Source organism: Perca fluviatilis, chromosome 20 (genome assembly GCF_010015445.1).
Source record: "Perca fluviatilis chromosome 20, GENO_Pfluv_1.0, whole genome shotgun sequence".
Lineage (NCBI taxonomy): Eukaryota > Metazoa > Chordata > Actinopteri > Perciformes > Percidae > Perca > Perca fluviatilis.
The window spans coordinates 25,391,018-25,679,375 of NC_053131.1; the positions used below are offsets into that span (position 1 = coordinate 25,391,018).

At 40.6% G+C, this 288,358-nt stretch overlaps 5 protein-coding genes across 23 annotated transcripts in view; all 5 read right to left on the reverse strand.

The window, feature by feature from the left end:
• Positions 1–2,800, reverse strand: part of tpo (thyroid peroxidase) — a gene marked incomplete at its 5' end in the record, with an annotated part of 24,301 nt that extends 21,501 nt beyond the window's left edge. The window contains 4 exons of the mRNA XM_039785437.1: positions 258–387; positions 1,455–1,584; positions 2,422–2,582; positions 2,709–2,800. Coding sequence (XP_039641371.1) covers positions 258–387; positions 1,455–1,584; positions 2,422–2,582; positions 2,709–2,800 — 513 coding nt within the window. The remainder of the gene's footprint in view (positions 1–257; positions 388–1,454; positions 1,585–2,421; positions 2,583–2,708) is intronic.
• An 8,694-nt stretch (positions 2,801–11,494) lies between these two features.
• On the reverse strand, positions 11,495–91,977 carry sntg2 (syntrophin, gamma 2). The gene is made up of 17 exons (XM_039786469.1): positions 91,595–91,977; positions 66,907–67,044; positions 66,735–66,791; positions 66,522–66,579; positions 65,222–65,265; positions 62,523–62,564; positions 61,375–61,462; positions 57,598–57,680; positions 45,103–45,227; positions 36,451–36,580; positions 34,301–34,339; positions 33,130–33,246; positions 26,719–26,790; positions 26,283–26,492; positions 13,543–13,635; positions 12,637–12,747; positions 11,495–12,351 (listed from the first exon to the last, which is right to left on the reverse strand). The coding sequence occupies exons 1-17, from the start codon at positions 91,661–91,663 to the stop codon at positions 12,226–12,228; spliced, it is 1,602 nt and encodes a 533-aa protein (XP_039642403.1). The 5' UTR covers positions 91,664–91,977; the 3' UTR covers positions 11,495–12,225.
• A 12,230-nt stretch (positions 91,978–104,207) lies between these two features.
• kiaa1109 (KIAA1109 ortholog) lies at positions 104,208–196,800 on the reverse strand. 16 transcript variants are annotated; one of them, XM_039786959.1, is made up of 92 exons: positions 196,654–196,800; positions 192,886–193,015; positions 190,741–190,857; positions 189,157–189,235; positions 188,997–189,061; positions 188,546–188,720; positions 188,163–188,244; positions 187,404–187,597; positions 186,152–186,231; positions 185,167–185,317; positions 184,190–184,346; positions 183,837–183,915; positions 182,488–182,579; positions 182,182–182,299; positions 180,959–181,114; positions 180,226–180,323; positions 179,820–180,004; positions 178,293–178,399; positions 177,875–178,107; positions 177,069–177,287; positions 176,444–176,581; positions 175,554–175,730; positions 175,113–175,241; positions 174,398–174,517; positions 173,526–173,857; positions 172,116–172,366; positions 171,253–171,493; positions 170,118–170,609; positions 167,101–167,386; positions 166,754–166,891; positions 166,483–166,553; positions 164,942–165,115; positions 164,034–164,154; positions 163,238–163,387; positions 162,347–162,474; positions 161,660–161,862; positions 161,134–161,334; positions 160,816–161,027; positions 159,058–159,209; positions 158,443–158,593; positions 156,072–156,224; positions 155,585–155,825; positions 154,650–154,798; positions 152,680–152,911; positions 151,252–151,413; positions 150,903–150,968; positions 148,658–148,842; positions 148,166–148,341; positions 147,426–148,002; positions 145,155–145,353; positions 142,863–143,126; positions 141,736–141,829; positions 140,321–140,371; positions 139,044–139,250; positions 138,213–138,448; positions 137,559–137,803; positions 137,350–137,455; positions 136,619–136,716; positions 136,212–136,400; positions 135,905–136,073; positions 135,142–135,353; positions 134,024–134,107; positions 132,834–133,032; positions 132,472–132,531; positions 132,091–132,317; positions 131,007–131,183; positions 130,277–130,407; positions 128,920–129,043; positions 128,677–128,789; positions 128,131–128,221; positions 127,691–127,750; positions 125,270–125,535; positions 124,871–125,086; positions 124,397–124,577; positions 124,114–124,294; positions 123,612–123,773; positions 122,851–122,990; positions 121,578–121,773; positions 120,286–120,486; positions 119,901–120,071; positions 119,218–119,355; positions 117,680–117,925; positions 116,901–117,054; positions 114,156–114,313; positions 113,299–113,488; positions 112,643–112,860; positions 112,003–112,254; positions 111,668–111,871; positions 108,377–108,571; positions 107,754–107,888; positions 106,129–106,294; positions 104,208–105,204 (listed from the first exon to the last, which is right to left on the reverse strand). In XM_039786959.1, the coding sequence occupies exons 2-92, from the start codon at positions 192,983–192,985 to the stop codon at positions 104,988–104,990; spliced, it is 15,618 nt and encodes a 5,205-aa protein (XP_039642893.1). In that variant the 5' UTR covers positions 192,986–193,015; positions 196,654–196,800; the 3' UTR covers positions 104,208–104,987. The 16 variants fall into 16 exon arrangements, with proteins under 16 accessions (XP_039642893.1, XP_039642891.1, XP_039642889.1 ...); XM_039786957.1 differs by having other exon boundaries at positions 107,754–107,885; positions 119,901–120,077; XM_039786955.1 differs by having other exon boundaries at positions 119,901–120,077.
• Positions 196,801–200,643: 3,843 nt separating this feature from the next.
• Positions 200,644–216,117, reverse strand: c9orf72 (C9orf72-SMCR8 complex subunit). Its single transcript, XM_039786622.1, has 10 exons — positions 215,928–216,117; positions 214,471–214,968; positions 212,326–212,421; positions 211,638–211,702; positions 210,115–210,187; positions 209,273–209,389; positions 208,171–208,406; positions 207,926–207,983; positions 205,936–206,045; positions 200,644–201,856 (listed from the first exon to the last, which is right to left on the reverse strand). The coding sequence occupies exons 2-10, from the start codon at positions 214,915–214,917 to the stop codon at positions 201,670–201,672; spliced, it is 1,389 nt and encodes a 462-aa protein (XP_039642556.1). The 5' UTR covers positions 214,918–214,968; positions 215,928–216,117; the 3' UTR covers positions 200,644–201,669.
• A 19,254-nt stretch (positions 216,118–235,371) lies between these two features.
• lingo2b (leucine rich repeat and Ig domain containing 2b) lies at positions 235,372–277,583 on the reverse strand. 4 transcript variants are annotated; one of them, XM_039787056.1, is made up of 2 exons: positions 277,277–277,583; positions 235,372–238,966 (listed from the first exon to the last, which is right to left on the reverse strand). In XM_039787056.1, the coding sequence occupies exon 2, from the start codon at positions 238,921–238,923 to the stop codon at positions 237,055–237,057; it is 1,869 nt and encodes a 622-aa protein (XP_039642990.1). In that variant the 5' UTR covers positions 238,924–238,966; positions 277,277–277,583; the 3' UTR covers positions 235,372–237,054. The 4 variants fall into 4 exon arrangements, with proteins under 4 accessions (XP_039642990.1, XP_039642993.1, XP_039642994.1 ...); XM_039787059.1 differs by lacking the exon at positions 277,277–277,583 and adding an exon at positions 265,101–265,121; XM_039787060.1 differs by lacking the exon at positions 277,277–277,583 and adding an exon at positions 250,762–250,782.
• Positions 277,584–288,358: the final 10,775 nt, after the last annotated feature.

Below are 288,358 nucleotides of genomic sequence, written 5' to 3' on the forward strand. Positions count from 1 at the left end.
GTATCACCAACTTCTTTCAGGCTATAACAAATAATGTATTTTAAAGCACAGGGCACAACATGCAAATGCTACTGTAATCTGTGTCATCTCACACACTGCTGCTGTTCCTAAATTGCTGTGGACTTTATCTGCTGTAAAGCAGGTTAGAAAAATTAATGGAAAGCTACATTAACTTGGGTTTGCAGGGTGAGCTCGCTTCATTTGTAATTTCTTCAGCAAGACTTTTGTGTCCATCGGACCAGCATTTTGTAGATTACCGAAGGAAGTTGGAATCCATTATGGAGCCGTCCTCGGTTCCAACCCTTGGGTTCTCTCCCTCCGTCTTCGTATTCAGCTGGAAGCCACCTGACCAAGGGAGTGTTGGCTGCTCCCCAGAGAGGATTTTGCCTGACAAAAAGAATCATGAAGCGTGTCCAAAAATACTGCAATACAAAACAGAGTGTGCCTTCACTGAAAGCAACATCATCTGTTTTCCTCCAGAAGGTCATCATGAATTTAGAATACTACATTTTTACCAATATGCAATAGTGATTCAGGGTGTAATCCATTCATTAATGTGTTTATTGGCTGTAAGAACAGGTTTCATGTTCTGTGTCCTATGTGTTGTGTTAGGTTTCAGAAGCAAAAGCATGTTGGTTGATTTTGAAGATTTAGGGAAATAATGGGGTTTGGGTTCAATTTTAATAAACATTATCTTGTGCTTCAAGTCACTGTGGAGTTTTCTGTATTGAACTACAAAAAATAACTTTCCCCAACCTTAACCGGTTAGCTTATTTTGGAAAACAAATGAGATACATTGTCAGTGAAAATTGTACTAAGTTCAAAATAACATTTTACAACTTGCCAGATACATTTATTAACATTTTCCAATTATGTTGATCAAGAACGTAATACCAGACTGAATTGTAACGTAATTTCAAGGACACAGGATTGGGTAGAAGCAGAATATACAGTAGCCTATAGGATCTACGGAAGTTCATAACTGTCAATTTTAACATGAAATCAGCCATTAACATTTTTGTATTTACCATTTGTATGCAAATTATGTAGGACACAATCTCAATTTAATTTAAAAAGAATGGGTCACATTCATTTTGATGTTTTGATGTGTTGAAGTGAAAATGCTCAAATCAGTATTAAAAAGAAAATGCCACTGACATTTGTTTTATGTACCATCTAAGTATTTCCTTGCTTCAATAAAAATTAAAGAGAATGTGAATTGGACTTTGCATTTTCCATTTGGCATAAAATGTTCCACATAGCTTTAAGGTGGAGGTGTGGTGTGGATTGGGGTTACCAAAATGGTGAGAAATGGCTTTTACCTCCTCTCACTTTTCAGAACTTCCTAGTGGTTACCAGATGGTTATTTATTCACTTTACATCGGTTACCAAAAAAATTTATTAAAAGTAACAATATAGTCATTGTTATTTGACTTTATAAGGTAGGAATATACCTGTTGTTGCAGAGGCCAGATATAGAGCGGTACTTGTTGAGATGACTTTGCAGACAGATGGCTGGATGTGTTGGAGGAGGACACTGAGAAAGCTCTGCAATCAGCTCCACGTCCTCCCAGGAAAGCAACTCTAGCATTGTGACATAAAGTTAACGCAAGAAAAATGTAATGGAATTTAATCTTGATAATCTTTTGAAGATATCAAACCTGAAAGGACACACAGTGTAATTGAAAATTAATTTTGACTTTTTAAATTTCCTTTATTAGGACTTTGGCGATCGATTAGTTTAACCCTTGTATTGCCTTCCCGTCGACCATGCACCGGTTTTCCTCTTCAGTTTTGCCGGTTTACTAGGTATAAAGTATACATTATTATGTGCTACACCTTCTTAGCCACCTTTATTCTTACCTATTACCACTAGTGTTACACTTCTTTTTGGAAATCATGATCAATAAACCTTATTTATATGAAATCATACAAAATATTTGAAATTATGAAGTATTTGGACTAATAGTTAACATCAGAGGAAGATTTGTTGATGGATAATATGAGTATATAGTCAGGATACTTTTTTTTAAACCATTTAATTCTTTTTAATGGCAGCACATAATCACACCTGTTCGCACCTTGGTTTGCCCGTTTGTAAGGCGTGCTTATAAAGTACCAACCAATTCTGTGTTAAACTTAGGCTTCTAGCCAACTTCATTGTCATTTTTGGGCAATTTGGTTAAATGAAACCCAAATTTCTGATAAAGGCATTTTGAAAACGGGTCAAATTTGACCTGAGGACAACAGGAGGGTTAAAGTATCCAGTGTTTTGGTGGACTATTAAAATGGTAAGAGGAAGTGGACCAATTAGACATTTTGGTTATGTTAAAGTTGTTTTGACTCTATGGTGTCCAACTACCTCTAAAGGTTTCTTTCAAGGTGAGATCCTGATATTTGAGAAAAAGAAAGCAATTCTACCTGTTGCCGTGACATCCCTTTTATATCTCTGTCTCACTCTGTTCTTCAGGACTTGCAGAGTTGTTTGAAAAACCTCTGCAGCTCGGGAAATCTCCAGCGTCTCAGGGTCGGGTTGTCGAAGGAAAGTAAACACATGCGTGGAAGACGAGGGTGACCTTTGTCTGAGCACAGAAATTGACAGATAAAAAGGAAAAAAATGTAAAAGTGATTCAGTCCTTTCTTCGACAGGTTTTGTTTCAGTTATTAAACCACAGATAGATTTGATAACACATTTGATAGTTTATTACCGTTTTCTAGTGTGGAGTGAGGCTGCGTCTTGATATGAGGAGATAAGCAGTTCTCTGACAGAGCTGGCTAGAAGATATACAGTATCAACAGAACAGAATCAAAATCTGTGACTAGAGTATCATCTACTGTATATAAAGTACAATACATGTACTTGAGAATTTGACAGGAATTCACAACTGCTTCTACTCTACATTTGGATAAATGTATTGTATTTTTTTACTATCAGATTATGATTTAAAAAAAATTTTAAACACTGGATAAGTCTATAAAATACAGTGCATTGTTACAGTATATATTAAACCAGTTTATGAAACCTTTTTACATGATGTTTTCCACTGGCAATATGTAAAAAAACTGCCATTTAAAAAAATTCTGAAAATGAATGAATATTTGATAGTGATGATCAGGACTGATGTGGGTTATAACCTTTATTTTACTCAGTAAAAATGGAAAATAGTATATAGTATGTATTTTTATGGCAGTTTTAGGAAGGGACATATCTGTCCTCTAAGGTAACAAGTGGGAGGTTTTATTTATTACACAAAAAAATTTAAATGCATAAAAATCTGTGTTGTTGCTAATCATTGACATATCCCGGACTGGGAAAAATATAAATATAAATAATAAAAATCCCTCTAGCACTTAGTATACAGAAAATAATTACATTTTTTTGTGATGCAGTTTTTTTATTACAATCAATTCTTCCAATCCTTAAATTTCCACTATTATCAAAGATGATCAAACATTTGAGACGAAAATAAATATAAGCAAAAAACAAAAAAACAAAGGTTTTACTTACAGTTTATATGAATGGCTTCATCAGCTGAAAACCTTGGGAGAATACTGCAGAGCAACGTAACAAGGGAAATTAAATTGAAATAAGCCATTTTTTGTGGGCAGTTTACTACAGAAGAGTCGACTTTGACATGAGCTATAAAGACTTATCTAAGTGCTGGGTGCACTGTCAAACCTGGCCTTATATACAGATAAAGCAGGGAGCACGTTGCGGAGGTTAGGTTAACCAGCCCACATTAGAGTAACTCAGATATTCAGGGTTTCTCTTGTCCTTGGTTGACTGGTTTGAAGAACAACAGTCCATTATCTCAGCCACTTGGATATTTGGCAGGTCCTGCCAGCAAATCCACCAAAATCGACAATTCTGAGCCAACGAATAGATTTCGCCGCAAAATTCCATTGTTGTAAATAACAATGAATCCCACCACTAATTAAATAAATTCAAACTTACAGTGAAAAATATTTTAGCCCTTGAATAGTATTCTACGTACTATAATACACCTCTAAAAACAACGCTTTTGAGTGCAAGTAATTATTGGATTTTTAGGACTTCTCACTACCCTTCTGTCAAACTTTACTTCAAGGAAATAAAACAAAAGAGCAGCAGTAGCAGCATTCATTGCAGTCTTTTAATGGGTTTGTGCTCCAGCTTCCTTCGCTGTGCCTTCATCCTCCCAAGCCTTTTTTCAAAGTTTTAGATGCAGACTGTAGGGATTACTAATAATGAGAAAGGCCATGGCAGCGGTTCTGAAGTTGCCCTGGAAACTTCCTCTCATCAAAAATACTTCAGTTAGCATCCAGGGTCCGATGCCGCCAGTGGAGTCAACTGTGAGAGTCACGGCCCATTGATAGTTGAGCAGTGTACTTGAAATTCATGCCTGACATGGTGCTGAGATCAGAGTATGGGGCACCTTCCCTGGGGTAAAATGAAGGGTGTTTCGGTGGAGTTTATTTTCGCCAAGTGCTTCCCCCAAGAGAAGCCTTTCAGCTTGACTCTACCCGCCTTCCCCGGTCAAGAACATTGAGTATCATAAGCCCCAGTAAGTGGCTCCAAGTCTGGGTTAACGTTCTCCATGACCCCCATGTGAGAGTCACGGCCCATTGATAGTTGAGCAGTGTACTTGAAATTCATGCCTGACATGGTGCTGATGCAACTTGATGATGCTGTGTGTGTGTGTGTGTGTGTGTGTGTGTGTGTGTGTGTGTGTGTGTGTGTGTGTGTGTGTGTGTGTGTGTGTGTGTGTAGCAGGCTAGAACTTCAGTTGTGGGTCTCTTGTCATGGTGCGTGGTTTAGCTTCAACGCAAAAGTGTTTCAGACAAAATGAATCTCAGTTTGTAGAGAATGACGCGAATGACATTGGAAAAAAACTTGTGGCATACGATATCTGAATATTTTGTGCACAATGTGGTATCAGGCAGACCATTTTTAAATACTAGTATGAGTATGTCTAATTATTTTTAAATACAGGATATACAAAATAACCTGCTGTACAGTATAATGCAATTTAATAGCCTACTATGCAGGTGCAATAAATGCTACCTTTCCGAAGTTTTTCCACTGTGTCAGTAGGTGATGAATCCACTTCATAGAAATGTCTGCTACTGTAGTCTGTTGTGTTGTTATTGCTATTCAAATATCCCTCAACATGTCCTGAAGTCAGTTTTGGTGAAAGCCTCTTTCTGACCACAGTTGCTTATACAAAATGATGTAACATAGAAAGTGAATGTTTAAGAATAATACACCAGCATTAAGCAGCTAGCCTAGACATCTAGACGCACCCTAGCGGCAGCAAATGTAATTTGCAGCCAGGGTCGTCTAGCAGCTATCCGTTGGCTTGTGAGCGGGAAAAAACAAATTCTGGTCAGGCCAATCACGTCGTGTATAGAGTCGGTGGGCGGGCTTAACATAAGGATGGCAGAGTTGCGACGGTTCCACGTTAATTCCCTGCTACTTGAAAATAAAGAAGATGGCTGCTTCTGGCAACAGCGGTCTTTCGAATCGGCTTTGGCCACGACTCTGGAAGACTTGGAGTTAAGCACTTATGTCATTCTTAAAAAAAGGAAGATGTGTTCGGAGTTTTGCCGACCGGATACGGCAAAAGTTTAGTCTATGAACTAGCGTTGCTCTGGTTGGCTGAGTGCAGAGGGAATTTGAAAGACAACCGTTTATCCCGCCCCTTGGATTAGGCCTGCCAATGGTGTGTTCCCAGACCCAACATCTTGATGTGGGTCTGGCTTGTCAGGCTATTCAGCAGCAACTCTCTGGCCTCTTTTTTTAACCTCTAAGTTGCATAATGATGCCTTTAAAAAAAAGCTGGTATTCAGCTAGCCTCACATTGCCAGACCTTCCTTCACAGAGCTGCGGAGGAGGGTCTGGCTAGTCCACACAGCATTCCGGGATGGGAGAAAAACGTGCTCTGGTTTATTGGCATTTCTTTAAACCAATCCAAATGTCTTGCTAACTAGACTATCATCTTGCTAACTACACACGTTCCACCAAAACAGTTCCTTCCTGAGGCTATTTTGCAGCGGCACCGTGGCTCTGTCCGGCACTTTGCTCCACCCAAGGATATTGTGGTAGGTTTAAAGAAAATGCCAATAGACCTCCTCCGCAGCGCTGTAGAGGAAGGTCCGGAGCAAAGCGAGACTAACATCAGTACAACAGCGTGCTGCGTATGAAGTCTTTTGCACATGCAGGTAAGATAACCAGATAACGGTGACGGACTGACTCACAGAAATCCCTACCTTTATAGTGGGTGCCTTTTAAACCGCTATATACAGTAAATGTATTATTATTATGATGATGATGAAGAGGATTATCATCATCATCATCATCATCATCATCATCATCAACCGTGTGTGAAGCTTTGCTATGGTGGTGGATAAGTAAAATGTTTTTCCTGCTTCGTGGAACATGAGGCATCCAGTGCCACTATTTAAAATTAGAAACTGGTTGGATAGTTGAATGTTCAGCATCTTAAGAATTATATTGTATTCCTTAAATATAGTCAAAGGGAGGATCATGTCAAGTTCAGTTCAGTGATAAATTATCACAGACTACGAGCTTGTGGTCTATGTAACCCTTCGTCCTCTATGACTCATTGATGTCCAAATTAACATTTAGCCAACACAATGGATAAATAATCAAGGAAGGTGGAGGTTCCCAAAGCTTGCCAGGCTAAGAGGGCATGTACCTATAAATCAAATGAAAACTGACAACCATTGTCCTGTCGTGTCATATATAAAATACCCGGTGAAAGGATTTTCAGTATCAACATGAAAACAGAGGTGAGTAATGAACCCATCAGACAGGTTTGAGCATAACTGATCCAGTGTTATGATCAATCCCTTGAGCTACGTCTGACGTAATTCATGACTTCCAGGCTCATGTTTTTGTGGGTGACAGAAGGAAATGAACAGCCACTGGCAAAGACACCCAGCTGAATGTTTCTCGCCTCTCTTTGAATTATTACTGATTTAATTAGAAAATAACGCAGTATTATATATATATATATATATATATAATTTTTTGGGAACACAGCAGTGTTGTGACCAAGTTATCGTTGCTCAAGTCCAAAGTAAGTAAGTAAGTCTAAAGTAATTTGGTCCAAGTCTCAAGCAAGTCTTGAGTTATTTTTTGGGGGGCAGGTCAAGTCACAGGTTATGTCAAGTCAAGTAGAGTTGAGTCCGGTGCTGGCGTGATGGGGGGGAGAATAGGGAGGCAATGCCTGCCCAGATGAGATTTTGTGCCCCCCCACCCCCCAAAATCCATTATATTAAATTACATTAATTATGTTAAACACAAATTGACAAATAATTTAAACAAATTCACAAGTTAAAAAATTACATTTACAATTATGATGAGGCCAGAATCGGGTATGACACCCTTTCCTAAATCAAATTTGACGTCGGTGCTGCCTGACTGGCCATGCAGGAGGCTGTGCTGCTAACATTAGCCATAATGCTAAGTCATTAGTTATGGGAGGGGGTGGTGGTACTGTACAACATTGTAAACTGGGCTATATGGATTATCAGTTTTTGGCAGAAGGCCAGAATTAGAAATGAACTGAGGACTAATGTGAGACGAGAGTTTCTCGCATGCCTGAATTGAACTGAAAAATACACTGGACTTTTGCTGATATCACGGATGATTTTGCATGAGTCGCAAGTGTAATGAAGTTTAATCTATCAACTAGCTTCGCTACCTCCTTCGTTGCTCTGCCTGGTTGTAGCGTGCAGAGGGAATTTGAAAGACAACAGTTTATCCCCACCCCTCGGATTGAGCTCCGTCAATGGTGAGCTCCCAGACCCAACATCTTGATGTGGGTCTGGCTTGTCAGGCTAGATGAGTGGCTTATCTGGTGTCTTATTTTTGTTTCAGAGCTGGAGTTAAATGTCCGAGATAACCTTTGTAGTATGCTACTATAGTGAGTAGTTCTTGTCCCCAACATGGCATCGTATACATACATACACTGTTGAGATCCTGCTTCTGTCTTCGATAATGCAGCTCATTGTGGCAATAACTTATTTAAAAAAAAAAAAGGTGCCCACTTGTGAAAACCCTGTGCCCCCTTACTGACAGTTGTCTGGTGCCGGTGTAGGTTGAGTCATTAGTTAAGCCAAGCCAAGTCCCAAATCAACTTTTTAAACAGTAGATTGCATTCAGCAGTTCACTTTTTTCCTTCGTGTGTACATTTTTAATTCAAAAGTGATCACTCGTGGCACAGACGTAGCCATTGTGGTGGTCTGGTCCGACTAATGAGGCTTCAACAGGGGTCAAGTCGACTTGAGTCCAAAACACCAAGTCTCAAGTTCACATCTCTGGAAAACGGTGCAAAATATGACATTTTTCATAGCAGTGTTTTATACCAACCTCTTTAATTTGGCTTGTGGATTTAAAAAAAAAATAAGTCTTTGAAACAGAGTATTCTTTCTTGACATTTTAGCCAATGTTCTTGCTTCATTATAAAAGTTATCTACATTGCTCTTGGCAGTGTCTGCCATTTCTGCCAAATATGCAAATGTACTGAGAAAATGATGCATTTAGGGTAAAAATCACAACAGAAAGCCAGGGTTCAATCTCCTGCAGCAAAGCCTTAAGCTTGGCCAGGTGCCCATGCACTCACCAGTGGGAGATCACGTCCTTCATGGTGCACTACATAGCCTGTTGCGTCAGACTGCCTCTGGGGAGTCGGGACGATGACCAGAAGCAGCTGGTGACTTGTATCAAAGGAAAATCGTCCCAGACACCAACAGCGGCAGTTGGCAGCACCAAGGACAGTAAGAAGAGGAATATTACAATCCAAAGAAAATAAATAAATACACCCCATGTGCCCTGACCGCTTCAGTTTGTTTTTAGCTTACTTCTTAGCATTGACTACAATTATGTTACCCATCTTGCTTCTTAAGATATCGCTACACTTATGAAACACATCCCAAAAGAAGTGTCACATTTTAAGAAATACGCTTATTTGTTTTCTTGCCGGGTTATATACAGTAAACCATCAATACTACTCTTGCATCTGTCAATTGAATATGAAGCTACAGCGAAGAGATAGTTATTTCATCTTAGCATAAAGACTGCAGTGCATAGCCTGGTCCTATTCCAATTTAACAATATATTAATCTGACGCGCCAGATTTTTATTTTATTTTTTTTTTATACACACACAACAATCTGAGAAGCCCTCATTGGAAACGGTTTGGAAAAGGGCAGGCACTTTCAAATGCTTGGCAGGTGATTGGATGAACCATCTGTTTATCATACTAGTCAGGAGAAGAGTGAAAACATATTCTCCATCGAGAAAGTTTTGATATGACTGATGCTATTGTACCATCTATGGTAACATCTTTGGGAGCCATCATTGTTGTTTCAAACGAACAGTTCCACACACCTAAACCACGACCCTTGCTGCCAGCCAGTAGCTCCTCACAGGATGCTGATTAGTCAGAACAAATGTTGGTTCAGACACAAACGCATTGTGCAACTGAAGCCTGACAAGATGGATTTTCACGTGATCTTGTCAGAATCCAGCTGTCGTGCAAGTTAAACAAAACCTACCAGCCCCTTTTAAGACCATGTCTAGTTTAATTCACACAAAATCCAAAGTGTAAAAACAACAGATTATGGTTTTACGATGGGTTATGGTGTATGGTCTGTTTGCCTTGCAACCTTATGGTGACAAGGCAGAAAGTCACTGTGCCCGTCCAATCGACAGTCCAGCACATAGCCCCCTGTAAAGCCTGCGTTATTGTCAAACTATTCCTTTAAAATAAACTGTAAGCTAATGCTAAGTACAGAATGGGATGATAAAAATCACCTGGATGATAGAAGTACTGTCAGCTCAGTGGATTTTATACCAAAAACATAACTAATAAATGACTAAGACAGGCTCATTGAGTACAATCAGACAAACTCAAGCGAACAAATAATGTCAACGTATATTTTGAGTTCAGCAGCCAACAGGCTAGTGAGGTAGCGCTAAGCAGAAGATTAGCAGTTTAGTGGCTAGGCTAAAGCTGCATCCACCGCCACCCCTCCACTTTCAAAGCAGCTGTACAAACGCACAGGGAGCGGTGACATGTCTCAGATGACAGGCAGTTGTGCTTTATGAGCAATTTATTGGAAACACAGCAAATATGCATTTTCAGACTAAAACCATTACAGAAAGCAACTGAAGAAAGACAGTGTGTTCACTGTATTAGAAGTGGAGTTGATAAAAGTGAGACTTTAAAGCTATAGTGCGTAATTTCTGTCGCCCCCATGAGGAATTCTAAGTAATGAACAAAACCGTCAGCATGATACAAGCCTTCCATGATCGCGCACCCCCTGCTTCCCTCCCTCCCCCCCTCCTCCACGCAGTTGCTAGTAGCCAAGGAGCACACGGATTAAAAAACTTGGACTTATCAGAAGAGGTAATTATTTCGCTCTAGTTTCTGCACGCAAAACTCGCTGGACGCCACAATCTTCTGAACATAGCCATACTGAGAAATCCAGAGAGAGTTGTGTGGAGCTGATAGTCTTAATTAGCTTTGTAGCAACTTATTTGGCAATGGCTTGAATGTAACGGACGTTCATTAATATCACAAAGTTACGCACTGAAGCTTTAACAATACTTTGCAGCTAAAATGTCACATTTCAGTGAAATGTCCACATTGGAGAGATTGTAAACTCAGGAACGTAGCATTTAGTAGATACAAAAGATGGTCACAATAGCACAAACACCATACAATTTAATCTGAGCCAATAAAGTAGCCCAAATGCTGATTTATGTTTGAGTTTAGTTGGGATCCTATCAGAGAGGTGTTGATTCAATGCAATGGTTATTTGGAGGCTTATTAGTAGGGTTGGGTACCGAAACTCGGTGCCAATAGGGAACCGGTGCCGACGTAAACGGTAGTAACGAGACCGAATAAGAACGAAAGTTTCGGTGCCTCATTTCGGTGCTTGACTTTACACTACACCTGGCGGCATGTAACGTTAGCCTACCTTTAGCTAGCAGCTGGATTAAACACCGGAAAAATGCTGACAGCTAACGTTAAACAGTGTAAAGTGTGACTGTATTTCACTGTGGAGGACTTCAACAGCGGGATGTAACAGTCTGCAATGCAGCGCAGCAGCTGCCGTTGTCGGAATTCATAGATATACAGTATGTTTATATGGTCGGAATGAAACAACACAGACTGTGCTTTCACTTGCAGCTGCCGTCGTCGGAATTAAACAACACAGACGGTGCGTTCACTCGCAGCTGCCATTGTCGGAATTAAACAACACAGACGGTGCATTCACTTAAAACAGGTAGCCTCGTGGTGCATTCACAGTAATTGTAAAATACCCTTTTCCCATCTGGGGTTCAACAGCAATATACTGGTGAAATAAGTTATTGTTATTGTTATAGTTATTACATTATTATTAAATCTTTAATTTTGACCATGGCCTTAGCAAGAAACAAGTCACTGACTGTTTACTACCCTTATTTATTTTCTTCTTCTTTTTTTTTTAAACTTTATTGAAAAGTACCGGTACCGTTTTAAAAGTATCGATTTAGCACCGGAATAGAAAAAAAAACAAACGATACCCAACCCTACTTATTAGACTGCATTATATTGTAAGGTGTTTGTGTTCACAGACATGACAAAAGACAGGGAACAGAGTAAGGTTAGCATTTTCATTTCTGTTCAACTGTAAATTTAAAATAAAAATCCCTGTGGCAAATGTGAGTCCCCCCCATGACAGTAAGCCAGCATCAGATTCAAGTCTGTTAAAATGTACTTACTAGATTTAGGTACGGCATCATTATTCTTTACAGATACAGTATCAGCTGAGAATTTCTGCTGGAAGCAGTGGCAGTTGATAGGTTTAGCCATTCGTGTCCTGTTGTCAAATGTATGGCGGTTATACACCATATGATTGCATGGGTGATGCCTTTCAAAGTGACAAGTAGACAGATAACCTGCGATCAGAATCAGTGTCCATTATGTAATGGGAGAAAAACATATTAAAGAAATGGAAGAACTGAATCTGTTTGGATTGTGTTTTTTTTCTACAGGTCAAAAATTAAATAGCATCTTCCTTCCGCCATTATTTTCACACATCTACCTTTACAGTCTTTTACAAATAGTAGTTCATACAAAAATAGCAAGAACAAGATATACATTTCAATTGGCTCTGTGCCTAAAATACTGCTGATTTGCCACAGGTGCACATGACGATGAGGACGAGTCAACTGTTCATGTAATTTCCAGGGAAGGAAAGGGAAGGGAAGAGAGGGTCCATGGAGGTCACTTTGGCAGCGATAAAAGAATGTATACAGTGAAGGACGGCTGTTAAATTGGCAAACTCTAGTTCCTGGAAGAAGAAGAAAAAAAAAAAAAAAAGACAGAAAGACATCAATTAGTACAAGAAGTTCATACTTGAAATAACATCTTCAAACTTAAGATCTCTTAAAAACATGTATTTACCACACTAGTCACCAGACACTTGGGAGGAAAAGTCTCTCACAAGATCTTCAGTAAATTTGCGTGTTAGCTCATTGGTATCAGCGAGCAAAAACTGGTGTAAAATATGATAAAAATTCGACCAGGTCATTATGTACCTTTGATGTTGATGTTAAAAAAAAATGCATTTCATTACCTTCATCTCTATTTGGTTGCTTTCAGCATTTTTGAAAAGGAGTTTTACCCTGGTTTTCCCATCATCAGAGGAGCCTTTAAGTTGAGAGAACTTATATCGCCACAGTGTGGTCTACAAAGGAGACAGGGGATTATAAAGTGCAGCAGAACAGGGATTTCAATAATGAGGACAGCATTTAAATACCATGTCTAACAAAAGGAAATCAGTGCTAGAACACTGTTGCAGTGATTCAGTGACCACCCATTTAAAATGTAGTGTACTCAGACAGTTGTATAGTACATTTTATTGCAGAAAACATATTTGATATCTGTGACCTCGTAACACTGTTTTGTGCAGATGCTCTCTCTGTTGCCATCATGTTAAATAAACAGAACAGTACCCAAGGACAGCCTGAGTAAACAGGACGGTTGGAATATTAAAACTGAAATGAGATCCTGGTATTGATTAACTAAGGAGCAGAGGAAGGAAGTGGGAGGGGAAGGACACTATGTAACACGTACCTGTAAAAAGTTTAATTTAGTTCTTTTTTTTCTGTAGAGAATTTTTTTTTGTGTGCAATAAAGTACATTTAATTGAAGGCCCCCCTTCTACCGGATGATTTAGCCCACCACTGTAGCAAGGCTGCGAAAATACTCTCAAAATGTACCTTTTCTAACAATAGCATACCATTCTCTGAGATACAGTAATTCTCCACTTTATTCTGGAAAGTTCATCGTGACATTTGAGATACTCTTTATATTTCAGAGTTATTTAAAATAGGTTTTCAAATATAATGGAAGCCAAAGTGAATAATGACAAGTACAATATAAAAATATCAAAAAGGCAAACTGCAGTCTCAGGCGCTATTAAGGGAAGAGGAGAACAGAACCAGGATGCCAACATCAATTGATCTCATTAATACTTCACCTTTGAAGTGCCTTCTGAGCAGATGAAGCCTAATCCAAAATCTATGGTGAAGCACAGCACATTCCCCTGGTTGCTGCACATGTAGCTTTTGGACTGTTGAGAGAGAATTGATATCCATTAACATATTGATTTCATATTTCTGTAATGACATACTGGGCAAATACTACTCTCTGCATGAGCATCCGAGACAACAACCATACAATAAGACCATAGAAGCACATATTACACATATTACTTATAAGTATGGAAATCAATTGTACCTTAATTGTGTTCCCTATTTGTGGAAGTGAATGCGGCCCACTATTACCAGGGGATGAATATATTATTCACTTGGTATTCATCATGCATCTCAGTCTTGACTCTCATTTACAGTCTTCTTAAATAACACAAAATAGTTTTTTTCCCCTGCAACACTGTGACTTGTTATAGCAGAAAAAAACACAGGTCTAACTATTATTTACAATGGCTATATTTTATTTAGGGGTGTGTGAGTAAGCCAAGCCAGCAAGGCAGCATTCATAATTGCACTGGCACACCTGAGTGGAATGTTATTAATAATTCAAAATGTCCACAGTGGCAGAGGTCTATAAGGAAGTTATAATTAATTGAAGAATTAGGCTGAAGAATGAATTGTAAAATGATCCTTCATTTAATTAAGGCACCAAGGCGTGGTCACACCTGAATGGGAAACCGCAAAATAAAACTAATTTTGACAACTTTGCAGCATTGACTGCTGTCTTGGCAGAACTAGAGAGCCCAAAATGGAGAAAGCTATCGATAGCTTACTAGCTGTGTTGCTACAGTTTAAAAAAAATACATATGCATATGTGCCTACCTTAATTCAAATTTGAAATAATGCTGCTTGAGACTGCAGGGGTTGTGCAATAGCTTTATGGTGTTCTTACTGGTTGTGTAATATGGGCAATATGTGTAATTTGTGGTTGTGATTTGTAATAATATTGTTTATAAGTAGCTTGTTTTTTTATTACTACCACTATGGAGGCAGCTACTGTATGTGTGCACCATTTGAGTGCAAGACACATTTCCATTCGGGGATAATAAAGTATATGATATTGTATCATCCATCTTATTTATCCTCCTCTGCCGGATTATACTGTACACTTCTCAGATTTGGATGCAGATTGGTTTATTGTCATTCAAGCATGTTAAAAAAAATGAAGGGACAAAATTAGTTACCCTGCTACAGCAGCGTACACAATAAATAACGTGCAGTGTTTTAGCTAAAATAGACACTCTAAATAATAAAAAAAAAAAACTAAAACCTATAATAAATAGAATACTTGCATGCAAGCAGCATGTTATAAGAATAGTGCATCGATAGCCGCATGCAGTCACCACAGGAAAAAGTGCAGAGGATAGACTTATAGTCAGAGTTCCATATGCCTCGCAGCCTCTGGGAAGAAGCTGCCTTGGTGTTCTGGGTTTGAGGCTGTGCAGCCTTCTTTTCTTTAAAAGATGAAAGTTTTGAGTAATAATTCTCCTGAACAAACTGAATTTTTTTTTTATCTTGAACAACCAAGTTAACACGCTTGTTAACTGGTGATTAGCAGGCTTGTTAGCCGGGCCTTAATGCAGACATTCTGGAGAATGAGAAACCCAAAACTCAACCCCTGTATGAGACCTTGATCCTTGACATCCATCACTGATCAAACGGGCTGCCACACAAACTTCCACTAACTGGCTGTCTCTTTGTTTTGCGCTATTGGGCCAAAACAAATTTTTATCTCTTATTTGATTCCCACAGCAGATGTGGAAATAAAATAATGAAAACACAAACTGTCCAACAATAACGCCAACACTGGATCTTGTATATTGTGTACAGTTGTTCTTGGCACTGAGTGTAAATACATTGAGAGCTACAGGAAACATGAGACAAATTCCTGGCATGCTTACACATGCTTGGCCAAAAAGTTATGCATGATCTCTTATCCTCCCATTCCTTTGTTGAACCATGTTAATGAAGCATCGCAAACTAGTTTGGCATCCATAAAGCAGCAAGTTCAAGGCAAAACGTCTATGATGTATTCTATTCTCACTGTGTGAGTAAATAAAAAACGAGCAGTAATATGTGAACCCATTTTGCAGAAAGCAACCACTGTAATCTAGTAAACATCCATTGTCTCATCCAGCTCTCAGCATTGGAACAAGTTACTGTAGGTTTGTGTCATGAATCCCCATACAGACTGTGTGCTTGTCCTTTTAATTGTATTTTCTGCTCATACTATTCTTTTTTTAATACTCACAGTATTATTTTGCCCATATATACATATAACGTGTTCACATGAGAGTTGGGAAAAGCAGCATTCCAATTATGACAAGACACATGACAGAGGAAACCCATTATGGACGCCATAAATCCATTTATTTTGCTGCTACGACACAAACAACAATATGTCTCACAATTCTTTTCACAGGTCTTTTGAAAGCACTGATGTGTAAGCTTTCGACTCTCTGTGGAGCAATATCCCTCTAAAGGCTTTTCTTGCCACATGACTTCATTTTTGTGTCATCCACTCAGTTGGAATACCAAGAAGTGTATGCCAATTTTCTGTTCCTGTTATATATGCCTTTTATTTCCACCTCTGTTTTTTCTTTTACTTGAGAACACAGTGGGGACATGGTGATTTCAATTATAGAGTGCAGTGTGCAGTGAAAATGCCATGGGACTGTACAGTCCTTTCACTGAAAGTGTTTTCTGCTCACAGCCCTCAACCCTACTGTCTCTAGCGTTGTCAAGAATTCAGCTGTGACGGGGATAAGAAACAGCAGCAGGCCAGCCGCTAAGTTCTTCCTGTCACCACATGCAAGACTGTGTTGTGACATGGTGAGCTGTGACTACACTTCACTAATTAGAAGGGCTTTTTACTGGGGGGGGGGGATCAGCTAAGTCTGACAAAGTATAGGGCATGTGTAGGAAATAAAACAAAACCGGTGGAGTATTGCACTGCATCTGTCTTTTCATAACTTGGTCACAAATTGTGAGACGAAATAAAAGGTAAGGAGACAGTTAAAGGTAGGTATCTGGGAGACCCACAGCTGCATATTTTGAAATTGTAAAAAAGGAAGCTGCTAAATACATATCGATATCGGTCGCACCTGGAGGCACACCCAACAATGTCCCGTGCACTAACCACAACTAAGGAATTTACGGGTCATCCTTGCCCAGGGACTCATGCCTCTGTATCGATTCCAATTTTTGGACTGCACCTCACAGCAGCAATGTCAGAACTTAAGGCACTGGATGTCAGCCAAATACATTCTGCTGCCGTTAATTTGCTCTTAAAATGTGAGATGGGCTATTGTTTTCATTTCTTTTCTCTTTTCTTTTCTTTATTTCAGATCCCCATTGATACTAGCATTTATTTTAAAATAATTGCGGTGTGAAAGTGAACTTTAAAATACAACTCATCTAAAAAAATGTTAAAGTATTTTACTGCTTGAAAGAGGGTCTTTTCATTAAACTGAGCTGTCTATGCAGTGGAATAGTGCCAAAAAAAAGATTAAATAGTGCTACATGGCCAGAGTAAAACTAGAATAGGGGCTGTGATATTCCCTTTCACTCAAATGGTAATAAACCTACACCTACCATAACACACTGCACAGGACCAATTAACACTCCCTTTCATGGGTGTCATAATGTGAGCATTTCACAGTAACAACATGGTGGCCGGCTGGTAACAAACCGTAATTTAAAATAGGTTTCTGAAAACAATTTTTAGACGAGAAACAGGCAACGCAGTAACATAATCTTGGTTTATATTTGATCGGTGTTGCCTAGTTTTACAGTTTTTAATCTGAGTTTGGTTTGAGTTTAAGAGAGGAGTCTCTCTCTCTCTGAATCTGTCTGTAGTTTGATCAACAGCCCTTAAGCCAGCGAAAGCGTTTCGCTAGGGAGATCTGGGCGCTGGCAAGATGGAGGGAAGTTTACCAATCGTTGCTTTACACATACTACCCACATTGTTCTGATACAAAGCTGTTTGAAAAATCTGCAACGTATCCCTTTAAGACTCGTAGATGAAGACAAGCCAAGGCAATACCTTCTACCATTTTAAGAAGTGCCACCTGTTGACAACAAGTTTTCTACTTGTAGCTTGTGTGAGTTGGTTTTATATGCTATACTGTATTTTAAACCTGTAATAAGTAAGCTTTTTGCCACTTGAGGGCAGTGGGCACAAGCTGAGAAGACAACATTTGCCTGAGTTACATTCATTGGGTTTGGGGCAGTTTACCACATAAAGCTTTGGGCTCAGACTGGATTATCTTAAATTTTAACAGACAATTCTCTCGGTCTTTCACTCATTGACTCTGCCATTCGTTTGTGTCCCATCCAGAACCATATTCTGAAGGTAAACCCCTAACCTCCTCACTCTACCTGAGCAGAGATTACACTCAGGTGTGCAACAGGAGGAGGGTGGAACGAGAGAGATAGATAGATAGATAGATAAAATAGGATGCACTCATCAGACGCGCATGTAACACTACCAAACAAAGAGCAATATTCACTCTCCTTTTCGCTGTGAGCTAAAAGATCCCATCAATGCCATGTTGGGCTCCATCATCTCCACACAAAAATAAAAAGAACAAAAAGAAAATAAGTAGGGCAGATGAGAGAGAAAACGCAGGCTGGACAGTTTTGTCAGTTACACCCCCTACTTCTACCCCATCAGCAATGTTTATGTAATGCTCACATCCAGTCAATGTGAAGGTTATCCTAAGTTGGACTGTGCTGCGTGTTCCTTAGAAGCCACAGGAGGCTAGCCTAATTGGCTGGAGAACATAGAATCACAAGCAAATTGAAATGCTTCATCACCTTCATTGGTTTCCCAAAGGATGGTGTCCCACATTTGCATCATTAAAGACTGAAAAAAATGCTACATTATCATATTTCATACTTTTACTGGTAAGGGGGAAAACTGCCCATGCAGATCTGTCTTAGTTAGAAGTCTAGTCACCTACAGAGAACAGAGTTATTAAACACCACTTCTATTATCGATGTGGGCCAATCATGAATGTTGACTGTATTCAGGATGCACAAATCATTAAAACACATTCAAATACACCCAGAAGTCAGATTTTGCCACATTAAGACGATCTGGAATACAAGTAACTGTGTGACTGCAGCATCAAACACTTTTGCATAATATCATTCCCCCTTTGAAGCTAATGTTGGGTTGTGCAGCAGAGGAGTTCTATATCAGGACTGGATACTGTTACAGCAAAAAGAGAAAAAAGGGTAACATGTCCATCCTTTATCTATCCTGCAGCTTGTTTTTGCCTCTGTGCTGGAAAAACACACCACCAGCTTTTGCTGTTGACAGCAAGCGATGCAAATAGATTAACATTACCTAAACGCACACATCCAACCAGTTCACTTGGACTTTCTAACTGACTTTCTTCCTTTCGCTCAGGAGGTGATCCTTCATCCAAGACTCTTATCGTGGTGAGTGCTTTGCTCCTGTGCTTTTTTATCCTACTGTGCTGGATCCATATATCATGTAGCACACAAGGTGCACAGAGGAGACAAACTCTGGACAATCTAATTCATGTTCAGTTACTTGGGGGTCCACTGCCAAGTTTACAATCTAATCTTAAAATGGCAATCCTGAATATATTTCACCATTAACATTCCAATTAATGATAAACTAGACTGCATTATTTTATGGAAACTTGGCTAGCGTCTGACAGTCAAGCTTCGCTAACCACCCAATTCCAACTTTGCACAAGCAAATGAAAATTAAAGCATAAGATTTCAGCTTTCATAAAAGGTCTCTCTCTCTCTCTCTCTCTCTCTCTCTCTCATCACATTGCAGCTGCTTCAATGCATTTAGGGGTGTCATCCAGGTCTAGACAATCTCCTGAACTCCAAACTGAACGTCAGAATGGGGAAAAAAAGGTGATCTAAGGAACTTTGAGCGTGGCATGGATGTTGGTGCCAGACGGGCTGGTCTGAGTATTTCCCAATCTGCTTAGTTACTGGGATTTTCACGCACAACCATTTCTAGGGTTTACAAAGAAGGGTCTGAAAAAGTAAAAACATCCAGTATGCTGCAGTCCTGGGGGGCGAAAATGCCTTATTGATGCTAGAGGTCAGAGGAGAATGGGCAGACTGATTCCAGCTGATAGAAGATCATCTTTGACTCAAATAACCACTCGTTACAACCGAGGTATGCAGCAGAGCATTTGTGAAGCCACAACACCAACAACCTTGAGGCAGATGGGTTACACCAGCAGAAGACCCCAGGAACCCTCCCCTCCCCAAAAAACCAACTGGTCTGATGACTCTCGATTTCTGTTGAAACATTCAGATGGTAGAGTCAGAATTTGGCGTAAACAGAATGACAACATGGATCCGTCATGCCTTGTTACCACTGGGCAGGCTGGTGGTGGGGGTGTAATGGTGTGGGGGATGTTTTCTTGGCACACTTTAGGCCCCTTAGTACCAATTGGGCATCGTTTAAATGCCACAGCCTACCTGAGCATTGTTTCTGACCATGTCCATCCCTTTATGACCACCATGTACCCATCCTCTGATGGCTACTTCCAGCAGGTTAATGCACCATGTCACAAAGCTTGAATAATTTCAAATTGGTTTCTTGAACATGACGATGAGTTCACTGTACTAAAACCCCCAAACCCACCACACAACCAAACCCACACACACGGGGGAAAAAGGCCCTCCCCCCCCCCCCCCCATCCCACAAATCTCCATCAACTGCAAGATGCTCTCCTAATTTTTCAATTTTTCATGGGCGGAACCCACATACTCAGCGCTGCTGCTCATCACACAAATGCATGTTCCTTACAAATGGGGCACCAGGCCTTTTGTGGTTCTGTTGTTGTGAAATGCAGCTATGTGAGTTAATGTCTTCAAACATAATAATAATAATAATAATAATAATAATAATAAATGTAATTTATATAGCGCTTTTCATGGACTCAAAGTCGCTTTATAGGGCAGGGTAGATTATAAAAACATAACAAAACAAAACGAGCAAACAAAACAAGTAGAACAAAACAAGATACAGATGAAAAAGGGAGGGGGGCAGGTGGACTATGGCTAGGCTGAGGTGAAGAGATGGGTCTTGAGGCAGGACTGGAAGATGGTGAGGGACTCAGAGGTGCGGATCTCTTGGGGGAGGGAGTTCCAGAGCCTGGGAGCTGCTCTGGAGAATGCTCTGTCCCCAAAACAGCGCAGGTTGGACTTTTGGATGGAGAGGAGACCGGCTGAGGTGGATCTGAGGGACCGTGAGGGTTGGTAGGGGGAGAGGAGGTCAGTGAGGTATGAGGGGGCCAGATGGTGGAGGGCTTTGTAGGTGAGGACCAGGATTTTGTAGGTGATCCGGTGGGAAATAGGAAGCCAGTGGAGTTGTTTTAGGACTGGAGTGATGTGGTGCCAGGATTTGGAGCAGGTAATGAGGCGGGCGGCTGAGTTCTGGACCATTATTAACTGCATATGGAAATTGTAAATATACAGTACAGGCCAAAAGTTTGGACACACTTTCTCATTCAATGAGTTTCTTTTTTATTTTCATGACTATTTACATTGTAGATTCTCACTGAAGGCATCAAAACTATGAATGAACACATATGGAATTATGTACTTAACAAAAAAGTGTGAAATAACTGAAAACATGTCTTAATAAGGGAAATAATTCCACTAATTAACCCTGACAAAGCACACCTGTGAAGTGAAAACCATTTCAGGTGACTACCTCATGAAGCTCATTGAGAGAACACCAAGGGTTTGCAGCGCTATCAAAAAAAGCAAAGGGTGGCTACTTTGAAGAATCTAAAATATAAGACATGTTTTCAGTTATTTCACACTTTTTTGTTAAGTACATAATTCCATATGTGTTCATTCATAGTTTTGATGCCTTCAGTGAGAATCTACAATGTAAATAGTCATGAAAATAAAGAAAACACATTGAATGAGACAGTGTGTCCAAACTGTTGGCCTGTACTGTAGATGTCAGTTTTATCAGCATGAGGCTAGTTTCACTTGTACACTAATAAAAATGTCATGTTGCTGTATATAAAAACATACAGGTCCCCTCTACATTTAAACATGTTTTTTAAGTTGTAGGATTAGCATGTGCAGAAATAACTGGAGGATGTAACTGAGTCCAGTAGAATTATGACTCTAAACTCTCAGTGACCACATGAGCCCTCCGAACATAAAGGGATTATAATGGCCCCAAAGACTTTGAGATTGACGGTTTTTGCTAAAGAGCCAGTGTCCCGTGCCAGAGTCAACCATGCTACTAGTATAATACTCACATATACTATTCCAAAGGACAACTGGTGAAGCCATTTAATTATATCTGGTTCCCATGTTGACCCAGAAAGGATTTCGGTCTGCTAGTGATTGGAATATCTTCTGACAGGTGCTCTGCTGCAATATTCATAAATCCCTTTTTAAAGGGTCCTGAGCACCAAGGGCCTCAGGCTTCATAGCTTTTTTAGCCTTTATCTTTGGTTGGCCGCACTTGAGGAGTGAAAGGGTGGGAACGGGGTTAAAATATGAAAGGCACCGCTGGCCATTTCATGAAGAGTTTAATCTGATATGTGTGATCATGGCAACGCGGAAGCTTAAAAAGCTATTTACCAAAAATAATTCCAGTTGTGCTTTTAGAAAGGAACCCTACGCCTGTGCTTATGATTGAGCTACTTACAGTAGGTGACTCATTAAAATAAAAAAAAATAAAAAAAAGAGTCTACCAATTTAGACTTTGTCAACCTTCTTCTCCTTCCTTTTTAATTACATATATTTTTTTATTTCTATACATGTTTGTATTATTGATAGTATCCTTTTTCTTGTTGTCTCAGTTTAGTTTGTATGTTCTGCTATGTATATTTTAATTATGCAGTTGCAAGTTGTACTGTCTGGTGTTTTATCAGTCTTGTACTCTTTATTGGTCAAATAAAAAAGTTGATTACAAACATTTATATACATTTTTAGAGATTAAAATGACCTACAATTTGTTTATAAATGATCTCATGTGTGTATTCTCAAACTTAATGAGTGAATGTAATGTGTTAAGTCAACAAGTTCCAGCTCCATTATTTACAATGAATACAGAAAACCTCTAGGCAACTGTAAAGACTATAGTCAGAGGGTAATCTGCTTAACAAATCACAAAACACAGATATCATAGAAGCTTTAAGGATATTTACACACATACAAATAAACTGGCATAATTATATCGGAAAAGAACAGGAAAATCCATGTACTGCATTTGTTTTTGTGTAATTTGACTCCTGTGACATATGGAATGAAACCTTGTAATAACTGCATGTGTACTCCTAAATTAGGCTTTGGAAAGGAAAACAAATCACAAATATACACTTATTACTATTGGTAGGAGGTATTTCCCAGTTTTTGTGTTTGGCCCTGCATGTAAGTGCTGGACTGTAAATGGAAGCATAGTGAAGTAAATAATGAAAAATTAAACACAATCGAACATGAAGACAGCGAAACCTGGAAAAATAAGGGCTGGACTCATACATTTTCCAAAGAGTGTTCGTATTGGAGCCTATTGATGGACACAAGACCGCTGTTGCTGAGAATTGCTTAACAATGCACTCCACAACAGTTGATAGCCTTTACACTTTTAAACATATTCGCTTAAGAGGCAATTTAATGGCTCATTGATGTGAGGACTAATTCTTTAGGTGACTTAAGCTAAATACATTTTAAGTAACAATAACATTTATGGAAAACTGAGTGCTGCCTAGCTGTCAATTTTAAATTCAATTAATTTCTTAATAAGAAAATTTAAAGCACATAACCTATGATGTGTCAACAGAAAAGACTTTGACATGAAATCACTTCTCACTGATGAAGCATTAAATTGGTATGAAGGGACAATACTGATTAGAAATGTTCTGAAAAATATTTTACACTTAGGCCGGGTACACACTGCCTGCGTGGCATGAGCGTGGCGATCCTGTTGCGTGTCAGTTGCGTGGCGGTTGCATGACGTTTTCTATGTCTTTGCACACCAGAAACGTGTCTGTCCTGCGCTGCTGCTGCTAGCCTTGTTTGTACACATGTAGGTTTCCCATTGATAAAATGAAATACCATGTTAAACATAAATATATACGGATTTGATTACAGCAAAGACAACATCAGCAGTATTGGCAACAAAAAAGGCTACAGAATATTACGGTCTGTATTGACAGGTGCAGTATTTGAAAATCGATAATTGTTATTTTAAATTTTTTTTTAAATTACATTTATATCTGCATTTATGTCCAAACCTAGAGACTTTCAAACCTCAACATATCATTTATTAATATGTATTTGTATCAAAATGACATATAAACATCTTTTTGTATTATATTTTGCCTGGAACGCGTCCAACACGCTTGCGTGTCGCGTGAAAAATGTAGCATGCACGCGTTTTCCGCACGCCACGCAGCTGACACGCTCACGCCTCGCAGCCAGTGTGTAGCCGGCCTTACTGTGGTAAACTAGAGCGTACGCAACACTATCATTAAGAAAAAAATCTTAACTTCAAAACTAACTAAAAAGTTTATATAATGGTTGGTTTGTTAGCTATATATAATTTTTTTTTTTTATTTTTTTTTTTTTTTTTTTTTTTTTTTTTTTTTTTATTTTTTTTTTTTTTTTTTTTTTTTTTTTTTTTTTTTTTTTTTTTTTTTTTTTTTTTTTTTTTTTTTTTTTTTTTTTTTTTTTCATTTCTTGCCCCCCTCAAACTACAACCCCCCCACCCTCCCCCCCCCCCCCCCCTTCTTTTTTTCCTCCCCTTTTTTTTTCACTAAAAATCATTTTACACCCCTAAGTTTAATTAATTTTTTTTTTTTTTTTTTTTTTTTTTTTTTTTTTTTTTTTTTTTTTTTTTTTTTTTTTTTTTTTTTTTTTTCTCCCCCCCCCCCTCTTTTTTTTTTTTTTTTTTTTTTTTTTTTTTTTTTTTTTTTTTTTTTTTTTTTTTTTTTTTTTTTTTTGTTTTTCTGTCTTTCGGGCGGGGCGGCGCGCCCCCTGGCTCCTGTTGTCAGCAGTTCACTCTCTCTGAGGGCAGGCCTGTGACATGACGGCGGCTGCATGTTTCCTTATTTAGTCCTATTGTTTAGGTTATGTTTCTTATGTTGATTATTAATTTGGCTGTTTATAATAAATACATTTGTTTGGCAGCTTACCTTCGTGTTCTCCCCGTTTTTGTCACAGCCCAGGAGTCGGGCTGGGACAGTAATCCGAAGAAAAACACACAGCAGGTGTGATAAAACACTAGAAGAATAAAACACAAAAAGGCACCTGGACCTGACGGCATCCCTGGCTGAGCTCTCACGGAGTGTGCAGATCAACTGGCTGATGTTTTCACAGACATTTTCAACCTCTCACTGATCCAGTCGGTAGTCTACACGTTTCAAGAAGACCACCATTGTCCCTGTCCCCAAAAAGACTAAAGCCCTCCGCCTGAATGACTACCGCCCAGAAGCACCCAACTGCTTTGAGCGGTTAGTCAAAAACTTTATTCACTAGAGTTTGCATACAGGCCTAATAGATCTCGCTCGCTGTCCACACTGCCCTCTTCCAACTGGACCAAATGAACACGTATGTGAGAATGTTGTTCATAGACTATAGTTCAGCATTCAACACCATTGTGCCCTCCAAGCTTGTCACCAAGCTCAGAGACCTGGGACTCAACACCGCCATCTGTGATTGGATCCTGAGCTTCCTGACGGGCGGGCCCCATGCAGTGAGGATTGGCTCCGCCACATCCTGCACCCTGACACTCAAACACCGGGGCTGCATCCTCAGAGCTCTTCTGTACTCCCTGCTCACGCACGACCGCATGGCCACACACGGCTCCAACACCACCATGAAGTTCGCTGACGACACATCAGTCATCGTCCTGATCACCTACAGCGACGAGACGGCCTACAGAGAGGAGGTCAGGGCCCTGACATCTTTGGTGCCAAGACAACAACCTCCATCTCAACGTCAGCTAAACAAAAAGGAGCCGATTGTGGACTAAAGCAGCAACAGAGAGAAAGACAACCCCATCCATCTCCATCAACGGGACTACAAATGACAAACTTTTTTGCTGCTGTATCAGCTGAATCATTGTCTTTTAAGTATTTAGCCCTGATCCATGATAGTAGGGGTTTAGCATTGAGTGAATCCACTTTAATTGTGAAGTGCATCTTGCACCAGCCAATATCTCACACACACACAAATAAAATCTCAACACATCGGTCCTCTGATGAAACAGCTGACCACAATCTGGAGAAATAAGACTGGAGAATCTGCACGCCTTGACGGATGTCAAGCCGAAGTGACTCGTGTTGATTCGGTGCCGGGCTGTAGACCTACCTACAGAACAATGGCATACACTTGCCCTAATGACAATTAAAGACTATTTGTGTCTGTATGTGCTGGGAGAGGAGTACGAAGATCTGGGCACTTGCAAGATGGGGTGAAGTTTACCACAGTTCATTCACACATACTAACCACATTGTTGCGATACAAAGCTGGTTAAAAATCGGCAAAGTATCTCTTTAAAGCACACAGTGTCGTGGTCTTAATTTCAACCTTTGAGGCTAGAAAAAAGGTGTTGGTCTGAGGCTCTCCTTCTTTGATAACTCATTTAATCCAGGTAGTATTTAGCAAGTTTTAAAAACTGGCATCTAAAAACAGGTTGTCTCTTAAGTTTAGCAACAGAAGAATTTGCCACGTTATACATGGAAATACTCACTCGTATTCGCTGCACCTCCAAGAAGACCGCTCTTTGGAAGGACTTCTCCCAGATAGCCAGGTCCGTGGCCAGCTCTACCCTGAAGGTGTGGCTCTGGCCGTGGCCGACCAGAATACTGAAGCACAGAGACTCATTGTCTTGCTGCTCAGGAGAATGTTCGAGCCCCAAGTAGAGCCTCGCCTGGAGCCAGCAGTCCTCTGCCATCCACAGCTGTAACACAACATTTTTATTACTACATGTTGGGAAAAAGATTTTACTCTCTTTTTACTTTTTTTAATGCATAATTCAGGGGGTAAATAAAGGAACCTTCACTGGGTACTGAAACACTTTTCTATCTGATAAAAAGCAGCCATCCATACGGAGATAAAAAAAAAACTGTAGCGATCAAATTTTTATCATCCCTCATGCACATCTTAGCACCCTGCCATTAACGTACCTTGTGGACCTTGAAAAGAACCTCATAGAGGTTATATGTTGTTTCGGCTTGTCCCCAGTCAGTGGCACTGATCTAAGAAACAAACATGAAGGAATGTGAGCTGGAGAGGCAGCATATCAAAACAAGCTGTTTTGCACTTGTTAGCAGCACCTCCAAATACTAAATGCAAATGAAAGCTCCGCAGGTAGATTGGCTGTGTCAATGCCTGGATGACTGCCAGTGTCGGGGAAAATAATAGATGTATCCTGTTGCACTTTGCACAGGTATACACACACATCATATATAATAACACATTTTATTTATATAGTGCTTTACATGGTACTCAAAGACAAAAAAACAAGCATATTAAAAGCAATTAAAAACCAGTAACTATCAGGTGAGAAATGTAAGACTATTGATTAAAGCTAATCTGAAGAGGTGTGTTTAGGGTTTTGAATATGTCCAGGTCAGTACAGTCACGGATGTCTATGGGTAGGGAGTTCCAGAGGGAGGAGGCTGCAAGAGTGAGACCGAAGTTATGGGTGTTCTTTGTGAGGGATTTCGGGCTGATGAGGATCAAGTTGGATTTATTGTAGTTGCGTTGGAGGAAGTTGGTTTGCATCCAGGTTTGAATATCCGTGAGGCAGTTGGTCAGGGTGGAGGATGTAGCTGTGGTGATGGATTTGATAGAAATTAAGATCTGGACATCATCGTTGTAGCAGTGGAAGTGAAGACCATGTTTGCATATGATTTTTCTGAGTGGATGTTAAGGATGAAATACATTTGCGTTATCCACAAAGACTAAGGTATCCCAACAATGTAACAAGTCAAATACATGTATAGACACACAGTACTTTTGTAGTAACAACTTATTTAAAGATACCACATCACATATTTTTTACTATAGAGAGACGTGTAAAACCAGGTTTTGTTTTAGATGTAAGAAAATCAAATCGTCAATCATTTAAAATCACATTGACATTTGTAATGACACAAATCATCAAGAATCCGGCAGACATTTTGCATTAGGAAGAGCATAGGATGAGGGTTTTGTTTTTAGAATGCTGAAATTACAGCTAAAAAACCCAGGTCTTGAGCAGAGTCACAGACCAGATCAGATAACCATATCTAGCTGTGGTTAAAATAAATCATTAGTGTGGTGTTTCAAACATCTCTACGTTAAAATGAATGCTAAAAGTTTGCAGCATGCTACAATGAGCACTTTCTCTCTTTTCTATAGCACGCACACTAACCAAGACTGACAAGAGGCCACTCAGAGGATTTTGTTTTTTCCAGGGCGCGTTTCATTTAAGCACATGCACTTATGCTATCCTTTTACATATTCAAGTCCTCTCTACCTCAGGGATATTGGCTAATGCCATATTTCAACAAAAGCCGGTGTACAGTTCTGGCATTATACAACCCACCAGCTGCATAATGCTTTCAGTTCACGGAACCAAAATTTCAACGACTCGACAATGCATCCATTATGTTTAATGCAATCCATTAGAATTATGGCTAATGACTTCTCTCACTAACACCTCGTCAACAGGATTTGTTAGTCCCGTTTGATTGGTCTGTGTCAAGTAAAACAACTGCTCTGCATTCACATATTTTACTGCTGCTCTCACCAGCTCTCAGTCTTTAGTTATGTTCTTTTTAGTTAAAGATACCAACAAAAAAGTACCAACTTCACAGACTTTAGTCTCTGCATCTGAAGAAAAAACAAAAAAAACAAAAAAATAACATTTGTTGCCTGTGGCATGTTCAGTTTAAAAGAGAAATCTGAAACATTTCCTGCAGCATTTAGACAACTTGTGTGCCATATATTACTCCTTTAGGAGCATCCTTTATGTTATGTGTCTTTGAAGAGATGTTGATGCTGGTTTAGAAAGAGCAATAAGCAGTTTACTTACAACTAAGTATGCACATTAGTAAGATTTTTTAACAAAGGACATTTAAATCCACCAAGAATTTTGATTTTTTGTACAGAACATTGATAACTGAGGTCCCTAGAGAATACACAGGCACCAACCACAATGCTGTTGAAATATCTCCAACAATGGTAGTTTTCTCTTTGCTGTGGCGATGCCCCATGCAGAACGAAAGGCAGCCTGCCTCCAAACTGGCTTGTTTGATGGTATCAACCATCTCTAATCTTACACACAGTAAAAATATGTAGAGAGGGAGTTGCCAACATGTGCCGTACGGACGGGCGTCCTATTCTACACAGGAAAGTCATTGGTAAGCCAGTGTTGGAGACTGTTGAAGAATATAAAACTCAAGATGCAATGCGTTGGTTCACAGAAGGCACATAATCCATGTTCACTTACATTACTCGTGGATACAAAAGTTGCATCAAGCATTCACATCATCCTTGTGAGATGAAGCACTTCATTTCCTCAACTGAGGCCAGTGTCATTGGCATGTAAAAGGGATGGATTGGCAGGATTGGAATTCTCCAAAGGAAAATGGACTGCTGGCTGAGAAACAGCAACCCTCTTAGCTCTGTGTCACAGAACCCATGAGGGGTCCATCTTTAAGAAAGGTTTGACATTTCGGGAAATGTTCTTTCTTGCTGTGAGTGAAATAAGATCAAAACCACTCTCATGTCTATATGGTTTATATGAAGCAGCCAGTTAGCTTAGCTTAGCACAAATACTGGAAATAGGTTTCATATTGTTAGTTTCATCCGTAAGAAAACTGAAGTGCAATATGCCCCTCAACTTATGGTTTTATGGGAGATGATGTCCCAGACAATTTGTTTTGGCCGGGCACAGTAGCTTCTTCGTTTAGTTGTCAACATGAGGTTGCCAGGCAACCAGTGGAGACTGCAGGATGCAACTTTGCCCAATTTTGCTGAACTAAGCTATCCCTCCTAAGCAGGGCCTTTATATTAACAGTACAGAAATAAGAGTGCTATCATTCTTCTCTCAGCAAGAAAGCAAATATTTTACAAAATGTCTTACTATTCCCTTAAACTAGCAAGCATTTCAGATTAGTCTCTCCGAAAGACTGCACATTAGATGGCTATCACCACACACTATTAAGGTCATGAAATTTGAGTTTTTTTATAGACCAATCATCTTTATCATCCTTGTCGGCTTTCCTGATTTAAGAGGAGGGCGGAAGCAGCATCATATCCTTGAGACACTGAGGTGAGAGGTCCCTCTTGAGAGACGAGGTCCTGAAAATTACATTGATAGAACCTCACAAAGAGTGACAGGAAACACTTGGGCCGCAAACACTCAGGCTGAAGTATGCCCTTAATGTGCATCTTAGAGCATCACTGAAACCCTGTCTTTAAAATCTACAAGAGACAAATAGGCAGACAAAAGCTGCTGGGGAACCTTCAAAACAGAGAAGGTGAGGCACAATAGCTTGTCAAACAGTGTTAAAGTATGACAAAAACAGGTGGAAGGAAAGACCAACAGAGACTAAACGACTAATGTGCACAGCCACCGTGGCACAATAAATCACAGCGTCCAGAGAGTAAACATGATTAACCTGTGGAAACACTTGCCAAATGAAGTAAGAAGATGAAAGAAGCACATTTTGGACTACAGTGATTTTTATACTAATGGGAGAACAAAGCTTATGTCATATCACAAACTAACACAGCACAAAAGGCTACAGTCACTTTGTTCACTAGCTGATATTGAACCTGTATTAAGTATCATCTAATGGCCAGTGTCGGCCACTTTGGATTTCTCCAGCTACAGCACACTTCATTATTCGAGACTGGCGCCTGGAAATATCGTGTTAGACAACAAAAATGGAATAAAGTCACACAGCAGGGCATAGTAACACTTAAAGACATAATTTCTGCCATTATTCACACACATTCCAAGAAGCTTTCTTTTTTCACAAATGTACAAGGGAACAAGGCCTTTACAGCAGTGGCAAATCTAGCTGACAGGCCTTTCCAGGAGGAAAGCGATGACACTGACTTGGTGGAGGAAAGTGAGCCCACAGGTCTCCAAAACAGAAAGAGAAGGACCAGGTGATGTCAATGCTGCTGTCCAGTGATGAGGAACAGCTGAATGAAGAGGGCGTGAGGTAAATAAGCGATACAGGACAGCTGGAATGGTGGCCAAAGAACAAGGAGAGATACCCAAAGCTGTCTAGCCACGAAAAGAATCCGCAGCATCCCATCCAGCTCCACACCATCAGAGAGTGAATTCTCCAAAGCAGGTTTTATTGTCAGCAAAACAAGGAGCGCACTTCTCACAGTGAAAGACTGGCTATTTTGGTTTGATCTGGTAGGCTAAAAGGATTTCAAAACCTTTTAGCCAGTTCTAATTAGATTTTTGGACATTGTGAACCACTGCAGTGCTTAGAGCATGTTAGGTCTCTGTGGTGTCATAATTATTTTTTATGCATCTTCTGACCGTTTTTTTTAATTATTGAAAATAATACCTAAAATTTGGATTTTGAATATGCGTGGTCCTCCAAACTTGCCGGGGCCAGGAAGCGACGATAGCCATTAGCAGCAGCTGTGAGTCGAAAACGTGAAAGGCGGAGCAGTATAGCCTGTATGTCCCTTACCGGCTAACGTATTCCAAGATGGCACATCATTCTGGAGCGTCTACCCCAGTTCATGCAAGCGCAAATGTAAAATTCCAAGCTAATAGGAATACTTGAAATTGATGGTGGTGGTCAATAGTCATAAAAAAGGACAAGTTTGTGAAGGGCAATACAGATTTTGATAATGAACAACTACAAATGTTACACACTGGGGCTTTAAACCAATGTCACAAATGAGAATATGGATCAAAACAACAATTACCACCTCGTGGTTGTATGCCTTCACAAACCAGTGAATTTGCAGTTACATCCATGTTTCTCCAGACTCATAATATATGTAGTCATGATATTTCCTGGCTCAGAATGGGCCTTTTGAGGGGTGGGCACATTAAGTCGGGGGGGGGGGGTCTGGGGGTCGTCCCCCAGGAAATTTGGAGCGTAAAAGACTTCAATTCCTGCATTCTGATACATTTTTAGGTAACAATTTATTGTAAAAACGGCTATATTTATGGTAACGAAATCACAAAATTCTGGTTGCAGGTAACAATTAAAAATATTATATTCAGTATTCCAGTAAGGGAGCTTCCACATCCGGAACATGGGCCCGCATACACTACACTTGACCCCAGTTGTTTAATCAGTAGGCCTAATATAATATTTAATATTAGTAAGTCTCAGAGGTCTTCTGACAAGTTAACCCAAAAAGGATTTATTTAAAGTTAGTGTCAGTGGAGATATAAAGTATCTCATTGTATAAAACCTACAGGCTTATAGGCTTTTCCACCCCTGGCAAGAGTACAAATTGTAAGGTCCTCAATGAATACAGTTTTTGGCCAAAACTGGTCAAATGTAAGAACATATAATATTGCCCATCATAGGCTGTAGTCTAAAAATATATGTACTTGCTTAAGCATGCAAAGACTCATTAAGCCCATTACAAAAACTCATTAAATGTTTTATACATGTGTTGTAACCACATTTAAATATTAAGGCTAGAAAATCCTTGAGGGCATTAATTACTGTGACTGTGGGTACTTGATGATGAGCTGCATCTTGCACGTACTTTACTGCTTTAACCATTGTCGCAGTGGTGAACACTGTTTTGAATGTCAGGAAGGACAGAATGCAAATGCAACCAAAAAAAGTGATTGGCTGAAACTATCAGTGAGATTAAGTTACATTAAAAAGGTTTTTGAAAGGTTTTAGCAATATTTCCTTGAGGAGGATGGTGTAACGACGGTGACATTGGGCTGGTACAGGCAGTCTAACTAAACACTGAATCAGCCAATACTACTTATCAATTAATATTCAAGCTAGTATAGTTTAGCTGGAAAAAACCCAGTAAGGTGCTAGGGGCCTTTAATACTTAAACCACTTGCTTAACTAATAATTCAATGCATCCACTGTGATACATGTTGACAGATCTAATAAACATTATATTGTAAAAATTAAAACAATGAACCTTGTTTTACTGTCACATAACAGTCAGCCATGATCACAACAAATATAAATTCAGCACCAGTTACTGCATGCCTGTCTTCTCATATTTAATGATAACTGAAGCATACAGTATTTTACAGATGCTGCCAACTTGCTTCAACAACACAGACCATACAGCACTATGGGGGACAATCACAGATCAGTGAGCAGCAGCATAAAATCATCACACTGGTTACGTTCAAAAACTATTTCAAAAAGGCCCTGAACACATTGTTATGCTGAGCTGAATCCACAGTTTCAATCATTTGCACACGTTGAAGTGTAAGTTATGTCATAAACATTCCAATTTTGAACAAAACCTTTTCAAATGAGCTTAAAATCAGATCTGAATGAAAAAATGTAATCAACTAGGAAAATTATATAAAAAAAAAAAAAAAAAAAAAAAAAAAAAAAAACTTAAGTTACCGGGGGGCTTCTGAAGATATAAAAATATGGTCCTCTCAGTGCCAGGAACTTGAATGCTGAGGTTCTACCAGCAGCGTTTCCCTCTGGGCTTTCACATGCCCAGCCCATGTGAACAATCTGCAGAGATGGAGGATGACATTGACACGTTTACTATTTGAGAGAACTGTGAAAAAAATATACACAATAGACCTCTGTACTTGCTCAATCAACAGACCAGACACACCAGAATAGGAAAATGTGAACAATCGAAGGGGTTGAGTTAAAGAACTGCAGTGAGGCATCTTTGACAGGCTACATCTAACAGATACCCCACTGTACAGTGGTGCTGCAGTCTCAGCTGAAAGGCAACAGTTAACCTCGTATCTACCTCAGATTGACTTGGGAGGCTTCTCTGCTTTCCTCTTAGCAGCATAGCTGTGCTATATGTGCTGTGCTGCATCTACACTACATCTTGTGATGAATAATGCACATCAATTTCCACATGCTGGTCCCGACTTCTTCCTGACCACCTGACTGAATAAAGGCTAATTTAAGGTTCTGCCGAGGCTCCACACAGCTTTCGCCGTAGACTATGTAAGTGGCCCGAAGTTTATACTTGTGCGTTGGTGTGTGCGTCGATCTCTTTAAGAGAATAGCAGGGCCGGCATGTGTGTGTGTGCGTGGGGAGTGTGTGGAGAATTCTTTTGAGAGGTGCACGTCAGGCTACGGCATAGGGTCGGTATCTCCACGTACCTACATGCATACCCACGGTGTCAATATAACGCAGAAGCATAAATCGGCCTTAAGTGTTCCAAAATTGTTTCCAAGCTGTTTATTGCCTATGGATACATTCAGAGCTGCCAGGACAGCTGCAGTTGTATGCAGATTATGCAATTTTGTACATCTGTATAATATTTCCTGCAAAGAAGGGACCTCCACAAAATCTCTCCATCTGGAGATAATAAATTAAACTTTCTTTGAGCCATTGAGCCAATAAGTCCATGGTACTTTTAAGGAGATATTCAATTATGACCTCTCAAAGCCTTTCCTGTCTGTTTCTCTACCAGCAGTACCAAATAAAAGGTATTCTTAGAACTGCCAGCAGTGACATAATGTGATAGTTGTAATTATGTATCTGGTTTCAAAAAGATATGTTGGACTGGTATGCAGAGTTAGGCTACTGTCAGCATACCTGATCATCTGAAGAGCAGTATTTGTTGACGATTTTTATCTGTATGAGAAAACAAAACAAAAAAACATTAGTGACATATGAAGTTTTCCCCCCAAAAAAACTATTAAATATGTAATTTCATAATAATAGGTATCCTCCTGACCCCGTAGATCATCTGGGAATGATATGGTTGAGAGATAGTCATGAGTTAGTCATAACACACACACACACACACACACACAACCTAATTATACATTTTTGCTATGAATCTGCAGATCTAAAGAAGCTTGACAGATAAAGATAGAACAATTTTCCATTTTGTGTAAATTATTCACACATTTATGTATATTCTGTATATCCAGTGAGTTTTGGTTTGCTAACTACTTGAGTACTAGCATAGCAACTAACATTCATCATGTGAAATTATGTGCCATAACAAAATTCAAGTTTTTTCATTTCATTTGTTTTTTTAAATATAATGGCTAGTATTAATTCAATAAAATGCAATACTTAATTTAATCTCAAGTAATAACATTTGATTGTACTGTATAACATTTGACTATTTAGATTAAAAAACCTAAATGACAACAGTGCATGAACTGGCAGCAAAGAATTACCTGGCAAAGCAGTTTCACTAATTACACACACACACACACACACACACACACACACACACACACACACACACACACACACACACACACACACACACACACACACACACACACACACACACACACACACACACACACACCTCGCAAATGATCTAGACTTTACAATAAGGGATGCACAAATAATGGCTAAACATATATACAGTATAATATAGTATGTACAGTATACAAATGTTATGAATATAATCTGGGTTTTTTTCATTTAAAAAGGTTCAGTCAGCAGAAAGACTTAAGTTTGTTCGATGAAAAATGTAATGTGAAAACTACCTTGAGGCTCCAAGAAAGTAGGATGTTAAAGTCTTAGGAACATTATTTACCTTTTGCAATGTGTATCTTGGAGGTTATGATGATGAAAAATGTTGCAAACTAGTGCAAAACATTTTCAGACTGAATAGACCCCTGCTGTGTCAGCATATCACGCTCAGCATGATCTCTGCTCCTGTCTCGCCTCACCTCAGTTACAAAGGGAAGGTAAATTGTCACATGAAATCCTTATATAATTAGGCACCAACAAGCTGTCCAATTCATTCTGCTTTAGTCCATCTAAAAGAACATCAAACAGCATAAAGTATTTCTCCACCCTGCCAGATGACCGTCATCCACATAAAAAGCACATGACGGACCCCAAGGGTGTCACAAAGTCTATTTGAAGGTTGTAGGTCATTAAAACAAAAGTTCCGCTCTCTCCCAAAGCCGGCATACAATTACATCCTGATTGGCCATTTAGCAATCACACTCCACGTCCGTAATTAGGTGATGCAGGCATGAATTAATCACACTTTTTAAAAAAGGCAGCTGTGCAATCGACGAGCATGGGCATACAGTACGTCTGCATCCCTACCAAAAATGCATCACATCATCAGTGTGATAATCAAAGTGAAATAGGAGGAAATGAGACAGAGAGGCACATGCAGAATGACTACTTTGCAGTCATTAATTAGGCATAAGAGAGGCTCTTTTTGTCAGCAGAGAGGGAGAGGTGCCACTGTGACTCAATGAGTGCTTGACAGGAATAGTCTATTAAAACCATGTTGCCTTTGTGGCTGTGAAAAATCACAAGGGGAAATACATGTAATAACAGTGGGCAAAACATTTATTGTATGCTTTTAGGTTTTCTTTATTAAGATGGCGTTATCGACTTTAAAAGTCGAAGAGTGGATAAAAGGATGAAATTCACCATCTCAAATTTTGTAATTCCATAAATTAATAATCTGCCCATTGTGACTATGATAGACAAATCAATAGATAGATTGATAGATCGATCGATAAGATACCAGATTCTCGAAGAACAAATAAACTGAAAATAGACTACATTACCCAATGTTATGCCAGTGGTTATACTGAAATTATCCCCTTGGTTAAGTTACTGGATGTCAAAAGAGTTCAATTATGGTCACACATATTTAAAATGATCACAAATAGGTGAAAAATCACCTTTATTATTAATAAATACTCACAGGAAGATCCAAGCAAGCCTCTAGTTTTTAGAGATGGACTTACGTTCTCCTGTGTCAAGTCATTGATATTTGTAGATATTGCTTGGAGCCAGTCAGTGCTTTCTGCTGCAGTACAAAATTGAAGAATATTGGTGCTGGCTCCATCCAAGGTGAAGACTTCAAAACAGTTGGACCTGGAGGAGGATAGAGGTCAAAATTAGGTGCGGAAGATTAAAAAGACCTCTTGCACAAAGTCTAGCTCGAGCTGCTCGTTACTTCTGTCAAGTTACTTTAAGCTGTAAGACTTGTACTGCATTACATGCAGTGGAACATCTTTCATGAGCTTGATAGGCTTTTGACACCTAGTTATAAAATGTCTTCCCAACAGATGCTCTGGAGAGGCACTTCATGAGTCAATTATAAGGAAACATGGACAGATGCTGTCTGTTTTTAACAGTGTGGGAGTGCACATGAATGTACTGTAGGGGAAGTCAAAAGCTTAAAGGAATAGCTCAGCATTTTATACGCTTTCTGGAAGTGAGTTCGATGGGAGATCAATACCACTCTCGTGTTTGTATGGTAAATGTACAGTAGCCAGTTAGCTAAATCTACAAATTTACTAAAAGAACTTAACAGAACTGAAGAAAGCCCCCTGCATGACATCTCCAAATTAGCTAAGAGAAGTCAAAATTATACACCTCGCAGTTCCATTTCAAGAAGAGATGGGGATTTTATTATTTTACAGCGCAAGTTATTTTGTATTTGGCATAATTTGCATAAATGTTTTGGATTCTGATATCTCCTCAGTGTGCCTTGAGGTTAAGTGCAGTGCTTTTCTGACAAAATTAAATTCTAAGTAGATGGGGTGCGGATCATCATCATCTAAAGAGAGATTGCACTCATCACCAAAATATAACACTTTTTGACATTTCAATCTCAGTGCAGCGTGCCGCTGCACTGAAATTTAGACTCAGATTTAGACTCAGATAGTGGTCACTAAACATGGACACCCTTATGTGATGGTTAAGCAATCCCAGAATTGGCAACATTAGGAATAATTTGCATAGGAATGTTGAACATTATGGTAGTGCACATGAGAAGCAGGGAGATGTTGTGCAGGTTTGTGAGGTGAAGGCTGATAAACACAGAAACAATAGGAGGCATCGAATGCGCAGCATGAAGAGGGAAATCCTCTAAGACAGCTCCCAAACCAAAACAGTTGTTCCTTTACACACACACACACACACACACACGCACGCACGCACACACCTCAAGGTTAGCTGTTACAAAGTCAGCATTCCTAACAAATCCTCTAGTGAGCATGACTTTTTATACTGTATATGCAATAGGCTTGTTAAAATCTTATGTTCCGCTGGCTGTGTACTGACCCAGCGCCTCTCCGGGGGTGATTTTCACTGGACTTAAATTAAATGTTTTGCTTAAAAAAGGGTGCAATTTTTTTGTGTCCGGTAGTGTGCTTGACCCAAATTAACATTGTGCTGTAATTTGTATGACTATAAAGCATCTCTAATTGATGTTCGGAATTCTTTAAAACAATGCTCTGTAAGCACAGTACTACTGTACTGCAGAGATAAAGTGAGCAACTGATGAAATGACAGACAGAATATCAGTCAGATTCCATTCAATTAATGCAAAAAACCTTTGATAGCATGCAGTAATGGGGGCAATGTAAGAAGGGATGAAAGTGCAATGAATGAAGAGCTCCAAAGGAAGTAATTAATCAAAGTGGCATACAGCTGGTGGATCAATGTCAGGAGAACACAACCCTGTCAGATGAAGCTGCTAAAGTTCTTCCACCTTCAGTGAGCAGGACTGAAATCCTCACTGAGAGATGGGATCTAGTGAGATTCTTTCATACATCTACAGCGCTCCAACGGCACAAACTATGCCTGCTGATTATGCAGTTATAAATCCTTTGAGGCAGACCAGAGACGCATCACCTGGTCAACATGCAGGATGATACATGAATATATGGGGGGTTATAAGTGATTTTGGAAGGAATCCAACTGTTCGTTATAGTGTGCATTGCAATGAGAGAGAAAATGTGCCATGTCTACTGATTAGTGAGGCGGGGAAAAGGCATGCTTCGGGGCATTTCGTTTTCAGCATAATTAATGACAGAAACGGGTTTACTTTTGATTTTCTACAAAGAGAAAACAAGTTCAACTTCAAAAATCATAATAGTGATCAAACTAGTAACAGCGGGAATTAAGACATAGGACTGGATCATCAAAGTCTAACATGATATCTTTTTAATACATTTCAATTTAACCAATGGCTACTACTGTATGCAAAATGCCTACTTTTACATAAACTATTCATTTGCAAGTTCCCTTCCCTTTCAAATATATCCGTTTTGACAGCCTAAACAAAAGGCTGAGAATAACTCGCTGTCAGACTGTGGACCTGGTCTGACACCTCAGTGTTGCCACGAGAATCTGTGTAAAGGAAGGAAACAAGGTCTGTTCTCTGCATTTTCACTATCAGCTACATGTGGCCTTCTTTTCAGACTCCTTTTAAAAAAAAAAAAAAAACATGAACAAAAGAACAATTCCCCAGTTCCACTCATGGAGTGGATTTAAATTTGGGTAATAAAAAGAAAGGCTTTGAGAAAAAACTATTTGTCATCCCATATGGGAGCATACTAGCAAGGATTGCTAGAACATTGTATATTCTTACAGACACAACAACAACCGGGTCTGCAGAGTCCACATCAACATTCAACATCAACAGTCAACAATACCTTTCCATTAACACTAAATGGTAGCTCCTCGTGCTTTCCCTGGAACTGGGACTTATAGTGATCACAATTGACACTCTTCAATAAGGAATGATTTACTGTATGACTTTAAAAAGGTACTTTAAGGAACCTTTAAGCAGGGCCGTTGTCTCAGACTCATCTTTGACTCGTTGGTATTTGGACTCTGACTTGTCTCGGACTTGGTCATTGGACTCGCCAAATGTTCTAGCTGGTCTCGACCGAGTCCGGCACTACATGCTTTTGTTCTAAAGTGACTTCCTCCTTCAAAACAAAACCATTGATGGTCGCCTGGAATACGCCAGGCTGCATCATACACCTCAATCATCAGGTATCAATCATTTTCATTTTGGCCACAGACACAATGTCAGAATTCAGCTACTATGAATTCTTCAGGACAAGTATTAAGTTCAAGAATGGGAACATTTCCATTTCATATTTTATCCTATAGTGTGTTACTCTGCACTTGCTTTTTTGATTATTACAAATAATAAAGCAAAATTATCATATTTAAGTAGAAGATATACTGTGTCTCACATCACATAAATTATGAACAGGTAAGCAAGTGGTCTTGAAGAGGATTCTTTTTTTTCCTGTCTCGGTATTGACTGTCTCTCATTTGGACTATGTCTTGTCCTCTAACCTCTTTGGACTTGGTCTTGACCTGGTCTCGACTAGTCCTGGTCTTGGACTTGTCTTGGACTCGTCAAAGGTGGACTTGACTACAGCCCTGCCTTTAGGCCTTGCACATTCCAGCTGCTTGCAAATGTGTTTATTTACCAAAATTAGAAAAGCTTTACAGACATAATACCTTCTGACGAATACATTAGCCTTATCAAGTTTACCTAAGTATTAAAAAAAGTGGAGCCAGAAGCTTAGTGACGTAAGGACTAGCAGGGCTAGTTGGTGAACTGATGTAGCTGGAGAGCTAACCAGCCAGACTAGTGCTAGTCAGACACAATATAGCTCCCAGACCTTCTCTCTATGTTCTCTTTACTGCTAATGGCCAATTAGCAAACGTATTAGCTCGTTAGCTTAGTTAGGTTGCTAACGGGACAATAAGTTTACACAGTGTATTCAAGACGTTATTTGTAACTGTGGAAGTTTTAACTCCAACAGTCTGAGGCGGTTTAATAAAAGTGAATGGTGCAACACCGCTAATAGGCTACAGTACATCCTATATTTTGGACTCTCCGGCTCTCCGGCCCCTCAAAGGTCAGTATTGTGAAGACAGCTTGCTATTGGTCAACGGTACAAACTTACTCGCCACCAAAGCTAAACTCCACCCTCGGGCTGCCAACTTTTCAATTTAGTTTGGAGTGAGATTCGGTATCGGGGAAGTTGGTGCATGTTATGAGTAGGTCTTCTAGGACATTACCCACTGCAGGCAGGGTTGTTGGACTGGGGGTGGAAGGGGTACTGAGTAGTTAATTGATGTGACAGCAACAATAACAATTCTATATATTCTGATAATGCTGTTTTTTCATGCATTGATAATTAAGCTAGGCAGAATAAAGCTCTGTCTGTCATGACAGTTAGTACTATACTGAAGGCCTTTCCTTTACACTGGTGAGTCTCTTTACAGCCATATCAAGGCAGCAGGTATCTCTTCCATCAGCAGTCTCTTAACTGTACAATGTTGCACACTGTCAAGCCACAATTAGGCACAGCAGAACCACTGGTTACATGTTTTGCAACCAGCATTTACTGTTGTAAAAAAAGCGCTCTTTCTGGTCCCACCCTGTGCCCAAGTGCGCCTGGAAACAGAGCTAACAAAAGTGTGGTTGGGACACCCTGACATTACTTGGCAGGGCGCAACCGACAGCGAACTGGCCGCGCCGTCATGAAAATAGAGCCTCCCGTGTCCTCTTGTGCGCACAGAGCAGCAACTAACCATCGACTTGTAGAGAAAGTACAACTGGCAGCTGATGATCCTGAGGACAGACAGGGTGGACATCTGAAACATGATGCATCATTAACAACATGTTGAATAAAACACCACAGTAAGTGGTAATCAGCCCGTAACGGTCTGTGTGTTTAAGATTGTTTTTAATTATTAATGAACTTGTGCTGTGAGAGCGTGTGAAAGTGTCAATTGCGTGAGTCTCGTGTTCAAGGTGTGGGAGTGTGGGAGTGTGGGAGTTGCAAGCCCTAGTCACTGTCGAGACATCTTGCTATTGGTCAACGGTACGACTTAGCTCATCACCTAAGTTAAACTTAATGCGTAACATTTGCACAGCTCAATTTTGCATTACCTTCCACTCGAATTAATTTTGCCACAAAATTTCATATCTTTAAATCCTAGTGTGACCAGACATTTATACGCAGAGACATGACACAAATAAAAACATTGGAGAACACAATACAGGATCAACAAAAGACCCAAACCTGCCCTGCCTACTGTGAGACAACACAACATTATTTGTTTCCATGTTTCACCCTTAGCCTAAACTGTAACAAAACTACTTATGTGTGAACCATATGAAAAATTGTTGGACACACATTCATTTTAAGATGACGTGATCAATAGATTTGAACATCACAACTTTACTTTTACCGTTTTTATAACCATGTTTGACAGAAAACTCAGCAATAAATCTGATTCCAACTTTTAATTTAAAACAATAATACATAAACATAAAGTAAGAATTAAAGTTCCTTTGCCAGTTTGCTAACTGAAAAATACTATACACATCACATCTGTATTTAAAAAAAAGGTATAAAAGGAGCAGTTTACTTTACACTTGTGGCAATAGATGTATGTTTATACAGCAGAGGTTTGTTTCCACACTGTGCTATCAGTGAGTGATGGTGACTTTGAAAATGTCCTGCATAATCCTTGATTTCTAAAAAACCTGGGTGGCTGTTAAGGTGCCAACCAAGCGGCTGGCTGGGGGTCCTTTGTTGCGTGCAACTGTCATCTGGACAAAGGCTAAAATCCACTTGTGTTCTGGGAAATGTAAAAGGCAATTGGATTTTCAGTGTTTCAGATATAAAGCCACACCATACATTGTAATTTCCCTTGCAGGATTAATAAAGTATTATTATTATTATTATTATTATTATTATTATTATTATTATTATTATTATTATTATTATTATTATAACCCTCAGTTGTAGTTTGTAGCTGTGTTCTAAAGTTCAAATTGTTTTTTCATTCCACATTATTTTGTATGTCACTGATAAAATGAGAAATGTATTTTAGCCACAGATCATAGCAGCACTAGATTAAAGAAAGAAAGAAATAAAACAGTAAGTGTCAGCATGTTCCTCTGAGATCATCTTGTCAAAGATTCAGCAGTTGACCCCTGTTAACATCCACCACAATGATCTGATCTGTATGTGTGAATTCTGGTATGTCATATATGTCAGCCATGTTTTGTAGAGCAAACTCTACTGGTGTGCTCTCTGCCTCCAGGGCTTCTTATTGACTGCACTCCGCTATGTCTGATTCAGCACTGGGTTGATACGGCTTAGTGTAAATAAAATCCAAATCCCATCAATACATTTCTTCAATATTTCACTCTGCACTAATCAGTGATTAAACCATTGATTGGATTGGCAGAATTATTATTACAGGGTTGTTGCTTTATCCTAAGAAAGCCTTGAGGCAAAGAGGTGTGAGCACTGCTCAGCCAGGGATGTGGACTGCGGAGCAGCTGTTTTACTGTAGGCGGACATAGTGATACAGTAGTAGACAAGTGAGTACATTTACTTACATGTACTATGTAATATTGTGGATATATTTTAAACTTCATATCAAATTTTTTTTATTTATTTTATGCTCATTTTACAATCTAAGATTTTTATGGATCTGCTATAGAATTACAGTGAGTTTGTGGTCATTCAATAGTTTTTTTATTTTTAATTCAATTTTATACATAATTTGCTCACTTGGGTGAACTGTTCAGTGCTTCTTTAATGTATTATTTCACTGACTGAATAATTGACTCAAGAAAGAGAGACCAGTGTTGCAATTTAGGGCTTAACAAACAGAGAATATATTAATTTTACAGTAATAGTGGCGTTGTAGAATTCTCTACAGTTATAAAATGCACTGCTGCACGGACTTAAAAGTACATCAATCAATCACATCAAATTATACTTTTCAACGTATCTACAGTATATGGTTCCATTTGATGTTTGTCGGCTTATTTATCCATGATGATGGTTACTATGATAACTTATAAGTATAATTATCATACTATCATTAACAATGATCCAACATTTGCTTGGAGCCATTGCCCCTATTCTATTGTACTCCAATGACTTCAGTACAAGTGTAACCACAGGTTGAAGGGGAGCTGCTTTGACTGCTGTTAACGGACCACACCCTTTCTACGCCACGGACAGGAGGACAGTCTCCTGTAGATTATGGCATGTTTCCTTATCATGGGCAGCTGCCTAAGGTGTAAAACTAAATAACATCATTTCTAATTTAAATAAAAAAAATAACTTGATTAGAAAAGTGTAAAATTATATGTTTCTTTGGGCTCCCCGTTTGCATGAAAGTGGTGTGACAAAAACACTCTTAAGAGAAATTAGGTTTGGCCTTCCTCCTGATTGTCAGGTGTCTCCAGTAACAAGTCACAATGTAGAAATTCTACAAGTCTCTTCATAAACATACCTGGGTGGTGTTATGAAAGATGCCAATCTATCATGGACTCCATGGATTTGTAAGAAGAAACAGCAGCGCATTTACTTTCCTCGTAGACTCTGATCTTTTGGAACCAGTAGGCAGACTATTTTTTTTTTTTGGGGTTGTTTTAAATTAGTGATTCAGAATGTCATGCTGTACTGTAGCAGGGCCTGGCTCAGCATCCTATCTGTTAAACCTATATGTCACCAAATCAAAATGTGTACGAAGATTATTGTTCAACCTGTGGCACACTCCGTTCAAGCAACTCACAGCAAGAGCATGCACATACTTCGCATGTAAACAAAGAATACCAACTTCTGCCCTCCAACAGCTGATTTAGAATCCCCCCTTATCCTGTTGCTAAACCAAAATCTGTGTGCTGCTAAATGTGATCTGAATCCAGAGGATATAATGTGATATGTTTAATTGTCATGACTGTTAGAATGTGTTTTGTAAATGTCTTGACTGATAATGTCTAAGGATGCCACATTCAATTTTATTGTAAACTGCCAATACAGCTGTACTGTAAACGTACCACAGTTTAACTTTGAATACGAGTATATTATTAAAACTAAACTGTCACAATAACGTTGGACTTAGACCAGGAAAGTTACCCAAGTATAAAATTTGATTGGGCGCCTGGGCAGTTCACCTGGTAGAGCGGGCGCCCATATGCAGAGGCTCAGTCCTCAACACAGCGGCTCTGGGTTTGAGTCCGACCTGTGGCCATTTGCTGCATGTCTTCCCCCTCTCTCTCCCCCCTTTCCGGTCTACAGCTGTCCTGTCTTTTATTTGCCAATTATGTAAATGTAAAAAGGTGTTAATCTCTTCATGGAAGACTTTGATAATAATTCTGTAATTAGTCACGAGTCTACCACACACACAAACAGGAGTGAGATATATGGGATCTGGAGGTTATGAAAAATGTTAGTAGCACCATTAGTTATTTCTGTAAAACAATTCACCTCTAAGGTTTTCTTTTGTCCCACAGTTTATAAATAGAAAATGCTGATTGAAAAAGCTTCTAAAAAGGAAAACAACTGTACACATGGAAATCAATACAAAAAGGACAGGCGCAACAATCAAATGCATTTACAAGTTCGACCAGTATTTTCACAGTCACACCTTCTATACCCGAGCCTCACAGCAGCGGTGACCTTTTAAGCCGTTTATGCCTGTGCATAGATATTGGCATTAACACCCTCTCGCTTAAATGAAAAGTGCTCGCTAAGCCAACAACTGTGCTCAGTGAACTGTGCACCTTCGAGGTGAATTGTATCATGCTGGATTACCCTTACCTTAATTTATCTGTGCCAGCTTTGTATCTGGAGACTCTGGCCATCAACAAGGGCAGGGAGACGGCATCCAGCCAGCGCTTCTCATACTTTGGTTCATTAGCAGAGGGCGACGGGGGTGAAGGAACCTGCATGGAATACATGAACAACGCAATGAGCTTTCTGCCCCTTTTGGTCATTTAGGATGTATTCCGCACCATTTGCATTAACACATAATTAATTTCTTAACCCTGGTTAACCAGCTGTACAGTACGTAAACATCAAAATGATGTACTTTGACACCAAGAATTCCTGTAAGGAGAACACCTGCACTTTTGAACATTACTGTCTAGTGAAAGTCCTGAGCACTTGTAATTTTTCTCCATATGCCTGATTATCAAATGTACTGTAAACAAGTATTTTTATTTTTTTTTCTGCAATAACCGAAGTCTTCTCTCCTCTCATTCTGCATCATGTGTTAATGAAGCAGACAGCAGAGCCGGACTGCATTTTCTACTCTGTGCTGAGTCAGCGCTGCATTAAATTGAACACATTTTTTTTCCCGTAAATATTTGACATGTTCAAATTTCTCTCAGTTTTTTGCGCTCTTCAGAATTGGGTTTCAAAAAGGAAACTCATCTCTGGCTACAGTAAAAAGAGGTTACTTGTTCTGATCTTCTCCTTGATTTAGAAGACTCACATTCTGCACACTTTGGTTTTGCTGCTATAGCAACTGTATTTTAAGATGCTGCTATCTGCAGACAATTTAGGTCTGTGTATATGGTATTAAATACCTTTTTTTTCTACTTTTCATCAGCTACCAATCAGGCCACTGAGCAATTTGAGGCAATTCAAATCCAAATTCAGAACAATCTTTACGAGAGTGCAAATAATATTTTAAAGAAAATATAAATGTATTTAAAAAGTAGGTTAATAAAAACAATCAATATCCAATACTAGTTGGTAAAAAAGCTAACAGTCCTGATGGATTAGATCGTAAGCATATATTTTCAGTCTTCCCTGTGCACAGATACATCCAGTAAAACTAGAATTACCACTTTGGTTGGTGGAGGCATATAACAGCAGTCAGGGTGAAGTTTGCATCCATGTCCCTCTACACTCATAATATACAGTATGTACTAAAGACTTTAAAGCAGTTTAATAAAAAGGTATTAAGTGTATTGTTTGGCAAATCATGGACACACATCTTCAACCCCCCCAGCACAGAAGATCTATACAATCTCCACAGTTTCAAGGTGGGCACCCAAGCTAAGCGTCACCAATTCAGTATCCATCCAAATGTCTGCCCTTCTGTTCCCGAGTTATGGCGTTGAATAATGGCAGTTGAGTTGGCCTTTGGCCTTTTGGGGTATAAAATATTATCACTTCAACATTTCGTCCCATTAGACATTGAGTTATGGCAGGTCACAGTTCCCTTATTCTCGCTTTGCCAGACCTTCACAGTGCTGTGGAGGTGGGTCTGGCTAGTCCACACAGCATTCCGGGATGGGAGAAAAACGTGCACTTTCTTTAGACAAATCACAATCGTCAATGGCGCGCTAACCGCCGGACAGAGCAATGGTGCTTCTGCAAAATAGCCTCGGGAAGGAAACTTGTTTCGGTGGAACATGTGTACGTTCAAAAGTTGTTTTAGTCGTGCAACAGAAAACTCAGATTGGACAGTCTAGCTAGCTGTCTGGATTTACCCTTTGCCTGCCTTGAGTGGTCCTCAAGTTCCTGCTGTCTGCAGTCTCTTGCGTTTAGATTTACCTACTCCACTCAACTGTGACACTTAATGGATTTTTGTAAGAGGAGGATTTTCATAGGCAGTAATAAGCATTAGAACAAACTCAAGTTGAAGCTTAACATGCCTGGCTTGTAGCAATAATACATGTGTGAATGTGACATGGTTATGGATACTTTCTGGTTGTGGCAATACACATAGTGGCAAGCAAGACTTTAAATTACTTTAGAAAGCACTTTTCAGCAATACACAATCACTATAATGGCCAACACTTGTATCCCTACATTAGCAGTCTACTATGCCAATATTGTGTCCGATCGGCCACTCCGTGCTACGGCTTTGACTTTTGCCCAAAAATCATATTCGAAGTTTGTTTGTTTATTAATATTCGAATATATTCAAATATTTATTAATAATATTTTGACCATTAAATGCCTTCAGTTTAAAAAAAAATAAAAAATTAAAAGTCAGACCCTGGATTAAACACAAACCGTATGCTTTCGACAGGAAGTTCGGAGCTTTCACCGTAGCGTACGTAACTGGTCTGATGCGGTCTGATGTTTATACTCGTGAGCTGGTGTGTGCGTCGAGCCAGTGTGTGTGGGCGGTGTTGCCAACTTAGCGACTTTTTTTTACAAAAGCGACTAGCGACAAATCTGGCGACTTTCTGTAGAAAAGACAGCGACTTTCTGTAAAATAAAAAATGAGTCGCCAGTATTGTCCAGCGAGCAAGCAAGGTATTTCTCTCCTGTGGCCGCCGAAACAGTCACCTTTCTCTTTTGTTCTGCAGCAGCACTGAGCAGGCAGGTATAGTGATCGGCATTCCGGCTCTTTTTCGTGAGCCGGCTCGTTTGACTCAGCTCACTGAAAAGAGCCGGCTCTTTTGGCTCACAAACTGGTCTTTAAAAAAAAAAAATGTATGTTTTGACTATGATAGGTGTGAAAAACAATTCTAATTAAATTATTAAATAAAGTCATACTCACAATGTCTCACAATTTCTTTAAAAATGCATTGATTGGTTATAAAAAAAGAATACTATTAAACATTTGCATTTAAATTACAACTTTTTAATGTATAGAAACAACATTCAAAACAAATACAATCTGAATCTGAACAACATAATAGAACCCATATTAAAGAAAAATAAATAACTGAAAGGATTAAACTGGTCCCTCTTTTTCTCTCAGTTTTGTTTTTAGAGCCATTTTTCCTCCTCTGTCCTCTCCTCCGAGTTTGACAGTGTGTGTGTGTGTGTGTGTGTGTGTGTGTGTGTGTGTGTGTGTGTGTGTGTGTGTGTGTGTGTGTGTGTGTGTGTGTGTGTGTGTGTGATGGCTCGGCCCCTCCCTCATGTCGTATAATTGGTTGACACCTTGTGTATGATTGACAGGAACAGAATGTGAGGCTGATCAGACAGTCGAAACTAATGTGTGCCTATATAATTATTTTTTTGTTCTTTGAATTAGTCAATTATTTTAAATAAAATAAAATTCACTCATTATTTCATAATGATTTAATTTCTATAGGCTATATGTGAGCCAGCTCCCGTCGTTCACCTACCGCTCATTCGCGAACGACCCATCACTGGGCAGGTAGAAAGGGGAGAAGGGACAGGGTGCGGGGCCAGTGTAGGTACGAGAGACAGCGGAACGCGACGGGAGAAAGACGCGGCTGAGCTGGCCTGGCCCTGGCCTGGCCCTGGGGGAATGCAACGCTACCGAGCCACGGCCGAGACGTGCGTCGCCGCGACGTGTAGTTACATTTTGAAATGCGTGAAAAAGCCTCGGAATCTGAACTGAAAACAACGTTTACAAGGAAACGCATTTACAAAAAATAATGCCCATAACAGGTTCGAATATTAAGGGCTGGCTAATATTCGTTCGAATATCATAATTTTTTTTAATATTCGAATGATATTCGAATAACGAAGTTCGGAGTCAAAGCCCTACTCCGTGCTCTCATATTCAGTGGCTTGAAGGCTTTATATAACTGTAACAAAATAATGGGTGATGGCCGTATAACCGCGAGGAAATCCTTTACAAAGAATAAAGGCAGGGCAAATACATTTGTATAGCACATTTCAACAACAAGGCAATTCATTTAAAGTGCTTTACATAAGACATAAAGGCATGAGACGTTTAAATTAAATTTAAATGTTTAAATTTTCTCCAGATATGTGGTGCATAGAAACTGAATGCTGCTTCTTTGTGTTTAGTGTTGACTCTGGGGACAGTAAGCAGACCTGTCCCAGAGAGGTCTGGACAGTTCATAACTGGGCAGCAGATCAGAAATGTATTTTGGCCCGAAACCATTCAGTGCTTTATAAACCGTACAGTAGAATTTTAAAAGCAAATTCTTTGCGTGGCATATGATTCAGAACGCAGCAGCATTCTGATCTGAGACCTGTAAAGACAGGGTTACAGTAGTCTAACGATAAACACTTTCTAAATCCTCTTGAGACATAAGCCATTTAGTTTTGGATATATTCTTGACGGGATAATAAACAGATTTTTTTTAACTGTCTTAATGTGGATGTTAAAAATAGGTCAAAGTCCATGACTACACCAAGATTTCTGTCATGGTTTGTAGCCTTTACTGTCAGCGACTTAAGCTAAGCAGTTGTGTCAAATCTAGTTAGAGCAGGATACAAGATCAGAATCCATGGCAGTGATTTAAGAAGTCATTTGGTCAGTGTTTGGATCTGAACCCAGATTGAAACTCAAGAAGACGTTTCTGAATAGATAGGCTGTGAGTTGGCTAGCAACCACCTTATCTAACCGCTTGGCCATGACGGCGAGATCTGGTCTGTAATTGCTTAGGTCGAGGTCAGAGGTTAGGTCTTTTCGTTGGAGTATCCACTGCAGTTTTAAAAGCAGTGGGTACAAAACCAGAACTGAGAGATTTATTAATGATGCTGAGCAGAGAGCTTCCTAGCAGAGCGAACAGTTCTTTTGTAAGGTTACCTAGAATGCTGTCGAGAGCACATGTGGTTGGTTAAGAACTTTTAAAATTTTTTGAAAAAGTGTGGTAGAGAACATTAATTCCATGATTATTACAGTTAGTAGAATTGTGGCTTCACAGCCCAAAACAACTAATTGTGATGCATTGTAGATGCCTCTACAATGGTTCAAAATCCCTCTGGTACTGATGGCAGAGCTTCAAAAAGCATTCAAAAGGCACCATAGGTTGACAAAAGCTTTGATAGCTGGAAGAGTGCCACATTTAAATGCAAATCACACCGCACTCAATGAAGAACAGATGCATTACACATTATCAAATGAGTTACAAGCCCAGGGATCAAATGAGTGAAGCTTTAGCGCCATCAAACAGTGAATCATTCCTGCAGCTAAAGATCATTTGTCAGCACAAAATCCCCAAACTCCTCCAGACAACTGCAAACAATCTGATGCAGCTCCTGTAGCATTATACACACAGTACAGGTAGAGGTGTTCATCATTAAAAAAAATTTTTTTAAAAGTCACATGCTTTTCCCTGAATTCAAAATTTCAGAACATATTACCTGAGCATTAAAATAGCCTCTGGGCTGAATGTAGTCAACAGTGAACAGCAGAGTAAAACGGCCTACCTTCGCAAAGTGAATCACATCATTGCTGAACTACAACATGTCGCATGCAGACCCCTGTCAGCTCCTCACCATGCAGTAATTACTACATTTCTGAAGAAATTATCATGCTTTGCTCCATTTATGTCAAACCAGGACAAAATGTTTTAGTTATGTCTCAAGTGGAGTTCTGCAGCGAGTAGGTGAGGTGGCAGGAAATGGAAAACTATCAGGCTGTCAGAGTGGATTACACTGACAAAGCACCTGCTTCAACTGAGGAAACTGGAAAAGAGGAACTCAAGCCACAGAGTTCTTCACATCAGTCAAACACTACTTATTGAATATGATACTTCAGAGGTGAATGACGCATAATTTGACTGCATGTAAACGACTCTGGGAGGTAAATGGTCCTGGGTGCAATGAGAAGGAAAACTATCAGCCTTTTCAATGTCGAGAGAGCCTACTGAAGACAAAGCTTAGTGAATTTCAATCACCTACAGAGAAGGATGATGCTTAAGTTGTGTGAGTGTGGCAGCTAGTATTAGACTAATGTTAGTCATTAGCATGTCAGATGCTGAAATAGAGTGTAATGTTTTCACAATCATAACACCAGACCTATTTTTAAATTACAACCAAGTAATGTAAGGTTTAATACTCAAACTTCCTGCAGCCATCTGTACTATTAAATGTCACCTTTGCAGGTTCTGCCTAAACTAAAATAATTAAATACACTTCGGTTTTTGTATTTTCAGATGTAAATGCTAACTTAAAGCTTTAGTGCGTAACTTTTTTATATTAATGAGGTCCGTTACATTCAAGCCATTACCAAATGAGTTGATACAAAGCTAATTAAGACTATCCGCTCCACACAACTCTCTCTGTATTTCTCAGTACGGCTATGTTCAGAAACTGGTGTCGTCCGGTGACTTTCGCGTGCAGAAAATCAAGTGAGGATAATTGCCTCTTCTGAAGAGTGCTTCATGTTTTTTTAATCCTCGGTGTCCTCCTTGGCTACTAGCAACCGCGTGGAGGATGGGTGGGGGCGGTGTGCAATCACGGAAGGCTTGGATCACGAGGACGCGCAAACCGTTTTGTCGTCATTACTTAGAATTCCTCTACGCACTATAGCTTTAAGAAGTTTAAGTGGATGGTTGTCTTTCAAAAGAACAAAGATTTATCTGTAAAGTTTTCATCCTGCCCCCGAGTTTGCTGGGTTTAGTAGTGCAAAATCTTTTTTTTTTTTCATGTTAACTTTTTTTTTTTTTTTATCTGTTTTCAGTTTATTTTTTCTTATTTTCAGCCTTTTAGGACAGCAACACAAAAAAATATTGCTGCTGACCTTAAGCCTTTCAGGGAAGAAGTGCAATGGAGAGAGGCTAAGACAAAGAGGACAGAAGGAACACTTCAAATGAAAAATAATTTAATTGTAAGCCTGCATTCAGGAAAGACCTGAGTTTTGTTGAGTGTGTGAAACCTGCGGCTTTACCGTAAGGACAGTGCAGTATTTCAATCACCAGTTATTTTAACATGCTATGGTATTATATTTTACTTTATATAGCGTATAGTTTTATTGCAAGGCACATTTAATCATTTTGTTAGGAAACCTTATGTAACTAATTGATCTTACGGTCATTGACTCTTTTGAAGTCAATTTAATTTTTGTTTCATTAAAAGCAAACGTTCTCTTGAACTCTTGAAGAAATAAATTAGGTACCCCCAGTTCATCTTTTTTACTATACATAATGTGCAGAAGTTGTGTAGTACGTCTGAGGTCATTTACTATTCCAACCATTGCTCAACTTCAGGCTTAATGACACTTTCCATTACAGACTATTTCATATGATGCAGAATTGCTTAATAAAATGCAAGGTCATTTTTTTTATTTTGGTGAAAAAGAAAATAAGTTATGAGTTGCCCTACTTTGCTGCAAATCTTTGTCTGGAGGCTTCCTATCATTATAGTCTTAACATTAAAGTGAATTTACAACTTTTCCTGTACTGGGAGAAGAAAAAAAAAAAAAAAAAAACACAACAAGCAAATAAAAACTCACATAATCCTTATTTGTGAGGAATCTCACTTGACATGAGCAAAATCTAACTGCAGGCCACCTCTTCCTATTTTGTGTTTTTCACTGCTTGAACATTATTTCTGAGGTGAGGAAACATCCTGTCTAATTGTGTTTGTCAGCCACCTAGTCTTCAACTTCAACCATAGAATTAATTGTAAAGATCCCTGCTGTCTGCTGACACGTTACGTCACATCGAATCAAAACTTCTTTTTTTGCATAGGTAAGCATATTTCAGGGTCTATTTTCTTTCTCAGATAAACCAAGTGCACATACTGGAATTGAAAGAAAAGCAGACAATGTGAAGGCCCAGGTCCCAGGGATTTTTGCATCATCTAGCTCCTGCAAGGGATTTAAATGGAAACACTTTAAATCTAGATTATCTTTGAAAGGTTAAAGTGGCCACCTGCTGTCCTTCGTGCGTTCTCTGAATAATTCATGTGAAATGACGAGCAAGAGATGCTGTCTTTACGTCGACTCCTTTCATTATAGATTACCATATTAATATGCAATTTTCTCAAGCCTTACCATTCAAAACGGTGAAATATTGGCTTTAAGAAGAAAGAAAGAAAAAAAACATTTACATTTTTTTCCACTACTATACATTCATTAAAAGTATAGCCCGTTTTCCACTGGCCATTAAAAGCACTCACATATTGCTTTTGTCTTTAATTGGAAAAGTAAGTCGGCATTCATTCCCAAGAAAAAATAGTCACAGCTATTTATCTGCTACAATCAGCAGTGATGAAAACATGACACCCAGGTGGACCATGGATGTATAAGGAGAAATGGATACAGGGTATGAGGCGGGGCCCCGTTCATTCATATGAAAGTTGCTCAGCAAAAAAAATAAAAAAAAGCCAAAAAAGTTAAACTGCCATGTATAAAACTAACCAGATGATCGGCACTGCTTCCGCGCGGTGTGCCCTATAGGGCAGGCGCATTGGAGACTTTCGCCAGAACGAGTCAGCTACTTTCAGTTAAGCACTTTGCTAACTGAAATGGGGATAAAATGATTTAACCGTGCGGCTTATTTAGACTTTTCAAATTTTATCGGACCGAACTGATCAAACTCTGATCGTGAAACGAGTCATTTTTTTTAGGGGTTGACGTCTCATTCACTATGCAAGTCTATGGGGAAAAGTCTTTTTGGGCCACATGGCATCATGTGATGGTAGTTGCAATTGCCTGGTTTGGCCACTATGTCAAATTGGCTTTAAAGCCCAGCACCCTTCCTAAGGGCTTGGGATGGACACACTAACTTTTTGCCCCTTTCCGGCGCGATGCTATGATGTGCCATTGGTAACTTCTGTCACCACGGCCACAAATTCCATCTGTCTCTGCCCAAGCAGCGCTACAATATCATTCAATATTAGTCGGACACACCAGGAAAAAAAAGCAGAAAGGCATACCTGTCTACTTGCAGTAAGAAAAGAGTCAATTACCTATTTTTAGTGTGTTTACCTGCGCTTAAAAAACCTGCATATACCAATTTTGGTGGGAAAAAAAAAAGATATGTAACATTTGGTTAGAAGAGCTCTAGCTCTTGATATTTGCAACACAGTTGTAACTATGTACTCACAGATATAGTTGGTGATAGTTGGTTACCTGGGCCATTCCTCCACGATGGGCAGCATTACGGATCATTTATCATACGTTTTTGGAAGCTAGAGTTGAATTTGTCCTGTTTTCGGGTGTTGAGTTGTCTGCATCACATTGTGCTTTGGTAAGTTTGAAATGCCCCTCTGTAGAATCAGCTGCTACTACAGGGAAACTACTCCCACCTATCATCCCAGTAGTACACACTGTAATCACAGCCATCACCACTCTAAGATCAGGCAAGCTCAAGGAGCTAATAAAAGCTTTGCAGAGTAACAGAACAAAATGAATCATTTTGGACATTTGTTCTTCCTTGTGATCTGAGAAAGCCCAGCTGCCAATTGGACTGTTTGTGTGGTTTTACACAGGAGGAATTTCTGTTGCTGTATTGCTACTTTTTGTGTAGGGCTATGAAAACAGGGTAAGTTTGTAGATAACATAATCAACTAATGTTTTTGAAAAATGTATAAGTCTAGTTTACTTATATCACCCTCTGACCTATTTGGACATCAGTGGAGGGTGGAAGAACAAGAGGGGAGGGAGAGTTTGGCTGAGACAAGTTTCATTACGGTGTTTGTCCAAAATATGGGTGCCAATAGTACTGTAGAGGACATTATGGATTACTTTACATTTAATAACATGTCAAAGTCAAAGCGGATTTACACGAGCCACAGTCCAAAGAGAGGCAGATGCTCAGACTGCAGCCGATAGTGCTGCTGGTGCCTCTCTAGTGGTTAGCCCTACTGAGCTAGCAAAAATAATAAAGTCCCTATAGTTAATGAGAGTTGATTAGTATTTCTGCCCCTGCTGCCCTCCAATGTTAAGTAAAATATAGTCCCTAATGTAGTGAGGTTCATTGTAAACTGCTGGTTTTTAAATCAGATTCTTCCACCAAGATCAATGCAAAGGGTCATTTTTAAAAACGGCCCTACACATCCTTTGTCCATCGTAGCAAGTTACTAGAAAAAATGTTTACATTTTCTCCAGATATGTGGTGCATAGAAACAGAACGCTGCTTCCCCCTGTTTAGTTCTGACTCTGGGGACAACAAATAGACCTGTCCCAGACGACCTGAGAGGTCTGAGTGGGTCATAGTGTAGTAGCAGATCAGAAATGTATTTTGGACCTAAACCATTTAGTGATTTATAAACAAGCAAAAGTATTTTGAAATCAATTCTTTGAGGCACTGGAAGCCAGTGTAAAGACTTCAGTACTGGAGTGATGTGATCCACTTTCTTGGTTTTAGGGAGGACTGGGGCAGCAGCGTTCTAAATCAGCTGCCCGATTGATTTTTTAGGGAGACCTGTAAAGACACCGTTACTGTAGTCAAGTCTACTGAAGATAAAAGCATTTTCCAAATCCTGCTGAGACATAAGTTCTTTAACCCTTGATATATTTTTAAGGTGATAATAGGCTGATTTTGTAATTGTCTTAATGTGGCTTTTAAAATTCAGGTCTAAGTCCATGACTACACCAAGATTTCTGGCTTTGTCTGTTGTTTTTAACATTGTTGTTTGAAGCTGAGTGCTGACCTTTAATCGTTCCTCTTTTGCTCCAAAAACAACCACCTCAGTTTTTTCTTCATTTAACTTAAGAAAGTTATGGCACATCCAGTCGTTAATTTGTTCAATGCACATATTCAGTTGTCGTATTGGGCTATAATTCCCTGGCGATAAGGTTATGTAAATTTGTGTGTCATCCGCATAACTATGGTAACTTATTTTGTTGTTTTCCATATTCTGAGCCAGTGGAAGCATGTAGATGTTGAACAGAAGAGGCCCCAGAACTGAGCCTTGGGGAACTCTGCACGTCATATTTGTATGCTCAGATGTATAATTACCTATAGACACAAAGTAGTCCCTATTCTTTAAATAGGATTCAAACCACTTTAGTACTGAGCCAGAAAGACCAACCCAGTTTTCCCAATCGGTCAAGTAATATGTCGTGGTCGACTGTATCAAATGCAGCACTGAGATCAAGTAATACTAAGACTGAAATTTTGCCACCATCTGTGTTTAAGTGGATGTCATTAAAGACTTTAACGAGAGCCGTCTCAGTGCTGTGGTGTGGTCGAAAACCTGACTGGAAGGCATCAAAACTGTTGTTTAGTGATAAGAAAAGGTTGAGTTGTTGAAAAAACGCTTTTTCTATGATTTTGCTTAAAAATGGAAGGTTTGATATCGGCCTATAGTTGCTCATTAGTGACGTGTCTAGATTGTTCTTTTTTAGGAGTGGCTTGATGACTGCAGTTTTCAGGGCCTGTGGAAAGATACCTGAGAGCAGAGATGTGTTTACAATCTGTAGAAGATCAGAAGCCAAACAATTCGAAACATTTTTCAAAACACCCGTTGGTAGAATATCAAGGCAACAGGAGGAGGTTTTCGGGTGTTGTATAATGTCTTCCAGGTTGTTATGGTTGATTGTATGAAATTGTGTCATATTTGATTTTGTTTTGTGTGAACACTGTGACAACACATATCCTGTACTTGATATGGAAGCACTGTTTGTCTAATTTTCTGAATTTTGTCTGTGAAGAAGGAGGCAAAGTTATTGCAAGCCTTGGTAGACAGACCTTTTTCACAGCGGACATTTTGACTAACAGGAAAAGCACAAGGTGAAACTAATTTAGTTAACGATGGCTTTGTTCCATCAAGTGTTCCAGTGAGCCGGCATCTACAACACAAGGACCCTGGAAGTAGCTCACCTAAAACGGAGTGCAGTCGTTTTTAATGTTTTTGTAATTTTTAATGTTTTTAATGTTATCAATTACAGCTAGGACATGACAAAATGTCTTGGCGTGTGTGACTCTGACTTTTGGGACCCTCACATGAAATCCCAGCATCACTTTAGCCCTCCTTTACTTTAGCAAGGGCTATAATGAGCATGAATGACATCTGTGTACAGGGTTTTCATTATAGGATATTGTCATTATTTCCTCAAAGACTGCACTGGAATGACAAGAATCAGGCACATTTATCTCGCAATTGTGTTTTTTTTGTTTGGTTGTTTTTTACATATTGTAATTTGGGTATTCTTTTATGATCAGATTATTTTATGATCTTTTTATTTGTATTGTAATTTTTGAGATCGTTTATCTTTTAATTCGTGCTGTAATCTGGGCGTCATTGGAAAAGAGCTTGCTCTCAATGAACCAATAAATAAAGGTTATAATGGTCTATTACTATGTGATATAGATCCAAATGGAGATGAACCATTCTATTGGAATTTAGATTACTATGATGTATGCGTCGCGTACAGCTGCTAACCGTTCTTCGTTGAAGAGCCAGCTTGAGATAGCAGCTCTTTCACCTTAGCCTTCGAAACCACACGTAAGGTACTCAAATTAGTTTGAGTGTTGTCTTGTAATGTGCACATAAATGATAACATGAATGGCTCAGACAGTCTTAATGGACTCAATGTTATGTTGAAGTACATATTTAGCAGTCATACTGCATACACGCACTGAAATCTCCATGCTGACAAAACACACTGCAGAGTGAAGGGGCTACTTTCAAACATTATACATGCAACACCAAATGGATCTCTCTTACCGCGTTCCCGTTCCCATTTAAATGTAAGCCACTGTCAAACAACGGAGAGGATACTCTGCTGTGAGTGGACGGCCCAGGAGAACCTGAGACAGAAAGGAGAATTATTCATGTTCTTTACAAAAAGGCTTTTGATGAATCACGGTTAAACATTCAGTCCAACTTCCTGCCGTGTTTTCATTATTATTTCCTTCCTTCAGAAACAAAGAAAATAAGTCAAGCGCTTTACCTAGACCTCAAACACAGATCATAGTGTTAAATTTTGATATTGACTTTACTCGGCTGCCCTGTCTTTAAGTCATACATTTAATCTCACAGACCGCATCCAAAAGAGACCAATGCTACTCTTTGATATGATATTAGCTTGGCATTAGAGGACCTTCTTTCGGATTCGGTCGCACTCGGTAAAGTGTTGCAGACTGCTCCTGGCCATCTCATCCTTGTCATTTGTGCCATGGTGAAACAAAGAGCGGCTTAGAACCGTTGAACCTTTTCGTTCTCAGGCAACAAAACATCACTCACTGGCCAAACACCCTACAGCAAAACCTGAGCGTCTCTGCACTGGTGCCTTCCTATGAATGTTAACCACAAGATATGAAGGCTGGATTCCTCACAGAATTTGTGAGATTGTGGTGGTTTTATCAGCTTTAAATATTCAGGTACATACTGTATATTAGTATTATTTTTCTACATCTGTGGGCTCTTCATAATTAGGTACAGTAAATGATACAAAATGACCATTATGATTGCAGGTGGAGACTGAATTACATGTTCTTCATTCACTTTGTGCATACAGCTAATTCATAAGATTAGAAATGATTGGTGGTTTAGCTGCACGTTTGTGTGTAACATACGACTGTGAACAGATGAAGCCCCAGATGTAAAGTGTCTATGATGCACTAGAGTTTAGTTTTTTTTTATAATCTTAACTTTATTAGCCTAACTGGGTGGGGAGAAGGCTATGCCATAATCAGAAATATTATCTATATGGGCTATATTTTGGCCAAAGTAACAAATGTGTCCAAAAAGTTAAAAAAGTTGGACTACAGTTACAAAATGCAACACTTGTCATGTGCGAGTCTCCTCCTCTCGCACACATCACACCGGGGCTGCTGGGCTGTATTGTGGGGCTTAAGTGCAACATGGAGCTTGAGGATGTAAAGAAAAAAAGAAAAACAGGAGAATTACCTTTGAGCAAGGTTGGAGGAAAGTCTGAGGTATGGAACCATTTTTAAAAAGTCATGGGAAGTAACAAGATATGTGTCGGCTTTGTTGAGTGCATTAAGTGTGGCACGCTGCTCGCCTATGACAACAAATAAAACAGGGACTTGGATGATGAACAGACACATGAAGCAGGCTCGCCGTGGCAGAAAAGATTATAGTCAGCCTTCAACATCCTCTTTTGTCTTCTCCAAGCATGAGGGCGAGGCATATGGGCTGAAATATGTCAAGACCCCATATTTCAGCCCATAGAGGCTGAAATAGAGAAAGGAGTTGTTTTTTTTGTTGTTGTTTTTTACGTTTCTTCATTCGGATCCATTCCATTCTGAATAAACAAACAACGCAGTTTATATTCTTTGCTCGTGTTGCATTATTCATTAAGATTATTTTAAACAGATTTCTACAGTTCATACAACTTTGAATTGTAGTTAAGAACGTCAGTTGTAACGGCCCACATTAAAAAAGTGCCGGGTTGAAATCGGGCTCGGGCTCATAATTCCAGTTAATGTGTCGGGCCGGCACAGGTTCGGGTAGGGTCGGGCTTGATTTTTTTGTGCCCGATCTAAGCTCTATGATGCACCCTATCATATTTGTCTTGGCTATGTATCTAAGACTTTAAAAGGATTTTTTTTTTTGAAATACATTTATTCGCTTTCTTGCTGAGAGTAAGATGAGAAGAATGAGGAAGCATTCTCATATCTTCAGTTTGAAATGAAACTGGAGCCAGGGTTTGGTTTGGTTAGCTTAGCATACCGATTTTAAGAAGGGAGCTAGCCAAGCTCTGTCCAAAAGTTAAAGCCTAAAACACATTATGGGCCCTATTTTAACGATCTGAAACGCAAGTATGAAACACAAAACGCAAGTAGCTTTGTGGGCGGATCTCGGCCACTGTTGCTATTTTACCGGCGGGATAAATGACTCTTGCGCCCGACGCAAATCTAAAATGGGTTGGTCTGAAGTAGCGAGGTGTGGTTTGGGCGTAACGTGCAATAACCCAATCAGAGCGTCATCTCACATTCCCTTTAAGAGCAGGCGCGCTTGTTCCATGGCGGATTGCTATTATGACGGCGGATTTGCCTGGCGCACGCCAACAGGAGCTGCCGATGCGAGATGTGGCAAAGTAATAAATGCCCGTCTTGTCCGGGTGGTGATGTTGCTGCGGCCACTCGGGCGCATCTCCTCAAGTCTGGAGAGGATTGCTGCAGCCATGGAGCGTGGGCCTCCAAACGCACCACCTGCACCTGTTGTGCCCCTTCCTCCTCCCCCCACTCCATCTCCGTCCACCCGCTCCACCAGGAGCGCATCGCGCATTACTCCCGGACCACATCCCGCTGTAGTTCAACATCACGTCTCCTTAAGTCCTCTAATATTTCCTTATTTATGTCATCAACACATCCATGATTCATGGAAATGTGTAAAACACAACAAGCCACAAAGAATGCTGCGACTTTTTGAGGACTGTACTGTAAAGTGCCTCCTGACCTATCCAAACACCTGGAGCGCATTTTCAGTAATATTTTCCTTTGTAATTATGTATGGTTTGCAATAGCATCTGAATAAGGCGCTACTGACTTTAGACTAGCGCCACTGACTTTAGACCAGGTTTTTCATGGTCAGTGGCGGAATTGTTTTCTGAAACTTCAGAATAGCACAAAGTAACGTTTGCGCCGGAACACGCCTCCTCTTTTCGCTGAACCGCCCCCGGGAGCGCAAATACATTCCCTAATTTACCGACGTGCGTCTGTGGAGGGAAAAGTCCACTGTGCGTCGGGTGCAAAATAGGAATGATACATGCGTCGGTGTACAAAGGCAATTGCGCTGAGTGCAAGATAGGGCCCTATATCAGTTTTGTTTAATCCATCCATAAATCTGAAGTGTAAAAATGACAAGATGCAAGAGTTCTTGTCAGGCTAGCTGATTCCCCCACTTTCAGTCTTTAGAGTAAGCCATGCTAACCGTCTACTAGCAGTAGCTTCATATTTAGCATACAGACAATGCTTAGAAAGAAAGCTAATTTTAAACTATTCCTGTAAAATCAAATATACATGTTTTAAACATCATGCTGTATTTAAGACTTGAAAGTAGCATTGAGACCATAAACTCATTATGAAAATGTTTACTGAGGTAATAAATCAAGTAAGAAATAGGGTCATTTTTTCATAGACGTCTATGTAATCAGACTGCTTTTTACAACCAGTGGAGTCGCCACCTGCTGGAAAATTGGCACTTCCGCATTGGCTTCACTTTGCAGGCCCGGCAGCTCTGTCCCATTATTTTTTTACAGTCGACGGAATCATTTCATCTCTTCAAGCTGCTGGAGGTAAATACAGGAGCAGGGGGATTGCAGCTCTGGGTGTTTCTAACATTAGTGCTTGCCTCAGGCCACTGAGCATAACAATTTATTATCTTGAAATAAATGCTCATCTATTGAACTGTTTTAAAGCACCAAGGTGCACAAAAAGACAATCTCCCATAAATGTGTTCCCTTATTGCTAAAAATGCTCCGTGAAATGAAGTTTATTGTGAGATTGCATGGCATCCAAACTACAGGACTCTTACCTAGAGGCAGTTTTAGAAATGATGGAACTTCTCGCAGGTAGCGAACAGTGATGGTGACCTCATCTCCTGCAGTGCGCAAGAGGTGAACCTGACAGGAGAGAGGGAGGGAAAGTGAGATAGAGATAGACAGCAAGAGAGTGAGAACAATTGTGAGTGATACTGCAAGATAAAATGTAATCTTATAAATGAAACATGCCATTCATGTCAAGCTGTACACAAATATAACAGAAGATGAGTAAAGAATATGTAGTCAGAAGTTCAAGCCTGACAGAAGTTGCTTCACTTAAATCAAAGGCGGAATTGCCCGCGTTTCTCTTCTGACAGGCAGCAGCAAAGTGACAGCTCACACCACAAAGTAATTATGCTCTGAATGTCTGATTATCGGATGTCTAAGTGACAGAAAATGCGTCCTCAAACATGTCGAGTCCAAGTTTCAAAAGAGGCTTTCAAGCATGGTTAGGTTTACAGGATTAATATATTACATCTGTCCATCTTCGGTGCATCTTCGAAAAGCGAGAAAATAACACTTGACGGTCACATCTAACATGCAAGGTCACTTCTACATACCCTAAATGCACATCTGCCATCAGATCCCTTACTATCCTCTCCCAACATTGTGTAGTAGCCCTGCTTTAGCCTGAGCATCTGCCAGTGCTGCAAGTGTGACAGGCTGCCATTAAAAGCTCTGGATTTTGTTCTGAAGAGAAACCGCTCATTATGTCTTTCAACGCTCTGGAGGTGAATACAGTGAACAGTTGTTTGGGGCTGCATGAGGAGACAGAGGCAACGGGAAGAGTGTGTGCTGATATTGTGTCTGTGTCTGTGTGTGCGTGTGGGGCGTGCGTGCGTCGTGTGTAATTTTATTTAACAAAGTAGGAAGCTAAATGCCAAATATTAGCATCCTCAATTCCTGTGCAGTTTTTGATACCGATCTACTCCTTTTTTATTCTATTTCTCACTTGGTAAGCCAAAAGGAAAAACAGCCTCCTGACAAGATGACAACTCAGATTGTTAAGGCGCACCTCCGTGTTGTTGATAGCCACTGGGATTTGGTGTTAAACCTGGGAGGATGGAACAGCAATCGATGGATGGAGCAGAGTATTGGATTTTTACAGTTTTTTTTTAACAGTTAATCACAATATACTTACCACTTCCTCATGAGTACAAGGCTCTACATTTATGCCATTGACCTAAAGAAACCAACAGAGAGAGTGGAAAAGCAAATAAGTAATTTTATAGTGGAGAAAGTGTGAAATTTAGCAACTCTATGCTCATTTCAGGCCAGATGGGTGGCCAGGGGTAATATATGATTGGCAACCCCTGGTTGCCCCCCCACCAGAGTCAGAAGGTAATAGATAGTTGGCTTGTTAGTATCATGGATGAATTACTGATATCCTGTATTGGCGCCAAACCGTCACGGTACGGTAAGATTAGGAGTGTGTGTGTGTGTGTGTGTGTGTGTGTGTGTGTGTGTGTGTGTGTGTGTGTGTGTGTGTGTGTGTGTGTGTGTGTGTGTGTGTGTGTGTGTGTGTGTGTGTGTGTGTGTGTGTGTGTGTGTGTGTAGCATTGTAGGGTATGGGAATGGAAACGCATCACCCAAATGTGCCAATCACTGGGACAGGGAAAAAGCAACCCATATTTGGGGTTTTCAATTTAACAGCATAAGAAATGCTTTTCAGTTGTATAGCCTATTGTGATCTATTGCCTTTTGGGAAAGTTCAGTGTTTGTACAGTGAAATACAGGCATTTTAAAAACATTCCTTATTTTTATAATGTAAATAGTTTACCAAAGTTGCAAGTTGGTAATAGGTTACGTCAGTCCCCAGCAAGAGGCTTTTGTCTGTCTTTGACACTTGCACTACTCTCCGTCAAAATAAATGAAAAGAAACCACTGCACCAAACTCACAGCAAACAGTGACTCCTAAACCGGGGCATGGACCAAACTGTGACTTCTGAGACCATTACACCCCTACTGAATGGGCCTACTGGGTGCTGGGGTCCGTTTCAGAAAGCAAGTTTAGGGAAAATTGAGTTTGTTAACCCTGAGATGAGGCAAACTCTGGGTTTTCGGTTTCAGAAAGGGAGGTTAATCAAACCTGAGAGAGAGGGGTAACTCCAGCCCATTTCAGAAAGAGTCACCCATCGTGGACATGCTCTACATCCCAGCAGATTCTTTGTGTCGTATTATGTTTTTTTTGCAAACGGCAGTTTTCTTTACAACATTGGTGATGCGGAGCATATTAGTAAAGCCACGGTTTTAAATGTTTTTGTAGTGCTCCCTAGACACAAACCAGTAATAGCCATTAAAAAGGAGTTCCACATTGCAGGTGAATGATGTAAACCCTTTGAAATAAAAGATTATGAATTATAATTCTGTTAATGATGGTGCTGCAGCCTCAGAATGGGATTAGTAGGCCTAGGACTTTTTTGCCCGAAGGATTGCACATAAATGAAATAGATTGTAGGTTCAATACCATTTCACCAGTAATATTATACTTATGATTAAATATGATATTAATACACTATATTGGAACTTACACATTTACTCTAGCAGCAATTTCCTCCCACGCAACTTCTCTCTTTTGCAGCAGCCGCTGTGTTGCTTTTTTAACGAAATATATGTTCAAACTTGCTGTATTTCCGCCGACCACTTTGTTTGTGGTTGTTGCCATGGTGAATCGTAGTATCATGGCTCCATTCATGCTGCCTTTTTATTGTGGTGGTGCACGCACTTAACTCTGAGTCTACCTACTCTGAGTTGAGTGAACCAACGCAAATCAGCTGTTCTGAAACCGAAAACTCAGTTTCCCATCTCAGCGTAAATCAACTCAGAGTTCAGGGATAGACAGTTTGTTAAACCTCCTTCCTGAAACAGGCCCCAGGTCCACACAAAACGACAAACAACGAAAGAAAGAGAAGCATAACCACTGCACACAAAATAACCACAAAGACGCGAATCAATCAAAAAGAGACACAAAACGACCACACCAGACACACAAAATGACCATGAAGAGGCACAAAACAACCACACAGAGAGGCAAAGTAACACACCAAAGAGATGCAAAACAAACACACCGACGCACATAATGAAAATGAAGGGCTATAGCAGCTATACATTGATATCGTTTCATTATTGAAATACGTTTCTAAATCCACCCAATCTGCTGCCTCTCCTGCCATGGCTTATAGTATGCAAATAGATGCAATATTCTGCTGTGTGACAACTGAAAGTCGTTGCAAATAAATATGAAACGGTGGTGATCCAAAAGGTGGAAGCAATTGCAATTCACTTCATAATATCATTCAGAAGAACTTTTAATATGAGTGTTAATATTGCTTGGCTGTCCAATGAATCTACTTAATATTCTAGATAAACCGCACACCCAATAAACCTGCCAGACAGATTCAAATTAACTTTTTTTTAAAGATTAAATGAATAGCATGACCAAATACCAGACACTTTTGGGTTCTGATCATGATTCTGATGAACAGAAGCCATTATTGGTTGGTGACCTTCTGATTAATCTACCACAGAATCTGACAATGAGGTATCTGTTTAGTTTAATTGAAAGTGTGTTATGATTCAAGAAGAAAATATTTGAGCACAATATTATCTCTTCAAAACAAGGAGTAGAGACATTAAAAGATGAATTTGATTAAAAAAAATAAAAAAACAAAAACCCACAGTTCAAACTTTAAAAAAACACCCTCCCTCTTCCCATTTTCTAAATGAAATTACATTCCGTTAAAACAGAAGAGGGTCGAAATTAAGATGCAACAAGTTGCCACTCTTGGCAGTGACCCAAATCAACCTCGTAGCGAATAAGTCACAAACTCATGTACCAACCTGCAACACGGCGTCCCCGACGAATAGCTTCCCCGTCTGATCGGCTGCAGGCGTCAGTTGTCAAGTGTCAGAGGTTAATGAAAACATTACAAAATAATTGCTCATTTCATACATGGTAATGTGGTGGGAATAGCAATCAGTGTCTCTGTCTGGCTAATCTCTGGCAACATCCTACAGCTCAGAGAAAGAACACATGAAAGCATGAAATTTGAAACTAATCAGGATATAAAGTCATTTGCAGTGGCATGGGAGGAAACAATGAAAGCTCTGTTGTGAAAAGATTTGTAAAACTCTGTGGAAGGGGCTCTTAACGTCCCCGGGGATATGAAGACATGATTCTCTCGAATCCAAAAAAATAAAAAAAAAGGTATTAAGAGGGATGTGGGCAAATAAGGAAAAATTACAGAGGAAGGATTCACTCACACGATGCTCTGATATTGCATCTTAACAGCATAGCGAGATGTCATCAGTTCTTACAATTTAACTGACAGACATGATTCAAGTATTTTCTCCTGCATCAAGCGAACAGCATTGGTGCATTACTCTTCTAATCTGGCAACTGTTTACTTCCTGTGTTTTTCTTATAAGCAAACTATGTTACCTCCTTGAAAACAGCGAGTTAAACAAAGACAAATCAAGCAACGGAGTCAGTGTTAGAGGAAAGCATATTTTTGAGAGCCAGGCTAAATGTTTCCCCATGTTTCCAGTCTTTATGCTAAGCTAGGCTACACACCTCCTGACTTCAGCTCCATATTAAAAAAGGAGCATGCAGTGGCACAGATTTTACACATGAAGTTTAGTTTACTCGTCACGAGGAGTACTGCTCAGTCTGCGCAGTTGTACAATATCTTCTGTAGCTCTGGAGGGAGTTTTCCAAAGTCTGAGGAAATAACCCTGATGATGTCATCAGGGTCGAGACTACACGTTTCTAACAGAAAGTCTGTGTTACAAACTGGGGTTGAAAAAGCATTTTTCAGGCATGGAAGGGTCTAATGGAAGATGCTTCTTAATTGCATTATGGGATAAGTAGGCTCTGCTGCTTTCATTTTTGACTACTCCCTCCTCGCACAAATTTTCCCCGATTTTGAGATTGATATCGAAATTCTCACCTCACCTTGGAAAAAAGAATGCTAAATTACATGTCAAAATTTGAATTATTCCTCTCCCCTTCCAAATTGGATCAATTTCATCAATCTTCTGACATTTCCATATTCAGCTTGATTAATGGCATTTCACACTGTACTGAAAACCATTGCCAAATTCACACTGCAGTATTGAAAAATAAAAAGCACGTTCTTACCTACTTGATCTTTGAAAATTTTAGAAATAACCACAGGCACGTTGTGCTCCGCTCCTCCCTGAAAAGCAGGGGAGAAAGATGAGGATCAACGCTGTGGAGTGGTGGTGAAATTTGCTGCCAAATCTGCTTTCTCAGACAAACAGTCATCTCTGCAACCCAAAGCCTTTTTCATTTCCACTTTAGTCCCTTCATAATCAAAACATATCCGCTTACTTTGATGCTTAAGCCCAGACCGCCAGTCGCCTGTCTTCGCAGTACAACAGTTCTGTGCTTTAGAAAGTGGGAGTTTTTTATTGGCAATAGGATATTGTGAACATTGAAACATTATTCTGGAGTTATGCGGCATGAATTACAATGCAAGTCTGGAGCCCTCGGGCGCACTTACATTTACTTGGGATTCACTTCCACTTGTGCAAACCACATCCAGCTTCTGTATGGTTAATACTTCTTTGATCAATTTTAGGCAGACATCGTAGGTATTGTTGGTCTCCTCATTGTACAGCAAAGCAATTCCAGATTTTGTCTGTTGGAATTGAGAAGAGAATTGACATTTTGCCTAGCAGAGCAATTATGTACACAGTGGGCATTTTAATCCTCTTTTCTCAATGTGTCATTTGTGTACCCCATTCTACTGGTGTAGGTTTGGGTTAATTGGTTTTGCTTGACATTGTGAAAGCGTGAACCTTTGTGTAATAGAAAAAAGAAAGGAATTGCATGCTTTGAATTTCATATCTTTACCTTTTAAGAAAAGGGATAAATAAAAGTTTACACTTGCACGAGACACTTTGAGGACAGATATGTCGACAACAGCAAACTCAGATAAAAGAACGCAGCACACACACATCACACTTTACACTAGGACTATCTCTGAGTAGGTGAAGGTGCCACGGATACATGTAAACAACAGTGCAGAATGCCATGCATTATTCAGATTATTCCCTGCTCTGTCACTACCTGCAAACACCTAAAGTCACACAACCAAACCATTACGCAACTCTTAACCTGGAATTTTGTCTATAGAACAAGCAAATGACTATTATGACCTTTAATTAGGGGTGCACCGATAACAGCGGTGAGATGCATAATTCCCTCAAGTTTTGAAATTTTTAATATTGAAGTCGTGAAGTCCAATATTGGTGTTTGATGGAAAAACTATTGCCAGTTTAACTGAAGTGACTTGAATGTAAATTTAGGAAATGGCTTAATATGCAACGAGTGAACACATTTAACAGGAACATAAATACAGCATAATGCAGTCCAGTACATATGCACCCCAAGCAATGGCCTCAAAGTTACTATAGACTTGAATCAGCATGTTTTTGACAGTCTCACCAGAAATGGGGACTAGAAGCTTCACATAGATATGATTTATTGCAATATGCTTCTGTTGTATTTCAGCCATTGTGTCCACCCCCTCTTCCATTTGATAGTGAAGCAGGTTTTACTCTAGGTTTCCCTTTTGGCTGAAGCATCATCAAATGCCTCCTACAACACTGTTGATAATAAGTAGTGCACGATGTATGAGTACCTTGCCTTTTTAATCCTTTTATCAATGCTTTGCATTTGCTTATTGCATGCAGAAGTGAATGATGTTTTTTTCATTACAATTGCATTTTGGCTTATCTTAGCTTATCCAGAGTTTTATTTTTAATGATCAGTAGAAGATAAATACAAATGTTAGTAGTTGGTCGTTCTTTCGCAGGCAGATTTCTGTAGCAAAGGAGCAGAAGATCGACCTTTTTATTGATGATGTACTCTTAAGGGGTCAGAGTGGGTGAACAGAAGTAAATCAATATATGAGTGAGGCTGACCAATTCTCTTTTAAGAGACTTTGGAATGAAGGTCGCGCTCCGTTCCTTCCAAAGAAGAAGACCGAGTGTAAATTAAGGCTTCTCGTGGGGAGCTTTGTGGAAATATGGATGCTGGGCAGCACAATAGATACATTCAGGGGACACAAAATAAGTCTAAACGTTTGATGGCACACAAAGGCAGCGTAAGTCAGTCCCAGGGACCATCTACCATTACTTTTTACTAGGTCACTGCTCAACCTCTAGGTAACTCTCTAATGTAACTGATTGTTTGTTGTCTTTGATCTGAACTGTAAATCACACATTCCAGCCCTGTCTCCCAAAAATTACCTTCCCATACAATTAAACTGCATTCTCAATTGCGTATCGAGGGAAACTTTGTTATGAATTAGGTTTGTACTTGATGCATCACAAATACATTTCTAATCAAAGTCTGTGTAGAGTCTGCATCAACAGGAGGTTGGGGTGGATGGATGGGTCAAACAAACACTTTCATCCATGAGAGTTGTTGGTCTCCCATGTGAAACCAAAAGTCAACATTGAGTTATTTAAGTACTTTTGTTACTGCAAACTGCTTCACAACGCACGCTTGTCACTAGTTGAAGGACGCGTTGAAACAAATTCCATTTGAAACTAAATAAAAAAAAAAAATGCAGTTTAGTTATATGGGAAAGCAATTTTTTAGAAGTCAGCGTTGAACATTCATGTATCCATAAACACTTGCAAGGCCATACACTTTACATTATTCTGTTGAAGAGTTTGACACACCAGAAATAAAACATATTTTGTTCACATTTTATTTGGCTACCAGCAATTGAAGAAATGGCTACAAAAAGACATTGCAAAACTAGTTTATTGTGCACTTCGTATCAAAAGATGTTCTTAGCAGATACTCATTCCCAACTGTGATTTTAACACTTTGCTCCGTGACGTGATTTGAATCACAACACATAGTATATTAGGACTACTCATTGCTACGAGTTTGACTGTTTGGTCATTTGCCATAAACCACAACTGGATCCATGAAAAAGTGACAGCTAATGCTAGGTCGAGCTACTCTATTTTATAGCCAATAACTCAGCAGGTGTTGAAATGAAAAGAACAAAAAGAGAGTTTGAATCATTGAATATTATAGGCCTTTTAAGGGAAAAAAATGTAAATGTTTGAACTGTAATGACCCGTTTTCCACTTCTATAAGCGCAAAAGACCATTTTAAATAGTTTGCCTTTTGGTCCAGCAGAGGACGCTCTTAAAATACCTATCAGTAGTTGAAAAAAGTGACACTCCTAATAAATATTCAATAGGCTATACTGTATGACATGCTCCGGTCAGTAATGCAAAAGGAGGTTGACTGTACATCTCCTAGCAACGCCGGCTCTCAGATGTTAGTCACAGCTGCCATGGAAAACGCCCACCCATAGGCATGAAACTGAAGACACTGCTTCCTGTTTTTTATGAGAAAAACATGCACAATAGTCTTATTTTATATGTCGTATATATACTAATTTACAATGATAATACATCTGATATCAGAGCTCAAAGACCTATATCACATTTGCTGGGCAACTAATTAAAAACCAGTGAACTGATGCTTGCTTTGGTGCTTAAATAATGATGGCATTTGACGGAAAATCTGGCTTAGCTCCATTAATGAGACACGACTGGATTGACAGGAAGCACTTTAATGGGTTTCCTTATTTAAAGACCCAAAACCGCTCATTACCATTACATTTTTCTTTGATTTTACTTTAGTATGAGGAGTCGCGGATTTATAAAGTGATCTGGCATAAAAAAAGTTTTGTTTGGTTGCGATTTCCGACCGACCCTGTCAATTTATGTGCGACCCAAATTTAAAGAAGAAATAATACAAATTAAATAAATACACAAATAAAAAGTTTGAGGCAAACTGTAATCACTTTTTTTTGTACAGCACCGTTTTTGTACAGCACTCTTGCGATGCAAGAGGCCTGTTGTCCTCCAGCAATGCTAACAAACGAGGCAGCTACACGGTCGTTCTCAAAGACAATCGTTGTCGTCACTTACAAAAGGCACTGGGAACTTTTGTGATGTTCTGAATAGTCACCAGTAGGTGGCGAGAACACAATATGCACAGTATATAGGCTATGTAAGAATGACCCGTGTGAATTATCTTAGTTAATATACAGTAAGCCTAACTTTAGTCCAGTCCTTAACGTATCAACATAATATTCTTTTTACAATGATGCGTGTCAACCAAAATTGTGAGATTGGGTTTAAAATCATTTGAAAACGTGCTTCAAGAAGTCTAACAGTGCCCTTGTACATTCGTATCAGCAGACGGCAAAGTTGACAGAGCTGACAAATGGACAGACATCGCCAGCAACGTGGTGTCGACCCCCCCTCAGCAGCTTGGTTCGCTTGTCAGTGGCATCATGGCTTTATTTCAGTTCAGGTACAGTGCCTTAAAGTATTCGCCCCCTTGAACTTTTCGACCTTTGCCACATTTCAGGCCTCAAACATAAAGATATAAAACTGTAATTTTTGTGAAGAATCAACAACAAGTGGGACACAATCATGAAGTGGAACGAAATTTATTGGATATTTCAAACCTTTTTAACAAATAAAAACTGAAAAATTGCGTGCAAAATTATTCAGCCCCCTTAAGATTAATACTTTGTAGCGCCACCTTTTGCTGCGATTACAGCTGTAAGTCGCTGGGGTATGTCTCTATCAGTTTTGCACATCGAGAGCTGACATTTTTGCCCATTCCTCCTTGCAAAACAGCTCGAGCTCAGTGAGGTTGGATGGAGAGCGTTTGTGAACAGCAGTTTTCAGTTCTTTCCACAGATTCTCGATTGGATTCAGGTCTGGACTTTGACTTGGCCATTCTAACACCTGGATATGTTTATTTGTGAACCATTCCATTGTAGATTTTTGCTTTATGTTTTGGATCATTGTCTTGTTGGAAGACAAATCTCGTCCATGTCTCGGGTCTTTTGCAGACTCCATCAGGTTTTCTTCCAGAATGGTCCTGTATTTGGCTCCATCCATCTTCCCATCAATTTTAACCATCTTCCCTGTCCCTGCTGAAGAAAAAGCAGACCCAAACCATGATGCTGCCACCACCATGTTTGACAGTGCGGATGGTGTGTTCAGGGTGATGAGCTGTGTTGCTTTTACGCCAATCATAGCGTTTTGCATTGTTGCCAAAAGTTCAATTTTGGTTTCATCTGACCAGAGCACCTTCTTCCACATGTTTGGTGGGTCTCCCAGGTGGCTTGTGGCAAACTTTAAAACAACACTTTTTTGGATATCTTTAAGAAATGGCTTTCTTCTTGCCACTCTTCCATAAAGGCCAGATTTGTGCAGTATCACGACTGATTGTTGTCCTATGGACAGAGTCTCTCACCTCAGCTGTAGATCTCTGCAGTTCATCCAGAGTGATCATGGGCCTCTTGGCTGCATCTCTGATCAGTCTTCTCATTGTATGAGCTGAAAGTTTAGAGGGCGCCGGGTCTTCGTAGATTTGCAGTGGTCTGATACTCCTTCCATTTCAATATTATCGCTTGCACAGTGCTCCTTGGGATGTTTAAAGCTTGGGAAATCTTTTTGTATCCAAATCTGGCTTTAAACTTTTCCACAACAGTATCTCGGACCTGCCTGGTGTGTTCCTTGTTCTTCATGATGCTCTCTGCTTTTAAACGGACCTCTGAGACTATCACAGAGCAGGTGCATTTATACGGAGACTTGATTACACACAGGTGGATTCTATTTATCATCATTAGTCATTTAGGTCAACATTGGATCATTCAGAGATCCTCACTGAACTTCTGGAGAGTTTGCTGCACTGAAAGTAAAGGGGCTGAATAATTTTGCCGCCCATTTTTTCTGTTTTTATTTGTTATAAAGGTTTGAAATATCAATAAATTTCGTTCCACTTCATGATTGTGTCCCACTTGTTGTTGATTCTTCACAAAAATTACAGTTTTATATCTTTATATTTAAAGCCTGAAATGTGGCAAAAGGTCGAAAAGTTCAAGGGGCGAATACTTTTCGCAGGCACTGTATTTAGCACTGAAGTGCGCCCCAGAGCCAGAATCTGTGCCCTCCACGGCTCAAAGTACCCCGACTCCATCTGCATTCAAGATGCCGTTTCGTGCACAGCGACATACTCCCGCAGAGCTGAAAAATGACATTCTGGGGAGCCTGCGGACCCGGGGAGTGGGCTTTTCTCTTCCAGAGAACATAAACCCAAGGCTCATTTTTGCTGACGGCAAGTGAACTATAATATTTAAATTATGGTATTATGACAAAAAGTACACACATTTAAAATCAGCGTGTGTGTGAAATTTTTTTTAAATTAAAAATACCTACCTACCAAACCATGAGCGGAAACGGACAACCAACAAGAACCTTTTTTAGGCCTCATGAAGTAGTTGCATATTTCAAGTATTTAGTGATGAAGCCCTCAAGAAAGAAATCCAGTGTGGTGAAAATGTGTGGGAAGTGGGAAATGATGCCCCCGAAAAAGTTACCAGCTCTTGGGCTTATCATTTATCAGCACTGTGCTTCTGCCAGCCTGTCCATGTGTGACTGTGTGCAGGCATGTGGGACCATAAAGCATATTCTAGTCACTATGGTGCCGTCTCGCAAGCTCATCTCATTTGTGTAGATTGAAAACAATAGAGGGGATAAAAGCCGCCTTGTGGGACACCTGTATGACAATCTCGTTAAGACACCACACGCGCTGGTCGCATATTCTCCTTAGGCAGTCTGTCAAAATGTCTTTATTCCAATGGGAGAAAAAAACAAAACAACATTCAAATCACACAGCCGCTTCAGAAGTACGTTATTTGCAAAATATTCAAAGCTGAACTGAGTTAAAATCTTGTGACAGCATATCATATTCATCGTGCTGACTGTTGTCAAATTGTGTCCTCTTTTAACTTATACCTTACAGCCAAACTGTGGGCGGGGGCAAAGCTGACAACCCAATGCAATCCACTATAACAGCTCAGCAATACATCACGTATTTGTGAAGCTTGAAATGTCCAGTTTTCTTGTTGTAGTGAGACGGTTGGGGAGGTTTAGATTCAAGTCATGGTCATCCGTCAGGCTCGTTTGTAATATGTGGATGAATCATAGCTGCTAAAGTCAGATCGGTTTTTCGAGAATTGTGAGACCCAAGTTGTTACATTTACAAAGCGCTGTGATGAAGTGACCTTTGACTGATGAATATTCTTCATGGCAGCCTAGCCGTTAAAGGTGCCATAAGTGATATTTGAAAGAGCCATTTTATCACCCGTTTAAAAATTAAGGTGGGCGCCCGGGAAGCTCAGTTGGTAGAGCATGCTCCCATATATAGAGTTTTAATCTTCGACGCAGTGGCCTCAGGTTCGAATCCGACCTGCTGCCCTTTGCTGCATGTCGTTCCGTCTCTTTCCCCTTTCATGTCTTCAGCTGTCCTGTCAAAATAAAAGGCCTAAAAATTTATCTTAAAAAAATAAATTAAGAGTGTCAATAGAGCTTGACATTCGAACTCTTCACAGGTGCACTTGGTTCCTAGTATCCAAGACTGGACTACTGCACACTTTTTTTTGCATCTCCATGGTCACCGAGACTTTTCTCTGCTCTGCTGGGGTCTCATTTATAAAACTGTGCGTAGGAAGTGTACGTGCGCCCAAAAGCCCAAATTGGCGTACGCCGAAAAAAAGTCAGATTTATAAAACCGTGCGTACGCACACCTGTAAGCAATATTCTCTTTATAAATCACAGATTGACTACAAGTGTGCATACGTGGATCAACCTCTTATCCCGCCCTGTACACGCCCATTTTTAACCATAAATAAAAGCACCTCGTGAATGCTGATCAGTATGTTAATGACCCTGGCAGTTGTTCTTCGTTACACCGAAACATGCCAAATCATGACGACTGGTGGAGAAAAAAAAAAAAAAAAAAAAACTCTCAGACGCTCGGGAATTGCTGCCAATTGAATTATAATTTCGGCCTGTTGTCGCACAGTGTATTGAAACCGGATCTATAGACTACCTTTATTCATAAAATCTTCCAAATCAGCAGGCATTACGGTACTCGGGAACAGCTTCGATATACCAGACGTATATAATAAGATTTAACAGAACTATATATTATATCCAAACAAGCCTTAGTGATGAAGTTGAAGATTATATATAATATTTATTTAAAAAAAAACACTTAGCCGTCAGCCATTTCCCTCTGGAAACAGCCGGTTTCACCCAGAGTGGCGAGGACCTGTATTTGGACCGGGATGGCACGGTTCCGGTGCGTTGCCCTCTCTACTGGACCAAATTCAGTACATAGATCCAAGAGCGCAGCTATATTACAATTACAGCTATATTAGGGAATTTAAATTGGCATATGAGCCAGTCATCGTCATGGTCCCTGAAGTCTCTTTTTCTCCTGATTCTTCCATTGCTGTCCTCCTGCAGGGCCAGCAGTGCCATCATGCAGCATTACGCACGGGTTCACTGCAGTATTTATGTTTAGTCTACAACAATTTGTGATTGTTAACACCGTTAACACAGCAACAACTGGTATCCCCCACCCCGAGATACAATTTGAAATCGAAATGTGATAGGCACACACACTTTTCTTCATGCAGGGTTTGTTATAAACAGTATTACATTTTAGACCGATAACAAGGACATTGAGCGTAACGATTGCACGAGAGCTTAACGGCTGTATTTCCAGACTTTGACATTTGATGATATATGCACAGTTTTAAAGACAGATATTTAGTTATTTACACTGTGTTGTGCAGTTATCTAATGCTAGGGTATTTGATGCTATCTGTATTCCATGCAGTCGGGCCATCTCCTACTCCTGCGCTCCGTAGCGGACAATGTGACAGCGAGACAGCGCTGATTAAATATTAAGAATGAGTTTTTATTTAAGATTTGAGTTTGAGGTGTTTATGGAACAATTATCACTCAGTACAAGCGCAAATAACACTGTTGGATTTAATCTTCATATGGTGTGAAGAAATGTGCATGAGGCATTATTTTTTAATACTTAAAACATATTAAGAGTAGCCTAACCCTTATTCCCACATGTACTTTCTGCAGTCTGACTTCAGTTCACCACCTCACCATCTGCGTCGCCAATTCCCATTTTGTCTCCAAAATGTGCGTACGCATGGGTCAGAGTTTGCGTGTTGGACCGCACAGTCTCCCGTCAAGTTTGTTTTTTATAAATCACAACCTTTGCGTGGGAAGTGGCGTACGCACGTTTTCAGCCCCGTTTTGTGCCTACGCCACGTTTATAAATAAGACCCCTGGTGTCTTTCTCCAAATTTTAGCGGCAGCTGGTGTGACCATGGAGATGCAAGTGACGGACAGCAAGCTTGACCGTTTATTTCTGTGATAGAAACACTGCAAGCTGCTACAGTTTGCTGCTCTGCTGCATCGCAGATTGCTAAACACACCTGACTACAGGAGACGTTAGCTCAGACTTGCGGAGTATGTATAATTGGTGCGGTTCGAGTACGGATCATGTTCTGACCACAAACGAACCGCTCCAGAGTTTGATTGAAGGAGCACCGAGACCACCTCTTCAAGCAGGTCTCGGTACGCTTCTTTGATCCGCTTTTGGTGCGCACCAGAGTTTGATTGCCACGTTCTCACCTGCCCAAAAGAACCGCACCAGCGGGGCAAACAAACTCTAGTTCGATTCAAACAAACTAAACGAGGCAGGTGTGAAAGCGCCCTTACACAGATATGTGTATGATGGATAATTTCACTTACACAGGATAATAATAATATCTATAAAACCAATCTGTTTGAGATTAAATGGTTTACTAGAGCATAAACTTATTCTAAGATCTAGCCTCTTAATTTCACTCTTTGAAAAGTACACAGTTAGATAAGAGGAACTTTTAAAATGTACAACATTTTCTTCTGGGAGAGCATGCCCCTGGACCGTCCTAGAGGGTGAAAATTCCCAGCAGGATATTTTTTTCAAATCGATCTGAGGAAAATATGTGTTGCAGGAAAAACAATATTGCAATGTCAGTTTTCTTCAATACTGTATCGTGTAGCCCTACTCACTACCATTTACAACCAAATCAGTGTTGAGGAAAAATTATAAAAAGTCCGCCAACTTGACTCAAAGATATACAGAAGGCATAAAGTCACCAAATCCTCCGTGGCATAGAAGGGAATCTATGTACAAAATTTATGAAAAATCAAAGCTACACTTATAAAGCTGTCTGTATACATTACAGATTGTGAAAGTATGAATTGTGCCAGAGGGTGATCATGTATAGTTAATTTGCTTCGTTGGAGGCTTCAAGACAGATCTTCACACAGTATGTGAGCAAACTCAAACAAGAGAGCACAGCATCAGTCATACGCACTATAAGGTCTCACTTGTTCTCTGCAATTCACTCTAACACAGCGATATAAATTATAAAATACAAGTACAAATGATTTTCAAAGAAGGAAAAAAAAAATGTTAAGCAATTAACAATCGCAGCGTTCACATGGCTAGTTTAGAGAGAGACAATCATCTTATTAAACCATTAAATGGTTTTGTTTGTAGTTGTGTTTTTCTGAAGTCTAATACGACTAACAAATCACAGCACTGGTTGCAGAACGGACAGAACCCATGGCACACCTGCTGTGGAGATTTCTGAACTGTAGTTTTTGTTGATGTTTAAGGGCTCTCCTAAACATACTTTGTTCACACTCTCAGTCCTTTGTGAACTGGAGTGCAATTTGACCTGACAGTTGGTGATTAGCCAGATTTGTCACACTGGCTCGGAGTGCTTATAACCATGTCTGCAGTGGCGATCACATCATGGTATGTCTGAGGAGAGGCTGAGTTGATAGCTTTTTGTTGACTGCATGCTTTTATTTGCATTACTAAATGATAGACATTCAGATTGCACATACAGTGCAGAATATAGCCTATAGATTAAATCAGATATTAAGATGGACGTCTTAAGCCTTATGTCTTTATTATATACTTCAAAAAGGCACTGAAAAAATATCTCTACTCCATTAATGACTACCCAGCATCACCTTTTCCCAGAAGAGCCCTACTTACTTTAAATCAGTGAGAAGAGCACAGACAAAAGTGTTTCTGAAATGACCAAAACTCTTTTTTTGTGGCAAATGTGGCAGATAACAGTATTTATGTAGGACCTAGGGCTGGGCTATAAAATGATCTCGGAACGGGATCGCAATAAAATTCAGGCCGATACTAATTAGGGGTGGGGATACAGCATGGTATCGCGATAATTTTTCGTGACAATACTGTATCGATATAAAGATGCCAAATATCGATCTTTTATTATATATGTGTTGGTCACTTTGTCTGCTTGACAATCCCATTGTGCAGCAATAAAATTGAAGTGAAACAGAGAAATATATATTTTTAAATAAAACAGATGTTGACAAAGTTTCCTTTTGGGGACATAATTTGAAATTGGGAAAGTAATAAATTGCAATATATCGCAGAACTTTTAAAATCGCAATAATATCGTATCATGACATAAGTATCGTGATGATATCGTATCATGGAGGCCTCTGGATATTCCCACCCCTAATAACGATGATAAGCTTTGTACATATTAACCCGATAACTGCAAGAGTCTGCCTTTTCATCTTGCCGGGCACGCCCAATTCCTATTGTGGGCACTTGTCTGTTGCCAGTGTTGTGTGTTAAAATACGTAGCACACACACACACACACACACACACACACACACACACACACACACACACACACACACACACACACACACACACACACACACACACACACACACACACACACACACACACACACACACACACACACACACACACACACACACACACACACACACACACACACACACACACACACACACACACACACGATCTGTCTGGCCAGTCCACTCTCGATCTATAGTTGATGATTTGGCTTTGTTAATCCTTGCTGTAGAGAGTTCAAGCATAACTAGGTCTAGAAAATCTATCATTTTGTTGGTTGCCAAACTTTCTCCCAATTACACCTGCTGTCTCCCAAGCAGGTGTAATCTAGAGTCATCCTTAAGTAACAAAACAACCGGGTCAGTAGGAATTCGACATCCTATCACATCAGATATTATTCCAGAACTCATGCACCTGTTCACACTCCCAGACCATGTGCAGGAAAGTTCCAGTTTGATCACGATGACAGAACGTGCAATAGGGAGTGGGAATGACTTTAGATACGTATCTCTTCTGAGGAGCCCAGTATGTCCTATGACATATGTTGAAGTGGATCTGCTGGTGATTTCTTGGAACAATGGGACTGTCTCCCAATTAATTGCATTCCCCTCAGGGCTGAAGTCTTCATTCTTGATGATGATGCTGGTTGTATTCTGGCTCAAAACCTAGGACTATGTATTAATTAAGTAAATGTGCACAATTATATGGTATTAGGCCTAGGTCCAATTTGTTAGGATTGGCATTGATGAAAATATGATGGTATATACACTCACTGACCACAATATTAGGAATACCAGTTGTACCATAAAATAGTATGAGAAATAGTATTGTTTTATTACAGTTGTTCTAAACAACAATATTGAATAGGGTAATAAAATACCCAAGTGAGTGATAAAATGGAAGTTAATGCCTTTCGCTTTTGCATAACCCCTTATAATCTTGTAGATAATACAAAGGCAGAGTACAGTAACTTCCGAATAAGGGTCAAAAGGTCAAGTTTGAGTTTAAGATTTTTATGTAGATAAATAACTTCATTAAAAAAAAACAAAGTATTGCCAAATTTCCAATATCCTGCCTACAAGTCATTTGGCTGGACAACAAAATAAGTTTAAAGTAATTTTTCTCAGTTCTACACTCTGGCGAGTTATAGTCTTTTGGCTTTGTAGGGCAGTATTCAGCGGCAATAAAAAAAATAGACTGGAAACTATTCTGCCCCCAAAGCAAGTACATTCTGGACTCTCACTCAAAATTGTATCATTTTTAATAAAAAAAAAAAGAAGAGGGCACAGAGAAATGAACTATTTGTGCTTGTGCTGGGGCCATTGTTGATCACAACGTCTTCGTAGGCTGTCTGGAATATATAGTAATTAACACAGACTACTGGCCTCCGGGCTGTAATTTACATTGTGTGCGGCTGACTAGATTCCATGGGATATCTATAGTGTATATCTGCTTAAAGCACAACAGGACTGCTTTTTCACCTGAGCAAACAGCACAAGTACCAACAGTCTACAACAGGAAGGGAGAGATGAGTCATGATTTTCAGAATCACTGACACCTCTAAATTGTGTAAGACAGCGGCTGCAAACTGTCTCAACCATCATCTCAACTGTTTATAGTGTTTGTACCAAGGTATCACAGTTGTGGTTCCTATGGGAGGGGGTAAAGTACACTTTTCAGAGTTGAAAGAAGTGAATCAGAGTGAGATATTACTTGGCTTGGCACAATTGAAGTGGAAACAAAAAAATCATTGTGTAATCTCAGTGAAAGTGCCAGGGTGCATTTTTTCTTTTGCTAAAACATTGCTGTCAAGAGTCATTCTTATTGTTTTACCTTCCAAAGTTTACTGGAAATGAAGCGCTACGGTCATATTTTTTATTATGAATGAATTATTTCCAAGAATCTTCTCAGCACATCTCTGGTAAGCACAATACTTAAAGTGGTGCTTTTGCATGATTCTTTGTGGAGAAACTCAGTTTTACAGATCTGTTTGATTAAATCAACTAATCGATTAGTTGACAAAATCAGATGAGTGTAAAACTGCATTTCAACTTAAAGTTCCGGGGACTTTCAAGTTACCTTTGCTAATAATAAAAAAAGGTTAAGGGGGGGGGGACATCAATCAATATTTTTGTCACATGAAATCGTACGAGGTACAATTCCAGTGAAATGTTATCCTAATCAGCTCCTTCAACTTGTGCATGATTCATCATAAAGCAGAATGTGATAGAATGTGACATAATAACTCAGTGTTTCCTTTAGGATTTTTTGTAAGCAGTGGGGGCAGGTCCGCACCACTTCGCTGCAACACAAACTAATATTTTTTCACGTCTATTCACACACACAATGAGGCATATTTTCAGTTGTGATTGAACTGTATTTTTTGAGTGACTATATAGGCCAACTTTGATCTTGACATATAGGCTAAGCATTCTGTAGCAAATAACAATAAACCCACTATTAATTACATTATCTTAATGCAGTGTGATTACTTCAGCATGTAAATAATGCACCTCAAATACAAAACGTGGGCGAGGGCGTTCAGCAATCGCTAACGAATCAACAGCCACGTGCAATTTAGCTAGCAGGTGAAGAATACAAACAACGAAAATCAGTTAATTTAAATTTGCAAGACCAGGCTTAAATGAACTGACAACATAAGTTATACGACTTACAGTTCTCAAGGACGTACACACACACGATCTCAACTGGCTAGTTATCCTCGTGTGTCCGCGCTGTTCTCCGATGTGCACTCTAACAATGCAGCCCTATTTCTGATACCGTAGGGGGAAGAAATGTTGCCGTGGGGGGCCGCCACGGTCAAATCAATATAGAGGAAACGGTGTAACTTGTGATAGAACAGAAGGTGACATAAGAGATTAGTTTGTATCGGGACTTAAATATGACTGGGAACAGCATTCAAAATGGAACTGGCTGTCAGAGCTCAACCATGAGTATGTGGCCCTTGTGTAAACAACTAGTTTTAATAGGTTTATTATTCAAGTTTGCATTCCTATATATGCTCCAGGTGACAGAAGACACACAATGCTTAAAAAGAGACAGTGGTGTTGGTGCAAGGTGTCCTACATCTAGGCATCCCTGATAAATGTTTTCACTTATGCAAGTCAATCACGTATTGGACTTTGTAGTCTATATGTGGTTGTATTAATTTATGCAAAACTACTAGCATACAGTGATTTCACAAACCATTGTTTTTTTTGCATATCCTAATGACCCCGAATAATTGTGGAGTGATGTGGAGATAGCTGATATTTGACTTTGGCTGCAGTGGAAGAAAACTTTCCAGACACCAATAACCTTGAAATGCACCACAACTGTCAAGTGACATACAAAAGACACACACACACCCATGGTGCACAGTACTGACACACAAACAGACAGCAGCCATAGCTCACTTGCACATACTATCCAGACTGACACATTTTTTGTCCAGATCAATCACATAAAGTCTGGGATAGTCATCAAACCTGAGCCATACCAAAGCTGCAAAGATTAATCGATTAGTTGTCACCTATTAAATTAATCACCAACTTTTTGGATAATTGATTGATCTCTTTGAGTCCTTTATTTGAAAGAGAAAAAAAAAAGTCACAATTCTCTGATTCCAGCTTCTTAAAATGTGAATATTTTCTAGTTTATTTTCTCTTCTATGACAGTAAACTGAATATCTTTGAGTTGTGGACAAAACAAGACATTTGAGGACATCATCCTGGGCTTTTGAAAACATTAAATCGACATCTCTCACCATTTTATAAACCACACTACAACTAATCGTGAAAATAAATCAACAGATTAAGTGACAAGGTCCCTCTCTGAAGAATCACACATTAGTTCCATCAGTTCAGTTTCACAATAACAAACGCCTCATAGATTTTAGTTTCATGATTAATACGTTGTGATGAGTGGAATTGTCTCTGGGCCATAGCCAGACATTGCTCCCAATTTTCCTGTCTCTGGCTACAGAGCTGACTATAATAAAAAACATTCTTTTGAACCGAGTGGTTGTTAATGAGTAGGAAATAGTGACTGGACTAAAAAACACTTCCTGCTAAAAGACCACAAAACACCCAGAACAGTCTAAATCACTTAACTACATACACCACCAAGAAACATTTGGATACATAGAGCCTCAGACAAGTAGTGGATGATGTTGACAGGCGTCACAATTACTACTAGTGTCAAGCTGAGCACTTTTATCTGGATCCTTAAAAAAAAAGACATTCACATTTAAAACCAACTATTTAACTTGTCCTATTTAACTTTTTTTGTCAATTAAAAACTACCCCGGGGTTGTGTCAGCAGTGAAACAGCTATGGATGTACAGTTTTACAGTTACACAAGCATGTCAATTTATCATCTACTGTAAATTTGCCTGAGATTTATTTTACAGAAGTTTAGGTTTTCTTTATTATGATTAAAAATTATCTTATAAATCCAAGCAGAGAGCTACAACCTGGAGCAAAAAGCTGTACCATATTTGCAGTATTTATAACAACCATAAGAAATAGATAAGGGGCATATGTTCATTTATTTGCAATAGTTAATATGCAGACAAGTCTGGCTTCCACAGCAAAAGCGCAAGCACATATTTTGCAAACTGTGAGCTTGCATTTTTGCCAACATTCACATTTTAGAAGTGGCAAAAATGCAAGTTAGAAATCGTGCCAAACTGTGGCAAAGTTACCTATTGTTTTGAAATACCAATATGTAGTTTTGTCTGGCAGCTTTTAAGTTAAAAAGGTTGAAAATTTCAATGGATTTTTCAAAAATCCAATGATGTTGCAGCTGAGATGCAGTTGCACGGATGAGCCTAATGCATCATTTTAAACGAGACAACTTTGGTAATTTCGAAAACATGGCTTTACCACGCTGCTAATTACCACTTCTTTCCATCAGGACACACTCTCACATAACAGTGGTAGCAGCAATCGCTTAAATGTTGCAGCTTGTTGGCTACATATGGAGCATATTTTGATTGATTTTTTGATAGATAGATAGATAGATAGATAGATAGATAGATAGATAGATAGATAGATAGATAGATAGATAGATAGATAGATAGATAGATAGATAGATAGATAGATAGATAGATAGATAGATAGATAGATAGATATAATTTTACATACTGCTGGGTAGCTTGTGAATTTCCTCCTGGGGACCAATAAATCCTTATTGATATAAAAATACAATTTAATATAATTGTTATAATTGTGTTAATGTGAATCTGTAAAGTAACTAAAGCTGTCAGATGGTAGTAAAAGGAACAATATTTGCCTCTGAGATGTAGGGGAGTATAACGTATAAAGTAGCAGAAAATAGAAATACTCAAGTTAAGTACAAGTTTGTACTTTAGTATAGTACTTTTCACCACTGGTAACTGAGCTGAGAAATACCATGAAGTTAGTTAATGCAAGCTAGTTTAGCTAATATAACATATCAGGAAGGTGGCTTTAAAACAGTCGCAACGTTATTTACGTACCTTTTAAACATGACAAGAGAACCAATGCACGTTAATGTTACGCTTCACTTAAGTTTTGATTGACACATTCGCCAAGGAGTCACTCTCTTCGCACTCCCCGTTCTTGATGAGTTAAATGAGAAAAACAATACCACTGTAATGCCTGTATGCTAATACTGTATGAAAATCCAGCAAGCAGTCAGTTAGCGTAGCTTAGCACAAAGACTGGGAACAGGGGGAAACAGCTAGCCTAGCTCCCTCCAAAGGTAACAAAATGTGGCTACAAGCATCTCTAAAGTGCAATTATTAACATGGTCTTTCTCGTTTGTTTAATTTGTACCAAACAAAGTTTAAAAACAACACATTCTGTTATGGAGGTTAATAACCTCTGAACAGGGTGACGATTTTGAGTGGCGTGTCCCGAGTCCTGACAAAAGCCTGTCAGGACACTCAAATGTCCCGGTTTACACCAACCACTACGAAATTGTCCCGGTTGTCAGCGATTACATAGCCGACGTGGTCTTATTATAGCCCGATCATTAACTAAACCCATGTAGAAAGACTAACAAAGCGTCCAGCGTATGATTTTAACAATGTGTGTGTGTCAGTCAATCGTAGCGGTCTGTGTCTGCATAATCTGTGCAGCCAGCGTTACAATGTATATTTCTAAACATTTTTGCAATGCCTCCTTACCGGTCTCCTTTTTAAGCACGGTGAAGTTGGCTGGACGTTTGATATTCAGTCGATATTCGATTTTAACTTCCCCTTCGTTCAAGATCGACAACGCAATTCAGGTCAATGACTTGATCAGGGTCAAAGAAAGCTGACATTATTACAGAGTATCAAGAGAAAATGACTATAATTATTATCGCTAGAGATTTGTTTCCAACATAAAGCTTCATAGCACTTCATTATCTGTTCTGTCACTAGGTACTGTGTAAGGGACCGTCGACAAATTACCGTTTTGGTAGATTGGCAATGACAGTAGGGATGCAAAATGTCGGCTATTTCTTGAAAAAATACTCAATAATAATTTGTTTTCATGATGATTGCATTACTTCCCAGTTCAGTTATTATTTCTGGAAAATATGAAATAAAAATCTCATTCTCTCATTCTGATTGCTGTAGTACGCTGCATCCCAATCACTCACTGCTACTTACTACAGGTCACAGTTTCCTTAAAAGACAATTTATATGGAAGCAGGACTCAAATTTCTTTGAAAAATATTCACAAAATTCAATGAAATTAGTTTCTCATTCTGATTGCTGTAGTACTTCCCAATCACTCACTGCTACTTACTACAGGTCACGGTTTCTTGAAAAGACAATTTATATGGAAGCAGGACTCAATTTTCTTTGAAAAATATTCACCAGAATTCAATAAAAAGGGCCTTTTCTCATTCTGATTGCTGTAGTACTTCGCAATCACTCACTGCTACTTACTACAGGTCCCAGTTTCCTGAAAAGAAAATGTATATGGAAGCAGGACTCAATTTTCTCTGAAAAATATGACCTGGGCCGGCACATGTTCACGTTAAAACTGTCACGTGTAAAGTGTCCCGGTTTTAGTTCCGGGAAATCTGGTCACCCTAGTTTGTTCTTCAACACCACGAGTTGTTGTTTTTACAGTCCGGTTTTTGTACGAATTAAACAAGCAAAATATGAGGTGTTAATAACTGCATTTTACAGGCGCTGGGAGGCTTACTTGTTTCCCTTTGTTTCCAGTCTTTCTGCTGAGCTAAGTTAACCAGCTGCTAGCTTCATATTTAGCTTACAGGCATGAGAGTGTTATCAATCTCTTCATCTAACTCTGGGTAGGAGAGCAAATTAGTGCATTTCCCAAAATGTCAAACCATTCCTTCAAAGTAAATCATTCATAAAAATTGTGACAAATATTAATTAGAAAATGCTGTTTCATATGTTCACCAACAATTGAGCAATACACATTTGTATGAACTGAGAGAGATAAAAAATGTAAGGAGGGATTTGCAGGAAAGGAAGTAGGTGTGTTATAATGTGGGACATCTTTATGTTTCTATGTCACATTTTTGTTTAAATTGCTCTGTAGGCAAATTACATTTTATGCATTAAGTAGATCATTTCCCTATGTATCAGTGTGCAGTACCGCGCTGTATGTCATTATCCTGGAAGGTCGATAAACCGTAGCCAGGCTGAAACTATCCTTATATGCACAAAGCTCACAGAAATGTTGTATTATATATCTTCCGCAATCATCCTGGTTCAATCTTCTACTCAAAAGTGGCCCCATGGGGGAATCAAAGCCGCTTGAAGTATTTCCTCTCTATTGTGTATTCATTGTTTGAATAGGCTCGTATCACAGAGCTGTACTGCTCAAATAGCAGCACGGCCGACTGTGTGATAGCCGCAGTTTCCCTAAATCCGTCCAACATGTGTGAGATTATTGCATGTGGTTTTGTACGTGAGAGAAGGGAAATAGACTAGAAAACAGTCTGGTCTGTACATTTTCTAAACATTATCTTTCCTTTTTGAATATTAAGAGTATAATGCATGTGTCATTTTCTCTCTCCCATACAAACACAGACACACACTATCCAAAAATGCAGTAACAGGAGTTATGCATGAGTGGGGATTGGGTGTTCTTATGTTTTGGCACTATGGGAGGAGTAATTTGGGGTGGATGTAGGTTTGGAGGAACTAATCTAGGACAATGAATATTTTCCAACAGTCTATTATTCCCATTTCAAGGAGGAAAAAAACTATTGCGTTTTCGATGCGTGCAGTTGTCTTAAGTGGTTAGAAAAGTGTCCACAACAATCCACTATCAGTTGGTAAAGGGACATGGTAGATTTCTTTATCTCTCACTTTGAAATGAATAGGGACATTAAAATGCATAAATGTCCTGCCTCAAATCTAAATAAGAATGCTAATGAAACACTGTGGGTATTAATAATGCAGAAGACCAGTTTCCTTTTATTTGCTAAGAAAACATTTCAAGGAAGGTTCTAAAACAGTGACAGCACCACTTGTTTTGATGTATCAGGATTATGACAACATATCCTCTTGACATTTTAAAAATTAAAAACCCTATCTAATTAAGACTTTAATTACAGCCTGGTTTTGTAGTTAGTTGAATTATGGAGTACGAGCGTGCATAAAACTGTATTATATATGTATCTTTGCACTTCCTAGAGGGACTAATTATAAGCTTTAAAAAAAATACAAATTTATGATATAACACTAGAGGCTGCCCTTTGGCCTAAAGCACAAATCTCATGGGTTCCTCGAGTTCCCGTCATTAGTTCATACTAGTGCAGTGCCCATTGAAAATGTGCCTGTTTGGAACGGGCGATTGCTTGGCCTGTGGTATTGCTGCCTGTAGAATTCTTCAAAACCAAATTGTACCCCAAAATTACTTAAAAGAAGGACCCCAAACCACTTAATATGCACCTCCACTGCATAGCCTACTACTGACTTACAGTGTAGGCTACGTCTACATCAGAGAAAGACATTGTACAACATGTACTACTATATTTATCTGACAGAGAATGGGACAGATTCAGAATTTAAACAAAATATCACAATGAAAATGTGGAGTAATCAGACATTAGTGTCATGGACTCATGGCAGTGTGCTACCCATCCGGCCAGTTACGAGAGCTAATCAGCACATATCTGCCTTCATCGACCACCAGAACCGGACCGTGTGTGTGTGCACACGTTGTCTCGTGTCGTATGATCGTTAACGAATTTAACACTTCAGCAAAGGTGCTCATTTCCATACAGGTTTAGAGGCTTGACGGTTAACTGTGAAGTATGGATTTGATTCCCGGGGGTATTTTGGCGACGGTAATGTTATTAGTGTTGCAAGTTAGCAGTAGACTTAACTAACCCGACCCAGGGTGAGTCTGATGAAAACTGATGTGTCTGCCCGGTTCAACACATTTTTCTCCCATTGCACAGCGCTGTAAAGGAATAATCTCCGAGATTACGTTATGTTCTGCCAGCTCACAGCAACTTAATACAATAGCAGGAAGAGTCTCCCCCCCCCACCCGCTGTTGTAAAACATTCTGCGTGTGGCGTCTGCGTGTGATGTGCAGGTTACCTTCCCCCCAAACACGGACACACATATACATCTCGCTGCCACTTGTCTGTAGCTGGCTGTGCTTTGCATGTGTGGGATTCTGAAACATCCTTAAATTCGGGAATTGCCATTTGTGTATTCAAGGTCAAAGAAGGGTCTGAGGGGTATGTCACATTTTAGCTGCCAAAGCTCCGCTGCTCTCTGTCTCTGGTCCTCAGGGTGAGTGGCCAGCGGCTAGAGCGTCAAAAGCCAATGTGTGCTTTTAACACACACACACACACACACACACACACACACACACACACACACACACACACACACACACACACACACACACACACACACACACACACACACACACACACACACACACACACACACACATATATACACACATATATACACACACATATATATATATATATACACACACATATATATATATATACACACACACATATATATATATATACACACACATATATATATATATACACACACACATATATATACATATATATATACACACACACATATATATATACAAACACACACACACACACATACATACAGACATACACACACACACAGAAGAGAAAGACAACAAAAGACACACACACACACACACACACACACACACACACACACAAACACACACACACACATACACACACACACACACACACACACAACACACACACACACAGACACACACACATACACACACACACAGTACACACACACACACAACACAACACACACACAACACACACACAGAGACACACACAACAGAGAACACACACACACCACACACACAGCACACACACACACACACACAAGCCAACACACACACACAAACACACACACACACACACAACACACACAAACACACATACACACACACATACAAAACACACAACACAAAAAACAAAAAACAAGAAAAACAAACAAAAAAAAAAAGAAAAAAAAAAGAAAAGAGAATAACCACAAACAGAGAAACAAAAAAGACAAAAGAGGAATGAAAAAAGACACACACACAAAGAAAAAGAGAAAAAGGAAGAAAAGAGAAAGAAAGAAGAGACTAGAAATGGACAGAAAAATGGAAGACAAGCGACAGACAGAAGGAAAGGAATGGAAGGGAAGGAGAAAAAAAGAGAACAGAAGGTGGAAGTGGAAAGGAAAGAAGGAAAGAGGAATATGTATAGAAAGTGAAATAAAAGAAAGGGAAAGGAGTGGAGAAAGAAATGATAAAATGAGGGATAGTGGAGAAAGAAGGAATGAGAATGGATGGAGATGAAGAAGGATAATATGGAATGGTGGAAGTGTACGGAATGGAGAGGTGAAAGGAGTAGGTAGAGATATAGTAGGTGAGAAAAAGAATGAAGGAAGGAGGTGAATGGAAGAATAGAAAAAATGAACCCCCCCCCAACAAAAAAAACAAAAAAAATGAAAAAACCCCCCCTGTATACAGGTACTAAATATGGAAAACATGGAGGGCCAGAAGAATAGGACAGACCCCAAACCAAACCGCACAAATTGTTCATGAGAACAGCTTGTTTAGTTAGCTACAGTTACATTTGGCAATTAGTGGGTGTTCATATTTAGTAACAACTAATCCCTACGTAAGAACTACTTTCTGTGATGCAACCTGTTAAATAATTAAAAATTTTTAATTTGATGCGTAAAACTCCACTTAGTAAACACTTAGGCTACGTTGCAACTATAGGCTAAGTTTAAACTTGCGAACAGCTGGTGCAAACAGCTCCAGGTGTTTTCTGAAGAGTGCCACCCAATTTAGAAAATCACTAGTTTGAAACCAGCTTGCTGTTACTAAGAACTTAAGGACTTCACTTCACACGCACACACTTTGTAATGGATTTACACTCCAGGACAGAATTATGCTATTGCCTACAGAAGTGTACAAAGTGCATTTTAAAGTCCTCGCATGACAAAAATCCTGCTTGAACTGAGACGGGGATGAAGTCTGTCTTAACGTGGAGAGGCAGGTAAACACCCTGCAAACGCTGACTGTCCGTCACAGCACTAATATACCCTGACAAACAATTCGAACACACAGCCAGACTCATGCACCCACTGTAGACATCGAACGTCCTGCTTGTCTCTTGTATGAGTCTTGTCATCTAGACGGCTATTAAAAACACCTTCAGCACCAAATAGACTCCTCATACTAATCACTATTCAGACACTTTAATCATAAGAGACATCTGATATTTCTTATGCACCCAGTGTACCATGTTAAAATAAGAAGTGTGCCTAGCCAGCCCTTTAATCTAATTCATCAGTGATTGCCAATTAAAAACATGAGGAAAACCATTTCTGCATGTTTCAAAAAGCCAAATGCAAGAATTTAAAAAGAGCTGTTTTAGGCTCACTGAATTTGATTGAAGGCCACTTGCAAGCCTTTCTGATTACAGCTGTTTAAGGACCTGCAAAAAGTTTTCTTACTGTGGAGATGCAATCAAGTCCACGCTTAACACCCTGAAACTGTACACCAGGCAGGTGATCACAAATATGCATGATGGAGTGAAAGCCTTGCAGACATTACTGAGTTTCTGGGAGAGCCTATTTCAACAGGAAACTCTGTGTACTGGATAATTGTAGCCATCAGTCAGTGGTAAGTGGGAAATGTGCAAAAACTGAGCACACTAAGCAGAATTACGTTCTAAAAGCAAATGCTTCGTGAATTGGAACTGCCCACAAAGCAGGACTCCAGGGACAGATAAAACTAAAAAGGTGCTAGGTATCCAGTGGAGGCAATTACCGACCGACAGCTGAATACCATGCAGCAAATATGGCTCGTGTTTAGCCAACTAGGATGGAAGACTGACCGGTACAGAAAAACAATGCAAGGTGTAGGCCTACATGGAAAGAGGTCTACTGGCAGATAAGTCAAATCATCAAGTTTAATGTAAACTGAAAAATGTAATTCCCCCTCCTCAATCAGATCTTAGACAACATATGATGAGTTATGTGATGGATTTTGCTTCAAGCAGTCGACAGAGAATATGAAAAGGCTGTTAAAAAAAGGCCAAAATAATTCTTGTTCAAGCAGCCTAACCACATGCCCAATTACACATGAAGCCCCCAAGAAAGCTCAGCTCAGTACACACTGTGTCTGACAAAAGAAAAATAATGGTGAGAATAGTCTTTATATAATTAATGCAGCACTCTGCAAATTAACCAGCCAGCAATACGTTAATCTGGTATCCGTTATTTTGACACATGTGCTACAGAGAAATATGCTACTGGTAATCACAAATCTCTACAAAATTTAAGAAATGTCTACTAAAATCGAAGTTAAAATAGTTAGGCTACTCTAGTGTTTGTGTGTCAAGTATAGCACACCTGCTGTACCCCATCAAATCACAACGGATATAAAAATCAACCAAAACGCGCCGTTTCATAGGAAAGAACGTCACACCAGCCTGCACTCACATATCCAGTAGTTTAATGCTTACTTGCTTATCGGTCAAATTCCATATGTTGTACAAACGGACAAAGGGACTTCCGAAAATGAGCATGGTCTTCTGGTGGATTCGGTATTCACATAATAAACGAATCAATGCCGTATGTCAATGACATTTGTTCCAAACTTGTAGCAAAGCACACATCACTCGCTCCCGCCCTAGACGATCACGGTATTTGCATAGAGGAGTGCTGCCAAATGTGATTGGTAAAAGTTATGAGTTTGTTCAAGTACGAGCACCATAGTTTGCCAAACATGTGCCGAATTGTGCAGATGCTATTTATGTGGAAAACAGTGTTATTTTAAAGCCTTCTAACTATCCTCAAGTATTTATAAGCAAGGAAACACTAAACATACGTTTTTTTTTAAAAGGTAGTTTGGAGTTTACTCTGTCCATCAGAGATAAAAGGCGTAACTTACGCTTTGTAACTGCCCCCCCTACACATACATCTCACGGGAATAGGACAAACTGCACTGTGATTTCAGTTGATTGAAATGCATTTAAATTAATAGGTTTACTTGCCGAAGTTGGAACCAAAAGGGTGGCGGGTCGCTCGATCAGCTCAGGTTGCTGTTTCCCGGTCACATTCATTTCCCATAAAACCGCTTTCTCTGTCCGCTGATTTTTTCGACGAGAGTTCCTCAAGTCATTTGCCCAGCAATTGACTGCAAGTGCTACTCGCTGGCGTCCCGTTCAACGTCAGAGGCAGACGGAGAAACCATGCCTGTTCTACCAGCCTGTTTTCTCTTTTCTTTAACTAGAACAATTGTGCCTGCTGCAGGAACAAATTAGTAAATCGTTGCTCATTTCTCCACGGCTCAGCCCGAACTGTCAGCACACAGTGGCTCCTACTGCTGCTGCTCATCAGTCTGCATGTCTCTCCACCTGCTGCCTGTCCTATTAACCATTCCTGCGTCAAACCACAGGACATTAACCCATTCACCGGTATTTAAATCCCGAAAGCATGTGGCGTTTAGCATAAATCATGGATTTATTTATGATTTGTGTATCTTTATTAGTGCAATGTAGTGTCTGGCTATAGATCACAATCAGTAGCCTGCAATTTGTTTTTGATTCAGCACTGCCTCAAAGCCACCAATTCTTACAAAACATGAAAATCAATAAACCTAGAACTTTGTCCTTCAACTCTGCGCCAGCTCAGCTGAGCATGTTACATCTTCATACTTGCACAAATTAATTTCTGTGGACAGGGGAGTGGGACTTGCTCATTTTCCAAGAGGAGGGGGAGATGGGTCAGAGATAACTTTGTGATTCAGTCACCACCATAGACTGTACCTACCTATATATTAATATATACAGTCTATGGTGACCACTAACTAACTCCTCACAGCTAGCCTGAGGCAGCTGGTAGGCCGATACTGTCTGACTCCTGCAGCCCTCAGACTCAGAACCAAATTTTAGTGGTATAGACAGGTGTATACCTCTTCTAATAACCATCACTCTGTCAGGAGCAATAGAGGTTATATATAGAGACTCTCAAACACCTAAGTGCAGACAGTACCTGAGAGATGGTTTTACTTTGTATGACTGCACGCCTATAATTTGTGACCGACTTTCGCTTGCTATTTTTTAATGATCAGGATTAGAGCTTTATGTGCATCTGGGGGTACAATGCTGTACAATGCCTACAGTGTAGGCCTACTACTACTACTTCTACAGCATAGCACTGTAATCGGAGTATGAAAAGGTATCATCAGAGGATTGGTTGTGAAGGTGTGATTCTTAGGCAAGCTCCTTCAAACTTCAGTAACAGGCATCCACTCAATATCTTTCTGCTAAAATCGTGAGATGATGTGTGAACACGGTAATGGATTTATCCCCCCAACTTATTGTTGGCAAATAAAGCAGGCTGTGTGGAATTCAGCAAAGGTAAAAACATGCGTCAGTGGTAGCTCAGAAATAATAGCAAGAATACATACACCAAACTTTATGGAATCTTTAAATAAATCAGCTTGTATATAATACATCTTTATAATGCCAAAGAAAACTAACGTGTCCTTTATGCGTACTTGCTGTCTGGACTAAGGGTCATGTTGTGCTCAAACCATAGAACTAGAATAGGATAGAAATGACATTGAGCTGTTTTTTGTGGTACTTTGACTAGTACAAAACAAAATGGCTATTGTTGTTAGTTGTCATGGTGACAAACCCAGATCAGTGGGGCTGTAAAATGTGTCGCAGCCTTCTTATAATACCTCCATGGTTGCAGCTTGCTTGGAGGAGAGCGGGCCCACACAGCTTGGGAGGAGGAGGGACCCAGACCCAGCCCGCTATTCGGCTCATAATTTCTAGGTAGTCCTATTTTCATCAGGTAAATTTACCTGATGAAGGTCTGAGACCGAAACGTTGTATTTTCTAAATAAATTATTGCTTGCGTAACGGTCAGTGTACGGGACTTTCTCCAAGCTTTTCATCTGCTACTTTTGATCATATCCTACGCACCTGCCCGACAAAGGAGGTGTGCAATAAAGCTTTCCTACGTAGGTTGTCCTATTTGAAAGTTTTCTAATAGTGTTTATTATTTCCAGAAAGCAGGTACAGATAGCTGTACGTATACCTCTTTGCATGATAAACAGGAACTTTTCTTATAAGTTACGAACTATTATATCATCTTGTGCCCTTCTAATACTCTGTATACTGTATTTTAATAGTTGTTTCCTAGTTCTAGTTAGTTCAGTAGTTATTATGTAGCTCAACATTTCATAAGGTTGTAAGATGTCTGTATTTCAGCCCTACATTTCAGGAGCTGAAACTTTTTTAATATGAAATTATCATGTTGGGGAAATTATATTCTAGTGTGATGTAGTTCTAGCATCTGGTTTCAGCTCTAATGTGCGGAAAGAAATAGACTTCCATATGTCCAAACCATCAATCAGTTATTTTTAAAGCTCTGTCGGCCCCTCTCTCAGCTGTGAGCATATTGCTCTGGATCTATCTCTTGCATCTTTAACTTCTGTCAGGCTTTGAAAACCTTGTGTGAGAGCTTCAAAGGGACTTTTCTTTTTCTGATATTATATATAAAAATGCTCACTTTTCTGCTGTTGTGTTTTACATATCAGACTCTGGGAACATCTTGCAGGGGCCACTTTTAAGGTTTTCCTCCAGAGGAAGCAGGTGAGGAGAACTTGCCATTTACAATACCCAGAAGCTTGAGCCTGACCTGATTCAACTATCCAGTGTTATAAATGTACGAGAATTTAGGTGAAACGTCTGTTTTAATCCTTCCATATCTTAGCACAGCCTTTGTGTGGCCAAATGCACTGCTTGACATTAAGTGCGCTGCTGTAAATTGGTTCAACTTTCATCTTTCTCATACTTTACACACTTTTCTGTTTAAATTGATAACTCATCAGACAGTAATCCTCTGCAGAATATAACAAGGGCAGGGTTCCTCAAAAGTTCAGCCTAGGGTCTTTTTCTTTCTTGTATTCTGTCAGTCACTTTTTGCTATATTTTTCATACTCATCAAGTTACCACATAGTCAAAAACACACTTTTCATTAAATCTTTGACATAGCCATACAGTAATGTTTACATTAATTAAAGATAGTGCTGTCAGTTAAACGCGTTATTAACGGCGTTAACGCAAACCTATTTTAACGGCGTAAATTTTTTTAGCGCGAGATTAACGTTCTTTTTGGCCTAGCAAACTTTGTAGTTTTTTTCACATGCTGTTGCAACAACTAGTAACGTTAGAAAAACTACAACACCACACCGGATCTAGCTAGACCGGAAACAAAACAACAGGCACGCCGCACACACTTGTTTGGGCTTGCGAGCTGCCAGAGAGTAGTAGGCTAACGTTACGTTTGTAGTGGATGGCGAGTGCGAGACGCTGAAATGGATGCCAATAAGATTCTGAATGGAAAGTTTACTTTTAAAAAGTTGCCAAATGGTTCCATTGAGAAGACCAAAGTGATCTGTGTGTTTTGTCGTTGTGAACTGAGCTATCATCGCAGCACGCCCAGTCTGAAATACCACTTGATGGCCGAGCACACAGCTGATGCGAATTCTCCGCCCTAACGTCAAAGTCGAGCGACAAAGCGCAAAACACCGATCCACTTTTCCATGTTGATAAGAGCATTAAAATGAGAAAAAATAATGGGACAAAAAGAAATCAAGGGACATTTAGAATAGATAAAAATGTGCGATTAATTGCGAGTTAACTATGACATTGATGCGATTAATCGCGATTAAATATTTTAATCGTTTGACAGCACTACTTAAAGTGTGTTATTATTCTTTAAACTTTGTTGTTCACCTTGGGAGTTTGACACATCTTGGGAGCTCCACCAAGTTTTGTTTTGATGGCAAATAGTACTACCATATTAGGATGCATAAGTAAATTATTTGGCTAGATGGTTTTAATTCCATAAATATGTCACGTTAATCGATCTAAAACCTTCATAAACCATACATTTAAAAAGGTAGAAGCTCTATGAGGCTGTATTAAGGCACTGCTGAATGCTCTCACTAGCGTAGCCACATGCTCACAATGACAATGCTAACAAAATGATGCAGGTATAATATTTACAGTGTTCATCGTATTAGTTTAGTGCATTAGCATGCTAACATTTGCTAATTAGCACTAAGTACACAAAGTACAGTTGAGGTGTAACAGGGATGTCCTGTTTTACAGGTGCCTAACATGCTATATAGCATGGCTACAAATGTAGCCTGCAATATGTCCCCTGTTATATTATAACAAATGTTCATTGTTCAGAATCTGGAATTGATTTTATTTTACACAACTGTAACTCTCTTTCTTTCCTGCTTCAGTCAAACACCTCTCCAACATCTGGCAGCCATTAGGATTTTAACTGACGTTGCCACATGAAATGTTCTCTCCATTTCATGAGTTTCATTAATAATGTGTGTTTGTTAGCACAGATGGAGTGAGTGGCTTCCTGCTAAGTCTGACAGCTAATACGCAACAATTAACTCATGATGCTCTAAATACAAATCCTCCCTAGGATCTTTGTCACCCTCCCTATCTTTTACGTATTTTCCTGTCTCCTTTTAGCCTAAAATGTTTGATTAGACAAAAAAGAACCTTTAATTTTTTTTTATGACCAACCTCCCCAAGCATAACAAGCTTAATCATCCATGATAAATATATATATATATATATATATATATATATATATATATATATATATATATATATATATATATATATATATATATATATATTCGATAGAGAAAGCTCCTTTTTATCTATATATATATAAAAAGGAGCTTTCTCTATCGAAATTACCTCTTTGGTGTGTCCACTTTACCTTGTGTAATTATGTCTTGTATTTTGTCATGATTTTGTTTCATACCTTGTTCTTTAAAACGCTGTCCAAATAAAGCTATAACCTACAAATAATTTCAAACGCTGCGGTCTCAAAGCCCTAATAAGGATCACTGTTGTTTTATAATGGAAATCAGCCATGGGTGAAATTCAAATAAAGTTGTAATAAAAACCTACAAAAATAATATGGACACAGATTTGCTGTTAATAAGTTGTCATTACATTTCAACCTATACCTCTGAAGACAATTTTCAGTGTCAGTGCCCAACACAAAATACTACCGGGATGACCTTTAAATCTCCAGTTCTAAAATGAACCAAAAAGTTCAAAACTAAAGGTCAAAAAATCTAAATCTCTATCAGTTTGTTTAAAATTAGTTGACTAAGAGGTAAGAGTGTTTTTAATAAGATCTTTTCTTCCATCAAGACATCCAGTATAGGTATAGGTTTATGCTGTCTGTGTCACTATTGTAACAGCTTGTATTAATCTGTGTTTTCTGCACACCGTTGGAGAGACATACACTTTTATTAAAAGACATTTCCAAGTGGGAGCTTGTACCGTAGAGGGACAAACGGACGAGACCTGGAATTGAGCTCTGTGGGACTTTTTAAGAGCTGTCTGCCTCCGAGAGATGAATTGTCTAACAGACAAAGGACTATTAGAAAGATGGGATCTGAGACAGCTCAGCGCTGAGCCAGATACCCACCTCAGTGCTTAAGTGAGTCAATTAAAATTTCATGATCAAATTCTCAAATGCTGCACAAGGGTCTAAAAGAAGTAAGACTGAGCAATCTCCTGGCTGCATCCATTTAGTTCTTTTTTTTTCAGTTTAGGAGAGGTAACTCAGTGTGCTCTGGCTGGGGTCATCGAAACCCTAAGGGAACTTCTCAAAATGAATGTGAGATCTTGTTGACCTGCAGTGTATAATTATTGCCATTAAAAGGGTCCCGAATCAAATACCTACTGTGTTAATATTGATTCTGCCGTCTCTGAAGGCATTATTTAGAATTTCTTGATTGAAAAGACACAATAAAGTAGCTAGTATCAGCCAAAAGGTGAACAAAGTATCTTCAGTCTTAATCAAGTACATTCATGTTGCATTTTCAGCACCCCTTTAAAAAGTGGTGATTAGCCCATGAGGCATTTAATGCAAATATTCCTAGGATGAAATACCTCACGTCCTTGTTTACATAAATCTAAATAATGGTGGGTCACTGAACAAGCTGTGAGACGGCAGACATATCTAAAGTTCATGTTGTGCCTTGAGAAATGTTCAACCAAAACACCAGTCTGGATGAATTAATCAAAAAGCAAAAGCAAAGAGGCTCAGGGAGAGCAAACCTGCAGCTAATATGCAAAGATGTATTGCATCTTTATCTTTGAAAGAATAGAATCAACTTGTACATATGACATTTGCCAACGAAGGTTCATGCATCAAGATTTTAAAGCACCCTGGCTACCTTGGCTGAAAATGGCTCTTGTAGACTACTGTGCTAAACAATTGGTGCGTGCGTGCGTGCGTGCATGCGTGTGTGTGTGTGTGTGTTGATGTGTGTTTCTCTGGTGATAAAGCTGTGTCATTGCAGGCTGTGGTTTGTTTGGGTGAACCCGCAGACTTTATCTCTCGCTGCCAGAGATAACTCTGACAAGTGCCACAGGTGAGAGCGGTCAGTGGTGTGACACGCCTTCTGGTCCTGAAGGCATGTCATTTCCTGAAAGAATTGACTAGTTTGAAACAGTGTCTTCGAACAGAGAGTGGCAGGACTCAGCTTGAGAGTAAACTGGATGGGTTGGATATCATTCTTAGCTGTTCTCAACTGTTCCACAATGTCCACAAACATTCCTTGTATCACAGTCAAATAGCTGAATACTTAGAGCAGTTTAATATACGTAACATGCATTAAACCTTTTTTTGGCCACTTAGGGGCTTCACAGCAAGTAGCGTCGCATATTAACACCTTAATGTATACGTTGTTATGGGGAACATGTTGGGGAACAAAGTGGCCTACTACCACATTAAGCAGACGCAGAGCAATATTCATGTTGAGTCAAGTTTTTGTACAATATTCAATCTCTTTTAGCTCTCTTTGGGTCTTCACCAACTACTATATTTAGCTGCTAAATGTTCCACTTTGTTCACCAGCTAGTTGCTAACTTTGTTTGTCTGCTGTTTGGTGCTGGGCAGCCTTTACAGTGGGTGTATCAGAGCTTTTCCCATGAAAACAGCTCCCTTTTGCATCTGGAAATGTAGCTGATGAGTGGCTGAAACATCAGTTTCAGTTTTCAGGCTGTCAAAACGAAACAATGAGATTTTAAAGATGCTAAAACGCTGAGCTGAGGGGACCTACAGAGGCGGATAATAATTCTCTGTTGTTGCATCCCTACAAGTGAGTCCTTTCAAATGACGACATTAGATCCATTGTGCATACAAAAATATTGATAAATGCAGCTTTTAACCTACATCAATTCAATTAACGTTTTTGGTCAACATGGCAACAACAACACATGGCATGTTATCACCTTATGCAGTGGATATGGCGAAAGTGTAAACTGTGTGGTGTAAACTACTGTAAATACACAGGCAGCAGACACATAGTAACATTAGCTTTCATTTGAAGTCATGTTTCTGTCATTGCCGTTGTCAGCCGGAGCAGGTAGCTGTTTTCAGCTTTGTTAAACCCAGTAATACGCTATACCTGCCCAGCACCAATTAATAGACAGACAAAGTACGCTAGCTAATCAATAATCAATCTCTATTGATATAGCACCTTTCAAACATAACATAATGCAATTCAAAGTGGTGAACAGTAATTGAAAAAAACATCAGACAAGCAAAAGGAATAATACAAATAAAATAAAATTGGATTTAGAACCAAATGCAAAATTAATAAAATGATTAAAACAATAACTGTCATAATATATATATATATAGTTATTGTCATATACATTATATGTATATATACATACATACATACATACACACATACAAGTATAAACACTAAAGCCATAGAAATTATAAGACATTAAAACAAGTATAAAGCTAAGAGTTGGTGGAGAACAAAACAGAGCTAAAAGGAGGGTGAATATTGGACGTATAATTGCCAGGTGGTCAGAAACATGACTCAAATGAATACAAGGTGATAATATATCAGTGTTTACAGCTTGTTTTCATGTGCACTGGCCAAGTGGCCCCAAATGTGTTAATGTAGGTTTAATTTGTGGGCTATAAAAGCAAAACAATGATCTAAAAGGTGCTAAAATAAAACGCTTAATGGAACTGCAGAGTTGGGTGATAATTCTGCATTCCCTAAGAAAATACTGACTGACAAGCTGTATATCCACAACATCTGACAGCCTTCAAACTGCTGGCTAGCGGGCTCACAAGGAGATTGAACCCGTTACCTTGGCAATAGTACAGAAGCACCATATTCAAGCTAGCATACATAAGAGAGCTGCAGTAGCTTTTGGCAGCTGTTCACGGCGAGAGGGTTCAGACAACATGGCGGTCGTGGGGGGTAATCACCAAGCGAGTGAAGACTCTAATCTTTTCTGCGTGGCAGCGTTTCACAGTTCGAGCAGAGAATCAGGGAACGGAACAGTCTGACTATTATATTATCTACCAGCTTCTCCTTTCAACACTTCAGCCATATTGTTACACCAAATTATTAAATCAAGGTAAAGCTGATGAAGTGGAACAAGCAATTAGAAAGTCAATGAAAGATTAGCTCAAATCTCAATCTGCTCATTTGTATTAAGACAGTTTAGTTGCTGTACATCATAACGGTGCTCTGCGGCATTCATTTAATATAGTTCAGTCTTGATTTGTCCCACATGGGCACATTTGCTCCTTAGGGCAATGCTTAGAAGACAGCTTTGAAGAGGTATCAAACATTGTTAAAGGTATCATGCCTTTACTCTTTCTATCCATCATTAGGCTAATGAGGGCTTTCATAGCAGGGCGATGATTTGCAAAAGATGTGAAAAATATTCCTCCCTTAAAGGCCATTTTCAGAAATGAAAGTGAAACCCTGAAACCATTAGGTTTGTGAAGATAATAGATTTTGGAGAAAACATAATCTCTGTTTCGTGCATATGTGAATTTTAGGCTGAGTGGAGCTGTGCATGGGATTAGTGATGGGATTATACATTTAATAGATAACAATAAACATCACTCATATTTAATGCCTTTGTACTCTTGCCCTTCCTTTCCTGTATTTTTCAATCAGCTCTTGCTTAAGCTTGTATCTTGGTTCAGTGCAAAGCTTAAAAGTCATATAAAAATATAATTCACATTTTTAAATAAAGTAAGGGGAAATAGGAAATGTAGAAAATGTTTGGTGCTGCTTTCTAACACCCTTTGTAAAGGGATCATAAGTAGTAAGGCTTTTTAATGGTTAATCAATCATCAGCTTTATAGATCAGTTACAAGCTAGAACAGAACAGTTAGAACAGTTTGGGGTTGTCAGGTTGTGACAAATCCTATTTTGCAATAATGCAGTTATAAATGTTGGCAAAACACATGGGTCTTTCAATTAAACCATTGAATCTGAAGTTAAAAATGTTGTAAGCATATTGTTTGGAAAATACCCTAACCGGTAGTTGCTTTCTTGACAAAGGTTAAATGGTTGAAGGTCCAGAGTGTAACGTGTTTAATTGTTCATTATCAAAATCTGTGTTGTCCTTTTTCATGAATATTTACCACCACCATCAATTCCAAGTATTCCTTCTGGCTTGAAATTTTACATTTGCATTCGCATGAACAGGGGTAGACGCTCCATATTCATGCGCCATCGTTAGCCGGTAAGGGACATACAGGACATACTGCTCCACCTTTTGCGTTTTCGCTGCCACATGATAAACTCAAAGGTGCTGCTAATGCTGCTAATGGGTATGGTAGCTTCCCGGCCCCGGCAAGTTTGAAGAAGGAAACATGGAGGACCACACGTATTCAAAATTCTAATTTCAGGAACAGGAGTCTTCTTCTTCAACCAGAAAAATAAAAAAGATATTGAGAAGAGCAAGAGACCGGCTTTTTGAAACGTGAAGGCTACCATACTTTAGCTGGAATACGTACTTTGAACTGTGTGGTGTGAGAGAGTTGATTGCGATATATGATCTAAACGCTAGATGGAAGAAATTCCTTCACATTGGACCTTTAAATGAGAGGATTGATAGCACTTTCCCATCTGCCCGGTAAAAGTCAGCCAGCAGCCAATTAGCTTGCTTTAGCATAAAAACAAGGGGAGCTAGCCTGGCTTAAAATCCACTTACCAGCACCTCTAAAGCTCACTAATTAACATATTATATCTTATTCATATACAAACCTAAGTGCAACAAGTTGTGGTTTTACTTCTCGATATTACACTTCAGTTTTTGTACAAATTAAACAAACGAGATACAACATGTTAGTTAGTAGCTTTGGACAGAGCAAGGCTAACTCTCCTGTCTTTATGCTAAGCTAAGCTAACCGTCTCTTGACCGTAGTTTAATAGCCTATTTAGTGTACAGACATTAGTGTGGTATTCATTTTCTCATCTAGCTCATGGCAAGACAACCAACTCAGTTGATTTTGGCAGATTTGACTGTTTCCTGTCTTTAGGCTAAGCTAAGCCAACCGTCTCCCTCTGGCTGTAGCTCCATGTTTAACAGATGGATATGAGAGCAGTTTCAATCTTCCTGTTTCAGCAAGAAAGCAAATAAGCAAATAAGCATATTGCCCAAAATATTGAACTATTCCTTTAACAAGTCATTAATAAAGTGTTTTTACAAGAATCCATCTTACTGATAAATGAAAGAGCTAATAAGACAAAGTCAGTGTAATGTTGTGTGTGATGAAGCGTTTTATGGGGCTATTGTGCCTTTAATGGGACATTAAAGGCATATTTTATTGTGTATGGGTGGAAAGTAAAAGGCCCGTGGCCAGGGTTAAAACATATAATAATATCCTGTCAGTTTGGTTCTATATACTATATGTTCCCTGCTAAAAAAAGAAAGAAAAAAAAAAAGACTTAATTCTGGAAAGAGAACATGCATTTCCCTGAAACTGCATACACTAGGAAACAATCAAAAGCTCAACTAATATTTCGTTCACTTGAAAGCTTAAAAACCTTTATGTTGAAAAGATCTGTATTCTGTAGATAACATATTTATTTTCCAGCATGGAATTCTGGATGGTTTTAACTCCACCTCTCCCACATTATAATGGATGAAGACTACAGTATTTCTGTCATTGTAAGTGTATGCTGGTCACGTTTCGCTTTATGTCAGTTTTCCTTGACCGGGGAGAACTCAGTGGAGACTGTCCGAGCACCGTCTGGTCCTGCAGGCCAGGGGGGACAGAGGCAGGCAATTTAAGATGTCCGACATCTTTGGCCACTTCATGACTTTTTAATGCTTTCTATTCTGTTTCTATTTTATAATTCAGTAGCAGGACAGTAAACCTTAGGGAACTGGTGTGTAATTGAGGAAAAGTTCAGGTGGGACAACTGGCTTTTGACTCCATCTACTGGTCACTCACTTGGCTTTCATGTTAATACGTATACACTTTAGCTCTGTGAAAGTAAAAGAAAGAAAAGAAAGAAAAAAACAGTGCAAGGGGGGTATGTAAAATAGAGATGACTTCAAAGGAAAGCGTGTGCAGCAAGCAGAATAAAAATCAAAAATGATGTCCGGCCCAGGCAAGCAAGAGCAAAGACTCAAGTGCGCTCTCACACTGAGCTGTCTGGGTTTCCTCAGGTGACACTGCTGTAATCTCACAGCAGACATCACAGAGGAACGCCGCAGTTCCTTCCCTCACCACAGTGCCACTGTGCTCTCCTTCACCCGCCAACGCACCATCAAAAATGCAAAACCATGGCATGGAACCAAAAGTGGAACATGGCTCATGGTGAGGGGGGTATCTCAGCGGAAGGGATTAGCATTGGTAGGGGGGGCAGAGTCTTTCAGTCAAAAGACTGTATTAACAAAACTCTGCAGTGAGCACAGCAGGCTTTTTATGGATAGGGGTGGCAAGGTGGTGCACGGTGGGGAGGTATTCTGACAAACATTGGAGGAAACTAGTAGAAGTTGTTATGAATTATAAGTGAATCTTTTAGACTTACACAAGCACTCATTAATTGACCTAAAAAGCCAGAACAGAAACAAATTGCTGCCTGAAGAAAGAAAATGTAATACTGCTGAAGCCATTAAAGCTTTGACTCAAACAATGTGAGACATTTTCAAAAGGAACATAACCCATTCCCGGTTCATTAAAGTTTAATTTGAAGTTCTGAACACCTGTCTGACAGCCGTTTCCTGGGAAAACTCCTTTGCCACATGAAGTGATGCATTTCACAGATTGGAAAATGAGCAGTAAAAGCCACAAATGCTTCAAAATAACAAAAAGAGCGCCATCTACAGAAACCAAACGTCATTAAAAGGGGTGCTTTAGTGATTTAGTATTGCTCCTGCATAAAGTTGGGAGTCTCACAAAAGGCAGACGGGAAAAAAGAAAAGAGAATGAACCAATAACATATCGTAGTTTAGCATTCTTCAAATCTTACAAACGTCATCCCAGTTTACAATGCTGGCTTTCTGTTATACATTTTAAGCCCACGCCATCATCAGGGTTCTTTTTCAGACTTTAGAAAGATATTACACAACTGTTTTTACATGCTGAATATAATTCATGACACGGAAACTGACCTTTGTACGTAAAAAAACAGTGCAATGCACCTTTAACAGAAATTTTAAATAATTTCTAAAGATTTTTAAGAATACCTTTTAAAAGTATGAGTTTGGTATTAACCCACTGAAAAAAATAACAGACCTGAGCGTCATCTAAAATTGAATGGCAATATTTTTATTAAGTTAGGAAATCAACATATTTAAGAAATTGTATTATATACACTGGTTCTGCTGTATGGATTTTAAAAAAGGACAAAAATAAGCTTGACACACCAAGCTAATACATGTTATAGACTTTGCATCCCACATACCCATAAATAGTGATCTTGGTTCAAATTATAATTACAAGTTCATGTTATCCTCATAACTGAGTGGATGATGTGCCGTAACCTCTCAGTATTTATTTGTTCACATCCCAAAAAAATTAAAAATAAAAATCAAAAACACTGTCACTGAACTGTTCTTAAATATCTTAAAGCTACACTATAAAATACATAAAGCATAGCTACCATGTGTTCCATGGGAAACAAAGAAAAGGCAATGGTATAAGAAATCATTTCTCATGAAATATTGGTAAGCCTTAAAATAAACTTTCAAGCGATTTCAGTAAGGTCATTTACAACAGGTAAAAGAGGCAAGTTTTTTTTTTTTGTGTTTTTTTTTTGTACCATTAAAGCAGTCAAATAATTCTAACATTTGCTACTTTGTTCAAAATATACAGAAAACAACATTGGTGCAAAACGCTTCAGTCAGAGCCGCAAGTGGCATGCTCCACAGTAAACAACTATGCTGAAGTTCACAGGCTGTAGCAGGTAAAATGGGTACATTTAACAAATGGGTTGTACAGTAGTGGCCGTTGTAACCCAGTAATCCAGTGTTTGTGACCTGCATAGAAGGTATGCACAGCTTATCGTTACAGTGGTACGAGTGTTCCTCAGTGTTCCTCCTTGTCCCTGCCTTTCTTGTCCTTCTCGTCCTGCAGGGCGGTGCCCAGCTTCTTGATGAGCACCGACAGCACCTTGTCCAACGGGTCCATCACGCCCCTCTGCAGCCACTTGGGAATCGTAGTCCGGGCGTGGTGGAAGCCCAGTTTTTGCAAGATGTAGTCCACACCCACCGGGTCGATCTTACGTCCTGTCCAGGAGATAAGCCTAAAAAGGACGAGGATATGTTTAGTTTAGTCAATGCTAAATGCATTTCAGGCAGTATACGCAATATGCAAGGATTGGAGAATTATTTTGCGTTTAAAACTACGGAAACCAACTTGTTCTTTACAACTTATTTCACTCCAAATGTCCTCACTAACACCAGCAGAACGTTACTCGGTACAATTACTAAAGTACTGTACTTAAGTACCTTTTTGAGTTACGTTACTTGAGTATTTCCATTTTCCGCTTCTTTATACTTCTACTCTAACACGTCTCTGGGAGAAATATTGTAGTTTTTACTTCACTACTGGTTACTTTGGAGAGGACGCCGTTATAAACAAAATATGTGAGCTTATAAAATTGAGCTCCATCTCAACCTGCTGCAACATAAATGCTGCTTACACATGAATGCATTACTAATAATAATAATAATAATTCAATAATATAATAAATAGATAATATAAATGTAACGTAGACCTTTTACCCAGTTTAAAAGCTGACAAAAGACAGCTTGAAATGGAATTTCAGTGCGTCCTTTATGCCAAAATAGTATTAACACTCAGCTGCCTGCATTTTTTTCCTACTATACATTGTAGAATATAAGACACTAAGTCACTCTTTACTGTAAAAACGGTTTAGTTCAGTGTGAAAAAAAGACATTTTAAGATCATTTGTGTGGCTTGTATTTCTTAGTCTTATATAGTGATGCATGACAGCCTTGGATATTTTGATTTCCAAGGTTGGGTCTCGTGCGTCACAGTAGAAATCTGCCTTGGTCACAAAGAATGACGCCTATTGTGTCCTCTCTCGAATGAGCATTATTCACGAATGAGCATTGTGACTCAATTTTGACGAGAAAGGGTGCGCGTCTGTCGGATCAAAAACAAAGCACTCCAAAGGTCTGTGGTGCAGTGGCGCAGAGCTGACCTGAGGGTCGGCTCCAAGTGCCAGGTGTTGCACATGAACTCCCTCCAGTCCACCGTGGTGTAGTTGATGCCGTCGTCCTGGTCCTTGTCTGTGGAGCTTTCGTCATGCAGGGCGGTGGGGCTCTTCTGGCCTGGCCGAGCCGCGAACATCCGCGGGGCAAAAAGGGCTGAGGACACACGGGGGAAGTTTTACTTTTAACGTTGCGAGAAAAAAAAAAAACATTCTTCAACAACATCCAGAAGTGGAACACAATAAACATTTAGTCGTATCCCTGAAAGCAAGGTCGGCACCTTGATGGTATAGATCTAGGGCCCCATCAGGCACCCAGCGCAACGCAGCACGAATGCCGAAGATTAAGACAGACGCGGTTGTCAATTTCCCGTCCAGCGCCCGCGTCGTTTAAACAGCAAATGCACCTGCGCCCATGGGCGTGCTGGTCTTACAGGGAGGGGTGTTCAGGTGAATTCTTGGTGTATTGCTATCTTGAGGCAGGGGGAAGTGATCGCGCCATCGACCAACAAAAACCTGGTCTAAAGTCAATAGCGCAGCATTTCGTTGTTATTTTAACAGCAAATGAGTAAAATGTGCCTAGGCTTATGCACAGCATACGCACACTATGCTTGTCACACACACACACACACACACACATACACACACACACAAACACACACACACACACACAGGGAAGGATGCAAGCAGCGCACACACACAAAAGATTACAAATAAAATGATTACGCTGCAAATCCGCCATCATAATAGCAATGCGCCAAGGTTCAAACGCGCCTGGCTTTTAAAGGGAATGGGAGATGACGCTCTGATTGGTTTATTGCACGTTACGCCCAAAACACACCTATGAATTACTGAAGACACCAAGTACAACCCTTATGAACCATGCGCCCCGGCGCACGGACCCTTTTTTCCGCCGTCAAACTAGCAAAAGTGGATTTGGACACGCCCTAAACCTGCGCCATGCGCTTCATGGCGTGCGCTTGGATGGTTAAAATAGGGCCCCTGGACTCTATTCACATTTAAACACCCATCTACACTTCAATTTATCAGGATGGATCGAACGCTGATGAGAGTCTTCAGTGGTCGCCTCGTTTCTCTTTCTATTCAGCTGCAGAATCTACAAAGTCCTGGCACTATTGTGATTGTCATGAAGAATGTGAGGTTGCCGGCATAAAGAGTGCTAATTTGTCCCTCTGTGACAATGGGAAACCCATTAAAAGGCTGCCTGCATTGGGCACTCTGACCTCCCCGCTGTGTGTCGAAATAACACTCAGCTGCCTGCATTTCATGCTGCTTTTTACAAAACGAGTCTCCAACAGCATACAAACAGCTCCACAGATACAGAGGCAGACCGATGTGGTTCGTATTGTTATTTGTCCTTGGACGGTTTGATGAGTCATTTTGCAGGCTATTTTCACTCTCAAATTAAACCACTTTCATTGCTAGTACACCTGTTGTAGAGGACTCGTCAATGAGCGTGGACAGTCAAAATGACTAAACGTTGTTTTATTTTAACTCAATGCCTGAAAGGGTTAAGGAATGAATGGATGGATGGATGGATGGATGGATGGATGGATGGATGGATGGATGAATGGCGATTTAGTAAAGCCAGAAACCTTTCTCCTTCTCCTTCAGGTAGGCAGACACCAGGTCATGAAGAAACATGATGAGCTCGGCGTCCATGGTGACACAGATGTGGTCTGTGAATTCTGTCACAACGCTGCACTCCACTTTGGGCTTGCTGTTGGCTTCTGGAACAAATAGAAACAAATGAATAATTGAGCACTGGCAAGCCTGATAAACTATGGCGGAAAAATGACATCGTCCAGGGAACAAAGTAAAAAAATAATATATATATTTCAGCGACAAGTATGCAGCTATACCATTAGTATAGGATATGGATTTGGAACACTGTTTTCTCAGGGGAAGTGTGAGTGTTACGAATGCTCGATAACTGATTTTGGACTGAAACCACATTTCTCTAAACCAGATAGAAAAACAGAACAATTTTTTATTTACTTTTTTTTTTGGGTTGCAAAATCAAATGTTACTGCGCAGCAAAGTCTATGTGAGTGTGCTGAGGTCATGTTAGTTAAGGTCAACAGTTAAAGTATTTGCTGACAAACGTGTTAAAATGATAGTCTGACCCTGAAAGCAGTCAGAGAAAAGACTCCCAACAGATTGTACTGTATGTTGCCTTCATGTACTGTTCCATTACTTTACGGGCTCCAGGCCCCACCTGTTAGAGTAGGTTCATCAGGATCTTGTACGTGGATGGACTTAAAGTCCAGTTGCATTCTGGGAAGAGCAAAGATTGTCTCAGTTTCGTGGTTGTAGCTGGAGGAGCTGCGGAAGCTGCTCAGCAGACTCGAGCTTTTAGCAGCCGCTCCGCTCTCTTGGTTGTTGGCTTCCACGTTCCGGAGCAAGTTCAACTCTGGAACGAGAGATAAAAAAACATGTCAAAACTCTTCCAAGGTTATGTTCACACTCTCTGCTTTGTTCAATACTATCTGCACCTATTTTACATGTAAGATAACAGGCAGCAGCAGCCGCAAGGAAAGGCAGACAGAATGTAGCTCTCTGGCAAAAAAACACACAACCGCTGTGTCCGTCTTCTTTTTAGTCAGAGCTGTCTGAAGTAGGGTGGGGTATGTTTTTTTTTTTTTTCTTCGATACCGGTGCTAAAAAGATACTTTTAAAACGGTGCCGGTACCTAAACGGTGCCTGAACCGATACTAAAAAAAAAAAAAGGAGCACAAAACAACAGTCGGCGACATTAAACAACAGCTTGTTCATTGCTAAGGTCATATGGTCAAAATTAAATGATTGATTAAAAATTTAATAACAATAACTTATAACAATATCTTATTTCACCAGTATTGCTGGTAAACGACAAAAACAACCACTAGATGGAAAATGGGTATTTTACAATAACTTTGAATGCACCAGCGCCGTGCTGTCGAGGCGAGTTTCAAGTGAATGCACCGTCTGTGTTGTTTTTCAGACAACGGCAGCTGCAGTCAGACCGTTACGTCTCAGTGTTGGAATCCTCTACAGGAAAATACAGTCACACCGTTTAACGTTAGCTGTCAGCATTTTAACCGTGTTTACTCCAGCTGCTAGCTAACGGTAGGCTAACGTTACCTGCTGCCAAGTGCATTAATAGGTTAACTAGCGTCACGTACAGCGATGCTTCTGTTGCCTCTAACGTCCGTTTCGGAGAATCAGAGGGCAGCGCTGGCATTTCAGTAAGCACCGAAATGAGGCACCGAAATCCGCGTTGCTATTCGGTCTGGTAGATACCGGTTGTTAAGGCACCGGTGACGTATAAGCACCGGGTCTCGGTACCCAACCCTAGTCTGAAGTTGAGAAAAGTTTAAGATTTGAGAAGATACTACATGAAGCAACCATTTATACCCACTTGGCACTTTGTTAGCTACACCTATAAGGGTTGGGGCGATCGTTTGTTTTCATATTGTCATATTGTTACTCGAGATCACCGATAGGGGGCGGTGGGAGTAGGAGGGGGCGATTTATGTTTTGGATTTCAAAGAGTAAGTAATAAAGTTACTCTTGATCCAAATTGAATTATTGTGAACTGTTCATGGTAACAAACACATTTTACGGTTACAATATTTGTACTAACTTAATAATACCATTCTTAGTAGTAGTAGTAGTAGTAGTATTTATTTGTTTTTAATAAATAGTTTATTCTCTTTTCAGCTTTTTTTAAATTACTACTGATGTTAGAATTTAATTTTGAGTTTGAATAATCATCTTGAGCGTAGCTCGTCTTCGTGGAACGTTAATAATCAAGCCTTTAAAAAGGTGCTGTAGATAGGATTGTGAAGATCCAGGACTTAGCCCCCGCCCCCCTGGCCCTGATTGGTGCATCTGAACAGGGAGTGGTGGATTTTTGCAAATCGCACTACAGGCTGTAGGTGGTTAGCCTCGTGAGACCGTCCTGATCTCGCGACCTCCAGTTTTCCACTCCCAGATCATCTGGCATCTTGAGATAGAGAAAAATTTGGAGCCGTTCGCCAAACAACCGACCAATCAGCGTTGGTTTTGAGGTGGGTTTAGGTGTGATGCAACGACCAACATAGGTAGTGATAGACAGATGGTTTATCCAATCAGCTAACCAGTATTTTCAGACAGCGGTAGCCCTAATTCGGTTAGCCGCTCGCTAATGCTTTTTTCTCTTGGATCCTTCTTTTGGAATATGGACCGGGAACCTGAAATGGTGGTTCTTGTTACACAAACGGCAAATATCCTTTACCGACATGTTGCTTGCTTGCTGAGCTAACGAGCTATGCTTTGCCTGCAGCAGCAGGGGTAGCCTGGCTTGTGGTTGTATTTTCATATGCTTCGTTGATCTGATTGGTTGATTTGGCCCGTCTATCACCAACATAGGTGGTGATAGACAAATGGTTTATCCAATCAGCTAACCAGTATTTTCGCCCCTTCCCAAAAGTTCTGCCAAGCAAATGCGAAGCAATCCATCTGGCGGAGTCAGGTTAGTAGGTGGTTCCAGAAGAGCCGGCTCTTTTTAAATGACCTGCTTCATGTAGTTCTACTGGAACATAGGGTCAGTTTCAGCAAATATGACAGAAAGTTAGTTTTATAAGTCTTATCTACTGCATCTTTAAGCTTTCTGCGTGCAAAACAGTTAGTTACTTGAATAAAAATGTAAAAGATCTATTTAATAGTAATGTCTCTTCTATAAAAACAACTTTAAAAGTCTGTGTCTATGCGACAATGTCACAGCATCATGTTCCGTTTAACATGAGTATCTTGTCTTTAATACAACAATCTGAGTGGTATCCCTACCGTTAACTACTATTATGAAGCGCAAAGCAAAGCTTTGGTGAGCAGGCATATGGAGAATGGAGATGCGGGGTGTCAGATCAATGGAAAAAAGATGGCAAACTGGTTTGTATTTAAAAAAAAATTTGATGGGGGCATTTGATTCCTTTATTTTTTGTATTTTTATAGGACAGCTGAAGACATGAAAGGGGAGAGAGAGTGGGGGAACGACGCGCAGCAAAGGGCCGCAGGTCAGAGTCAAACCCACTGCGTCGAGGAGTAAACCTCTATACATGTGCACCTGCTCTACCGACTGAGCTAACCCGGCTTGCTAACTGGTTTGTAATTAAGGATTTTTAATTCCCTTGTCCCTCGGCCGGCAAGAGACCCCGTTTCATTTATCGTGTCGGCATATGAGTGCTGTTTCAAGTAAGAGCTGAAAGAATTATTTTTTGGTCAGTGTCAGTTTCCACTATCAGATATAAATGGCAAACCCTGGCATGAAAATTATCCAAATGAGTTCCACACAGTGAGGTATACAGATTTAAAATTTGGGAAAAGGAGGGCATTGGTATCAGCTCTGTACTTAGATTCAGCAGATACTCTGAGTTAAGGTATTGGAATCGGTATCGGGAAAAGACAAAGTTGGCTCGTATTTGCCTATGTGTCATGACATCAGGATACAAAATAAATGGTTTACACGGATTGAAAAAAAAATGGTTACCTTCGTTCCTCATGGCAGTGACATAGTTGAACCATTCTTTGACTGTCGCGACTCCATGCGGGGGGTTTTCATGCCGCCGGCGGGTTATTTTGGTTATGGTGGCCATTGGACTTTCGAGTGCACCGCAGGGTTTGGTCACCATAGTGTTATGACCAAGATGGAAATCCAGTGTCTGAACAATGTAGGTAGAATCATCTTTGGAGCCTGGATGTGACAGAAACATGAAGTCCGTTTCAAAAAAGGGATTACAGGGGCCAAACCCAGTGCTACAAACGGTTGTTTTTATTATGTAATCATTTTTCAATACTATTTAAACAATAAACGGTTTGCTTCACCGTCCTCCCAGATCTTCTGTGCCTCGGTCCAGAAGGCGATGTTGGGCTCTTCCAGGTGGAATAGAGCCCACGACTTGGAGCGGAAGTTGGGCCCGTGGAAGCAGGCCAGCGTCATGTGATTGCCATGGAGGCTCATTGAACCGCCCAGCTGCACGGCGTCCTCAGGCAGAGGCATCTGGAAGAGGGAGATGTGGCAGCCAGCGATTACCTTCAGCACCCCGGGCCAGTGGCGGTGATGGGCTGCATCCATGTCTGTGTGACAAAAACGGTTCGGAGACACAAAATGAGAAGCGAGTGGGGGGGGGGGCTGAACATGAGGCATCCTGCTGGGGCTAACAGGATTGGGTATTATGTTGTTTTTATCCTTTTATAGCCTCCACTCTTTTTTTCCTTCTTTTTTTTTTTAAATGTATGCTGTTTGTGCCTTTCGTTTGTTTTTAATCATCTCGTTTGATTACATTCAGCTGTTGAACTACCTTTTGAACGGTTTGAAAAAGTGGGATACCAATTAAACGTATTAGAGTTGCAAATCAGTTCGCTTCCTATTACCAGCACTAAGACACTCGCTGTGCATACCTTATTACACCACAGTCTGCATTAAATATTTCTCCCGGCAGTATAGCAAAATAGGCACGCTTACAAAGCTCTGCAGATCCTTTCTCAGCGTTGATGACAGGGGTTTTGGGGGGCAGATAGGGACCAGGCCCCCAGGTGGAGAGGGCTCGCTTGCTGGTGTCAAACTGCTGAGTGAAAAACTCCTGCAGCTTCATGCCGATCTTGATGAGGTCTGGCGTGGTGGAGCGTGAAATGATCACCTGGAAAATGTCCCACTGCAAGTCTCCATGGACGAAGATTTCACTGGAAGGACGGACGGAGAAAAGATGGAGAGGGAACAGGTGAGAAACAGGAAGATACATACGATTAAGACCGTTCAGATTATAGAAAACAGTAAAGCAAGGCACAAAGCAGATGGTTGTAGTGTAGATTAAACACCACCGCATCTGGAATGACAGATCTGTATCATCATTTTGTTACACTGGCTTGCCAAGTAATTAGAAAAACCCAGAATGAAGGTCTCAAGAACTGAAATCTTCGTCCTCAAATGCTCTTAATGCAGATATTTGTGTCTATCTAAATCCAGGAGGTATTAGTTTTACCAAGCAACGTGAACCAAAAACAAAAAAAAAACAGGACGGGTGTTGAAATTGCCCATCGAGAAAAACACTTGGAATTCCATCAAGTGGGCTAGATTTCAAGAACCATAGGTATCAAGCCTCCGCTGACATCATTTCACACCTTTTCTCCGAAAGGCTGGTGTCGACGGTGCACAGGTTGACTTTCCATTCGTCCTGCAGCTGCAGGTCAGCATTGCTGAAAACTCCCATCAGGATGCTGGAGCCCATGTAGTCCACACGCGCCTCTGTCGACCCCATGGTGATCTGGATCTTATGGCTGGGCTGCTGGTTGGGGTGTTCGGAGATGTGGGCTAGAAAAACAGACAGTAACCGGTTAACACGGCAGCGTTAAGTGACCACTTATACAGTGACCTGGCCATCAGGCTGGATGAGAGACAAAAAAGAAACAGGGTTTATTTAACTACTGAACTAGCTTACTCTTACTCTTAGCACCAGGACCCAGTATCCAGAAAATAGCAAAACTATTCACTCATGAGTTTTTACATGAGTTGTTTTGCCAAAGATTAAGGTGATGTCAAATTAAGATGAAAAAAAAAAAAAAAAGACAAATATTTTCAAGATTTTGCATCCCAAAAAACTGTGTAAAAAGTCCAGTTCCACCAACCACTAGTTGGTGGAAGTAATCACATATGAGCACATATTTGTGAAAGAACAAAGTTTTTTTTTTTGCTAAGAATTAACTCAAAAAATTACACAATGTAGGTTTAAACACCAAATGCAGTATATATATTAAAAAAAGTATATATTTAAACAGAAAGTGTAAAAAAGTGACAGTATAATGTGATGTGTGGTTTTAAGTGTATTTAATCAGTGCACAGCTCCCAGTGTTGTGTGAGCACTCTGCACTGGACCCTGGCTCAGATCCACATCCAGTTTACAGTCTGCTGTAAACGAGAGCTGCTAACGAGTCGCAGGAAAACAGCAGGTGTCGGAAAAGTCGATGCCTTGTTTACTTACAGACCATCTCCAGGGTGTTCACGTCTATATTGCCACCCACCACCCCGCCCTTGGAGTCGAGCTTGGAGCGTCCGAGGCCGACAGACATGCTGATCTCTCGGTCCCGGTTGCTGCCTACAGACAGTCGGCCCTGACTCTTCAGCCCGCTGGTCGTCCAGCTGTTGGGACAAGCACAACTGTGAGCGCTCCTGAAACGCTGCTGAACGAGGCAGAAGTGCTCTCTATGAAACATGAAAGGCTCTCATGATGAGAACTCGTCCAGGAATAAACACAGGTAACTGAATAGACAAAGACCTGCAAAACTGGCGGACTAAATCTGATTGACAAGTCAACATGTCAGGTTTTTAGACAAACGTGTCATCATGTACTTGAGCTAGTCATTATTTCAACATGTTAAACATACACATGTACAGTCATGTCATTATTAGCCAATTTGCTAATGTCTAAGCTTTGTGGGTTTTTCTTGTAAATACATTTCTTTCTACACATTTGAACAAATGTTTTTTGACATTTGAAGAATATGACCTAAATAATTTACGAGAGAGGCTTAGTGTACTCAGACTTGGTGAGTAAGAGGCAGAAGACGTATGTTTTGCTCAGAGAGCCCACACATTTCCAGAGAAGAAGATATTTTTATTCCCCCTTTATGATGACGCAGAGCTCATAAAACAGCACTGCATTGGTTATAAGTGTGTTGCGTTTGTCAATGATTCTGGATTTTCTGCAGTTCTGCCTTAACTGGAGAGATGAAAGTTGTAACAACCGCATAGCCTGGTGACCGGTGAAATACAACAGTGTACGACTTGAATTGAGCCCATAAGAGTGGGCGATAAAGGACCGTAAGTGCTGAAATGTCTGTGCAGCAGGCGATAAAAGTGCAATTTGCAGCAAGGAGACACCAGAGACATATTTCTGCACCAGTGTACGCGTAGCAGCGGATTACTCTAATAAAACGATGCTGACAATGTCCAGCTTAGTCAATAACATTCCTATCTTAAATTTGCATTCTTCACCTTTACCACTCTATTGGTTCTTTCTCACTAAAACTGTCTTTTCCAGACAGTATTGGATAACGTGATTGGGAAATCTTTGCCCAACAGGATACAGACAGCAGGAGTCACATTCACTAAATATAGTGACTGTTTTGTCACTCACAGCTTTCATGGCTGACATGAATCCCTGATGCACTCATTTACCAGAATTACTTTCACATTTTAAGTTTGAGGCCAATTTTAAGCAACACAGAGGATGTATCTATACAAGCCCTGAGGGTGGAACTACTGATGTTGGTTTATGTATAAATATTGCTTCTATGGCATCATCTATTATATTTTTGCAGAGTGTACAAAACATTAGGAATAAATAAATAAAAAGTTCATAAAGTAGGGATATTTCTTATCCTAAAATACCATCATAGAAACTATAGAGTGCTGCAGGGATGATGCATTTTTGTTGGACAACCTAGAACAGGGTTTGTCAAACTCATTTTAGTGCATAGGCCACATACACATAATTTGATCTCAAATGGGCCAGACCGGTAAACCACTCCAGAAAAATCTGAAACTTTATCTGCCAGAGTTTCTTGTCAGCTTGATGTTGGCAAACGCAACTTGCTTCTGCTACGACAGCGTTCTAAGGCCATTGTGGGGAAGAAAAAAAAATGAATACGTTCCCAGGAGAGAGAGGTAATATTCAGAGAAAAATAATCAGAATTTCTAAAAATGTACAGAAAAAGAACTCTGATATTCTCTGAGATTAAAGTGGTAGATTTGCAATTGGAATCAATTACTTTGTTCCAATTTCTACACTTCAAAATCATCCAGTCGGCCTGATTGGACCCTTTGGCGGACTGGTTCTGGCCCACGGGCTGTATGTTTAACACCCCTGACCTAGAAGTTAGCATTGCCCTGGATCCCTCAACAAAGATGTAAATGTAAATGGACTGTATACAAATAAACATTTACACACTTTTACAGATGGCGCAGCATCGGGAGCAATTAGGGGTTCAATGTCTTGCCCATAGACACTTTGACATTGAACTGCAGGGCCAGGGATCGAACCGTCAACCCTCCGATCGGTAGGCAACCGCTCTCTACCACCTGAGCCACAGCCGCAAAAAGCCAATGAGATTTTTACATTGGAGTTGGAAAGGCTACTGATGGGTGTTTGATTATTGCAGAAAATAAGCTTCGTTGCAAAATGACACCTTTTGTTCAGCACGATAATCATCACAAATGAACAGCACTTTGATGATTTTAGAAGCGTAAATACAATCGCCTGAAGTAAAAAGCTAACGTTCGGCCAGAAACGCACTACACCACGGTCGCATGACTTCAACGTCACCGCCACTGATCTGACGGTGACGTTTGATGTCCCCGACAGCCTCTGTAGTCTCATTTAGCCACTTGTTAGCAACCGCCTTTTTTTTTTTAAAGACACGTAAAAGCTTCAAAATTCACGAGTGGGGGGTATTTACCAGGTTTTAGGACCTATTCCTGCAGCACTCTTATTAGCACGATTTTTTACTGTTACCGTAATTATGTGACCCTTAAAAGGAATAGTTTGATATTTTGGAAAATACTCTCATTCACTTCAGTGCCAAGAGTTAGATGAGAAGATTGATACCACTCTATTGTCTGAGATTGGTATTGATCTCATCATCTGACTCTTAGCATTGTCCACAAAGTCTCGTAATGGGTATTAAACGTATCTACATAAAAAGGTGCAGAAACTGTGACCACTTACGTATTGTTTCCCATGACGTTGCTCATGTTCATTTGGACGGTCAGCTGTTTCAAGTTGATGGCGAAGACCACCAGTGTCTCCCACGGCGCCCCCTGCTGACCTGCTGCCTTACCGTTCTTACTGAAGGAAGGGGTGGAGGTTTTTGTCACAGAGTCTAGACGAGGACGAACGAAGATTAGAGGAAAGGGGGGGGTAGAGGATAAATTATGAGCGTCTTGTGCAAGTCATCGTTGCATTTGTTTTCCCCCCACTTTCATTTAACCCTCATGTTGTCTTCCCGTCGACCGTGCAACTTTTTGTTTTTTCTAGGTCCGAAAAAACATTTTGGTTGTCCTTTTCGACACTTGTGTCGCTTTTCCTGATGTTTTTGTCAGTGTTTCTGAAGCTTTTCCAACATTTTTGTCAACATTCTTTTATCATTTTCTTTATTTATTTATTTTTTTTCTTCTTCAAATGCTATAAAATTGAATAAAAACACCCAAATTCAATGAAAGTAGTGAACTGATTATGTATTTCACTTGTCAAGGACGTTGTATGGAAACATCCCGGTAATATTTTTTGACAATTTTGTTGAACGAAATCCAAATTTCTGATAAAGAAACTTTTTGAAAATGGGTCCAATTTGACCCGAGGACAAGATGAAGGTTAATGGGTTTCTACGTTGTCATTGAACATCTGAATTGTGCTTCTGTATTAAATCTTACCTGACTTACAGCACAAAGCATTTGGATATTTTAGTTTGAGTTCCATCTGGGAACGGCAAGAGTGTTTGTAATCACCTCTCCGAGGAGCAGAGGAATCGGACACGCTCCTGGTGCGTCCAGGTGCAGGGGACTTGAGGTGGCCCAGGCCGCCCGGGGACATGTTGCTTCCAGTGGAGTGCTCTGAAAAGACGTTGGGGGATTGGGGCATGTGCTGTGTGCCGGTGCTGCCGTCCCACGTCCTCCAGTAGGCTTTCCGGCTGGACTCGGGGGACAGGTGCTGGGTGACGTTTTCGACCGAGTCCGGGGTGGCGGGGCCGGAGGCTGAAGCGAGGGAAAAGGTTGAGAGGTGTATGTAAAGAATAGCCTCAGAAATGTCAACACGGAGCAGTGGGAGGAAATGTCGCTGAAGGAAGGTCAGTGAGATGATATAGTAATTGCATATTTCTGCTAACAGTAAAAACTTTTCCTTTCATTTAGGACTGGTTAATATATCGATATTATATCGACATCGCTATATTAGGCCAGATATCGTCTTACATTTTGGATATCGTAATATGACAGTTGTTGTCTTTTCCTGGTTTTAAAGGTCCCATGACATGGTGCTCTTTGGATGCTTTTATATAGGCCTTAGTGGTCCCCTAATACTGTATCTGAAGTCTCTTTCCCAAAATTCAGCATGGTGCAGAATTACAGCCACTAGAGCCAGTCCCACAATGAGCTTTCGTTAGGATGTGCCATTTCTGTGTCTGTAGCTAGGGGGGGGGGGGGCAAGGTGGAGGGTGGGGTTGTGGCCTTGACCAACTGCCACGTTGCTCGTTTGAAAGCCATGATGTCTCTCTTCCTGCCTTCCTGCCTCTCTCATGGGTGGGCCAAATTCTCTGGGCGGGCAAAGCAGAGAAAGGGGAGGTAACCTTGCTCCTTATGACCTCACAAGGAGAAGATTCCAGATCGGCCCGTCTGAGCTTTCATTTCTCAAAGGCAGAGCAGGATACCCAGGGGTCGGTTTACACCTATCGCCATTTCTAGCCACTGGGGGACCATAGGCAGGCTGGGGGAACTCATATTAATGTTAAAAAAACCTCATAAAGTGAAATTTTCATGCCATGGGACCTTTAAAGGCTGTATTACAGTAAAGTGATGTAATTTTCTGAACTTACCAGACTTACTGGCTATTTTATTATTTGGCTTTACCCACTTAGTCATTGTATCCACATTATTGGGGATTATTTATCAAAACTCTCATTGTGTTCATATTTTGTGAAAGCGCCAACTGTCAACCCTACAATACCACTGCAATATCAACATCAATGTATTTGGTCAAAAACACTGTGACATTTGACTTTAGCCATATTGCCCAGCTATACTTTCATTTTTTTGTTCATATATCATTCATGAGGGCCATGTTAAAAGGAAGCAATTCCATCAATACTTAATGCTCAGTAGCTAGAAAAGCTCTGTTTTTTTTGTGTTAGTTGCCCAGTAAAAGCTCACGCAACAGCTGGTGGTTATATTCTACAAAACAGTAGAGTGGTAAGAAACAAACCATACTTATGCAACGCTCGACAAACCAACTATAAACACAGACCAAAGCCACTGAGTGGGCAGAAAGTCACCTGGCAGGTTGATAGTCTGGTCTCCCAGGAAGAGACGCCTGGCGATACTTCGGCGGTACCAGGCTCTCGGGAAGGCCAGGATCTCACTCAGTCGCCGCATGTCGTACTTGAAGGAAGCCGAGCCAATGTCACACACAGCTAAGGGAAGAATATTCCGTTTGTTCAAGGTTCTACAGTGCTACGCTCGTTAAAACAAATCTACAGGGAAATAATAAGAACTAACGCATCCTGACATTTAGAGATCGGAAAGGTGCATTATTTATTTGTATTTTTTTTATCTAGCATGCTCCCCAGCCTCATTTCTATCTATCTGTCCCTTTATGGACTCATTGTGATAGGTATATTTCAAACCCTGCCTTTGTCTCAACATAGCCCACATCACTACAGCGCTGCTGATACACTTACGCTAAACATTTATTTCATATCCCCTAAAGAATCTACACCGGAAGTGTTCAGCTCTGTTGCATATCACCTCAAATACAATTTATGAATTTCCCTAATACTCCTTCCTTTCTGCTGGGAATTTATTAAATTCTTTGACTACCCCTGCCTGAAAATAAACCTTTACAAACTACATTCTAAGTCTTCCAGACTGAATCTTGGAGAGACTAAACAGGAACAGTCAGAATAATGTATTGCATGTCTCATAGAGGAACATCTTTTGCTGGGGGCCGACCATGTACCTGAGATGTTGATGAGGGTTGTGTCCATTTTGCCACCTTTGGCAGGAATGAAGCTTTCGATGAAGGTGGGGCCTCCAGTGCGCCTCATCCTAGATAAGCTGACCTTCACAAACTCCAGGTTGATACTCAGAGAGTCTTTTCTTCCCGTTACTGAGGAAGGCTCCTCGTCCACTGTACCTTCGTGGAAAAAGAGTGACAACCATGACGATTGCTGAACTTGGAACATGGGTATTCCCGTCTCCACTAGATCTAGCACACGTTTGTACATATCATATCCACAGAAAGGGGGGAAATAACTTGTTATCAGCAGTAACATTAGAAACTGCAGCCCCTTATTATTATTAGCACGTTATGATATATTAAAAGAACTTTCCCCTTCCTGTACCTAATGGCCCTGGGCCCGGAGCCAGGCCTGTAACAGTAGATTTCTGCTTCCCGGCGCCGTAGGGGTGGAAGACGTAGAGGGAAAAGTCCGACATGCAGGCAGTGAAGCTGAGACCTGAGGAGTTGATGGGGGGGCCGGTGAGGTCTGACTGGCTGCTGCTGTGGCGGCTCCTGCCCAGAGGGCTCCCCAGCAACGGAGACGCTGGAAGAAGGCAGAGGAGGGCGTAAAAACACAGAGGAGGTAAGACAAGCAGTCACATTCAGTAGTAGGGCTGGGTATCATTCCAAAAAAAATGGTCGATACCGGTGCTGATACTGTGAATTCGATACCGGTTCCTGAACAATTCTTTTCCTCGAATACCAATTTTATAACATCCATTTTAACAGAAAGAAATTACAACATTACGGTACTTTTCTTTCTCCAGCTCCTTTACACCTACACACTGTAGTCAAGCCTCTCAAAATACACACCACACACACACGTCTCAAAATACAACACCACACACACGTTTCAAAACACACACACACACACACACACACACACACACACACACACACACACACACACCACACACACACACACACACACACACACACACACACACACACACACACACACACACACACACCACTGTGCGTACCTTAGTGTTTTTCCTGCGTGTCTCTACAACGTGTAACATTAGACAGGCGATCACCTGCATTATTAGATCTTGGTACGAGCATGCTGCATGCTTATTGGCTCACTGAAGCTGAAGGTATTGAAATTTGGTATTGAATGGCAAGGCATTTTTCGATACTCGATATTACGGAGGCAGTTCGGTCGGTGCCTAAAAGTTCGGTACCCAGCCCTAATCAGTAGGCATTTAATTAACTAAAATATGATACCCATCAGTAGCCTTTATTTGGCATAAATGATAAAAGTTTCATAATCGATAACCTAATTAGAGTATCTAAATGTCTGCTAAAACGTTAATGCATAACATGCATATTAATGCTTCTTTTTTGGCTTTGGGGGAACTGTACATTTACTGTAGATAAGCCTGGACTAAATTATATATATATAAAAACATGACAGAAGTTGCATGATCTTGCAAAAAGACAGACTGGAGAGCAAAGTAATAAATGGATGAGAGCAAGCTGTGTGAGCAACATTAAATCACACAGAGCCCAGACATGGCATGAAGTGACTAATAGACATGCTCACTGTGTTTGATAGACTTGAGAAAGCTTTGCTCTTCACATATCTCTGCACACGTAAGCGCATGGTTATTCCACTAGACATGCTCCACATACCTTTGCTGGGAGGTGCTTTGGGGATATGTTGCCCTGGTGGAGTGGAGGAGGGGGGGTGCGGTCCGTCAGTGGGGTGGGTTCCTGTCGGGGTCTCCAGTTCTCCACGGTTAGAAGAGAAGACCAGGTCTAAAGAGGGCAGTTTGAGCATACACTCCACCCTGGACATAGGCAGGCAGCTGAAGCGGATCTGAGAGGGCTGCAAACACAGATGGTAACTGATTTTTTTCGGTTTGAATTTCTCATTTCCGTGTGAAGCGCGATTTGTGTTTCTGCGTTATATATCAACGTTGTGGCTCTGCACGTAGGTAGGTGGAGACACAGACCCTATTCGTAGCCTGACATGCACCTCTCGAAAAATGGAACTACACGTCGCGGCGACGAACGCCACTCGACCACGGGCTTGGTAGCGTTGCATTTCCCCCGACTCATTTCCTGGTTCTCCTTCTCCATAAACCGCATGAAATCAAGGAGAGGGTTCACTTTTCCTGCTACAGATTTCTCACCGTGGTCAGAAAGCAAAGGGAGAGACACTTCGGTACTCACTCTGAAGCTAATCGGCGTCACTCTCTCACTCGCTCTAACACACACACACACACACACACACACACACACACACACACACACACACACACACACACACACACACACACACACACACACACACACACACACACACACACACACACACACACACACACACACACACACACACACACACACACAGCTCTGCGTGGAGCCTCCGCAGGACCATAAATCACGCTACAGGTTCATAGATAATGAACGTGGACTGACGATATTAAATAAATATGCTGAAAGGTAACAATTAAAAACACAAGGTCCATAGCTTACATTCAATTATTTTTAAGTAGCTACAGATTTGAATGACCTTCAATTATTACCAAAATTTGAACGCTAAATGTTACATAGAGGAAGCAGTTACATAGACATCAGATATGTGTGGACCAATGTCCAATGAACATAACAGTGTTTTGGGAAAAGGTATTTTAAGTAATACAACATACAGTATATTAGAATATAAGGTTCCTGTCAGTTGCATGGTATTTTATCTCTGTCATTTCCCCCAGAATCTAAGAAGGTTTAATGGTAAGCTACAGATATGTGGATAATACACTGTTAATAGCAAGTAAAATAGTTATTATGAGGGATAGGGGAGAAGGCTTTTCTTTTTGTTAGTGTTATTATCTAATGCACATGTCTTCACAATAAAGAGTTAACTGACAAACTGTAAGAATTACAGTCAGGTTGTCAGTACCTGAACTCTGACGTAGACGACCACATCCACAGGGAAGGAGGAGTAGGCCGATGTGGAAGAGGAAACCAGAGAGGTGGTGGACTCCTCCAGCTGCTCCACTGTATCAAACTGACCCATGTCCTCCTCCTGTGTAGCCACAGCTGATAGGAGGTACACAAAGAGAGAAACACAACAAGAGTTTACTATGAATGGCTAGTCTCACATTGCCAGACCTTCCTGCACAGTGCTGCGGAGGAAGGGGGGGTCTGGCTAGTCCACACAGCATTACGGGATGAAGAAAAAAAAAAAAAAAAAAAAGTGCTCTGGTTTATTGGCATTTCTTTAAACCAATCACAATCGTCATGGCCGGGGCGGAAACCGGACACAATGACGGCGCCGCTGCAAAATAGCCTCAGGAAGGAACTTGTTTTGGTGGAACGTGTGCTCGCTCGTTCAAAGGTTGTTTTAGTCGTGCAACAGAAAACTCAGATCAGACTAGCTAGCAGTCTAGCTAGCTGTCTGGATTTACCCTGCAGAGATCTGAGGAGCAGTTAACCATAGTCCTCAGAAATCCACCAGAGTTTAGAATGCCATCACAAAGAAAGTGGAAGGTGAGGCACATCCAGCCGAAAATGAGGGACATCCGGCGGAATTTCCGGTGGCACCTGAATAATCCCGGAAATTAAACGTCTTCGATATGGACTAATGAATGGCAGACACGCACGAAGAAAAGTCCTGTGAGAACAGGAGCCATTAACATTAGATGGTGTGCACAAACAAACCTGCGTAGCCCCTTTCCACTGGAGTTATAGGAATGGTCTCCAGTGCTTTTTCCAGGAAGTCCAGTAGACAGGGGCTGATGACCATTTCCTCTGGCAGAGTCTGGAGGGCCACCCAGGCGTACAGCTTAGCCATCTTTACCCCGCCGCTGCCCTTACCTTTGGCTGCAAAGACACATGGGAGTTTAAAGTCTATTATGTCGACAACACTTTTGAAAGTTCATTTCTTAAAGTTTAAATAAACTGGAACCATATTAATGAGTCTATTTTTTCAAATGTGTTTTTCCCCTCTGTGGCACGCATCAATATGCATGAGCCCATTTTGATCAAAGGTGCCCTCTGGATTCATGCCTTAAAATAAAAAGGATGAAAATCACATGCATTTGATTCGATGCGTCCACGGCTAGATGTAAAATCATCAAAAATGGAGAGCCGTGGCACTTTAGTGTCTGTGTTTACAGATGGTGCTCGGGCATGCAAGGAAAAACGAGGGAATGCTCAGTACCTGATGGAATAGGTGGGGGCGGGGGAGGTAGGAGCGAGTTAGTCTTGCTTTGGACTGCATTGGGAGGGCCGCTATCTTTCATACCATACAGCTTTGATTCTTTGGAGAGAGTGCGAGGGAGAGAGGATCCACGCGAGGCATTGGGTGACTCCGTCTTCAGTGTCTTGGAGTTGTAGTGCAACTGAGGGAAAGGAAAAAAGAAAAGAATTCATCATTTAAAGCACAAAAAAAAAAAAAGAAGTAGATAACGTGTGGACAATTTTGTACTGAGCGAGAAGCTGACCTTGACGTCTACTCCTGGAATGTAGAAGACTGTGGTCTCCATGTCATTGGATTTGGTCTGAAGGGAGGAGGGACATTTCTTGCCAGCTAGGAGATGCGAGGTGGAGGTGTAGGTGGGCTGCAGCTTCTTCTTCTTGGGGGGAGACTCCTGGTCCAGATTCCTGAGGCTGCGCTCGCAGCTCCTACAAAAACCCACAGGGAGACAGAGACTCCTGTCATATGACTATGTGCTCATGCCTTATTCTGTTTAGTTGTCTGCACATAGAACGTTGTATTTCTTGTATCCACTGAGGGCAAACTACAGCATAACATTACATCTGGCAAATCTCCCGAGTGGATTTCATAATATACAGTTTGTTTGACTCCTTCCGGAATGTACTTCAAAAAAATATCAGTAAAAGTGAGTCAGACCTTAAATTAAATCCTGTTCCCTCCACAGTAGTTACCAGAATAACAAATGGGCATTTCATCGTACCTCCTGAGGGGATTGTCCTCATGCTCTGGTTGCTGAGTAGTGGGGTGAAGGACACACTTCCCGCTGTCGATCTCCACGCGGACGTCCAGCTCAAAGTCAATGTTTCTTTCGGTCGCTGGGCCACCGAAGCTGCGGTTGGCAGGTGTGCTCGGCCAGCGCTCGCTGAACAGCTGACTCACCGCAGAAAACCCTGAGGGCTTTCTGTGAGACGCTTGGCTGAGATGACAGAAGAAAGGGAATGTTTAGCGAATGCTGAAAACTGTGAACCATTACTCATAGTACACAAAATAAATGATAAAAAGAAACGCAATTGCAAACATGAGATAATTGGTGCTTCCTTTCATCTCACATTCATCGCAAGAATGCTCGAGTAGGCAGAAAAACACAAAGGCAACTCACAAAGGCCTCCGATAGCTCGGCACTCTCTCCCGCTCAAACTCGTCCTCCTTTTCGGAGTCTTCGGAGGAGGAAGAGGACAAGTCATCGCGCCGTATGTCGTCGTGCTGGAAGGGAAGTGTGGGTGAGAAGACAGCAGGGGTGCCAGGGGCACTGAAAACTGAGTGCTGGCCATCGATAACGGATGGATAATGAAGATGAAGGTGATGAGGGTGGGATGGCTCATCAATGGTGGCTGACAACAGGTCCACCTCTGTCTCCTCAGGAAACTTCATAGAAGGACAGAGTGTCAAAACTCACACAAGGTGACAGTCTTAATGAAACTCTTCCTACTTAAAACCATGAGGTCTTAAGTAGGAAGGTAGCCAAGGAGTCTTGAAGGAGATAGTGTTCTGTTATTTGGACCAGAAGGCATTTGTTTTTTATCCTATTTATGCCATGTAGTCCATACTTTAATGCTGAAATCAAATCTCCCAGCAGTTTATATGTCCAATGACAGAACACTACCAGCCTGCAACAGTTCCCTGGGGAGCTGAGAGGTCATGCATTTTCTCTGAGGGGGAATGAAAGAGAGACAGTGTGAGACGAGGACGAAGATGAGAATGACGTGCCACCCCGACAGGAGAAAAGGAGAAACACACTCTCAAGAAGGTGACAATGGAAAGATGCCCAAGAAAGTATATAAGTCCGCTATCCGTAACGACAGCTGGGAAAATAAATCTCAATTACCAACAGTAACAACAGATCCCAGAGATAGGTACAGAGGCCGACTGCTGCTGGACATCGACATATGCGGAAAATTTGGACTTAAAAAAATATCACCTCAGTCTGGGTATGTCATCGTTAAAGAGTGAATATTGGAGGCATTAGGTAGTGAACACTATTGGATCATTTTAGCAGGAAATACCACTTCAGATAGATTCATCAACATTCAATCAGGGCACAGCACTTTTAAAAAGACTGAACTGAGTTTTATTTTACCGTTTCTTTTTACTGTATTTTGGTCTTAATTTTAACTATTTTACTCTGGTAAAGCACTTTGTGACTTTGTTCTTTAAAAAGGTGCTATATTAAATAAACATATTACTATTATTATTCAGTGGATTTTGGTCCTTTGGTTTTTGTGTACTTGGACAGAGCCAGGATACCAGTTTGCCCATGATTCTAGTCTTTATGCTAAGCTGAGTTAAGCTAAGCTCACCGGCTGAGGGCTTTAATGTAATATTTAACAGACACATATGAGAGAGTGGGAGCGATCTTCTCATCGAACTCTCAACAAGAGAGCAAATTAGTTTTTTCCCCAAAATGTCGGGCTATTCCTTTCAGACCTATTGACTGTTGTTGACTTTGTCAAAGAGGCCGTACGGAGCATTTTAGCATCAATAAATGATGAAAAGATAAATCATCATGCAATTGTAATGACCTTGCACAAACATGGCCATTGCTTTACACTACGCTTTACAACGTGTGCCGCTAACATATGTGTGATTACGTGGAATACCTGGTTTGTGGCACAAATGTAATTGCTTTACTGCATGAACACGGGAGGCGATGCTGTTTACTGTAAGTCGTCAGACTTTCAGGGAGATAAAAAGTGAAATTTCAATAAGGTGTGCTGGCTAGAATTTTAAACTTGATTTAGTCATAAGCCTTTTTTGTTTTATGGTAATTACACCAAATGATTGCTATTTTAAATTACGCACTGATGACCTTTAAAGCTGGATCTATGTCCGTCTATAATCTGTATCTGATCGGATATTGTTGGGTGTGAGAGAGAAACTATTGTTTTGACAAACAGAAGCTGACAGACTGTGATTTAGAGCCTCACCATGCATAGTTGTTAGAAATCAGTCAATATATTAAGATTGAAGACAAGCCAATTTGGTTATTTATGCAGTTTCAAGACAGGGTGAGAATACGTGACTCCATAATTCATTAGGCAGCATTCCAACTATAAACTTGTATGTAAAGGTGAGTCTTATTAGGCAAGAAAATTACTTTCCTGAAAGCATGCTTTGCGTTAGTGTTATCTGAATAAAATCGGGGACAAATTGCTATCTCACAAATCTCTGTTTGATGGAATGCTGCTGGTATTCATCTACTGAGTAGTAATAAAGAAAGTAGAACATACATTTTAATTTGGTTGCACATGTGCCAACACATACATAAATCATAGTGTAACTAGGGACACGAAGAGCAGGATTACAATAAGTTATTATGCAAATGAACCCACTGTTGTTCAACATAATATAGGCGTATATCTCTATAGAGGCTAGTATTTCATCACCCGGTTTTGATTTTGCATATTCAAATTCCTATTGGCACTTTCAAGGCAATCGCAGAGAAGAAGAGGAAACAGAAGTATTTGTTGGTGTTGGTTAGGTATTTTTCAGTTTGTTAAATTTCATCTTTTGAGCCATATACCTTGAATATCTCTTCTGGACTGACAGGTGCATATGCCGCGTCCAAGTCCTGATTATTTATCTTCAATTGAACAAAAGAGTTATTTAAAAAGGAGCTCATCCAAAATGAAGCATAAAGGTCTCTCCCTGTGAGCCGCCTTTAGAAACCCATGACCACATGACATCGTATGAGTCAAAGTATCATGTAAATATGTTGTATGGAGATCCAATACAGTGGCGCATGAAGGATGAGATGGTGACCTTTAAACTTTCAACATAAAGAAGTACAAAACTAAAACTTTCATCATACCATCATCGCCTTAATTACAACAAATGTGTCAAGAACCTATTTGCTACAGTGCAATCAAATCTGTACATAGCGAACACAAAATGTGGCAAAAAGGCTTTCTCCGTTTTGTCAGTAAATGGGATACGTAGATACGTTTTTAGAAAGATGTTTACCGTGTCCTGGATGTTAAAGGTGACCCGGGGTCCAGGAGAGGACGCATCCACACGCATATCTGGTAGGTCATCCACATCCCCTATCCGGGAACTATGAACGCAGTAAGGTGGTATAAAACGCACTGCACACATGCTTAAAAGTTGTTAAGTGACATTGTTACAACATACTCTACAGTATTGTTGGTTACAGGAAATACCGTAAGGGAACACAAATTGTTACTAATCAGATTCATTTCCAGTTATTTGTACTCATTTATTCCCAGAGTTAATGTTTTCCCTTTGCTAAAGGTCTTACAGCGTGTCAACTGTTTAAACATCGTTACTACATTAATTCAAAATGATCTGCATAATTACTATAAACAAATGAGACTGCATCCTCTTTGTCAGAAGTTTAATGGGAAACGTGTTTCAAAAAACGTAACACCGACAGCAGTGGTGTGAGACAGAGGTTACTCGGGCTTGTTTGTTTACAGTAAATGCTGGATGAAGCACCAACACCGTCATTTGCAGGGAAAGTGGCTACTCCTGCCCTCGTTTTTGTTTTACCTCTGTCTGTCCATCCTTTTCAGAGGGGGTCGGCCTGCGGCCGCTGAGATGCTTTTGGAGCGATTGTAGCTTGGTTTGTAGCCGAGACCCCACTTATCCTTCAGAGAGGCCGCCTGGCGAGGAACAACGAGACACATTCAGGTTTTTGTAAGGTATGACGGGAAATATTGTATTGTACGGTGTCCAAACTTTCTTTGGTGAATACATAGCTAACTGGGGGAAGGTAAATAGATGAGCATTTACCCTCATGCTGGAGCGACGCAGTTTCTTTCGGACGTCTCTCCTGATGTCATTGACGGCCACAGACTCCAGCTGCTGATAGCGCTGGATCTCCTGGTTGATGGTGCCTTCACTGGCCCCCAATTTCCTGTGGTCAAGAAAAGAAGATGTAGATTAGTTTTGACAAAACAGACATTTCTTCACCAGAACTACAATTATTGATACTACTACAGTACGGTGCCCGTTGAAAACGACTGCTCGGCCTTGCAACTTCCACCATGCTTCCTACCATGACATAGCTGCATGCCCTAGCAAAGCTAGAGCACATGTGTCATTTGCTAAAAGCTAGCTATTTGGGACAGGCTTTTTTTTCTGAAGGTTATATCACTGATGCTCAAAATGTTTCAGTTTGCTACAATGTAGCATCTTCGGTCTCTTATTTCTTCATCTGTTCTTAAACGTACTGCAGCTAGCGACAGAGAGCAAGCTGTACAGAGCATGCCAATCGTGGGTCTAACAGTTAATAGGGCTCCCCTCTCAATACACAGCAAAATGTGTACAGTGTACATATCGCAATACTAATAAATATGTTTTGCAGATCTCAACGCTGCACTTCCTTGGAAAATCAGCAATACACCCGCCAAGTGTGAAGTTGATCGAATGGTTGTTGAGAAAATCTAAGGACAGACATACACACTGAGACTCCTTGCTTTATAGTTAAAGGTGCCATGCCACATGTATTTCATTACTTTGTGTTAATGTCTGAAGTTCTACCATGGACTCTGTAACATTTGTTGTGGAAAAATGCCTTGGTTACTTTGTTTTAAGCCATTCTAGCGTGGCATAGAAAGCCTGCAGGAAGACTCAACTCGATTTCTGCCAGTTCTCATTAATATTCAACAAGCTAAGCTGTTTGAAGCTGACTGGCTAACAGCTAGCCAATGAGAGCCTGGCTGTCAGTATCCTTTACCCAGCCCAACTGGGCGAGATCATGAATAGTAATGAGCTCAGGCAATATGATGTCAGACTGACCAGCTTTTGTAATTGGCCTGATTTCTCTGCTTATTTCTTTTCAGTGGCTAGAGCTGACAGAGGAGGTAGCAGTTCATTTTCACATTCACGACATAACTCATACACATATGGACCTAACACATTTAAAAAAAAAATGCAAGTAAAAACGGTTTTGTATGGCAGGGCACCTTTAAGATTAACTGTCCTGAATGTATGTGATGTACTGTCTTGATTTTACTGTTAAACTGTCTTTCACTGAACAGAAGAGCTCTCCAAATTCCGTTGTATGTTACCATGTACAATGACAATACAGGCTATCTATTGCATCATACAGAATGAGAATCAACAAGTGGGTAAGCTGGAATCTTACTTGAGGTCGTCGATGACTTTGGCCTGTTCATTCAGCTCTCGGATGTCGACCACCCTCTTGGTGAACTTCCTCCCACGGGGGTCAATCACTTGGTTCCCCATCGCCGCCTGCCTCCTGGGGTCAATCGTCTCCTGTTGGGCCAATGCAATGATACACACCCGAACATATTTATCTGGTAAAACTGATAAAACAGAATAAAACAAACCCGCTGATCAAACCCAAAAAAAAACATTTGTATGTAAAATTTCCACCAGGTAGCTGCGGTAAATAAGAATGCATCTTTTTTCAAATCTGTCTGATTAAAGACGAGTTATGATTCATGTACAGTACATCATATGCAGTCCAATCCAAACACCAGGTATCATAAAACACAGAAGGTCACAAATCAGGAGACAACACCGCCACCACCATCACCACTCCACTCCACTCCACTCCACTCAAAGTGCAAGAGGGAAAAATAAAGCTCTATTGCCACAGGGAACTGTGTAATTTATTTCTTTTCACCCATCATTGAAGCTTAATGAGGAGGGCAGTGAAAATCAAATGCTAAGCAACACAATTCTCCATTACAATGCTATTTACTTAAAAGCATGCCGTAACATAGCATTGCTCAGCATTTTGGAATCAACAACCTTCATCTGCTAACTGCAAGTGCTTGAGATGCAACGCCACCTTGCAAGTGATTTTGTCAGCCCAAAGAAGAAGTTTTACACTGTGGGTGGCTACATACACAGGCCCAGGAGAGAGGTCTTTGGGCCCTGGCACTGCCCGCTCGGAGGCAAGGCGATGCACAGTTTAAGTAGTCAGCTGGACCAGACACACTCTGAGGCCTGGGGCTGAGGCCCAGGATGTGGTTTACCAGACGCTTCCTTAAGGTCAGCCGAGGGCTGAACTGGCTTCCTGGACTCTGCAAACAACGGCAGGGACAGATGGATGGAGAGGTGGAAGAATGGACGACTCGGTTCAGACTTTACCTTCTGAAGCTTTAAGGTAAGCCAGGTAGGATTTGTTCAAATGTATTGAAGAGATAATAAAGGAGTAGTTGGTTATTTTGGGAAATACGCTTCTCATTGGCTTTCTTGCTGAGAGTTAGATGTGAAGATAAATACCACTCTCATGTCTGTCTGTTAAAAATAAAGCTACAACGGGCAGCCAGTTAGCTTAGCATAAGGTCTGGCCAAAGGTAACTAAATCCACCTATCAGAATTTCTAAAGCTTACAAACTAACACATTATATGTAATTTGTTTAACCTGTACAGAAAGCAAAGTCTTGTCATCACTGTAAGGTTGCCAGGCAACCGGTGGAGACTTAAATCCCCCCCCATAAAACCAAAAACTGTCGCTTTAAAGGGTGCTGGTAGGTGGATTTTGTTACCTTCAGACAGAGCCAGGCTAGCTATTTCCCTCTATTTCCAGCATTTGTGCTAAGCTAAGCCATCAGTCTTCTGACTGTAGCCTTAAATCCAACGCAAATATTTAAAAGTGGAATCAATATTGCCCTCTAAACTTCAGCAAGAAAGCGATTAAGCATAATTGCCAAAATGATGAACTATTTCTTTAACTTGGGGCAACGACCAGTAGTAAGCTCTACAACTGAAGTTCACTATTTATTTAATAACTTCCAAATCTAAAGAAATTGATTGAATGGATATTGTCTGAGAACTTCCCAATTGGAGTCACAAACCAGAACAGGTCATCTACTGTTGACAGCATATTTTTGTAAACATTACAATGTGTCAATTATATCATTTATACGATATTATTTATACAATAGCCCAAAAAGAATGACGTAGATAAACCCAATATTGACTGACCGTGTGGATGGTAGGTGACATGGAGTCGGCTTCGTCCTCATCTGATAGGTCGCCCATGTTGACAGAGTTTAGGTCGGCGATGTCGTCCACGTCCTCCTCGCCCGTCAGTGATGTCAGCGTGTTACCCAGCGCATTGAGGCGCTTGCCGATGTTAGGATCCATGTGAACATCGATACCGCACATTTTCCAAAGCACATTCAGATTCCAGGTACCGGCACTGCTGCTCTCTGTTTTTTGAGGAGGAAGAGGAGACAAAGAACGGCAAAGGATGCAGATTAAATGAATGCCAAAACAAACAAACAAAATGCTCAGACAATTGTCTCAGGCTTATTGTGCAGCTCTCGAGTGTGATCCATATTTTATGGACCAGAAAGAACTTGCCTGCAGAAGGTTGCCCAATAGTCCTGGAACATACTTCATATGTACCATCAGGTACTACGCCTGTATACAGACCACACACAGAGACAGACAGGCAACAGCCAATCAATATTTTAGAGGAGGTGGGTGCATTGAAAGTTACATAAGAATATCGGTTTCTACCTACTGAAGTCGGGTCATTAATCACATATATTTGTTGAAAATCTGTATTTTATGTGAAAAGAGTATATTTTATTTTGAACACTTAACCTTTACTTTCTTCACTCGATCAAGGCTTTTGACATGTATCAAATGTGATTAAACTGAATCAAAATGAACCATAAGTGAGTCAAAATTCGCACATATGTGTATAATGAGTCACTCACAAGCATTCATGACCGTATCCCCTCGGATTTCAGGCTTCCAGTCGTCCCAGGAGGTCTCGAAGCCTTCGGCGAAGCGGATGCAGAAATTCTTGAAGTGGCCTTTGCTTACCAGAGACTCCGAGGAGCAGGCGGTGATCAGCGTGCTCTCAATGGTCAGGACCATAGCTGAGCCGGTGTCAAAATCTATGCTGTGGTTGGCCTGGCAGAGGGGCAGGGAGAGGGAGGGTTACCCAGGCCTCAAGTAAGGGTGAAGTATATGGAAAAGAACCCACTTTCATTTGTTTCGGAAAAGGTAGATTTAGCTGGTAACACTTCATTCTACTGTACAGTACATGCACTTGTAATGCTGATCAATGCAGTTATTTTCATGTGATTTTAAATCACTACTTTGGTAGATTTACTTCTGATCATTATAGTTTTGCAAAACAGCTAAATTTCTGTCTGAGTCCACAAATGACAGACATATTAATACGCACTGCTCCTATAAATACAGCAATGAGTGAAATGTTACCAACCTTTTCAGTTTGTTAGATTGTGTTTAATTGTAGGATTGGGGAAAAATATTTCCCTGAATTTCTGGATTAACTTAAAATGAACACAAAAATAGTGGGTCTGATCATCATCCCAGTCATTACTGGAGGCAGGTCAAATCCTGTTTACCTCCCGACTAACCCGGTTATCTATTATTATGACTTGGATCAAAATCAGAGCGCAGTTTTGGAATTTATACTGCAGGAATCCAGGTAATTTCCAAATGCTTTCTCTTTCAAGAATAGACAGGAGCCTGCCATGCGCACCACTGCACCGGGTCATTAGATCTGGTATTGTGTGTGCAATTTTATACAATTTCATGGCAGTCTCATGAAAGATTTGCCTAAGGAAAATGTCCTTGTTTCCACTTTAACAACAGATAAGGAATACTCTGGACACCAACTGGCGTAATCTCTTTTTTTTAGTAGGAAGTAATTACAAGACCCAAAAACCTCAGGCACAAGCTCAAGCTTAATTAGTTGCTATGCCAGCTTTGTGGGGGAAATTTGATGGTTGCAAAGTGGTGTGACCTGCCATTTCTAAACAAAAAAAAAGAGCACTTCTGATGCAGTGTGCTTGTGGCATGGAAGAGTACTGATCACAGGAAGTCATTGTCCCACAAAAAGCCATCACAAGAGATGTAATAAATTGTAGGTTACTTTTCGTGCATTATTTTGCCGGCCTACTGATGTGCTGGCCCCAGCTTCAGAGTTGATGCCCTCCGTAACTGGTACTTGTCCTCTCTATGGAAATAAGCGTGACATAACAGCTGGTATATCTGGTCTCTATGGACATACTGTAGTATAGCATAGTACTGGAGTATAACAAGACAACCCATATGAACATTCATTAATATCCAGTGTTTCCCCTAAACGTTTCTATTAGTGTGTAGGGGTGGTCACGTTAATCTTTCAATCTAAAATAAAACAATAATATTTTCATTTATGTTAAAGCAATTCTGAATTATTTTACATGTAAATAAACATCCAAAATAAATAACAAATCTGGCAAAACATTTCAGTAGCTAAGTCTGAGGAGTACTAAAATGGCACACAGTGCATGACATCAAAAGAAGTACCACTGGTGCACGTCTCCTGGATGGTTTATCATCATAAAAAAATTGATTTTATGGAGAAAAATAAAACAAACACGTCACTGACATTCTTTTTAGAAGTTGTTGAGGGAAATTAAGGGGTGTGGTGGGGCAGATTACTAACAGCTTAGCTAGGGGAAACACTGATATCCAAACTAAAACAGAGAAATTGTTCTTTTAGTAAAGAACACAAATGCAATTGTGATTCTAAGGCTATACATGTAAGCAAAGGGAATGTCACGAACACTGGAACGGTTAATTGGTGCCAAGTGGTGATGGAGATAATGATAAATTAATTTTTTTATTTTTAAAGAGGGGATGACGTGAACTACTTTTCCTTAGGAAGAATTAGATTCATAATAAAAGTGCTTTTGTTTCAATAAAAACTACTGACAAGACAAAAAACAACTTGCTTTTAAAACAACAACCTGGCAAGCATTTCATATGCTAAACCATGGCTTATATGCCTAATAGTGAAACACCGTTATTTCAATGATTAATCAAAGATAAAATCACAATAAATGTGAACTTTTTAACTGTATGACCTTAAAGCCAACAAATGGCAAACCTGTTATTGTTTATATCAGTAGAACTTGGAAATCTACATCCGGAAGTTAAAATGTAAAAAAATATTTCTACAATATTGACTTTGGAAGATCCAAACCAACAAGCATAGCGGATTACCTGGGATGTGTTGGTGATCGGTAGGCAGATGCCCAGGTCGTTGACGGTCAGTTGCAGGAAGAGGGTGCTGAAGGCCTGGGCTGAGGTCTGCTGGATGCCTGGCAGCTTGTCCACTACCTCTTTAGTGGCCATGTGGATGTCCTTGTTGAGGGCCAAGCGCTGCTCGTTCCAGTTATCATACGCTGCCTTGTAGTTCAGCCAGAAGAGCACAGCTGCAGGAGGGCAAACACGTGGGTAGAAAGGATTTAGAATGACATCCTGAATGTCATGTAAACAAAGTCACATTAGACTTAGAGCCATCAGTGGTTGTTATTTGTTCCGTGTGAAAATCCGTTGCAATTCCATCACTGAGCCATCCTTCTTTTACAATCAGTGTTGCCTTGGTAGAATAACGGTAACTATGGGCAGTCTCATAAGCTGCTATGTTGATGATGTCTTCAGTGATAACAAACAGGAAACGGTTACAAGTTTTGTTAAGGTACACAGGACAAGCTTTGACATTTCATTGTGTTCATGTAAACTTGACTGTTAACTGACCGACAGTCGATCTATTTCTGTTTGTTGTATTATGTGAAAAAGGGGCTGTAAAATGTTGTCTTCATCCAGCTCCTTTCCCATCATGGATATGTAATGTTATACAGCAAATAATTTGTTGTTCGATTATAAAATTTGTCTGTGTCCAAGAGTGGGGAAAAATGTGAAATGTGAAAAATGTGAAGTGTGAAAAATGTGAAGTGTGATGCAGAGAAACAGTAAACTGAACCTCTGTCAAATGCCACCGGCTGGGCAAAAACGATCGGCCTGTTGAGCGTGATGAGGACAGCCTCCTTGTCGGAGGAGCCACTGATCTCCTCCTGCAGAGCATTCCGCAGACCAATCCGGGTTCGGAAGTACGCCACCTGGTGGAAGTCTGAGCCAGCTTCTTCATACACCTGTAAAGTGCGGGGAAAAAGGGCATCACATAGATATCTACTGTAATATTTAAGCCAATTTAAACCTTAGAGCTTTTATATCATTTTTCTTCATTTTGTTTTTCTTCATTTTGTTTATTTCATGAGGCTGATCTGTACCTGGTGCTTGACTATCTGTCCAAGAGCCAGGTGGAGATCTACTTGACATTTGCCAAACAGTTTGAGGTAACTGCTGCTGCCACCGGGCTGAGCCTTGCACTGGATCCTGTTGGATAGCTCCAGCTCGATGAGGCCGGTCTCAAAGCGCACAGCTCGCATAGAAGGAGTGGTGGCGGTCATCTGGATTCCCTGTGAACAAATAAAAACAACATTTAGAAATGTCCTAAAAAGCTTAACTAAGACTCAAAATTAAACAGAGGTCTCTAGAGAGAATCCCTTTACTGGTTTTATTACTTAAAACAAAAACAAAAAAAGCTTGGACCAGAAACTTGACCTGGTGGCTTCGGCCACTGTGACTGATATGCTACTTTGGTTTTCCATGCTGAAAGAAACTGAACATGAGATACCTTGAACATGAGGCTGAGAGAATAAAGCAGGATTTTTGGCTTGTCTGCATCCGTTGAGGTGTCATACTCATTCCACAGCGGGATGGGTTGTTCTCCTCCTGCATGCATAGAGAGAATACAAGTCAGCCTTACAAGCCCACACAGGCTGTTGTGAAGTGGTAGAGAACATGTGATTTAGTGGGATTATATTGTCTGTGTACCTGTATGCTGTATGTCAGCCCTGATATCTGCCTGACGTGTCCCAGTGCTACTAAATTGAAAGACTCTGATGTGAATAGTTACCATTCTCATTATTCTTACCTTACAATGGCATAAAACTCCAAGTTCTCTCTCTCTCTCTCTATCTCTCTCTCTCTCTGGCAATTACCTTGCTCAAGCTTAGCGAGTTACACAAATCAATACTGTTGTGGAAATGAACATGACTGGATTCGTGTACGTGCCTTGTGCATTGTTTTGTGAGGAAAAGAAAGTGTTTTTTTATTGACTCAAGTAGCAGCTATAGGCTACATAATACTGTTGGGAACAGGGAGATGTTTAAAATTAGATTAACTTTATTGATCTGAGAGGAAAACTGGGCCATTACAGCAGCAAAGAGAAGGATAGACTTTTGTAGAGGTTTAAAAGAGACTAAGGTAAAGTTGAAAAGTTTTGTTTTACAATATGTTAATGAGGTAAGTTTGCAGTAAAGAAAATATATATGCAAAAGTGTGTGTTGGTCACTGGTAAAGTACCTGAGACCTTCTGAATGACCTCGTTGACTTCCTTCATGAAAACCTTCTGTAGGAAGACCAGGTGGTTGAGCAGGTCTGTGGTCAGGTTGTGCTCAAATGAACCAATCTGCACATCAGAGAAGACCAGTGAGAGGCAAGTTAAGAGCAACACCTGGCTGCTCAGTTAATCCATTTATATAGCTTTTATTTATTGTCCTGGAGCCTCGTACCTCGGCCACACAGCGCAGGTAGTTGCCTTGAAGGTAGTTTCCTTGCTTTGTGGGGAAGTCGTCAGGTGCCCAGCCCTGGTCCGAGTGGCTCTCGTGGTCCTCCATGATGTACTCTCCTGACATGGTGACCGGAGGCAGGGTGAGGCTGGCTGATGGCGGCATGGTGGACATGTCCACTGGGGACACTTTGGACTGGAAGCAAAGCTTGTGGTTTGGCAACTCAAAGGTGAAACTGGTTTGTGCCCCTAAAGAAAAAAAAAACGTTAATTACTATTACTTATTCTGGGCATGCCTCAACAGTGATATTAACACAAGAAAGACAAAGTAGTGGCCAGTTTAGCTCAGTTGGTAGAGCGGGCGCACGTATATAGAGGTGTATTCCTCAACGCAGAATGTCCAGTGTTTGAGTCCAACCTGTGATGATTTCCTGCATTTCTTCCCCCTCTCTACCCTTTCATATCTAGCTGTCCTTTTCATTAAAGGCTGAAATGCCCAAAACAAAACAAAAAAAATCTTGAAAAAGAAAAAAAAGTCATGTTGGTTTGTTTTTAAATTTAGTTTAACTAGAACTATGAGGAAACCATAAGATGTGAAATCTGTCTTTTCACACAGGAAAGCTCTATATAGAAATCACACACACACACACACACACACCTGTCATGCCATGGCTCTTCATGCGACCCATTTTGTACTCTGCTTTGAGTGAGGGCAGCAGCGCAGCCCCGATGGTGATGCCATCCATCATGGCGCTGAACTTGAGGACGATGGGCTTCTTCTCCAGGCCTTCGGGGAGCTGAGGGAACTCGTTGGCTTCTATGGGGGTCTGATTGATGCTGGATGCTTTGTCAGAGGGTTGCGGGGTAGGGGTGTCCTCCCTATTAGGAGGTTGACTGTAAGAGGATTAAAAAAAAAAAAAAAATAATGTTTTTCCACTCAGTCAGGATTGGCTCATAATGTACAAAAGGTGTGGGCTTTGACTATGTGAAGGCGGTACTCTATCAAGTAACTGTTGCTATCTTAGTAGCTGGATTGGACAACAACACTTATTATTGTTGGAAATAACTTGATGTAGTGATGTGTGTGTTATTATAGAGAGCTCTGCAGATACTGGCTCATATTCCTGTGAACATCAAATTATAGAAAAGTTGTTAATACCCTAAGCACACCTACAACTCTATGAATATATTAACATAATTCAGAATATTACCATGGAAACAGACCACACACAGTCTTTGAAAGCAGTTAACTGGCAACAGTGTGGATATGCTGCAGTAACCTGTCACTTATGGAGATGAAAGACTTCTTATGAGGATTTTATTAAGTGTAGACTACGATCTAATGGCATTAGTGTTTGCATGACGGATTCATTTAGGATTTGAAATATAGTTACAAGTGTGCAACATTTCAGAGTCAGCTTCTCGTTACTTTTAAATGCTATTAATGAGACTTATAAAGCTAGAGAAACGACGAGCGAAGAGGACATACACATTGGAGGGCTGGCGGATGAGGTCAGAGATTTGTTTGGAGAGCTGGTGGGAGCTGCGGACCATCATGCTGTGCAAAGTAGCCGGGTGCTGGGGGATGTTGATCATGATGGCCCCCACTTTGAAGACAGCTGCGTTGTTGGTCTTCAGTCCTCGCTGGGCGCTGTACAAGGCCTGGGACTTGGCAATGTTGCATTTGACCACCGTTCTGAAACACAGAGTTAACTGGAATGAGCAACACGAATTAGATTTTTTTCCGGTGATGTGGACATATGAATGGATGTGCAAATTTACTGAGAGGACATCAAACAGTGAAACACCATGCAGATTCAGGACAGCACACAGTTTTCTGGGCAAAGGAAGAATGAGCAACCAGAACAGTGACACGTTCCACTATGAATGAAGAAGGTAATGAATTGTACAATATGGCAGCCGAATGCAAGGTCTTTTAAGGTGACTTTTCTTTGTGTGATCCTGCCTCTTGTAGCAAATACAACATTGTCTATATTCTAAGATGGCTTATTATGTGTTATTCTACTAAATCTGGAAAAAATGCTGAAATATCAGACTGAACGTAAGATAGCTCAGTATTGGGGTTGTAAACATTAAAAGGTAGGATTATGAAGATCCAGGACTTAGCCAAAACATTTGAACATCGACAACTTCTTAGCCCCTCCCCCCCTTTCCGCTAAAGCCCAAACTGGTCTCCTAAGCCCCTCCCCCCACAAGGGAGAGCTGTGCACGATAGAGCGCGTGTGAAGAGGGGGGGGGGAAGGGGAGGAAACCTATGGAATACATGTGCCTGAGCAGTGACTGACACGCAGTTAGACACCCCCCATGGCCCTGATTGGTGCATCTGAACAGGGAGCTGGGGATTTTTGCAAATCGCACTACAGGCTGTAGGTGGTGCCAGAGGAGCTGGATTATTTTTTTTTAATGACCTGCTTCATGTAGTTCTACTCGAACATCGGGTCAGTTTCAGCAAATAGGACAGAAAGTTAGTTTTATAAGGCTTACCTACTGCATCTTTAAGGGAAGAGTCAAGAATGAAGAGATTCACAAATAACCTGCCAACTTTCTGCTTTCATAAACCAATGAAAGTGGCTTCATACACACACAAACAGGTAACATCTGAACAAACAGATTCCTGAGAAACTGTTCACTGAAAATACACATGGATGACTGGCGACTCAGACAAATGAAGGGTGTGCATTCAGGGCAAGGCTGTGTTTTTGAAGTACTAATGCATGTGAGCCCTGAATGGTAGCAATAACATACAGAAACTCTTGTTTAGCTGTGCTGGTGGGAGATGTTGGGAAATCCTCCAGTCTATGCAAGTAGTTGGAAAAGGAAGAATGCAAAAAGAAGAAGAAGAAGAGCAGAAGAAAGTGTGAAACAGTTGTGAGACACCGTAAAGGTGAAAACAGAGTTTTCTATAAGCAGAGAGTCATGCACCCTTTGTTTTAGATGCACAAGTTTGTGATAAAAAAGGCTCTGGATTATTAAAGTAGCTCAAACTAGAACAAACTAAGCAATCTAGTCATTTACATAAATTATTCCACTTGTTATTCATTTTTCAATACAAGTTATATATATATATATATATTTATTATTGTGCCTGACTGCAGGCCCTGACCCACCACAGTAAGTAAAAAATAGTTATGTTTAAGGATCAGCCTTGAATTGTTTAAGTTTAAGTATATCTCAAAACAACTGCTAACATGGCAGAAACAATGCTTTAATTGTGAGTCAACACATTTGCACTGGAGCCTGTTGTTAATTATAGCTTATTTAATGTATTTGTCGTACTGCAATCATTCCTACGTACATCGCAATGTCGGTAACAACTAAAAAGTGCCAAGTTGTGTGGTATATACAAATTCAAACACACGAGTGCAGTTCCGAGCACACAGTATGACAATAGGATTAAGTCTCCGTTTTATTTTCACAGTGGGAGCATCTGTTAAATTGAATGAGATGAAGAAAAAAAAAAGAAGCTTCTTATTGAAGCAGCCGTTCTAAACTGAATCAAAGCAGCGTGGAGATGCATCAGTCCGCCTCAATGCATGACTACAAGGCGTGTAAACTGATTAGGGTGGTTATGTTTTGAGGAAATTGCATGCAGTAAAAAAACAAAAACTGCGGTTAAAATTTCCCAGCTGGAAAGAAGTCGGTAATTGGGTCCCGCTGAGCTTGTGAAAAACACGGCTTCCACTTTTTAGTTTAAGCTACAACACCACCTTTAACGAAAGACACTTGACATTCAAGCATCTAGGTGCAAGTTGTGTCGCTGTGTTCTTATGCAAGTACAAGGTATTCTTCTTTGACTTCACTTATTATTTTGAGAGCTTAAAAAAAAGTTACCATTTTGGGGAAGTTGTAATCTGAGTTCTATATCTTTGAGACCACAGTGAAAATCAAGATGTTGTTATCTTAGGTACAACAACAATGAAAGAATATTGGAAAAAAAAAAAAAAAAAATTATTTGTTGTGAATTAAAAAATAAAAAGACTCAATTATTACAGATTTTAAATTTCAAACAGCGAGGGTTAAGATCAATACACAAGAATGCTTGGTGAAGCTGCTATTCAAAGAATTTCTTTCAAGATGAGACATAAAAACCTTTATATTCAAAAAAGGAATTGTTAAATCAATTCCCTAATAAGCAGAAGTTAAGGAGAATGTGTACGTACTGGATGTCAGGAGTTATGCCTTCCAGCAGAACAATGTTTACCCCTCCTATGTGAGCCGATGCACACGTCTCAGTCATTTTCTGGTGCAGAATATCTGTGGAAACATGAACATTGATTACATCAAACAGAAACAAACTTTTACCTACCTATTGCTCACTACCTGTTTTTTGCAAGAATGAAATGACGCATGGAGTCAAAAATGTAATCAAGGGCTTTATTCTGAAACTTCATCTATTACATCTTAAAACTCCTAAACAGAAGAATAGATGCTAGAACTTTCAGGATCAAAGACAAATGTTAAAATTAAAATTGATTTCATGCACAAAGACTGGTTTATTGCCATTTCTTTAAACCAATCACAATCGTCTTGGGCAGTGCCAAGCGCCCGACAGAACCACGGTGCCGCTGCAAAATAGCCTCGGGAAGGACTTGTTTTTGTGGAACGTGTACGTTCAAAAGTTGTTTTAGTCGTACGAGAGAAAACTCAGATTGGACAGATAGTCTAGCTAGCTGTCTCGATTTGATCCTGCAGAGATCTGAGGAGCAGTTAACCATAGTCCTCAGAAATCCACCGGAGTTTAACATTCCAATACAAAGAAAGCAGAAAGTAACGGACATTCGGGTGAACAGAGCGTGATCCTGGCGGAATTTTTCGGTAGCACTGGAACAATCCCGGAAGTGGAACGTCGTGGATATAGACTAGTGCATAGGTAACAAAAATAGAACACACAAACAAAAGCTCATTCCCATTAACACTAGGGCTGCCCGATTCTGGAAAAAAATATAATTTACGATTATTTCGGTCAATAATAATAATTTAACACGATTACTTGTTGACTTCTGGAAAGATGTTGGAATTATTGAACTTAAACAGTGGAAAACCTTGAAATAAATCAACAGTAAAAAAAAACCAAAAAAAAAAAAAACACATACAACTGTGAAATTTGCCTTAATACTTTTCCTTCAGAACAAAATAAGCGTTTACTTGCACAACGTAATGAGCTAAATAATTGTTTTTCTCGATTATTCTGTTTTTGTGATCATTGGGAGCCGAAATCATAATCACGATTACATTTCCATTAATTGCAAAGCCCTAATTAACACCCACACAGATCTCAACCCCTCACCTTTCATCTTCTCCTTAAGGGTGAAACTCCCATGGATCTTCTTCAGCTCAGCCTCCATGGTCAGCCCGCCGATGTCGGCCTCCAAGTGGGTGCGGTTCACCATGCCGATGCCGAACACTATGAGTGTGACGTGCTGGGGCTCGGAGCTCACCAGGCTACGCCGCCGCCCGCCTGCGCCAGGGGGCTTGTTGGGCGTGGTGGGCTCCTGCTGCTCGTTCTCAAAGATCACTTTACAGAATGGCTCTGAGGGCCGACGGCCACCTTCTGCAGAGACGAGATGGGAAAAAGCAAAGTGCACGTGTAGAGGAGATGTTTAGTAGAATACATATCACAATTCAATCATTGCAGGAGAATGCCAAAATAAAAGTCTTACAGGTGTTTATGCTGCTATTGTGTGATCAAAACTCAATTACAAATATTACGGTCCCAAACTTTATGTTACAGCAAACTTATGGAGGAGTCAGAGGTTGTTGCCCTTGAAGTTGATAGATTTTAAAACATCCAAGAAGATAAAAGGTTGTGCCAACTATGTGAATTAGGAGAAGTTGAGAATGAATCCCATTTTCTGTTGTATTGTCCTTATTATGATGAGTTAAGAACACCCGTCTTAATTGAAATGTCTGTTCAAAATCCTGAAATGTTCCGGTGTACCGGGGACGACCAAATGGAGTGGTTGTTTAGATTTAATGTACAGTATATCTTTTTTAAACATAAAAACATCCACGAAATTGCGTTCGCTAAACCCACCAGACTCCATGTAAATAAACAGTAATTTTAGCATCGTAAAATACACTTCATTCAAAATCGACAGAAACCAAATAAAACTATGAAAAGCCGTTTTGGATCGTCTGTCCACTTTTCCAACCATCACAACTCTAGTTTTGGTTGAAATAAAAGCACATAGTTTACCGATTTACATGTGAAAATATGCTGGCTCTATACACGGTAAAAGCATTGTTTTTTTAAATGGAGTCTGGTGGGTTTAGCGCTAGCGACCTCAGAGCAGTTTCTGGTTAAACAGAAAAGTTTTAAAGAGGTTTTAAAAAGGTCCATCTCTGAAGGGATCCTTTCCATAATGTTGTCAGACACTTAGAATAATAATCGGAGTCCTTTAATGGCAAAAACAGCAGCTTTTAGTGGACCAAGCTGACGCTGCACATTTGCCCCATAGGGTTACATTACAGCCCGGTCTGTGGCTGCTGGTTACAGCGTTCACGCCTAATACTGCACCAATTTCAAAGATTTTTGTTCCGATCAGTCACTTGCACACAAAAACATTAGGAAAATAGGGTCCAGGTTGAAAAAAACTACAACCGGTAGTTACCCTTTAACTGCAGGTTTAGCAGGATGACATGTGGCTTGTGATGATCACTGCACTTTAAAAAAAAAAAAAAAAAGGACTGAGCAAAGTTTTAGTACCGAAGGAACTCATTCTGTCATTGCATCAAGGTGGGTTCTGTTTAAACACTGTCCCGCCACTACAAGCTTCTCTCACACTTAATGAACTCCTCGGGGGAAATATGGTGTCAACAGCAGCAAGAGGTAATATCAGGATACATTGACAAGAAATGAATAAATTAGGATCCATACAAGGTCCCAAGAAAAGGTGTGATGTGTGCAGCATAAAAACTGAATGACATAAGGAAGGAATGCAAATCTGCACTTCAGATCAGGAAGGGAAAAGGGAAGATGTGTTAGGAGGGAATTGAGTTGTAACAGCAAGGTTTGTAAGGCAGAGCTAAGGGTGCAGATGAAAGTGATGAAAGGGAAGACAGGAAATAAAAAAAAAGTACAGTCATAGTATAGTATATCAAAGAAAGTCTGGAGGAACATGCAAACTCCACAAAAAAAGGGCCAGCCCAGACTGGGAATCAAACCTGGGTCAGAGTCTGGAGTGGTGCAAACCAAAATAAAGTATGTTGAAAACAGGCATAGTATATAGTATGTTGAAAAAAAGTGATATAAAAGTCATAGTACAGTATTTCGAAAAAAGGGATTAAAAAAAAAAAATCATAGTATCTTATGTCAAAAATGTGATGAAAAAGTCAAAGTATAGTATGTCGAAAAAGTGATGAAAAGGTCATAGTTAAGTATGTTGAAAAAGTGATGAAAAAGTCATATTATAGTATGTCGGAAAAAAGTCATAGTATAGTAGCAATATCGTAAAAAAACATAATATGTGGAACGAAGGTATACAGAGCTAAAAGAGAAAAGTGAAGCAGGATGGAAATGCATGAGTGGGATAAAGGATGGCAATTAGGAACTGGAAGACAGCTGGAAGCCGATTCCCACCTGAAAGGCAGTTCTCTGGGGAGCTTTTCTCCAGGATGCCAGTGGGATCGGAGATGAGGGAGTAGAAGTTGAGCAGCTTGTACATGTTCTGCCAACATTCTGCTGATGGCTCGCTCTGCTCCGACACGGTGATGGAGTCGGAGTCGTCCATCTGGATGGCCATGTGGTCAGCCACGTCACGGGAGCCCTTTCTCGACACCTGAAGACGTTACACAATATTCCAGGTTATAACACAAATAGAAATCTCAAAATATGCATCACTGGCCTCCAAGGTCAATAAACAGTCAAGCGGACTTATTTCTTCTTTTATTGCCCTACTGTTTACTGTAACTGTAGGCCGTCACGACAGAGACAGGTAATGAGATTTGTAAGATGACATCACCTACGCATGACAATAACTTTAGTAAGCAGGAGAGTTACTCAGTTATTTCTGCAGAGAGATCTCTAGGAGCTCTGGTTGAGATTATATCTGTGGAAGTCAGTCGTCCCTCTCGTACATCTTCAACTTTAATAAAAATCCCTTCACTTAAAAATATGTTTAGCCAAGTTTAAAGCCCATGTTCCAACTGTCGGGACAACAAAGAACTGTCCTGGTGAGAACTATCAAGCCAGACACGTATGCAGAGAAGATTCTTCCATTGTTCAAGTTTTGCCTGTAAACTGCGGAATGAACCAAATACTTTCTTACCAACAGCTGACACTGTTTCAGTGAATGGTGCCCGTTCTGAGAAATTCTTATTATCGAGTGGCTCCCTCTAGGGTTTGTGTGTAAATAATGACAATTTCAGAATGAATTTTCTTATTTTACTGATCATATGCAGATAGAGAGAAGATATTGGTATCACATGAAACTAGATGGGGAATCCAACGGCACCAATCATGTCATGCTAGCTTGTCAGTGACTCTTACAGACCTCTTTACAGACATGACCATGTTAATCCCATGCAGTTTAGGCAATAACCATGCAGTTTTTCTCATGCAGTATACATGTGTTATTTTTCTAAAATGTAAAAGGCCATTTTTGAATATTTCTGCATACTGGGAGGTAGGGCTGGGCGATACAAAAAAAAAAAAAATCAAAAATCACAATATTTTTGACCAAATACCTCGATATCGATAACGCAACGATACTGTTGTGCTGACTATTGGTGCTTTCACAAAATATTTACACAATGGGATTTTTTATAAATAATCATCAGTAATGTGGATATAATGACTAAGTGGGTAAAGGCAAATAATAACAGTTACAACAGTCTGTTAAGTTCAGAGAATGACATCACTTTACTGTAATGAAGCCTTTAAAACCAGGAAAAGACAACAGTTATGCCATATCGCGATATCCAAAATCTTAGACGATATCTAGTCTCATATCATGATATCGATATAATATTGATATATTGCCCAGCCCTACTGGGGGGTCCTTAAACAATCTTGGATTTGCATACGTTGGGAATGACTGGAAAGCAGAGTGGATTAAACCAGAGCAATTGTATTCCTGTGTGATGACGTTAGTCCTCATAGTAGCCATTTCAATTTAGTGAGACCTTTTTATTTATTTATTTTTTAAACTTGTGTCACTATATAAAATGACCTGTTGTGTCCTCTGGGATAATTACAGCCTTGTGAAACTTTACAACCTTTAGAGACCTAGGACATTCAGAAGAGTTATGGCTGTCCAAGGCACACTGACAAAAATGGGGGTTTCTCAGCAGTTTCCAGAACAGAAGTGCTCACCATCCAATCTCCAAAGAAATGCAATCCTTGCAGAAATCTCCAAATTTCAAACGTTTTTGATACCAAATAAGAGCATGGATTTTTCTATTGTGTTCCTGAATGTCTTGGTGTCTTAATGTTGTATTTTCGAGGGATTTCGGACAATTTTTTTTATCAATTCTGGAGTTGTAAAAAATGGTTAAATTGCGCACCAAATCTGTGTAACAAATGGTATCAACCCAAAAACTTCTGCAACAATTTCTGAGACATAAGTAAGCATTAAAATGTCCATCATACACTCATATCATAATGTACTAAGCCCTCATACACTTTTGCAATTTCTTTAATTATTTAACTGGGCTCCTAGACTTTGAAATAGCCTGCTTTGGGTGCTGAAATGGGAAATCTATGGGACATATTTAAATATGAAAACAAATATTCTGGATGGGTTCCAAGTTTATTTCCTGTTGCACGTCATGTCTTTAAATGTAAGGTTAAGGTTCTGACCTTTGTGTTTTTTTTAAAAGATGACCCTTCGAAAATCTTAATAAAAGTTACCTTCGAGGTGCGTCGCTCTGAACGTCCGAGGGAGCTTCGTCCTCGCGGCTCCCTTTTCCCCAGCGTGTCCATGCCTGATGGAGGCCCATTAGGTGGTAAACCGCCAGCAACGCCTGCTCCTCCTCCGCCCACCCCTCTCTTGCTCTTCAGGGTTTGGGTTCCGCTGCGCCCGGCCCCGTTGAGGCTGCCCCGGGAGCTGCGGCTAAAGTCAGAGGACCTGAAGTGGCGGTACGGCCGGGCCTTGAAGGTGGGTGTCGGGGAGGCCGAGCCGGCAGTGTAGCGGCTCAGCTTGATGTCGGTCTGCGTGGCCTTGATGTCGTCGATCATGGTGCTGAACTGGTGGATGAGGCGCACCAGGGCCATGTCGACCCGCTGGCTGATGGCCTGACAGGCCGTGGTGAAATCGCAGTGGAATGTGTTGTAGTGGCGGCGGTTGAGGTCGTGGAAGGACAGCGGCGCGGCAGTGGGGCCCTGCGGAGCGCTGGCCGATTTCTCCATCACCACCGCGTTCAGGCTGAACGTCTCAATCAGCAGCGCTGGCTTGAACTCCAGCGGAGGGAGGTTCACCATGCCTTGTCTAAAGAGAGAGGAACAGACAGGCAGACACAGGGTTATGTGTAGATATTTAGCAGATGTTCTATACTTACATTTAGAGTGACAAAACACTAAAGCACATCAACAAGAAAGTAAACATTTCCAAATCCTTTTTTTGTTTTTGGTAATGATTAGATTTATTTTACCTCCTGGATCTTTTGTTTTTCCGCTCTTTGGAGGTGTCAGAGTCCACGATGTCTGCTCTGAGACACTCAAGGTTGCCAGAAAAAGACAGGTGCTCTCCGAAATACATCTTGTAACTAAGAGGAGTGGCGTCTTGGGCCTGGATGCCCGTGTAGTTCAGCAAAGGCTTGAAGACAACCTGAGGGTGGGAAACCGATATCGAGGCACCAAATGAAGACTGGCGTTTGCAGAGGTGATGCTCATTTGATCAGACACACAGATATACGGTAGATCCCTTTGTTTTCCAATGTTTTTCAATCTGGCATAAGTGACACTACAGCATTCGAAAATCAACGTATTTTAGTCCTAAATATTCTGCACATGTCGATGCTATCAACACAAATAAAAATAATAATACTGATTTTAGTGGATTGCCTGCCTGGTGAAGGTTTAGACCGCAAGCACAACATTTGGAATAAAAGACAAAGAAACGCTGACAGGTGTAGTCACAGCACCTGAGCATCAGCCAGTTGAACAGCAGCTGGGCACTGGTTGCCCTCCTCGATGTCGGCCATTTCGTCCTGGCTGGTGCTGTGCTGGGAGTGCTGGGAGTGGGTCCCATCCAGGGTGTTCTGGTCGCTGGAAAGCACTGTGTTGAAGTCTGATGCGGAGGGGATTGTAGGCAGGTTACATGCCCCGCCTAAGGGATTGGAACAGAGGTTTGGGATACATGTGGTGTGAGACCAGGCCGGGCCAGGGAGCTACTGCTGTGTTTTCCTGCAGGATATGTTCACACCAGAGCATGCGAGCAGAGGAGCAGCTCAGTGGCAGCATGTTACTTGAAAACGGATGGCTAGGGCAGTATAAGCAGCAGTGATTAAGTGGAGCGCTGTAGGGCGATACACTTTACCACTCCACCTCCTCATGACAAAAGATGTTGAAGAGTGAATTAAATGGAAGGCGACCATCGCATTGCAGAGAGCCAACATTATAGACATTAACAGCCACATTACATTCTGTTAAAAAGGAAAAAATGTAACCGTGCAGTTCTTTCCAATGTTCTCTGTGTATCTGGGGCTCAGCCGTATCCGTACTTCGCCAGAGAGATGCCGACAAAGGCTGCAGATGCGGCGGGGAGGATATGGCCGGCGGCAGGAAGCCCCCAGGACCTCAGCTGCCGAGAGCAAACAATCAACTGGTGGTGTCTTTGCTCAAATTGCCCTCCGATACCAACAGGAAACTTAATCATTCTGCTGCAATGAATGTCATAGTGGGAAGTTTTTGCTGGCTATTGTCGCTGATGACAGCTCACAGGAGGTTTAACTTCTCCCTTGGACAGAGGTGTGCTGGAGACCTTCTTCAGGTTTTTGTCATTTTTATTTCTGCAAATGTATTGGTCTGCCCCCGAAGAAGGAGTGAGAATCACCAACAGCCGCTGCTCAACGAGCAGCTGAGACAGCAGAGACAGACAGACCACGGGGGGGGGGATGGCTTACTGTCTTGGGCACAGATCCACACAATCAAAAAGCGCTCTGCTAAATTGTGAAGGTAAGATGTATCTTTTCAAATCTCAAGCGGGTGAATCCAAATACTAAACGACTTTTGAGGGAGTGCAAAATGCTGCTGTTTGTTCCTCTGTACTCCCACACATCTTCTGAGTCACAGAGGGTGGGAAAGAGCACCGCTGTGAGGCATGAACAAACATTTCAGGTTGCTGAACTCCACTAACATGCTCTGGTTCTCACACAATGTCTGGCAGGAACAGTGAGGAAACAACATGACTTCATCTACACATTTGATATGATTAAGCCCATTTTTAATGGCATGTCAGAGGGCTGCTGGACCAGATGGCCACTAATAACCCAGGAGGTATAAAGATTTCAAAACTGATAAAGGAAGCCCTGGTATTTGATTGATACTCAATATTGGCCACGTACGGTATCTGTACTGGTATTAGTGTACAGATTGGTTTGCATTGTTTGCTCAAACTGCTTTGACATCTTGTCTAAATACACATGAATTGCTCGGAATGGTAAAACTCATCCATATGGCAGTGAAGACAACTTCTTGTAAATAAAATGTCATCTTGATCTTATTGTTTAAAAAGCACTATACTGGGGGCGGCCTGTAGCTCACCCAGTAAGAGCGTGCGCCCCATGTAGGCTGAGTCCTTTGCAGCAGCGCGGGTTTGAATCCGGCCTGCTGTCGTCCCCCATATTTCTCTCCCCCTTTCCTCTCTATCCACTGTCACGGTCTAATAAAAGGGAAAAGCCCCAAAAATAATCTTTAAAAAAAAAAAGCACTGTACGTAGGATTTGAATTTCCCAACTTTGGTGCCCCCCAGTGGTAGTATAAAAAAAAAAAAAAAAAGAAAGACAGTGACAGACAGCAACGCACACTGCCACTGAGTTTGTCTCATCTTTCAACAAATACAAACTTCTGAATGAAAACAACCAAAAATAATTTGATACATGCTATAATCACAGGAAAAAAACGTGTATGTAGTGTAGTGGCTTTGACCCATAATGTACAGTATTAATAGTTCAATGTCTAATCAATTTCCCTGAATGATGGTAATCTTATTGTATTTACACACCAACAACCTACCTGTTTCCAGGTTTTTCCTGTGGGATAGATTGACACAGTCAGAGTTCTAGGTGACTATTGAACTAACTAACAAAAAAGCGGGACAAACTAACTGCTAACTTGCTAACTAGGTCACCAATACCATCAGCACAACACTGAGCAACAATCCCTGACCTCCTTCTGCTTCGGGGCTGTTTAGTTGTTGGTACTGGTAGTGGTTGACAGGTGAATCCAGCGGGTCTAGTAAAACAGCAACAATATATACATTCTGATCTGTTATAGCTGCTGTACTAGCTGAAGCTCAAAAGGTGTTCAATGTTAGTATCTATTCTATCCGCAAAAAAAGAAAACATTTAATAACAAAGCAAACATAGCTGGCCTCAAGGTTCCACAGAGAGGAGTTCATCTTAAAGAACTGGAATCCTCATTTAAGGGGTCTTCTGAATTAAAATACATTTTTAATACATATACAATGAGGATTTGACAATTGGAAAACACCCATCCAAGGCAAACGATGTCTGACCTGTCTGCAGGCTGTTGTGCTGGGAGCGATTAACCGGGGAGTCCTGGGTGACCGCCCCCGTCCTGTTGCCAACAGCATTGGACATCCAATTGTAAAAGCTGACGGAGGAGGGCTCTGAGAGCAGCGGGTGCTCGGTCAGCATGTCTGTCCCTAAACTGTTTCCTGAGCCCCGGAAAAAAAAAAGAAATTAAGAGCACATTACATCACGGAAAAAAGACTACAGAAAAACTGGACATCACACAGATACCGACTGCTGTCCGCAGATCACTTTTTATCCTGCATCATCAGGGCATATGTGGTATTGTAAATTTAAATTTGGGGGTTATAAAAGTCGTGATGATGACAGGGTTTGAACAATTTGTCAAGCTCTCACACACACACACACACACACACACACACACACACACACACACACACACACACACACACACACACACACACACACACACACACACACACACACACACACACACACACACACACACACACACACCACACACACACACTCACTCACTCCTCCCACTCACTCCACTCACATTCTTATTAACAACAATAAGGAACCAAAACATGTAGAGGAGGAGCAGGGGATGCTGAATGTTGAGTAGGGCTGGGAATGTCTTGACACCTCACGATTCGATTCTCAACCGATTATTGATGCAACACATTTCCATGCGTGATTTAAAAAAAATATACATATGAATCTGAGTTTGCTACTCAGAGTTTGCTAATCACTTCCTAGACAAAGCTTAGATTTTGACATATTTTTATTTTGTAGTCATTCCATGCTTAAGCCTTAAACATGCTTGTGAAAGTCACCTTCTCTCACAGTAATCTTCCATGTCAGAGGCTCGGTCATGTTTAAAAGGTGGATAATTGGCTTCTTAGAACATGAAACATGAGGTGGTCAGATCTAATGTGATAAAGTAGATGAACAGCCTATATGTGTTTTGCCTAATTATTTTTTGTATGTCGTTTGTACCAGTGGCTCTTTGCTGCATGTCATTCCCCTTCTCCCTCCCATTTCAAGTCTAAGCTGTCCTATCCAAATAAAGGCCTAAAATGCCCCAAAAAATAATCTTGAAAAAAAAAAGATCTGTGCCGTAATGTGTAATGTTGTAATTTGAAGTCATAGTGTTGGTATCGAATAATGTTGATACCCAGCCCTAATGTTGAGAGCATGAAACACAAAGGCACACTGACTGTGCATATCCGTTCACTGTGGGCATGTGCTCAAGAAGGGACCCATCTGTGAATCTATTTTTGAGTCATTTTTGATTCACACTATTGAACGGCAGAGGTCAGCCTTGCAGCAAAAAAAAAAACAAGAAGACATGTTGTAATCAAGTGAACACTATTCTGCGGTTACCAGGACCTTCCACATCCTGTGGTGGGGTGCAACACAACAGCGGTCCGGGGGGGCACGAGTACCTGTGCGAGTGAGGGAGCTGCTCTTGGCTGCGGTAGCGGCAGACGGTTCGTTCCTCTGGGGCATGCCCTCGAGCAGATTGTGCAGACTCCGAAAGCTGCCTGTCAGATTACTCAGGAGGCTCTCCTTCCTGGGGCTGTCCTTCGCTGGCAGGCCGACACGGCTCACATGGGCTGGTGAGTCGGCTGCTGTGTCACCGCTGGTGTAGCTCAGCGACTGGTATGGATGGGAGCCCTGGGTGTGACAGATGTACAGATTATGTTCACACCATACCATGCTGAAATATAAAAAAAAGCCATAGGCAAAATTGAGTGGGATACATGGTGATTTCATCCCTCCACTCAGTGCCAGCTCTTTTCTGGCTCTCTAACAGTGGAATCACCTTCACACCAGTCAGGACAGCACTGTCTGCTGTAAAATGTCACTACTTTTTTTTTACGGCTGCAACTAATTAATAAATCTGCTGATTATTTCATTATTTTTATTTATTTGACAGGGCAGTGCACTAAGCTCCTTAGCCGTACCAGAGTTATCTATAGGCTTATTTTCATCTGTAGTCCCCGGGCAGGAAACAGAGGGCCTAATTTACTAACACTAACGCAGTTTGCGCTGCGTCTGTTTATGCGAGTTCGGTAATAGCGCACGCTATCCATCCACATTTTGCGTAGTATTTATCAACCCTGACACCCATCAGGTAATCAGCGTCTTTCTCCGCCCACTATACCGTAAATTGCGCTGTAGCAAAGCGGTACTGGTGCTATGATACGGCTGAGTGCAGACTGCGATATTCCCACTGCTGATGCTATGACTGTTTGAAATGATCCTGATGCCAATATTTGTAATGGAGCGGAGTTTAACAACCTGCTGGAATGGGAAACGCTGAGTGGGAGATTCAATTTCATCTTTGATTTCTTCCAGTAACTCTAATATTGCATGGCTGCTTAATCTGTGACGCTAAATGATGTTGTGTTCACTGACAAAGTGTGATTCTTGTGTTAAAAATATTTTCAGCCTCGCCTATGTCTTCGTCTTGCTCAAATTACTGTTGCCATTTCGCCAGCGGCATAAAGGTCTACGAGGAAACTCGATTGCGGCTGGTTTAGACCTGCTTTTAAGAGGCGGAGAATTTCCCCCGCAGAATAGAGGCGCGCTCTTACTGACAGTCTTTGTAAATACCACGGAATATATAATTAGGTGCACTTTGCGCTTATCCTCCCACCTTTTCGGGTGGAACTCCCACTTTTCCCACCACCCTCCCACGAACGCATATTGAAAGCGCAACTTGTCTCTTCTCGCTCATGTGGCAGAAAATCTGCGATTTTACCCGAGTGTGCCCTGTTTGTAAATAGCCCGCATCGGTTACGTCCGTCTTTGCGACCAATTAGCGCCTGGAAACAGGCGCAAACGGCTTGATAAATCTAGCCCAGAGAATAACATCTCTGTGAAAAGAGAAACCTAACACTGGAGCAAATGATAACAATCACATCTCTCTCTCACACACACACACACACACACACACACACACACACACACACACACACACACACACACACACACACACACTAACAGTTTGGTCTGCAAAATGTCACGATGTTGCTTGTTTTGTCCAATCAACAGTCCAAATCCCAAATTGACTATCACAGAAGACACTTTTGAGGAGTTGGAGCTACAGAATGTTTGGCAGTGTTGTAGGCTGGATTTAGGAAAATTGTATACGGTTATCTACACAATATGGTTAACATACAGCGTGGCACAGTACAGCTGTGAAAATGTGTAGAGCTGAAACAGATTTTTCTCTCAGTTTTTTTTTTTTTTCTCTCATGTCAGCAGACTAATCAATAATGGAAATAATGGTAGTTGGAGGTAGAAAGGAGCGTGTATACATAGCATTTATAAGGTATACCCGCACAATCTCCTGCCACCCAGTATGGATTTTCAACAGATAACGGGAACAAAATTCTCAAAGGTGTACCTTTATCCTGAGTGCAGACTCGTTGTGTGTATGGGACTTGGAGAGTTTCCTCATGATCTCCACTCCGCTGACAGGGCCAGAGTTTGCTTCTTTTGGCGGGGGCCGACTGCATGCTCCCTCCAGCAACATGGTGTGTTCACTCACTGTGGCTTCACAATAATAACATCAAATAAAACTCCCAAAAGAACCATATGACTGCTGCTAAAGTAAAGTCTGAAGATTCATACTATATCATTTATGTCTAAATCTCCTTTCTGCTTACAAGTGATAACAGTCTACTTATATCTGTGCAAACACTGAGAAGTAGAGGTCAGGAGTTTCACTGTCCATCTGTGGTAACAGATTAGAGGATGGATACCCGACCTGAGCCCGACGGTACCCGATGGGCCGGGCTGGGTTTGGACAGATATTTAGAAATGATGTTTTCGGGTTCGGGTCGGGCTCGGTCACATCAGCGCGATAAGGCATTGAACATTTTAAATGTAAAAAATAAACGTATTATGGGCCTGTTTCACTCGATGCAAAGGTTTGTTTTTGTGATTAAAATAAATGTAAAAATGTAGCTGTGACAACGAAACACGTGCATATTAGGCTACATGTGGCAGCGCAACGACAGAAGACGTTAAAAAGAAGTTGGCCTCAGGAGACTTTAAAACCACCGAAAAATGGAGGAAAGTTGACATTTCCGAATGCCTTCCTACAGTTGCTTAATAAAAGCGGGCGTTCCACACAAACCAACGTACATGTGTCATCAGGTATGAGAAAGAAAATGAGATTTTAACTGTGTCGGGCTCGGGTCGGGCTCGGACATAAATATTTAAATGCCTATCGGACGCGGCCCGGGCTCGGACAGAAAAACGTGGCCCGATCCGCAATCTATAACGGATGGGTATGGTCAAAAAAGTATTAGCACGCTGAAAGCTCTAAGTTCCCACCTGCGTCAAATTCAAATTCAGCTCCATCGGCGCTGGTGTCACTCTGCAGCGCAGCACCGTTGTCCAGGCCCAAGATCGTCTCACCCAGGCTCTGCTGCAGCTCCTTGGGTTTGGCAAGCTGATTGGGCCTCATCAGACCAATAGCTTTGAAGCCCTGAGTGACCACTATAAATTTCATCCATTGTCTGGCCAAAGCAACCAGACCCTTTTTTAGAGTCACAAGGGCTGGAACACCATCATTCTGGGATGGAAAAGATAAGAGGAAAGAACTGGAATTAGTTCTTTCCAGCGCTGACGGATTCATTAAAACAGTGAAGCAGAGCCAAGAGCACTTAAAACCACTTAAATTAAGTGGCAATTATTTATTTTTTTATTATTTAAAGAGTCCAAATGAGATCATATACATTTTACTAGCCATTGTCGTGGAGTTGGAGTTTTGTGAAATGTAGCTAATGGAAAAGAATAGAGTCAGAGGCCTCGCACTTACCATGGTAGCCTCTTCAATGACAGAGTAGTCAGCCTGCTGCAGGTAGCGGTGAAGGATGTTACAAAGCATACAGGAGGGATTCTCATGCAGGTAGCGAGCTCTTTTAGTCACACGGTTGTACTTGCTCCGGATGGGGATGTGGATGCTCTTTTTCTGTTGGTGCAATGACAAAAGGTTTCAAACTAGTGCACGTCAAGTGAAAATAGACGTTGGAGGTTTTGGACTCCTTCTCATTGAAAAGCTGGTTAAAAAAATGTGGTTTGATAAAAATGCTGACTGATTAAATCGAGGAGGAGGATACTGGACAATCTTCATATTTGTTTCGCTCGACCAGCTCCTAGTTATGCTGCTGTAGGTCTTGATTCCGGGGGGACTTCCTTTGACACACTGGTTTCATTCTCTCTTTCCATCTGCGTGCATCCATGTCCCAGAAATGCTTGTTACTAACTTATCTCCGTGGAGCTTATTCCCCGGAGTCCTTGCGTTTCCTCGCCTCGCGGTTTATCATGGTTGCAGCTGCCGCCGTGGTCCTGCTCGACACCCTGCCGTGCCCTACTACGGCCCACTATGCCCCGCTACACCCTAAACTGATACAACTATTATTTCTAGTCATAGTTCCACTATCTTTATTAGCCGCTTTCCTACCGGAGGGATTTTTGCAGTTAGAACATAACCTTCCTAGAACCCTTTTTTTCTCCTGTTCCGACTGGACCAATTTGGGGATTATTAAGTTCCTCTGGCCACAGTTCCTGTAACTCTTTCAGCTCCTACTTCAGGGCAGGGTCTTTCCCCTTTTCTCTTTCCCGCATAGTGGTGGTTAGATGGCTGTGATTATAATAACAAAAGGTCAGTTCCTATGGCCACTTGGCCAGTGTGAATGCAAATGGTAAAACCGGTTTTGGGGGAAGAGTAGTTAGTAGAACTGTTTAGAAGTGGACTGTTCCTATAACTACGTTCCTGTAACTACTTGGTCGGAAAGAGGCTATTGTTACTATAACTGCCATCATTCCATTATTTGGTTTTCCATTACGAAAAAAAGTACCTGGTACCTGCTAACAGATACTTTTTTTAGTACCTCCTCAGTCGAGGTTCAAAGCTGAGGCGAGCGAGGCAACGGTGGATGAAAACCTGCAGGCTGCTGACTGGTCGGAAAGAATCGTCACTGATCACTGCATTGCTAGCGACAGACGGCATTTTTAAATAGTTTAGCCAGCGGTGTTTTTTGCTGCCGGAGGCTCCACGCAGAGCTTTCTCCGTAGCATACAAGTGGCCTGATGTTTATACTTGTGCGCTGGTGTGTGCATGTGTGATGTGTGTGTGTCGAGTCGCCTTATGTGTGTGTGTGGGGAGCTGGTGAGCGAGGGAGAAGTGAGAGAGTCATATATATGTGAGAGAAACAAAGTGTCTGCCCTGTTCTTTCTGACCACGGTGGGAAATCTGGAGCAGTAAACGTTAGGGGTGGGAATCACCAGAGGCCTCACGATACGATATCATCACGATACTTATGTCACGATGCAATATTATTGCGATTTTAAACATATTGCAATATTCTGCGATATATATTGCAATTTATTACCTTTTTTCCAACTTCAAATTTTTCCCAATTTCAAATGATGTCCCCAAAGGAAAATGTTGTCAACATCTGTTTTATCTAAAAAGATAAATGTATCTGTTTCTCCATCTCACTTCAATTGTATTGCTGCAAAAGTGGGATTGTAAAGCAGACAGACTGACCGACACATATATAATAAAAGATCGATACTTGGCGTCTGTGTATCGATACAGTATTGCCACAAAAAATATCGCGATACTATGCTGTATCGATTTTTTCCCCCCACCCCTAGTAAACGTTAACTATCTCTTTGATATCATGTTGTTTACGGAGACGGAGAACCAGGAAATGAGTCGGGGATATGTCAATGAGAAAAGCAAGCTACTAAGCCACGCCCACGGCAGTCGTTATGACGACCAGCCACGCTGGCGGTACTAAAATCTGCAATGGAAAACGGACGCCGTAGCCGATGCGCAGTAGAGGCGAGTAGAGGCGGAGAGTCGAGTAAAGCGGCGCAGTCGAGTCGAGTAGGTACCATGTAATGGAAAAACGCCATAAGTGTCCAAACCGGCAGCGACAGATGCCGCCCACAAAGAGCCTGGGTCTGTCCGAGGTGTCTGCCTAAAAAGGAAGTTTTTCCTCGCCACTGTCGCACCAAATGCTTGCTCGTGGGAAATAGTTGGGTCTTCGCAAATTATAGGAGTGTGGTCTAGACCTACTCTGTAAAGACCTAATCTGTAAAGCGTCTTGAGGTAACTCTTGTTATGATTGGATACTATAAATAACATAGAATTGAACTGAATTAGATGTATTGCTGACCTCAAGAGCTTCGGTCATGATGCAGCCCATAACGGCGCACACGCGCAGTGTGCCCTCCATGTCCAGCTTGCGTAGAGAAGATTTCAGCTGGTCGATGGGAACCAACCAGGCTCCAATGGCAGGGGTGGCTGTGCTGAGCAGATTCAACTGCCTGTAAACACAACAAAGAGTCAGAGGAGCTTTGATCACCTTGTCAAAACTATTGATCAATGTATCCTGAATTACCGTTTTTGTTTTTTTTGGTTCTCCTGTTCATCATGTTGTTTTGTCTCACAACTTGGAGTCAAGGAATTGATTTCAGCTCCTTTACTCTTCTATGTGTTGCAATTGGGGAGTTGACTTCTAATTAAAACTCAGGTCCACAATACACACTCAGAATGAACCAGCCCTGTGAGGCTGACAGGTCTGCATCAGCAGCAAAGCCTTTTTTTTTTTTTTTTTTTTAAAATGGCTGGCATGAATTTTCATAAAAACCTTTCTCTAGCAGACAATAGATAATATTGTACTTACGAATCACTGCCACTTCAATCTCAACCAGATGACAGTGTGATATGGTAGTTGTTTTTGTCTAAATGTGTATGCCAACATGTGTTTAAAGAGATCTACATGTCATACCTGGAGATGGCTTGTGAAGGTGAACGCACATTTGTGGGAGCAGCAAAACTGAACCAGATCTCCCTGATGGTCAGCTTCATGCTGCTGGAGTCAGGTGGCGGGGGCATGAGGGGGAGGTCTTTCTTCAGGTCGTCCGACTCCACTCCTTCATCCTACAGAGCACAAGATCACACAGTTTAACAGGTGGATGGGACAGGCTGGTGGGAATAAGTTCCAGTATTGCAGCTTTGGATTAGATTTTATGGCTATCGTGTGTGACTGGAGCCCCAAGACATCACTGTCGGCCCGATTACAGCTTTGATTTGCCATCGTGGCTTATTTTCTAGATCAGAGTGGATGTTTCCAAGTTTGATGACTTTAATCTCTTTCTTCTCGCTCTGATCAGGCTCAACCAGAATATTTCAAATAAATGTAATTGTTTGATATGGACAGACAGTTACTCAAATCTGAATCAAAGACAGGGGCAATGGTCTGATTTTCATGTTTGCAAAATATAAAACGTAGAAACAGAAAAGAAAGACAAAAACAAATGAATAATCCATAATTTTTTTGAATGAGACTAGCTGCACATGTCTCGTCAGATCAGTGCCGTGGAGCTTTGATTCTCTGTTAACAAGTCCACATCCACCTGTACTTTCTAGGACATTTAGGAGCGAGTTAGCTTGCCCTAAGTAAACCTGCCTCTCTTAGTTATGCTATTGTAATTCTAGACTGCTGGGGAAGTTCCTTCCTTCCTATGACACAATGAGCTGCTCTCTCATCTCTCTTTTCATTTGTTTCCTTTTGTGTGCATCCTTGTCCCAGAAATGCTTGTTACTAACCTAGCTACCTCTGTGGAGTTGACTCCCCGGAGTCCTTATGTTTCTTCTTCGCCCAGAACATCGCCTCGGACTAGGGTGGCACCAAGACCTGGGTCTTGGGTGCAGCTGTCGCTGTGGACCTGCTACACCCTGCTACACCCTGCTACGCTCTGCGATTCCCTGCAATGTCCGGCTACGTCCTGCCGCGTCCACCCATGCTCTGCTGTGCCACACTACACCCCGTAACGCCCTGCTGTGCCCGGCTATGACATTAACTACTACGACTACCATTGTAGTCACTGTTCCATTATCTTTATCATGACTATTATTGCCACTGTTCATCACACCCCCAACCGGCCCCGTCAGACACCGCCTACCAAGAGTCTGGGTCTGCCGAGGTTTCTTCCTAAAAGGGAGTTTTTCGTCACCACTGTCGCAACAGCTACTGCTAATGCTTGCTCTTGAGGGAATATTGGGAATGTTTGGGGTTTTTTTATAAAAAGTGGGTTGTTTTAAAAATATTTTTTCAAAAAAAAACCCCGAGATAACTCTTGTTATGATTTGATACTATAAATAAAATTGAATTAATGTTTTAACACAGTAAGGTGCAGATAAAATTAAGAAATTGGCTCAAAGAGAATTCATTTTGTCCTCACATAAGTTGATCTTTGAGGTCAGTGGAGCTAAAAAGGGTTTTAGGTTTGTCGACCTTAAGAGAAGACGTGTGGCTTAACACTGCAACGGACTGTGACACTCAAATGCCATGGTAAAAATTCTGATATTAACTGGATTTGAGCTCATGAAATAAATACTGCAGATTTAAGGTTTGGCTTAGTGTTAAAGTAGGTTTGACATTAGCTCCAATTTCATTTTGTTGTTAAATCTGAGCAATAAAGATCTGATCGGCTTTTTTTTTTTTAGCCACTTCACAATAGCATACTAGCATATCATTTCTAACCTGGTCGTCTGAGTCCGAGTGTTCGTTGGCATCAGAGGCCGGGCTGATAGCATCATGTGGCAGGTTGTCATCAGAGACGTCGGTGCTGTAACCGCTGCCCGTCTGAGAGCCTGTCGAACCGTTGGACTTGGACATACCCGTCTTCCCCCCAGTGTCTGAGCGTCCCATCACACCAAATGAATTGTAAAGAATGGCTCCTGACTGGCGGCCCCCTGCAACAGAAAGAGTAACCAAATTCACAAATCTGTACACAAATTCCCTCGTGATGCAACTCATCTTTGTTGTTCGCAATGTAAGCGATGACTCGGACATCTTTACCTTTGACCGTGAGGTTCTCGATGCCACATTCAAACATAATCCAGCCCCATTTCTCAAGAGATGTCGCAGAGCGGCCGAGATCGCCTGCTGTGGCCTGGGCTTCGGTTTCATCCACCATTGAAAACTCCTCCATTTCCTCCAGGCCAAACAGCACTTTGGACTTCTCAAACGGGATTGCTGTGATTGCACATGTGCCAATGTCTACGAAAGCAAAAGAAACAACGCAACGGTTAGAAAAAAACTACATTACTAGGATGTTTCCTGTTAAACATTTTGACAAAAAAGTGCTTGGGAAGAAAAAAAAAAAATTGGAAAAAGACTATATTACAAATAAAATATAAAAACATCTAAGCATCTAAATACTTTTGCTGGTACTGTAGATCAAGTGAGGGCATTTTTGCATACTGTTGAGGGATAGCTAGTACAGTAAATTAAGAAAGAGGCTGTAGGTTATGTAAAAGAACAGTGGACCACTTTAAAAAGTGGCACAAGGGATCAAACAGGGCTGCCGTCCTCCTGAACCAACCTGTGGAGTCGAGGCCTCGCAGCTGGCTGTGAATACGGTGGATGTTCAGCCTGGCGGCGATCTCTTTGCCTTTCTCGATGCCCGCGTTGGAGCGCAGCGATCCAGAAGACTGAGGCTGCATCTTGGTGGCTGAGGCGTACTTCTCCAACATGACTGATGGTCGGCCATGTTCCGTGGTGTTGGGCGTCTCCTCTACAATACCCCTGAAACGAGTAGAAAGAAAAGGTTTGTATTTCAGCTGGGCTGCTGTCACATGTAAGCACATGTCTGATGTTGTGGAGTCAAAGAAATTGCACCGTTGATTTTGTACTCTATAACACTGTTGTTCAGAGTACAAAACACACATCACCTTTTGTAAATGAGAATTAGTTATGAATAGAAGGATATAAATCTAAGTAAATTATTTCCAAATTCACAGATTGCCACCCTACAAATATGGTGAATGGTACTTTTAAATGTCTTGAATGACATCCAAACAACCACAACTGAACGTGCCAGCAGGCATTTTAAAGACCGACACATTTGCCCTGAGCACATACACTCCAAACATCTTAGTCATTGCACGCACGCACACACATTACACACACACACATTACACACACACACACACACATTACACACACACACACACACACACACACACACACACACACACACACACACACACAGGAGTAGTGGAGGCATTACCTGTTCATTCTGAACTGGGTGGCAATCCTGTCGAAGCACAGCGCCACCAGAGACACATGTGTGACACACTTATTGGAGCATGACGGTGACCCCTCCTCTACAGAAGCCTGCAGGAGGCAAAGGTTCATCTGCAGGAAAAGAGAACCAAACATAAAGACAACTAAACAAAATAGAACTAAACCCCACTGTGCTGTAAAATATTGTTCTCTAATAAAAAGAAAACTGATGCTGTGGACGTAAATAATAGCGATGGCCACAAGAATCTAATTATTGTTCCACAGGGATGAATACAGTGATATAACGATTAGCTTTCCCAAATGTAAGATTGTTTTGGTATTTGTCTATATGAAGATATACAAAGGGCAATAAAAACAAAATCTATAGTGCAATAGTTACAAATGAGGAAAAATGTATTATATCCACTCAAACTTTTAGGGCAAACAGACTTTTAATATCATTCAGTGGAATAAAAACAAAAGAAGCTGAATGTTTTTTGTTTAAGACAATTTTTTGGGCATTTTAGGCCTTTATTTCCACAGGACAAATGAAGACACAAAAGAGGAGAGAGGGGGGGAATGACGTGCAGCAAAGGGCCACAGATCGGAGTCGAACCCGCGGCCGCTGCGTCGAGGAGTAAACCTCTATATACTGTATGTGCGCCTGCTCTACCAACTGAGCTAACCCGGCCACGAAGCTGAATGGTTTTGATAGTATATGCATCATTTCGTATTATTCTACACAAATGCTGAGCGCGTTGTATATTCATTGTTTAAATGTAAAGTGATGTACAGCGATGCTAATGATTCTGTGCTTGCTCTTGAACCTCTTTTGGTCAGAGCACAGTTTAAGGCCCGCTGCTGGCCTCTCATTATTCCGGGTCACGGGTCTTACCTTGGGGATGGAGACGTTGGCTTGGAGGCCCTTGATTTTCACATTATCTGGTTTGACGGACAGGTCCGTCTGGCCATGGGTGATGTTGAGGGAGCCAGGGGTTGTGCCCTCGGTCTTGGACAGCTTGTGCTCCTGCTTGCCTGTTTGGCTCTGTGTGGATCCAGATCCAAAAAACACTCATGAGGCAACAAAGCTACTTTGACAAAATTTGGAAGCATATTTTTTATCAAATCTCAAAACCTTTAGAATACAAACACGTATTTCATACTATTGAGTGACACTATCACAGGAATTAAAGTGCCCATATTATGCTCATTTTCAGGTTTATAATTGTATTTAGAGGTTGAACCAGAATAGGTTTACGTGGTTTAATTATCAAAAAACACCATATTTTTGTTGTACTGCACATTGCTGCAGATCCTCTTTTCACCCTGTGTTCAGGTCTCTATTTTAGCTACAGAGTGACACATCCTACTTCTGTACCATCTTTGTTGGGATTCGGCACATGCGCAGTAGCTAGGTAAGGCTCACAACTGTTTCTCTAACTGCAGTCAGTACAAGTTTGTATGCGTGTGGAAGCACCAGAGACAAAAAATAACACTCCAAATCCCAGAAAAAGTGATTTTTTCATAATCTGGGCACTTTAAAGCTTTCCCTTTGTGATTTGAATCAACTTATATTAGAGTGATTTGATTCTCAAACACTGAGTATGCCAACAGTCAAAAACCTCTATCACAATGAATAAATATTAGCACATCAAGCTGTATTGCTCCGTTCTGTTCACTGTTGTACTTACGGACTCCGTGACTGTGGACTTGCTGATCTGATAAGCTTCATTGAGGACTTTCCCATGCAGGTCATCCAGAATGGCTGCAGGATGACGAATACTGGCGAAGTGGACCATGGATTCGATGTACCTGAAAGAGATCAAACAGACAGACCGCTGTAATAAAACAATACAATTTCATAAGGTTAGATATATTTTGTTTTATTTAGTTGCATTTGTAAAAACAAAAAAAACAGACTTGAAACACTAAATGTTTGATCCAAAGTGATTCAGATATAAAAATCACCCTTTCAAAGCAGAATCAAAATGTACTTGTCAGTATTTGGAGGTTAGCCTCTCTTCAATCTCTTAGCTACAGTTCACCCATCTCATTACTGCACTAACCAAGGCCTGAATGCTTGTAAGACAAACCCAGAACTGTTAGCCTTTGGCAAAGATTCACACTGGTAGACGACCAAGAGCGGGACCAGACTCTCAATCACGGTCAGCGGAATTATAGATCTAAGATACAGAGTGCTTAGGGATTAAATTGGCTTCAGGTCCAAGTTGTGCTTTAGGCTATAAAAAATAAAAATAAAAACTTAACTAAGAATGTGTGGTGTGAAAAAGACGGTTAGCCAATCTTGTTTTTCTTATCAGGGTTTTCAAACTGAGATTGAAAAGCTAGTTTTAAGGGAGATGTGATCAATAAAGCAGCATGACCAAAACCAAACTCTATTACAACCGACAGATACAGAGGTTTACTCCTCGACGCAAGGGGCTGGGGTTCGACTCCGACCTGCGGCCCTTTGCTGCATGTCATCCCCCCCCCCACTCCCCCTCTCTCCCCTTTCATGTCTTCAGCTGTCCTATCAAAATAAAGGCCGAAAATGCCCCCGAAAAAAAAAAATCATCTTTAAAAGAAAAATAGTTACTACCTGTCCAGGGATTCAGCCACAAGGGGCGTGAGCACCACATTGACGGCTCCCTTCACCTCCACGATGGCAGTGGTCCTGGTCTGAGCTAAGGGCTGCTCCAGAGTCCAGTCATCGGTCGTCGTGTCCTCGTCGGTGTTCTCCATGGCCCTCTTATCCAGCGGGGTGTATGGTGTACTGTGGTGGAACAAAGAGACAATCTTGGATCATGAGTTATATATTAATAATAATAATAAACAAAAAACACACTTTTTTAAGTGGACAGGTTTGTAATTGAATATATAGGGTAAGGTGGGCAATAACTTGAAGACTAGGGCTGGGACGATATGCTTTTGTCCCGATTCGATTCTTTCACCACACATGGTTGCCGATTCGAGTTGTATTGCAATTTTCATTTATTGCGGTTCTAGAAGTATTGCGATTCGATTGTATTGAAATCTTCTTTTCCCTCTTTAACAAAAACTAAAGTTGAATAATACACTTCTAGAGACAATAGATCATCATAAGACATTTCTAAAAACTAATTGTTTTCTAAGGCCGGTTACACACTGCACGCGTCTCGCGAGCGTGGCGTTTCTGTTGCATGTCAGCTGCGTGGATTTTTCTGTGTCCTACATACCAGAAGCGTGTCTGACGCGGCGCTGCTCCTGCTGCTAGGTACAGGAAGGGCTGATCTCGGGACATAGTGCCGACAGATTCAAACTCTGAAAAATGGGTAAGTGGGCTGTCTGAACAACTTTGTGTAGCTGTAAAGAGCCTATATAGCCTATCTGATGTTGGACCGTCACTCAGAACACACACACTACATTGTTATCGTAGCCTATCCTACCATTTATATATAGCCTACTGATTTGATTAAAGCAAGACAACGTCGGCAGTATTGACTGCAAAATATGTTACAGAATATTTTGTTCTGTATGACCGGTGCAATATTTGAAAATCTTTTCTCTGAAATTTTGTATTACATTTATATCTACATTGATGTCAAAACCTAGACTTTCAAACATCAATATGTCATTTATTAATATGTAAATGTGTCTAAATGACATATAAACATATTTTCCTATTCTATTTTGCTCGCGTCTCGCGTGAAAAATAGGCGTCGGTTCTATTTCTAGCAGGCACGCGTCTCAGGCGCGTCTCGAGCCGTGCCTGAGACACGCGTCTCACGCCGGCAGTGTGTAAGCTCTAACCTGTTAACATGGGAGCCGAAATATAAACGGAAACGCCACGCAGCTGACACGCTCGCGCGACGCTTCCAGTGTGTAACCGGCCTAAGAAGAATGCACATCACATGTTAGTCAGTCTGACATTTAATTAATTTGTAAATAAGTACGTGACATGGATTTTCTGCTTTCGGTCCGTTATGCTGGAAACGGATATGATGTAGTCAGCTCCACCGTATGAACAGAAAATATTTAGGTGAATCACTGGTAATGAAAAAAAATCGAAAAGGGAAAAGAATCGATTTCAAAAACTCGACGCAAAAGAAATCATGATAGATAGGATTTTTTAGATTTTTTTCCCCCACCCCTATTAAATACCTGATATTCTCTCCCATCAGCTGAAGTCCTCGGTCAAATAGAGAGCTAGCTGATAGGCCCTGCTTTATCACCTGTAATGTAAAAAGAAAGTGTTACACCCCAAAAGAGATGTCCTGGGTGTATAAGGGTTGGATATATACCATTCAACCATTTCAACAGCTAATACCTAACAATATGACAAGATTCTGAAATTGAACTATAGTATTACACGCTGAAGGAGCCAATAACCTCGCTACACGCACACAAAGACTGTTAGTTCTTAGTTAAAGACCTTAAAGCTGGGAACAGACAGCTGGTCGAAGGAAGCAGCGCTCTCCTCACTGGTGGGTGTGTCCAAATCTAGGGGGCGGTGCAGAGAAGACTTGGAGGTCCTCTTATTGGTGGGCTGCTTGACGGACCAATTTGAGACCTGGCAGAGGTGAAGCAAAAAGGGCTTTTATTGGACAAAAGAGTAGTCACAGTGAAAATAAACCAGCAAGGCATTACCACAGTTAATAAAAAAACAAAAAAAGCATTATATAGAGCAAAGTAACACTCACATGCAGATGCAAGTATTTGTTTTCAATTACTGGAGGAACCTATGATTTCGCACATGTGGACTAATGTGAAAGACTTTACCTGGTAGTGGGCTAAATAGCTCTGGTAGCACGCCATGACGTGCGGCTGGCGGGTCACAGGGCCAGGTTCAGCCGTCTTCTCCGCCTCCACTGAGCTCTCCTCCTCCATGGCCAGGGCTGAGACGAAGGAGGCCTGGGATGTGTGGCTGGGCAGGGGCTGGGGTGGCAGTGGGGGCAGCAGTGGGGGCAGCATTGGGGGCATGGGCAGGGGACGCGGCTCAGTGATCAGCTCACCATTAAGAACGTAGGTGAGGGGTCCCTCAACACTGTGGTAGATGGAACTCCGGCTAGGGGGGCAGAGGTCAAAATATTTACACATGGGCATCAAATGTATATGTCAAGGTGTGGTTCTAGCTAGTTACAACCTAGTTACATACTGTACACACACACACACACACACACACACATACAGTGTATATATATATATATATATATATATATATATATATATATATATATATATATATATATTTTGCTGTCAGTTAAACACGTTATTAATGGCGTTAACGCAAACCCATTTTAACGGCGGCAATTTTTTAATGGCGAGATTAACGTTCTTTTTGGCCTAGCAAACTTTGTAGTTTTTTTCACATGCTGTTGCAACAACTAGTAACGTTACAAAAACTACAACACCACACCGGATCTAGCTAGACCGAAACACACTTGTTTGGGCTTGCGAGCCGGCCAGAGAGTAGTAGGCTAACGTTACGTTTTGAGTGAATGGCGAGCGCGAGACGCCAAAATGGATGGCAATAAGATTCTGAATGGAAAGTTTACTTTTAAAAAGTTGCCAAATGGTTCCATTGAGAAGACCAAAGTGATCTGTGTGTTTTGTCGTTGTGAACTGAGTTATCATCGCAGCACGTCCAGTCTGAAATACCACTTGATGGCAAAGCACACAGCTGATCCGAATTCTCCGCCTCCCTCGTCAAAGCCAGGCGACAAAAGCACAAAGCAAGCCGATCCACTTTTCCATTTTGATAAGAGCATTAAAATGAGAAAAAAAATAATGGGACAAAAAGAAATCAAGGGACATTTAGAACAGACAAATGCGATTAATCGCATTAATGTCATAGTTAATTCGCAATTTATCGCAAATTTTTATCTATTCTAAACGTCCCTTGATTTCTTCTTCCGATAGATAGATAGATAGATAGATAGATAGATAGATAGATAGATAGATAGATAGATAGATAGATAGATAGATAGATAGATGGCCTTTTTTAGTATATATATTTTTAGTGGCCTTATTTTGCACTTGAATGAATGACATTCCTGTTACCATAAAGCAAACACTTAAAGTGTTATGATTTTTCTGATTCATTACTTAGCTATACATTTTCTTCTAATAGCAATACAGCTGAAGTGTTAACAATGGCAACACTAAGCACCTTTTTTTAACAGAATGCCAGCCAGAATCTATAATACCTCTTTTCTGTATACGGTTTAATTTTCTTGAACTCAGCCCTGCGTTTCCACAGGCTTGTGCCAGTTGGAACCGTTCAGGAGACGGAATTGATTGTTTGTGTTTGTGTGGAGGCTGTATCAATCAAAAAAGCGTGTTCAAATCAATGAGTGAGAACATTTTGGGTAATAGAAACATGACAAGGTAGTTGCAGAGCAAGACTAAAATCCAATTTGCAAAACACACCAGCAGGAAGTGGCTGCGCATGGATCAAACATCTCATTTGCAATAACCCTTCTGGATCACATCCATCGTTGAGTGATCGAATCAAAGTAATAAACGAAAACTGCAACGTGTTAAGCTTCGGGCCAAGTTGCTTAACACAATGAAATGTAAAACTTGTTGGGTAGTAAACATGAAAATGTCACAACACAGTTAATGTATTCCTGCATATTGTGCCATAAAGACATTTCGAAATCACTGATGTCAGTGTGAGTCATCAGAATTATTTGAAGCCATTGTTTACTTAAAACTGTTTTTCACTTAAATCTGCAATGTTTTTCAAGAACATGCTGTTAAAGACCTTGCTGTTACTGTGCCTCCAACATACTAGTTTTTCTTTTCAAAAGGCTTCTATATTACAGTATTTGCTTCTAACTCCAGCTACTATTACACTTAAAAAAAAAGACCTAACATACATTATATTGCTCTATTTAAATGTAGTTTGAATACAAAGTATATGTTGTATATTGTATTAGAACTAGGGCTGGGCGATATGGAGAAAATCAGATATCGCAATATTTTTTTGTCCTAATACCTTGATGTCGATTGTGGCGATATTATAGGGTTGACAATTGGTGCTTTAACAAAATATCTTCACAATGAGATTTTAGAAAAAATAATCTTCAGTAATGTAGATATAATGACTAAGTGGGTAAAGGTCTCATATCACGATATCAATATAATATCGATATTGCCCAGTCCTAATCAGAACACAACAATAAGGTTGTGTGGGTTTCCTCCGGGTGCTCCGGTTTCCTCCCACCATAAAGTCATGCATGCTAGGTCACTAGGACTACAGTTAAAAATGAGCCGACTGGCTAACGCTGGCACGTTTACAGAAATGTTGATTAATGTGCATTGACTGTCCTAATAAATACGTCTTAATACCTTCGAAATTTCACAGTGACATCCCTATATGGGAATGGACAAATTGGAGACGCTGACTGCAAAAAAAAAAATCGTGTTCCTGCATTCATCGCAATCTTCAAAATGTATATCATAAATCACAAATCCTTCAGAACGGCCCCTATAGCATTATTTAAAAAGGGTAACACTTCAAGCAATCTGGCAAAGTCAGAACTTGCTAGACAGGTCATTAATTCATTTGCTCTTACAGATGAGAAACGAGAGACCCTTTGATGGTACTGTGAGCTGAGACTCTGCCATCACCTTAATCCCATGCTTAGCTTTGTACTTGATCTGACCATCCACTCAGTCTCCTCTCAAATGTTCCAATCCCTTTAACTTTGAGAACTTTTGTAAATTCCACTAAAGCTGAGATCGATATGCCACTCTCCATTTTTCTAAAGCACATTATCATTCAAGCTGACCTGTAGTTTTCCATGTGATACGGGGGCTGCTGTGGCTGCTGCATCTGCTGCCTCCTCTTCTTCTTGCGACCGGGGTACGTCCCCGGACCCTCGTCGGCACTGCTTATTGGCTCGAAGTCCTCGGCAGCAGAGAAGTAGGCCTCGCTGTCGGCCACGGACATGCTGGAATCCGCAGAGCGGTACTGGTGGAAGGTGTTGGAGTCCGCTGAAGGCGTGAAGGGAAAGGAGCCGTAGCTCCTACGCTGACGTGGCGAATCCAGGACGTTCTCGTCGCTGCGGGAAACCTCGCTGCTGAACTGGACGCCTCCGGACAGAACCGGTGGCGGCTTGTCGGCGAAGACGGCAGCCGACAGGCTCTTGGTGCTGCCCAGCCGACCGGAGTGTACAGAGGACTGGCGCTTGAGAGGGGAGCAGAGGGGTGAGCGCACCGAGGAGCGGTCCTGGGAGCTGTTGGGTGAGACTGGCGAAACCTCTGGGACCTCCCCTAGGGTGCTGCACAGAAAGAGGAGGAAATAACATTTGGAAGACATTGTTAACTGTGTGAGGACATTAAAACTATAAGATTGTACTGAAAGAGTCAAGGTAAACTTTATTATCCCAAAATAGGAAAATTTGGGTGGTCAAGGTCATAAAAACAGATACAAATATAAATAGTGATATAAATAAAATATAAATATTAATATGCCTTTCCCCCCCTTTCATCCACCTAACACACACTTACACAGGGGAGAGCATTTTCAAACACCCTCACTCTGACAACAGACACGTACAGAGTACGTCCAGGTACCCTCAGCGCGCGCACGCACACACACACACACACACACACACACACACACACACACACACACACACACACACACACACACACACACACACACACACACACACACACACACACACACACACACACACACACACACACACACACACACACACACACACACACACACACACACACACAACGATGTGCAGTGGGCTACATGATTCCTGAGAAGTTGAACAGCATTTTAATCCACTAACACGCACACACACACACAGTATGAGTAACTACACCCTCGCTGAAAGTCCTGTTTCTAGTGCTTCCTGCTGTACATGCTCTTGTTGCTTATATTTTCAGTATGTTGAGGTTACTCACTCAGCGGGGCTTCTGCCATTCACGGGAAACATGCGTTCCTCTGTGCTTGGCGAGGGAGTGTCTCTCTCTCCTGCCAACAGGGGCAACGCGGCACTAGAGCAACTATTTTCTTCAGAGGAAGAGGCGGAGCTGTGGGAGCGTTGGGGCACCTGGAGACTGAGGAGGTGCTGACCACGTCTCTCAGGCAGCTCAGGAGGCAGGCAGGGCGAGTGTGTGCCCGTCTTCAGTCCGACAACTCTCCCTACGAAAACATACATTTGGTTTAGTAACTAAATGTGTGTGTGTGTGTGTGTGTGTGTGTGTGTGTGTGTGTGTGTGTGTGTGTGTGTGTGTGTGTGTGTGTGTGTGTGCTGGTTGAGAGAGAGAGAGAGACAGTGTAGGCTGTCAGAGAGGAAATGAGCAGTAACGTTGGTGGTGGTAGTAAATGTACAGTGTAGTGTTGTATACGGTGAATATAAATAACCAGATTTCTCTGTGCTCATGTAAACACCATATCCCGAATATGATCATAACCGGGATAAGCCTTATAAACGGGTTATTCATGTCCATGTAGACACACTCAATACGTTACAATCAGTATCTTGCACCCCTTTTAAGATCAATGATTCGGCAGACAAGATAATGATTAAAAAGCTCATACTGTATATTATCAATAATTCCCATATAATGAACCCCTAGATAAACAGAGACCTGCAATATAACTCCCAGTAGTCCCTGTATTGGAAGATTAACTGTTTTTCTAGTAACTCATTCAACATTATGGCATTTAAATAAATATTCTTAATTTGCTTGGTGTTCCACAAAAAAAAAAAAAAAAAAAAAAAGTATCAGGAAATCTATATTAAATCTTTGCAAATGCATACCATCCACTTTGGGTGTTTCCTTGGTAATAATCCACTCCCCTGGCTGTAGCAAAGACTGGCCATAAGACATGTCTGACTCTGTGCTGGAAGAAGAGAACGCAGACGAGGAGGAAGGTGTGAGCTCTTCAAGCTTGAAGAAGTCCAGGCCCATGTTGGTACCTCCAAAGAACCTGCAGCCTCCGAGGCAGCCGCAGCGGTTCCTGCTGCGCTTGTTGCGAATGCCAGCCTCTTCTGGCCATAGGAACCAGAGCCTGAGGTAAAGGGAGAGACAATCAAAGAGAAAGATGAAGTTAATGTATGTCTGTAAGATTTTGTCTAGTCTTGCGGACAGGCACATGTGGATAAAATGTTGCATTGGTCTCTCTTTCTAAGTCCCCAAGAGACCTCCTTCTTTGTCCTGATAGGTTTCCAGAACTCGGTTTTGCATTGCCATGCACTCATACGCCCCTTTCACACATGCAGTCTTTCTCTGAAATGTGTAGGGCCCTCTCCTGCATGCGATCATGTGTGAATGGGAGCAGGGATCGATATGCAGGGAAATCTGTACTGACAGTTTCCCACCTCAAGACCTAGTAACATTTCAGGGAAAATGCAAGCAGGAACATGCAGCTATAAGCACTGTTGGACTGTCCTCCCCTTTAGCTAAAGAAATAAGAAACCACCCTGACCAGTTACAAGCAAGACAAGAACACCTGTACTGATAATGGCTCCCTGCAGACCTTTTATGAGATCTTCAATTCATTATAACACTAGTCTACTGTACCAGCTGATTATTACATATAATGAGCTGGATCACCGTACATGACACAAAATGAATCATCTTGTTTGGTTTGAATGACCAATTTTACATTACGAGCTGAACATCGTGTGACTGACTCTTTATACCGAGGTGTATTAAAACCAGTGAGTCATTTTTACATTAAAAAGAAGTTTCACCATTAACTTTTTCTTTTGTAAACAGTCCTTTTACGTTACCAGCATTGTCCCTTGATTAAACTCACACACACATACACGTTTGTGGCACTATCTTTGTAGGGACCCGTCATTGACATAATGCATTCCCTAGCCCCTTACCCTAACCTTAACAACGACATGCCTAACCCTTACCCTCACCTTAACCATAATCAAATTATATTCCTAATCCTAAAACCAAGTCTTAACCCTCAAACAGCCCTTTAAACTTGTGGGGTCCAGCATTTTGGCCCCACAAACTTTCGGGATCCCACAGGTATACTGGGCTCCCGGTTTTCGGACCACACGAATATAATATCTCTCACACACACACACACACACACACACACACACACACACACACACACACACACACACACACACAACACCTACACACGCTGAACACCGACACCACACAGACCTTGGAAAAGTAAATAACCTTGACAGTCTGTTTTCTACCTTTTGCTCTGTGCATCGTGTTGCTCCAGAAAATGCCTCTGGACTTCACATTTGGCTGGGTGGTCAGCGGCCAGGGCGATGTCTGCTGTGATGAGGTTCAGGTTGACTGAACCCGCCTCCAGCCAGACAGAGCGTCGCAGCAAAGGGGGCTGACCGAGACCTAGCGGCTGACCCAGACCTTGACCCTGTCCGGCTGGCTGCAGCCTGGTCGCCTCGCTGTGCTGCTGCTGCTCAATGTACTGCCGGATGTTTACGTCCTGCACCACAGCGCTGATGCCTTCTCCCACTGCCTGGTTGTGCAGGTTGCAGTTGGCTACGCGAATGATGGCCGTCTGGGGAGGACGAAAGTAAGAAAAGATTATTTACACATCTAACAGCGTATTCACAAACTGACATGGAGTTAAACAGAAAAATACAACAACGTGAGACAGGTGCGCCCGGAAGGGAACAAGCAGGTCAAAAGTTGCAAAGAAACTCCCGCCCACTGTCTTAATTTGCAAAAAAATATAAAGTTTAGTAGTAGGCAACGTTTCAGGACTAGACCATCTACAGGCTAAGATGCCTGAATGAAAATATGCCTGAATGAAATATAATGTTTAATAGTAGGCAACGTTTCGTAACTAGACCATCTTTACTTTCAACTTTTTTTTTTTTTGAAAAAGTATATTGCTGGACAGACGCCCCTGAGCGGTTTGGGGGGGGGGGTTCGGTGCCTTGCTCAAGAGCACCTTGGCAGTACCCAGGAGGTTCACTGGCACCTCTCCAGCTACCAGTCCACACAAGCTAGACAGTGTGTATGAGTTTCTTGGCAAATATGTTTACTTAAAATACAATCCCTTTGTAATTAATTGGCAACGGTTGGTGCCAATTACCTTGATGTTGGCAGCACAGCCGTGCTCCACTACGAAGAGGTCAACTCCATCCATGGCCAGTCGGGTCATGGTGTACTTCAGCTCCTCTGATGTGCGACAGTGACCCGGCAGGCAGCTCAGCTGAAAGACAACCATCATTTAGTAGCAGAAACTTTTAATTCCGTCTGGCTGTGCTTTACATACCGCTGCATAGCCTGTAGCCACAGCTGCGTGGCTGTCTGAAACTAATGAGGGTCTCTCAGGCAGAGTTTTTAAAAATATCCTTGTTAGTATTCACATACAAACAAGACAGTTTGTGAAACTGACTTGTTTTCTCTCAAAGTTACTTCGCACGTCATGGTGTTGTGTATGCGTGTCGTGTATGGTTGCTGTACATCAATAGCCTTGTGTTAGAATTCGTTGTCACAGGCAGTTCCTCCAGCTGTGTAAAAGTGTGCTTTCTGAGTCATGCATCATTAGACAAAAAGGTTCACAGCGGTCTCCTTTTATTATTGGCTGCTATTTGCACATTTTCCGGACAGTTCTGAGCAACAGTCAAATCTCCCCAAAAATGAGCCATAATGAGCTAATGTAATAGCTTCCAGCGTGACTTTCAGACACACGCGTCTGCCAACTAGTTCAAACCGATGCTCGACAGCTACAGCGGATAAAAGGGAAAACGTGATAAATGAGGCTCAGACTGTGCAGCATTTCATCGTTTACTGCCTGTTTGTACCTTGGCATCGCAGATGCGACGGTCAAGGCCGTGCTGGCAGATGACAGAGGGCTTGGGTTGTTCTAGCTGGAACTCTCGGGAAACCCCGTGGAAAAGGAAGTTCTCACCCCACTCTATCATACTGGCCACCTAATAAATCACAGGCACACACACAGACACATTAGTACTCCAAAACAAATCAATAGATACATTTAGTGCTAGGGCAAATTAATACAAAAACATGAGTAAAACATACATATTAATACATTGTGGGGGTGGACAAACTACAAGGAAAACATGTTTTGAAAAATACTTCACCACAGTCACACATACTCCCACTGAGCTGACCTAAAGATCTATGATGTAATCATAATCTAAGGCTGCACATATTCATCCCTGCCACACACCAAATCTCACTCTCACTACACACACACACAGAGAGACAGAGAGAGAGACACACACCTGTGGAAGAGTGACCCTGCCGGTGAGCCCCCCAGCCTGCATGTCAATGAGCCAGGCGTACTCCAGCGTGTCAGTGCCCACTGGGAGGCCCTGAGCGGAGAACATAGCATGGGCCCTCATCTGCAGGCCAGACAGACTCAGGTGGCCGTCCCTCAATACCCCGTCCGCTGTGGGACGCTGTGGGAAAAAGAACGGATTCAAAACACACAAATGTATATATATTTTTTTTTATCTAACATCTCTACCTTGTAAGTGTGGGTAAACCCACAGAAACTGAAAATAGCAATCTTCAGCTAAAAAAAAAAAAAAGTTTCATTCCACAACATCCCTGCATGTGCCACAAAAAAAAAGAGCTTGCTATCTCATTGGGAGGAGAGAGATGAGGGCCACACATTCTTTGTCATGGATTAGGGAAAGATATTAACCTCGAGCTATAAATAGGATCCAACTCATGGCTAAAGCTTAGAAATTCGGTGTGGTTATACAATATGCAGGTGCTTAAGCAAAGATGTGGCTGGTGAAAACATTATGCAACTCCAAACTGAAAAGCTTTATTCAGGGTATTTTCTAAGGATTGAGTCACGCCTTCAGATGAAAAAAATAGCCGTTTGTGCATTCATTGTTTTCGCACAAGAGATGTGCCACATAGTTTAAGTTTGTATTACTGTTCCTTTTAAATTAAAAGATGAATGTAGGGGTCAACATGTTACTTTTACCCCAATAATAATTGTTTGACCTTTTATGTGCTTTTGGACACAAGGACAAAAAAATAAATAAACGTAAGCAATTTTCCTTCAGATAAAAGTATAAATCTAGGCAATGACTGCACTAGAATGGAGCCAAAATAAGCAGCACATCCTATCAGGCACACGTGTGGTTGTGTTTCTGACCTGGTAGTTGTCACTGATGAAGATGTGAATGGGAGACAGGAGCAGCTGAAGCATCGTCTCCTTGTAACCCTTCTTCATCTCAAAACACAGCCGCTCCAAGAAGCCGGATGGACCTTCGGGACCCTCACTGCTGCAGTGCTGGAGGCCCCGAGAAAGGGAGAAAACATGTGGACTCATGCATCGAGTTATGTTTTCGTAAACATAAGCGCACATCAACTCAAAAAGCATGGCTGGCAGGTATAAATCAAAAAATACTTCCTTGCAAGCCAGGAAACAAATGCCGGTGAATAAACATACATTTACACATTTAACTTGAAATGTTCACAATGTATTATTCATTTCTTTTCTCATATGCGCTCTTTCTTTTATAACTTGCCTACAGCATCTTGATTTTTCATCTATTTCTATACATTAAACTTACGATTCATTTTCTGCTGCATGTCTTGCGTGCATTTATATAGTGCACATTTCCATTAACTTTTATTTTTACACTGTAGTGATGGAATGGTTTCATAATCTTTGACCGTAGCTCATTTGCTATACTACACTAATCTCACTCTCATGCTCTTTTTCTTTTTTTAAAACCAAACCATTCAAACGAACTATTGGCAGTCTCCAGTTTTACCATTGGCAGTCGACCGTGGACTTTGTAGAGGTTGATGAGCACAGTGATGTCCCAGGGGCGCAAGTCCAAGGGGTGGAGGTTTGAGTTGTCCTTCTGTCCGCTGTCCTCCATCCCCAGAGGAGACCAACCGAGGCCCGAGGAGGTGGAGGTGGACAACACGGGGCTGGATACTGCCTCCTCAAAGTCTGTATACATGTCGTCCTCACCAAAATAGTTTTCCTGTGGGAACAGTCGAAAGGGAGGTTAGAGGGCTGTTAATACGTTGTTAGTCTACATCCACGACTTTCCACTTTCAGGAGTGGTCCATTGCCACAGGATATTCCCGCCGATGTTCACTCTTTTCGGCCGGATGTCCGTTACCTTCCGCTTTCTTTGTGTTGGAATTCTAAAGTCTGGTCGATTTAGGAGGACTATGGTTAACTGTTGCACGACTAAAACAACTTTTGAACGTACGCGTACAAAACAAGTTCCTTCCCGAGGCTATTTTGCAGCAGCACCGTGGCTCTTCCCGGTGCTTAGCGCCGCCCAGGACGATTGTGATTGGTTTAAAGAATTGCCAATTAACCAGAGCATGTTTTTTTTTTTTTCCTATCCAGTAATGCTGTGTGGACTAGCCAGACCCTCCTCCGCAGCGCTGGGCGGGAAGGTCTGGCAAAGCGAGACTAATGCGTCGTAGACTTCGAATTCTTCATTGCACCAATTCTTTCCTGATGCTTTCATTATTATCCAAAATATGCATCCACACTATTACATTTCACCAAAATCCAGAATTTTGTTATTAGAGACTGACTCAAGGACTTTCGTACCTTGATGGAGATCAGTGCTCGGAGCAAAGGCCCATAGAGGATGATTTGAGAATTTGGGGACACATCCATTTCCACATGAAGTCGATCGGGGGGGAGCTCTGTGGGGTCAGCGGGCATCCGGCTGTGGGCAGCTGAAGCAGACGTGGAGGTGTAGCGTGGCGTGGCGTTGTGGTGTACCGAGGTGTGCTCCGGGGGACGCAGAGCTGACAGAATGGATTCCTCCATCTCAGACACTTTAAAAAACACAGACCACAGGCAAGTTACGCAACATTATGTAAAACAGCTCGGTAAGACTGAAGTAACCTGACTGAGGGAAGATTTTAAAGATTTTCTTACACAGTTCATAATAATTCTATCACGGTTGGCTTTAGAACAATAAGGACAAAGAATTACAATGACACTAAAGGGGTGAGCTTACGCGACTGTTTCAGTTGCTCATCAGCCTTCTGGGGATAAATGGGGTGCCAGGTGTAGTCAATGATGAGCAAGAAGTTGGGTACACTCCAGCAATCCACCCAGCCAGCTCTGAGGGAAGGAGGAAAAACACAAACTCAGTACACAGTCATTATTGAGAGTTTATCATCATTTCAAGTGGATTTTCCAGTACATTGTTCGCTTTATGAACCGTTCAATTCAAGGACATACAGTAGAGGCAAGAGACAGCAAATGGGTCGCGCCTGATTTCTCTGCAGCACAGAGCGCACTGGTCCAGAGAGATATCGATCGTAACATCCCAGGGGGAAAGTAGGTCTCTCGCAGTACTACACGAGTATAGTCTGGCTCTGGGTTTTTCCATTATAAATGATCTGAATGTTGAGCTATCATGTACAGTGCAAGTGCTAACCAACTAGCAAAGGTTCTCGAGCATCTCTTTGATCTCTCCCTGGCCTTTAGGTTGGCGCTTATAATGTGAAAACAGATCCTGCTTTGCAACATTCTCCAAAAGGGATGTTGGCCAATCAGAAGCCTAAAAAACCCGCAATCACTGTAAGGCTACCTGGCTGCAAAGGTGCATAGATCGCTCCAAAGCTAATGCTGACGGCTCTGTTTCTCAATAAAGTAGAAGAGTAAGTGCACATGTATGTGTAAACATGTAAAACAAAAACAAACAAAAAAAGTCCTGTTAGCAAGTACATAACGGTGCACACTCTGACCTTACAAGCCAAAAACTTTGTTTTCCCTGTCAATTTTCAGCGACCTAAAATGCAGTTTTTGTGTGTACGAAAGGCTAAAACGCATAAAATGAGCTACATTTAAAAAAATACCTGTGTACGTGTGGACTAGGCCTTCGATGGATATAGAACAGTTGACCCAAAAAAGCCTTATTAAACAGGCTATTGCATCTCACTTAAAACAAAGCGAGGCAGCAACTTTTGAACAATGCAAAGCATAAAAAGTGAAGGTATGGGGTACATTTTCTTTTAAGCTTTAGTGCGTAACTTTTATTTTTATACTAATGAACGTCCGTTACACTCAAACCATTGCCAAATGAGTTGATACAAAGCTAATTAAGACTCTCAGCTCCACACAAAACTCTCTGGATTTCTCAGCATGGCTGTGCTTAGAAATTGCTGTCCTTCGGCGACTTCGCGCGCAGAAACTCGAGTAAAGATAATGACCTCTTCTGAAGAGTCCATCATGTTTTTGTTTTTTTTATCCTCCGTGTCCTCCTTGGCTACTAGCAACTGCGTGGGGGAGGGTGGGGGCGCTTGCACGATTACGAAAGGCTGAACAGTGGTGTTGTCATTACTTAGAATTCCTCATGGGGGGGCGACAGAAACTACGCACTATAGCTTTAAATTACCACCTACTACCTTGGCAACATTTATTTTCTACCCAAGTATTGATGTTAGTCAGCAATATGATGATGAGTCATCCTGCTCTTTGCTAACACACTCGCTTTTTGCCCACAACTACAGAGAAATAATTCCCAGCTTTAACTCACTCTGCGTGGGTGATGTTCCTCCAGCGTGACTTGGTGGGTTTGGGAGGGGGAGCGCTTTGGTTTTCCCCTGGCATGAACATGTCTGGGGGGAGCTTGACGTTCTGGTAGTCTTTGGCCAGGGTGAGGAGGGGGTAGCGGCTTGGGTGGCACTCTGGCAGGGACAATCGCATATCTGTATCCTCTGCCTGAGGAGGACAAAGCATATATACGTGCATGCACCCACACATATTCATAGTTGCTGTCAAAGAATTCACATCTATGGGCACATAGAAATACACTTTATGTGCAGACATACTTCTGCAAAAACATTTTCCAGACAGAAACAAATCTTTACAATTACATTAAACTAACAAAAAAAGGACTTTTGTTTTTGACACAAATCATATTCACTTAAAGCGTGACTCACGTTCAAGCTGAAGCGGGTATGGCAGGTGGTTGGAACAAACTCGTTGAAAGGCAAAGTGAACTCTATAGTGAGCGTCTCGCCGCAGGCTGCAAGGTACACTGTGGAAGATCAATAATGCAATTGATTAGTCTGCCCTGGTCTGGGATTAAGTGGAGTATGTACTGTGTATACAATATATCATGACTTAATAGAGTCAACATATATTCAGTCATGGACATCAGCTTCCAGTGTTTAAGAGGCATTAAGTTATTGATTGATTATTGATTGCTTTCCATGGCTGGATATTCATTTTTTAGCCTTAGTGCTAATGCTAAACACATATATAACAGTAGGTCTATTTGTTATTACATTTTTTTATTTATTCGTATTATATTTAATAAGAATATTATATTAATATATATATTAATGTGATATTGTTTTACCCTTAACAGCAAATATTATTTATTTTAGTTAGGAATAAATTGTGTACTTTACTTCAGAATAGGTAGATAAAAATGTCATGTCTATGTGAATGGCTTATTAGATAAAATTGCTGTGTGTAGAATTCTGTGGTGTTTTCACACCTTTGTCATACTTACTTTAAATTTGTTTACGGTATAACGTGCTTAACTGAAATCAAAAATATTAAAGATGGAAAAGATATTAAGTAAGTTTTTTACATGAATTAGCTTTACCCTATACAGTTTTGTACTGCTTCTATGGTTATTTGCATCTAGAAGAACATCTTTCTTACCATTCTCCTGCTGCTTGGTGGAACAATCAACCCAGTTGTGCTGGTTTGCCGCCCAAATCATCTCAAACTGGTGGAAAAGGATCTTAAACTTCCAGGAATAGGGCACAAAGGAGTAGATGTCTGGGGCACTGTCACTCGCCCAGTCCTGGATCAAATCTAAAAAGAAAGAAGGAAGAGTGATGAAGTGAAAAAAAATGGAAACTTTTCCTTTTAGTTTCATACATTTCACTATTAAAATGCTAAGCGCTAAATGTTGCACAAGATGTCCTGTCATTGGTTAAAGGGTAACTACCGTTTCTTTTTCAACCTGGACCCTATTTTCCTATGTTTTTGTGTCTAAGTGACTGATGGTAACAACAATCTTTGACATTGGTCCAGTATTAAGCAAGATCGCTGCAGTCTGCCATAGCAAAAACAAGCTACAATGTAAGTTAACAGGGCAGTTGTCCAGCTTGTATTTACCTTCACAAAAGTGCTCTTTTTGCCGCTGACCGTCTCAGATTATTATTCTAAGTGTCTGACAACATTATGGAAAGGATCCCTTCAGAGATAGACCTTTAAAAACCTCTTTGAGACCTTTCTGTTTAACCAGAAACAACTCTGAAGTCGCTAGCGCTAAACCCACCAGACTCCATTTAAAAAAAAACAATGCTTTTACCGTGTATAGAGCCAGCATATTTTCACATGTAAATCGGTAAACTATGCGTTTATTTCAACCAAAACTAGAGTTGTGGTTGTTGGCAAAGTGGAAAGACGACCCAAAACGGCTTTAAATAGTTTTATTTTGTTTCTGTCGACTTTGAATGAAGTGTATTTTACGATGCTAAAATTACTGTTTATTTACATGGAGTCTGGTGGGTTTAGCGAACGCAATTTCACAGATGTTTTAATGTTTAAAAAAAGGATCTTACTCTTTAACAGAAAGGTTGACCTCCTTAGAAAACCTTTCCATAATGTTGTCAGACACTTAGAATATTAATATAAACCTGTCAGCGGCAAAACGAGCACTTTTGTGAAGGTAAATACAACTGGACAACTGCCCTATTAACTTACATTGTAGCTTGTTTCGCCGCTGCAGACTGCAGCGATCTCGCTTAATACTGGACCAATGTCAAAGATTGTTGTTACCATCAGTCACTTAGACACAAAAATATAGGAAAATAGGGTCCAGGTTGAAAAAGAAACGGTAGTTACCCTTTAAGCCTGTTTGTCGCAGGACTCACCGGTGAAGAAGTTTTTCTGGGCGTAGATGAAGTGGTAGGTGGCCTTGTACACCTCAATCTCACACTGCCATGACTGAGGCATGTTCCACACCCGAGGGTAGCCGGCTATGACGTGAAACTGAAATATAGGCAGAGGCAGGACACGATTTTTTACCTGTGGCAGAGCACTATGTATTAATGCACGTTTGACAACACATTTGCTCAACTTTCCCTTGCATCTAAAGTCGATGGAGAAGTAACAATTTTTCAAATTTCTCTCCAAAGTGTTGAACTGAAAAGCTTCTTGTATAATTGCCTGCTACTTACAGCCAGCATCTCAGCCTCCAGAAGAGTCCTATACTGCATGCTGCTGGTGGTGTCCACATGAAGCAACTGGCCTTTAATGGTAGGAGAGTAGCCTGAGGGCAGAGGAGACAGACAGGAAAGCAGGGCCCATCAATTCTCAAAACCCAAAGCTAGGGCCAAGTTCTTGCAAATAACGTCATTTACCAGCAAAAACTTGAAAAGCAACTTATGTTAACTGCATTTCTGGAGACAGAGGAGAGCACTGACTGATGACTGACACAATATTATCTGCTCAGTGTGAGAAATTATTACACATTCCTCACATCTATCAGAGTTGAGAATGTCAATGTTCCCCCAAGGTCAGTTGTTTTATTCTGGATATGGCTTCAAATCTAATTCCTGATGGTTTTACTTGATCTTTTATTCTGTATTACTGTATAATGGGGGGGGAACATCACGATTACATTTCAGCTCACTTAACCCACGAGGTGTGGAGAGTGTTAAACAAACATACTCAATGGAGTCTCATGTAGAAGAGTTTACTGACTTTACGAAGTGCGTGCATGGTTTTACAGCGAATCAAGAGCAATGGAGAACTAGAGAAAGTCATTTCCCCCAGTCTACAATTCACAGCAGTAGTAGGTCAATGTGATCTTGTCCACTTGATGATGTCTTGTACTTCTTTCGGTCTCATGCCAATTTTGACATGGGCTTTCCTCAGTCTCTGCCAATACTGGATGTTTTCCATGTCATTTACACAGGACATGACAGAATTTAAGTGGATCCTATATGTGGATAACATGTAACATTATAAAAAAAAAATACAATCATTAGTCAAAACCATATGCTCTATATAACTGGGGTTAGAAAAATATCATACAGAGCTCCTGCATTGTTAGTATTAGTTTGTATGTGCAAAGACAGTCACTAACAAGTCTCTGTTTTGGTCTCAGTCTTGAGCAGGGCTATTTACTTTAGTCTTGAATTTGACTCAAGCCCTCTCTGATCTTCAAACTGATTTATACTGAGATATTCCTGACTATGGCCATGCCTACGTACTGACCTACTGTAAATGTAGCCCTCTGTGTTACTGAGGGCTTAGTGTGGATCAACTCAAGTACATTTCCAAGTGAGTGCCTGACATCCGGCACGTGGCTCAATAACTAAATGAAAACTGCAAATTTTGATTTAAAAATAATCTTCAATTCTCATTGTACAAGCCTTTTTGACATCGTCCTAAGTAGGAGTTCATCCTGACATTTGATAAAGCTGCTTATCATGTCTGTTGTCATTAGTAAGAGCAACAGATTTTTACTGTTGGAGTGATTTTGGTGTCTTCGTCTTATTTATTTTTTGGAACACACACTTACCGTTCTCTCCTACAGTCATGGGGATGTTGACTTCCAGGTAAGAGCCAGCACCTACATTCACATGGATGGCATTGGTTTCCTAGTAACAGGGATGAAGAGCATGGAGGGTGAGAGAGAGCCAACAGAACAGTCGTACATGCTGTCAAATTATTAATGATGGGTGCTTTATTGCCTTGACACTAGAACGGCCAGACACTTTAGGGGTACCGATTTCAATAGATAACGTACGACGAGACATGAAATAAAGACAAGCAGGAGAAGCAGGGAGAGAAAAAAAGATCACGGAGGTTGGCAAGAAAGAAAGAAAGAAGAAGACACAAAGAGAGAAGAAAGCACACAAGAGCAAGAGTCACCCTGTTTTTGGTAAAAAGCAGATCGATGGTGGCGTCAGCAATGATGTTCATGCGGAGCTCGAAGGCCTGGATCTGCCTGGGTTTTCCTGGCTGGGCAACCTCGGTCACTTTCATTGCCTGGTAGTCAGCCGGCAGGAAGAACTTCCACAGACAGTCCCTGAGGAAATTGAGAGTTTGCATAAATCCAAGACCTTGTACGTAAAGCCCAAATCTAAAGCCATATTGCACCCGGCGCAGCACAGTGCAAAGCCCAACGCAAGTGTCTAGTGCCTAGGCTCATGCACAGCGCGTGCACACTATGCTTGTCACACACACACACACACACACACACACACACACACACACGCAAAAGATTACAAATAAAAATATTACGGTGCAAAGCCGCCATCATAATAGCAATGCGCCAAGGTACAAACCGGCCTGATTTTTAAAGGGAATGGGTGATGACACTCTGATTGGTTTATTGCATGTTACGCCCAAAACACACCTATGAATTAATGAAGACACTAAGTACAACCCTTTTGAACCATGCGCCTGGCGCACGGACCCTTTTATCCGGCGTTAAAATAGCAAATGTCGATTCGTGCACACCCTAAACGCACCTGCGCCAGGCACTTCATGCCGTGCGCTTAGATCGTTAAAATAGGGCCCTGAGTCTTACTTGACCAGAACAGCGACATTTGCATCTGTATTGATATGCTTCTTAAGTACCTACCAAAGATACAAAATAAAAAAATAGTGCCATGTTTTCCTACTAAGTTTCATTAACAAATTGTACCATTGCAAGTAAACTGGCTTGAGGTTAACTGGCATGTCGCCTGTCGCTCAAAAGGAGAAGGTTCTGTAATGGTGCAGTTTTGTACTCATCTGTGTTTTAATACTTGCTAAGATGTCAATCACATTACACTAATTCTCAACAAACGCCACTTTTTATGCAATATGCACTGAACTGTGGTGAGAGTTACGATCTTACTCACCTCTGACGATCCGCCCAAGGGCCGTAGTTGAAGTCAGTTCCTTTTCCACAGACAATGTCCAGACCCCAACATGGAGGCAGGTCCTGAAGCTTATCGTCCTCACTGCACGTCTCTGCCTCCTCCCCACCCTCCTGCTCCACAGGCACCAGCCCTGGACACAGACACACAGACACACACACACAGACATACACACAAGCCTAATTATGGAGGGTGTAAACTGCCAAAATCAAAAATAAATAAATGACTCAATAAATAAATTAATATGCCAATAAAGGTGCCAAAAATGATATTTAAAATAAATGTAGCCATTAATTAATTGATCAAATGTGACGTAAGTTGAACTTTCTGTTTTAATTTGCTTCTTTATTTATTCACCTTTGTATTTATAAATTACCCTATTTATTTATTCACTTTATTTTTTTCCTTTTTATTTAATCATTTTAAAATTAATTTAAACATGTATTTATTATCATTTTTTTTATTTATGTAATTATGGGTGTATGTTTTTATTTATGTATTATTGTCCTGTTGCATCCCCCCCCCCACGCAACTTATTTATTTTTGTATTATTTTCTTCATACATTTCTTTATGCATTCCTTCATCATTATGCAAATGCCACTCAGTGTGTGTCATGTTTTTTTCTGCATAGATCGACTATACATGCCTTGCTCCCAGACCTCACTAAATAGCGTCGTCCTCCATATTAGATGACTCGGTCTCTGAAAACATATACTAAATATAAACACACAAAACGCCTTGCCAACAATCTTGAAACTATTATACTACTGCTCCTTCATAATCAACTAGCTAACGTCCATTGGTCATGCTTAATGTATATTTTACTGCAAGCACTAAAGTGTGCAGGGTTGTTTGATAGCAAAATATAGTATGTCCCAATTAAAAACAATTTTGCCTTTTTTGGTATTGTCGCAACATGTTGGTTACCATTTTTTAGATTTTGTGCTTGTGCATGCATGAGCATACCGGGTTCATCCTGGTAATAGTAGATGTCAACATCGTTGGACTGCATGACCACAAAGCCTTCTCCCATCAGTCTGGGAGGTCTAGAAGAGAAATTCACAAGGTCACAGTTTAACAGCAAAGTACAGTTTTATGTAGAGGTTAAGAACAAATAGGGTCACAGCAGGTTAATCAGCAATTAGATATTCAGTCCACATTGAAGCTTGATTCTGGCATGAAGAGGCAATTTCATAAATGCAGTGGCCTTCCTCTTAGATATTTTTGCCTCATCTCACTGGACATTCCAACAAAGCTTTTAGACACGTCAAGGACTGTTAGAGGTTGAAATCACTGATGGCTTTTTTTCCCAGAGGCTACAGCTGCCAAGTTTATATTGAAAGTGACTTCTTAATCACAGAAGGTAAACGTAATGTTACTCTCCGTGTCGTTTCATTAAGCTCAAGTGCAGATAACGGTTTATGGTATCCCTGCTTTCAATGCAATACAGTTAAAACTGCCAAGTTAAAAAAAATAAAAAATCACAAGGGAGAAAAGGGATGCCTTAATCCAACATTCTGCCTACATTTTTGGTATCAGAATTATCAATTGCCAAATTCTGATTTACACATCCTTTATTCTATATCCAATAGCTTATACTTAACAACTTAAAAAGCTGTAGCTCCTGTACTCCAGTGGAGCAGAGTCAGCCATTAAATACAGTAAACTTACTTGAATGTATTAAGCAAAAAAAGTCATTCATTCAAATAAAAACTATTTATTTTGAACTATTTCCTTGCACAAAACGCAATTATTTTATTTTGTCAAGCAGAGAAATATAGAGCGAGTCCTCTGCTTGTTAAGATTCACATCATACACATTGCAGGATAAAAAAAAGGAAGAAACAGAGAGAGCAGTGCACAGAATTATACATTTCAAACTTTCTAATGATCTTGTTTTCCACAGTCGTCATGGTATGCTTAAACAATGAGTGGCAAAAGATATTTTGACATTATTCTTTGGGCAAGAGTATTATCTCGAAACAGTTTTGGTACTGACAACGACATTAGTTGAAAAATGCTGTTTACAAGTGTCAGTCTGCTACATTATTCAATCTCTATGGTATTACTTTCATATGGATGTTACCCTTGAATTTAAACAGCAGTGCCTCTGAAACTACCAGCCTTTGAAAATGGGATTTTACAGCGATGCTTAAATTAAATGAACAAAAATAAGTCAAATGTTGATGTTTCTTCATCAGTAAGTGACTTGGACTTACTCATCATTCTGCATGCCAAGGTAGCGCGGACTGGGAACCAGCATGACGCGCACATTCTCCAGCGAGCCTTTGACAATGTGCATGTACTGGTCCAGGTGGCTGGATGGAGGCTTGGTGGTGTACGTCAGGAAGGCATCCTCAAAGTTCACACACAGAGTTTGGGGGAGGTGGTGGTTCCCAAATGCCAAACGACCCTACAGGAGAGTAAACGCACATGCAATAAAGGCCTCAACACTTAAGAGGTTATTTTTCATTCATCACTTCTCTTCCTCAACAGGGGTCTGCGGCTGCCCACTGCATTTAAAAATTACAATTGCGACGCAAAATGAACCTAGGGGTTAATAACATGTGTGTACCGAGTCAAACGTTCTCTGGGATCTGTTTTCATGCTAATCGAATGCATGTCTCTAGCTTTGAACAAGCTACCGCAAACTGGCGGTTAGCTGCTAACGCTAGCTTTCGGGGCAGATGGTAAATCGCTATTTTAGACGACTAACAAGGCTAAAAATAGCACCACACTTCAACGGTAGCATAATGAGGGTCCCTACATGTCACATGCCTACACATCATTTTGCGCCGGAATTGTCCTTTAACCCATCCTATACATGGGAGCAGAGGACACATTTTGTTTCTCTGTGTATTGTCAGAAATGACAATGAAGGCACCTTTAACCTTCAATAATGCTCTTGAGGCGATTTCAAAAAAGGGGAATTATGCTTCCTTTCGTGGACCTTTTTGTTCGATTAGCGAGGTACTTACAGTGCTGATGTTTACTTTGACGACAGGAATGAGGGAGCGCCAGGATGACGTGTGGTCTGGACTCTCTGCTTTGATGTTCACACTATAATGGGACCAGAAGACATTCAGTCTTACAACAATTCAATAGTGCTACAATTCCAGTCAGCACAATTCATTTGGCCATCAGCGGGAAATGAGAACAGCTCTTATCTGTGCCGACACTTCCAATGCGTTTGGTGTCAAACTGATTAAAAAAAATGGTGCATTTGTGCAGCTTTTTCAGGCTGCTTGTCATCCAATCTCCATTCATCAATCATCTATGAATTGGATGCTTTTTTTTGCACTTTTGTTTACCATGAACACTAAATACAAGGAAAAGCTGCTGGATGAGGCCTTGGTCGTACCTTTCTAGGGTCTTGTTTCTGTCCTCTCGTCCCTTCTCGTCATCTTTTTTGGGTGTTATGAGTGTGGGGTCCAGTCCGAAGGTCTCCTGCAGTCGGGCGTAGAGGTCGGTGCGGTTGTAGACATGAAACTCAAAGCCGTTGACTGTCATGTAAAGCCTGGTCTCTGCCTTGGGGTCTGGTGACAAGGGACACAGAGGAAACTCAGAAGTCATGTTGAGGTTTCCTTCCATAACTGGTTCATTTGAGGTGGGAGGTAAAAAAAAATAGAACTTTATGATATATATATGCTTTGATAAATTAATTTGATAATTATGATGTAAGGAATAAATAAAGATAAACGAAATAACTTTAAATCTAAGGAAAGCTCAATAAAGCTGCATTTATTAAAGTATCAGGCTAATGATAAACTCTTAACTTAGCTCCTCCTGTCAACAAATATCCCTCTACTCACCATGCTGTTTCTGTTTTGGGTTATACATTTTCCACCAACGAAATATGAGGAAGCCATCCTGTATCCTGTAACACAGAAAAACTAAATCAATCAGCAAACAAGCTATAAGATCATAGAGGAACAGAGGGGGAAGCACACAATGCAGCACCGGTCAGGTTACCTGATAGACATGTCTTGGTTGATGTAGTAGACATCTCTGAACATGACTTTACCTGACAGCACAGAGAAGGAGAAGGAGCCTGTGGGGGGGGGGGTTCAGACACAAAGAGTGCACGTGTTATATTTCCATAAATAACAGTGTAGAGTCTTTATAGTAAAGTTATATGATTACAATTTCCAAAAGCAAGTGTAAAGCGGTTTGGATTTGATCACAGTGCTGTGAATTCAAGCCAACAAAGCAGCTAATTAAAACCAAAGATGTAATTAGATGGTTGTGTGAGCCCTGGTATGAATAAAAACAGTCTGGGATAATAAATCACCTTGTCGCTCTTCTCACCGAGGAAAAAAAAATATCTTAATTAGGATCTAACTGTATAACAAATAGGTCAGAAACTGTCACTTAGCAATATTTGGCAGCGTTTTAATTGTGTTTTTCCTTTTTAATTTGATCAAGAGATTTCTTTTTAAAACAGGGCATCTGTGGACAGGATTTTTTGTATTATTTTTTTTTTCGAACGGAGGAGGGAAAAACCCCGTTTTCAAAAATAACGGTGTACTGGGCCTCAGCTCCTCCCACACGACGCTTGTTTTGGTCAGCGTCTCCCTGTAATTTTGACTCAACTCAGGCCTGCCGTTGAGACGCGCCTTCAGGCCTGTTTAAACCTGCTTAACACATTACAAACTGTGTCTAGAAGGTACGCTGAAAACTGTGCCGTTTGTTATGACGGCTTGCTCTTCTTCGGTTTATTTCCAAACTTTTTGTTCCCCCAAAATTACAGAATATTCCATTTTAAGGTAATCATTTTGTGTCTTAAAACATTTTTTTTTTTACTCTAAGAGTGCACTATTTGGCTACATGTCAGTGGTTTTACAGCCAACATCATTTAATGTGTGTGTGTGTGTGTGTGTGTGTGTAAATGCCACCCCTAGACAGAGAAATTAACTCTTTAGAACTTAAGTTTGAATCAAAAAAAAAATAATTAAAAATAGATGAGGGGGCACAAGGGTGACTGCTCACTGTGTAGCGACACATGTTGGAAAAGAGACGTTACCTAAGCCATGTCTTCCTCATTAAATTTGAATGCTGCTTTGGTAATCGTTCTCGCACATCCCATTTACCCATAGCCAGTTAGCTGCAGGTTCCTGTCAACACAATCTGCTGTGAATTTGTTAATTCACTGAAAAAATTCAAACATGTCTCATTACAAAGTAAGCATCGCCTTTGACGTGCTCAGGCTTCTTGTTTGGTTCATTTTGGGAGTGCACGGTATTTAGGGTTGTATTACAGAGCGGATGATTCTGACAAGGTATCTTGATGTTTTTGGGAGAAACTAATCACAAAGAAGTGGCTGAGAGTTACACTGGGATTTACGGCCTTGAGGTGCTTTATGAAATAAGTTCTTATGTAGAGAAATTCAATCTGGCGTTGGTTGCAGTTTGCTGTTCAGACTCTATGGCGATAATCAGAGAAGCCGGCTCATCATGAAATATTCAGCAGACTGAGTGAACGCCTTGAACTGAAAAGCTTTGGCAGCGTTCCTCCTCCCTATTCATCACTGTGTGATAGAGTTCCTGACGAACACACCGATATGAATGTAGCCATCTTTGTAGAGTCGGTTGATGATGAGGGTGAGGATGAGGCCGATGTTGCGGGAGTTGTAATACGTTAAATAGATGATCCATCCACAGGACAGAATGGTGGCTGAAAGACAACAACACAACATGGTCAGATTTGTTAATACGAGGAATTATACAATGAGACAATAAAAAGTACAACTACATTTTATTTTGTTTTGATGCTTGGAATAGTTTGTTTACGCCAGCGGTGTTTGTGAACCTGACAGTGAAGTAGGCCTTTACTTTTAAATATGATCACTAAGGCTGGTTTCGTCTCCGTTAAACCTACATTGTGTAATTTGAGTTGATTCTTAGCAACAAAAAAAAAATAAATTTCTTTCACAAATACATGCTCATTCATGTGTAATGATTTCCACCGACTAATCAAAGTATTCTCCTAAGTGTAGAATCTGACATTCAGAATCATTCAGAATACATACGAGCGACTCGCTCGAATGACAGCAGCCATGTAGCGCCTCCATCTTTAAAATACATTAGCCAAAGAGGCACATACAGTACCACCGCTAATTTTGGGTTCAGCCACCATAGGAGGAGGGGCAAGAAAGTAATATTCACTTGGTTGTCGTATACAATTTCACCGCTAGATGGGAGAAAGTCTTACACAATGTAGCTTTAAGTCAAACTTTTCAATTATGATGTTTATAAGGCCAACAAACCGTGATTGGTCCTTTGAATACAACGTGCCAGATGCTACTTTTCCTGACGTGACAAAGACCCCTTAGCACAGAGAAAAGACTGCAGCATTACAGTCCTAGTCACACCAGTCCAATACATTTGGAAACCTGTTATAAACTGCACCCGCAAATGTGTTTATGATTCTTTAAAAAAAAAAAGGTAAAAAGCAATGCAGATGGAATTAATGTAGTAAACTACTTATTCTTTCATAGCTGGGCTGACAGCTGGGTTTTACCGCTGCACCTAAGGTTTTGTTTGATAGAATTTGAATGAAAGAGTTTTTTTCATCCTGAAGATGTTACAAAGAAAGCGGCAGCTTCATTCTGGGCGACATCCCATATCTTTGTTCTACCGAGAGCTGCACCTGGACTGAACAATAAGTGGAAGCTGTCATTTGTCATACTTGAATTGAATTGAATCACAAACAAAAAGCTCACAGTTAGCTGGATTAAAGCATTTAAAACAAATACTAATTAAAACCCTTCCTGAAGTGAGATTTTAAACACATTGGGGAATATTACAGACTTTTATCATACGATATACAGACATATGATGCAGCTCATTGATAAAAAACGTCATTTATTTACCACCATGGGCACATATGTCAACAGAACCTATTATAAACTGACAGAGAGAATTTCTCATGCCACCATATCATCAAAATTGTCCTTATTACTTGCCAAATGAACCACTATTATGCCCTCGATATTGAATTATGTCTTCGATAATGAGTATGAAGGCCAAAAAGGGAAATTATGTCACACACTCATTTAAAGTCAGTAAGACTGAACTAAAACTATCACTCCTCAGAATAGTCAGTATTTGTACCTGGAAGGAAAGCATGTTACCAAACTACATTTAATAAATAAGGGAACAAAATCAAAGTAGTAAAAATGTTGCACAATAATTTAGACCACAGGAAGTGGTGGCACATCTTCCATGAAACTGCTATCCATCCATCTTTGTCCGCTTATCTGGGGTCGGGTCGCGGGGGCAGCAGCTCCAGCAGGGGACCCCAAACTTCCCTATTCCGAGCCACATTAACCTGTTCCAACTGGGGGACCACGAGGCATTCCCAGGCCAGGTTGGAGATATCATCCGTCCACCTAGTTCTGGGTCTTCCCCGAGGCCTCCTCCCAGCTGGACGTGCCTGGAACACCTCCCTAGGGATGAGGATGGCCACTGGGCGCAAAGGAGCAGCGGCTCTACTCCGAGTTCCTCACCGATGACTGAGCTTCTCACCTTATCTCTAAGGGAGACGCCAGCCACCCTCCTGAGGAAACCCATTTCGGCCGCTTGTACCCATGAAACTGCTAAGCCACTAAAATACAATTTGATCCAGTGCTGCTGACAGGTCTGCACTTTACATGTCACACAAAAAAAATACCCATTGATCTGTAGATTTTTTCCCACTCACCGACGAGGAGCCAGATGAAGTTCGAGTTGTGCTTGGTAAGAAAGTCATCAATGTCCACGAAGCTGGGAAAAGTGCTTTCATTGTTTTTGGGAGAATCCATGGCTACAGGCTCTCAGTCTGATACCTAAAACTAAAATCAAATCAAATGTCAGATAACCGTCCATGGCACCGCAACATTAGCACCACGGCAAAGAAAGCCAAAAAGACAAAGTTTACAAGAACATGCCTTTGAAACAGTTTAATGCACCAATGGGTGCAGCATAGGGCTGGGCGATATGGAGAAAATCAAATATCCCAATATTTTTGACCAAATACCTCGATATCGATACCGCAACGATATTGTGGGGTTGACTATTGGTGCTTTCACAAAATATTTACACGATGAAATGTTTGATAAATAATCATCAGTAATGTGGATATAATGACTAAGTGGGTAAAGGCAAATAATAGAACAATTACAACAGTCTGGTAAGTTTGTTTATCTGTGTTTTTTGCCCCCAACGGTGCCTTCCAGACAGCTCTGCCTGGAAGACCTAACCTTAACCTTAAACCTAACCATAACCAGTGCCTCCCAACGGTCTTCCAGGCAGCGCTACCTGGAAGGAGCAGTTGGGGGCAAAAAACACCATTGAGTGGTTAGTTCAGAAAATGACATAACTTGTAATGCAGCCTTTAAAATCAGGAAAAGATAACACTTATGCCATATTACGATATCCAAAATCTAAGACGATATCTAGTCTCATATCACAATATCGATATAATATCAATATATTGCCCAGCTCTAGTGCAGCATATGCATATGACAGGAGACAAAAAACTGTTCAATTCATTTCTAAATCAAAATGGTGGTAGATAGATGCAAGGCATACAAATAAAAAGACAGGGAAATAATCAAATTCTAATAATGATACCAATTTACACCTATTTTACCACAAAACTGAAAAGTATTTAACTATAAAATTTGAAGATTCTATAAAAAAATAATGAAATCAATTGTTTAAAGTAGAAATGCAAATTTTAAGCAATTCATTTAGCTTACAAAATACTAAATGCAAGCTTTTCAAATCGATTAATTTTTAATTTTTTATTTTAACAAATGGCATGAGCTTTATTTGCTGCAAAATACATGCAAAAGTTAAGGTAATTAGGATATTATTATCCTGTCTACATGGTCAGGGATGAGTTATATGAACAATCTGTTACAGGTCTCACTAGGTATGTCTTCTATTGGTCCAGCCCCTGCCTTCAACAGTAGGCCATTTGGATGTGCGTGACTATGAGTTCAATGTCTCACTATGTTCATAAAAACGTGTGGATCTGTTTTGCAAAGGTACTTTTGCAAGGCAGTAATAGTACAAGGCTGGCTAGATGAAGAGCTGGCTTCTTAGGTGTAACACCACACATGATCTTTATTAGCTATACTACCTACTTTACATGCATGAGGACATAGGCTTTGTTTTGTGATGTGGACTTCTACAGGGGGAAGTGATGTGTGGCTACAAGTGTACGCTGTGATCCCAGTCAGCACATGCTTACGAGGACTTAAAAGCTTGAATACTGTTATGCACACAAACAGTCACACACGCAAACAGTCTCACAAACACACACACATTAAATGATGTTGGCTGTAAAACATGTAGCCAAACAATGCACTCTTAGAGTAAAAAAAAAATTTTTTAAGACAAAATGATTACCTTAAAATGGAATATTCTGTAATTTAACAAAAGATCTAGATCTCACAGGGGACTTGACACCAGCTACCTGCCAGATGCTAATCCAATTCTGGCTGCTGGGTCTGTTTGTTTACTATGTCAAATTAAGCAGGAGGCAAATGCTCATTTGGGTGTTCAACTTTACTTAAAAGAACTAGCAGTTTGTTTTTCGTTTTTTAAATCACAAGCACCATTACTGCGTTACAATGTGTGTGTCTCTACATGTACACTACCACCTGTCATTCAGTCCATCTGAATGGATGACAGCACAGATATTCCTGTAAGGTAGATATTCCTAGGGCTGGGCAATATATCTGTATTATATCGATATCGTGATATGAGACTAGATATCGTCTTAGATTTTGGATATCGTAATATCGTGATATAACATAAGTGTTGTCTTTTCCTGGTTTTAAAGGCTGTATTACAGTAAAGGGATGTACTTTTCTGAACTTACCAGACTGTTGTAGCTGTTCTATTATTTGCCTTTACCCACTTAGACATTATGTCCACATTACTGATGCTTATTTATCTAAAACCTAAGTGTGAAGATATTTTGTTAAAGCACCAATTGTCAACCCTATAATATCGCAGCAATATCGATATCGATGTATTTGGTCAAGAGTATCGTGATATCTGATTTTCTCCATATCGCCCAGCCCTAGATATTCCTGTAAGGCAGAGTATGCTGCCATCCCAGAAAGATCTGTGTTGTCAGTGACTCATCACAGGTACCTGTAAACGGAGTGTTTTCAGTTTTGGTTGAGAAGCTGTGACTTAGGTACAGCGAGGAGAGTAATTCTGTCAGCAACTACCTCTCCATATTTAGCTACCACAGCTGCTCCCAAGCTTTTTTTAAGTTATCGACTCATCCAAAAGGACACTAGCAGAACAAACACAACATTATCAACAAAACTACTGTTTTGGGAAGTACCTGTTTATATCACCGTTGCAGACATAACATTAACAGGGGGAACAGGGGTGAGGGAAACATAAATCTTAACAGTCACTGTTGGATTAATTGTTCTTCTTAAGAGTGAATACAAAAATCTATTTAGCTAGGGAGTCTGGCAAGCACCTCACAATAATAACATTACTTGATCACTAACCATTTCACAGGTACAGAAACTAACTACCAATACATTTACTGATGCTGCTTTCACTATATCCATGTTCAAAACAACATACTAGAACTAAATGGATGCGCTAGAAATAAATACTAGTCTGTAGCAAAGACGTCTGGCAGATTTGATCCTGCTCACCGTGCCAAACTTAACTGAAAATCTGGCCAGTCATTTAAATCTGACCTTACTGATCTGATCAACAAAATGCACGCCTTGTTGAATATTAACCTAAATGAATAAGACTTTTTTCGGCATTGGAGACGCGTATAGGCACACAGGTGATCCACAAAGCAAGCACAACAAATTAAACATTTCTTTCAAATAAGTTTCGGTTCGGTTCGGGTGGTGACGTGGTGTCTGTTGCTTGATGTTAAACAAGACGATGAGGATGACAAGAGAAAAGAGAACAATAGTTAACTTATTGAGGGTACTTGACTGTCTTTTATCTTTGTTTACATATTGAACTGGTAGGGTTTTCATCGACATGATTTTCTATCTTGCTATAACGCGGTGTGTTTATCTTTATCAGCATATGACCTTATACCGATTGCTAAACAAAACAATTCACTTGACTTCAGATGTAATCTGGAACCCATAACCATGACACTAACCATACACCTAGCTAGCTAATCCCAGGTCTTTTCTGAGCATTATCCTCAGCACTAGCAACACAAACGAACTGTTGCCTAACGTGTTACGCTTAACTGTTCTTGGCGTTTGTAACGTTACTACAAGAGGCTGCTGACCCGTCCAGTGCAGTCAGCCAGCCTGTTGGCCAATGACGCTTTAGCTCGTGGATAATGCCGTTATTAGCGCTTAATATCATAACGTTAGCACTGAGGTAAGCTAGCAAGCTAATGACAGCAGGCCGCGCCCTGGAACTTCCCTTTTTTTAAACTGTAAAAGCAAGTCACTTGGTGATCGTAAAATACCTTAATGTCCCCGATAAAGCATGTGGTGTCATCTTTGCTCCAGTTATTCAGGAGTTGCTGTCCTTTTGTCGTGTCAGACGTGGGCATAGCTAGCATCCTCTGTTGAATATTTACCTGACAGGCGGCCAGTTAACATCTCTTCCTGTTCTGTCGAGAGTAGTCACATAGCTAGCTAATTGACCAATAGGAAAAAAGGCAAGTCAGAGGCTGACCAATCAGAGGAAAGCGTGAGCGAGGTCACACGCAGTTGACAGACAGTTCTATCTACCTATCAACATGAATGTTTTTAAAGTATTGGGATTTGGCAGTGCTGTTTTGTTGAACCCGCAGCAGGCTCAACAGGATTCAGACGTTTAATTCTATGTTTATTAAGTGTAATAACCAATAACAACAGCATTATAAAAATGGAAACAAAAAAGAGTGTTTAAGCCTAATACAATTAAACTATTCACACACATTATTAAAATTTCAACAAGTTAATTTCTTTTATATTATTTATATAATAAATAATGTTTGGAATATATAAGAATACACTTTTTTAACAGTAAAGAGCAAAGAAATTTGTAGGCTGGTCACACTAACAAAATCAACACTTTCTATTTAGCCTGTTGCACAACAGTTCATTATGTTTAGCACCACATTTCCTCAGATTTCCCAAAGGCTAATCCTGTCTATGGGCTGATCCTGTTTCTTCAGAATGGTTATATATCACATTCAAAAGAATTATAGCAATCACCCTTTATTTTTCTTGCCGTTTTAACATTTGTGTATGTGAGTTTCGTAAATAGTCCAAACATTCCTTGAATGTTCTTTGGTTAAAGCTATAGTGCTCAACTTTTTTTTTATATTAATAAACATTGGTTACATTCAAGCCACTGCCAAATGTGTGGAAACAAAGCTAATTAAGCCTATCAGCTCCACAAAGCTCTCTTTGTACTACTCAGTATGGCTATGTTTACAAAATGGTGTCGTCCGGTGACTCTCGCATTTCACAGGATAAGTCAACACTTGCACTTGGTGGACCTACATTGGCATCCCATATAGCACCTGTATACTTAAATGTGTTTGAAGCTCTTTTTTGTTTTTCCTTTTGAACCATTCCCAACTTCACCTCTGCAACAACAGATTTTTAGCTGCTTCTATCAGTGATACTGAATTTATCATTCTTCATATTTTCTTGTAATTCTGAACATGTTTTCTAATTATTTTTTGTATACAATCTTTTTTTTTAACCTAAGATTGGCCTGAGGGATTCCCGGTCCAGCTCTAATCCGTATGGATAGGCACATATGTTATCAGGACCTTTATATCTTTATATATAGGTATTTATATACCTTATATCCTGTTGATTGTGTCCATTTATATATGTATGCACTGATGCAGCTTAAATCTTCTGAGGCCATGAAGGTTTTTTGTATATATATATATATTTCTTTGGCCATTTTAGGCCTTTATTTTTATAGGACAGCTGAAGACATGAAAGGGGAGAGAGAGAGGGGGAACAATGTGCAGCAAAGGGCCGTGGGTCGGACCCGAACCCGCGGCCGCTGCCTCGAGGAGTAAACCTCTATACATGGGCGCACACTCCACCAGGTGAGCTACCCAGGCGCCCAGGTTTTTTGTATTTGTATAATAGTGTGGAGTCTTGTAAGCAATATATATGATGTTGACTTTTGCTATTTTCCTATACATTTTAGTGTTATTTAACACAAAAAGTAATGTAAAGTATGCCCTTAGATGATTTGTTTTTTGTGGGGACTCTTGTGTTTATGTGTGTGATATTTTTCCTCTTTTTTATCTATTAATGGATAAGGTACCAGCAGGTTTTGGAAATATGCCTGAATATGAATGCTCTACATAACTTTTTTTGTGGCTTCATTGCACAGAAATCGACATCCATCAGATTGCTCTGGTATAGATACACGTATATATTAATATGGTTACTACAGAGGGATTGTATTGAAGTTTACCGAAACCGAAACGTTTACTGTTAAACTTTATATATTTTTTGCAAGTTAGACAGTGTGCAGGAGTTTTCTTTGCAACTTTTGACCTGCTTGTCCCCCTCCGATACACCTGTCTCAGAGGTCATTTTGATTTCCTGTATTCAAAAACAATAATGTCACAGCACCAGAAACTGTTAAAGGTTAAAACATCAACTTCTCTTGTTATCTCTAAGAATTGCCAGAACTCTAGGGTACTATTTAATGTAAGAGGCTGTTGCTATGCCCTCCTCCAGTCACAACAACAAAGCCCCCCCAAAGAATACATAGAAGGCATTTTTACTGAAAAGGTGCCAAACAACAGGCTTAAAGAGTTTTCCCTGCCAATCAAGCCTTACCCCTCAACACCAAGCTATTTTGGCAGTGGCTTGAAAAGAGACCATATCTCACATGAATTCTTTTCGCTGTCTTGTGAATGTTATTTCAACTAAATTCCTGAAGGAAGTCCCTGATACTGTCGCTACAGTATTTAACAGCTCCTTCACTTTTGGCTCATTCCCCTCCTGTTTTAAATATGCATCAGTTCAAGGTCCTCTAGAGGACACCTAATTATAATTTTCTTGCTTCAGGCAATAGTTAGACTATGATCTTCAAGCTGCCTTTTTCATCCAGTGGTATAGAGAACAGCAGTTCCCTAACAGATATAATTTATGGATAACCACATCTCAACGAATTTGCAGTCGGGTTGTGAAGGACTTCAGAGTTCATGGACTGCCTCAGTTTAAGTTATTTCCAATTTACCAATAAACGAACGTTATATTCTTTGAACATTTACTACCGTCTGACCACCGGACACCAACGTATTGCCATTTCAATTACTTTCCATCAATACGTCACATACTGAATGTCTAAAAACTTTCTAAAGTAAACGGAAAAATGTAAAGTACATTTAGCACAATCAATTCCGCTAACCTTGTCAAGTACCATCTTAGTTGTTGGTCAGGAAAAATGGAGCTTGCCAGTAGAAATGAGTGAGTGATGTTTTGACTTCTGTTCCATCAGCAGTGCTGTAGGAGTTGGTGGTGATTCATAAGAGGGCCCAGCCAGAGAGGGCATACATTAGGGCGGGCAATAAATCAATATTATGTTGATATCGTGATATGAGACTGGATATCGTCTTAGGTTTTGGATATCATGATATGACACGAGTGTTGTCTTTCCTGGTTTTAATGGCTAGATTACAGTAAAGTGATGTCATTTTTTTTATTTACCTTACTGTTCTAGCTTTTCTATTATTTGCCTTTACCCACTTAGTTATTATATACAAATTAATGATTATTTATCAAAAATCTCATTGTGTAAATATTCTTTTGTAAGCGCCGTCAACCCTACAATATCGATATCAAGGTATTTGGTCAACAATATCGTGATATTAGATTTTTTCCATATCGCCCAGCTATAGCGTACATACATCCGTTATAGAGGGCCAGGCATTCATGGTTCCCAGAAGATGAATCCCAATAATGTTGGAAATCCACTGACTCTTCCTCTTTGGTCACCAGCTGTGGACCAAAGAGGAAGTGCCAGTGGATTTCCGACATTTCTAACCCTCAAGTGTCACCATGAGGTGGAAATTTGTGTTTTTGAATGAAATGTCTCATTGGCTGGATTGTCATGAAATCTGGTACAGACATTCAAATCGCCCTCAGGAAGAATTGTAATATCTTTGGTGAACCCGACTTTTCCTCTAGCGGCATCATCAGGTCCAAACAAAATTCAACCAGAACTTGTTTATGAGCAAATACTTGCAAAACTAATGATATTCCAATCAGCCTCAGCTAATTAGCAAACATTAGCATGCTAACACACTAAGCTAAGATGGTAAACATTATACCTTCTAAACTTTAGCATCATTTAGCTCAAAGCACTGCAGTAGCTAAGGCCACATAGAGCCGCTAGCATGGCTGTAAACTGTTACTCTTGTTATCAGCACTAAAGCAAATAAAATTTTGTGTAAATTGAAAAGTGTAAATGATGTTATATTAAATTTGTTATTACAGTCTTTATTTATTGCTCCGTCTGCACGAGTAGACAAAAGTAAAAGTGAAGGAAGCAGAGTGATTAAATGTAGAACATGTCTGTCATTTGATGCATTTCTGATAAACATGGTTTGACTGTCTCTCCAAGTGGGAGCAAATGTTCTGAATTCACAATGATATGTAAATGTAGGAAAAATGGAGAATGGCACAACATTATCAACTCCACATATTACAATGTCAAAACAATTTGCATTTTTGGAAGCAATACTCACAGCATATAAACTAGATCATTGACTTGACTTGGCAAGACTACCAGTAAAGATGGAGAGAAAAAAAATCCAATGCAAATGCATTGTACGCACAGCTGGGTGAATGCATTTAATGACACTCACTGTCAGTTACACACACGCTGATCTGCTTTGTCTGCAGGGACTGTGATACAATTTCATTTGAGTCATAATAAGTCACAACCTTTTTGTAATGTCACTGAAGCTCATTAATTGAGTAAAAAAAAAAAGTTCAAAAGGTTTGAGGTTATTGTATAACACAGGCAGTGAAGAAATTAATAACTAATGTTTTCATAAATATCATTTTAAATTAAATTGCAAAATGTCCTGGTGCGCACCTGCATCAATTTCCACACCATAAATTAAAACAGAAACCATTAACAGAAGGCATAGAATACATGAATTATTCATCCCCCAGAGAATAACTTTAGTCTTCAAAGAGCATTAAACTCACATTATGCTTACAGTTGATCAAGGCAATACATAAAAAATGTTTAATTCCAATGGCTCTGGCTCATAACAGCAGTAACAATCAATCTTTGAAATCATGCCTTGAATTGATCCAAGACACAAAAGCAAGGCAAAAATGTTAGTTTTTTTTCATTTCAGAAAAGCAGAAACAAATATTCAGGATAACGTTTGCTTCAAGAATACACGTGCATGCATTAATGTAAAAATAAAACAAACCAAAGATGATGCTGTTTCAATTAACCGTCCAATACAATAAAGTGCAGGGGAAGAATAGAGTCAAAAGCTCATGAGCGCGTCTCGTTCTTGCATGCTGGTGTAGAACGGCTTGCCAAACACGAACGAGTGCAGTCCTGCCCTGAGCTTTTCAGCGAAGGCCATTACGATGTTCAGGTCTCCTTCCACCGTCAGATCTAGGTCCGTCTTTAAGTTGCGCAGCGATCGAAACGGCTTCTTCCCCTTTTGCCTGGGAAGAGAGAAGAGGAGAGACTTTGTATTGCAACTGTTAACAACCTACAGTACTCGGGGGAGGGTCAGAGGACTTGCATTAGCATCTAGTTGGGCTGCAGCTGTTCACAGGAATGCCATGCCACCATGAATGATGTATGCTGCTTCAGGATGGCAACTGAGCATAAACAGTCTTGTCAAGGCACCTGTAAAATAGTATGCCCTTAACACCTCGGGCTGTTAGCAGCACCACAAACAAGACCGCTTTTATCCTTTCACACGAGCACACAAATAATGACTTTGCTTGTGTAGTTAGTGTGGTCTGGGGAGTAAGATATGTTCAGGCATTTATGAATTCAAAATCACAGCTCTGGAAACCATTTCAGACAGGAGGCAAAATGTAATAAAAGTTAATTAGTAATTCTTTGTAACCTCATGGTAAGGTTTCCTGTAATATTTAGTCAGGGAAAAAAAAAAAGAATTCAATTGAATATCTGAAATATACATTTATAAATCACAGCATAATGCGGTTTTAAGTAATCCAAAAACATGAAAGCATTGTATTTTTTTTCCTTTTTGTGATCTACAATTGACCATATCAAGTCATTATGGTCCCCAGTACAAATTTTTGATCACTTGTGTGTGATAAATCTGTCATTTTTTGGGATGCAGCACAACAAGCTGTAAACACAACATTGACATATAGTTGATGTAGCTAAAATGATACACACTATTCCTGACTGCTTACATACTTAAGAAGAGGAGCATTTTGCTCAAGTGTCCTTAAAATGTCTTTTGTAAACAAGAGAAAATCCAAATTATGCTGCTTAATTATTACTGCTGTCCTAAAGGAGTGGTAAGGTCAGTCTACAGTTGGGGAGCCCAGATGGAGCGATGACCAGCTGTCCACAGGGACGGTGGCATGGAAAACAAATCAAGGAAAGCTGAAAACATGGTGGGCTGCAGTGTCTTAGATTAATTGTTGGTGCTTAAAGGGTAACTTCTGTATTTTTCAACCTGCACCCCATTATCTTGTGTTTTTGTGTCTAAGTGAAGTGATGGGATCAACCATTTTTAATATTATAATTTAATAATTATAATTGGTCAGGTTTTAAGCAAGAACGCTGCACTCGGCCGTGGCGAAACAGGCTGCAAAGTATCGTGAATGGGCAATTGCGCACCTTCAATTTAAATCCACTAAACGTGCTTGTTTGGCCATTGACACGCTCCCATTATTATTCTGTCTGACAACATTATGGAAAGGATCCCTACAGAGGTCGACCTTTTTGTTAAAGAGTAAGATCCTTTTTTTGTTTAACATGAAACAGCCCCAAAAATCGCTACCAGACTCCATTTAAATAAACAGTAACGGAGAGTTAGAATAACAATCTTAGCCTGTCAGTGGCAACAACAGTACTTTTAGTGGACGGAAATTGACGCGGTGCATTTGCCCTACATTGCAGCCCGGTATGTGGCTGCCGGTTACAGCGTCCTTGCTGAATACTGGACCAATTTCAAAGATTTTTGTTCACATTAGTCACTTAAGACACCAATGCATAGGGAAACAGGGTCCAGGTTGAAAAATAGCAAAACTACCCTTTAGGAAGGCTGCTTTGAGAGCAGAGCCAGAAAGTGGTTACAGTAACCCTGATGGTTTACAATTATTTCTAGGAACTGAACAGGGCCTAGAGAGGAGGATAATTCCACAGATTTAGAAGAGGGTAAAGCACTGTTGTCTTAACTTATCATTTAGTGAATGTTCTGGTAGCTGCCTAAATGACACATTAATGCAAAGTCTGGTGTGAGGCCACCTGGCATATAGGTTTTACAGCCAACATCATTTAAGTTCGATTAGATGCGCGTGTGTGTGTGTGGGGGGGGGGGTGGGGGAGAATCATTTCTTGTCAGTAATCAAATGATTATCATAAAAACATAATTTAGAGGTTTGATGATGATGATAAGGGCCTCTCAGATGTTAAGAGCCGTGGTGACTGGGAAGGCCATGGCATGTGCTTTATGGACATTTTTCACAGCAGACGTTTTGACTTGTCATAGTAGGAAAAGCACAGCTGAAATTGATAATTAACGATGGCTCAATACGCACAACCGGCGAAGTACCCATATGTGCCGGTTGTGCGTATTCCATCAAGTGTCCCAGTAAGCTATTTCAGTGAGTCAGCATGCACAAATACCAGGGCCTCTCCTAAGTGGAATGCAGCCATCATTAATGGTCATCTGTGCTTTTCCTACTATGACATGTCAACATGTCTGCCGTGAAAACATCGTTACATCGTTGTTTTGCTCGGCACATTATTCACCAAAACGCGTGCCGTGTAGATGGGAGGCCTGTCTTTCTGGGCTGATGCTGGGGATTAATCACCCCGCGTAGCTCGACAACCAGCCGCCTCCTTCCAGTGTCTTCCCCAACACCAATCACCATCATAAACCTGTCCTGTGAGCACGGCTCACCATCAACCAGGATATATTTTTCTCATGTCGTTTAAGGTATCTCTTGGTATATACAAACTAGGGGCCGCGACTTACATATCATACGTATTATCGATTGATCTGATGATATTATTTTTTTTAGATAATCCCTTTAGGTCTATAGAATGTCAGAAAATTGTGAAAACTGCCCATAATTTCCGGAGCCCCAAGTAACATTAACAAAAGACGGAATATCAACATTATTTAAATGTCTCCGCTTGTTTCCTCGGACAGAAACGTGCTAACCTCACCGCTTGGATGTGTGTGATGTTTAACAATCAGACAAAGCATGCATTATCATAGCTGCTATTCTGGTGTTACAGAGAAACAGAGGGAGATCATGAATACAGATTGCATGTTGCTATTAAATATGCAATCTCTACATCTTTCCAGCCTCATGGAGTGGAAAAATCAGTTGTCAGCTCAGAAACGTGGTTGGCTAGAAACATGCTTGCACACACTCATGTGTGGATACCATGCAAAATAAAAAAGGTATTACATCAACTATTGTTCTGGGAAGTTATATGGCTCTATTGTGTTAAAACTAACAATAGATGTCTTAGAACTTGTCAATACAAATTCACAAGGAAAAATGTCAGCTTGTTGCAACTGAAATAATAGGCTAAAGCAACGACAGTTTATGGAAAGCACAAGTGTAATGATGGTCAGATCTTGGTCCTGACTGATGGGGAAAGTGATATTGATAAGAGTTGTGATTTACGCATCTACAGCGCTAAGGCTATTTTTTAAAACCGTGCCTGTGTTCTTCATATTAATGTAGAATTATAGTTTGCTCTTCTTATGTAAAATATGCGGCTCTGGTAGATGTTTGTGATTAGTCGTGCTGTGCAAACGCCGCCTCTTTTATGTGAACGCGCGCGTCGGTTGATTGAACTAGTTGATAACCAGCGTCGTGACACAGCTTATGCAGGACCGCAGTTGTTAGGTTTGGTGAAGCCGGGTAACTGAAATAAATCCAGGGCATGTTGATCTTGATTCGTAGTACAGACCTTTGATCACATGAGTTTTTTTCTACTGCTTTTCTTCTACTTTTCTGCAAAAAGTAGCCTGCATGTTCCCGTAACTGCAGTATGCTGTATATTCTACTCTTTCTTCTCTGTGTCCGAATTGTTGTTTTGGTTCAGAATTCTGAGGGTGTGCGCTCGACCCACACCCACATGTTCCTCTCCTGCAGGCCCACTGTACACCTACCAAGTCAGTCAACGCCGTCAGTTCCCTATCATTCCCAGTCATTTGTCCCTATGAGCCTGCCGTACCTTCACCCTTGTACAAACGAAACCCTGGAGATAAGATTACCAGATGCAGAGAAACACTGACATGACTATTTTGACTCCAAACTGTGGTACATGAGACCACGGACTACAAGGCTTAGGATGGGTTTTGTGGTGAGCGTTAGTGACTATCAGTGGCTGCAGTGCAAAGTCAAAGCAAAAACAATGGCACACAAGTAAATGATCTGCTCTGGTATTTAGACCTTTTGACTTTTTTTTTTTATTCTGTGGATCGGACGTGTGCCAGTGTTGGGGTCTATTGACAAACCATAATCCTTTCCGGCATTTGGATTAAAGTCTTATTCATGACAGCTCTTACGTTTCGTCCTCGATGTACTTGAGCAGCGTGAGGGCCTTCCTGTGGAGCAGCAGCAGGAACTGGGCCAGATAGGTTCTCCGCAGGGACAGGCCTGGCTTCAGCATGAACACCTGGGTACGACACAGGATGTCAATTAGTAGTCCAGGCTACCGCTCTGCTGGAAAAGGCTGGAATTATCCACTCCCCCTTCCTTTGTGCTAACCTTGAGAGAGAAACATATTGCTGTCGTCGTGAGAAAAACTAGTAACCGCAACTCTGGGAGCACTTTCATAGGAACGGATGATGGGTTGTGAGTGACCCATGGGAATAAAGTCTACTGTTTTGTGTCTGTTATGGCCTCTGGAGACTGTATCAGTGAGGAGGGAGCACATCATTCAAGTATTTGCTGCAGCCTGATACAAGGCCTGGCCTGTGTTCAACAGCATTGTACCACAGACAAAATATGAAAATGAATCTGCCACTTTCAACTTCACAATATTATACACTACAGTACAAAAAAGGGTTAGTCTCAGACCGCAATAGGGAGACAAAAAAAACACAAATAAATACCAAATTCACTTCTAGGTGATTTCACAGTCTAGTGCTTAAACTCTGGGCTAGATTTATCAAGCCGTTTGCGCCTGTTTCCAGGCGCTAATTGGTCGCAAAGACGGACGTAACCGATGCGGGCTATTTACAAACAGGGCGCACTTGGGTAAAATCGCAGATTGTCTGCCACATGAACGAGAAGAGACAAGTTGCGCTTTCAATATGCGTTCGTGGGAGGATCGTGGGGAAAGTGGGAGTTCCACCCAAAAGGTGGGAGGATTAGCGCAGTGCACCTAATTATATATTCCGTGGTATTTACAAAGACTGTCAGGTAAGAGCGCCTCTATTCTGCGGGGGAAATTCTCCGCCTCTTAAAAACAGGTCTAAACCAGCCGCAATCGAGTTTCCTCATAGACCTTTATGCCGCTGGTTTTTTAATTTTTAATTTGAGCAAGACGAAGACATAGGCGAGGCTGAAAATATTTTTAACACAAGAATCACACTTTGTCAGTGAACACAACATCATTTAGCGTTACAGATCAAGCAACCATGTAATATTAGAGTTACTGGAAGAAATCAAAGATGAAATTGAATCTCCCACTCAGCGTTCACATCCCATTCCAGCAGTTGTTAAACTCCTCGCTACATTACAAATATTGGCATAAGGATCATTTCAAACAGTCATAGCATCAGCAGTGGGGATATCGAAGTCTGCACTCAGCCGTATCATAGCACCAGTACCGCTTTGCTACAGCGCAATTTACGGTATAGTGGGCGGAGAAAGACGCTGATTGCCTGATGGGTGTCAGGGTTGATAAATACTACGCAAAATGTGGAAGCATAGCGTGCGCTATTACCGAACTCGCATAAACAGACGCAGCGCAAACTGCGCTAGTGTTAGTAAATTAGGCCCTCTGTGCTTAAACCCTCACAAGTATTAGCTGGTGGAATCCTCAAGCAAAGCTGACAAACGAGACAAATTAATTATTTGAAAGCAGAAAACCCTCGTGATTCTTTCTGATTAAACCATTCAAGAACTTAAAGGGATAGTTGGGATTTCTTGAAGTGGGGTCGTATGAGGTACTTATCCAACGTTAGTGTATTAGCTACAGTAGATGGTTGGCACGCCCCCCAGTTTGAAGAAGCAGACACAGAAGCTAAGCAATGTACTGCTGCTATCTACTGTAGCTAACACACTGACTATGAATAAGTAACTCATACAACCCCACTTCAAAATATCTGAACTATTCCTTTAATATCACTGCAACAACATGTTGTAATAGAAATGCATACAAAACAGATAATGATAAAAATGGTTGCGGATATCTTATCTATTATGATAATATTTTTGTCAATATTCTGCAGGGTTTACTTTTTCTTTTCTTCTGAGTCGGTTGGGAGTGTTCGCTATTTATTTTTTAAGAATAATATGGGAAAAAAAAAAGTGTTTCTATAGTCTTACCTCATCTATAAAGGACTTCACCAAAGTGTCTTTATGCATGACGTCTTGAAATATATTCCTAAGAAAAAAGGCATTGGGGTTATGATATGACATTAGCATTCTTTTTTTTTATTTGAGAGGATTTCTTTTTTTTTTTTTAAACAGAGTTAAACAAAAGGTGCAAATAAAATAGTGAATTAAAAATGAAGAACTATAACGTTCTTGTAACCCACAAACACAACGGATACTGTGCGTGCATGGCTTACAGGTCAGGTGTGAAGGTTTCGTCGGTGTGAATGACCGTGTCAGGGGGTATGTCGTCCTCGCTGTCAGTCTTCCAGAGAGCGCTCAGCTCCGACCGCATGTAGCGCCGCTGGTTGTACGTGTGCTCGTGGCATGGCGGCATCTGCTTGACTGTGTTGATGTCGACGTCGATGTGCGTGGTCGGGTAAGGGGAGTAGAGCACCTGGCGGAAGGGCAGCACGAAGCTGCCTGTGGAGTCCTGGGAATTCAAAGGAAAAACCCATATTTAATACCGGTCGACCTGTGATGTGTAAGAGCAGTAGTAATATTATTCCGCTTAGTGTGTTGGAAATCTGTTTCCTCCCACCACATGCTGTCCAAATTTCAAGAGCAGCCAGGGCAGACACTAGGTTTCTTTAAGAGGAAACAACAATAATAGGAAGCTCCTTCAATTTCCTTTCGTTGTTGTTGTTGTTGTTGTTTTCTCCCTGGGCCAGTTTCTCCTGCCCTACGCTGCGTTTTATGTGGGAATTCTATAAGAAGATCCCGCTGGAGCTCCACAACACAGACAATGTGTAGCATACTATTTATGACCGAACTAACAAGCACCACCAGGTTTTTTTAGCTGCCTCTTTTGCTGTTCTTTTTTTCTGCTCTTGTTGACACAACGAGCCACCTTGCCTGTGTTACACTAAGCGCCGTTGCCTTGTAAAACGGCAGAAAATAATACTGCAACTTCTCCAAAAACCTTAAACTTTGCTGACTTTCACAAAACCCTGAGTTTTGCACTTGACACCCGGTAATTGCAATGCAGAAAACTGTGAGGACAATACATTAAGAACTAAACTAAACATTTGCATCGCATGAAGCTATGGCGATTTCCTCATTTGCACATTAGAGTTGGACGATTCAAAATAGAAACCATATGAAGACCGCACAAAGCCGCGTGTATTTTAACAGACCATGCATCGCAATAAATCTCATTGCAACAATGTTTTATTGTCAGAAAAAGAAACTGGGTTAGAACTACAGATCGGCCAACATCAAACATGCGGGCAGAAAACAACAATAACCAGGCTCGAATTCAAATCACATTGTGCTGTATAAGAGCTAGCTGGTGGCTACCTTGAGCAGACCCTGAACAAACAGGCCCGTGTCGTATTTGAAAGAAGAGTCGGCCTTGCAGAGGCGAGAGCACTTCCTCTCAGCCGGGGTGAGGAAGAGGCAGAGAGTCCGGACAATCTGTGAAAAAGCAACGTTTCGACAGTCAACCAGAAAAGCCTTCAGGAAATATCAGGGTTTGATTGTGACATGGTGTATTCATTTGCTAAATTTAGGTGAAGGAGAACAGCTGAAACTTGACATCATTGCAACGTTTTTTTTTGCCACCAGAAGGGGTGCGAAAACGTATCCAATCATGCTGTATTAGGTTTCCCCTTTTTAAAAATGGACATAAATGGCCTTTTGTTTTTTCCCCTTGATTTTAAAAGTGGTGGATTTCTGCACAGTCAGCACAAAAGGTATTCATGGAGCTACATCTCAGCACGAAAAAAATGACAAAAACCACATTTTGGTTATAGACCTTAATCTGGCATTCGGGCTTGCGGCTTGTTGTTAGATAGAAATAAAAGTCTTGATTTAATTGGTGCTCAGCTCAGAACTCAAGGATGGTATTCATTGGTGTGCAATATCGGTTCTCTCTCTCGGTTAGCACGGCCAACTTTTGTTCGCTTTATTCCAATATTTTGCCCATTTGGAACAGCTGATATGCTTTTCTCATCTCGTTATCTTCATGGAAACAGTCACAGCTGTTACTGTGCTGCCAAAGCCAACACAGACATTCAAAATCTGAGTGCATCAGAGGCTTTTTAAACCTAGACAACAGCACAACACACTTCAAAACATTTTAAATTATGTAGATGCATTGCAAATGTGGCTGTGTGCAGCCAGTAATATGGTAAATTTACCTTATTTACTTTCTCTGGGTTGCTTCCAACCACTATGGAACAGCCACAAGTCTGCAGATGAGAGCTGATGGCCCTGAACCACACAGACAAAGACATGCAAATTAGAGCCAATTAGCTTCATCGGCATTGCTCTGATCATTAATGACAGCTTTCAGGAATAAGGATTGAGACAGAGAAACTGGGTCCGAAAAACACTCAAGAGGCTTTACATGGACAATTAAGATGGTAACTGGCTCTGGGCGGGTGGAGAGTTAACCTAGTAATCATTAAATTTAGGGATAGACCGATATCGGTGTGAATTAAAAAGTGCCCTACTTTCGCTCCGCTACAGCTCTGTCTCTGTCCCTCTGCTTTGGTTTCACTCCCCACTGCGTTCCAGGCAACCCGTAACTCGTGTTTTCACAACCTTCTACGCGTGAAAGTGCCCTGGAATGGCATTCAAACCCGTAACTTACTACTTGTGAACTCGTACCAGATCGTTGTACTCCCAGTTACAGTTTTTGACGACACACACATAAACAACAATGTCGACCCCTGTTGATGCTGTACAGACGCCGGTGATTAACAGTGAGAAATAGAAATAAATAGACATAAATAGTCAGCGTAAAGTAATTCCGCACATTGTAATCAAAACAATACACATACGATTGTGTACTACTACAGGTTATGTTTATTAAATGAAGCCCAAAATATGTTGCCGACTAGAAATGGCTAGTATCAGCTTAATACATCCATGGTATCAGCTTGCGCTAGCTAACGTCAACGGTAGGTAGCCGTTAGCTAACGTTAAAGCTAGCTAGAAGGGTTTGTCTTGACTTTGCCTGGAACGCTACCAAGTCGTGAGTCGTGACTTGAAGTCGTAACTTACGGGCTAAAAATTGTGTCTGGAACGCAGCATTAATGTTCCGCCCACAACACTATCTGACTATCTCTTACTGGGTATTATGTTGAACCAATTTATTAAATAATTGCTCAAAGCTTTGTGTTGGGAGTTTGTAACATTCCTAATATCGGTTACACTAAATACTAACAATCGGTATCGGCCTTGAAAAAACAGTATCGGTCGATCCCTTATTAAATTGACCTTTTCTTTTTCCATGTAGTTTGGTTCATATTCTGGCCTATTCTTTAGGTCTTTAATAGTCCATTTCACACCGTAATTAATCATTTGTTGGTCACAAAAAAAAGAACTATTTTGCCTGATTAGTTCTAAACTTAATTGCCTCTAACATACAACTAGTCTTCATCAGCTATAACTATCCAGCTAAAAAACAAATTCCAGTGTACAGGTGCTTTGTCATCACCACAGGATCCGGAGCTAATACTGTTCAACTTTGAGCAATTGGGAACTTCATTGCTGGAATGGACTTTCCGGACTCAACAAGCGATTTAGCTTTCGTCCTTTCTCTGGAGGAAACTTCGGCTAAGTGGAGGAGCCATTACTCATCATTGGAAGGTTGATGGGTGTTAAATGGGCATTGTTCATCATCTGTCTCCATTTGCCTGTACGGGAGAGTGCTTACTTGTGGAGGAAATCCTCGTGGCAGCTGTCCCCGATGTCATCATCATTTAGCACGGTGTCTTTTATCTACTCAGCGGGAGTGAAACAAATGAGTCATTTTTAAAATTGGTCTGAACAAAGACAAAAGTGCTGATGACCACATTTGCAGGCACTGCAATGAAAATAAAACGCAAAAATAAAAAAAACACCATCGTTTAACAATATAGGAAACAGCGAGAAAGATTCCAAGGAGCTTCTTTGTGCTGCTTTTTTTTTGGTCGCATTTGCATATTAGAAGGGAGCAAATGTGTTGAATCACACTGGGTGGTAATCTAGGCACAGAACCTGGATAATTCAAACCTCATGAAAAATGAAAACAATTTGAACGAAACAACTGTAATTTATCAAAGGACAGAGGCTTTTTTTTCTTCAAAAAGTCACGGGCGATTGCATTCAATAAAGACATCCACTTCTTTTCCGTCAATCACTGAAACCATGATGCTTGGATGATAAGCTATTAACTCTGCCATCGACAAGAAAATTATTCACAAATCCATCGTGGTTTTTTCTAAACTTTACATTCCTGTCGCTGTCATCTAAAACATGAATCAGATCATTATGATGTCTAATTCTTCAGCCGTTTATTGTTCAGTTTTCGAGTATGATAGGTAATGTGTGTGTGTGTGTATGAGTATGTGTGTGCTGCTCACATCTATATCTTCTGGCACACTGTATGTCTTCATAGAGGCCAACAGCTCCATGATAGGGACAATCTCCAAGCTCAGCACCGAGATGATGTTGTAGCCCTAAAGTTGGAAGGAAAGTGGAAACAGTTAACTCAAGCACTGCACAAATACTATGCTGGGCGACTGACGACATTCAATTTTTTGGGCCAGCGGCTAAGATTTCTGGCTTTCAAATGGCATGTTTTGCATTTTAATGTATTTTACTCAATTCACAATATGGGGGTTACAAGCGGTTGGTCTAAAGACACAAGCTGTGAAAGCCTCAATTTTTTTTAAGATTATTTTTTCGGCATTTTAGGCCTTTATTTGTATAGGACAGCTTAGACCTGAAAGGAGAGAGAGAAGGGAATGACATGCAGCAAAGGATCCGCAGGTCGGAGTTGAACCCGCGGCGTCGAGGAGTAAACCTCTATATATGGGCACCCGCTCTACCAGGTGAGCTACACAGGCGCCCGGAAGTCTCAATCTTAAACTGAAAACAAAATAATAATAATAAATGAGTGTTGCATGGTGGATAGACAAAATACAAACATAAAAGCCATTAGAGATGGACTGATAAATTGGCTATGGTAGATATACATTTTTTAGAGCTGGGCAATATATTGATATTATATCGATATCGTGATATGAGACTAGATATCGTCTAAGATTTTGGATATCGTAATATTGTGATATGGCATAAGTGTTGTCTTTTCCTGGTTTTAAAGGCTGCATTACAGTAAAGTGATGTCATTTTCTGAACTTACCGGACTGCTGTAACTGTTCTATTATTGCCTTTACCCACTTAGTCATTATATCCACATTACTGATGATTATTTAACAAAAATCTCATTGTGTAAATATTTTGTGAAAGCACCAATAGTCAACCCTACAATATCGTTGCAGTATCGATATCGAGGTATTTGGTCAAAAATATCGTGATATTTGATTTTGTCCATATTGCCCAGCCCTAATAGTTTTACATGGTTTGTCTTCCAGAAAGCACTGACAAGTTTATTTTTCAACTGTGAAATGTCCCGTTCAGAACATATATTGGTCACACTTTGTTTAAAAAAAAAAATTTTAAAGGGATCTATTTTTGTCTGGGTAAGAAAATAATAACTTTATTTTTAACTCTCATATTTCAACATCATTATTAGTTGGACAATGAAACGCATCATGGAACTTTGCTTTGACGGAAATTAGCAACTATTATAAACGCTCCTAAAATTTCATGTCCGGTAAAGGACAGTTAGGGCTGGGTATTGTTTAAAATATTTCAATACACACAGCTGGGCAAGAACTTTTTAATAAAATACAATGTAAAATCTTGGCTTTTAAAAAAAAAAAAAAGTCAAATAAAAATATCTGATCAAGGTAAAAAAACTAAACAAGATTATTATTCTCACCAGACATTCAATACCAACTGTACATGGCAGTTTTTGGACACCTAATGGTACAGATACATACAGGAAGATTTTGGTCAGTGCTGAGGATCAATATCGAGCCCTAAAGCCGTCAGCAGTATTGGTCAGCGGCGAGGACTCCGATATATATGTTTTCAAAGCAACACAAGATGACTAACAGGGCACCAAAGAAGGCCGAACTGCGGCTGCATCAGGTAAAAATAAAAAACCTACTAAAATATTTATTATGTCAGGAGGATACAGTCTGACAAGAGAAACACCATCCAAAAAGGTAAAACTAACAAACAGGGATGTGATGAACACATGCAGCACAGAATACACTGATATTCTACTGGTTGCCATTCAATCTAGTAGACCCACTTTTACAGCAGTGTCTGCAAACGTGATAGATTTTTAGTGTTGTGAGTCACATTCTTTTGTCTACCCCTATTATAACCTCTCGTCACTAGCTTCCTCTGTAGGAGCTCTCAGACCTAATTAACTAGTTTAGCCCTCTGTGTTGGGAGAATGCAACTTTATTATCCTGCCAATGTTGCTGCAATCCCAGTTGAGTAAAACAGAGGTGATAGATTACTTAATACCCATTTAAAAACTAAGCATAGATCAGGTTTTAAAGTAGGTTTATGGGTATAAAGGGTAATTTGCCTACTCATGTGTCCAAAACTGAGAAGTCAAGGGATCGGCAAGAATTGCAGGGTACTACCTTCTGCATCCAAATGCGTCCCTTGCGGATGACATGCTTCAGTCTCTCCACGCAGATGGTATGCAGAGGCAGATAGAAGGCCAGCTCTGTCTGAGGCAGGATAACGGACAAGGCGCACGTGTTCTTGTCCCCCTTCAGCTCGCCATCGAAGATGAGAGACACAATGATGACGCCCTTTTCTGCCAGGACAAAGAACTTCACATCCACAGCGCCACACTCAGCACTACGCAGAATCTCCCCATTAAGTGTATGATTGGCCAGGAATGTAACCTCTCCATCGCTGAGGAACATCAGTTGGTCTCCCTTTGGTGTCCAGATGTGGCGCACCCGTGGACCCAGGATGTTGTCCCAGTAGGCAAAGGTGGCAGCCAGCAGCGGGCATTCTCCCTCCACTGCTACCTCGGACTTAGCCACAGCCGGTGACTGGGGTGGACAGCCAGAGGACATTAGACAGGATTGGAAATGTCTTCCCCAGTGTCAGAGTGAATTATAATAAACCTACATCATAAAACACAGGAAACAACAGACATCAGTTCTTGGTAAAAATTAGAATTAAAAATGTAATTTCAAAAAGGTTCCAAAGCAATCCATCTGATTTGCCACTTGTATTTCCACAATGATCAGGAATACCCATTTTCAGCTCACATTGTACAATAAATCTAATAAACCTAAGGCTTTAAGTGGAAATGAAAGTGATCCTTTAGGATGTTGTTTAAGTCAGCTGATACTGCTTAGACCAAGCCAAAAGCAACTTCTCTTTTTCCGACAATATACTCCTTTCAACAGAAGTGACAATGTCATGCTTTATTCATGTTTTGGCAAAATATCTGTAAAAAGGCTTATCCAATTTGCCCATTCCAGTCTTTATGGTCTTCTGTGGAATTCCACATTCATAATGCATATACTTACACTTAATTTTAGTAGAATTTGTCTTTTCACTTTTGACTATATGCTAGCTCTCTATGTTAATTGGGATATGGCAGACATAGCTTCATGTATAACGCTATATAAGAAATACAACTGCTACTTGATTGATTATATGTATGCCGAATTAAGCAAATACAATTCATTTAAGGGTTGTAGCTAGTTATTGTGTTGCCAAGCAGCTCCGTATATCGGCAGCAAGCAATGCGGGATATATTGACAGCTTTTACAACCGACTTTGGTGTTAAATTACATATTTAACGTTACACAAGTAAGAACAGAAGGTAGGGCTTACGCCTCAGATTTACTATTGTAAACTCAAGTAACAAGCTATGGGGGGTGGGGTTAATATATATCTTAATGACAGAATCGGTAAGCAGTAAGAAACCAAATAACTTTAGTGTTAACCGGTCAATATTGTGTAGCTAGCAGGATAACACAGGGTTGTGAAACCACCAGCCTTGCTAACTAGCTAGCTAAGGTTAGCCAAACTAACACTGACAACGCACAGGAATAACATCGCAATGACTTACTTGTTCGGCGTTTCGGTGCTTATTAATCGCCACGCCGCCGCGTTACTATAGGAAGAGTTTTAGATGTTGCTGACAAGTCATCATTACATTTTTTTTTCTGTTATTGCCAATGTAACACTTAAATGGTGATTAGCCAGCTACAGTGTTTTTCTCTTCAACACACTTCCTAGTACGTCAGCCGTACGTCAACCATTGATAGAGATGCACAGCGTCCTCTAGCGAACGAGGCGTGGCAGTGGACAGTGAGTCATGATGTAGCTAATTATCATTCCAGGCGGCCACCTGCAGAAAATTATAACGTTATGCTTAAGTTCCTTTACATGGAGCCTGGTCATACGAATTGATGTATTTGCTGCCTTTTATGGTGTATGGTGTTCCTGTCTGTGGGATCAGTTTTCAATGTTTGCTAAAAGAAAGATTATGCTATGTATTATTCATTCTAACTCAAACTCATTGGCCTTGGTTCATTTTCTGTGAAGAACATAAAAAATTACTTATTTTCAATGACTGCACACGGTACACCTCCCCCCTACACATAACTATTACATATTATGAGGTGTTCGGGTCTACTGGACCCGAGTGTATTGAAATGAAGGTGCTATGAAACTGCTATGAAACTATGTTGTCTTTCTGCACCTGCTATTCCCACACAAAGTTACAAAATTGTTACATTTCAAGCACTTTCACCTGAATAAGTTCTAAGAAATAAGCACCAATAATAGTCAAAAATCTTGTTTCTATTTTTTTTATAACCTTTTTTTATAATTTAATTTCCTTATTTTCTCACAAAAAAACGAAAAATTATCATAAATGTGATCTCACAGGGGTAAATGGCAAATATGAACCATAAATGATGTATATATCATTGGTAATTGAGCTAAAGTAAACATCTATTAAGTATTTGTACATAAATTGTTATGGCTGTATTGATTTAAATGCCTAGTAATGTGGTGGGTCCACCAGACCCAGGAACATTGGCTGTATAACAAAAATATGAACACCACACAAGGGTTAAGTTCTAGATACCGTTGTTTTTTCAATCCCCCCCCCTTCAATCTACCACTGTAAATTACATTCACAACATCTCCCATAAGTAGCTTACCTGCTGCAGACCGCCTCCAGGGGAATCATTCACTGTATCAACAGGTGTCAATGTGATTGTGTTATTTTCCTTGAGGATATATGTGATATTTTCAAATGTACAGGAATTTATTGAAACGCCCATAGTTCTCCTTTACCTTAAAGAAAATTAGGAATCACCCTCTTTCACACATCTCCAGAAAAGAGCATGTACAAAATAGATATGGGTGAAAGTGTGTGCAACACAAAGCAGTTATCCAGTTAACCCCTCCCATCTCAGAAATGTTGAATTAGGCTACTGTCGGACCACATATACACACAAGAGTTATATATTGATCTACACTGTATACACACTTGAGATTGCACCTAATTCACAATATTATTCCTAATGGTGTCAGTGAGACACTAATGGGATGGCTGACGCTGTTGGCTCTAAATGGCTCATCAGAGTGCATGCAAACATCAATAATAACAAGCCCTAATCGTGTAACACATTTACACAGAGAGTTGAAAATTGTATTCTCAGTTCTAAGACACTTTTGGGGCTGTCCTGTCATTTTCGGAAAAAATATGCTTGTTCGCTTTCTTGCCTGGCAAGCTCACAATGATGACAAGATTTTACAAAGTCCCTGCTCCTGGCCAAGAAATAGTCCGACACATAACCCTCTGTAAAAAAAAACATAAATTAATCTAAATTTTTGAACCAAACAAGATGATGCATTATAGTTAGTGAGATTTAAAGGTGCTGGTATGCAGACCTTCGGACAGAGCCAGGCTAGCTGCTCTATTCCCTGTTGTCAGTCTTTATGCTAAGCTAAGCTTACAAGCTGCTGGTTGTAGCTTCATATTTAACGGACAGACATGATAGTGGTTCCAATTTTCTCATCCAACTCTCTGCAAGAAAGAGAAAAGGCAATTGTACTGTCCTTCAGCTAAACTAATTATATACAGCAGTTAAAAGGGAGTGCTGTTGTCCCTCAATAATTACGAACTTGCTCTAAATAATACTGAATATTCTTTGACACATTCACATTATTTCTATCATACCATTCTTTGTTAATTTCCCTCTATCCTTTCCAAATGCTTACATTATGTCCTATCAAAGATTTGCTCCATTGCCTGCATATCCCTCTATGACTGAATTTTTATGACCCACATGAAGGACAAGACACTTAGTCCTCTTATTTCTACAGAGCTTAGCAACAGCAAACTTGGACAATGTGCCAACAAGTCTGCTGAAAAAAAAAAAAAGTTCGCTCCAGCCAAAATTTTCAAGGTCACTGACCATTAACAGCCACTCCAAACTGTTTACTGTACCTCCTGGCCATCGTGCTGATGTGATTGCACTCTGTGAACAGCATTGCAGCCTTACTACTGCAACAGAGGTGAGAGGCTTTAAGGGTAAGCATTCGTAAAAAGTAGCCTACCTACCTATCACCTGTGGCATATTTGTAGAACCATTTCAAAAGTATAGGGTCTTTGTTTTTAACCACAGTCACGCCAGATTAAAAAGACTTTAATGTACCTCATCAACTTGCTTTACATTAAAGTGCCTCAAGATCTTTTCCCTTCCTGTTATAATTCTTTTCATCTTCAAATGTACCGTCTGGTTTCTGGATCTCAATTCATGAGAAATTGATTGAGTGCTTGGCTCTTTCCAATTCTCACACATGCCATTTTTAGAACAATTACCTCCATTGTTTGGGTCAAGGACAAGATACGAATACATTTCTTCTTTCTTTTTGCCACTTGCCAGCCACCTGCTGTATGCTGGGATGACGGTGTAACATGATGATAGGGTGGCAGAAATACATTACATATTAGATTTACCTATTTAGGCACTTTGTGGCTGCAGATCACCGCAAAGATGCAATCAGACTCTCTAACCACCTACAGTCTGAACAGACCCGAACCATAACCAACTTACTGGCAGCGTTAGCCGGTGTAATGGTGTTACTCTGTTCCTTGCAGGTTTTCTCACACCAGGACCAATGCTTGGATAATCATGTATGTTGCCCACAATATCTGTGTCTCTAAGTATCTCTTTTGGCGGTCTGTTACTTCCCACCTGCTTCAGTAAGCTGGACATTTGGATTTTCATCATTACACTAAATATTAGATGTACAAAAATAACTCTCTGCCTACATAACATTGTGCTTGGACAGTGGGATATAGCCATTTCTTCTTACATTCTTACATTGCTGTAGTTAAAGGAATAGAACATTTTTGGAAATACGCGTATTTGCTTTCTTGCCGAGAGTTAAATGAGAATATGGATACCAGTCTCATATTTGTTAAAAAAAATATGAAGCTGGAAATGGGGAAACAGCAAGTCTGTTCAAGGGTTAAAAAAAAAGAAAATCCACCTACCAGCACCTTGGGATTTTGTGAGCTGTGGCGACCTTTTTACCCAGACCTGACTGGATCCTGGAGTGCCGACGCCATTCAACCGAGTGACTTTTTTTCTTTGTGGTAGTTAAAGGAACAGAGCATGCATTCTGATTCATGAGGCATCATGCACAAGTTATAGGAGCTGATGGGATAACATTTCACATGAAATTGTACCTTGTGTGACAAATAAAAAATCGACTGATTGATTAATTGATTGATTGATAGCTAGATAGAATGAGTTACTCCTCGTCTGTTAAGATTGTATCAATTACTTACTCAACTTTTCAGCATCTGGCTTTGTTTGAAATGCCTCCTTTTTCAATGTAGACTCTGTTCTCTTTGACAGTAGGAAGGCTGTATTTAAATTTGCTCTATCGAAATCTAGCTCATTATCCCACTTGGCGAGCAGACTTGTTATGCGGTAGTACCGTTTTCTTCATGTGCTGCCTATTTCCCACAATGAGTGTGAAATCACTGGTCATTTATCTAAACTTCAGTAGCCCTGGCTCCAAATGATGCCTTTGTTTTGTCATGATGATCACTCAATAAACAAAACCTTCTGTTTCACACTTTCACACATAATAAGCTGTATAGTTGTGAATCCACCAACTGCCAATGCTCTGTCCTGAGCTAGTTATTCTATAAGAAGTACACTTGACACAGCACTCTACATTTCTGCAGTTGACCTAATACATGAATGGAAAGTGTGTGGGTTATTAATTTCTTTAAAGATAAATAAACCACTGCATTACTCATCATAAAGATGTAGCAAATGGATTGCCAGCTGATTATTTTTTAGGCTTGTCAGTGGCGTGGCTCTATGGATGGCAATGTTGGTCTTTAAGTTGGTCGGTTAAGACTGAAATATCTTAACAACTATTGGCTGGATTGCCATAAAATTTACAGTCATGCATGGTCCTCAGAGGATGAAATCTAATCATTTTGGTGAATGCCAGGGGCAAAAACAGGTTCCCATTTGTGGTTCTAAGTGAAATATCTCGACCACTATGGATTATGGATTGCCATGAAATTTGATACACACATTCATATACCCCTTTGGATGAATTGTAATCACTTTGGTTATCCGTTAACTTTTCCTCTAGCGTCGTCATCATCAGATCAAAATTGTAATTTGTCTAAAACTTTGGATTATGACCAAATAGGCTAACTGCAAAACTAATGATATTCCCATCAGCATCAACTGTACTTTGGATTGAGTGCTAATTAGCAAATGTTAGAACGCTAACATGCTACACTAACATGGTTAACAACGTAAATGTTGTACGTGCTAAACAGCAGCATGTCAGCTTGGTCTTTGTGTGCACGTTAGCAGACATTGGAAGACAAAGGCTTTGCACACTCTGGCTCCATATGCATTTCTTTATTTCATTGTGATGACATTTCGGCCCTCAGGCCTGCTTCAAAATCAACAATCAAAGTCAGACATGCACTTATGGTATATAGGCCACACCATAGTAACACATCTGATGGTGATTAGATAATCATATTCCACCATTAGGGTAAGAAAAAATCATCTTTCATCATCATCATTACTACAAACTAAATGACAAGAGCCACTATGTTTTATACCATATATAGAGATTTCAGTTTTCGATACAATGTTTAAATGTTAAAAATACATAGATATTGAAAATAATTCCTAATAGATATATAGCAAAAGTTAAACTTAATCTCTAGATGAACATCATAAACAACTTTGTCTAAACATCCAATGCGTAAAGGTACCTTACAGAAAACACTACAAGTCATAATCTATATTTGATCGATTAGGTGACAGGGTGCTCAAACAGTGGATCCCTCCTGGAAAGTAATACGTCCAAATTAACTCTCCACCACATGCTGATGTTAGCATATAGCTGAAATGACCACTTTGCCTAAGATTACAACCTCACAGAGCTAATAGAGGGGTTGTAGCCTCTTAGTCTTGTTCAACTGTGAACCTGACATTTCTGAGCAAAATCAGAAAAAAAGTGATAATGATGTGACAAAACTAACTGGCAGCCTGCTCTTTTCTTTTGGCTTGGAGACAAAGGCCCTGTGATAATACTAAATAGCATTTCAAATTCATTATCATTAATCATTTTAAATTCAAATAAATTCTCATTATCTCATTATTCTAAACTTAGCTTTAAGGTAAGAATGTAACATTTTCTAGTCTTGATGAAGACAGTCAAGACACTTAATAGCATCTCGCTAAGTCATTTCAAATGGATCTTTAATGTGCTTGGCACAGTAAATACCTTATGAATTGCTAATTCAATTTGGATTAAACACAATTCAATTTGGATCTTAAGTACAAAGAGCTACATTGGATGACTGAGCCGTGATCTGTGCTAAAAGCTCTGAGGTTATGGAGTCTGGCTGTGTCTCTGTGTCTGTGGTTTACTTCATTAATGTCACTGTTTTTGCTCAGGGAGACGTGATTGAGAGAAGTGACAGCACAGCATCTCTTTTCATCTGACATTAGACAGACAGACGGGCTCCTGTTTCCGCCCAGGCCGGCAGCCTGATGCACACCGCCAACATCCATTAGGATCGGTTTAACATCAGTCCTTTCCCCACTAACCTACATGGCCACCAGAAATGGGGCAAAATTGCCCTCAGAGCAGCCTCTGGGGCCTCCATTAATCCTGCCACCCCACTCTACTCTCTTTTTGACACATACCCTGTGTTAGATCTGAAAATATCACACATATTGGTGGTAAAGGTAGATATGCTGAGTATATGCTGTGTTGGGCACATTGACATATAAGATTAGACAACATAAAACCCTGACATGAATACACATTGCAAATGGAGTGGGAAGAATAACAAAAATGAAGATGAATAAGTATAAGTATGATCACAAAGATCCAAAGTCTGTCACGCTCATAATCACGCTCAGCAAAGGCTGATCCTGCCAATTCCAATTACGCCACAATTTCTTTTAAAGCAAAGTATGGACAGGCTACCGGGCAAAAATAAGCCCGATCTCTTTGTATAATTTCAAAGCAGGATCCAGGTTTGAAACAAGGCACAACAACAACAACAACGATCTGTGTTTGTCATTCAAAAGAGGGAACTTCAAAGAACCTAATTTTCTCTTGCCCAGCTGCACTGTGGCTCGCTGCCACGGGCCAATCATTATAATGAGTTAAATAAAAGTACTTTGAATAGACAGCTGAACAGTCTAACACTGCAAGCTACTGTATGAAATCTGTTTCAAATACTGTCTCAAAGACTGATCATGAGATGTTTGGATGATCAAGAACAGGAGATTTAATGGGAGTTTATGTACTTGCTGTCTAAGTAGCAATACTATTAGATGGGTGTGTCATAAATAATAATAATAATAAATAACATGGGATATGATGCAGTATTAGGAACCTGTGTAAGTGATATAAAGAAGCTTAGTTCCCCTGGGTTGATACATGTTAAGCATCATCAGGAATAAATGTAACTATGAAATGTTCCATTACAACTTGGTGTTATCAATATCGCCAAATTACTAAAATTACTAGAAAAACTAGAAAAGGCTACATTTTCTGAAGAAAAAAATGGAAATTTGCAGTGGCAATTGGCAATACAAACACAGGACAAATACTGAGAGAAGTTGAAATGACAGTTAAAATTGAAATGTTATAAGTTTCACCTTAAGTGTGTCATTTTAATTGTTAAAGTCCAGTTGACGTATCAGTTTAAGTGAAAGTGTTTTGTGTTTAAAAGTGTAGACCTGAAATTACTTTAACATTTCAGTTTAGGGTAAAGAGGGTAAGGGAGTTAAAGATTTAGTTGAAGTTTAAACTCTGAAAGTAGTCGCAATGTCAGTAAGCCATGTCTCCTAAAAATGACGAGCACTCTCACTTAGTGACGCATTTCACCTTAAACAAGTCTGACCACAGTGTACCTCCGATCTTCTTTGATTTTTTATGCATCACTTAAGGTTTGATCAAGTTCTACTTCAAATGCAATCAAAAGTGAGTTTTATGGGTTTCCTTAAAGGGGTGATAGAATGGTTATATAGGGTACTTCACACTGTTCCTTAAGGTCTCCTAATAGGGTATGTAACATTGATTGGGCTGAAAATGGCCCGGGTGCTGTTCTACGGGCCCTAATGCAACCTTGTGAAATAGGCCTGATTGAAATGACAGGTTTTCTCCCTTATATGGCATGCTCATGAATATTTAGATGAGCTACGCACTGATTGGTTGGTTGAAGCACACGCGCGCACACACACACACACACACACACACACACACACACACACACACACACACACACCCGTCACCTCCATGCCGCTCCATGCACACCACGTCACACAGAAATTGTATACATTGTTCGTCTGCTATTTTATTACTAAATTCACTTCTAAGACTTTTTTATGCGAGAAATCAACTATGTCTAGAGGTTCTCTGTATGTCCTTTTTACCCACCAAACTGTGTAATTCAACTATGACAAGGTAAACTCGGTTTTGCATTCTATCACCCCTTTAATGTCGCACATACCTGCCTGTTTTTTTATCTTAGCTACTAATATGTCTTTTAATATGTGCAGAGGTCATGCACTTTGCATTTATGGCTCAAAGGCACCAGTTATTGTCCAGTGCAGACCTACAAGCTGTGTTTGTGTTGGGATTTCATGCCCCACATGTGCTCATCATGCTTTATTTGCTCTGCCTGAAGCTGTGAACCCTTTGAACACCTGCCTCTGCTCTACCATTTTGCCGTGATTAGATCATTTGTTTATACTGGTGTTTTCTGGTCAGCCTCACATGCAAATATGCATTTGTATGCTCAGTTGACTATCTGCGGCTAACATTTGTTTATTCTATATCATTGGATTTGATGATGCATGATGAAAAGGTTATGCACATGCTCTTTTCAGCCAATTTCAAAACTGCCTTCTCTGGCTTTGAATCCCACACTCTGCATCAGCTCAACGGTAGACTGGAGATGACTGAGCCGCAGATTAATATTAGCAAAATATCCATGGGACGTATCCTGTCTTTACAACCAGCCCAGTTCAGACCACAGATTTGTGACCAAACGAAAACGTTTTAGAACGTCGCAGGGAAAAGTTGCAGTGGTCTGAACCGGTCCGTCTCAGCTCGACTCCAACCAGCTGATGGTGTTGCTTCGACTCAGCTGTTCAAGTTGCAGAGGCTGGTTTTTAGAATGTAAGGGACGTCACCTGTTTCAACAGCCAATAGAGAAGTCAGCTGGTAAAGTCAGCTACAGAGGTGTATAGTCCAGGTGCCAGAAAGTAGAAATCCTGTCCAGCAGCTGTCCCAACCATCACTAAACCAGCTCCTCTACCAGGTAGATGAGCTCGTTAGTGAAAACACCTGTTCTAGATGTAGAGGCAGATCCAAAAACATGGCAGGATTTTTACTTTCTGGCACCTGGACTATACACCTCTGGTCAGCTATAAATTATATAGAAATAAAATGATCTATGCTCCATTTTATTTTTATGTTACAAACAACAGGTCAAAATTTTAAGTTTTAGACGGAGCCTCAACGACACGGTAACGTTAGCAATGAATCAGAGAAATCAAACGTGTTTTCGCCGATTCATCGCTAGAAATGCAACTGTAGCAAGCATCTCAATATCACTAACGTTATCCACGTTCATATTCAGACGAAACAAATGATATATCCAGCTACAAAAAAGCCTAAAAGTCGGAAGTTAGAATGGAAGTACAAAGAGGTGTTGTTATGGAGACACTGCAAGAAGTTGCAAGTTTCAACCTGTCGCGAACCTTTGTTCTGAACTGGTCTTTATATGTTAGTCTCTATGACAAAATTCCTCTTAAGTTTCCACAGTCGGTCCTGTCTTGGCTTGACAATCTATTGTAACTGAACTTGGCACATCTTTCTTGCAATACATCACCTCTACTGGCAGCCTGATGTTTCTAGAGTAAGATTGTTGCTTTGTCCCTTGCAGGTTTTCTTGGGGCAAGACCAAAGCTTCCACAATCCCTTTGAACTTGTTTTCCAATTCCCTATGTCATGTCATACGTGCCAGTGGCACTCAGTGGGGTTGCTTTACTCAGAACTCAGATCTGAGCAGTCAGGCACAGAATTCACTCAATATTCTGTAGAGCTTTCTGTTGCTGTACACAACAACGCTGTGTAGCCCTACCATCAGCCCTTATCAGGGGAACTGCATCCATATTGGACGATTCCGCACCATACGATTTACATCTGATGCTAATGTGATACTAATGTGCAGTGCCAATGCGTAGGAAGCGTTTTATGTAGCGTTGTAGGGTTAGGGTTAACCTAAAATAAAGTACAGTATGTTTGAAATACTTGATTAGGTTTAGGAAATAATACTACTGTTATGGTTTCGGTATTTTGCTTTGTTTTCTGTTCTATTCTGTATTTTGGTTCTATGTCTTGTCTCCTCGTGATTGTTATTTTCGGTTTTGTATTATGTTCTGTTTCCTGTTTTATTGTGATAGTCTGATTTTCTGTGCTGTCTTGTCTAGTTTTACTTCCTGTGTTTTCCCGCCCTTGTGATTGCCTGATGTTTCTCACCTTTTTCCCAGCCCTTGTGTCACCTGCCTCTTGTTACCTCGTTACCCAGTGTATTTAGTCTTTGTGTTCCGCTTGTCCTGTGTCAGATCATTTTGTGTTTGTTCCTGTCTGTGTTTACTCCAGTCTCTGAGTTATGTGTTAGTCTTCCCTGGGATCTCTGTGCTCTCGTTTTCTTATTCAGCTCTGTTTCCCTTTTTGCGTTTTGGTCTTAGTTTTGCCTGTCTCAGTTTGTACTCCTTGTGTTGTTTCTTGCATTTTTCCAATTTTGGATTCCTGTTGGTTTGTACCCTGGATTTTGTTGTTGGAAATAAATCTTCAAGCAACTAATCCTCAGCCTGCTCTCTGCATTTGGATCCACCATTCCCTGCTCCACCAAACAACTACTTGATTATGTTTAGGAAAAGATTATAGTTTGTGCTCAAATAAATAATTTGTTATGTAACTTACATACATGACATTAGTAAAGTACATTACGTATGTAACTTAACTTACAAAAGGTAATAACGTACGGAACGTAAGTTCAAATAAGTCAATGTTGACTTTTGGTTTCACACGGGACGAGAATAGAATTCTACTGGGTGAAAGTCCTGTGTTTGTTTGATCCATCTGTCCACTCCGACCTCCTCCCTATGCAGACTTTGTTGCTTTTTAATTGTTATCCTCCCTTTATGGACTTTGTCACTCTTTACACTGACATCACACAGCCCTGCAGCCGAGTAGTTGAAAGCCCTTTGCGTCTCATTGACTCAAAGGGTACCTTTAGTCCGTATTAAAGAGTTTGTGTTGACCTTTTTATTAACCCAAACCACAATCTTTTCCTAACATTAACCAAGTGTTTTAGGTGCCTTACCTTAACTTTTACATTTATCATTGCATCATAGTTGCTATACACGTTTTGTAGAAAGCAAGAATTTTGATTGCGTTTCTGGGGTTTTGCAGAATCTTCCAGTATCTATGTACATCTTGTCTGGGATATGCTCGGTTTTCATTCAAGTCATTTTTTATTCTATTATTAATAGTGATATTTACATGTACGCACAAATGTTCTTAAGGGTTCATTTATGCCCTGTTGCTTTTATTACCATTGTGCCTTCAGACACTGTTAAGTGTCAACACTGGTCTTACTTCTACAGATTCAAATTCCTCTTGACATCCTTCCTATACCGCTAAGACATTAAGGGACTCCCAGTCATTTCCAAATGGTGACAGTCTTTGAAAGGCAGCCAAGCAGACAGCCGTCTGGGTTTCCCGTGCGCCTTTTATCCAGGATCAAACAGACGACATAAAACATGCAGCACCGGTACTTCTTCTGCTTATTGTTTCCTTTTTGGGAAAGAGCTGAACCGGCTATAATGATTATTCTGGCTGCTTCTCTCCATACATGCTTGAAGTGACATTCTGCCATCTGCAGGCTCAGTCCAACTCATCTTGCTGCACCTTCCGAGTCAGGGATGTATATATATAGGAGCAGGTGATCCTCGTTACCCCGATACGCTGCAGCTTTTTCAGCTCACCATTTAATTTGGCAAGTGAAACCGAACACGTTTTGGGGTGTTGACTAAATTGTATAACATATAAAATATCGACAATGCCACCTTGGGACTTTCACCCAAAGAATACCCAAAGCTTAGGATTCAAACCCAATTTTATTACTCTTAAAGCTTTAGTGCCTAACTTTTTGATATTAATAAACGTCTGTCACATTCAAGCCATTGCCATATGAGTTGCTACAAAGCTAATTAACACTGTCAGCTCCACACAACTCTCTCTGTATTTCTCAGTATGGCTATGTTCAGAAGATTGTGTCGTCCGGTGACTTTCCCGCGCAGAAACTCGAGTGAGGATAATTACCTCTTCTGAAGAGTCCATCATGTTTTTTTAATCCTCCGTGTCCTCCTTGGCTACAGGCAACTGCGTGGAGGAGGGGTAGGGGCGCATGCACAATCACATAAGGCTTATATCATGTGGACGCCCGGACAGTTTTGTTGTCATTATTTAGAATTCCTCATAGGGGCGACAGAAACTACGCACAATAGCTTTAACTACTTCTTTAAACCAGGGGTTCCCTCGAACACAGGCAAGTCCCCAAATAAGAACTCAGAGACGTAGATTAAAATATAAATAGACTGTATTAAAATAATCAGTAAAAACATAGGCCTATACAACACAATTAAATCAAGATGAAAACTAAATGTGAAATACTAATGCCTGGAATTTCAAATAATCAGAAATAAAACAAACAGAGGAGATACTAAAAAGCGACAGGAGTTACAGCCACACTCAACTGGAGGGGGCACCTAGAAACAAGTGGCCCAAGACTTCATAAAACACAGCAAATGGCCAAAATTACAATAACGGTTAACTAAAACAATCAAAAGGCCGTCTAATGAAAACCAGGCAAAAATTTAAATAACAAATTGAGTCAGGTTGTGTAAAATTCTAACTAAACAAAGCAGCAGTGACACTGTCTTCTCTGCAGGGACACAAATAGCCTACATGTGTTAGTGTTAACAATTATTTAAATAGCATTACCATCAACCAGTAGACTACTGACAAAATAGTTTACCTTGGCTGTAATAACGCTCTTAATTAACAATAAACTCTCGGCCCGAGCGGACTTCAAGCCTTTCCCGACTGTGGTGTGGAAGCGAGCAGCAAACGGGACATCAGTCTGGAATACATTTTACAAGCTGACTGACGTATTTGAACAAAAACAACCTCACCGGAGCACGCTACATAGGGTCTACCTCACAGGGAGAAACATGAAGAGCCAACGAACAGGGTTTACTACTGGGCTTTATTACCGAGGGACTGATCTGGAGACTCACAGCATTGGTTGACAAAGGTGGACTTTACCTGCCAGTTACACAAGCAGGCAAATTTACATAGTCATCATGGATGTCATATGGACCTTTTTCACAGCAGACATTTTGACTTGTCATAGTAGGAAAAGCACAGCTGAAATTGATAACCTTAACAATGGCTCAATTCCATCAAATGTCCCAGTAAGCAATTTCAGTGAGTCAGCATGCACAATACCAGGGCCTCTCCTAAGTGGAATGCAGCCATCATTAATGGTTTTGAATACACCTGTGCTTTTCCTACTATGACATGTCAACATGTCTGCCGTGAAAAAGGTCTATTGTCCATAAATTCCCTGACAGAAGGGAAGTATATTCATCCCTGCAACTAACCATGATTAGTGTACACGTGCTGCTGTGTGGTAATAAGCCAAAAGCTGTTTGTGTGGCAAGCTTCCTCCAATCGCAAAGCTTGACCCACCTAACAGCGCCGATTTTCACTTCAGGTATTTCAGGGCTTAAAGTTAAAAGATTTATACTTTCATCAACGTATATCTCATGGGTTTATCTCCTCTACTTATGCCTTTCATTCTGTTGGTAATTGCATTTACCCCCTCAGGTCCCAGTCATTCATTCTGTCTAATTAGCTCTCCTGACCCTCTAAGCACGGCTGTGACCTCTTCATCCAGTAAAGGTGCTGACATCGGCCTCATCACTTTGACTGCTGGCTGACACGCGGCCAGCGCTAATCGGAGGATGGATCCTTCTTGGGCTAATACGTGCAATTAGAACACAGTATTTGTAGCACTTTTAAAGGACTTTTAATTGTGCTTATGTTAATTAATAAAAAGCAGTTAACACTTTTGTCGCGGGTGTCCCATGGAAAGTCCAAGCAGGCTGCATGTAGGTCACATCTGCGTGTTTAAACTGACTTAATACATGCGATTGGTGTAAAACTGACTGCCATTGGCCAGCCCTCCAGAATGCACCAAATTAATTGGTGACTCACTGACTCACAAGAACACTGGCATGAAAAGACGTCTGTGTCTTGTGAAAGCGAATTTCAGTTGAACAATGGGCCCTATTTAAAGCTGACTGGGAGGCTTTTTGTAAGCAGAATAATGTTTGAATTAATCAGCACCTAGCTTTGCTTTTCTTCCTCTGTGATTTAGCATCTGCGGGAGGGAAACGGGGCAGGGAGTCATAACTCACAAATTAATCATTTATAATCATTCGTCACACTTGTTGGCTAACTGCAGTGCAACAGTATTAACTGTTAAGATAAACCGATATGTAAATGACATGTTTCTCTTTATCCTTCAAAATAAAGTTATCGATCTGGGGTTTTATAGGAGCAATACCACAGTGCTGCTGAGTATAGGGCAGCTTGAACACTCAGCCGCGTACAGGGTTAGTGTTCACACGCGTGGCAAGTGAAGCCCAGAGGACATCTCTGATATGGCTGTAATTCTCCATGGCCTCAGCACAAATCACACTGCATACCTTCAGGCACCCAGCTGTAATTCTTAATACACATGTAACTCTCTACAGGGAGGTTACATAAGCTCCTGGCCCAGCCTCACATAGTCTCGCATTGCCAGACCTTCCTCCACAGCGCTGCGGAGGAGGGTCTGGCTAGTCCACACAACATTCCGGGATGGGAGAAAAACGTGCTCTGGTTTTTTGGCATTTCTTTAAACCAATCCCAATCGTCTTGGGTCACGGTGCCTCTGCAAAATAGCCTCGCGGAAGGAACTGGTTTTGGTGGAACGTGTGTACATTCAAAAGTTGTTTTAGTCGTGCAACAGAAAACTCAGATTGGACAGAAAGTGGAAGGTAACGGACATCCGGCCAAAAAGAAGGATCATCCGGCGGAATTTCCGGCGGCACCGGAGCAGTCCCGGAAGTAAAACGTCGTGGATATAGACTAAGTCTTACACAACTCAGGGGAGAAGTCTGTAAAATTACGTCACCTTCAACATTTTCTACCCCCAGAGGTTTAGACGACGTATCAATTCAATCCACACCCAAGGGGTCGACTACTGATGCAATGGGATTCTTTTCTGTTATTGCTCTCATCTTTCACACTGCACCTCTTGCTGACACTTGCCACAAGCTGCGTTTTAATGGGGCAGTTCCACAGAGATGAGAGGAGTGGTGCTCGACTTTGACCAGAGCAGGATTAAATGGAGAGCTGCTGGTAAGTGCGGTTTCACCATCACTGACAAAAGATAGTAAAATTCACTCCTCTCCAGCATGGAACATAATTACCGTACATTTCCACAGAGAAGAAAATAGCGTAAAAAGTGTGTTTACATGTATTTATGTGCATTTTCAGTTGAGTGGAAATGCTGGAAATTAATAAAATTAAATGTGATAATGAGTGCAATGAAACAGATGTAGTGAATCAATTATGATTTTTGAATATCTGTCACTCAATCTTTCTCTTGGAGGACTGTAACATTCCTCATACATAAAACAAAGAAATATTTCCATCAGGTTTTCAACATAGTTTCCACCGCCTGAGGCTTGAAGTTTGTTAATTATGTCGCTGCACCCTCTTCTGCAATTGTTTTATGCCACCCGACTGGAGAATTAATGCCACTTGCCGGTTTTCGTGATCTGGCCTACATTTGCACATCAACAGTAGTGGATGGAAATGCATATTAATATGCATTTCCGCATATCAAGAAAATCTGATTTTCTTGATATGCGGTTCAAATTGGCACCAAATTTGAATGCAAACTGACTACAGATTAGCACTGTAAAAAAAACATCCAGCCCCACATTAGCCATCAAGTTACTACCAGACCAAGTAGCTGTAGTAGCAAAATCCTTGAGTGTAACTCAAAATTAAGCCAATGTGTGTAATATTGCTTCTAAATGTAACTTTTTATTTGAAGAATAATGTGTTATTTCCTCTTTCAAAAAGTCACATAAAAGCCTCGTGAATGTTTTCATCTTCATGAAAACATCAGATACTTGCTTCATTCTGTTATTCACTTCTGCAGAGATATAATTTAGTATCTGTGGATGCTTCAGATGAAGAACATTTCCAACGCTGCGGAAAATGCTAAGCTGCAACTTTAGGAGCTGTAAACACAACTATAAATCTGGGGCTCCATCTGTTATTACACCATTAAGCGTATGATTACTTCTGCTCTGAACACGGGCCATTTTTTTTTTTAAATATGGCACCAAAAACTATCAGCGAAGTAAGTTTCCAAATAATTCTTAATTTCTTAGTCGTATGCGAAGTGATAGCTCAATAACTGGAATAGTTAACCTCATGTAGTTTGTATCAGGGGAGATGAGAAGAGTGATTAATGTACCCACTGTATCTGTAGTAATGTACTGTAAATGCAAAGAAGGCTGTGTTGATGGATGGTCTGAGGAGAATTAGATCAACTACGTGGCTACAGCGCAGCAGCTTTTATTACAACATTACAACACCAGCACCATCAAAACCAACAGGCTATAACATTACACTTTTACAGCTCCTTACTGAGGTGCCTTCTGGGGTCCTGTGTGGCATGAACTTGCAGGCCGGCTCGATTAGCAACTGACCTTTCATTATCATCTGTCCATCATCAGCCAGCCTCAGGCCACTGGGAAGAGCCCCTACTCCAAACTCCAATATTTTTTATGGATTCGGGTTGCTGTGTCGCATACTTCAGAACAGCACAGACATCTGGAGCAAACAGACAGTGAAATGATTGGTAACACAAGTAAGGCAGGGGAAGTCTGGTAATTGGTGATAAAGCCTGTTGTTGAATAAGATAACGAATTCAAATGTGAGATTTCATGTGTACATTGTCACACTAGGGATACAAATAACAACAACCAAAGTTAAAGTTTGTAATAATACATATAACTATACACTATATCAATAGGTACTATTTTTCGAGTTTCACACACAAATGCTAATTTGCTGCTTTGGGACTGTGAAAGGATTTGATGACAGTGAATCCTGATTGGTGAAAAGAGCAAGTATTATTTCTCATATGAAAAACTGTTTTAACTTTAGCATAATATGTTGTGTTCTTGAAGGACCCAATTGCTCATTGCTAGAAGCTGATTGAAAAAAGGGTGTATTCAGGACCTTTAACATTTTTTCAATTGGAGAATGTAAATTCCTCCCTCCAATCAGTCAGCTACCGTCAGCTCAGTTTTTGGGGAGGTAGTAAGCACTGAAGTAGAGTTGGCTTTCTTCCACAGAAAGATGATCTCATGAGATGGGTTGAACTTATAACCCCAACTGCAAAACTAGCCAACAGCATGGGAAAAAAAATCTTTTCATTTCAATCACTGGCCAACGGGTCAAAGATCCCACTTTAAGATGGCTCATTCACCCCCGGAAACCTAGATGTCTACTGTGACGAAGCTCCTCTTTAACGACCAAGCTAAACTCACACTAATGCAGCACCCAGGCTCACAGAATCTGGTTCACTTTGATTTATGCTCTTTGATGAGGCTGCATCTTCTTTATGAAGATCCTTTATGATGTGTGAAATTATTCATTTAGGGGTGCATGGCCCTGAGTGGGAACACCTCTACTTGAGAGCCACCAAACACTCCTCAACTGTTTTAATTCACTTTAAGTCCTGGCATCGTACATTTACTGCAATAGACGCTGGTTCAGGTTTTAATCACAGTCATAAAACTAAGCCAATAATATGGGGTTTCTTTGCCAGATCACTGACCAAGGGAATCTTTTACATTCTACTATAAATTACACTCTGTTTGAATAAGCTTGAATCATTAAAGAACAGATTCGTAAATCCTCCATCAAAGAGAGATACGATGTGAGGAATCGAGACGGTGATCTTTTCATTGCATTTCCTCTCCATTGTTTAAAAGGGAAACTACAATGACAATAATAAAAGCCTATTGGAGGGACTTTGATCTTGTCTTCATGATGCCATAACGGCATCCTAAATATTCCCTGTGAGCTTTCACACAAAAGAAAGAACTTCTTTTTACCATTAGCATGATAGCATGAAGTGCTGTCTGAATATGACACTTGCAGGATGCCAAATTATCATTTCCTTTAATCTGATCGTCAGGTGAGGCAGCTGAGAAGAACTCTTTATCAAGCGTAGCCTTCGGCCTTGGTGAGAATATATTGATATGACCATACACGCAGGGTTAAACCATAGTTACGTGCCAGGTCATGTAATGTGGTATGTTTCGCTTACAGGCTATTTGGGCTACATACAGCTCAAAGTGTCCCAATTCTGATGTTTTTCCTGTGTCCCAGTTTTGATGTTTTCTGATCGGTGTGAAGCTGCATGGAGTCACAGTTTTCCAATTCCCGACTGGACAACATGGGATCAGGGTCTGCATTGTCCAGCAGATTGAATATTAATATACAATCCAGAATTTGTCAGCACTGCCATGGCTCTGTTACTGTGGGAGAAGATGCACTAATTAGGCCCAAACCAGTAGACATACACTGTAAGTGAACTGTGGACAATAAGCAGGAGATTCCTTTTTGTTAACAGAGTCTACAGCCATGAAGCACTGTGAGGCTACTTAGGCACAGTGGTGCTTTGAGCTGCATGCTAACGTCAGCATGTTAACATGCTCACAGTGACAAAATTAACATGTTGATGCAGGTGTAAAGTTTGTCCACCATCCTAAGCCCTTTTCACACATGCACTGCAACACTGAACTTATCTAGAAATGACTCAAGGAAGCTGTATGTGAGAATGTGAATGTAGTTGGACCAGACATTAAAAGGACTTTACCTTGCCAGCTCCCTAGTACAAAGTTTGTCTAATGTCCGATTAAGCCCATTTATGAGGAATAGAGCAGGGCACTGTCTGGAGAATTCACAGTGAGCGTGGGCGTGTTGATGTTGTTTCTATCACGCGGGCAGGCTGGCACGAAACTAGAAGTATACAAACATCTGAGAGTGAAGAACAAGGGTGATTTGCACGAAGACGCCAACGACAATGTCTAACTGGGGAGATGACGGGATTCGGGAACTTCTGTCACTAAGGGCCGACGCCAAAATCGTCAGACTTATTCAAGGAACGGCAAGAGACTTGACTGTTTATGACCAAATTACGAACCGGCTACGTGATAGCGTTGTAGTCCGTGTCATGTTCTGCCCCCTGCACGCTCTACCCAGGCGCCACCGCTTGTCTAAACCAAATGGAGTATTTCCAGCAGATGGGGACACATCTGATACGAACGATATCTTGTTGTTTACTACATGTGTGAAAGGGCAACTGTCAGAAAAATCTGGTCCAGACGTTGTCCGGAGTTCATATGAGAACACATCAGATAAGAGCAGTAATTTGGCCTTGAAGGCCTATAATGTGGACATCAGTGGCTGCTTTGAAGGCATCAGCCAATTTTTCAGTCACTATGTTTTTATTGTTGTGTATGTATGCTATTCACCATGTTGGGTACTGTACACTTTTCCTGTTGTGAGTGTGTAATGAATCCAGTGTTCAAGCTTGACTAGTGCATTAACAGCCAACTGGTAGACAGCGTCTGGACAGGAGGCACAGACTGAGCTGTCAAAATAGCCTGCAGAGATGCAAGAAGGATCCAGTAATATACAAATAACATTGCCCATGCAATATTATACTGACCATACGAGTAAAAATGACATAAAGGTTGAATAGTTACAACATAATGTTTACTATATGACATGATGTAAATAGCAAAATAAAGCTGGAAAAAGTCATTACTGATCAATACAATACTCAGTGACAGAGAGATATGGGTTAGAGGAACATTTTAAAATATTACAACTGATATCATTTAGGGAATAGGATTCATAGAAAAGGACTTAAAAGGAAATATGTTAACATCACTGTTAAGTCCGTAAACAAAATTTCAACTACTGGAAACTCCAATTTTAGGGGTATGATTGAGATTTATTTCCATTTGAAAATATACCCATAAATTTGTCATGTGAAAACAATTATACAACCTTGAACATTTTATCACAACAGGATCACACAAGTTAACACCCACATCCCTGCATTACAAATAATTGCCCTTTAGTTGTTTCTTTTTTCTTTACATTTAAAACATTTTCAACAAAAAAACTAAACAATACAAGATTCCGCTACAACTTTCAAATTGCCATCTATTAAATACCCACAACCCCATGGTGCCCTAGGGAAGAATCCGGACACACTAGTTTGAAGTGGTGCGATCAAAGAAAAATGTGAGAGGTGGGAAATTCAACCCATAAATCTGTGAAGCTCAACTTTGTCTTGTCCCAAAGAGGGTACTGGCCAGTAAATCTTTGCCATTATATCTGGCCACCGACTCTTTTATATCATATCAAGGGATTTGTCTGGCAGGAAAATCTGCCCATGATTTATTATGTTATAAAATGGGTTTAACATGCCATTTCTGTAGCTGGAAGCATTTTTTCAGAGTAATAACAACACTCACCACTGCTATTTCTCAGGAAAAATGTCTGGTAAGTGAGCTCTATGGTAAAGACAAACCTCAGACCTTACATTGTAACTGTACTGTCTCTGTGTGTGTTCAACGTTTCCTTGAGTTTAGAAAAATGTTGGAGTCATTCCAAGGGGAACAATGACCTATTTCAAAATGTATGCAGCATTTCTCTTGAATATAATAATTGTGATTTTGCATACAAACTTAGAGAATCCTCTCTTTTACTCAACAGTGACAATACCGTTGTTACAACGACCGAACAAGAACAAAGGCCTGGAAAAATGCTTTGGACCCTATCAATCCTTTTAATTGTTCTGTCCAACGAGAAAGGCAATGCGTGCACATGCACAAAGAAACGCACAAATGCAACATTCGCGCACTGATGCACTCTCACATACACGCGCACACATGAACACAACACACTACCTTTCATACTGCAGCTAAGATGGTTATTAGACGATTGAGTCCAGACATGTTGCAGCGATGATAGCTCTACTGCCACGCGAAGATGTCCCGTCACTCCCAGCGGCTCCCTCCTTCACCTTGATGTCACGCTGAATCGACAACATCATTACTCATCACATCACCACTGAAACACATGCCTAGTGCAGCACTATATCACTCCCATATTGATATGTTGGTTATAGTAATATATTCAATGTACTGTATAAGAACATTATTTCATATAAACACATCCACGGTTTTCACTTTTATATTCACATGCCCACTTTATCACTAGACCACCGTCATATTGACACCCACTATATTAGTACGTCACTTTCGTTTGTCACAATTCCACTGTGTCTTAGTAAAAAAAACAGCTGATATGTGTGCACTTTGTTGTAGACTTTGCTATCCTATTTGTCAGTCTGCATTGTTTTTTCAAATCATTTTCATGTTGACCCGTCGTGGGCCACTTGTTTCTGCCACGTCTGCTGACGCCCCGTTGGATTTGCGAGGGACATACTCAATATCAAAGTTGCTCTTATGGCGTCCTTTCCCTCGGCTCCACGCGAACAGAAGCAGGAAGCAGAAGATGACCACACCTAGGAAGGACAGGCAGCCCATGGCTGTAGATATAATGATAGTCTTAATGTCTATAGGGACTGTCATGTTGTACAGTACTGTCCCATTCCCCCACGTGCTGTTAGAATCTGTCAGATAGTTTGAGCTCCTGTTGCTATAGTGAGATCTGTCCCCAATGCCCAGGCTCTTCACGGCTAAAGAGGCTGACAGACTAGCTTTGCCAGCAGGGTTACTGGCAATACACAAGTACACCCCGCTGTCATGCAGCTCTGCTGTCTTGATCTCCAGGGTACCATCTTGTTGGACTTCTACCCTGCCACTGCTCTTCGTTGTGATGTTGCGTCGGTGAGGTGTAATCCAAATCACTGAGGGCCGAGGCGCTCCTTCTGCAACGCAGCTTAGGCGGGCCGGCTGACCCTCATCAGCCATCAGCAGCTGGGTCGTGTTGGGTCCAATCCGTGGTTTGGTGCAGGTCATGTATCTGGAGACCAGAGGCTCCTTGAGGTCACGGAGAGGTTTCCCCAAGAGGTGCTCTGGGGCGCTGCACTGTGGCTGCACATCCAGAATCTGCAGAGATGGGGGCTTATGGCTGTTGAGCAGCCAAAGCAATCTGCAGTCGCACACTAATGGGTTTCCACCCAGACAGAGTCTCTGGAGGCTGTCTGGCGAGGCAAACACTCCACTCTCCAGAGAGTCCAGGCGGTTCTCCGACACATCCAATAGTTGCAAAGATTTGAGGCCCATAAATGCAAAGGGCTCAATAGAAATCAGCTGAGCCCCTTGGAGGCGGAGCTCCAGCAGGTACGGGAGTTGGCCGAGCTCTCCCTGATGGATGTGCTGGATGCGGCAGTAGGACAAGTTGAGATGTGTGAGGTAGGGCAGGTTGCGCAGTGCTGCGCCGGGGAAGGCAGACAGGTTAGTGTTGGTTATGAACAACGTTGTGAGGTTGAGGCCATGCAGTGAGAGGGGAGGCAGTGTATCTAGCCAGGGCCAGTAATCAATCTCTAATCGGCGGAGACGAAATAACCTCTTAAAGGAGTAAGGCTTGAGAAAACTAATGCTCAGGTAGCGCATGCGCAGTTCGACGAGGCTGTGCAGATGTGCCAGAGCATCAGAAGGAACAACGGTCAGATTGGAACGTTCCAGAGTCAGACTTTGGAGTCCAAGTAATCCTGTAAAAGCCCGCTGAGAGATGAAAACCAATTCGTTATCACCCACCTCAAGGGACGTCAACCTGCGCAGATCTTGGAAGGCATGATCCAGGAGAACCACCAGTCGGTTGTGGCTGAGGTCAAGGCGGGTGAGGTTGGTCAGGCCTGACAGCACGCCGGCAGGAACCAGCTGAAGCAAGTTGCTGCGAAAGTTGAGTGAGCGGAGAGCAAGCTGAGAACGAAATGAGCCGGGCTCGACCACACTGATGAGGTTGTCGCTAAGGTCCAGGTCCTCCAGCTGGAGGAATGAAGTGAAGTTGTCTGGCGTGATGATACGTAGTTTGTTCTTACTGAGGTCCAGGATGCGCGTCTCAATGGGGATGCCTTCAGGGATGGTGGGCAGGCGCTTTCGGTGGCAACTAACCGACTTGCTTTGGGCAGAGCACTCACATCGGGCGGGGCAGCTCAGAGCCGGGCTGGCTAGGAGAAGCAGCAAGGCCCCGCCCAGGAAGAGGTGGCAGTGGTTCAGGGCTGGGTGTTGCATGTCTCTTTTACCCACGTTGCCCTCTGTCATGGCACAGCTTCTTGTTCATATAGAGCACCATCACGAACAAGCCCTGCAAGACACAAGACACGAACAAGAAATGTGTTAGAATACTCCACACTCAACTTAACTCAGACTGTCTTCACCTCTTTCTCCCCCCCCCCCCGCCGCCTTTTTACATTTTCAACCTTTTACACTTTATGTCTCTTTAAACTGCCAAGTCTTTTCTCCCTTAATGACCTGTCCCTTTTCCTGGCAAAGTGGATATAATGGAATTAAACTCACAGCAGGGCAAGACAGGGCAAGAGAAATATCAGCTGCAGAAAAATGTGAACGTTCATCAATGTGTTAGCACAAAAGGTTGCAGGCTAACTGGGGATGTTTCATGAGGATGGAAGATGTTTCAGCCCGATGGTGGGAAATTACCCTCGTTAGAGTGGAGTGAGGCTAAATGCCCATGCAGATTTCGTCTTGCTGCAAGTGTGTTACTGTGTATTTCGCATCAACAGTAATGGTGTGTGTTTCTGAGGGGGTGGACTATGTGGCAAGTGTTCAAACTAAAATACAAACTAAACAGGGAATGAAATGGCAGCTTGTATTTTGCTTCTCTAAGTGAATCCACAGAGTTTACCGCAGCTTTTACCAGGCATATATATTACACCGTGTAGTAATCAACATACTGAGTCATCTCACTGGCTCCTTGTTGTATTTCTTTACATGGAATGCACTTTACAGTTTCTATATTTGTCATTGAAATCTAAATGTAATTTTTTTTTTATGTAGAGAATGCATATTTCACCTATTTAAAGGTCCAATGTGAAGGAATTTCTCCCATCTAGCGTTAAGATCATATATCGCAATCAACTCTCTCGCGCCATGCAGTTCAAAGTACGTATTAGAGCTACGGTAGCCTTCACGCTTCAAAAAGCCGGTCTCTTGCTCTTTTCAATATCCTTTTTCTTTTTCTGGGCGAAGAAGAAGACTCCTGTTCCTGAAATTTGAATTTTGAATACGTGTGGTCCTCCATGTTTCCTTCTTCAAACTTGCCGGGGCCGGGAAGCTACGATACCCATTAGCAGCATTAGCAGCACCTTTGAGTTCATCATGTGACAGCAAAAACGCAAAAGGTGGTTGCAGTATGTCCTGTATGTCCCTTACCGGCTAAGGTATTTCAAGATGGCGCATGAATATGGAGCGTCTACCCCAGTTCATGCGAATGCAAATGTAAAATTTCAAGCCAAAATAAATACTTGGAGTTGATGGCGGTGGTAAATATTCATGAAAAAGGACAAGTTTGTGAACGGGCAACACAGATTTTGATAATGAACAACTAAACACGTTACACACTGGACCTTTAATAATCAATAAAAAAGCAAGCAGTGAGTGCAAGTAGTGTGAAAAATAACAGATGCATACATTTACATAATCGACACAACAGTGTCTATTTGCTTCATTGCTTTGATGCTCTATTAGTTTCTGTTTACTGCGTGTTATTGAAAATGACTGCTTCTTTATATTCTATATTTGTTGTATGACTTTTATTCCTGAAATGACCTGGCTTTTCCAAAGCTGGCTAAATCCCAGTATATACAGCATGGTAGAGTAACATCGCTGCAGCCAGTCACTGTGCTTGTCTCTGTAGCACACTCAGTCTCAGCTCATGATGATAAAAAGCATATTGGCATAGCAGCGCTTTCTGCTTTACAAAACAGGATAACTGCACTGTGTGTGAAAATCAATAAATAAAATGAAAATGACGCGTATTATTTTGTCTCTATAAGTTTAACGGTGTTTTTAGAATACGAGGAAATTAATCTATGAAGTTTGCAGTGATTCTTGACATATTTTGGATTGCTTTTGTGATTGTTTTGTTTTTGTTTTTCTGGTCATTTCTTCTTACATTTTCTTCACTTATTCAGTGAACCGTGGCTCCAATTCCAAGCCACAATAGTTTTTTTTTTTAGTTTTTTTTTTTTTATGGAAAGAGAAGATAACGGCCAGGTAATGAGGGCAAGAATCTATAAGTCAAACATGAAACAACATAAAACAGTATGCTCTCTGAGAGCCAAGCCTCCTCACGGCTTGGAAAGTCACAGACCTTGACAGAAAAAAAACACTTTCCAGCAGCCACAGGTTGTAGAATTGACAGATGGCTATGTAGACTGTGAGGCCGACCGTAATTGCCTCATTACCAGTAGTATCTGCATTCTGCTCATGGCAATCTTTGCCAATTAGGTGTGTAAAATGTAAGACACATCTGCGAGCGCTGGAAATTTGAGTGCACATCATAAAAGGCAAAGCAAAATGCTAGAAATATGAAAGGTGCTTTTTGAAAAGACTGTTGACTGCTTGCAGAGCTCTGTCAATCACTGCAAAGTAATCCAAGCCAATCAAATCCAGCCAAGGCGAGCAGATGACGAGCACGCAGACAGACACATACCTTTGCTTTGATAGTGAAGTGAGTAACATTCAGAAAATAGCCGAGATGAGGCTGAAGGAGCCGGAGAGCACACACGCACACGCTCACTCTGTCTCTTTCCCACAGCACTCACCCCACACCGCCCGGCTCAGCAGCTGCACTGCTCGCATCTCCATATCTCTCCTCTTTCTTCTTATCGCTGTTTTATCTCTCCGTCCTCCTGTTCACACATCTTCCACCTAACTCCTTTTCTCTCCCCCGGTCCTGCCTGGCCTGGCGAAAAGCCCCAGTCTGTTCATCAGTCCCTGCAGGCTGGGCTTTCATCGATCGCAGCGCAGAAACATCACATGCCAGGAATGTAGCCTTTAACAAAGAGCAGGCCGTTGCCACAGCAACTACAAACCCTTACTCCCATCCGCTCTATGTAGTGTGCCAATCACATTAATGAAAGAAGGAAGAAATAGAGTAAGGAGCTTGACATTTTTTTTTTTCATATTCCTTTGGTCTTCGCAGTACGAGAACACACAAATTGAATACATTCCTGGAAATTCTGTTTCATTGGTATAGCAGAGTCGAGTTTAAGGTGTTTCCAATCTCTCATTCTGGACGCCTTGCTATTTGTCGACCTGTCTTGTTGCCCATCAATCTGGTGCTCTGGTAACTATCTCTGTCTGTCTACCTTATTATCCGTCCACTAGCCTGCTTCTGTTTTTGTGTATTTATCTGTCTGCCTTTAGCCGTCAGCCTCTGTTCGTCTCTGCCTCTCTGCCTCTCTGTTTAATAATTACAGTCCAGTTGTCTGTTGCTGCAGTGGGGAACTGGTCTGGTGATGTGTTGGAGGAGAGTTGTGTGTCAGGCAGCACGCTGTCTCACCACGGCTCTGCTCAGAGAGTTGGTGCACACATGAAAACACGACAGCCTTCTAAGTTATTTAAGCTCATATCAGAGAAAAGAACATGCTAAAATGGCTATTGTTATTTGGACCTTTTTTGTTGCTGTGTCTGGAGTTAAACCTTAAAAGAAAGAAAGTTCAGCTTCTCTGACAGGCCACTGAAGACATCTAATTTCTTTAAAGGTCCAGTGTGTAACGTGTTTAGTTATTATCAAAATCTGTGTTGCCCGTTCATAAACTTGTCCTTTTTCATGAATATTTACCACCACCATCAATTCCAAGTATTCCTTTTGGCTTGAAATTTTACATTTGCATTCGCATGAACTGGGGTAGACGCTCCATATTCATGCGCCATCTTGAAATACCTTAGCCGGTAAGGGACATACAGGACATACTGCTCCGCCTTTCGCGTTTTCGCTGTCACATGATAAACTCAAAGGTGCTGCTAATGCTGCTAATGGGTATGGTAGCTTCCCGGCCCCGGCAAGTTTGAAGAAGGAAACATGGAGGACCACACGTATTCAAAATCCAAATTTCAGGAACAGGAGTCTTCTTCTTCGCCCAGAAAAAGAAAAAGGATATTGAAAAGAGCAAGAGACCGGCTTTTTGAAGCGTGAAGGCTGCAGTAGCTACACTTTGAACTGCGTGGTGCGAGAGAGTTGATTGCGATATATGATCTCGAAGCTAGATGGGAGAAATTCCTTCACATTGGACCTTTAACTGTGAATGTATTCGAGTTTACAGAGACTTTTTCAGCATTTTAAAGCTGTAATCCTAACAGTTCTGTCACATTTACATGAGCTATCTTAAATCAAAATATGTCCAGATCCAGGTTTCACGGTGCAGATAAAATAAAAATGATTCCCCAAATACTGTAAATCATATCTTTAGATCAAAATACCATTTCAGCAGATATAAGTGGATAAACTTAAAAAATGACAGTTTGATTCTGCTGAAGACCAATCCATATCTGGCATACGAAGCCCACTGTCTTCCAACTGCTTTTTGTTTTCAGGTTTTCAGTTATTTGCCTTTAAGACATGTTTCTCCCACCACAGAATGACTGAACGGACAGCTGATAAGGGTTGGCAGAATGTAATATAATATAACAGCATGTGATCCTTCAAGTCTGTATGGCAGAACCTTTCAAAGCAGATTCAAAGAATCCAAAATTATTGAGAAACAATGACAGTAACTGATCTGAACAGAAAATCCCTAAACTGTAGCTAGCATTTTAGCAAATTCTTCTTCAAACATTGGGATTAAAATAAATATGTGAGGTAATTGCTGAAAAGAATGGTGGTCTTTGCAGCTTATATTTTCTTTTGTATTGTGTGGCACCTGTTCAGGGTTAGCTGGAGATTTAGTAGCTTGTTTTAACAAGGCCTGTGTTTTTCCAGCTAAATAGAGCTAAAGCTTTTCGGACTTTCTGGCAATGGCAGATGGTGGAAGGAGTGACTGGCAGATGGAAATAAAAATCACTTCCAAAATGGTAAGGAGTAAGAAATGTGGGAAATGTGGTACCAAATAAATAAAAAAAAACAATTACAAGTAACATAGGAAGGATACCAAATTTATACTCTGTGATCTCATTAATTTGCGGTCATTGATCCAAAGTATCACATCTAATAGTATATTAGACAATTGACATTCAAAATGACTTTTTAGAGCTGCACCAATATTTGTAAATGAACAATGAAGAAAATTACTATATGTAATGTGTTGCTCATAGTAATTATGATCACTGAACTCTGCAGTTATGGAGCATTTTAGCCTCTCCAGCATTTCTGATAAAAAAACAAACAAACTGCAAATTACCTGCCTATAGCACTGCATGGCAGACAGACAAGCTAGCAGCCAACAGTAGCTGTTGAATATAGTGGAGAATGTAGCTTCGTATATACAGTGCCTTGCGAAAGTATTCGGCCCCCTTGAACGTTTCGACCTTTTGCCACATTTCAGGCCTCAAACATAAAGATATAAAACTGTAATTTTTTGTAAAGAATCAACAACAAGTGGGTCCCAATTATGAAGTGGAACGAAATTCATTGGCTATTTCAAACTTTTTTAACAAATAAAAAACTGAAAAAGTGGGCGTGCAAAATTATTCAGCCCCTTTACTTTCAGTGCAGCAAACTCTCTCCAGAAGTTCAGTGAGGATCTCTGAATGATCCAATGTTGACCTAAATGACTAATGATGATAAATAGAATCCAGCTGTGTGTAATCAAGTCTCCGTATAAATGCACCTGCTCTGTGATAGTCTCAGAGGTCCGTGTAAAGCGCAGAGAGCATCATGAAGAACAAGGAACACACCAGGCAGGTCCGAGATACTGTTGTGGAGAAGTTTAAAGCGGATTTGGATACAAAAAGATTTCCCAAGCTTTAAACATCCCAAGGAGCACTGTGCAAGCGATAATATTGAAATGGAAGGAGTATCAGACCACTACAAATCTAACGAAGACCCGGCCGTCCCTCTAAACTTTCAGCTCATACAAGGAGAAGACTGATCAGAGATGCAGCCAAGAGGCCCATGATCACTCTGGATGAACTGCAGAGATCTACAGCTGAGGTGGGAGACTCTGTCCATAGGACAACAATCAGTCGTATACTGCACAAATCTGGCCTTTATGGAAGAGTGGCAAGAAGAAAGCCATTTCTTAAAGATATCCATATAAAGTGTCGTTTAAAGTTTGCCAAAAGCCACCTGGGAGACACACCAAACATGTGGAAGAAGGTGCTGTGGTCAGATGAAACCAAAATTGAACTTTTTGGCAACAATGCAAAAAGTTATGTTTGGCGTAAAGCAACACAGCTCATCACCCTGAACACACCATCCCCACTGTCAAACATGGTGGTGGCAGCATCATGGTTTGGGCCTGCTTTTCTTCAGCAGGGACAGGGAAGATGGTTAAAATTGATGGGAAGATGGATGGAGCCAAATACAGGACCATTCTGGAAGAAAACCTGATGGAGTCTGCAAAAGACCTGAGACTGGGACGGAGATTTGTCTTCCAACAAGACAATGATCCAAAACATAAAGCAAAATCTACAATGGAATGGTTCACAAATAAACATATCCAGGTGTTAGAATGGCCAAGTCAAAGTCCAGACCTGAATCCAATCGACAATCTGTGGAAGGAACTGAAAACTGCTGTTCACAAACGCTCTCCATCCAACCTCACTGAGCTCGAGCTGTTTTGCAAGGAGGAATGGGCAAAAATGTCAGTCTCTCAATGTGCAAAACTGATAGAGACATACCCCAAGCGACTTACAGCTGTAATCGCAGCAAAAGGTGGCGCTACAAAGTATTAACTTAAGGGGGCTGAATAATTTTGCACGCCCAATATTTCAGTTTTTTATTTGTTTAAAAGGTTTGAAATATCCAATAAATTTCGTTCCACTTCATGATTGTGTCCCACTTGTTGTTGATTCTTCACAAAAAATTACAGTTTTATATCTTTATGTTTGAGGCCTGAAATGTGGCAAAAGGTCGAAAAGTTCAAGGGGGCCGAATACTTTCGCAAGGCACTGTATCTATGATGTAGCTTCTAGAGAGCCAGCTATTTTCCTCAGGAGTTCGTGGAGACCAAAACAGAGCTAGAAGAATAGTGAGAGGCTTGGATTGAGTCGCTAGGTGGACAGAAGCGTGACTCCAAATGAATGCTAATGTTGCTCTGTGTGTAAATAAGCTGTTTGCCAACATGTTCACAATATCAGCTTTACAAGTTGATAATATAATTATTAATGGAAGTTCAAATAAAGAATTTACAGACTTGAAGTTACCTATGGCACATTACTGGCTTATGATTGAGTGGCCTTTGTTTCTGACCCAGGCTGACCTAGGTGGCACACATACAGTACTGTGGTGGCCCTTTCTTGACTCCCTTCAAGCCCAGCCATGATTTTTTTTAGAAACTCTCAGAGCCAACCGTGTCATGGGCAAGATGGAAAACATACAAGATCCCACAGAATTCTGGGTAAATGGTAATGGTGACGGGGGTCATTGAGAAGGGCAGCCTACAGGGTTGAGCATTTTGGGATTTGGTTCTGAATTGGATTAGAGTCAGTGAAACTGTAGAAAATCTGACAGCCGAAAAGGAGCTGTAGGGTGATGCATGAGTCACTGTGAGAGTGAGAGCGAGAGAGAGAAGAAGGAAGAATAAAGAGAGCGCCGTATGAGTAAAGCAGAAATACATGAAGAAATGAGGAAAGCCAAGCTTACGAGATTAGATAAAACCCTTGTTTGCTCGAGTTGACTGTGATTTCTAATGTGAATTTAACCGAGTAAAGCTTGAGAATCTGCTCTTCCAACAGATCTCTGAAATACTCAAAGCAATGCTCGGTGCACATGTTGTTTTTAATCTTTCAAGACGAGCACCATTAAAGCCCTGTTCATTATCACACCACTTTCCAAATCTGCGGCATTTGGCAGGAGCAGAGCAAATACATTTTAGACGAGGAGGAGGACTTAATTGGACTGTCCAAATTACAGTATTGATCGCCACAAAATTATCTATGAATTAATAATGCTCTTATTGACTTTTCTTTGTGCCCTAAGGTGTCCATTAAATCAATGCTGTGTGCTGTATCTTTGTGAGAAGTACCATCTGCAGTACAGAAACTTTAAGCTAACGTTAATAGCACGGTTACCCTAAGATGTGCGGTTAAAGGTATACAACATTTAAAAGCATGGGTGGCTTTTGTGGTGCATAATAATCTTGGCTATAAACCCTTTCTTCCTTTTCGCACAGCATTGCAAATATGAGGCTTTGAATTCACTGGATGCAATTATTTTGCACCCAGCTTCCTTGGAAAAAAAACATTGTTATTTTCCTCAACATAAATCATATTCAATACAGCCTCTGCAAAGAAGTTAAATGCCTATTTTACACGTGTTTGCTTATTTTAAAAAATATATAAATATAATATATAAATATATATATATTTTTTTTTTCATTTGTCACTTTGAATAACTGGAGTCGTACAATATTCATTCATCCTGATGTTTTCCCTTGAAATATTAAACATGGGCCTGACTGTTCTGCTTAGCTCATTTCCAGATTTTATAGTGGCATGAATAATGGAATTATTTCACATGAGAGAGTTTACATGTAGACGGTTGTTGCCGCAGTGTGAGTATGTGACATAACATACACCGCAATTGACCTGAAAGGACACATCGTTAAACCGATCATCCTTTTTGCATCTACGCGTTGTTGCACAAACAAACGTGCGTGTAAATTATGTTTACGACCCACAAGCAATGTTTAACATGTGATTCGAGGCCGTTTCAAAGGGGGACATTGATGTGTGACACCAAATAAAGAAAACATGAGGGATACATATCAAAGAAAATCCCTGTTGATTACCCTTTTTATGTCCACACCATTACAGTACACAGAAGATGGAGAGAAAGAGAAGCAGGCATTTTAAGCTTTGAGACAACTGAGATGTGGATTGTGCAAAAAGCACAACTGTCAGTATAGCCCCAGCTCATTTTAATGATAATTCACTGTCTATTCATAACAAATGCTAACAAGCCAAATGCATTTTCTATTCTGGGGAATTGTGGCACACTGCACACCCACTGACCACCCTGCAGAGTGCAAAATGGCAGCGGAGTTTTCAGAATGCTGTTGGGAATCGGAAGTTGAACCGTGTTCTTCGGGGCTAATTAATGCTTGTGCATTCAAACTCTGCCAATTAAGCAGTTCCTTTCTGCACCACTGGCCATGTTTCCTCTGAAACGGTGCCTTGTTAAGCCATCAACAGTGTATCCTGTCTTCCACCATGTGGCTTGTTGTATGTCTGATGTGCTGCAGACTCAGAAGGGATGCAGCTTCACCCTGCAGTCTCTGGATTTAGAAAAGTCCAGTTAATACTTAGTCAGTGTTTGCTCGTACTGAAAGACAGAGGGAGGGACGGCCTAGTGCTTCGAAACTACAGCCTCCAGAACTGAAACAAACAGCAGCAACAGAGCCTCCATGCTGTGGACATGAATAATGTGAACATAACGTTTTCTCCACCAACTGAATTATGTCACAGCAGCAGGTGCCATTTATTTATTCCTGTTTGTTACTTTTAAAATCAAATTGAAGGCTCTTTCTGATATGCTAGGCGTTACATAGACACTGTATGATGGCAATTTTTACATGATGGGCTCATGTCTGAATAAGCACACAAGTCACCTTTACGTAAAGGTTGTGACGGCAATCTTACTCACTCAGACCTTATCACAATTCTGTGACTGTCGGCACACGCCTGAATCAAATGGCGTCAGATTAGCAATGGATCCAATGACTATGTATAATGTGATAGGTGTCACTCGTAGTCCCAAACCCACAGAAAACGATCAGCCTAACTCTGCTCTATTTGTTCACCGTTTTGGGTTTTACTGTTGTGATTTAGTTTCACTGCTGTTTTAAAGGTATACTATGTAACTTTTGCGCAATAAAATGTCTTAAAACAACTAGACCTGTGTTATATATTTTGTTGAGTCGTCCATTCTCCCAGATGTTTCCAGCAATGTTCAAACCCAGAGAAATCTGTAGTTTTAATCAAGGTAATGCCTTTCAATGGAGTCAAATCCCCTTTTCAGCATGCATCAGCATTGTTGTTGTCTGCCAGAAGCTGTCCTAAATTGACTTATTATTCAGTTTTGAGCCACAGTATTTCCAATACACTTTTTGTATCTTGGTGATTTCTTACGTTCAGCTGAGCCACTTTGGTTCGTCCTCTGTCCGCCAAACAGCATCGGCAAAAACCCTGATATTTATATTAACAGCGTTATTCAGTGTTTTTACCGGTTTGAATCACTGGATTAGTTTGTTTTGGAGAGGAGGAGACCCCCTACGGATAATTCGGCTCCTGGTAAAAACCTCCTGAACGATGAACACTGAAGGAATCCTAACCGGGAGAGGCTGACTGCCACGACAGCAATGGTGGTGATGAAGACCACAACTCCCCTGATCCCACGCTAATTCACGACGTCACCGAATTCCATATTTTGTTATTATTTTGATTTAGAGACCCCTAGCTGCAAATGTTTTTTTTTTTTTTTTCATTTTCTTACAATTACATATTGTGCGTTTAAGACGCGGCAGGCAGCTGTTTACCATAAAAAGCTCTCTCAGCACCAAAAGTAAGATGTTAGCAACAAGCTGGTGAACATACTGAAGCATTTTGTAGCTAAAGGGCGCAGATATCTCCTTCAGATGGTGGAGCCAAAGACAGAGCTAAAAGGAGAGAGGGAATATTGGACTTACATTTGGTAGATGCAATTAAAGCTGTAGTGCGTAGTTTCTGTCACCCCCCCCATGAGGAATTCTGAGTAATGACAACAAAACTGATCATGTGTTGACATGATACAAGCCTTACGTTATCGCGCACTGCCCCCCAACGCAGTTGCTGGTAGCCAAGGAGAACACGGAGAATTAAAAAAACATAATGGACTCTTCAGAAGAGGTAATTATCTTCACTCGAGCTGCTGCGCGGGAAAGTCACCGGACGCCACAATCTTCTGAACATAGTCATACTGAGAAACACAGAGAGAGTTTGTGTGGAGCTGATAGTCTTAATTAGCTTTGTAGCAACTCATTTGGCAACGGCTTGAATGTAACGGATGTCTCCTTAACAATCCTGTCATGCCTGAATATTCACACCTATGTTTGGATGACAAAAAGCTATTACTTTCTGCTTTCAGCCACAACAAAAAACTTGAGAGGTAGTTCGTGAGTTACTAATTTGCAGTAAAGTTGGGTGGTGATGGCGCAGTGGCTATGACATGTGCCTTTGGTGTGGGAGATCCGGGTTCAATTTCCACTGCGATACATCAACCAATGTATCCCTGAGCAAGACACTTAACCCCTAGTTGCTCCAGAGGTGTGTGACCTCTGACATATATAGCAATTGTAAGTCGCTTTGGATAAAAGCGTCAGCTACATGACATGTAATGTAAAACATCAATACAAAAGCTTTAATTGAGAAATTAAAAAGCCATTAAGCTTGTACTTTTAAATGTCAGTAAGTAATTACTGGATTTTTCCTACAGATGCTTCTTCCAGAAGGTAAAGGACCCCAAAAAAAGTCAATTAAGGTCTTTCCTCATTTTCCTCATTAATTAGCGAACTAGTTGAGCTCATCTATTAGCTGCTTGCCAAATGATCCAACTTAAAATGTATTCCCCTAAACATTAGCATGCACACACACACAATCAAATCTGTAGCTAACGGTACAGAAAACTGTGTATCAATATTCATACTACATTGTACATTTATCCTTTATGCCATTTGATATTCTACCTCAGCACCGTTGTCATTGAAGGACAGTCACACAGTAATCATATTGTGTGAGATGATTGTTTGAAAAGAGGCCATTGCTTCATTTCAATGGCTGCTCTGGTTTCCTCCAAAAGGAATAATCAGGTTTTCCACAGTGTGTCGACTGGCATTAGGCTTCTCTACCTATCTTGGCAAGTGTTTTGTGGAATAGCAGATTTTTCTCACCGTGTCTCTTGTTGTTGCTTATAAATCCCAGTGTTACTTGAAGGACACTCACCATATTAGGTTCCCGTCTAATTTTAGTCTCGGGAAGTAGAACTCATCCATTTTTCATGGTATAAGTTTACCACCACTAATTCAAAGGCCTCTTCCCCATTCACCAAAACGAGATTTGTCTTCCCGCTCCCATTCCAATGTTATCTGCTGCAAACAAGTTCCAAGTTATGTGTTTCAACACTACATTATCGTTTAGTTCCAAGTTACAGCCATTTGTAGGAGTGCCAGCCAAGGTTCACTGCAGCTGTGCATGGGATTATCTTCGGTTAAGCTTGTGTGAAATCCTAACAACCATATTGAAAACACCAAAATAGCCCACATACAAGGTTTTGGACTTGACTGGAGAAAATCTACACAAATTGTCACATATGATTTTCTTTTTCAGTAGGTGAAGGAACTCCGTGGCTACAATCAATTTCAGATTACGGCAAAGAGGCGTCTCCACTTTAAAAGGTCATACGTTAACTTACATTTTCCTTACCTCTAGACATAAAAGAGAAAAAAGGAGCCCACTGATGTTAGACGGTCTCTTGTTGTCAACATTTTTATGTTTGCCACAAAACTCAGGGGACACATTTGTACTGTCCTAGTAGGAGCCTGTTGCAATTATATGGTGCCCACATTGATCCCAAGTATTGATTAAAGTCCGTCCTTGATTTTAAGATTCAACAGGCGCTTCTCTGGATTTCAGAGAAAATGAGAACAATGGAAATTGCTCTCATTTGAAAACAGCCAGGGACCTCATAAATAAGGCATTTTAATTGACTTTAAGAAGAGAAACATGACTTCCTTAACATCTTGTGTCTGCTTTTATAGTACAGATGTTTGGATATTGAAAAGAATCAAGTTTAACCCATCATAGCACTAATACATAAATACAGGGAGCAACACATTTTGCCTGCTGTATGGAGGTATTGGTACAATCTCAGTTTACAATAACCAAAACAGTAGTTGAAGGGATAGTTCAACATTTTGGGAAATATGCTTATCTACTTCTGTCTTCCGGAGCCAGGAGATACTGTAGTTGGTTTAGTATAGCATGAAGACTGAGAGAAGGGGAAAAGAGCTAGCCTGATTCTCTCCAAAGGTAAATCAACACGTCATATCTTACTTTATTTCCCCAGGAAAATACTCATTGAGATCAAGAGTCTCTTTTACAAGAGTGTCCTGGCCAAGACAGGCAGCAGCACAATTACCAGAGTTTCAGACATAAAGCATATAACGATTCACAATGAAAATACATAATAAATTACAGGATCATGAAATATCAAGCCATTCAACAATGTTCGCCAGAAGTTATACAACTTGGATCAAACAGATCAATCAGTCAAAGACATTTACCACCAGATGTGCCTGCCTTCATGTCATCTAGTGAGACCAACTCACCAAGGTTCAGGCAATTTTGCAAATCGTTCCAAGTAGAGGGAGCAGCATATTAAAACGCCCTTCTACCCAGTTCAGTGCAGACTTTAGGGACGGATAAGAGGAATAATCCCTGGGAACGAAGATAACAACTTCCTTTTTTTGTTCTTGTGGATATACCGCTGTAGATAAGATGGAAGCAGACCGAGAATAGCCTTATAAATAAAAATACGCCAATGATTAGGTCTACGAGTGGACAATGCAGACCAATCCAACTATTAATCATTCATATGATTAATATTTGAAAGTAAAGTTCCAGACTGTTGTGTTCTTTGATTCCTGAAGTCCTGTCGTTACTTAGAGGTTGCCCTGGCAGTCAGCGGAGACTCCAGAAAGTCACTGCTCCAGGCCAAGAAATAGTCCCACACATAATCCCCCATGAAACCACACAATTGTGTTTATAAAAAAACACACAGTTGAGATACATAAATTGTCATGAAAGTATAATCTATGATACAAACAGAAAATAATATATGCAAATTTAATAAAATAAAAATTCTGTCAAAAGGTTCAATAAGCACCTCATTTTTTTTTTTAAATGAGATTGTGTCAGGCTTTACAGGATTAACAGACAGACACAAGAGTGGCATCAATCTTCTCATCATCATCTAAAGACGTGCATGCTAGGTAACTAGCAAGGACTATACAGTTGAAAATTAGCTGTCTGGCTAACATGGGCTCATTTACAAAAATGTTGATTAATGTGCATTGTCCTAATCAAATAAATACATCTTACAATCTTTAAAATCTTACATACATCTTTTACAATCTAACTCTTGGCAAGCAAGTAAATAGACTTTTTTCCCCCAAAATGTCAAACTATTTCTTTAGGTTTGCCCGTTACATGCATTCTCTACAATCAAAATATATTTTTAGAGCCTTTTTTTTGTCAAATCCCTCGTGCTCATTTCCTCCCATGCTTCAGGCCCCTCATTCAGTCAGAAACGATGATTCATCTCTGTGAGCGAGAGGCGAAGAGTCAACAATACTGTATTGCATCTGAGTGCTAATAATTAGGTGATTAACTCATGCAGTTTGAATACAAGTTTCCAATTCATTTGCTGTGCTTGGGGACATACTTTTGCTTCTATTTTCTGCACACTACCTCTGGGTCACTGCATACCTCATTTCCTCTTAAAAAATAAATTGTTTCAACTAATAATAAAAACATTAGGTATCTCAAACTAAAGCAAGATGCCCCTGACAGCTCTATAATTAACACTAGCTTTTAAAAGTCATTTCCTATTAGCTGCCAGGGGGGGGTTTGCGATCATAATATGCTCTCATTCCCAATTCTTTCCTCTTAGAACTTACACTCCTCTCATTCCCTGGAAAGTCTTCTCCACTTACAAATTATGTCAGCATGGGACCTGGTATTTTCTCTGTATTCAGCTTCCCATTTCTAGGTAGTAATTTTGCCTGTTGCCAATTATTAATAACAAGAATCTGATGAAAGCCTGAATGCTGGCTGGATCTCTGGAGCAGCTAGTTTTTTCAGACAGATGTTTGAACTCATGTGGACGTTTTGTGCCAAAGCCGCAACATGTTCTCACTTGCTTCAAATCAGTTTGTATTTAGGAAGGGGGTGAGAAAAATAAGCTGCAGCGGCATCACTTACAACAGTTTTAAATAACTCACACCAAGATTTTTTTAAATCCCACAGAAGCCCTCGTTTCCCCAAAAGTCATGATTTCTGAGGAGCAAAATGTCTTCACTCTGCTGTCAATCATCCCGTGAATAGGTTTTTGGATGAGAATCAAAAGATATTTACCACATAATACACAGAGCAGCAGTAAATATTGGCGGTGTTAATGTCAGTGTGTACTGGAAGCGTGAACTTTCTCCTCTCATTTTCCTAGAGAGCTGTTTAGTGAGCGTCATCTCTTTTTACATCAGACCCTCAGCGAGGGATTAGGCAGACCTCACTGGCACTGAATAACATGGGAGGATTAGCACTTTCGCCTGTCACCAAATCGTTCTGACGGATTAGCAATCTCCACCGTCACTCTCGAGAATTCACTCCGGCTCCAAACGAATTCAAGTCGGCGCGACAGCCAAGGTGACATTGGAGTGAAAGGGAATGAGTCATTTTTTTTCTCTCAACCCTTCCAGAGTCTGGCACCACGCTCAGCATGGACAATGATAGCGTGACGGACATATTTCAGTGGGAGCGTGAGTATTCAGGTGGGCTTCCATACTGTTGAACGAGTGCATCAGCCACAGATCAAGGGCCACTTTTGTCAGCTGCACCAAATATATACAGTGCCTTGCGAAAGTATTCCTTTTGAACTTTCGACCTTTGCCACATTTCAGCTTCAAACATAAAGATATAAAACTGTAATTTTTGTGACGAATCAACAACAAGTGGGACACAATAATGAAGTGGAACGAAATTTATTGATATTTCAAACTTTTAAGAAATAAAAACTGAAAAATTGGGCGTGCAAAATTATTCAGCCCCTTTACTTTCAGTGCAGCAAACTCTCTCCAGAAGTTCAGTGAGGATCTCTGAATGATCCAATGTTGACCTAAATGACTAATGATGATAAATAGAATCCAGCTGTGTGTAATCAAGTCTCCGTTATAAATGCACCTGCTCTGTGATAGTCTCAGAGGTCCGTTTAAACGCAGAGAGCATCGGAAGAACAAGGAACACACCAGGCAGGTCCGAGATACTGTTGTGGAGAAGTTTCAAGCCGGATTTGGATAAAAAAGATTTCCCAAGTTTTAAACATCCCAAGGAGCACTGTGCAAGCGATAATATTGAAATGGAGGAGTGTCAGACCACTACAAATCACGAAGACCGGCCATCCCTCTAAACTTTCAGCTCATACAAGGAGAAGACTGATCAGAGATGCAGCCAAGAGGCCCATGATCACTCTGGATGAACTGCGAGGAGATCTACAGCTGAGGTGGGAGACTCTGTCCATAGGACAACAATCAGTCGTATACTGCACAAATCGGGCCTTTATGGAAGAGTGGCAAGAAGAAAGCCATTTCTTAAAAGTATCCATAAAAGTATCGTTAAAGTTTGCCACAAGCCACCTGGGAGACACACCAAATAGTGGAAGAAGGTGCTGTGGTCAGATGAAACAAAATCGAACTTTTGGCAACAATGCAAAACGTTATTGTGTAAAAGCAACACAGCTCATCACACACACACATCCCCACTGTCAAACATGGTGGTGGCAGCATCATGGTTTGGGCCTGCTTTCTTCAGCAGGGACAGGGAAGATGGTTAAAATTGATGGGAAGATGGATGGAGCCAAATAAAGGACCATTCTGGAAGAAAACCTGATGGAGTCTGCAAAAGACCTGAGACGGGACGGAGATTTGTCTTCCAACAAGACAATGATCCAAAAGAAAGCAAAATCTACAATGGACTGGTTCACAAATAAACATATCCAGGTGTTAGAATGGCCAAGTCAAAGTCCAGACCAAGAGAATCTGTGGAAAGAATTGAAAACTGCTGTTCACAAATGCTCTCCATCCAACCTCACTGAGCTCGAGCTGTTTTGCAAGGAGGAATGGGCAAAATGCAGTCTCGATGTCAAAACTGATAGAGACATACCCCAGGCTGTAATCGCAGCAAAGGGGCTACAAATATTAACTAAGGGGTGAATAATTTTGATATATTTTGTTAAAATTGAATAAATAAATTTGTTCCACTTAGATTGTGTCCACGTTGTTGTTTCTCACAAAATTACATTTATATCTTATTTTGAGGGAAATGTGGCAAAAGGTCGAAACGTTCAAGGGGCGAATACTTTTAAGGCACTGTAGTAAAAGTTCACATTTAAAGTGAGGAAGGTATCTGGGTGGAAATCGAAGTTTAACAGGAAACCCAGAATCTATTCTCACTGGGGGTTTCAACATTGTCCAAACTCACCAAAATGTCTTTCTAAAGGTCTCGCTAAATACAACCGGTTCTCAGCGTCTGATACCGACGCAAAAGGCACCCTTGGAGTCTGTATGAGACCCAACAGGCTTTCAACTCCAATGTAAAACCCTCCGCGGAAATATTAGACGCTCAGAGCAACTGCTCGAGGGCGCCGCCGTGAGACGACATAATATAGTATAAAGAGCGACAAAGTCTGCGGGGATAAAGAGTGACAGAATCCGAGAAAAGGCTTGGTGGATGGATGGGTCAAACAAACACAGGACTTTCACCCAGGAGACCACTGTTGGTGTCCCATGTGAAAGCAAAAGTCAACGCTAACTCATTTTAACTTTACGCAATAAAACTCTTAATAAAAAAAATTAATTATAATAAAAAATAAAAGTATTTTTCTAAACCTGTGTTGTTTTGCTTTTGTTTGTTTTATTTATTCACAACGTTAACCACGTGTTGAAATCTATTGGAATACCCTGCACGTTAAAAAAAATGGGGTACCCAAAGCGTTAAAAAGTGACGCCAAGGTGTCCTGACCTAAGCGTCCGTCTGTGAAGTTGGGAGTGAGAATGTGTTAATGCATAAGACTGGATTATCAACTGCACAAAGTGGGCATCGGCCTGGGGGCGCCACCCTCGGGGGACCAGACAACCCCAGCTTCACTATGTTTCAGGTAGGGCTACACAATTAATCGCAATTTTATCGAAATCGCAAAGGGGGGGGCGCAATATTTCTTAAAAGGCAAAATATGTGTCAAACCATTCTAAAATAAAGTATTGTGGTGCTGCAGAGACATCCCGCCCTACAAATCGTATCTTACAGACTAAAGAAAAAATCTTTGTTTGGTACAGATGTGAAAATCACACTTCAATCCTTTAAAAGATTTTATTTTTTAATATTTTTCAATGAAAATGAGAATAATTCAAAAATGATCATTGCCTCCAATATCATGAATCATATTGCAATTGCAATATCACTCAAAATAATTGCAATTTGATATATTTATATTTCCTTATATCGCGCAGACCTAGTTTCAGGTCTTTGTATGTAACTTGATTATTTGCCAAATTGTTTGGGATTATTATGCACTGCAGAAACAATAATTCTGTCCCTTTCTTTGTTGTGTTAAATCATATTTCCTCAAGCTAACTGACACAGAAAAACAAAGACCATTTGGTACACCATCAGGTGTTGGCTGGCTTCTTGTTCTCTATGCGCATTGATGAGGAGAGGGGTGGGGGGGTGCAATAATAGGAGCCTGACAAAAAATGTTTGCCTCGGGGTCCCATAACAGGTTAATCCGGCCATGGCTCTACACAACAATTTCACTCCCACACTCTTGAAAGCCTTGTTCCCTAGCCAGTAAACAAAAGCCAAATTAGTTTTATTATTTAAGTATTTGCAAAATGATTACTGCTTAGGTTACCTCTTCGCTGGATGTTTCTGTTTGCCATGTTTCCACAAAGGTTTGCATAATGTCTTTCAGAAATAACTAATTTTTTATTTAAGTCAGTTTTCTCAACACCACAATAAAAATAAAAAAAGAAGTAATTCACAAAGACAAATAAATCCCCCAAAGTGTCTGTTCTTTAGTTGAAACTGTTGCAGCAATAAAAAGCACTGACTGCAGAGTACTGTTTGTGGATTTCTACAACAAATGTGACAGAAGCCTAAGGCTCACTGTGACTGAGAAACAAGCTCTTCTCCTGTGATTTGTTTGCGCCAGAATTATTGTAACGGCTTCAAATTAGTGAGTCTGAGCTTACTGGATGCTTTTGCAGGATATTAGCTGTCTTTTACACCTGCTGCTTAATTGGCTGTTTGCAAACATAACGACAAGCCAAAAAGGGAACTCTTCTGGGAATGAAGCGGGTTTGGACCACTTAAATGTGCTTAAATGCACTGAAACCCCAGGCTAACACATATTCACATGCATGCAGAAATATTCCAAAAACATTATGTACAGAAGGAAGAATTCTACCATTGCAAAAGGACTTGAGTTCATACTGTCTGTGCTCGAAGGAATTGTGGTTTGGATAGAGCTTATCATATCATATGTTTGAACGGTGTTTCCCTCATGTAGTCATCAAAACGACCATCCAGTTGAGAAAGTAGCACATCAAATAAAAAAAAAACCGACTTCTTTTTTTTTTGGCAAAGTCAAGCCACGCTTTTTTTTCTTCTGCAAACTCTGTCTATAACTCAGCGGCTAATCTGTCCTGAATTCTGGACATTCTAAATCTTACAATTTGTACCATTCAAGAAAGCCAAGCATATGACAGGAAATCATTACAGGGAAGCTGAGGACAAAAGGGCCTCTGTAGCAAAGTCAATGTCTCACACAGGATGGAGAACTACTGGTGGCATGCATCCATTAGCACCTAATCTATTTTCTATCAATGGAACACAGAGCAGCATAGTAAATAGTGGCACCTACTCCGGCAACCAGAGACATTTCTCAGCAACAGTTACTACCCTTTTCACTTATTGTTTGAAATCTGGATCTTAATACGTTTGTAATCTTGTTTCTTTTTCTTCATAGGGCCCAATTCAGATCACTGTACGGGTGATCAAGGAGAGTGTACTCTGCTGTGGCATTCTGGGTGTGCCTTTTCCTTAACAAAAGCTTGGATTTCTTTGTCCTTCACATTAGCATTTTGAGCATTCATATTTTAAATGCAGAGATGATGGTTCCAGATCAGTCACAAGCCATGCATTTCACTGCTTGTTTCTTTCTGTCTGTCATCTTCATGACAATCCAACTGAATATTCTTAAACATTTGTTTTTGGGCAGTAGATGAGCATAAGCACTTGTACTAGAAAGCTGCACAATGGAGATTAACATTGACTATGTTGTACATGCACATAATATTCCTTTTTTTTTAAGATTATCTTTGGGCATTTCAGGCCTTTATATTTATAGGACAGATTGAGACATGAAAGGGGAGAGAGAGGGGAAATGACATGAAGTAAAGGGCCGCAGGTCGGAGTCGAATCTACTGCTGCTGCGTCGTGGAGTAAACCTTTGTACATGGGCAACTGCCCTACCAGGTGAGCTCATTTTTTTACCCTTATTCAGAAAAATACGATATTCTGACTAAGCTGTTTACATGGCTAATGAAAGTGAATATTCCACTAATATTTCCGTTTACATGTAGCCGTGCAAAATACAATTTTTTCAAAGTTTACCAGCGGTGGCGGACTTGTTGGATCGTGCAAACACAGCATCTCTCTTTCATTCCTTTAACCAGCTTCTTAAAAAGGTCGGCGTAGCGATGTGTGCGCATATCCGAAAACCTGTTGCTATCCAAGTTTTTGATAATGTTTAAAAGTAGCTGTGTTTCTCCTTCTTATCGGGTTTGCAGCCCTGCAAACTGTTGGCTGGTTGGTTTGAGTACAGCAACGCATAGAGCTGACCACAAGCCGTAAACAGGCAAGAGGCTGTAAACTGCAGTAAAAACCCTGATTGAGACTATTGGATGAGATGTTGTGATCTTCATTTCCGTTAAGTACATTAAGGCTCTGCGCGATTTGAGACAACACTCCCCCGTCAAATTTTACGCACTATGCAAGTCAGTACGTAGTTTACAAAGTGCACTACGGAAGTGCGCGGTTCGAGACACACTATATGATTGAGACACATATTCCGAATGCAATGTATATCGAATGGCTCTAAAACCTAGCCTAGAAATCTAGACGCACCCTAAGGGCAGCAAATTTAATTTGCAGCCAGGGGGGTCTAGGCCCTCTCAGTTGGCTTGTGATCTGGAAAAACCAAACTCTGGTCAGGCCAATGACATCGTGTATCATTACAGGGAAGCTGAGGACAAAAGGGCCTCTGTAGCAAAGTCAATGTCTCACACAGGATGGAGAACTACTGGTGGCATCCATTAGCACCTCATCTATTTTCTATCAATGGAACACAGTGGAATATTGGTGTGCATGTTAACATACTCAGTGATTGTCCATATTTCCATGCTGGGTGTATAAAAAAAACAACAACTTTACCAGGATTTTTGGAAAACGAGAAATCTAAGTCTTGGTAAGTTTTGGGATGGAAAGCGTGCAAATAACACATGAAGAGATATTGATTTTAGTGGCTTTGCAAATTAAATATGGCAAAGCCCAGTGATCGAGGTCCTGTCCATGTGGGAATGCTGAGTGCACTTAGCACATGTCTTGGCAACCTGAGTGCACCCTGCTAGTTCCCTCTCCGTTAATGACCCATTAAAATAAATGGCCGGAAACATTTCAACCACTTAGATGCTCACAGAAATAGTATTCTTTTAGAGAGCGATCAGCAACAACTTGCCTAATTAATTTCCTTCAAGCTTTTGTAGCTCAACAAGCCATGTCCTATTTGTTGTGTTTGGCTAAGGTTAGTGTGCAGATTTCTCCATTTCCAAATTAGACTCAATAGACCATAATGCAATGCAGCCACAGGATATTTTTATTTAAGTCTCAAACGAGGCTTACGCGGGGATATTTTGCTACTTAAATGCTGCGTGTACACAGACGTGTAAAACCCAGCTGAATGCTTTTATGATAATGTCCTTTTTTCTGGGAGAAGACAAAAGGCATTCTTTGAACATACTTACTTTTTCGAAGTAGGCAAGGCGGTTTAAAGGAAAGTGGGTACAACAAAAAGGTAAATTACAACACTGTGTCAACAACAGAAATCCCTTAATGCACTTAACAAGAGAATAATGGCATATTGTGCAACACAGAAAATGTCTGACGGTGAAATTAGAGGCAATCCTCTCATGACAACTCTGCCTGGGAAAATGGAAGTGAAGGAACAGAATTGTTCTTAAGTAAAATACTCCAGTAATCATTCTTCCTCTAATGAAGCCCATGGTGAGTTACAAACAAACTATGTCTCCAAACAGAGGAGAGCACATTACCGTTACCCACACCATCTTCTCAGTTAATTAAGTTGATGGTATCAGCATTTAGAAACTTTGAGCGCATTATTAGGTTCTGTCATCCATTCACTTTACAAATATATACCAAGGTTTTAGAATTTAAATGTGTAGTCCTTAAGAAACCCAATTGTATGATACTACTGATACTATCTATTTTGGCCGTTAAATGTATTTACACCCATAAGTTACCTTTCCATAGTGTACGTTGTTAGCCATGGAGTCTGCCATTCCCGTGCCGCATTCACATAGCACGTACATGCACAAAGGATTCAAAGAAGATGACGCATGCTCGCTCAACACGAATTTGGAAAGACAGGAGCTGTTGAATGTGCACACAGCACATCATGACATATAATCAAGACTAAACTGACAGTTTAAGGGCTGGACTCAGAGAAAAAGTAGCAATGACAAATCCGTCTCTACCTTAGGCACCACGGACAGTGCCATGGATTTATCGATTCACAGTTAGGCTACTGATATCTCAGAGCCTTGGTCGGGGCCATAGATTCTAACTTGCACAAAACTCAGCTAGAAAAAGGATCAATGAGTAGAATAGACTAACATATTCAACTAAACAACCCCTCTGCCCCTGCACTCTCTCTCTGCTACTAGGGGATGGACAGGGATATGGCAGGTAAACAAGGGGCATGCATTTTATTCATGTTCCTAACAAGGTGGTTGACACCCCCCCTCATCCTCCCTCAAATCGCCTAGTGCCCGTTAAGAATTACTGTTAAAAGTCTGGTTTCACCCCGAAGTTACGGCTGATATGAGAAAAGTTACCGGGTTTATAATGCTGTAATTAAATTGTGTCTAGTTTTGCATTGACAGACCTCTCTCCACAGCGCTGCGGAGGAAGGTCTGGCTAGTCCACACAACACTCCTGGATAGGAGAAAAATGTGCTCTGATTTATTGTCCGGATGCAACAATGGTGCTTCTGCAAAATAGCCTCGGGTAGGAACTTGTTTTGGTGGAACATGTGCACATAGAGAAAACAAGCTTTATAATTAAAATGGCTGTCGAGTGTCTGATGAGAATTTTACTCAAATATAAAAAGATAAACATAATTTGATATTCCCGAATCGACCGGAGTTTAGAATGCCAACATAAAGAAAGCAGAAGGTGAGGGACATTCAGCGGAACCTACGGCAAGCACCAGAACTATCCCGTAAATTAAACGTTTTATCCTAAATTGTGTCAAACTACAAAAAAAATAGAATCCTAATATCACCTTTACACCTGACGTTACACTGGAATAGATTTTTCTTCATTAAAATAAAAAAAAAAAACATAAATATTGCCACGTAGATTCTCTTCTAAAGCAAGTATTTTTAAAAACAAGAGGATAGAGAGGTCACAGTATTGTTTTACAGAAAGGTGCATTCAATATTATTAAGTGACATTTGCCTATTTAACACAAGTAGTAACTAGTTTGCAGTCTCTATCTCTCATTTTCTTGAACCACGAGCTGTCTATTTCTGTGAGAGCGTGATGCTGGCCCACTAACAGTGTGTGAAATAAGGGACAGTCTTATTCTGCAGTGGATCCATTTCCAACACTGCTATGCTAATTAATCCCCAAAGCCACTGACAAACACAGCAAGATGGACTGCTTGCACATTTTTGCAAGATTAGCGAAATGCAACACATTCAGGATGTTCTCTCGTCAAACTGACACTGTCCCAACAGCAGCTCTCTGTTCGCTTACCCACTCCAAAGTGTGACATTGAGATTGCTCGGCAATATTTGTTCTGCAAAATCTGGCTCTCGCCAAACACTTGCTTGCTTTTAGTGCAGGTTTCTACAGTCAGAAGCTTTAATTCATTCCAGTGTGTTTGCCAGCTGGATTGCAAGAATCTTACAGTATTACAGCAAATGCAGTTGTTTTGGCAAACGAGCATACAATTACTTAAAATTCACAGAGCTTGCCTTAATGCTGCACACAGCAAGATGCTTGTGTAGAAACTCAGCCATCTTATCAGTCTGAATCTCAATGTGGAGTAACAACATCCAATTTGCAAAGCTCAGATTCTTCCTATTTACGCTAATATTCTGTTGGTGAATGTTTACAGGTGTCAGATTTTTCATAAAATATAATCTTTTATTTTTACATTAATTACAATCACATTTTTTTTGTTCAGTTTAAAATAGGTTTAATTTTGGGTGTGAAAAGAAACATTTGGATTTATTTCACTTTTATTTAGATTCATAGTTCAGTGACAAAATCATACATTCAACTTTAGAATCATTACTTTATGTTTTCAGAAGTTGTTTTGCAGTCTGTGATAAAATCGATTCTCTTTTCTACCCAGGGAACATTTCTGCTTAAGTTTTTTCAAGTATGAAAGATAGTTTTAGTCAATGTTTGTGAAAATGTTTCTGTTAACTAAGTTTTTACATCAATGTGTTTACTTTAACACCCCCTGAAAATGTTTTTTTTTGCTGACTTTGAGTGGTTTCAGTCTATCAGTACACCATGACATCACTGCTGCGTGGCACAGGTGCAACAAAGCCCACTTCTGACCACACCTACAGTAGTCTCGCATTGCCAGACCTTCCTCCACAGCGCTGCGGAGGAGGTTTTTATTTTAATTGTTTTTAAAATGGCAATGTTACCAAATCTACCCCACTCAGGTGTGAACAAATCTAAAAAACAAAAACAGTTCTGCCTTTACTTTTACATCTGTAGTCAGACGACAGAACAAACTGTATGGAATACCTTAAACTTCCATGAAGTTCATAATGATCTTGACCTCATGTTCATTTGACTTATGACTTATTATTAGTAATGCAAAGTTTTATAACATTTAAGTTTACAACAAGCTCTTGTCTTTCACAAACCGAGGCTGAGGGCCGTGTGAAATCCGTGTGAGACTTTGGACATTGGACTTTGGACATGCCAGCATTAAACCAATCACAATCGTCTTGGGCGGCGCAAATCGCCGTACAGAGCAACGGTGCCGCGGCGAAATAGCCTCGGGAAGGAACTTGTTTTGGTGGAACATGTGTACGTTCAAAAGTTGTTTTAGTCGTGCAACAGAAAACTCAGATTGGACAGATAGTCTAGCTAGCTGTCTGGATTTACCCTGCAGAGATCTGAGGAGCAGTTAACCATAGTCCTCGTAAATTAACCAGAGTTTAAAATGCCAACACAAGGGAAGCCCAAGGCAACGGATATCCGGCCTAAATGAGTGAAATGCGGCGGAACTTCATGGATATAGACTACACCTACGGTAACAGAACTTTGATGGGTCAGTTCACCCAAATATTCTCCCCAAAAAACACTTGTAGTCTCAAACCACGGCTTGGATCCAGTCTCACTTTTATTTGCTGAGGTTTTGAGGTGTCTGCTGCTGAGATTTGACACTGCAATACAGGGGAGGTGAATGGAAATTGAATGAAATTACTTCCACTGCTCCTTTGTCATCCTCCTCTCTGCCTGTCTCACACTAGAAATACTTAGACAATTCCTCTGTGGCTGTCTGTAGAATCTTGGATGTATTCAGACAAACAACCCACATCAGTGCAAACCTTTTCTGCAACTGAAGTTCCAGTCAAATCCCTTTCACTGCATGGACATGTGAAACACTTTAGAGGATATTACAGGTCACACTAACTGGGAGACACATTGGGAAACACTACACAAAACACTTCCCTCATGCTGTCTCAATGGAGAAAGTCACAATCAGTGAGTCACAATCTACCGACATAATTACATAAAACTTCCCAATTTAAATTACTGTAACTCTTAGGTCACCTATTCTTTTCCAGAGGGAATTATAACAATGCCTGATGCCAAGGACAATTTGTTGCTGCTTTTTGCCTGCAGTCCTTTGCACATGTGGGGCATGCACATTTCAACAGTGAAGATACAACCAGTCAGCACTAAAGATCATTTAGTGTATCCAAGCAGCACACTTGATTTTCGAACCAATAATACAAATAACTTGTAGAGGAATTTTTCACACCTGTTTGTAACCTCTATCTACGCATATAACACTACAATGTGCCACCAATCGACCCAACTAAAAAAGTAACATACTCAAATAGATATTAAAATCAAAAACCAAACTAAAACAGAAAACTATAAATAATAGTTACCCTGATTGAGAGGCAGCTCTGCACACTACCTCTGGGTCAGATGCTCAGTGTGGCAGCAGCACACAAGGACGCAGCTATTGCAGGGCATGTGGCGCTGATGCTGTCATCCTAAAAAAGTCACTGAAGCTGTGGCTTTGGCCGGCAACCAGCCACATGGCCCCACGGCAAGGAGTGTGCTCTCAGACAGAGGATCAGCCAGAGAACTGGCATAGCACGACAGGACAGCTGAGAGGCCACGGGCTCCACAACTGGAAACATGCAGGCCCTGGCGCTACACTGTCGGTTTAATGGCCTTTGTGTTCTTTGAAGTGCTTTATAATGGCGAGGAGGTGAGTGCATTAAGGCTACAGCTCGCTGGGCCAATCGTATTGACAGGGTGGTTACTAAAAGTATAGCAGGTGTTCCCTGGGAGCGGCGCTCTGTTCCCTGTCTAAGCAAACAACCTGTTTGTATCTGCACTCGCCGGTTTTATTTGTGTTATTACTGAGCACTCCAGCATAGCCATCCCGCTTCCTGTCACAGAGGTGAATAAAACCATATTGACCATCCTAGATCGGAACAATATTTGTTCCCGAAATGTGCAACAGCGGGCCGTCTCTTTCCCTCTATCATGACAGGCAATCAGTAGTTGTTTTTATTACCGCGCATATGATGTCAGGAAATCAGTATGATTTGTGTTTGTCTATCACCTGGTGTTATTTATTACACTGTGGTTGGTCCAGCAAGCCTAACAGTATCTATTTATACTGGAGGTTTTTTTTCTAATAATAAAAATGTTATGCTGCATTATGTTGCCTTATCTTTACTTCACAGGGCAATGAAATGCTTAACTATATAACGTGTAATTTGTCTTCATTGCTGCTGCAAACGCTTCAGAATCCAACACACCAAATAAATGTTAAAAAAACAAACATGAAAGCATAAAAAAATCTATATTAGCCTTGAAGTTACTTCACATTCACATAGCTTTGCCCTGAAACATGTTAAGATTCAGAATGTAGGACTGTAGAAATTTTTATTTGCCTTAACATGCTTTTAAGTCAAAACATCTCATTCAGATCACGCTCCTTAATCAGCTACCACCACTCTCACTTTCAATTCCTGTATCAGATTTACTTCATTGTATGCTGTGCCGTTCATGCACTTTAAATGACATTTCAAAATGCCTCCCTGTTGACTTTTGGCATCATTTCCACTCTAATATCCAATTCAGTAAGGTCTTTATAACCTCTCCATGTTCATTTTGGTCTCCTTCTGTTTTAGTTTCATAAACCCCTCTGGGCTCACATTTCTATCACCTGCACAATGTGTAATCTATTACCCTCTATCATTTTTTTTACTGTATATGTGACTACAGTAAATTTGCTGTAGCAGAGATGGAGGGAGGCAGCGGGAGAGAGGTCGGGGGAGCTAATGATAGAATATGGGCCAGATGCAGGCAGAACTCCAGGAGATGCAGAGTTACGGGCCTCACTGTTGAAATTAATAAATACCAAAATGGAAAGAGATGAGGGTGAGGCGGGAGGGCCGGCAGGTACTCTGAGATTCAGATATCAAATCTGCCTCTTGGCTTATGTCACATTTAATTCCTCACCTCTCCAATTTGTTTCCACAATAGTCTGTCTGCTGCTAAACCCACTGAAACAGAATATAAAGTCATCTTTTTCTGGCATTACAAAAAGTTTGACTTTTTGGCACAAAATATGTCTGTAAGGCTATGTTTACACTTGGCGTCTTTTTTGACAAGAAAAAGTTGAAGGGGCTTTTGTAGCGAAAAAAAAAGGTGGCAGCTGCTATAACAGCTGCCATACTATATAGTATCCTAGCGAGGGCGCTAGAGCGCTATGTGGAGCGGTGCTAACGTTAGATAAAACAAAGTGGTGGAGCAAGCTAGAGAAAGAACAGAGAGAGAAAGTAGCGCTGCTAACGTTACATATCAAACAAAGCGAGTTCCCTGTACAGGGAGCACCCGGTCATACCATAACTCGCTGTGCTCCGACTCCATTTTTTCTTGTTGTTATGAAAACGACAGGACTGGCTACTCCGCTTGTCAATGGTTGGCTGTCAAAAAAGCGCGAGGTAGGCAGTTTTTTTTTTCAGAAAAGTTGATAACTATAACTATTTTAAACTTCAAAAAGACGCTCCAAGCTGCAAAAAAAGAGGTCGGCAGTGATGTTTAAAAAGGCGCGCAGGACTTTTTTGAAAACACGGTTTACTCCATAGGATCATAATGTAAAACAGATGCTGGCAGCTTAAAAAAACAGACACAAAGTGTGAACATAGCCTAACTCTTTACCAGGATCCAACCAGTGTCCTTTCTGAGACTTAGATGTTAACCCACACAATTTCCATAGCTCAGGTATAATGCTTTTCATTCAAATGTAGTATTAATAATGAAATCAAGATGTATTATCACAATAACCAGGACATTGTTTCTGGAAAAACACACTGATGTTAACTTAAATGTCATTTTTCAATCAGAGAGTCATATCGCAAAAGGGTGAGAGAACATTATAAGTTTATTAAAAAGATAGATTATAAATTATTATCGCGTTCTTGTATACAGGCGGCCGCCGTCTTGGGAGCTACTGTCTTTCTAATTTATCTTTTTAATAAACTGTCTGTACGCTTACAATGTTCTCAATGCTTCGGTTAACATTTAGGGACCCTCATTATGCTACAGTTGAAGTGTGGTGATATTTTGAGCCTTTTTAGTGGTATAAATAGCGATTTGTTTTTACTTTCCCTGTGCCCCGAATACTAGCGTTGTAAGCTAATCAGCAGTCCGCGCTATCTTGTTTCAAGCTACAAACACATTCGATTAGCATGAAAACATGTCCCAGAGAACGACCGAGTGGGTACACATCTGCTATTAACCCCTAGGTTAGTTTTGCGGCAGAATTGTCGTTTAAGAAAATGCCAAAATCAATGAAATACCACGGGCGACAGAGTGCTGTGGTTTGAGGGAGGGAGAGAGAGAGAGAGAGAGAGAGGGGGAAAGAGAAGATGGACTATATCATGCAATGTTTCTGTAAAGTATTAATAATTTACTCAGAATGCTGCTTGTCACTTTTTGACCTGTCAGCCCGAACCCGTGATATTATCTAGTAAGCTTACCCGAACCTGCCCGACCTGCGGGTTGTCATCTCGACCCGCGCATCACTGGTAGTGGAGAGCTACTCAGTAGCAGTGTTGCATTGATTTTTGTAAAAATGTGTGTAAACACAGCCACCAAGATAACTGGCTAACAACATAATCTAGCTTTGAGATGTCCTGGTGATTCTTCATAGTAAAAATCATTGGAAGATGAATATAGCTTATTGGAGAATGCTGGTGGGACACTTAGACTACAGCTGTCCTCTCCACTTCCCCAGTCACTGATTTGATAAGCAAGCATAAATAGATCCTCAAGTTTAAATGAACAAGGAGGTTACTATTAAAGATGGCTCTGAATTAGTCATCAAATCAATTTCTGTAGATGTGCTGTATAATATCTTCAAATGTAATCTGGGGCCAAGCACTTCCTCTGGGTGTAATTACAAAATGGACCCATCATTTTTCTCATGCTTGTATCAAACCACCTGTTGCCAGAATTCAGGAAAGGACATTAAAAACATTAAAATGTTTCTGGGGGAGGACCCCTACACCTGTGCTTCCTATGTCCTAATGAGACATTGGATAAAGTCAGAACTAATAGGGGGTCTATAAAAAACAAGGCTTTCTTTTAAGGTTGCGAAAAGATGAAATTGTTTGGATATACAGTTTATTAGCCACCCAGGAGAACCATATACTGCATGCTAAAACTCCTCGTTAGCTAACGATGACACAACTCGCATTAATTAAAAAGCTCAGAAAATGTCATTCAGAGGGGAGAAAAATAAATATCTTACTTAACTACACTACCGAGTTAATGAATGTACTGCTTAATAAAGGGCACCCAGCTCCTTTTACCGACAGTGCTCTTAAATAATCTAAAAATAGGCTTCTGAGAAACAGCTAATGTCAACCTTCCTCAGAGTATGTGATGATGCCAGAGGAAGGGAAGCCCACACTAATCTGAGAACTCCATGGTGCTGAAAGCTTTTTTTCCCCCATTTTACCGGAGTCTCTTACAGGAGTGTGTCCTCCAGAGGCCTGCCTGTTGCTTTGATCACTCATTTCTTAATGGGAAGGATACGTGCCATTATGTGCTCTTGACATTGCTGGGGGCTGAGCATTTTTCTATATAGCAGCAAGAGTGACAGGCACTTATAAACATTTTGACTTTTAGCACTTTAAATGGGTTTTCAGACAGGAGCGGTTTCCTCTAGTATGTAATGTGCTACGAGGTAGAATGAAGATCGCCTTGCATTAAGGAAACAAATAACTTTATTAGTTATTAATGCAATCTGTAATTGCAGTTGGTCAAGTCTGTACAGAGCAGTATGAACTATATAACTAACTAATATCGATCTCTAAATCACAGTTATCACAGTTAATTTCATAAAACACAGTGATCTTTTAAACTGCTACACGTATACAGTGGTGGAATGTAACTAAGTACACTTAGTCAAGAACTGTACTTAAGTACAATTTTGAGTATGTCCATGTGGGGCTACTTTCTACTTCTACTCCACTACATCTCAGAGGTAAATATTGTACTTTTTACTCCACTACTCCACTAATTATTTGACAACTTTTGTTACCAGTTACTTTACAAATTAAGATTTTTGCACACAAAACATTTGCAGTCAAAGTTATTTAGCTGATTGACATTGGCAACTCCTTAACTGTTTTAGTAACTGTTCATGCAAAAAAATGTAATGTGCCAATGTAAAGATTTCCTGCTTTTCCTTTGAATTATTTCAATCCTTTTTTTTGAGGTTTTCTTTGATAACTTCAGTAACTAGTTACACATTTTGATTATTAATATGACATATACATCAATTATTAAATGATGAAACATTGTTATATTTAAGCTATGCAGCAGTAAATAAAGTGTGAGCTCCACCTTTACCAGCTAAAACATTAAACACAATTATAATCTGGGAATAAAATATACATTATTCTGACATTCTGCTTTTAGTATTTTAATGCTGATACTTTTGTACTTTTACTTAAAGTTATTATAATGTAACTTTTAAATGTTTCTGAAACTGTAATTTTTCATCTGATGATTATAAATGACCTGTAACAGCAAACCAGACAGTGAAAAGAACGCTAGTTTTATAAAGTTTTTATTAATGCCTCTGCCTGGGTCCAATTTTTCCCGAGAAGTCACAAAATGATTTACGGCAGGTAGACGGCGCTACAGTAACACATTCTGACAGGTAACAGATTTCGGTGTAACACTGGAAAAGCCTGTGTTAGTGAGTATCCAGCCTGGTAAAGGGTAGCAGTGGATTTCTTCATATAGACTTTATTGTATTGTTATCTGCTGTAGTTATGACTGATACTGGGGCAGGGCCATCACAGGAAAGAAGGAAATTAAACGAAGAACAACTAAAATCTGACAGTGAAAGACGACGTGCGAAACCTGAGTCAATCTCGGTCGGACTTTCAACAGATGGAGACAATTACGGGCTTGTAAATGCTTCTAAACCGTCCCCGAATTGGCCCTCATGTATGTAATATGTCTATTTCATTCATAAAATAACTTTAAAATGCTCGATGTGGTTGTACGTCAGTAGCGGACATTAAATTATGTCCTCTTTCCATTTAGCGCGGACCTTTCATTCCTTTCAGTCCGTGTTTGTGTTGGCCTACTATTTTCTTACTTTGTCCCCCTGTACTTGTGTAAAGCGTCCTTGGGTTTTATGAAATGCGCTATATTAATCTAAGTTATTACTACGTTGGGTGCTACAACAATCTCTTAATGCTTTGGCTCGTGACACAGTGACAATGATACCCGGTTTAGTTCACGATACATCCAAAGTAGGCTAAGTTACCGTATGCAACACTTGAAATGCAACGATGCATCTGTAACATACTCTGTTATTGTAAATGAATGATTTTCTGTCTGAGCAAAACATTCATCGCGGCTATAGGACCTCCCCGTAACGCTAATTCAGTAATCTACAGTGGGCAATACAGCACCGTAAAGAAAATATCTTTATGACAGCAGATGTGGTAAAAACACTACAATTTTTTACATTAAAATCAACAAAAACTGAAAGTTACACATAGCCATTTTAAGTAAAATTTTGAATGCAGGACTTCTACTTACAAGAGTAACAAGAGTATTTCTACACGGTACTTCTTCCATCCTCTATTAGCAAAATATCATACCATACATCAACCAGCTCCACCCCCGATCAGTGTTCATGTTCAGCTTCCTGCATGTGTGTCTGTGTAAGTGGAATTATATATATATACATATATACATATATATGTGCGTGTGTGTGTGTATACAGTAGGTTGACACCAATCAAGTATATTGATTTTACTGATAAATGACCACCATACTAAGAATTAAGAATAAGCTTCTAACTGTTGTCTACAGCAATGGATATGATGCAGTTTGATGGATTACATATTTACTTTGAAATGGATCAATACTACGCTGGTTGCCTGTGTGAGGGCCGTGCCCTGCATTGATTTTAATGTAACATGTCAGCAGGATTACGTAACTATGAATATGGTATTATTGTTATGCTTTTTATTATGGCAATGGGTATATCTGTTATTATGATTAGTGTCGTGTTTATTAATAGAATTACGACTACGCTTATGACTATGAATTTAGTGCAGGATTATAATTATTTGAAAGGTTTTCAGCAGTCTTTGTCCTTTGTGTCTCGAGGAAATTCACGTGTCTCTTCGTTCCCAGCAACGTCCTCATTCGCATTCACGCATTCATATTTGATGTAGAATATCTGCAGAAAATAATAACTGTTGGCAACTTTGAGACGATTTTGGCTCCGCCGTTGAAAACACCCATGTGAGTCGAGCCCTTGTGTGTATTTATGTTTGAGAGAAAGAGCAACAGAGCGTGTGGTGCAGGAGGAGGTGCATCATACCTGAGTAAAAAATAGGCTCTGTGAGTGTCGGGAGCATAATTCTGCTCTTGTGAATTTCCCACGCATAACTGTTACATTTTAATCGTGCACTGGGGGGGGGGGGGGGGTAGGAGGAACCTTGAGTTTGTTGAAACTGACGCCTACAGAAACCTGCATCTGCAATGCTAATCACACTCCAGCAAAGGGCCCCAAAGACAAGCCTCGTCTTTTCCTGTGAAACTAAACCAAAAAAAATGTGTCTCCAATATCAACCGAGCACTCTATAGCTCGCCGCGTTGGCTAATGTTTTGCAGGGCTACATCTGTCCTGTTACTTTGGTGAGTATGTGCGAATGTTCTCGGTGCTTTGATATTAATTCAGACATCTGTGAATCCCTTTGTCTGCCACCTCCTTTACATAACTTAGGTTCAACCTCAACGTATTCACAAACGTTGCAAGATTCATAGACTTTTCTTGTTTTTTATGGAGAGTTGTCTTTTAGCTTTGTAGCCATTTTGGCAGAGCACCTCTCTGCCTATTTTGAGAATACTCTCAGAAAGCTCTTAATGTCACATAAAAAAGCAGTTGCAGTTCAGGAGTGGTTCCATCCCTGCAATATGAAGCACTTCATCACGTCTTTGTAATTCAGCATTTGGATGATTTCTTTTTTTTCTTTTTGCAGCATCCCTCTTCTTTTGATTAAAAAAATCCATGACTTACATAAAAGTACTCCTCCGTAGCTTTTATCTCCAATATTATTTAATCTTGTCAGGGAAAATCCTTATACAACATATTACTATTTTTGGAATTTTACCACTGGGACCTAATAGTACTCGGCCAGCTTTGTAAATCTCTCTCTTCAGGTGTGGTCACTGTTTCTGCAGACAACATTCTTTTCAATGAAAGTGGAGATTTTTGCTATGAGCTCGACATCGCTCTGCTGCCTGGACTGCTTAGAGGAAGGTAGTTTGAAACAGTTCATTCTCCATTCAGTTTCTGACTACTGACCATTTAACATTAAAAAAGAGAAAGGCTTTCGGCGCTGACTCGTAGCCTACACACAATAAAAATGTCGGTTCTTTTGCTGCTTTACGAGCTGATGACCCGAAGGCCTTTTGTTACCAAAGTCTACAAAGAAACCTCCAGAAAAGGACCTGAATTAATGATATACTCCCAAGGAACGTGACTGAATTTGAATACAATACGCTATTAAGCACAAAAAAAGTGCATTGTCTACACGTTACTGGAAGCCTAGAAGAAAAACGTGGCTGTTCTCCACTGACAATCACTTTGCTCTTGGTTTTCTGTAAAGACTTAGGCCGGCCACGTGGCGTGAGCATGTCAGCTGCGCGGCGTGTCCGTTTTTATTTCGGCTCCCATGTTAACAGGTTAGAGCTTGCACACTGCCTGCGTGACGTGGACGTCTCAGGCGCGGCTCGAGTGCGCGTGCCTGCTAGAAATGGAACCAACGCCTATTTTCCACGCGACACGCAAGCATGTTGGACGCGTTTCCAGGCATAATAGGATAGGAAAAGATGTTCATATGTCATTTTGATACAAATACATATAAATAAATTACATGTTGATGTTTGAAAGTCTCTAGGTTTTGACTTAAATGCAGATATAAATGTAATTAAAAAAATATATATTTCACCTTTCAATACAGAACAAAATATTCTGTAGCCTATTTTGCCGTGAATACTGCCGACAATGTCTTTGCTGTAATCAAATCAGCATATATTTATGTTTAACATGAAGTATACTGCTTGAGTGCAGTAAATCAATGGGAAAAATACATGTGTACAGACAAGGCCAGCAGCAGCAGCGCCGCATCAGACACGTTTCTGGTGTGCAAAGACATAGAAAAATCCACGCAGCTGACACGCAGCTGACACGCAGCTGACACGCAACAGAAACGCCACGCTCACGCCACGCAGGCAGTGTGTGGCCGGCCTAAACTGGAGTTTCTACGTGTTTCCGTACTACAAATGAGATATTCTTTCCAACACTGCAGACCACTTTGAAGCACATAGCTGTCCTGCAGACAGTTGAATGTATCATCCAAACAGCTACCTGTTTTCAGGTAATCTCAGTACTTTATTTAAATAAAGGTGACGAGACTTCAAACTTGCTCGGCCTTAGTACTCCATTACATTCTACCACATCATTACATTAGTAATGCAATTAAAAAAACGTGACTGATTTTTGGTTAAGTGCTGATTTATAGTATGTCATGTTCACGTGCTGGTGGGAAGCTCCAACATCTGGGATATACGAGGTGGCTGCTGAACAGCATTTTATTTATTAGTTATGCTGTAGGAAAATTAAACCAAAAGATAATTATTAAAGCAATTAAAGTGTGTGCGTTTGTGCGTGTGAATTAGCCAAGTCCTTGCATTAATAATGGTGCTATTCAGCAGCCAGCTGTTTTTCTATTGTGCTTATAATAGTTTTTTTTGCAATACAATAACTTAAATGCTTGCACTAATAGCAGAATATGTGGTGTAAGAGCCACAAATAAGAAAATACATGCAGCTCAAATTTGTCCGAATACAAATCATTTTACTCTCTGATTTAGCTCATTCATGCCATTCTTACTTTACCAAGCACAATAAAACAGGCACCGGTACCGGACAGCTGATCATTAACTATTACTAAAATTATGCACTTAAACACAGTGGACTCCTGCTTTGTAGGCCTCAGCGATATGTCAGTGCAATACACCTTGCATTACTCAGCCTTCAAAACCTCCATTATGTTACCTTATCCTGTATTCATATCATAGGAGAAAGACACATTTTAAATATTCTTGTATTGTATAAAATTCATGCGGCTATGCACTATTCAAATTCACTAAGGCATAATATGTTTAACGTCTGTGCAAGTAGTATATACGCATCAAACATCTGGATCTCTAGGTGACACTTGTTGCTGCAACATGTGGCATCTGTCCTTTTACAATAACAACAAATATTAAGGATATATATTACATCATCAATTTAAGAAATTTCATGTTCATTCCTAAATTCTTACATTTGGCTTAAGATTTTGGATGCTACAGAAATGCTGGTTGCAGTTTGCTGTGGGTGTGTCATGTGGATGTGGCCAGAAGCGAGCTGCATTGTGTCTATTGAGTTGAAGCTAATAGCCACAGATCATGTAGGTCCTAATAATACGAATAAGGCAATCAGTAAACAGAGATAAACATTGAGCAGATCAAGTCCAAACGCTGGCATTGCTTCTTCACATTGCTGGCAGCATCTGAGGGAAATAAAAGTGCAAAGAAGAAGCAACCAGCTGGTTGGTGTGCAGCCACATGGATGGGATGTTAACTCATTAGTTTGCTCACCAAGATAGGAGTGATAAATAAATGCAGGGGTTTGAAATTGACCAGTGAGGCTGTGGAGTTCAAGATTTTGGTCATGGTTAGTATGACTTACTAATGACACAAGCGCAAACAAAGTCAACAGGAAATGATCGAGAACTAGAACGACTTTCAAACACTTCCATGCACTTGATGAAAATGTAGAGCCTCCAAGATGACACAAGCGCAGCCTGGACAAGCCCTGCCAGTTACTTCCAAATGAACAGAGGAGGTGGCGTGAGGAAAAGAGGTGGCATGAGGAGAGCACAGCACAGGAAAAGAGAAAAACAAAAGGGGGGTGGAAGACAATGCCACCTTCCCCTCTTCCCTCTATTATCTCCTTCCCCATCCCCCTCTCACCCTTAACGAGGGCGAGTTTTCTCCTCGCCTCTCATCTCTCTCCTCCCCTCCTTTCCTCACCGTCTCCAGGGACCAAACACACCCCTGACACGTTGCTATGGAAACGCCTCACACACTATCTCGCAGACTCTCGCTCTCTCTCAGCGGTAACGCCTGTATTCTCTCTGTCCTCTTTTAGCATCCTTCTTGCTCGCAGACAACAGGGGCGGCAGTTGTCAAAAAAAAAAAAAAACCTGACGTGCGCCGGAGTCCCCGCGCCTGAATCCATTTGTCACGAGAAAAAGTTCTAAAAACCTTCTTTGATATTCTGGATTGATGGTCACAAGATGTTACAGTTTGGTCAGTGTGATAAATTATTTGACACGGCTCACCAAACTGTTGTTCCTGAACGCCTCTTTTTATTATATGTCTTACAAATGCATTCGTGGCAATCCCCTTGCTCTCCATTAGGAAGATAGGAACAAGCTGATTTTGTAGTAGCTGAGTCCCTTGGCTGGAGCATAACTCATTTATAATTCAGTCCTATTTCTCATACTTAAGGTCAGGCTAGAAGTGTGTAAAGTGAGTTTTTTTTTGTTGCAATCACTCATCCGCATGAAAGGATGTATCTCTACACTATATCTCACCCCCACAGGCTTTTAGAGATCCTAGTCCACTCTGGGGGGTAAAAAAATAAAAATAAAAAAAGGACTGTGTTCCTGTGCTGCAGGTCCACTTTGACTAACAGCAGAGCACCCGCCGCCAACTTCATACAGCATGTGTCATCCCCGCTGTGCAGCTCGGGGAGTTTTTTTTTTTTGTCCACCTTGTGAAGTGTGTTGGTGTCATCATGTCGTCCAAGGCACAGATGCAATCTCTATGCTGCATCAATCTTCAGTGGGATAAAAATAAATAAAATAAAAAAAATATATTCACATCCACAGGCGTCACCAAACCATTGGCCCAGGACTAATTTGACACATTTAAAAAAAAAAAATAAAAAAAAATGTAACATCACTTAATTGATTTCCTTTTCATACCACAAAGCTGTGGGGAGGGAAGTGTCGTCATCCACCCAAAACTCACACAGTGAATGCACCACATTTTCTTCCCTCAACACCTACATCACTCCCAAACTGAGGCAGAGCTTTTTTTTATTTTTTATCTCCATTCTCATTCATCACAGACGTCATGGGGAGCTCATCATTTTCTCTTGTTTATTTATTTATTCATTTATTGAATTAGGCTACTTGCATCCTGCCCAAATCCTCGCACCTCGTACCTCGCACCCAGATATAGGGACTACGCCTATTAGTCTGCTGATGAAACCAAGTGTCAATATCAATTTTTTTTTTTTTTTTTTTAACCTGCGAGTTAACATTGACCCGTGCAAGGAATGATTTTCATTCATCTTGGCAACAGCTTGAAACCAACAGGAGCTCTAAACTGGAGTGTGAAAGCTGCTCAGTGCCCATGTGAAGTGTCGGGAGTCTTACCTTTTACCTGCTCTTCTTCCACATGCCAAAATCCACCTTCACGTTTTACATCACTGAGTGGGGAGTCCGAGGCACGCACTCTGACTGACACGCTCACACACTTGCACAGACTGTGAATGCAGTCCTCTCACTGAGTTGGTTTCCTTCCACTCTGTCTTCCATGAAAAACTACCTTTATAGAAGAAGAAAAAAAAAATCAGTTTTTTTTTCCTTTCTTAATTTTTCCACAAAAAATAAATAAATCTGGTTTTCTCTCCGGTAACCGGGCAGCTCATCCTTCCTGGCAGCGGCTCCAGGTTTAACGAGGCATCGGCACAGCGCTGGATGATGGCGGGGAGAGAGATGCAGAGAGGGGGGAGAGAGAGAGAGAGAGAGAGAGAGAGAGAGAGAGAGAGAGATGCGTTAAGCCAGCAGCTGCAGCCACAGCGAAGCTGACGTGCTTGCCTTCAGAGTAAAAGCCTAAAATAGAATAGGCTATAACTTAGCCCCCCCCCCCCTCCACCCACCCAATATAAAATAAATAAATAACGAAAGACAAGGTGGCTGACGTCAGATGTATGCACTGCAAATGTTAGCATAGACTTGGATCACAGAAAAAAAGAAAATCCTGCAGGACACTGCTCATTATCCAGAGCAAGACTGATGTGCTCCTGATCCTGATGCTGTGGTATGGAGGAGTGAATGAATAAAATGAAGAAATAAATACAGTGAGAAAATAAAAAAAATAAAAAGTCATGGTATGTGTCTCATAAGGCGTTGTTTTTGCTCAACAGCAGTGACGGACTGGGATCAAAAAACGGCCCTGGCATTTGCAACACCCCATCAGCCCTATTTTTGTCAATAACCTAGCTTGGAAATTAGTAACTCTGCTTTCCGAGTGTATCTTTCCACGCACTATGCATTAAATAACTTATCAAAATTAACCAAAGACAAATTATCAGTAGTGGCCCCTTCTGGCATTTGCCCAAATTCCAGATGGACAGTCAGTCACTGCTCAACAGTTTTCTTTCAGCAGGATGCTCCTTCCTTCTTTTTTTTTTTTTTTTTATAATATTCAGTTTAAAAATGTGCTTAAATGATTCCAACCCAATACATTAATGTAACTATTTTCATATAAACATTTTATGATGAAAAGTAGCCCAATCACATGGGATCACTGCTCCATTTGCATGCAACAAATGCTTAGGCCAACAGATTGGCTAATAACAAATCCGGGACAATTTGTTTGTTTCTGAACAGAGCAAAGTTCAGTGTGATTTAAAAGTGACGATATGAGACAGAATTAAATTCCTACCGACTACCGCTTTGAAGCCTGAAGTGGTTTTTTTGGAGCCAGAAGTGACCATATTAGGATGAGAGCGTGGAACTGGGGAGGAAGTTGCTATTTTAGCGGACGAGGACTATTGTTGACTGCTCCTCAGATCTCTGCAGGGTAAGTCGAGACAGCTAGCTAGACTATCTGTCCAATCTGAGTTTTCTCTGGGGGGCGCAATTATTTTTTTTGGGGCCTTTTTTTGGGTTTTTTTTCCCCCCCCCACCCTTTTTTCTTTTTTTAAAAAAAAACAACCCTTAAACCAGAGCATGTTTTCCTCCCATCCCCGAATGCTATGTGGAGTTGCCAGACCCTCCTTCAGCACACTTTGGAGGAGGGTCTGGCAAAGCGAGACTAACTTTAGCCTATCTTGCCAGATCTCGAGAGAGAGTTTGTTCCTGACACAGAAACAGGTCTTCAACGAAATTAAAGATGTATCTTGTTTATGGTACTAGTTTATGGTAACTTAGTCGGCCTGGGTCCAAACTGTGAGTGTAATCATGTGGACTAGTGGCAGTCTGTGTACGTGTCAGGATTTGTGAGGATTGGACCCAGAAATGCAGGGACGAGGAGGTAGAGGAAGATAAAGAAAATGTATTAAAGTAACGGCTTACAAAACAAAGGGGTCCTGAAGCAGGCAGGCAGGCAAAAGGAAAGTCCAAAACAAAATCCCCAAAAAACACTTGAAAAACTGAAGACACGGAAGGAAAAACCACATGAAGAGACGCAGAGGCAGGAAGTCAAACAAGACATGACGCAGGAGAAACAGACACCAAAGAAGTAAAACAGGAAACTGAAGCGTGAAACATACACGTGGATAGAACACAGGTACCACCCAGCAGAGAATACAGGAACACCTAAGTACACAACAAGGAAACAGGGAGTGAATTACTAAAATGAACAGGCAAAATCACAACAGAAAACCACAACCATGACAGTATGTAGGCTGCTGTATGTGTACACTATGTTATGTTGTATTTCCTCAACAGCAGATACTGTATGTGTACGTGTCCAAGACATATTTCCTTCGAGACAATAAAGACTATATCATCTTATCTTAAATACTTTATCTTTAGTCTAATCAATTCTAGGTAGGGTCTCTTTCAGTTGCTGTTTGTCGTTTTGTCAATATCTCTAATACCCAAGTGGATCCCCGCATCTCGCTAACACATTTGTTGATTTTTATTTCTCGGATCATTTTAGAGATCCATTTCCTGATTTATTTGTGTGTTTTAGTTTTGTTACCCATTTGTCCCATTTCAAGTTATTTATTGCCCAATATATTTGACCATTTAGTCCTCCATCCATATATTCATTTATTCATTTTCAAATAAGTCAGTATTGGACCCTCTGACAGGACATTTGACCAAAGCGGGACAACTCAACCACACACTGGCCCTAGCATGCAAAACAAACAAAATCACTATGCATGGGATACTAAGCCTCTTGTGTCAACCCCAAATTTAGAATAATGAGAAGCACTAGAAGACAATGAAGATGACATAACAATGATGGCGCGTGTGCGTGTGTGTGTGTCTGTGTGTGTGTGGATCAGATTAAAATGTCACATTAGCATCAACTGAAAGGCTTCTCATAGACAAAGCACCACTGATCAATTCTCCAATCAATTTCTGTTGAAACAAATTAATGATTACGTCCGAGGTGGACAACGCAGTCTTCAAGATGAGCTTATCTGGGTTTTAAAAACAGGTCGATACCTGCAACACAGATCACTCAAACCTTGATCACATCTTTCCTAAGCAGGATTTGATTTCACGCCTATATATAGACAGCAGCAACTACAGCTAGAGAACAAAACACTCATTTATATAGTACTGTGATTTCTAGTCTATATTCTCGACGTTCCATTATGGTAACCTAGTCGGCCTGGATTGCGCCGCCGGATTTCGCTCATTTAGTCCGGATATCCGTTGCCTTAGGCTTCCTTTAAGTTGGCATTTTAAGCTCTGGTCGGTTTATGAGGACTGTGGTTAACCTTTTCTCAGATCTCTGCAGGGTAAATCCAGACAGCTAGCTAGACTATCTGTCCAATCTGAGTTTTCTGTTGCACGACTAAAACAACTTTTGAATTTACAAGTTCCACCAAAACAAGTTCCTTCCCGAGGCTATTTTGCAAGAAGCGCTTAGCAACGCCCAAGACGATTGTGATTGGTTTAAAGAAATGCCATTAAACCCGAGCATGTTTTTCTCCCATCCCAGAATGCTTTTTGGAATTAGCCAGACCTTCCTCCGCAGCGCTGTGGTGAAGGAAGGTCTGGCAAAGCGAGACTATGTGATTTCAGACGGGGGGTTTTGTTCATACAAGACTAAAATGATTTTTGTGAAAAACAGTCGCGTTTAATGTTTTACTTTGAAGGTTTCATAGGAAGTCAGATTTCATATTCTGGCTGGCTTGCCCCTGGAATGGTGGGAAGCCAGTCTTCCAAGTTAATCAGTCTGCCATTACCAGCTCACAGCATAAGGCAAAAAAGAGAGGAGTGCCTGTGGAATGTATTTTGTTTCTACCTCCACTTCCCTTTTTTTATTTCTTCTTTCTTTCTCACTCTGCTCTGTGCGACTTTTACTCTGAGATCAGCCTTGATTCCTTCCTTCCCTTTATCCTTGTTATACATACATACCACACTTCCTCTTATCTTTCCTGTATTTTAATCTTCTGGGACATACGCTCACACTGTGAATCATAGGGGACCCCTGACTCACATGTGACATAATGAAGATATGAGATGTGTGTGAGAGTTTTTTTACACTTCCATCCTTATGAGGACCAAATGTATTCACAGGGACAGCAAAGAATGAGAAGAATCCTTCAAAGTGAGAAAAGGTTTGACATTTTTATAGCCTACAGGTTTGTTTCAGGGAAGGTATTTGGATGATGTGCCAGGAGACGTTAGTTTAGCTCGGCATAAAGACTAACACATTACCTATCTGGTTCCTTTAATTCATATAAAAACAAAAAGAAAAATAGCTGCAAAGCTTTATGGGCTGTTTTACAAGATATAACGTGTTAATTAGCGAGCTTTAGTGGTACGTGCTGGTATAGGCAGATTTATTTTTTTTATTTACTTTTGGAAGAGCCAGGCTAGCTGTTTCCTCCTCTTTTAAGCTAAGCTAACGGTCTTAGTGGTAGCTTCATATGTAACAGACACAGTCAGAGTGGTATTGATCAACTCTCGGCAAGAAAGAGAACAAGTGTATTTCCCAAAATGTTTAAGTATTCCTTTAACATTATTGGTCTCTTCACATAGCCTACATGTAAAACATGTAAAATAAAAAATAAAATACATGGTTTTTAACTTAATTATAAGAGCCAGTTTAAAGCAAAGTGTGTTTCCCAAAAAGTAATGAATAAGATGAATGAAGTCAATGGAGGGTCCACACAAGTAGGCTATAGAAATACAAACGTGTGTGTGTGTGTGTGTGTGTGTGTGTGTGTGTGTGTGTGTGTGTGTGTGTGTGTGTGTGTGTGTGTGTGTGTGTGTGTGTGTGTGTGTGTGTGTGTGTGTGAGTGGCAGGAATATTGATTCCACTGTCTTCATTAGCATGTACCTGTGGGGCTAATGTCTCTAGGGGGTTCTGGCTAGACAACCTAACACTCTGCTTCTGTCCCTGTGGTGAAAGACTGGCTTGCCACTCCCCTCCTGCGCCACTGGACTGAGAGGGGGACCAAAATAGAAGCAGTAAAGACAGAACCAGAGACCAAAAGGTCTGGCATATATGGCAGCCATGCCTGAGGAAGAAATAAAGCCTAACCTAAAATCCCTTTAAGCTGTTCACACTTTTTATTGCTCCATCATTCATAACGCTCCCATTACTTGTGATGTTAACATAAAATATTTCCTCTCCCAGTTTGATGCATTGTCCTCATCTCAGCTTTTTTTCCGTGGTAAAGCAACTTTAATTACATTAACTTGCATGAGGCTCTATAACAACATTTAATTTGATGGATTGAGCATTACTGAAACACCTCAATTAAAAAGAGGAACAACAAAACAATCATTCAATTAAAGAATGTATTCCTCCAGTTGCTTTTTCCCCATGACAATACTTTGATTTGTCTTGCAGATCTTAACTGAGGGTCCAGCAATTTAAACCACACAAAACAGTTCATTCTCAAACGATTTGACATTGGTAGCAAACATTTTAGTAAAAAAGAAATGCTACAAGCCTAAAATGTATCCTAATAAAAGTTAGTTTTGTACCAGGTGGAAATCAACCCCTAAATACAGCTACTACAATGAAAACCAGCAGGATCCTGAGAACTATGGAGATAGATACAGTAGAGGCACAAATAATATATTAAGTGAATACATAATCAAGCATTATATTAGGTATCCAACTCACGTCTGAACAATTGCTGACTGCTCCCAAAATTGAGAGAAGATTTTCTTGACTGAAAGCAAATAATGACGGAGTTAAGGCAGCTTGCATTTTGACATTTCAGATTGATAAACGGGAAATATTATTTCACTGTATTAATATCCCGAGTGATTAAAACATAGGGTCTGTGACATTTCAATTTTTATTTTTTCTAATCTAACTCAAAAGGTCAGACGAGGAGACTGTAAACTTAATTTGAGACTGACAGCCCTTTCATAAACGAGGAGCACACAGTGCCACATCTGGAAGACAGTAATTGTGCCTTATGAAGTAAAACTCATTTTAGCAATCATCCAATTTGTCCTGAATTAATACCTGTGATAATTAATATCTGTTTGCTTCACCCACTCTCTACAGCAGACTTGTTATTTGGGAGATGAGCCTCGGAGAAAGAAAAAAAACCTGAAGCCAGGAAATAGGAGAATGTGAAAAGAAACAAAAAACATATGATGCATTTAAATAGCCAATACTGTTTGAACTCCTGGTGTAACCTAACAGCAAAGGAAATAATAAACCTAATTTGAAAGATCAAAGGGGACAAAGTGACAGGCTGCAGGTCGGTCCCTCCTCTCAACACGGCTCACGCTTCCCCTGTCCCAGAGCTGGGTGGCGGTGGAGCCTCCGGATCACAAGCATCTGGCTTGCATTGTAAATGTCGCCTGTACTCACGAAGAGGTTGTGCAGAAAGGCAGAAACAACAGAGACAGAAGGCACACCATTTGGTGCAACACCTCCAAGGCCTTAAAGAAAACTATGATGCCATCTTGACTTTATCATTCCAAAGGTATTCTGGGACTGAGTGAGCCCTGGGACAAAGCTGGGTGTCTTTGCTGGTGTCATAATGGTGCACTCAGCACATGGATATCCTCTGGTATTAGCAAGGAAATCCATGAGCACACCAGTGTTGTGGATAGATCCTGGGTAGCTCATTAATTCCTTCTCTTGTGGACAGGAACTGTCAATATGCATCATATATTGTGTGCATTGAGGCAAAAAAGTTACATAACCCTTTACAGCTTCCACGAGTCCATAGTGGCATCATGTCCCTAGTAGTCTAACATTGCCAGACCTTCCTCCACAGTGCTGCTGGCTAGTCCACACAGCATTCCTGGATGGGAGATAAACGTACTCTGGTTTATTGGCATTTCTTCAACCCAATCACAATTGTCATGGGCAGCGCTAAGCACTGAGCAGAGCCACAGTGCCGCTGCAAAATATCCTCGGGAAGGAACTTGTTTTGGTGGAACGTGTACGTTCAAAAGTAGTTTTAGTCGTGCAACGGAAAACTCAGATTGGACAGATAGTCTAGCTAGCTGTCTGAATTAACCCTGCAGAGATCTGAGGAGCATTTATCCATAGTCCTCATAAATCAACCGCAGTTTAAAATTAGGCTACAACACAAAGAAAGCGGAAGGTACCGGATGAAAAGAAAGACATCCGGCGGAATTTCTGGCGGCAACGGAGCAATCCCGGAAGTGGAACGTCGTGGATATAGACTATGTCCCTAGTTGATGCCTGACCAGCGTCCTAGTTGGTCGTGTGAACCACAGAAGGTTGCGTAAGGCCTCGGACCATGCAGCACCCCCAGCTGATGTGCTCTGCCAAAGTTGTTGCTGCTGTACAGGGGTTGAGTCAGGTTGTTTATTGCCACTCTGAGCAGTCAGAAATCTGCTTAAAGGTCATGCTGCAAAGTAACAGTACAGAACACAGATGAGAGCTGTTTGGTTTGCTCTCGCTTTCTCCTTGCCAAAAAGTAAAATGTTATTTGACATTTAGTAATTGCTGAATACCGTAGACTCATAAGAAACCGTTTTCTTGAGTCTGGAGTGGACTTCGTCAGGTCAGGGTCGTTTTAAAGGAATAATTATATATATATACGAAATACACTTATTTGCTTTCTTGCAGAGGGATGGATGAGAAAATTGATACCACGGATGTTTGTACGCTAAATAAATATGACACTGGAGCCAGCAAATCTGACAAGCAAAAATGAAAGGTTGTAGTTTTACGTGGGATTACATGTTGGCACTATTTCTTGAGTCTTGTCTTCACTGTGAGGTTGCCAGGCAACCAGCGGAGACTCCAGGTAGTCACTGGTCCTGATAAGATAGGGTAGGATTTTCCACCTTATGAGACTAGCTGTTTTCCCCTGCAGTACACTAAACTAAGCTAAGCTAACCTAACCACCTAATGTATACAGTACAATGTATACTACGTGTGTGTGTGTGTGTGTGTGTGTGTGTGTGTGTGTGTCTCCAGTTTCTGGATATCATTTAATCCACTTTAAAATGATTTGGTTTATAATCTGTAACTGGACAATGAATATAGAATATAAAAGTTATTTTTCGGAAACCACACTACCTCAACAACACAAAAGAACAAACTGATTATGGTTGCACTGATTATGTTTTATTAATAGCAGAATTTACAATGGTTTGCTATTATCACCTGCACAATTTTAAGACTTCACCTATAGGGAAAGAGATACAGGATGTTGGAAAGGAGAGGATAAAGTGTCTGGTTAGCATAACAGGCAGGTGTATTAACCATTTTATCAAGTGCCCTGAGTCTTAACAGCACCAGCAAGGTATACTGCAACATCTATTCCTTTTTAATGTGTTGTGGGAGGCAAATTGGTCAGTAGAGAGCAGCAAGACCCGGTGACCGCCTGTAATAACAAGCAGCTGCGTGTTCAAGACGTGTAATGAAATCATTTTACCACCAATACCTGGCAAATGAGAACATGGAGGCAATGATCAGAGGATGATGATTCAGATCACAGAGCTATAAACAGGTCATTATTGGAATGGCATGGGAGACAGACTGAGCCTAAAATATTCAGCATATTATGATAATTTCAAGATAACTGGCAAATTTAATGCTTTTAAATGCTTTGTCTGCTCAGTGAAAATGTGTTTATAGAACAACAAGATACTAAAACGAACATAAAAGATAAAATAACCCTCATTTAGCCTTCCTTCCCTATTGCAACAATATACGGTAGGGTTTGTAATTAGTTTAAATGTTCATTATTTTGAGTTAGGCTCAAAATATTGTATCATTTTTAGCTGTAGTCATGTAACTCATGCAAAATTCTGTGCTGTATACTCCTCAGAGAAGCAATTAAACCAAAGGCAAAGCCGATTTAATGTGCACATTAAATTCACACGAGCCAATCCTTCTTGCACAAATGCACTTGTTTGGAGAATTACTGAGTGATAACAACCATGAAAACGTGACAAGTGGCTCTGAGGTGGGCATTGAAAAGTTGAAGGCTGCATTAAGTGCACAAAGGCAGCAAGTGACTGCAATGTACTCATGGCACTAAAAAAAAGCAGCAAACATCTAGCCGTAACTTACTGTAAAACAGGTTTTGTAAAAGTATAATATAATAGTAATTGCATCTCACCAGACTCAATTACAGACAATTATGTATTCGGAAGTATAATGAATGTCTGCTGATTTAAATGAATGAGAAACCATGTTTCGAAGTACAACCATGCTTTTTCCAAAAAAGTAGAAATAATGTTGCAGAAGTCCTATAGGGCAGTAGTGGCCTCAAGGATAGATAATCCATAAGACTGTGGCAGACAACATAATCTTTTCAATAACCTTTTTATTGCATGCATTAGCCAGTCTTAGTTGCCTAAAGTATGACATAATTTCTTAATTTTCTACTAACTGTTACAACTTTCTGTGTATTTTCTTTAAATATCTTGTGTAACAACTGTAACAGGAGGCGATCGCTCTTTGAATTGCATCTCAGAGGGGTTCTTCTATCATTTCAAGCCCACTGGAACAATAGCTGTGTCCCAATTCTTTGATATATACTAACTTTATACACTATGCATAATATGTTAACTGTCATAGTATAGTGTTTTGTAGTTCAAAGTCAAGGTTCTTTATCTTTTGTTTGCCTAGATATTTATGCAGCTGTCTCACCACCACCTGCAATTAGTGTAATTGTTGTGCAGCTCTGAGCGGCTTATCTATTTAATTTGTGCATTGGATTGTGGGACAACAGCACAATCAAAGCATTTCTATTTTTTGATTTTTTGAAAATCCAGTGTGAACACAATACACATTAAAAAGTAGATTAGACATATTATGCAATATACAGTCTATGATTGAGACACACTTATTGTGTGTAATAATGGGCTACACAAATAATCTTGACTTGAAATGTGCAGTTAGAGGAATAGGTAAGGTGCTACAGAGGGCTTGGATCTTTAATTTCAACCATGACATCCAGGTGGTTTCACTGATTAATTAATTGTTGTTCTAATTAGTAAAACCAGCTGTTAACTGCACTGATATAATATCTTTATATCAGCAATGTATCTGCTTGACTATGTGTTTAGCATCCTTCAGCTTAATATTTTGGTACAGTGTGTTTCCTATAATAATCCAAAAACATTTTTCTGATGTGAACTATGGAGTACCTCAGGGCTCTGTTCGTGGCCTTCTGCTTTTCTGTGTCTATATTTTACCTCCTGGCCAAATTACACAAAGTCATGGAATTAATTTCCATTGTTACGCTGATGATACTCAGCTGTATGTAGGCTAACTTTACTAGCAGACATCAGTTCCAAATTATTATTAAATTGTCTGCTGTGAAAAACTGGATGCCACATACTTTTCTGCTGCTGAATTTTGATACAACTGAGATGCTGGTAATTCTATGCATTGGCCCTGCTCGACAGAGACACCAGTTTGATAAAGTAATAGTAAGTCTAGATGAAATCCCAAAGTCAGAGCCAAGAATCTTCGTGTTACATTCGAATCCACCCGCTCTTTTGATCAGCAAATGAATTACCTTTGGTGTCATATGCTGTGTATAGCCCCTGCAAGGTGATTTTGTGACTTGTTCTATTGGGCTATTAAATTGACTTGAATTGTCTGCATAGGACATTGTTTGCTAACACGTTTGCCGTAGCAACTTTCTATGGTTAGAATATGTCAATGTTCAGCTTGATCTCAAGTGGCCATAAATAAGTGATCAATGCAGCTTTGGTTATATTACAAAATGTTACATAGTTGACTCTTTTTTTACCATAAAAAGGCCTGTTCAGTATCTTGGACACAAATAAATAAATTAATAAATAAATAAATACATGTTTACATTGCCAGTGGGTTGTGTGTGGGACATAACAAAACACTATAAAATTAAATGTTAGGAAATATTCACCTTACTGAATCGAGGAAACACCTTACACGTGACTGCTGAATCTCTCAAGGTCATTTGTCACAGATGAATGAGGCAGGGAGTGCACATGGGGTTATTATAACCAGCCAATTGAATAGATAACTGCAAGTGCAAACACTGTGAAACGTCACAAAAGTCTACGCTAATTAATCTCCAGTTTGTGTGA

Excerpts from the sequence above, each read along its gene's own strand:
- sntg2 (XM_039786469.1), bottom strand. The coding sequence starts at position 91,663 with ATGAATGTGACCGGGAAACAGCAACCTGAGCTGATCGAGCGACCCGCC. Across the intron at positions 66,580-66,734 it reads GTCTGGGCTTAAGCATCAAA|GGAGGAGCGGAGCACAACGT; the intron begins GTAAGCGGATAT and ends CCTGCTTTTCAG. Across the intron at positions 62,565-65,221 it reads TCGGGGACGCCGTGTTGCAG|GTCAATGGCATAAATGTAGA; the intron begins GTTGGTACATGA and ends TGGTTTCTTTAG.
- kiaa1109 (XM_039786955.1), bottom strand. The coding sequence starts at position 192,985 with ATGGATTCTCCCAAAAACAATGAAAGCACTTTTCCCAGCTTCGTGGAC. Across the intron at positions 133,033-134,023 it reads GGCAAAATAATGCACGAAAA|GCCAACCACAGCATAGATTT; the intron begins GTAACCTACAAT and ends CCCCTCTGCCAG. Across the intron at positions 122,991-123,611 it reads AGTGGAAAGGGGCTACGCAG|CTGTGGCTACACAGGAGGAG; the intron begins GTTTGTTTGTGC and ends ACCTCCTATCAG.
- c9orf72 (XM_039786622.1), bottom strand. The coding sequence starts at position 214,917 with ATGTCCTCTGGCTGTCCACCCCAGTCACCGGCTGTGGCTAAGTCCGAG. Across the intron at positions 210,188-211,637 it reads CACGAGGATTTCCTCCACAA|GGCCATCAGCTCTCATCTGC; the intron begins GTAAGCACTCTC and ends TGTGTGGTTCAG. Across the intron at positions 208,407-209,272 it reads TTGTTCAGGGTCTGCTCAAG|GACTCCACAGGCAGCTTCGT; the intron begins GTAGCCACCAGC and ends TTGAATTCCCAG.
- lingo2b (XM_039787056.1), bottom strand. The coding sequence starts at position 238,923 with ATGACAGAGGGCAACGTGGGTAAAAGAGACATGCAACACCCAGCCCTG.